The sequence below is a fragment of the Hypomesus nipponensis genome, chromosome 18, assembly GCF_054491055.1.
Source record: "Hypomesus nipponensis isolate SF chromosome 18, ASM5449105v1, whole genome shotgun sequence".
Classification (NCBI taxonomy): Eukaryota; Metazoa; Chordata; class Actinopteri; order Osmeriformes; family Osmeridae; genus Hypomesus; species Hypomesus nipponensis.
Window position 1 is genome coordinate 13302063 of NC_140378.1, and position 249169 is coordinate 13551231.

At 40.6% G+C, this 249169-nt stretch overlaps 25 protein-coding genes, 1 long non-coding RNA gene and 1 other non-coding gene across 39 annotated transcripts; 19 read left to right on the forward strand and 8 right to left on the reverse strand.

Moving 5' to 3' along the window:
• Positions 1 to 367: 367 nt before the first annotated feature.
• LOC146252236 (protein-serine O-palmitoleoyltransferase porcupine-like) lies at positions 368 to 5227 on the forward strand. Of its 2 annotated transcripts, none has more exons than XM_084679789.1 (13): positions 368 to 494; positions 1153 to 1310; positions 1518 to 1710; positions 1888 to 1931; positions 2118 to 2299; positions 2693 to 2823; positions 3068 to 3193; positions 3320 to 3420; positions 3505 to 3581; positions 3705 to 3768; positions 3876 to 3961; positions 4124 to 4234; positions 4330 to 5227. In XM_084679789.1, the coding sequence occupies exons 2-13, from the start codon at positions 1175 to 1177 to the stop codon at positions 4429 to 4431; spliced, it is 1353 nt and encodes a 450-aa protein (XP_084535915.1). In that variant the 5' UTR covers positions 368 to 494; positions 1153 to 1174; the 3' UTR covers positions 4432 to 5227. The 2 variants fall into 2 exon arrangements, with proteins under 2 accessions (XP_084535915.1, XP_084535916.1); XM_084679790.1 differs by lacking the exon at positions 368 to 494 and adding an exon at positions 619 to 784.
• A 128-nt stretch (positions 5228 to 5355) lies between these two features.
• Positions 5356 to 8686, forward strand: LOC146252237 (organic solute transporter subunit alpha). The gene is made up of 7 exons (XM_084679794.1): positions 5356 to 6144; positions 6394 to 6545; positions 6634 to 6707; positions 6816 to 6971; positions 7094 to 7205; positions 7322 to 7574; positions 7753 to 8686. The coding sequence occupies exons 1-7, from the start codon at positions 6078 to 6080 to the stop codon at positions 8199 to 8201; spliced, it is 1263 nt and encodes a 420-aa protein (XP_084535920.1). The 5' UTR covers positions 5356 to 6077; the 3' UTR covers positions 8202 to 8686.
• Positions 8687 to 8847: 161 nt separating this feature from the next.
• suv39h1a (SUV39H1 histone lysine methyltransferase a) lies at positions 8848 to 13429 on the forward strand. Its single transcript, XM_084679793.1, has 6 exons — positions 8848 to 9002; positions 9796 to 9941; positions 10208 to 10867; positions 11205 to 11351; positions 11532 to 11661; positions 12254 to 13429. The coding sequence occupies exons 1-6, from the start codon at positions 8984 to 8986 to the stop codon at positions 12385 to 12387; spliced, it is 1236 nt and encodes a 411-aa protein (XP_084535919.1). The 5' UTR covers positions 8848 to 8983; the 3' UTR covers positions 12388 to 13429.
• foxp3b (forkhead box P3b) lies at positions 10473 to 34919 on the forward strand. The gene is made up of 13 exons (XM_084679792.1): positions 10473 to 10540; positions 28621 to 28679; positions 31620 to 31783; positions 32221 to 32341; positions 32454 to 32631; positions 32738 to 32842; positions 32962 to 33049; positions 33123 to 33197; positions 33522 to 33675; positions 33854 to 33930; positions 34112 to 34213; positions 34349 to 34470; positions 34602 to 34919. Exons 3-13 carry the CDS (start codon positions 31622 to 31624, stop codon positions 34657 to 34659), a joined length of 1242 nt encoding a protein of 413 aa, XP_084535918.1. The 5' UTR covers positions 10473 to 10540; positions 28621 to 28679; positions 31620 to 31621; the 3' UTR covers positions 34660 to 34919.
• On the reverse strand, positions 18579 to 19742 carry gpr173 (G protein-coupled receptor 173). Its single transcript, XM_084680445.1, has one exon. The coding sequence runs from the start codon at positions 19740 to 19742 to the stop codon at positions 18579 to 18581; it is 1164 nt and encodes a 387-aa protein (XP_084536571.1).
• Positions 34920 to 40371: 5452 nt separating the features above from the next.
• Positions 40372 to 62090, forward strand: sema3gb (sema domain, immunoglobulin domain (Ig), short basic domain, secreted, (semaphorin) 3Gb). The gene is made up of 20 exons (XM_084679698.1): positions 40372 to 40508; positions 40710 to 40788; positions 43769 to 43884; positions 51365 to 51495; positions 56546 to 56706; positions 56792 to 56854; positions 56979 to 57098; positions 57185 to 57278; positions 57384 to 57503; positions 57600 to 57745; positions 57916 to 58030; positions 58179 to 58248; positions 58345 to 58489; positions 58639 to 58861; positions 59025 to 59113; positions 59215 to 59259; positions 59393 to 59550; positions 59652 to 59719; positions 59845 to 59972; positions 60095 to 62090. The coding sequence occupies exons 4-20, from the start codon at positions 51396 to 51398 to the stop codon at positions 60506 to 60508; spliced, it is 2259 nt and encodes a 752-aa protein (XP_084535824.1). The 5' UTR covers positions 40372 to 40508; positions 40710 to 40788; positions 43769 to 43884; positions 51365 to 51395; the 3' UTR covers positions 60509 to 62090.
• Positions 62091 to 63434: 1344 nt separating this feature from the next.
• On the reverse strand, positions 63435 to 68597 carry wasb (WASP actin nucleation promoting factor b). Its single transcript, XM_084679699.1, has 12 exons — positions 68419 to 68597; positions 67289 to 67429; positions 66809 to 66895; positions 66569 to 66665; positions 66413 to 66433; positions 66274 to 66309; positions 65903 to 66101; positions 65583 to 65625; positions 65014 to 65167; positions 64136 to 64575; positions 63777 to 63888; positions 63435 to 63689 (listed from the first exon to the last, which is right to left on the reverse strand). The coding sequence occupies exons 1-12, from the start codon at positions 68521 to 68523 to the stop codon at positions 63634 to 63636; spliced, it is 1491 nt and encodes a 496-aa protein (XP_084535825.1). The 5' UTR covers positions 68524 to 68597; the 3' UTR covers positions 63435 to 63633.
• Positions 68598 to 69023: 426 nt separating this feature from the next.
• On the reverse strand, positions 69024 to 81076 carry slc38a5b (solute carrier family 38 member 5b). The gene is made up of 16 exons (XM_084679803.1): positions 80913 to 81076; positions 76649 to 76821; positions 76283 to 76352; positions 75975 to 76090; positions 75006 to 75079; positions 74783 to 74875; positions 73842 to 73923; positions 73636 to 73718; positions 73274 to 73332; positions 72576 to 72692; positions 72165 to 72244; positions 71878 to 71978; positions 71208 to 71332; positions 70917 to 71061; positions 70625 to 70728; positions 69024 to 70516 (listed from the first exon to the last, which is right to left on the reverse strand). The coding sequence occupies exons 2-16, from the start codon at positions 76708 to 76710 to the stop codon at positions 70412 to 70414; spliced, it is 1416 nt and encodes a 471-aa protein (XP_084535929.1). The 5' UTR covers positions 76711 to 76821; positions 80913 to 81076; the 3' UTR covers positions 69024 to 70411.
• A 1158-nt stretch (positions 81077 to 82234) lies between these two features.
• On the forward strand, positions 82235 to 89536 carry ccdc22 (CCC complex scaffolding subunit CCDC22). 2 transcript variants are annotated; one of them, XM_084681168.1, is made up of 16 exons: positions 82235 to 82683; positions 83018 to 83195; positions 84058 to 84190; positions 84394 to 84500; positions 84708 to 84792; positions 84917 to 85086; positions 85293 to 85508; positions 85844 to 86035; positions 86112 to 86231; positions 86388 to 86504; positions 86675 to 86776; positions 86869 to 86976; positions 87092 to 87187; positions 87552 to 87611; positions 88142 to 88216; positions 88388 to 89536. In XM_084681168.1, exons 1-16 carry the CDS (start codon positions 82634 to 82636, stop codon positions 88499 to 88501), a joined length of 1923 nt encoding a protein of 640 aa, XP_084537294.1. In that variant the 5' UTR covers positions 82235 to 82633; the 3' UTR covers positions 88502 to 89536. The 2 variants fall into 2 exon arrangements, with proteins under 2 accessions (XP_084537294.1, XP_084537295.1); XM_084681169.1 differs by lacking the exon at positions 83018 to 83195.
• A 3585-nt stretch (positions 89537 to 93121) lies between these two features.
• nt5dc2 (5'-nucleotidase domain containing 2) lies at positions 93122 to 100169 on the forward strand. Its single transcript, XM_084680027.1, has 14 exons — positions 93122 to 93574; positions 94285 to 94469; positions 94546 to 94620; positions 96089 to 96144; positions 96396 to 96489; positions 96822 to 96950; positions 97788 to 97848; positions 98021 to 98123; positions 98261 to 98362; positions 98613 to 98694; positions 98829 to 98915; positions 99003 to 99143; positions 99388 to 99452; positions 99552 to 100169. Exons 1-14 carry the CDS (start codon positions 93265 to 93267, stop codon positions 99811 to 99813), a joined length of 1752 nt encoding a protein of 583 aa, XP_084536153.1. The 5' UTR covers positions 93122 to 93264; the 3' UTR covers positions 99814 to 100169.
• Positions 100170 to 100292: 123 nt separating this feature from the next.
• tbc1d25 (TBC1 domain family, member 25) lies at positions 100293 to 105227 on the forward strand. Its single transcript, XM_084680026.1, has 7 exons — positions 100293 to 100625; positions 101297 to 101406; positions 101544 to 101698; positions 101787 to 101911; positions 102071 to 102259; positions 102794 to 103069; positions 103177 to 105227. The coding sequence occupies exons 1-7, from the start codon at positions 100581 to 100583 to the stop codon at positions 104896 to 104898; spliced, it is 2622 nt and encodes an 873-aa protein (XP_084536152.1). The 5' UTR covers positions 100293 to 100580; the 3' UTR covers positions 104899 to 105227.
• A 2802-nt stretch (positions 105228 to 108029) lies between these two features.
• trnaf-gaa (transfer RNA phenylalanine (anticodon GAA)) lies at positions 108030 to 108102 on the reverse strand. Its single transcript has one exon. It is a non-coding gene; the product is annotated as a tRNA-Phe (tRNA).
• Positions 108103 to 108646: 544 nt separating this feature from the next.
• On the forward strand, positions 108647 to 110157 carry ndufb11 (NADH:ubiquinone oxidoreductase subunit B11). Its single transcript, XM_084680237.1, has 3 exons — positions 108647 to 108877; positions 109538 to 109668; positions 109930 to 110157. The coding sequence occupies exons 1-3, from the start codon at positions 108692 to 108694 to the stop codon at positions 110057 to 110059; spliced, it is 447 nt and encodes a 148-aa protein (XP_084536363.1). The 5' UTR covers positions 108647 to 108691; the 3' UTR covers positions 110060 to 110157.
• A 1521-nt stretch (positions 110158 to 111678) lies between these two features.
• Positions 111679 to 115196, forward strand: rhoaa (ras homolog gene family, member Aa). 2 transcript variants are annotated; one of them, XM_084681387.1, is made up of 5 exons: positions 111679 to 111793; positions 112771 to 112926; positions 113067 to 113187; positions 113283 to 113413; positions 113628 to 115196. In XM_084681387.1, the coding sequence occupies exons 2-5, from the start codon at positions 112771 to 112773 to the stop codon at positions 113799 to 113801; spliced, it is 582 nt and encodes a 193-aa protein (XP_084537513.1). In that variant the 5' UTR covers positions 111679 to 111793; the 3' UTR covers positions 113802 to 115196. The 2 variants fall into 2 exon arrangements, with proteins under 2 accessions (XP_084537513.1, XP_084537514.1); XM_084681388.1 differs by lacking the exon at positions 111679 to 111793 and adding an exon at positions 111836 to 112101.
• Positions 115197 to 115200: 4 nt separating this feature from the next.
• On the reverse strand, positions 115201 to 117782 carry tpk2 (thiamin pyrophosphokinase 2). Its single transcript, XM_084681385.1, has 8 exons — positions 117549 to 117782; positions 117112 to 117353; positions 116941 to 117004; positions 116131 to 116261; positions 115914 to 116032; positions 115706 to 115838; positions 115527 to 115623; positions 115201 to 115355 (listed from the first exon to the last, which is right to left on the reverse strand). The coding sequence occupies exons 1-8, from the start codon at positions 117622 to 117624 to the stop codon at positions 115309 to 115311; spliced, it is 909 nt and encodes a 302-aa protein (XP_084537511.1). The 5' UTR covers positions 117625 to 117782; the 3' UTR covers positions 115201 to 115308.
• Positions 117783 to 118275: 493 nt separating this feature from the next.
• Positions 118276 to 121024, reverse strand: tnnc1b (troponin C type 1b (slow)). The gene is made up of 6 exons (XM_084680951.1): positions 120871 to 121024; positions 119315 to 119345; positions 119060 to 119206; positions 118832 to 118946; positions 118578 to 118714; positions 118276 to 118410 (listed from the first exon to the last, which is right to left on the reverse strand). Exons 1-6 carry the CDS (start codon positions 120892 to 120894, stop codon positions 118379 to 118381), a joined length of 486 nt encoding a protein of 161 aa, XP_084537077.1. The 5' UTR covers positions 120895 to 121024; the 3' UTR covers positions 118276 to 118378.
• Positions 121025 to 123085: 2061 nt separating this feature from the next.
• Positions 123086 to 128611, forward strand: LOC146252252 (extracellular matrix protein 2). The gene is made up of 10 exons (XM_084680946.1): positions 123086 to 123271; positions 123472 to 123588; positions 123706 to 123896; positions 124069 to 124618; positions 124798 to 124913; positions 125705 to 125840; positions 126046 to 126203; positions 126324 to 126463; positions 127311 to 127637; positions 128176 to 128611. The coding sequence occupies exons 1-10, from the start codon at positions 123130 to 123132 to the stop codon at positions 128351 to 128353; spliced, it is 2055 nt and encodes a 684-aa protein (XP_084537072.1). The 5' UTR covers positions 123086 to 123129; the 3' UTR covers positions 128354 to 128611.
• Positions 128612 to 128701: 90 nt separating this feature from the next.
• On the forward strand, positions 128702 to 132961 carry bgna (biglycan a). Its single transcript, XM_084680948.1, has 8 exons — positions 128702 to 129046; positions 129930 to 130206; positions 130665 to 130777; positions 130906 to 131119; positions 131276 to 131386; positions 132235 to 132328; positions 132459 to 132597; positions 132764 to 132961. The coding sequence occupies exons 2-8, from the start codon at positions 129957 to 129959 to the stop codon at positions 132959 to 132961; spliced, it is 1119 nt and encodes a 372-aa protein (XP_084537074.1). The 5' UTR covers positions 128702 to 129046; positions 129930 to 129956.
• A 721-nt stretch (positions 132962 to 133682) lies between these two features.
• LOC146252254 (phospholipase A and acyltransferase 2-like) lies at positions 133683 to 135599 on the forward strand. The gene is made up of 4 exons (XM_084680950.1): positions 133683 to 133725; positions 134183 to 134303; positions 134618 to 134916; positions 135227 to 135599. Exons 1-4 carry the CDS (start codon positions 133708 to 133710, stop codon positions 135323 to 135325), a joined length of 537 nt encoding a protein of 178 aa, XP_084537076.1. The 5' UTR covers positions 133683 to 133707; the 3' UTR covers positions 135326 to 135599.
• A 1067-nt stretch (positions 135600 to 136666) lies between these two features.
• On the forward strand, positions 136667 to 140934 carry dedd (death effector domain containing). Its single transcript, XM_084680947.1, has 5 exons — positions 136667 to 136755; positions 137423 to 138104; positions 138346 to 138450; positions 138543 to 138680; positions 138895 to 140934. The coding sequence occupies exons 2-5, from the start codon at positions 137525 to 137527 to the stop codon at positions 139296 to 139298; spliced, it is 1227 nt and encodes a 408-aa protein (XP_084537073.1). The 5' UTR covers positions 136667 to 136755; positions 137423 to 137524; the 3' UTR covers positions 139299 to 140934.
• Positions 140935 to 141563: 629 nt separating this feature from the next.
• Positions 141564 to 143583, reverse strand: ugt5e1 (UDP glucuronosyltransferase 5 family, polypeptide E1). The gene has a single exon (XM_084680949.1). It carries the CDS (start codon positions 143444 to 143446, stop codon positions 141962 to 141964), a length of 1485 nt encoding a protein of 494 aa, XP_084537075.1. The 5' UTR covers positions 143447 to 143583; the 3' UTR covers positions 141564 to 141961.
• Positions 143584 to 146034: 2451 nt separating this feature from the next.
• LOC146252257 (scavenger receptor cysteine-rich domain-containing group B protein-like) lies at positions 146035 to 148210 on the forward strand. Its single transcript, XM_084679015.1, has 8 exons — positions 146035 to 146062; positions 146256 to 146372; positions 146545 to 146853; positions 146962 to 146985; positions 147098 to 147403; positions 147581 to 147598; positions 147765 to 148091; positions 148206 to 148210. The coding sequence occupies exons 1-8, from the start codon at positions 146035 to 146037 to the stop codon at positions 148208 to 148210; spliced, it is 1134 nt and encodes a 377-aa protein (XP_084535141.1).
• A 131-nt stretch (positions 148211 to 148341) lies between these two features.
• LOC146252258 (scavenger receptor cysteine-rich domain-containing protein DMBT1-like) lies at positions 148342 to 154530 on the forward strand. The gene is made up of 11 exons (XM_084679477.1): positions 148342 to 148709; positions 148811 to 149134; positions 149373 to 149690; positions 149935 to 150252; positions 150497 to 150814; positions 151114 to 151437; positions 151683 to 152000; positions 152236 to 152553; positions 152845 to 153168; positions 153406 to 153723; positions 153932 to 154530. The coding sequence occupies exons 1-11, from the start codon at positions 148376 to 148378 to the stop codon at positions 154258 to 154260; spliced, it is 3543 nt and encodes a 1180-aa protein (XP_084535603.1). The 5' UTR covers positions 148342 to 148375; the 3' UTR covers positions 154261 to 154530.
• Positions 154531 to 157194: 2664 nt separating this feature from the next.
• atp2b3a (ATPase plasma membrane Ca2+ transporting 3a) lies at positions 157195 to 172219 on the forward strand. 2 transcript variants are annotated; one of them, XM_084679475.1, is made up of 22 exons: positions 157195 to 157414; positions 158676 to 158873; positions 159109 to 159366; positions 159678 to 159803; positions 160809 to 160934; positions 161686 to 161754; positions 162427 to 162465; positions 162649 to 162813; positions 163020 to 163234; positions 163444 to 163686; positions 163843 to 164084; positions 164368 to 164602; positions 164770 to 164949; positions 165207 to 165294; positions 165422 to 165528; positions 165724 to 165915; positions 166050 to 166263; positions 166371 to 166582; positions 166707 to 166814; positions 167032 to 167214; positions 167856 to 167942; positions 170924 to 172219. In XM_084679475.1, exons 1-22 carry the CDS (start codon positions 157195 to 157197, stop codon positions 171320 to 171322), a joined length of 3906 nt encoding a protein of 1301 aa, XP_084535601.1. In that variant the 3' UTR covers positions 171323 to 172219. The 2 variants fall into 2 exon arrangements, with proteins under 2 accessions (XP_084535601.1, XP_084535602.1); XM_084679476.1 differs by lacking the exons at positions 161686 to 161754; positions 162427 to 162465; positions 167856 to 167942 and having other exon boundaries at positions 170924 to 171106; positions 171203 to 172219.
• Positions 172220 to 176344: 4125 nt separating this feature from the next.
• megf6a (multiple EGF-like-domains 6a) lies at positions 176345 to 193001 on the forward strand. The gene is made up of 34 exons (XM_084679206.1): positions 176345 to 176706; positions 179270 to 179392; positions 180788 to 180913; positions 182418 to 182540; positions 182752 to 182874; positions 183035 to 183172; positions 183316 to 183438; positions 183561 to 183683; positions 183782 to 183958; positions 184150 to 184281; positions 184365 to 184493; positions 184784 to 184912; positions 185012 to 185146; positions 185263 to 185397; positions 186120 to 186245; positions 186832 to 186963; positions 187146 to 187274; positions 187391 to 187522; positions 187626 to 187754; positions 188000 to 188128; positions 188523 to 188651; positions 189368 to 189496; positions 189598 to 189726; positions 189863 to 189991; positions 190080 to 190208; positions 190347 to 190478; positions 190594 to 190722; positions 190832 to 190960; positions 191075 to 191203; positions 191288 to 191416; positions 191504 to 191632; positions 191737 to 191865; positions 191986 to 192114; positions 192422 to 193001. The coding sequence occupies exons 1-34, from the start codon at positions 176544 to 176546 to the stop codon at positions 192496 to 192498; spliced, it is 4413 nt and encodes a 1470-aa protein (XP_084535332.1). The 5' UTR covers positions 176345 to 176543; the 3' UTR covers positions 192499 to 193001.
• Positions 193002 to 193124: 123 nt separating this feature from the next.
• On the reverse strand, positions 193125 to 232638 carry LOC146252261 (voltage-gated potassium channel subunit beta-2-like). 9 transcript variants are annotated; one of them, XM_084679211.1, is made up of 17 exons: positions 232519 to 232638; positions 225092 to 225239; positions 224461 to 224502; positions 205759 to 205802; positions 205524 to 205561; positions 205047 to 205126; positions 203249 to 203293; positions 202371 to 202415; positions 201953 to 201996; positions 201783 to 201869; positions 200915 to 200959; positions 199361 to 199446; positions 199088 to 199208; positions 198857 to 198951; positions 198159 to 198279; positions 197215 to 197303; positions 193125 to 196668 (listed from the first exon to the last, which is right to left on the reverse strand). In XM_084679211.1, the coding sequence occupies exons 2-17, from the start codon at positions 225166 to 225168 to the stop codon at positions 196579 to 196581; spliced, it is 1149 nt and encodes a 382-aa protein (XP_084535337.1). In that variant the 5' UTR covers positions 225169 to 225239; positions 232519 to 232638; the 3' UTR covers positions 193125 to 196578. The 9 variants fall into 9 exon arrangements, 7 of the variants coding, with proteins under 7 accessions (XP_084535337.1, XP_084535338.1, XP_084535339.1 ...); XR_014732005.1 differs by lacking the exons at positions 224461 to 224502; positions 225092 to 225239; positions 232519 to 232638 and adding an exon at positions 221438 to 222040 and having other exon boundaries at positions 193125 to 193540; positions 196479 to 196668; XR_014732004.1 differs by lacking the exons at positions 224461 to 224502; positions 225092 to 225239; positions 232519 to 232638 and adding an exon at positions 221438 to 222040 and having other exon boundaries at positions 193125 to 195679; positions 196479 to 196668.
• On the forward strand, positions 232605 to 237849 carry LOC146252262 (uncharacterized). Its single transcript, XR_014732006.1, has 3 exons — positions 232605 to 232683; positions 233230 to 233287; positions 236271 to 237849. It is a non-coding gene; the product is annotated as an uncharacterized LOC146252262 (long non-coding RNA).
• Positions 237850 to 249169: the final 11320 nt, after the last annotated feature.

The window sequence follows — 249169 nt, forward strand, 5'->3', positions numbered from 1 at the left end:
GACTGCTTGCCATTTCAGGGGTTCAGTACATGACTGAAATGTTACTGGTAAGACAGGAAAGTATAGGTTCCAGTTACATTTTATTGATTACTTATGTTTCCTATTATGACATCTAATAGGTTAAGAAATAGGTTAAGAAATGACCTGCACAGTGACAGCAGGGTAACATGTTTTCTCTGTCAGCCTCACCACCATTACATAAAAATTACAAAAATGATATCTCGACGTTTTATTGAATTGCTGTCTTTCTAGTGGCATTACACTTGAAAGTGCAAAAATATATCCAAATATATAAATAGCTTCAAATAGCTTCATTAAAAAGAAGGCTATTGCAAGATAATGTATGAAAGTTGTAGTCTAATCATCATTTTTACTTAAGAGCAATTTGACGCCGCCTAGTGGAGAACAAAATAATAATCGTTGTCCCACTTGAAAAGAATGTGAACGCTAGAATTTCACCAGGCTGCCTGCAGCATCTTTCACACACTTTTCAGGTGAAATAACCAACTACTATGCTACAGTAGCTACCTTAGTGAAACAAAGTATCTGATGTCTCGGTTTGTGCCTTGCTATGTGTGGTTTACGCTAGCTAAAGTTAGCTAACTAGCAAGTTAAGTAACTAGCTATATGGGAACAGACAACCAGTGTCTTATTGAGTTCAGAGCTAGCTACAGTAGTGCTACAACATGTTAGCACTACCCGCCATAGAAATAGCTACCAGTAGCGTTATATGTATACAGAAGAAAAATCTAGCCAGACAACACGTAAGCTGTTAAACTAGCTAGTAAGTTAATCAAGTTCATAGAACTGAAGAAGCTGTACTAACACGGTTGAGCAGACGCCCGCTAGTGTATGAACTAGGCTCAATTAAAGTTGGATACTAAATATAGCTTAGCTAGCTACAACGCTAGCTGGACCAAGTGAAGTGGCAAAGATGTACAGTCTCCACTGGCACTGGCCAGTAATAATACGTTGTGGTGCTCAACTTCCACAACGTTAAATACTATTGGGCAGATTAAATATAATTCCTGCGGACGGGCTAGATAACTAAGATTGGAGAGCTCCCTGGACTATTGCCCAGCATTGGTACCACAGATTTACCTATTACAAGTGGTCTATATGCAACCAAAGTTTTCGCATTTCCTCTTACAGGCAGTGCAGCCAGGTTGACATCATGGTGTCCTTCAGCAGATGGGAATTCTTCCTAGAACTGGCAGAAAGCTGTGTTATACCCACTGTACAGCAAGGAGTGGAACAGATCGGACTTCTACTACTCATCTGTCTACTATGCCGACTTCTTTGTAGGCTAGGTGAGTGGAAATCCAGGCTTACATTTTTCTTGTTTTTAATAAACAATTTAGCTTGGACATGTGTGATACATGTACATGCATTAGTATAGCGTTAAATGGGTATTCAATCTGCTGTCAATCAAGGCCTTTGTGCCACAGTGTTATATATATTTAATTGAATAACGATAAAACTCATACTAATGCTTACATGTTCCCTGCAATCTGTAGACTTGCCGTCACCTGTAAAACACCTGGGATCAGTGGTCGGAGGGCTGTATGCCCTGCACCTGTTCTTTGATCAAAACATGCTGTGGGTGTTACTGCTCTGTGTGCTATGCTACCTCATCCTGTTCCTGAACAGTCACACAAGCAGCCGAGGCATCTTCCTGTCCAGCTCTATCCTCATCTACCTACTCATGGGGTAATGATGCATTGTGTTTGTTCACACGTAGCAAAAGCAGAGCTAAGGCACTGTGTCCCAGTGCTAGAAGAGTGTCTTTCCCCCCTCAGATTGTGATTGCCAATATGCCACATAAACAATTGATCATATAAACTCTTAAAATAGGCTCTTAACATTTTTTTGTGATCTGTTTTTTAGAGAACTTCATTTGATTGACACAATAACCTGGCACAAATTGAGAGGTAAAAATTAGACAGAGATTTGGTCAATTGGGTCTTCTTGGCCAACATTTTCATTCAATTAAACAATGTCATAGAAAACTTACTCTGGTAAAGTTTCATCAGGTGCATTGCCTAATCAGTTTCCAGTGAGCAGGATTAGACCCTTGGTCTAAGAAACTTGTAGTTAATGTTATCTGTCCTCCTTAGGCTCCCAGATGGTAGTGGCCATGAAGGCCATTTCTCTAGCATTTGACCTGGATAGAGGTGTGGTGTCCTCTCTGCCCTCACTTGGAGAGTTCATGGGTTACATTCTCTTCGTGGGAACTGTCATCTTCGGGCCCTGGATCAGCTACTCCAGCTACAAGGAAGCCATTGAGAGTCGGAAGCTGGTAGGTAAAATGCCACTGGTTTACCAAAGAAATATAATTCAAAGTTTGCTAAAAGTGTTAACTCTGTTTAGGGAGAGTGTGGTTACATAGGAACTGCTATATATTTACACATCATAATCCCCCATAATAAGGGAAACTTGGTATGGGAAAGGGTGAGCTATCCAGTGGTTAGTGGATGTTAATGTTGAATCTTCCACTGCACTTTTGTAACATTAACTTACTCCTTACACCCCTCCCCCATAATGTGCCTTTTTACACTTTTTTTTACACTTTTGTAATCACTTATACCACTTAAGACCATTTAATTAGATATCAGTTTCTTGTAATGATATAGTTGTTAATTCTCATTGTAAAGTTTTACCTTTAAGAGTGGTTGATTTCTGAACCCTTTAGAGTTGGTCCTGGTTCCAGAAGTTCTCTCTCAGCTGGCTGAAGTGTCAAGTCTGCCTCGTCATCTCCAACTGCATTGCTCCTTACCTTTTCCCTTACTTCATTCCTATTCATGGTAGCAGATCATTGCGCAAGTAAGAATGACGTTAACTGAGGAATTTACTATCTTTTCTATTAGAGCTGTGTTTTAATGAGGACACACAACAGCATTGTTAAGATCATCAGTGTTTTCTCCTGTCTCTGTGCTTCTGAGAGGTACATAAGAAAGGTACAGTTAGTATTTTAATGTCTTCAGACAGCATGTGGGCTTGGGTAGAGTTACAAAGATTACTCCTGTATCATTAAACTACTGTGTATTGGATGTTACCTTCTGTGCAGGTGGATGAGTGCTTATGAGAATGCAGTATCATTCCACTTCAGTAACTACTTTGTAGGCCACCTCAGTGAAAGTACCACTGTGCTTGCTGGGGCAGGCTTCACTGAAGAAAAAGACAAAATCAAATGGTGAGTTTTGTGGTCAGTCCATCGTAGGTTAAAACAACTCTTTAATAAAGTGTGTGTTTTTGAGACTACGGGTATAGGTATTGGTTTAGTGAGTGTAGCTTGGCTTTCACATGTTTTTGTCTTTAGGGATCTGAAAGTGACCAAGCCTAGCAATGTGGAGCTGCCTCGGTCCATGGTATTGGTTGTGACTTCCTGGAACATTCCCATGTCTTGTTGGCTCAATACATGTAAGTGTCAATCAACAATCATGTTATTAAAAACATAATCTGAATAAGCGCTTGTATAGAAATCATCTTTTTAACTTTTTTCAGATGTTTTCAAGAGTGCCTTAAAACTTGGCACTTTTTCTGCAATTCTGGTGACCTACACAGCAAGTGCCTTACTACACGTGAGTTTTAATCTCTGTTAGTTGATGTAGTAAATTAAATGAATAAAATGTAAATTTAGTGATGCAATGTATGAGCTATATGAGTCAGGTTCTTTGACTTCATTTTCACCTTGTTTCCTAAAGGGCCTCAGCTTCCATCTTGGGGCTGTCCTACTGTCTCTGGGCTTCATCACCTACGTAGAACACAGTACTGATGACTCCACATTATCATATTCATTCTACTGGACAAACTTGAGTATGATATTTGAGTATTCAAACTTTGTTGGTTGTAATTTATGCCATCCTTCTTATCAGTTTTGAGGAAGAGGTTGGCGGCCATATTTAATGCCTGTATCCTGTCCAAGCACTGCACCGCTGAGTGTTGTCATCAGCACAAAAAGGTACACGTGTAATGTGCTTTTTATGTCTACATTAAATTGCTTTACTGCTAATTGTAGTTATGAAAAAAGTAAATTGTTTTACTGCTAATTGTAGTGAATGAACCATCTATAACTTTTAATTCAGTTTAATGACTGTCTACTTCGTATCCCTCTTGCCAATAGGGGCTGTGGGTGCATGGGATCAACCTAACTTTCAGTGTCCTTGCCATCTTCCATCTTACCTACCTGGGTTCTCTGTTTGATGCTGATGTGGATGACTTGGCAGCCGAGGAGGTAAGACCCACCCTTTAACATGTTGGCTGCACCTCTAACACTGGAGTTGATGGATTGTTGCCTTGATGCCTTTCTTGTGTTATCTCCCTCTGTAGGGTTATGTTGCCAATCACACCATTCAGAAATGGTCCGAGCTGAGCTGGGCAAGCCATTGGGTGGTGTTTGCTTGCTGGGTCTTCTACCGGCTCATCCAGTGAATTCAGAGTACTGTCTGCATTAACCATTAAATCATTAACATGATTTAGTCAACTGGAAGAGAATATACAGTGGGCTGGTGTAAAACGCGTAATAAAATGGCTCATTCAGTTTATTAGAATGGAACTGATAGTCTTCCACTGAAATTGTATTATTATATTTCTGGAGGGATATGGAACGAGTTGTCTTATAACCGGACATGTATGCTAAAACTAAGAGTATAAAATATGGGACCATGTTCTACCTGAAATAGTCTGAAAAAAGGAGATTGTCTCCATGCTGCAGTTGCCTCTTTGGTCAACTTTCTGACTACATGATTGCTATCAGTTCCATGAGAACCTTCCTGCTGTAGCCTTATTTTAATACCAAAAAGCGAGTTCCTGTACATTTCAAACTTCACTTGTGTCAACATGTGTAATAACCATGTGGCTGGACTATTCCTGTCCCATAGGATAAAATGGCATAAACACACTAGTCTGGCATTGGCTATCAATTCAACCCTATTGATGGTCATAGGATTTCAGTATTTGAGAACATACCTTCCATCCTAAATGGGTTTGAGACTAAGACCAACCACCATATCCCACAGCATCATTTGGGAGTGGCCTGGTCTGGTAAGAGTACTGTTGATGTTAGTACTAGTAGCACATTTTAAAGATATAGGTCTGCTGGTTCATTGTAGTGGTGGTCACAATAATTTTACATGTAACATTTTATGTTCCTATACATGTTTGAAATGACAAAAAAAGGTTTTCAGTTGTTACTATGTTGTTTTCTATTAAAGATAATTTACTTTTTTCTGTTTGTAAATGTGATGATTTGTGTTGGGGTAGCTCATATGTTGCATTGACAGTAAATACCCTATACTGCAATTGGAAAGAGTCTGGCAAAAAAGGGTTGATTGGCTTGGACAGACATTGGTGGTGAGTCTGGATTTGTAGTTATGGGGGGAGAGGGTAATGAGCAAAGGAGTGAGTACAGATGGGAAGCTTGGCTTGGCCAGGCTAGGAGGGGATGGGAAAGGAAAGACGGGATGAAAATTGACTAAAGCTTAATTCTCCCGCATAACTATCTTTTTGTTATCTGTTTTTCTTTCACTGATTTTTTTGTCTGCTCTTTGTGTATTTGTTTTGTTGTTGGTTTAAGCCAGGGGTGACAGTGTAATACCCACACAATTATGTCGACGATATACACAATTGTTGTGATATTGATGTGGATGTCTATCTGATATGATATGAATATTCTGTATATCATGATTGCCTCAAACCTTTCCTCATTATTACCCATATCCAAGAGTGGACTTGGACCATCACCTGTTAACATACCTGTGTTTAGTCAATCATTAATGACCACAATCGTACCACAAGGTACCATTCAGACAACAGGACGCCATCTCATTGCGGAACTAACAAGACAACCACCAGACACATGATCTGTTTTCTTGTTATAGGTTTGTTTGATTTGATTTTGAAAGATATGCTATCTTTATATATCTATTGAATGAGTAGTCCTGTAATGATTATGAACCCAATAGATTTGGATGTTGTAACAATGTGGAATTAACTCTTCTGCCAGTTATACTCACGATACATTTTCACGAGTCAATTCAATACGAATGTCATCGATTAAAGACCTGTTCTAAGTAATAATGGGGAGAGGAGGCAACTGCAGCTGGATTGGGGCAGAGATCCCTCTGTCATCTGAATTCTTCAGTGGTAAGAACTTAATGAAGTTGTTGTGAAGACGATTTTATTATTCAATAGTATTATCCACTATAGAATATACTCACTCCCACTAATAACTTAATTTACAATTAGTCATTTTAGCAGACACTCTTATCCAGAGCGACTTAGAGTGAGTACAGGGACATTCTCCTGATTACCAGCCCAATTCCCTAATCACTCAGCCACCTGACCCTACTTACACTAGCAGTATCACCTTGGTTGTTGTCTATTTTTCCTCAGTGATCCGGACAGAGCTGTGGCTTTTCCTCATCCCTGCTGTACTGACTGTGCTCTTACTGGCCCTGTTTCTGGAGGAGGTGGGCTTCTTCCTGCGCCATGTGCCTTCCTCCAAACGCCAACGCCTCTATCTATGGATACTGGGCATGTATCCGGTAATACTATTTCTTATTTAAATTACCCCTGGAATCTATACTAAGTATATATCTATCTGCCATAGAAGATATTTGATTTTTCTTTTAGGCCTTTGGTATATCCTCCATTATCGCACTGTATGTTCCCCGGTCCTCCTCATTGTGTAATTTCATTGCATCTCTGTGAGTTTTTCAGATTTTTTCATTTTTATATCAGCATAATATTAATTAAAGCTAAATATATAACAACTGCAACCTAACTTACACAGCATTATGTATTTTACTGGAAAGCTACCACTCGATCACCTTGCTAAAGTTCATGGATCTCATCACAAACTTCTTTGGAGGGAAAACACACATGCTTGAGATCTTGGCTGGAGAAAAGGTTTCCCCAGACCCTTTTCCTTGTTGCTGCTGCTGTTGTCTACCGATGATTGCAATAAACAGGCATGTATTTATACGGTTTTGATGATTCCCTTCCATGCATATTGTGATATTGATAACTAAAGATGCATGATATAAACCTCTCAGCCCTAACAACATAACATTACTTTGCACACCTCTTATAGGACAAGCTTGGGGTGGATGATGGCTGCTGTGCTCCAGTTGTCTGTGGTCAGAACCATCCTGTTTTTTGTCACTCTTGTCCTCTGGACAGATGAGCAGTATGACTATGGAGATGTAAGTAACACTTAAAAGAACCAATTTGCAGTTGGCAATTGAAGCAATATTTTGCTAGTGTATAAAATTGCTTCCTTGATTCTAATAGGATATCAATTTTTTTCAATTTATTCCAGGTGGATTCAGTCAATCTTAATCTTTACGTGAATGGTATCATAGGGTTTTCTACATTTTTGTCTTTCTATGGCTATCTGCTATTTTACAAGGCCACCAAAAGGACGTTGCATGGTTATGGTCTGAGGGCCAAGTTTGTCTGCATTATAGTGGTATTGGTGTTATGTGGGCTGCAGAGTGGAATCCTCGAGACTGTGGGGGCTCTGGAAGTCCTGCCTTGCACTCCTCCATTCTCTGTCCTTATGAGGTCCCAGTGTGAGTAAGAATTTGTAAAGAAATCTTGGTCTTAATGTATTGCTATTTATACTGTTATCATGCCAATGCCAACATAGACTAAGTAAACCTTTTGAGGAGTTTATTCCACAGTAACATACATTTCAGCATGGTTGTTTGAATGAGATATTTATATATATATTTTTTTAAACTCTTTAAGTAATCTACCACTATGCAGTGGTTGTGGAGATGTTCTGCATTGGCCTCTTTGCCCGCCATACATTCCGTAAAGTGGAGCCCAGTCCAGAGGAAGGCATTGGGCTAGAAGAAAGGCCTGACAGAGGCCTGCTGCTGGAGAAAGCAGTTCAAACAGAAGATGGGGCATTGCTTGGTGTCATCACACCGCCAGAGGACTCCTGGCCTCACTGGTCCTATGGCGGAGCCTCCAATCAAGGATATAACAGTGACAGTGAAGACAGCCTCTGCAGGATAGAACATGCTCCTTTGGATCGCTTCTCTTTCCCCCTTCAACCAAGCAGTCAAAACTTGGCTCTGCCAGAGAGGTTTAATCCCAAAGTCTTTGAGGAAAACAAAACTTTAGATCTGGCCAAAGTGACAGTGACGGCTGATGTAAACTATGATGCATCTAAAGATGTCACTGTTGTGTAAACATTTTGTTCAAGAGTTAATGTCATAGACATCTGGATATTCTAGTTCTCTATGGGAAAGTGACTCAAGTAGGTAGTAACATGCAATGAAGGTGAAATTACATTGTAGGCCATTCATGCACACCAAGAAGAACCATGTTGTTCTAACACATGTCCTACTGAAGACATAGTTAAGTATACTATGCTTGGGGCTGTAGGGGTTTTGGCCTCACTAAATGTGTAAATTGAAAGCAGCTATTTAACTTGCTATCATGCCAGGGAAGCTATTTCCCTTGCTTCTACGATATTGTTGTTTAATAATAGTGTAATAGCTGTCTTATTAACAATCAATGCCGACTGTTGAAGTTCTGTCATTTTTAACTAGTCTTTTGATGACTGAATTTTATTCTAGACTTATCTCCAAAGTTAGAAAGTCGTTGAAAGACGTGAGCAAATGTATTTGTATGGGATGATGACGTATATTGTGGAGTGTTTAGTAAGCACACTATGAGCACACCGATAACATTGTCTCTAGCGCCCCACAATGGAATGGGAGGCGGAAGACTCATCACATATAAGCACAGGTTTTTTAATTTTGAGAATTATTTTTACTTAAATTGTTTGATCAATTATTGATAATTCTAGTCAATAATTATGAAATAAATTTTTTTGGGCACATATGCAAAAGGATTCTCAATTCAAGGGGAGTGATGAGCGAGGTAGCTGTGAGGTCCAATCATTACTTTCTCCGTCAGGCGTCTCTCCAATGAAAGATATCCAAGGTATATTGGCGGTGCGAAAAACATGGCGGAAAATTTAAAAGGTAGGACGATAACTTCATACACTTACGATTTAATCAAAAAATTCTGCTAACATAATTTATATTTGAAAATATTGTAACATTTAAGCTAGCGAACAACAAATCAAGAATAATTATAAAACCAGCTATCTATGTTGCTAGCATTAACTACTCCATGAGTCCTAGCTATACAATGGTACTAGCGTCAGGTTTCGGTGCTAGCTAAAATAGAGCTTCGCATTACTTGTTGAACGCTACGGGGATGATTCAAGAGTGTTGCCAGACAGTTAGATAGTTTTTTAGGCAGCAACACAAAGTGACCTTGGCTTAACTCTAAGTGACTTACTTGACGCAATTGAGAATAGTTAAGCAACTAAGAAGAGCCCGCGGTTTCAGACAGCTGATCCAGAGAAGCCATGATCATTTTTCAAGCTAATGCTAGTCAGACAATCTCGCGCGCCAAAATACACAAGGGCGATTTGGATATAAATATATTACACTTGTCATATTATTTTTTTGACAACGTTTTCAAGGCATTTGATAAAGTTCTTAGTAACTGAGGCTTAAAGATAAATAGGTTATTACTATTTGTTGGGAGCACGTTGGTTAGTTGGCTAGCTGGTAGTATGTTCTGCTAACCAGGCGGAAGACATTTAGCAGGCTACTCTTGCATATGCTCATATGGCTAAACAATAGCTAACCAACTGCTCTAAATAAAGGCAACGTTAAAGTGATACTATGGTATTTGGGTCAAATATGTCAATTACATCTGGATCAAGATATTACTAACGTGTTGACAACATTTATTGTTTAACAGTTTGTAGTGTCCCTTGCAAGCTTTTATGGGAGGACTTGCAAACTGTCTGCCGTCGAAAGAGGCTCAACTGTAAACAGTTGAAGGTGAACAAGCACAATTTTTATGACTTTGAAGTCGAATACCTTTGTGACTACAAGAAGAAAAAGGTGAGTAAGGATATAATATTGATTTACTTTAAATCATCACTTGCAAAATAACGTTCAGAAAGGACCAGTAAACAAAAGGTTTCTGCACACCATCAGTAGGACAATAACTGTCAAACAATAGTCTTGGATTTGCCTGATATGACATTATTGTTTTATGTACTTAGTGTTATGTAATTTAGCGACTGATGACTTTATCCTGAGATGAGTAGAAAAAACTGCCAAACTTAAGTTTTCTCTCCCTAATGCACGGCTGTGTCATGTTTCAGGATCAGGAGTTGTACCTTGTGAAATGGAAGGGCTACCCTGAGTCGGCCAACACCTGGGAACCCAAGAAGAACCTCAAGTGCACAAAGCTGTTAAAGCAGTTCAATCAGGATCTGGAACGTGAACAGAGGCGCTTAAAGAGGAAGCGTAACTTTAAAAGCCTGGATAAAGACATTGTGTCAGTCCTGGTGCAGAAGGCCAAACTACGTAAAAGGCTCCTGCTCTGGGAAGCTGACTTGAACAAGACACGCACACATCCTGGCCGTATCCTTGTCCTCAATGAGGTGGACCTAGAGGGCCCGCCCAAGGACTTCTCCTACATCAACAACTACAAGGTGGGAGACGGCATCATACTAAATGAGGTGGCAATAGGTTGTGAGTGTAAGGACTGCTTTAAAGAACCGGTAAAAGGCTGTTGTCCTGGGGCGTCCCTCCATCGCCTGGCATATAACATCCGGGGCCAAGTACGTGTGCGTGCGGGGGAACCTATCTATGAGTGTAACTCTCGCTGCTGCTGCGGCCCTGACTGTCCCAATCGAGTAGTTCAGAACGGGATCCAGTTTGACCTGTGTATCTTTAAAACTGAGAATGGCCGGGGCTGGGGAGTGCGGACGTTGCAGCACATCAAGAAGAACACTTTTGTAATGGAGTATGTTGGAGAGGTAAGAATGTGTGTTTTTAAGTCAGTAATGCTTGAGAACATTTGCAATGCAATTTTGATGGTTTGACATCTATTGTCAACGTAAGTTGGTCTGCTTGATACTAAAAATGATGAACTTGATGGTATTTATTTGTAAATGATGTTCATGATGAAGACATGAAAGGGGAACTGCATAGTGAACATTTGTTCCACCTTGGATTCTCCATGAAAGACTGAGGTTAAACTGCTGATAGTTAGCTTTAATATGAGTATAATATAATATTTTTGAACCTTTCATAGTAGTTTTTCTGCCAGCAGGTTATGACAAGTGTGTTAAAAGTGTTTTTGTCCAATGCCAGATCATCACATCAGATGAGGCTGAGAGGAGGGGTCACCTGTACGACCGACAGGGATCCACCTACCTTTTTGACCTGGACTATGTGGAAGATGTTTACACTGTAGATGCGGCTTCCCATGGCAACATCTCCCACTTTGTCAACCATAGTGTAAGTGTCATATAAATGCATCTCACTTGGATAATAAAGCAATGGGAAACTACATTTATTGGGTGACATGTACCTTTGAGTTGTTATAAAGAAAATAAATGGTCCCCTTTGAGTTATGTTACAGCTCTAACTTCTTTATACTTTTTATTCATGTTATGTTTATTTTCTTCTGTATTGCAGTGCAACCCCAATCTACAGGTCTACAATGTATTTGTTGACAACTTGGATGAGAGGCTCCCACGGATAGCTTTGTTTTCAACCCGGTCCATCAGGGCTGGAGAGGAGCTTACTTTTGACTACAAAATGCAAAGTAAGTGTGATTTGTATTGCTTGTTACCTGTGTCCAATGGTTTTCCATTGCGTTGCAATTTCACAGATTTTAATATAAAAGACAGTGTCAACTGGTTAAGAAAGTCAGATAACCAAACAGAATGTCTAGTATGTGTGTGTGTATATATCAGCATCGTGTTTAATTGCCAAGTAAGTGGTCATAAACAAAGAATTTCCTTTGGTGGGCAGGTGCAAACAGTGAACATTTAAACATAATGAACCAAATAAAATCCGGTAAAATATGCATCCAATAATCATCTATAACTAGTGCAGTGCCCATTGGTGGCAATTAAACATGCACCATGTTGAGCTGCACTAAACGATGGAGCATAAATCTTGCGAGTGTAAGTACTGCCTTAGATGATTATTGGATGCATTGATTTGCCAAATGCTGGCCATGGTAATATCAAGTCCTTTGTGTAAATGCAGTCTATATATAAATGGAATAACATTTAAATGATTAATAAAAATGTGGTTACCATGATGGTTCCAAAATATGCAATTTACTTGACTCTTGAGGTCTTGGAAACTTTTTAAACGTTCACTGTTCTGAATTTGTTTTGTCCTTGCAGTCGATCCAGTTGATGCAGAGGGCACCAAAATGGACTCAAATTTCAGTGTTGCAGGACTCCCAAGTTCACCAAAAAAACGAATTCGGGTAGAGTGCAGGTGTGGGTCTGATTCCTGTCGAAAATACCTGTTCTGATATGGAAGCATTCCACTTTGGAACAACTGTCAACAAGATCTGTATTTGTATTAGCTCAGCTTTTATATTTGTTTGGCTTTTTTAAAACATGACCCACATGGCTTTTGTTGAAATTGCAACTGATTTTTCTGTACCATAGAAATGACATGTCTGCCACTTTTGTGAAATGATAGTTGTAAAGGATTTACAGCCTTCATCACCACCAACAACTGTAAAGTTAACAATGTATGTAAATTCTTGTGTGTTTAGTGTCCTGGTGCTCTTATGGTTTTGAAATCTGCCCATTTTTGTGGTGTTGCATTGCATTGATTTGTGAACTACAATTCAATAGAGTGACTGGGAATGTCATGGGACACTTCATACCATTGTGGTAAAACACATGGTTTGTTATAGTACATGTCAGTTGTGTTGTTTCAATATATGAAGTCATATTCATGTCCTGAATCTGGGAGGCCAAATTTAAATGTAATTCTTATTTTAAACTAATTGTTATGGTCATGTTAATGTACAATGTGTTTGTGTTTATAGTGCCATGGTGTAAATTGTAAATAAATTTTAATTAGATAGTTTAACCCTCACAACTTTTTCACAAGTATTCAAACAATTAACTTTCTTTGTCTTTTAAATCATCTTGCAATGTAATGTATAGACACCAGGCCATCTGAGGATAACTTAAACACACCACTAGATGGTGCAAGTAATCTGAGGCAATCAATATTGCCTACAAAGTGCCTGTTTAGGGGTATATTTTTATATATTTCTGATTAAGTTTTCTCAGCTTTTGGACTACTAAATGTACAAAAAAGAACAGACACAAATGTAATAGTACTTTTTTTTAAAGATGCAATGATTGGCTTGCACTTGTTAGTTTCTACAAAAATGTTTCTTTGAAAACCTTGTATGAATGTCAATTTGCAATAACTGTTTTCAAACCCAAGCTGTACAATATTGTCTGACCATGTGCGAGAAGGTGTTTTCATTTAGCATACACATTTCTCTTTCTCTACTCAGGAAGTCATAAAACATGTATTTTTAAGTTTAACATGTTTCTGTTAGTTAATATTAACTTTCAATGTTCCTCATAAGAAGCTAATATAAGGAAATGGAGTAATGCCATAACACACAGCCTCCTCCTCTTCCCTTGTCCCAGTCTTCAAGTCTTCAAACAGTCAGCTATGCTAATGTTTTGTATTTGTAACAAATGGGATGGATTTGGTATGTCTCCCTTTCCTCCACACCCACAGCCTCTTGTCCCAGTGCTCGGGGTAGTAGAAGACCTGTGGTGTGCAGGGTTGGAGGTCTGCTAAGAGCAGGCCTTTTATTGGGGCTATTATTGGGTTGTATGGATTTATGAAGGATGAAGGCTCCAAAGACCTAGCATAGACACATGAGGTTTAGGAAATAGAGCAATGTGTGGGTCAGCCATCCATGTTTGCACAATGCATAACTCCGTAAATGCTGTGACCTACTAACAGTGTAAATATTAAATAGCACCACTTGTATTGTTACAATGTGCTGGATCTCAACACAAATGCAGAGGTGAATTGCACAGCAATTTGTGAAATATAATGTAATGCAAAAAATATGAACAGATACAAATTAATCTTCATACCCATTTGCACATACCAATTTGGCTTTACTCGTTGAAATCTTAATAGTTTGAAAGGAAGTTTATTTTTATTACAAAAACCAACAACAAAATCATAAATGGCCAGAGACATGCTTAACAGCTCAACCATTTTTTTATAATACAGAAAAAGGAAACCACACCATCTGACTTTCTTTCATGATATTTAGAGGTCTGAGGACATTACTTCGGCATCCTTCAAACCTTCGTCATTAGTATTTGATATTTAACTGCAGGTTGTAGTTTGACATGTCACGATCTGGAGTCCTGCTTAAAGGGTAAAATAAAAATCAATTTCAGCATGGGAGTTCTTGGTTTCTGTCTCTTTTCAAAGATGCAACCAATGTTTTCATTCTTTTCACATAGTGGTGTTGTGATGAGTACAGGAATTAATTTGTCAGATCAGATTTAGGTTTCATAATAGCATGTAGAGAGACAATAACCTGGCAGTGGAAAAGACAATGCGATGATAGAATGTAAATTATATGTCAGGATTGTAAGGGATATTATGAACTCAAATTCAATATCTGGTCTCTGTTATTCAATATATATTGCCTCTGTTTTCCACATTCTAATTGTATTCATAATTTGTACTGTGTTCTATATTTTTTACAACTGTATATCAATGAGTACAGTTCAGTATTCCTTGTTGTGTGAATAGAACTAGATACCTCGATTCTTAATCTCAAAATGACTTCAACCTTCAAACATTTAAGCAAGAACAACAGCCCAGGAGGAATTACAGGCTTTCTAGTCCAATTTAGCTGAACTGAATAGGCTCTGAAGTTCATTAAGACACCCATTGTGTTATGAATTTGAATGAACCTCATTGGTTTTAGCACATTTAATTCTCTGTGTCAAGAACAAGCTGAGGATAACAGACTGAAGCGGTAACAGGAGTGACTTTTTTCAAATGCAACGTGTTTCTGGCCATTTCTTTTCCCCATATGTCCTGTGTTGCATCCCTCTAGCCATCCTCTACACCACATTCATACTTACATATAGAAACACTCACACACACATGCGAGGTAAAAATATGATGATCAGGAAACCCCCATCCCACCTCAAATTAAAGTTAATCCGTCATCCATATTATACACATTAAATAGTACAGAGGTCACAGTTAATTTACAAAAGATAGTCTGCCTGTAGCAGCAAAAAAGTACTGTCAGGCATTTCTGCTTATCAAAAAAACACTTCCAAACACCAACCCCAAAATCCCCACTTTTTTCAAGCTTTGTTTTTCACAGATCAACACACAACACCCCAATCATCCTCCCTCCCTTCCCTCGGATAAGAGAAAAAAACAACAGAAAAGTATCCAAGGTAATCCAGGAAGGGCTTTCCTTTTTTCCATTAGTTGTCAGTTACTGATTAAAGTTTTTCTCTGTCCTTCTCTCAAAATTGTACACTCCTGTGTTACAATTTAGCAAACAGTTTTTCTTAATCCTCTTCCTTACAGTTTATGACTTTTAAGGTTGTGTGGGAAGAGATGTGTCCTCCAAATGGCAATTGTTACACAGTGTTGTGTTCTCCCCATTGATCTGAATAATTCCTTTGATATTTATTACTTCAACACATAGAGGCATACAGCAGTCAACTCAAGTTATAACAAAACATTTTTGCGGAGTAAGGCCATAATGCTGATAATAAAAATGAAAATTAAATTCTTTGATGTGTGTTGTTATTGTTAAGCTTTTTGGGTATTGTTTTTCCGCTCCCAACACACAGGATGTAAGGTTTCCAGACTTCTCTTTGACATTCACTTAGATATTACAATCTCTGTGTCCTGGCTTATACTTGTTGCGCATTCCAAATCAATTTAAGGATGTTAAGAAAATAACTATTTAGTGTAATAATACATTTATCATGGTGTGGACAAGAATTGTAAAAAGAGAGCCAAAGTCTATTGTCCTACTGCCTGAATTTAGTCACCAACAATCCATTAATTTTTCTCTCAAGGAGAAAAAACACCAACATTAAGAGCTTATGTTCTGTTTTACAAATTAACCTGTTTCAGCACAGTCATCCAAAAGTCCAACTTTTTACAGGATTTCTAAAAAGCTAATAAGAAACTAACTGTTGGACTACAGAGAATGAAACTACAACATCAGTCGCATGCATTAATTAATATTAATTGGTTCAGCTTCAAGTTTATGAATATGTTGTGAGCTCATGAATCATACAAACTCAACACACATACACCTTGTTCTCTACACTGTTTGCATGCTGATGATAGGCCTATAGACTGTCCTATACACTAATGTGTATAGTGCGGCCTAACATTGCCTGTGGAATGTGGATGTCAGAAACTGATTCGCTATTGTAGTTCCTTTCTTTGAACAGTTAGGAGCTTATCAGCTAGTAGCAATTTTGATACATTTGTGTTAAAGTTGATTTAAACAAAATCAATGTTGGATTATTGGATGAATCAGATAGTTTTACAATACAAAATTACGTCAGACTTAAGCTCTCTGTGGTCATGGTTCAACCACTTAGACCATGATAAATTATGATGGTTTATGATTGAAGTATCATATCTAAAGGTCTGAACATTCTGGTCTGAACATTCTGGTCAAAACTAAATGAACTTGTCTCCTACTTAATTCATTTCAAGGGAACATTCTGTACTTAAATGCCACATTAAGAAGGGATGGGCTTTTTGGGGAGAAAGGTAGCAATATGATTGCTGACTTTCGTCTGATACCCTTTCAAATGTTCATTCCTCTAGTCATATATTTTGTTTAGAGGGATGAGCGCAAGTAGTCTTTTAGTTTTACCCATGATCATTTTACTACCCAACCAAACTATCAACATTAACGAGAGAAACATGGCCGAAATGTTGATGTCATCAACTAGTTTTTCCGTATCGTCAAAATCAAGAAAGATTGACTGATTACTTGGATATTGTCTGTCTCCAATTTGTCACAGATTGTTTAGTCCATCCCTAGCATGAAGTAATAAACTATTATCAGGCATAGCATTCCATTGAAACCACACAGTTTCCCCAGATGAATTAAGTGATTCCCACATTTCTGCAACTACCAACAATACCACCCTTTTATTCAAATTAGCATTAACCTGCTCAGTCAGTTTTTGATCAGAAACAATGTAGTATTGTATTGACCACACACATTTTGTCATGTTTTCAGCTTTTGCCTTGTTGCATATTTATACTGAATGTTAACATGCATTTAGCAACTATAACTGCATTATTATCTGATGGCTTCCCTGCTGTTCAGCTCATTGCAGTCAAGTTACACAAACTTGATATTGTCTGTGAGTTGAAAAACAAATCTCAGATCATCTAGTCTCATTGCCTCAAATTATGTGTACACCAAATTAGACTCCAATAGCACACATTCATGAATTAAATTCATGCCAGAATTGTTTTACTTGCAAGGGGGTAACCTTGATATGTTTTGACTTCTTACTGAAATGTCACTAAATATTAAGTATATTCAGTAAAAGTATTTGTTTAAGGGCAGTTTTGCAAAGCATCAAAACTTGTATGAATAATTTAAAGATATTTGAAGTTGGATAAATAAATAAATAAATACAATAATTAATTAAGAATTAAAAAAAGAAATACAGCCACTCAAGGCAACAAGTGCCAGTATATTTTCTACAAAAGTAATGATTTCCCACAATTGTATTGTGTTACTGATGCCTTTGATTCAAGCAGATAGAGGATATGCAGTACACTCCTCTTAGTCATTCACAAGAAAACCTAGAAGACCATCTGACATTTTGTGTTAAGGAATTAACAGAGTATGAAATGTAATAACACTCGTTTACATTCACTTTAGATCTCAATGGTAGGTCCAGACGTACACTATTGTTTGAATAGCTAATTGCCATTCTCTTGTCATTGGTAGTTTTGTGAAAATGTTTCACATTTAGATTTGAGTTATTTTATACTAGTGTTCGAGTGATAGAAATCAGGATGTTAAATATCCTTTTGTTTGCTTCCTTTTCACCTCAGAAACATACATTAAACCAATAGAGTAAAATGTGTCTGAAATCATTTCCAAAACATAATTTGACAATTGTAAAACTGTATAGTTTTAGGTGAAAGTAACCTGCTAATGATCAGGTATTTATACAACTATAAATAAATGGCTTTCTGGCACTAACTGGTGCCAAATACATCACTGGTTGTTTAAAAAAAATCTTAAATGAACCAAAGGCGTATTACTTTTGTTCCAGGTAATATTTGGGTACATATGCTTTGTTGAAGCAAACTTCACGTTTGTCTTGCTTTCTACACTGCATTGTTTACTTGCCCCTGTGGTGATCAATAGTCCTCTTATCAGGTTTGGGTATAAATGAGATCCATTCATGACACATATGCTATCCTTCACTGAGACAAAGTATTTAAGTATTATAATTAAGGTGAAATTAGATTGACATTCATCTCAGTGGTTCTGACCCACTCCTTGAAAGCATCTAGCATTGAATCAAAGGCCACAACAACTCAAAAGTATCCTCTTGCCACTTAATAATTCCCAAAACCTCATGTAACCCACTCACAACCCTCCCAGGTACAGACCAGTGTCTCTTCTCACATGACACAGTAAGGCTCTCGGGGCAGATGAGGTTTAGTCCTGCAGCAAGCAGGCAGGTGAGCCAGGAGCCCCTTCTTCAGGTCTTTGTTGAGGAAAAAGCAGACAATGGGGTTGACCCCAGCCTGGGCAAAGCTCATCCACACTGTGGTGGAGAGGTACCGGTGCGGTATCGTGCAGGCCTTGACAAACACACGCCAATAGCAGGCTACTATATAGGGAGACCAAAGCACCAGGAAAAGCAGAGTTATCACATAGAACATCCTGCCGAGTTGCTTCTCTGCCTTGAACTCCTCCATGCCCAGTAAGCGCCGGTTCTGGTTGTGTAAGTTCTGCCGGATGCCCAGCAGAGTAGGCGGCATGGGGCCCCGGCCGAAACCTGCGATCCAGTTGGCTGCTGCCTGGCCGGTGGCGCCAGGCCCGTGGAAGGTCCAGTTTTGGCTTATGGCTGGCACCATCTGGACAGGCTTCATCTTGCGGTGCTTGTACTCAAAGAGCAGCAGCTTCATGTAGACCACATGCGTGGCCAGGATGAGCACAGCCAGCATCAGCATGAAGCCCAGTGTGTCGTTGGCCTTAAAGTAACGATGCTCAAAGATGCATTGGTCCTCCTCGCGGATGAACTTGTAGGTGCCCACATCGAAGACAGGTGGGAAGGCCATGGCCACTGACAGCGTCCAAACCATGCACACTACCGCCACGCAGGTCCAGAAGGTCATGCGCTTCGAGTAGAATCGGTGGTGGGCAATGGCCATGTAGCGTGTCACACTTATACAGAAAAGCATAAAGGCGGCATGGAAGCAAAAGAGGACGGCCATGAAGGCCACCACCTTGCAGCTAAGCACGCTGTAGGTCCAGGCCGAGCCATTCTTGATGGACACCAAAACAAAGGGGAAGCAGACTGCTGAGCGGATGGTATCAGCCAGGCACAGGTCAAGAAGGAAGTAATAGGGTGCTTTGTGCAAAGCCCGGTCCCTTAAAACCAGCAGGGAGACCACAAGGTTCCCTACCAGGCTGATGCAAATGATCAGCCCCAGTAGCACCAGTTTTATGTAGGTTGAAATGGCTGAGGATTGGCCCCCGGCCACCATCCCACCTGTAGTCGCCACCACTGCCGCCAGGGAGCCACTGGGACCATCACTACTCTCGTTTCCGTTGGCCATCCTGTTTGCTCCCCGAATTGTTTCACGTCCTCGTATCTCCTGAAATCCACTCCACCTCCTTCCCCTCCTCCTCCTCCTCCTCCTCCAGCTGCCCTTTCCTTTGTCCTCGTGGTTGCCTTTCTTCTGGAACTCACATGGAACCAGAGCGATTCAGTCCACCTTGCCCCATGTTGTACTATGCCCCTCGTTTCTTGCGGCGCCAAGCTTCTCTCACTCTTTTTTTTATTACAGGCTCTGTAAAAAGCAAGGAGACTAAACATTAGACATTTGGATGAGCCTACAAAACTGGCATACTGCATGTGGGGAAATTACATTTGAAGTCATTCAATGTTAAGTCGACCCCAGGAACACTAACTGGTGGAATGTATGTGAAACACAGAATGTTCATTTAGTTACAGTACATGTGGAATACCATAGCATACATCATATTCATCAAACCAGGACATAAAATTGATACATGTAAAACAAATGAATTGATTAGAATGTGTGACCAAAAAAAAACATGATTAATTTGGACTGACCCCAATAGTTGAAGTAACATGTCTGGAAATGTCACACTCAGAATCAATCAATTTATCCTCCAACGAGAGAAACAGTGGTTCACATAGGCATCTGTTGTAGCATGCTGGGGAAACATCTTTTCCTTCCCCCTCAGCACCAATCAGATCAGCTGTTTTCTCCACACGCTACATGGCATGCCAGCAACTAGTCTGTCACCGTAATTACCTTGCTTGTTGCTAGGTAACACCTTACATCCTTCTTCTCTCTGTGTGTTGGGAGTGGGGGTTATTTGTGTGTGCACGTCTGTGTGTGTAGGATGTGAGACAGTGGTGGAGAGAGATTATGGATGGGGGAGTAATAGGGGAGGGAAAAATAATTTATGATATAAAGTTAAGTTCAGAAGGCTTTTTCCATCAGATGCTTGGTGCACTCAGAGCAGTAGTGACGAGGCATTTACAAAGGCAGGGTCATATTTGTCATAGATCTGTGATTGGTACCGATGTGTAGGATGGGGTGAGATGGGATGGGTGTGGGAAAGCATTCCATCTGCATTGACTTGCCTGCTACACCAATTTGTATTCATGGAAGATTCTAGAATATTAGCGAGTAATGCACAGGTGATGATCATTGAGTACACAGGTCCAACAGGCGAGAGAGCAGCTCAGGCTCATTGTTTCAGCGCAAGCATACTAATGTATTTTTGTCAGAGTAATTACAACAGCTTGTTGCTAAGCTACAGCAACACCCCTCCCTGTGCTATTTCTTTTTGTGCTGTGTGTATGTGTGTGTTCTTTTAAGACCGTAAATGCACAATCAGATGACCATACTCCAAATGATCAACAACAAGAGCACCATGACTGACTAACACCATGTTTTGGCTATATGACCAAATAAGGTTACAGTCTTTAAACTGTTTTGTGTATAAATTAGGACTAACAGAAGTGTGCAATTACAAAAAAATCTGTTCCATTTTTGGGGTTAGATCAGTTTCCTGTGTTTATTCTGATGGTAAAAGCCCATTTTACAGGCTGTGTTAGGGACAGTGCTGTTCTGTCATTCAGGAGGAGCATGTCCCAATCCCACTGATCTATCATCAGTATTCTAACATATTTAATGTTAAGGGTATGATTGGGAATAGTATTCTGATTCTAGATCTGTACTCAAAGACATCCAACATCGGAAGGATAGTCTTGCTTGACAGATGTCACTGAACAAATGCTCAGTGGGAGGTCATAAGAAAGAAAAACTACTGCTCAGCAGCATCATGAAGTTTGCTGCTGTGATGCGGAATCAAGGGTGCTGTAAAAACAACATCACAACTGCCCAACATTTGAGAATTATTAGTTTTGATTGCAAATTCAAAACTATATTTAACTAGCTACTCCTGATGAGCATTATTAAGTGGGTTATTTTTCCTAACTCTTATACTTGCAAATAATCTAAACTTTACAAAAAAGTACAAGTTAATATACATTAAGAACTGTAGTGGAGATCAATATCAGAGAAATTGACCAACTTTTCAGTAAAATAAGTGATAATAATAGTAGCCTACATTGCATCTGATTTGGCACACAACATGAACACTTCATCGATTCACACCATGATGAAATGGACAAAGGTCTCCAATCGTTAGGCTATGGGCCTTATGTAGGCCGTAACGGTATCCTCCACCGACAACTCCACGGGAATACCGAGAGGCTATGGATCATGAAGGGAGGGGCCTGAAGAAATGGGAGTTGGTTGGTGGTAGAGGGTTGTGCCATTGTCAAGAACTGGATAGCAACAGCAATTGAGTAGGCAACCGCTGCCGTGGTCTCGGTGGGAGGAGGCGACGCGGAATTCACCAACCAACGGAGCCTGAATCATTCTGACACTTCTCTACTCGAATACAATTATGAACAACGGCAGCTTGCTATAATTTTAAAACATCCGTAGCTGATCCAAACTATCATTAGACTAGCTGAATTGTGTGCATGTTTAATATCATTAAACGCATTGATGGTTCATTTACGAAATTATCTCGCCAATTTGAAGCATTCAACCTGCTGTGACCAAGCCTGTCAGCATTCACTATCAGATGCTGAGGTTGATCATCATTAATCACTGTGAGGGCTAATGCCGAGATCCCAACACCCAGAAGCCAATGAAGCAAATAAGCAATAGGCCTAGGCTATTGATGTTTCTATGTAGTTCCCAATGCATAGTGAATGGAAAGGGTAATGCGGTTCTTGTCGGGCCTAAATCACATAAAGGCAACTAAAATCTGCAGTGATGTGTGTGTGTCTGCTAATAACGTGTAGATAATACGGGCCTGTATGTAGGCTACAGTTTGTCTATAGCATGCGTCATGAGCCTGCTATTCATAACAACGTGCCGTCGGTTATGTTGGAGCCACAAATATGAGTTTCAGGTGTGTTGAGAATTAGTAGGCTAAGCTTGAAAATGTTGTGGCTGTACAAGGCCTATGGCAGTGTTACACGTATAGTCTACAGAAACAATAAGAAAATAGCGAATTAAGGCCAAATGAGATCTTACCTTATTTATTATGTTTGTCCTCGAGACAAAGGCTTTTGCTTTTATTCTAGGCCGTTGAGATTGTTGCAGCCCACATCAAAAATACGATGATTCAAAGATCATGTCGAATTAATAGGGTAAATAATGTAGAGAGAGGTCATCAAAACGTGTGTCAATTAAAAATATTAATTAATTTAGGCGTGATTCGCAAATTCAGTTCAGTCGCAATTTCTACTGGAAACATAGCCTAAATAACAAATTAATTAATAGCCTACTTCATGGGGATTGTCACCTCTTTAAAATCGTAGGCTATATCGTAATATGTAGTCAAATGCTATAGCCTATAGTCAAATGCTTTTGCAAGTCTCTTCCCGTCAATTAAGCCTGTTGCAGACCATTTATATAAACGCAGGTTTTAAAGAACAAAAAGGATCGTTTCCTCTTTTTTCGTGTGCATGTCATGTCTTCGGGTTTTCCATAAGCTGGCGATGTTCAGCAATAAATTCTCATCACAGTGACAGACGAGAACAAATTGTAATTTCCACTTCAGACAAATGTTGTTTCACAGTTGCCTCCTTATTTTTTCGGTGAATGTCATCAACAGAATGCTAGCGCTGATAAACATAATCCTGGAAATAACGATGGACATTAAACCATAAAACAGCTCAAGAAGCCTTTGTAGAGAACAATCCAAGCTTGGTCTGTGAAGATCCTCGATCAAAAATAGAGAACAAATGTTTCAACCTTTATATACATCATAAACGGCTTCGTTTTCAAATAAATTATAATAAATCCTCTTGTATCTCCAGCAGTAGGCTATGTGCGGAGTCCGTTCAGTCATCCTATGTGAAAATATGTAGTGTAGGCGCCCTATATTTAAAAATGCACCCGCCTAGTTTGATCGTTCATAAAATGGAAAAAGGTTCCTTTCTTATATCGACAATTCCAGCATTTCTTCACGGACATGTCAAGGCTTGTAGAATCCAGCCTCAGTCATTGTATGTGGTCACGTAGAAAACTAGAAATATCCCAAATGAAATGGCTGTTAGAAATCGTGAATTGGAAACAGCGGCATTCGATATGCGCCGCGCATCGGCTGTTCCTCGGATCCTTTCGGAATTGTCTGTTCGGAAAATTTGGGGAACGGTCTAACAGTGCCGCACTCTGGAATCAGACATGAACTGAAATCAAGACATGGATCAGAGCTAAGAGCAATATTTGACCAATTTTAAATAATTTAGCTTTCTGCATTTCAGCTTGTTAAAACATATTAACTGTAATTAATGGTGGTATTAATTAAACCTATGTAAGCTAATACAAGAGTCCATGAATGAACCATTCCCATAACACATGTCTAATAATTTCATTCAATGTAGTATAAAAAGTATGATCAAATAGTCCTTGCAGTTAAAATTGCAGTTATACTACAGGTTTGTTCTACAGTGCTGATAATGTTGCAGTCTGTCCAATGATGGGCTCAGTAGTCAATGTTTTGGTCACCTTGTTGCTGCAGGTAACCATGATATTTGATGCCAGTTGACATTGTAAGGAGTGCAGTAAGTCACCTCCCTTGGTTGTTTTTGATGCCCGATCATTTAATCCTTCTCTAAATCCCTGGTAAAAGGTGTTTTGTCTCAGTATGACACAGCACAGTGCAGTTTGCCTTCGTGCCTGCTTTAACAGCTGTCCTAACCACTGGGAGCCAGTGGAACAGATGGCCTCACCTCACAAAAGGAAAATATAAAGAAATTGAGCAGGATGGATAAGCAAAAAGCCTCTTTTCCAGGGCTGTTGGTGGGGATATGTGTGAAATAATAATTGAGACATTGGTCTTACAAAACATGCCTTAGAAAGTATTAAACTCCATGAAGGCAAAGGAACCCATTCCATTAGAATATTCTCTTAGTCTTCTGTTTATGCTGCCCTCTGTTGGTAAATGAACACATATCTGAACCCTACACCCCTTTAAGTCCTTCAGGGTTCTACAGACCTTCAATTACGTTTTAGAAAGTAATTCATCGCAGACCAATTCATCGCAAAGTATTAAATTATGTTTACTTCTTTGCTTGAATGTGAAATAACTACAGCACTGTCATTATTGCAATAATAGGCCTATACATAACATGTCCAAACGTCTGTGGACACCTGCTTAGTATAGAGACCTACTTCTCAAATATTTCTTTCAAAAATCATGGATATTAATTTCGTTTTGATCCCCACTTTGCTTTTAAAACTCCCTCCTCTCTTCTCGGATGACTTTCCAATAAATGTTGGAACATACAAAGGGGATTTGTTTCCATTCAGCCACAAGAGCTAGATAGGTCAGACAGTGATGTTGGGCGATTAGGCTTGAGCGGAGCTAGTTCAGGCATGGCACTTGGGCAGCGTGCATCATCCGCTCATTAACTACACCTGTGTTAGCCTGCTCAAGCCCATTGGGCCACGTCTGATAAGGCGGCATTAAAAGTCTGCGCAGATACACACACACTCACCCCCCGTTGCTGTATGATCTGTGCTGCTGCCGCCCTCCACCATCCCCTTCTCCCCCTTGCTGTCTGTATGTTCTGTCATCAGGAGAATCTCTATTGCTCCCTGCCTCATATTTCATGTATGTATGTATTGCATCGAGGAGGCAGGGAGTGCTTCCCTAGATCATCCACTCCAAATAGGTCAAACCTATTTCCATGTCATGGTTAACAATAAATGGTCAAATCTAATATGTGAGTGTCTTGACTGAACTGGCTTTTAGATGGAATTCAGAATTCATCCAAAGGTGTTCGATGGAGTGTTAAGGTCAGACCTCTGTAGGCCAGTCAAGTTGTTCCATACGTAAGATGACCATTTTTGAATGGACCTCTCTTTAGGGGACATGGTCAGGACAAAGTTGAAGCACAGAATTGTCTAGAGTGTAATTTTACGCTTTAGCATCACAAAGTGGAACAAACAGCCCCAGCCCATCATTCCTTTGCCACCAAACCGTACTTTTGGCATTATGCGGACATGGAGTGCTGCTGGCATCTGTCAAACCCAAATTAGTTTAGGGATGGTGAAGCATGATCTTAACTCCACATAATGTATTTCAACTGCTCTACAGAGTAGGCTTGTCCATTTTAACTATTTATGTTGTTCCAAAAGTATCACATTATTAGTATATTTATTTAGAGAATATGGCAATGTTTTTTAATTTACCTATTCTAATAAAATACTTACTCATAATACTCGTGAAATAAAAAATGGCATGATCATCACTTTAAAGATGTAAGGACCAGAAATTTGAATAACTGTTGAATACTGTTGCTGTCTTAACTTGTGACATTTAAAAAAACATTCCCTAAGTGATGAAACCCTTGTATCTATTGAAATTAACCATATGAAAACAAAGGCATGAGAGTCCTTGTCCCTAAGCCCTGTAAACAATCAGTATGTATATAGGTAATATTCACAAAGGTTCTTATGAAGAAACAGAGATCCAACCTGACTTCCGCTCAACATGCTGTGGTCTCTATCTATCTGTGTTCTCTGTGTACTGTAGAAAGACGACCTTTAAAATAACCTGTTGGAAAAAAAACTGTTTACACCTGTAAGAATCATGTGGGCTTCCCCGCTGCGCAATGGATGATCTTTGGTGATGTTAATGCTTCCTCTTTCAAATACTTTGTAACACTACTATTTGATCACTCCACTAGATGTGAAAGATATTATATGATAAATGATGAAGATGCAGCATTACAAAAGTAATAACCATATATACGACATCAGTAAGATTATCAGTTGTTTTATGATTAACTGAATATACTTAAATTTCTTGAGACAATTATAATAAATGTAACCTGAACCTGTATTCCATGAACAATATCATGTAACTGATTGTACATTCAGGGTAGGGGCCCTTGGATAGATGCAAGGGAATAGATACATGTGGCAAAACAGGTAGCATGTTGATTTAATCAGCAATATTTTAAAAGTAATCCTACAAAGTAATTGTGTAGTCACTGTACAGTGCATCGATCAAGGAACCATTGTGGGCATGTATGCAACCTGTACGAAACTTAATTTGAAGTAGTGTTATACCTTATACAAGATAAAGTTTCCCTCACTCAACTCTCAATTCACCTTAGTCAATAGCAGTTCCTCACGCATCTATTTGGAAAATGGGTTGAATCAGCAACAGAAAATGCTTTTTTTGCATTTCTCTATCAATCACGTTCATGTTTTCCATCAGATAACATTGAACATTCTCATGAGAATACAAGTGTGAAACTAACTCACTCACTTGCATTATCTACTCTGGTCCAAATACAAGACGTACCAAGTTGTAGATTAATTATCTAAACAGTGAGTACTGAGTACTAATGAATACTGGGAGATTGTTGAAGAATAGAAGTTGGGTTTACTTTCTTTAAATACAATGGAGAGGTGTTTTTTTCTGTGTAATATACACAAAAGATTCGAGAAAAGAGAAGAGGTATATTGACAAAAGGAACAATTGACCACAATTGAAGTTTGTTGAACAGTAGGACAATATTAGCAGATCAGGGCAGGAGACATGTACTGATTAGATGGAAGCCCTAACATCAATGGACCAAGCTCAGCTTGTACTTGATGACTACTTTCGGAACCAATATTTTTAATTTATTTACACAAATTTCACACCGGTGGGTTGTTATTATTAAGTACACAGTATTGTAAGAGATATACTGTAAAACAAATACATGTATTGTCTTTGATGAATGATGAAACTCTGAAATTCAATCAAACCTGAGATATTTATCTACATATCTATATATACTTTATACTTGTATACTGTGTGTACATATATACACACATACACACACACACACACACACACACAGAAGTGTTCTGTGCTAAAACATTGCAACTTAACTTGATCTGAGCCTATATCTGTTTTTATGTTGTTGTTTGGCTATGATATTGCATTGGATAGAGTTAAACCCATACTTAATGTAATCTTAAGATGCAATGACTTGATTGCCATGCCCTCCAAAGATCTTATACATGGTAGTTTATACCACATGTTCAACTATCAAACATTAGACTATGTGATGTATTTTGTCTAAATAATACTAAAACATAGCTCCAACTATGGTTTGGTTAAAATATAATGTAAAGTAAGGGAAAGTTTGGCCTAAATACCAAATAAACTGTAGATTTCTGTTTTCTTTTCATCACGTATGTCACAGTTATGGAAAGTTGAATATTACTGTAGTAATACACTTTTTGTCATAGGGAGGTTGGTTCATCTTTTCCAACTTCCACCTATAAATACAGCGTACACATTGTGCATTAAACGTATATCTTACAGCTTGGGCTTCTTGAGGTGAGTGTTAAAAAATTATAATACTGCATGTTTTCTAACCAAAGAGATTTTACTATTCACTTCTCTGGAATGATGTATCATGTTAGTTACGAAAATGTTAAAGATGTGATTTGACCTGAGGTACCACACATTTCAAATGGGTCTTGTTCCTAATAAACACAATAAAGTAAGCTATAAAACGCAAATTTATCCAAAACAAGCATCAAACCCGGTAGATATTTCATTTAATAGTGAAATTAAGAACAAAATAATATTGACAGGAAATTGTTTAAGTATATAAAAGAATAACAGTGATCTATCATTCTACCACCAAACTTCAACATTTTGTGTCCTGTAGACTGGGGATGCAATAAGACTAGATACAAACATATAAATATAATATAATAAATGAATTTGCTGTTATTGTTAGCAGATACAAAACCCTCAACGACATCAGAAAAGGCAAAACAGACATTCATAAATGTCCCTAATGGAATAAGCACACTCCCTCACCTATGAACATTTTTTTCCCTCTTCATTTTGTAGTGCCTCATCCACGTAGCAACAGGAAGAGACAAGTGAACTGGAGATACAAAAGTTACACGGTGAGACCAATACTTGTCATTGCATTTACTGTATTGTTTTTCCAGCACAACCCTAACTTCAGGGTTTAATGAGTTTGTACAGTATTATAAAAAACTGTCAATCCAGTGGACAGGTGTTTACTAAACGATGCTCTGTGAAAGGAGAGCGGCAAGGACAGCTTTTTATATAGAAGTGGGGAATACTGGAGGTAAGTCATGAGACTGGAGAGAATTTTCTGAAGGTGGAAGTTGCATCTATATCATCTCATTTTGTGTAACTTGTGTTGGTATGAATGGACAGCTAAAACGGTCCAGAATGTACTCTGATAGAAGGATGGGAAGGTTCACAAAGGGAGAATGCAATGTTTGGCTAATTCATGGTGGTGAACTCTTTCTTCAAAGAATAGAAAATGTAATACTTTATTACCATTAGCACTTCTTTCTGTTCATTGTTTCTGTTGATAGAGATGAATAGGTGTCATACTTCATACTACTTTACACAATTTCATCCAACTTAAATATTGACACAGTGAAAATTGGGGAAGAAGTTGGATTTTATATAGCAATATACTTAACACATTCAAGAAAAAGTACCATATTACAATATATGTATACATTCAATTCAAAGTAAAATCCTTATAGAACTTCTGTGATAGTCATATTGGCGGTGCGGTTGCTATATTGAATTGTGAAGCATAGAATTTGTGGCAAGATAGAAATATGTTTTTGTTATTTATCAGTGACCATTTCTCTTATCAAAACGTGTAACCACAAGAAAGCTGTACAGCAAAAATATGTGTTTTCGATACATAAAAAAGCTATGAATCATCTCATGGGAAGAATGCTGTCTTCAGTCTTTCTATGGCTGAACTTTCGATCTGTAATACGCACATTTTCAGGATGGAAATGATTGAGCTTTTCTTTTGAAGATTCCTTTGCAGTCAGCACATTACAGAGAAGGTGATCATTTACACTGACATAAACAATAATCAGCTGTACATATTACTGATATTACAAACAAAGACATTACTTTGCCTGTACTTCTTAATATACAGGAACATTATTTTGTTCCAACCAATAGGATGAGCCAGCATGGTTTGCTGTACAATATTTAAGTTTGTACAATAGTAAATATAGGCACAATTCTACTAAAGGCTGATAGGGATCAGTTAGTCACAGCTTATAAATGGAGACTGTGAGTCATTCAGACACAATTATAGTGTCTAAGATGGCCTCAGTCCAACATTCTCACACTCATTTTTTCTTGGGTGATTGTGGCTACAAAGTAATTATGTTACAGTAAGTCTATGTTACAATCTGTCTTTACTGTATTTTTGAAATCTAATTGCTTCAGAGTAAACAGCAATACACAACAGTGATGTATAAATGTCCAATGGACACTACAGCAACGTTAGATTTCACAAGTTTGGTTTTAGACATATTGCAACTTGTAGTGTACTGTAGCTTATATTAAAAAAAGTAAAGTATATATCAAGATCTCCTGTGGTACTACTCCAGGTAGTATACATGATACCTTTACACAAAAGGTTCAACGAATGGCCTCTAATCTGAACCCTAAACCTAACTAACCATCTGTTATTGTGTATTGTTGCATAATAGTGTTAATAGTTTGAACTAAATTGTTCCTTAATAATAATGGGATACCAGCTTTATCTGGTCCAACCCTCTAACATAAGCTTCATTTTAGAGACAAAAGGAAATTAGTAATAATGAAACAACTACTATTTGTAGTAATGGCGATTATGTGTATGCTATGGTTACGCAGGCATGATAGACGTATCATCCAACAGTTCACCAAATATTTCACTATAATATACTTATTTGTCACTAATGTGAGTAATAACAACCCACGCTGAAAAGGGTATTGATATGAGGCATGATAAACTTTCCATATTGTCGTTGAATCGACATACTTGACTATTCTGTATGGCGCAAAATAAGATCCTACTCAAACCATACTTTCGGAGAAGGGTAACAGGTTTTACATTTGTAATGCTTGTACTAGTGTATGTACAACAATTAAGCCACTTATTATAAACAACTCTTCGCGGCTTTCCATCCCTCCAAGGTAAAAAGTGTTTTTTATGTGACTGGTCCATTTACCTTTTTTTTGATTATCTTTGATTGAATCTCTGTTTAAAAGACACATTTGTTTTTGTTCAGACAGTGTAGATGAAAGAGATAACCCACAAAGTTGAAGTACTTTCTTTTTCCGCTGAATTCCTGTTTCCGCGGGCGTGCAACATCTGCACCTATGCACACAGTGGTCGTCTTCAAGGACGTGTTTGTTTACTGTGAAAATGCACACTTCCTTCTTGCCTCCTTTATTTAAAATGGACCTACTGAAGGCAGGGCAAGGATTCCACTTTATTGTGCAGCAGCTGAGCAGTTTTGAGCATTAACGTTTCAACTTGTATAACGCAGTTGTTTTTGGATATGATGAAATTATCAAAATACATTCTTACTGTTGGATCAGGGCAAAGGGGAACAACAATAGTTAGTCCAGTTTGCTTTAAAAGGAAAATAATTGGGGCATCTAGCTTTCCCTTTTTCTTCCCTCTAGTTCTAGTTTTTTTGATATACCTGAGATGCTATCAGCTCGATGTGTTCTCTGGTGTCTGCACAGTGAAAGGTTGCACCTGTGCACAACCACAGAGCCTTTCAAACAAGACTGTGTTTGAACTCGACTTCATTTTTTGCTTTCCGATGAGAAAACAAAGGTTCTCGCAACCTGCTGCTTTCTAACACATCCAACATGTATTTACATATGGTTTCCTTTGTTTCAAATGGTGCTGAGTATGTATAGTTTTTGTGGATCAATAAATAGATTCTTTAACTATTCTGGGTAAAAGTTTGAAGCGCCAACAGCTCATCTTTTGTGGCTGTGTTTAGACAATACTTGCACCAGGCTGAACCATAACCATTTCCTTTCTGCTTCAGGAATGCCACAGACCGAGAGTGAGAGGTTAAAGTGTGGGCGTGTAGAAAGTGAGCGACAGCAGCAGGCAGAACTGCATGAACATGGAGATGTACCAGGCAAACCACAGCCTCCCCCCAGGGATTTTCTGTCGCCCCAACCCTCGACTTATACCTCTGGAGTTCAGGTGTGGACACAGGTTACATCCCTTCGTCCATGATACAAACAGACCACTTTTCATCAGCACGACCGTTGCAAACACTTACAGTTGATGATTATATTCAGGCTGAATAGAGTTGAAAGCTACAAATAGCTTTAGCTCTACTTTAGTTTTCTATGCAAACTATTAAACTCCCTGGGCCCAGTTGCTTTCAATATTAGAAAATCAAATGTTTCATCATCAAATTGGTGTGATCATGTTTGATTGCAGAGTTGAGCAAAACTTTTTTACCTCATATTCACACTTGAGTACCTTTTGGATTTTACCAGAAAAAAAAACCTTGTGCACCTCCCCAGTCTCAATCTTTCCTAATCCATTCATTATTAAAGCTTTATCTTTTAGCATTTATAGTATGACAGTTGTTAAAGGGCATTGTGTGAGGCTATATTGTTTATTACCCTTAGTGTACCGGAGATGACCAGAGGAGGCAGGTTTCTAAACTGTTGCCTGGTAGGTCTCAGTCCGGCCAGCACAGACCCTCTGTATTGCGCCAGGCTGTCAGAACGACTCACAGGCGGCATCATGGTACACCCGGCTTTTTATTGTGTGCACGTCGCTGAAAAATATCGCTGCACAAATCTTTTTGATCTCACCTTTAGGTTTGCAAATCATTTTGTAACCACTGCTTCCTCTCTAGTGGAGCCTGGTTCAGCTCAAGCTATCACCCAGTGCAAGGCGGAGGTGGAAACAGGCATGAGCCATCAACAGTTTTCTCTCCTGCAATCTGGCCCCTCTCCCAGGCATATTGATCCCACCCCTTCTCCTAGGAGAGACGGTCTACTAGAAGCTTCCATCTTCAGCAAGCATCAGAATAGGTTAGCATTTCCTGAATTATATTTCCATTGCTTTAGAAATAAATAGACAGGTTGAATTCTAGCTGTGCGTGTCTTCATGTGAGTGTGTGTGTGTGTGTCCCTGCAGCCCAAGTCTCCCAAACCCAGGGAGTGTCGGCACTCTGTTTCTGAACGGCCTCTGCCGCTGGCCAGGTTGTGATTCAGTATTTGAGGAATTTACCAGCTTTCTGAAGTAAGTCTCATTATGTTCCTAGAGGTTTAAAGAGTCATTATAAATTTAAGATGTCATAGTTTTGTATTTATGTGGTATATTTATGACCATTATTTTGCTATCTTCTATCACATCGCCAGACACCTTCACGCTGACCATAGCTATGGAGACAAAAGCATTGCACAGTGGAGGATACAACAAGATATGGTGCAGTATATGGAAAGCCAGGTGTGGTACATAAACAGTAAATTAACATCTTTCAGTCAATTGAACTTGAAAGTTAACAGGTCTTTTTCTTTAGCTGACTCTGGAAAAACAGAAACTCTTCGAAATGCAACTTCATCTGCACCTATCTCAAAACAAGTCAGCTGATTTGGTAAGTCTGATTATATACAGTATTTTATTTATAATGTAAGCTATATATTTCGATAATACATTTGTGTGTTCAACACTAGTGAGGAAAAATGTTATACTGCTTTCTGTTTTTTTTTACATGGTTGAACAAACAGTACCAGTCAAAAGTTTGGACACATTTAGAACATTTTCAAACTTTTGACTGGTACTGTATATATTTGGAACCATGTTTTGTATAGTTACTAGTTCAATGCATAAGATCAAGAAACATTGATCTAATGAATTTCAAAATGTTTGTGATCATGATGATCTCATGTTTTCTGTGTTATTGAATGTTCCTTCTCAGAGGGCAGGATTAGACTGGCCCTACAGCCTGGCACTCATCACGTCCCAGGCTCGGGCAGCAGATGGAGACCAAGTGCCACGCTGTGCCACTAAAGAGCCAGAGGAGCTTGCACAGCACGACTTCTGGCCTGCTGGCACTGCCCATCTACTGCCAGGTAACACCTGCCCCTGTCCGTGACAGGCATCTCTCCAACACCGGATAATATGATCATAGCACAGCACCAACCAGCCCTGAACACTGATTCACTCAAACTGCTGACATCTTCACTTAGTCTAAACAAACACTATTAAAACTTATTCGAAGGGATGTTTGTTTCGTGTGTTTGTCCATAGATGTGGTCCCAGGGATCCAGTGTTACAAATACAACAACATCAGGCCTCCATACACCTATGCCTGCCTGATACGATGGGTGAGTTGATGGATTTCCGTAAAGAGCTGCTTTGCTAATTTGTGATATTATGTGAAGGGAGCGAGATCAATGGGGTGGGCGGATGTTGTATGATATTACTACAGATGCACCATGAATTGAGTGGAAAATGTGAGTGTGTGTATGACTCAAGTCCATGGTTATCTTATCTCTACATCTGCAGTCTATACTGGAGTCTCCAGACAAGCAGCGTACTCTGAATGAGATCTATAACTGGTTCACCACTATGTTCTTTTACTTCCGACACAACACTGCCACCTGGAAGGTTTGGGATCACTCCAAATAATATTAATAGACAGGAATTTATTCTGAGCACAGGAAAATATCCCCATTCTGATTTGTACACTGATAACTTGACTGGTAACAAAAAAAAGCTGTTTTATCTTTTTTGCCTCCATAGAATGCTGTGCGCCATAATCTTAGCCTGCACAAGTGTTTTGTGCGAGTGGAGGGAGGCAAAGGGGCTGTCTGGACTGTGGATGAAACAGAATATCAAATGCGGAAGGGACAGAAGTATTACAGGTATGCTCATATGTTGAAGGATATTTTCGGAACGCACAAACCTCTTTCATGTTTATTTTATACGCACTAATGAGAGCTCTGTAACTCTTTGTTCTAGCCTATTAAGTAATGTAATGGTTATGAATTTTCAGGGATCATCCTGTGAAATGGTTGACACCCTACTCTTTCTTTCGTCCGGAAGAACCATGAGCTGGGGAAATAACGCATGTACAGTTCAAATGCTTTCAGACTTTGCTCAGCAGAGGGCGCCAGAATGTAGTATTGTCCAGTACTATTTTCCATAAAGTGTGAGATTTTAATATTTAAATAGACTTTCACTGGTAGAGTGACTGCGTTTGCAGTGAATGGAAAGAACAGAATATTAAGCAATATTTTTTGTGTATTATTTTGGAATAATAAAGTGGTGCAAATTGACAGCTTTTTTTGATGTATTCTTCTCAGGTAATATGTATACATGCAACAATAAAATTCAAATTTTTGATAATGTGTTGGATGATTAATCAATTCAAGTAATCAAATACAATCACCCACTTAGTTGAAAAAATGAATTTAAAACAGCCAACCTTCCCTCCACAATCCCCTCATCTGAACATGAGCAGCTTGCAGTTCTCTGGCTTCCCAGTGAGTTGCAGTCAGAAGGTTAAATATAAATAAAACCCATTTGCCTAGCTCCCCTGTGGTTCCATGTTTTGTCTGTCACCACGGGTAAAAAGCCCACCTCCCGCATGATTCCTCCATGTATTTCTAAATGCTCCTGGGGCCTTTGTTGCTCCTCAGCGCCTTCAGACTCTTTTGTTTGGTTCCTGACGTTTTCATTGCCATTGAACTTGAGACTCCTTTTCCCACCAACTCAGACAGAATTGCATGAGCAGTATTGTGATGACTACAGTGTATAATATATATTTTTCAGTCTACATGCCATTTAATGTTGCAGTAACATCCTGTAAACCAATGTATTCAGTGAAATTAGGATTGTTGCCTTTACTGTATGTCATTTTTGAAAAACTGGCTGTTCACTCAAATATTTTCTGTTTCATGGCAAACGTTTTAAATGTATTCCTTGCCTCATGCCTCTAATCAACCACACACTCCTGCTGTCTGAAGCTTAAATTCAAATTCTTAAATACTGTATTATAAGACGGAGTGTGTTTTTCTTAGATCAAGGTTAGTCAACCTTAGTATTTATATTACCCATGGATACATTTGTATCAAATACATCAAAGAAGCTTGTTCTCTAGGTCAGGTGTTGTTGATCTGGGTCTGCATGGCTAGGATGACACCAGGGGAAACGTCAAAAGGATATTTATCCTTGCCTGGGGCACACCCCAGGCTAAACCAGCTTAATTACACATACCTATTGAGAGCATTTCCTCTTGGAGAAACCTTTGCAGCGTTCTTCCCTCTACTTTCCACATCCTCTCAACTGCAGTTCATGCTGGCAGGTGCTTATTACACCTTCTATTGGATTTGTGGGTGTTAGCCATCAAACAGGTGTCCTCAGCTGATTTTAACATTGACAATTACACGAACAGACTGTCAATAATGTATAAGAAAGTGAGTTTCAAAGGGTTTGTGTGTGTGTGTAGCCTATGTGAAGAAATAGAAGGTAAATAGGACAAATAAGAAATGTATGTGAAATATTTGCTTTCATTGACCTGATAAATTTGATGACCTAAATAAAAGATGTGGTTTATTCTTATGAATAGCTTTTCAAATGAGAAAGCATATTTCATAGTGAAAACCATTTTTCACCAAATTTCATCTGATGTGGGTGTTTTTGCACTTGTGTTTCAGCTTTCTCCCTTTCCCCAGACAGAAAAGGCACATTCTGACCCATAGTTTGTTTCAGGTCTTCAAAAATACTTAATATGCTTCACTGAGAATCTCACACCTGCAAATGTAGTAGTTTTCATTCAAAGGCCTCAGGCAAAGCATATTTGACAGGATGAGAGTACTGCAGAGATGACAGTTTTCAAACCTTGATTCTCAGTTTCACAGCAAAGTCATAAATCTGTACTAGCAAAGACTTGTTTAAGGCCACCACTGAATTTTTTTTCAAACAACCATCAAACATTGCTCGCTATAACTATTGGACCAGTAAAGTCACTTTATAATTTTTTTTATACCCTCAAAGCATATACAAATGTGATAAACCTATTAATGTTTGGCAATAGTCCAAAATAGGACCTTTAACTTTAGTTTCTTTCAACACTTGCATACAATTTTCAATTAATAATTAAGCAAATTTAGTGTTACAGCCCTCTATTTTATACAATCATAAGTATGCAGACAACACAACGTGAAAGCAAATATACGAAGTATAAAAGCTTGTATTTAGTTGCAAATCCCTTGCATACAACAACAACATTGAGTCTGTTTCATTTTCCCAATCACTCTAGGGCAGTATGGGATATTTGTTGACTAAATTACCAAGCCATAAAGGGTCTGTGGTTGCAAACCAGCATCAAAACATTAAGCAACTGCTGTAGTGAACCATACATACTGCAAAGCTCAGTAACAGTAGTGTAATGGTTTTAGTCTAATTTAATGACATTAGTAATCTGCATCACTTTAGTTTTAGCCTTTCTATATCATACAATGTTTTGAGTGGTATTAATAGGTAAAACAGAACCTGCTCCTCCGAATATTGCATCTTTTGAAACCCAGCCCAGCCTTTGAGACTTTTTGCCTATGAATTAATGAATGTAATTTTTGTGATATACATGTTTTTCATACATTACCCCACACTTTATCATGTATTATCATTATACGGATATTGTAACCCCTTTCTTGATACCAGTGTCTCCTGTTTACAGGATGACATGTTACCACCAGCTAAATTACATTAATACCTCATTTTGTGCTAGACATAAAAACAGGCAAAATGTTCCCTCATAAGACTGTATCCCTTGTGCCTTTACGAATCCCACTGCCTTACAGGAATAGAAGAGTCTTCTTCTGAACCACAGACAAAAGAAGTAAAAAAAATGTTTTCCATTTCACTGGCAGGGGTTCTCCCTCCGGAGGCATGACAAGCCCCTGACGCTATCTGACAACTAAGGACTTTCCACAACTTTGAAGCCATGACATTTGAGTGAGGCAGCCTGGGGCGTGACAGACGATAACCTGCATATTTTCACCTATTTTTCTGTCTCGGGCTTGCAGGCTGCACAAAGATAATTGCCCAAAGTACGACTGATGTCCCCTAGCAAGGTGTAAACAGATTAAACACAGCAGTTGAGCACGCTTGTCAGTTAAAAGAAAGATAAAACACACTTTGAAATATGTGCCCAAGGTTCCTCAGTAAAACTATCTGCACTTTACAGTATTTGATAACAATACTATCAGAAATCTAGAGTAAGATATTGCAGTGAAGTAATAGTACAAAGCTAGAAAATGAGCATAATTTCCTTGGATATAAGCATTACACAGAGTAGATGAATTATATGCTTTTCAGTTCTACCCTGCTCAATCACAATACACACACAGACACAAATCATATATTTCGACTATTGTAATCTTAACAACATGCTTTTTGATATTCCTTCACAGAAGTGCAAGCAACAAACAGAACCAAAAACTCTTCCAAGGAATGATTATTTGTCATGACTGCTTTCCCTTTCCAATACTTTAAATGAGACAAGCATACAGTATAACAGTAATCTATATAAATGTTATGTTTAGCTTTCCCCATATTGTAGTCTTCAAAACAGTCTCTGAGAAAGATAAAAGAACATTTGTTAATGAGTTGTAAAATTACCAGAAGCATCTTTTATGTGATTTCCTGCTCATATAGTTGGCCAACATAAAGTTACAATAGATTTCTAGTTCCCTTGGACAGATGTCCCATTCCTTCTTTAGACCCGAGCACTATTATTACATTGTCGTTTTTTGTAAGCTCTAAGGAGTTCCATCCAAGCAGTACCTGCTATCCAGGTGCTGTATATAACTACAGTATGTCGGAGCTGTTTCATTACCAAAACAGTGCATTTTGTGGTGCTTCATTAAAAAGAAATGGTCCTTTGCTAGAGGAATGTTTTTCAACAAAGGAGGGGCATGGACAGTTCATGCAGCTCATTATTATTTATACCAACTGGTATTTGTATCACACAAGACACAGCTCATCTTTTGTGTTTTCATTTCAAAAACAATTTTGATAATAATAATAATACATTTTATTTATATAGCGCTTTTCAAGGTACTCAAAGTCGCTTTACAGAGTCCAGCATTCATTCAGACACAGCCAAACCGGTGGTGGTACGGAAGCGTGGCTGCCAATCAGAGCCTACGGCCCCTCCAACCACCACCAACATTCGTTAACTACATTCACATTCATACGATGCATGTCTTGATGAATTTTGCATAATTTATTTTGATTGTGCTCAAAGGTTGAATGGCTTGGAGGTACAACACCTGTTACAATGAAAGCTCTGTTTTTCAGGCATGTTTTGTTCAGGGGGCATGTATGAAGCTATGAATAACTGGAATAATAATCAATATAGGTGCTGAATTTAACTGAGAACAATGACAACTTCAACTTAATATGTCATGTGTTCCTTGCACATAATAAATATGACAAAAAGATAAGAACTGTTGGATTGTATTCATTGTGTAGCTCTCCACAGGATGCTTCTGTATAGGATAATTAAGCACAGCATAAAGAATGATTCGTTTTTTTACTCTGATAGAATTCTGTCCTGAAGCTAAAAGTCATCTTTAGGAAATGTCTCCTTATATCCACTGGAAACCCCGTTTGCAGCAAATACTTTCCATTGGAAATGTTGAGTATGAGATGAAGAGTTTACATACTAACTGTAATAAATGACAGTGGTTCAGTTATGTGTTTACCAAAGGATGGGATCCATATCCTGAATGGATAAGTCAATGTCCTTAAAGAAATGCTGTTACTGTTGCGATAAATATTTTTATTTTGTGCAGTATATTATAATGGGTTAGATAGATGGGATTATAAATGTTCATGAGTACATGTAAAAAGGTCTGGGAATCTGAAATTTGATTTTATTTCCTTAGTCCTCAGTGGCTATTCAGATAAACTCACAATAGTGTAACTTATTATACACATAGCATGACATGAGTTTGGTGGGAGAGGAGGGACGAGCTTCTTGCTCTGGTGACCTTTTCATACAAAGGCTCCAAGGAGAGAGCTGTCATTTGTTTTAAGGGTACACAAACAGGATAGAGATGGCTTGACTGGGAAGTGAATGCTGTGCTTTAATCCCCCTTATGCTTGCCTTGCCTCTTGTTGTGTGCCACCAAGCCGGACTGCCTGGAATCTTTGGAATTCCTGTACTAAGTTTTCCCAGTGCTTTGCAGTACCACAGAGCACATTGACAGCGACATCTCTCTTCAGCCGCTCAGCATGAACTCACAGCAACTTCTTAAAATCGAATTGTCAGATTCACCACATGCAGATGTCTTACTTCAAATATGGCCCAAATCCTGGTGAATAATAAATTATGGTAATTTAACTACACAGAAAGCATTTGTGTAGATTGTGCAGTTTACATTTGATCCAATCCATTGTCTACCCAACTCAACTCATGAATGAATTTATTCTTGAATATTCTTGGTTTATTTAGTTTGACCATTCAAATTTGTGCCAAACTATTGTGCTAATTCAATTAATATAGGTATGCAAAAAAAAGGGTTTTTAAAGGGTAAAATGTGTACACATTTAAATGTGTACACATATTTGTGCTTTTGAAAGGATTTGCCTGCTAGAAGACTGTAGCGGGATGGGGAGATGTATACTGGTTCAGAGCCTCCCATTTTGCTCACTCCGGCATTGAGGTAGTTAACATGACACGGTTGGCTTGGCTTTACGGAGAAGTAGCAGGAATGGGACAGTCTGCCCTCAGTGTAGACTAGTACCAGTGAGAGGGAAAGAAAAAGAAAACTATCGACGTAAACCAGCGCGCGTGCAACACCTGCCACAGAAGTTAATAGAATCCCAGAATGTGTTAAGAGTCAGGGTTTTTATTCTCGAAGTGTTTCAGGAGACAATGTCTTATGGAAACGTAAGTGAATTGTGAAGCATCACTACTTCTATTCTACTTCGCATATCTCCAGTTTGAGGATAATGTATTGTTGTGCGTGAAGCAAACTTTTTTACAACTAAGAAAATAAGAGACGCTACGCGCTGCAGTCAGTGCTAAGTCTCTGAATGCAGTTCAGGCGTAAAGAGATTTATTTAAAACAAAAACAATTTTACCTTTCAGAAAACACCATCGATCCAGCGCCAAGGAATGTGACATCTACAATTGTGTCGACGCTGAGTGGACTAACCTGCATTTTAAAGTGAGTTCAATTCCTCTCATTGATGCATTTTAGTAGACTATTTACTTCGCCAATGATTGTCCTCTTACCCCATGCCACTGCCTCCCAGCATGTCAACAAATGAGCACGTACCTCTTAGTTTGATCAGTGTTTGTTTGAAAAGTTATTTAATTATCATTTTAAATTATGAATTATTACACGTTCTTGGTAATTCCAATATACGTCATTTTGGACACAAAGAACTAAGGAAGAATTTCTTATTTTGTCAAACAAACTTTTCTGAGGATCATGGACGAGCTTTCAAATGCACATAAAATGTTCCCCGTAGTGGTTCCATGTATAATTCATACTGTACCGTCCTTGCTGAAGTGCTTATACATAATGGATTTTTAGTTAAAAGCACAACACTTTTATTGACCTATGGCCCATGTTCAGACAAAGTCAGAACAAATTATCATCAGTTCTATTAGTTTCTATTAGAAACGACTTGCTAAATGGTGGTATTTGTGAAAATGATGTTTTAGTAGCCTAGTCAAATTAAAGTGGGCCTAATCATTGCTATTGGTTGAAACTTAATGATGCATCTCGGGAGCTGGGTATTTATACTATTGACTTGAAAAACACATATGTATTAACACTTGACTGCTCTTTTCTGCTTTAGTGTAAAACTGTGAAGTACTGTGATACTAGGTGTCAAGGTCTTGACAAATATTTGGAAAAGAAACATGAAAAGGCTTTTAACAGTGTTCACAATCTTTCAGACACATTTGAGATATTAAATAATTTATAAAAGAACCTCTATCATTTCTCACAAATCATATTACAGTTGGGAATTTTAAATGGATTTCAGAAAAAACAGGATTTTCCAATATACAATGAGTGGCATAATGGTTCAGAGTCAGGACAAATGCAGATTATGGCTCTCAAAGAGATCTTTATAAATGTTATGCACATAGTCTACTACCCTGTTCCTACCCATGCATGTGAGTTCCATTAGATGTGTCCTGGTACAGTGTAAGACCTACAGTACCTTTTATGCTTAGCCACTGTGAAATCCTCTTGTTATAAATTCAACAAAATGGTCTCAGTTGAGCAATCAGGCATTGACTTCCATTTTACACAATGGTTTTCAGCTCCCATGTGAATGTCAGTGTGGACATTGATTCTTTACCTGATTCTGACTTATGTACAGTCAGCGACTGACAGTGTTTGTTTTGAACATCAATTTGCAGATTACGTTTTTATCACCATGGGATTGGTTGAAGAATTGTGTACATGTGTGTGAAAATCAATTTCTAATGTATATTCCATCATTTTCTTCCCCCTCCCTTTAAGTACAGTTGATAAATAGTCTTGTCTTTAGTTCTCAGAACGATGTAATTATAGATAGTATTTAAGATTTGGGTTAAGTCTGGAAATATAAGAGAGGGTAGATCTGATGTACAAATGAAACTTTGGTGACAGTAAATTTAGACAGATTATTGAAGCACAGTTGGATATCAAAGGAACCACTGGATTAATAAACTACTCTAGAGCCTTAAAGAGGAATCGTTGCCAAAGCTATCTACTTTTTGAACAGTCTGTAGATGATCACTAGCCTTTACTTTGTTTGCAAATGAAACACTTCAGAGAATGGAAGGGTTATTATCTATAATCCCTTGTCAACCCCATCTCCCAGAGATGTTCTTAAACCCATGCTCACTTGTCTCTTTTCTTTGTTAAGTGTACAGTATGTGATGACAAGTAAAGGATCCCTAGCCTACTTGTCATTGAAAGACTACATAATTATTGGTAAATCAGCAGACGTTTTGACACTCACCTCCTAAATATGTCCACACCGGAGTACAGTGCACCAAAATCCTACATTTACAGCTACATGTACCTCAGAGACAGTTCTGCAAAATAAACTAGTTAAAGCTTCTCATCCAATGTCTGTTAGGCCTGAATTGTGAGATATTTTTTGAAAAGGTCCATGTTGATGTTTGATACATAATAACAACTGGATCTAATCCTTTGTGTGTCTATACCCAACCACAACGCTGGTGTCACTTTGATATTTGCTTAGATTGCGATCTGGCTACTGTTTATCATCACTACTCTGACACTCTCCCTGCCTTACATTTGTCATCAAGGATTTGGTGCATTCAAACGGTTGCCAGGTTCTAACTCACCACAAATACAACAAGCCTCTTGAGATGGTTGTCATGACAGCTTCAGTGAGGTTCCATGGGTCAGATGGGGGGCAGGCAGGGCCCAGGAGGTCAAGAGGAGGGGGAAGGAAAGATGATAGTAATAATTGATAAAACCACAGAAATTTGCTGACTTTGAAATTGCACTACAGGTTTTATTCATGTTAGATGTTGTATATATATATATATATATATATATATATATATATATATATATATATATATATATATATTGTATGTGTATAGTTGCAGTGTTTTAGAAGGATGTTGTTACACTTTCAAATGGTTGTTTCCAAGAAATAATATATTTATTATAGGTAGCCTTAACACAGGACAAGGAATTTGTATATTTCCTCTGAATACTTCAATGATAATACAAGATACAATGTGTTACACTAGGCCTACAGGTATATGACTTAGACAGACACATATTTGCAGCATTACCTTGTTTCTCAAACCTCCAAATTACCACACCACATGAGTGACAAATTATTAGCAGCATTACGCTTGACAGTGGTCTTTGTACTCTTGAGAACTCTTGAGATAAATGTCTAAGCAAGGACATGGTTCTCTTTTATTATGAATGTCAACCCACTGACATCGGAAAAATATTGCCAGGTTAATAACATACTAGTATACCAAATAAATACTTTATACTGCAAGCCACAAAGCACTTGTGCATGTCACCCAGATTTCAAAAGCAGAAGCACCTGACTTGACTTTAGAATTTTAACCTCCACCCTCCCCACTCCCCACCCCCCCTCCATAACCCCCTTTCGCTCTCCTCCCTAAATCTGGTGCCGCTTCTACAGGGAAAGGCACAATACAGGGGCGTCAATGACAGCGGGCAAGGGGAGCTAATCCATGCAGCTGTCAGCCCGCGGGGTATTAAGCCTCCATTCTGAAGATTCTTGGACCCCTGCCAGAGGTAAAGCCAGTCTTTTTCAGACAGACATAGAGGTGGCTTGGTACTGTATTCCACTGTATAATAAAAGAGGAACATTCTGAACAGCCCACTATGCTCCACAGTCATCATACAGTGTGACGATGTGGACAATAGTAGGTTGTGTCCAAAATAAATCTTTTTTGTCTTTTAAATTGTCTTGGTCTATGCCCTCTGTTTCACAGTTCTAAAACAGGACGGACACTTAGTCTCCAGATGATTGACACTGTTTGTACTGGATATGGTTGCTGTAGTTTTATGTGTATTCAGCCATCGATAATATACAATCAATATCCAGAGATGTGACATAGAATTACAACACAGCTGCTTACCTTAAAATAATCAAAATGATGTACTGCCATAAAATGTGTCATTCACTTTAAAAGATAACACAATCAGGTGATGGTATACTATAATTGCCATTGTCATTAAGTATGACATTATGTCAGTGACCACCAACGTGCTTCTTTTTACAGTCATGACTGTGTCTATCAAAGACAACACAGTTAGTAAACTGGGTATCAGTCAGATACAATCAAGTACATATTTGAAAAAGGACAAGAAATACATAATCAACCTAGACTTGTGTTCTGTCAGGACTAATACTGGAAAACAGCTGTTGGGAATAAATAGAAGGGGAAGGAAGAGTCTGGTAATTGCAAAGGAATCCTCTATTTATTGTGTAAATGAAAAGAGCAAAAGCCCCCATGAAACAGGTGTTGGAATGTGATGGCAGGGTGAGAAAAGCTGTTGGTCAATCTTTCTCGCCTCTTCCCTCTCTGTAAAATAGCCCACTAATGCACCCTCACTCATTTTGTACCATTACAGCACATAGGAACTCCGCTTTAAGGAATTGAGCTCAGGAGCAGGATTACAAACAGAGACAGGATGGGGTTTGGAGGGCCTTGATGGATTGCATGAATGCAGACTGACGTCAAATTCCACTTTTGTGCTGTCACAAGGGAGAGCCCATCCGTCCCTGTTTATCTTTATTTAGTGGTTTGTTTAACAAGGACAGTGCACATTAATGAACATTGATGTAAATGCATCAAAGAGGATATTTATTAATCTGTCCTTAGACAAAACTGAAATTACAAAGTTATTGAGATAATTTATCACCATGCAGAACCATAACAATTGACCACCCAGTCACTCAAGGAAGAGAGGGGAAAAAGTCAAGGTATTATAATAACACCACACCTCTCTTTGGGGGTTATTTTATCTTTTGTGGTACTGAAGCAAAAGCAGATTGCCAGTTTAAAAACGTTAAACGGTTAAAACGACATGACTGTTGTCATGTTGTTTCTCATTAATAACATTTTTCATTAGCATATATATTTGTTGATCTTTCTTCAAAATGAAAAGTTTTCCAGTTCAAATATGATCAATTAAATCGGTCATAGTCACACTTTTATCACTTGTCTATCTCTAGATGTATCACTTATTTTCTGGTAACACTGCTATTGTGGAGTTACAGCGAGGAGGAATGATCACGGTCACAGATGTGTGCAACTTCAAAGTACGGCAGACAAGATGGCAGGGGCTTAGCAGTCTTTGAAGAGCGGTGGCAAATCCAGTATTTAGGAGCGCAGAAGCTTTATGAACGATTCCAAAGTTCACCACTTGGCTCTGGATTAAACATTGGACCCTTAAGACTATTGTAAAGGCAAGCATGTTAAAGCTGCTTGTGGGCAAGGACCCTCTGACCTGTAGATCCCTCTCCTCAAACACAGTATCTGGCCCTCAATGTAGGTTTTAAAATGGAACCAGAGTTTGAGGTGTTTTGCACTAACAAAGTAAAGGAAGACATGGCATGACACCCTAAATTAGAAGAAATATTATAACGGTCTAAAGAAACTTTTATCTTTGAAGAATGATGAAATGTGTCTCAAGATTTGCACCCAAAAAATGACACGGACACCTCGTGGCTCGACGGGTAAGAGGGTGTATCACTAAGGCCAGGTCGACTCCGGCCTGAGCCATTTATTGAGTGTCTTCTCTCTCTCCCTGCTTTCCTGTCTCTCTCTTAATCTCTCTCAATAGATAAAGCCTACATTTAAAATAACAATAATAAAACAATGGACAGGTTATAACTCAGGTGTGCACAGATGTGTGCGCAGATGGACTAAAGACATATACATCTGTGAATGAAGGATTGCCTGTTGCAATGGGGGGCCTTTTGACTGGCCAAGCATTTGTCCCCTGAGCTGGAAGGAAGAGACATGCTGTACTCTCCACAGAATTAAATAGGTGTTGACACATGCTGATATGAAAATAGAGAGGAGAAGGAAGGCATGGAGTCACAGATCAGTCACTCTGTAGGTATGTGGCACAGATAAATAGCTAGTTAGTACCGACTGGATTGTGTTTGTAAAAGTTTCACTTGTTTCACAGGGGAAAGGACCTTACTTTATGATTATATGATCCATAGAGGCAATTGTGTTGCAAGCTCAGAAAAACCTGACCCAGTGTTGCCACAGAAGGGGCTCGGCTATTGTAAATAATTATTTCTTTTTCTGAAGACAAAGTGGAAACATGACCCCCATTGTCCCTGGCTTGAGCTTGCCTTCCCTCATGGGGCTGTGCTCCAAGCCTGTGGCAGCTTGCTTTCCAAGGGGCAGTGCTAATGAGCTCTCACGTTGACAGCCCTGTCCTCTGACCACCCTGTGTGGAGAGCTGGATGTGATGGCCTCTGGGCCACACATCAGGAACTAATCGCCTGCCAAGCGCTTTCAAAAAATGCACCAACAGCCATTGATTAATGACTGGCTTATATATTAGGTATCCTTGAAAGCACATTTAAAACAAAACATTTTGCTTGGCCGATGCCTTTTTAAAGATGAATGGTAAATCTTTTATTAGACCTTTTATTAGACCAACAGGTTGTAAGTTGTTTCAGGAAACATCCATGGTCTAAGGTTGAGAAATATCAAACTGGATGAAGGATTTCAGACGTTGAAGGTATAGGATGTCAATACTGTACATCACAAGTTTGGATGCATATGGACAACTGCATATATGTGTTTGATATATCCTTCAAGGCAAGGCATGGAAAGTGATTTCACTGAACTAACATTAATATATTTCTGTATTTAGCATGTTTGGCTACAGCTTATCTAAATAATTTAACATATGTGCTACTTATGCTGCTCCTCTTTCTTCCGGTTTTACTAATCTTTCTAGAATCTTTTTTTACCTAATCTTGTTGATGCACCAAAGACAGGTATTCAAAAATCTGCCATCACTTATTGTCTCTCCAGTACCTCCCGAGTGAGACATAATATCCATGAAGCTACTCTATATGGCAATATACTCAAGAGATGGTAGCCTCTTGTGGGTACCTTCTTCCATTTCCCTTGTGTCCATGTGTCCTAGAAAACCATACAGGCAACGTGTCACTTCAACCAGCTTTTAGACTGCACTCTAAAACTGCAAAAATCTCGCAAACAGCCTTTTAACCCACTTACTGACACTTACTTTATTCTTACCTTTCGTGTAAAGACTACCACCAGGAAAATGTATTTAGGAAAAACAATGTCAGCTCTGTCACCATGTACAATGCGTGAATCTCCCCCAGACATGCTAAACGTGGAAGGATTTATACTGTATCAATGATGAAAGGGAAACTATCAACGTCTTCAATCACACAAAAACATGAAGTGTTGAGCAAATATTGCCTTGCTTGCTTGAGCTTACATTGAATAGGCATGTAGTCTTAGTGTCACCTCAGATGAACTTGGTTTGTTAAATATTTGTTTACTCGATTCTTTGTAAGTGACCCCACTTTGCCTAGTATCCAAGCTCTGCCTTCACTCATGGCTTTACATAGTTTGTTACAGGGAATTCACAACATGCATGTTAAGGTGGAGCATTATTGCATTAGTAACAGCTGTTTTTATTCTGATAGGAGATCAGTGTTGTTAAAAATGTTCTCTGCTACCATGGGCTTTCAGGCTCTGACATGTTCTCTCTAGGGTGCAGCGCAATGCTCTTTCCACACCATCATAATGACTCTGATTGTAGTGTGAGATGAGAAGTGGGTTGTTGGGAGTGAGTGTGTGCGGTGACATGCTGAAATGTTTTCAGCAGCCATATCCACCCCTGGTTGGTAGACCTACTACAGAAAGGATTGGATATGTCTGAACTGTTGTAATGCCACATACATCACTTAAATGTGTGTTAGGAAAGAACGAAGCACAATAACTACTGCATGCATATGGATCTAATTAATTCACAAAGATATAGGTATTGTGAATACTGAGTGAAGTTAGAGGCATAGTGAATAGTCAGTGAATATAGGTATAGTGGGTATAATCTTGGTTGCCGTACCACCATGTGTTGTCACAGCTCTGTCTTTACATTCCACTTGAAAGATCCTATGAGGTGCTCTTTTGTTGGTGTCCTATTGTGGGGCAGCACATTCCTCAATTCAACTAAGGTCCGTATTGGTAGGACCACCCCTTTTCTGGAGTTCTGAAGTGAATTGTTTGTCATTTGGAACTGACCCTTGAAATACAGCTGTGAACCTCCCACATATTGCTTGTAAACCTGTATCCGTGGGTCAGTTGGCAGCATATTAAACAACCATGTGTGACCACTAGAGATCATGTGACATCATGTGCACAGCTTGTACTTAATTGTCTACCAGGATGTTCCCTCTAGCTGGAACTGTCCAGTCTAGTTTAAAAGTGGCCAAATTGTAGGTTAAACCTCAGTTTTTTTCTTTATTTTTTACATGACGTATTCCTTCAGCCATGCAGTGGACTTTGTATGCCACTGCTGAGCAGTTGTGCTTCTCATGGAAATGAAATTTCCATTTGAGGAGAATTAAGGATGCCTCAGCCCAAAATAGGGTCTGAAACTCCATTACTAAACTTTGTATATTTTTTTTCCTTGTAGCTCACACTTGGCAGGGAAGTAGAAAGAGGAGCTTGGGTTTGCAATTTGTTTTCATTTATCTAGTCTGTGCAAATTCCAAATTAATGACTCAAACGTGAAAATATAGCCTCTCGTGTGATGTATTCATCTCCAACATGTTTTGTGTCTCACTTGTCATGCTTCATTCCTCTTTCACATCTTTATCTTCTCATGTTTCAAGTCCACTCTCACAGGCTTGCTTTACTTTGCCTCCTTTCACTGCCCTTCTCCTCGGTCTGTGCTTCGACACACAGAGGAAGCCTAGGCCCTTATGCCTGTAAAACATGCTCTTGGATCAAAGCATAAAACCTTGTTATTACATGTTTGTTGATCAAAGCAGAGAGCTTTTCAGAGAAATTACCAATTTTGGCACTTAAATGTTATGGAACTCACTCTTTTGCTTGTTTTAAGACCACTAAAATGATCTTGATTTATAAATAGCGATGTTATCTCCAAACATTTTGTCCTTGTTCGCTTTCTTTAACAGTTTCTAAGAATGTCACCAAGAATCTGAACATCCATGTTGGCTCATAATCAATCCTGCACAAAGCTATCTGAGGCTGGGATCTGCTAGCTCTACCGAGGCCCATCCCTCCATCTTGAATGTGCAGGTGGAGTTTCTGTTTTCAAATGAAGGCTCTCCCAGGGCTGATAACATGCTCTCGTCACCTGTGGGTTATAGGCTAGGCGTCATACTATATGCAAAACTTAACTCTCCCTCACTCCACCCTCCCACGTAAACTCATGTAAGAAAGATTCATGCATTTAACACCACACAACTTTTTACAATATTATGTTATCATATTACGCAACATATTTCTACAGATGTTCATAAGAAACTATGCTTAAAAGCACAATGATAGCACTGAAATAAAACAGTTTTAAATGTCTTAAAGGTTCCCGTAAGTCCTATGGCACTGCTGGCTGATCATGTTTGCTGACTGTATTTTGTCACTCTGAGAATGACAAGGCCTGACAGAGTTTCATGTTCAAAAGCAGCCAGCCTACAGAAGCAACAGACGGTGGAGAATGATGCTGAATAAGTCATCCATAGTTGCTAACAGTATTCACAATACAGGCCAGGCAATTTTAGTCACAAGCTAATTACAAATTACAAGATCATACCTGACATGGACTGGTGCTGTATGCAAAAAGATGGAAACGCTTTACATTTGCATTAACTACCATGTTACTAGAAAGTAGTACTTAACAATATTGTGGTTACATAGGAACAGCTTTGTAGTTACACTTCATTATTGTTCAGCAGTACAAATTATCACACATTTGAAATTTAAAATGGGGGAGATTTAGCTTTCAAGGGGTAAGTGTATATTATCATTGATCTATTGACTGACCCTTTACAACACCCACTACAATGTTTTACTATGTGGATTGCTATGTAGTTACTTGGTAGTTAATGCAACTTTATTGTAAAGTATGGCTCAAATGTTCCTACCTTTTTTACTTTGTGTATCTAGAGCTATACATATTTTTTTAGTTCACTAAAAAAAGAGAAATTCCTTCAATTAAAGTGGACAAGCTTTCTCTTAGTTCTTCCACTGTGTATGTATGTGTAACGTCATGTTAGCTTAGAAAGACACTTAACACAAGGTCTTGCACAAACAGAGAATACATTGAGGACCAACATTGAGTATTTATATTCCCCTTATGAAGATTACCCCTCATAGGATCTATTACTGGATTCCTTTCATTTAAACAGACCTGATTTACATTAGATTTAGTCACCCGCAGGCAGTGTGTGAGTTACTTTAGACACTCTTTTCACTAAGAGTTTAAGATTTAAAGCAAGACAATGTGACAGGGATTTGTATCTGCAGGCAGGATTTGGCAGGGGTTTATAAGAACTCAGTCTTGAAGTGCATATTTTTCTAATCTTCTCTGGAACGTGTCACTAGGATAAGTCTTAGTTGTCCCACTCACACAGTATCAGAGACTGTCAAAGTGACAGTGTTCATGGGTCACAATACAGAAACTTGCATTCTCAATCCAACTACCAAGCTTTAGTGCAAATACTCAATTCAAAACCTTTACATTACCCAAAATGTAAAGCTTGTTGTTCATTGGTTAGGGTAGAGGAGTTCTAACTTCCAAGTGCAATGAATAGACACTGTTCTGTACAACAATGACTTAGATGGTTTTTTTAAATAGCATTTGATGATACTGCTATTCAGTAGTGTTCTGTTGCAGCTATTGACATGGTAATAATATACTGAAGTAAACATTCCCAACCTAATGAGGTCATTTTACTCTTAACTCCAGTTTGGACAAATAAAGCTGCAGTGTTCACTGACCTGCTAACAGATTATTATAAGGGTCAAGACTTCAGAGAGATTGAACGCAGTACTCTCTGTGAAAGTCAGCCAGTACTGATTTATTATAACGCCTTGTTCTATTTTCATGTAAACATATAAAGCAGTTTTTTTATATTAATAAAAATGTTTTTTTTATATGAATCATGTTGATTGGGAAGTTGCATTTTTAGCTAAAACAATGTTCCATTTTAAACCTCTCCATTTTCATTTTGTAGGAATCCAAAGGTTTACTCTGCTGTTTTTGCTATGGAGACCACCCAAACCCTCCTCTTTTTCTTGGGTTGTTGTGTCTGCAGTTGCCATGCCAACGCTCGCTCTGCCCCAAGAGTCTATCTGTCTTACAAAGGTGAGTAGTATTTTGTTCTCAATCATTGTTTCTTAGACAGGTAATGTCTATTCTATACATAAAGATTTACAATCAATTGAGTCACTTTTTAAACCATTCAGAAAATGTTACATTAGCCACATATTGTACAGTAAACAAAAAAAAAGCTGAATTTCTTTCCATTGCTGGGTTAAATCACCAAGAAAAACGTAAATTAAACATTCTTTATGGTTTATTCTTTATTCTTTATGGTTTTTCTATTTGGTGTTTGCACACACATCAATGGTGTAACGACGCACTGTACAATGTATGCGAGTGTTTGTGTTCAGGACTGTGCCTACTGTTTGGAAAATATTTGTCAGGTTGTGCCTGCATTTGAGACAATCTGTCTTTCTCTCCCTCTTTCTCCCTATTTCTCCCTATCTCTCTCTCTCTCTCTCACTCTCTCTCTCTCTCTCTCTCTCTCTCTCTCTCTCTCTCTCTCTCTCTCTCCCACTCTCTGTCTGTATCTCTCTTTCTGTATCTCTCTTTCTCTCTCACACACACACATCTAGACAAAGAGACATACATTCCCACCCTCTCCACAGGGGGCAACATCACAGGACTTGGCACATTGCCAGAGCCTAGTGTTCCTGTGGTGTCACCCTGGCCTCAGGAGGTCTGAGCTCTGCATGGAATACTAAAATGACAGAGAATGGAGGGATGGGTAATGAAGGGTTGAGGAAAACAGAGAAAGACTGAGAGAATAGAATGGAGGGAAATGCCAAGTGGCAGACACAAATGATGTGTCTAGTGTGTTGGGTTAGAAGAAAGAGAGGAGGGTGTAGACAGTGAAGAAAAGAGACAGTGAAATAGAGAGACAGAGAGGTGATGGGGGGGCTGTTCTGGGTTATTGTGTGCGTAGGTGACAGAGGAACAGATTCCTCTTCTGAGAAACAGGATAGGGCATTGGTGTTACCACGGTATAAATAGCTTGCTTTGGTTGCTGTGTTTACCTCAGCAAACGCACAGGGAAGCCCCTCAAAGAACGCATGGGCTGCGCTCCAACAACCTGCTCCAATATGCTAGACAGACACGTGTGTTATGTGGCGCGGGTCCTGTCATCTCTTCCCAGACAGCTGCCCCAGCTAGCCACTGCCTGTTCATGTAGTTTATACTGATTCAATCATATTACTATTTGTAGCAGATACAGTGTCATCATCCCCATTCATTACCTTTGTAAAACCCAATATTACAGGTGCGGATGACAGGATATTTGAATAAATGGCATCAAAAAGCTTCCAATGACTAGTTAGGTAAAGTTTAATTTTACTCTGACTTCTGAAATGTTTCTTTCCATATGACCGTCTCTACCGTATCTAGTTTTTACCACTATAGCACTGTAAAACCACAATGATTTTGGCTTCTTTGTTTGTTTAAATTGATCCCTCCTGGTCAAACACAGACCACGACTTTTTGTGCTACCAGGAATTGGTTTCCACTCCCAGAGCCATCAAGCCTTACAGTAAAACTGCCAAAACAAGGAGCCCCTTTATTCTTGAGCACTTCACAGCCATTGTGTTTTTTTATTCAGCATCCAGTAATATCACTTTATAACTCATATCTTGTAACTGTAACCATCCAAAACTGTTAATAATTTCCTGATGTGTAATCCTGTATGTGGGCCATATCATTTCATTTTGACCAATGGAATGTTGATGACAGAAGGCCATTGGACAGTCGAGCAGGACTGAGAGCCAGACACTGCTTGATCACACTTCTTTCCCTTGTGAATGTTAGAAAATATCCTGCTCAAATAAGTAAACTTGACCTGCCTGGCTAACTAAAAAGTCCGACTGTGAGAACCCTTGTGGCAGTGGTCATCTCTTTCTCATAGAGTTGGAGACCTGGCTACCTGCCAGTCCATGGCTACGATCCATTACGTAATTCAGCCCTAAGTAACTCTTGTGTTCAAGACGTAAGGAGCAGTGGGAGAAGGTCTGTTATACACTGCTGGGTGTTGCAGATTTGGCCAAGTTCATTACAGGGCCTAGACAGGATATGCTTAATGAAAATAGCACAATTAATTTTTAATTGAGCTGTTTTCATTCACTTCGAGGTGTCCTGATCGCCAAGGAGTGCTGCATGCTTGACATCGAAGACGCTACTGCCTCGTTTGCGCTGCTTCATTCTGCCTTGACATGTGGAGACGTCTTTACTGATAAACATTGACACTTGCTATTACAAAAACTGGCAGACATCCTACAAAGTCTGGTAGTTGATAGTTTCATCTTAGAACAGAAAGAGTTTCAAGAGACAATCCAAAAGAATTCTGAAAATAACTCATGTACATTTATCAACTTTGAGTACCAAGAGTGCTGGATTTCATAAGCAGTCTAGATTAGAAAGACTCATTATTATTAAATATTCCCTTGTGTCATTTAAGGATGATCCAAAAGTCCACAGAGGAATAAAACAAGCTGTTCAAACTGGCCACTTGGGAACATAGACAGCTTTACTTGGCCCACAGGTCAACCCAGACAGCATCCTGTTTAGACCATGAAGAAGGATTTTACTGGTCGACCCATCCTTTAGGTTACAGATGTAACATTTATCCTCCGTCATTTTCACCACTGTCTTGACTTCTTTGACCAATCACATTGATGTCATATATACTGTATATTCTGAAAGTTTTTTGGTCCATACTAAGTAGAGAAACTGTAGGGTTTATTTCAGATTCCAGCTTCTGAGTTGAGTGGAAAATGTGACTGTTTGTGCCTTACTAATAAATCCTATTACAAGTCTATCTGGCATTTCTTTTGGCCCTGGCACACATTGACTCACACACAGCCATATATCCATAAGAGCCACAGCCAACTGGCAAACAAAACTAGATTCCACTGTTAAATGACTGCCCAAATCTTCTCTTTTGACTCTGGTGTTATTCTATAACATGAAGGCAGGAAGAAGACAGAGAGCTTTGTTTGTTTTTACCTTCATACTTCTGCATTGATTCAGTATATAGCCTGACATGTAATTCCACCCAGTTTTAATAACAGGACTTCAGTAAACAACTTCTAACAGTACTGCTGCAAGCTCTTGTCCTCTGTGCTTTCTTTAACCCTGTGTATTGTTCTGACTCTTTACTGAAAGCAAAGTATTATTTATGAATAAAAACAATGACAGGTTTCCAATGGGAAAATCATTCAAAGCTGCCTATTTGTCCTTCGCGTGCAAGATTTTTCTAGATAGTGCATTTCTGTAAGCTCCTCTTCAGCTAGGAAGTAGCATTGTGGCATCCTGTGATAATATTTGATGCAGAGAGGCATTGGGGTCGCCCCATAGTGACAGAGGGGGATGAGAGTGAGACGAGAGGTTGAGGACACAGCGCTTAAGCAGGAATCAACACAACTGCCTTTTGTCTTTGAAGCCGCTCACGACACATACTTCACACCTTATTGTTTGTCTATAGCCGGAAGAAGCTAATTTGATGACGAACAGAGAACATCAGGTCAAAGCTGCGTACATCTTACCAATCTTTCTATTACGCAAAAAGAGACCAACGACTAGTGACCAACACTACACTGAATTGAATTTATGCTGTCAGCAATCTATATATAATTACAGAATGTATTTGAGACTCAGATGTAGGCTTCAATGTACCTCAGGGATATTTCTAGGCTATTTCTGTTTGTGGCTGGCCATTCCCACACACACAAACAGTCATCGTGGCACATATGACCTGACATGTCACCAGGCAGGTGTGTCCCTTTTCAAAGTGCCCTCCCCTCTATCCAACCCCTGCCCAAAGATAGTGGATTTTCATGATAAAGCCACTTGGAATGGGATGAGAGGAGTCCTGAGAATAGAACCATTCCCCCGCCATCCTTCCTACACACAGCAAGCGTGTGGAATCCCAGGCGCTCCACAGAACGGTGACGTCCAGAATTCTATGGATTATTTGTGGATCACCCACACAGCTGCTGGAGAGACAGACAGACGACCACACTTCGCCACCTAGTTAGAGCCACAGATAACAGCAGCAAACACATTCTGCCCCTTGCTCCGACACACATGCAAACACCTGCATTCGCATGCACCCCACATACAGTTCACATGTGTACGTTAACACACACACACACACACAGAATGGTATGCCTTGACTGCAATCTATGGTTGCACTTCTGCACATGTATAAGATGGCTGATTGAGATATAAGCTGACAGAGATATATGCATGTTCACTTCAAAGACTACACACTACTATATATATAATAAATCCCATAAATGTTTATATGAAATAAGCACCTTCCCATATTAAACATTGTCAAAACCCCCAGAACGCTGCCCAGAGTATGACTGTGACCTTCTCACCACCATGGCTAAAGCTATTTTTATTTATTTAAAGTTTTGCATTGATCCCAGACAGGTTAGCATTTGGGAGGGAGATGGGTGCAATGATATATCCTGAGATCAAAGTAGTGCTGGTATGAGGTTAATGTAAGTAATTTATAGTTTTGGTCTGTGTGACTGCTACTCCAGTCTCTCCGCATCACCAAACTAGCACCCACCCCAATACACTGAGAGGGCAGGGCTGTCCTCACGTCCTCATAACCCTGGATTTATGGCTAAAGTCAGCTTGCTTCCCCCCTCCCCTAACCTCTTACAGGTCACATGAATGTGAAGCTTGAAATTATCTGGCCCTTAGTGATGTACTATGGCTGATCATTCAGTTGGGTACAACAAGAAACATTGCAATATTAGTGTTCATCCCTGTTGTGTTTGTGCCTTTGGAAGACCAGCAGACACCAGAGACACAGTCAAAGATCTTTTGATTATACCTTTAACAGAAACATCCGCTTTCGGTTCTAAAACCACGGATTCTTCAGAATCTTTCATCCTCCCACCTTGTCTGGGCTTGGTTCACCTACTCAGATAGGGCTTTGACGCCCCCCGCTGTATGAAAAGCCACATTACAACATTGACTGAACAGCTGAGGTACGAGCTGTACCCACAGCTCTAGTTACCACCCTGAATTTCACGTTGCGTTTGACTGTCTGTCTGTCTGTCTGTCTGTCTGTCTCTCGGTCCAGAGCTGATGGAGACACGGACAGCTCGTCCCTTCTCCTTCTCCTTCAACACCAGTGACTACAGGATCCTGCACATGGACCAGGACCAAGGCCGTCTCTACCTGGGCAGCCGGGAGTACCTGGTGGCTCTGGACATGCAGAACATCAACAAGGAGCCTCTTATAGTACGAGACCACACACCTTATCATAGCACTCTGCACACATGACAGATTCTGGATGTAACATGATGATTTTTGGTATTTCTCTTAGATCCACTGGCCAGCCACCACCCAGAGGAAAGGAGAATGCAAAATGACTGGAAAGGGTGGGCAGGTGGGTACCCTTCACCACGCCTGCAGTGCCCTGGGACTTCATGTTTATTGATTGAGATTGTTTTTCTCATTTCTCAACACAATTCAAGAAGAGCGCTGTATTGTCTTATTTTTTTCGGTATTAGGGAGAGTGTGCAAACTTTGTGCGTCTTATTGAACCCTGGAACCGCACTCACTTGTATACCTGCGGCACTGGAGCCTACAAACCCATCTGCACCTTCATTAACAGAGGATGGAGAGCTGAGGTACATGCCCAAACACAGACACACGCACACGCTCACTCAACATGTCTGCCCACTCAACATCTGTCTCCCATGCCCTCTCTGAATAGGAGTACCTCTTCAGACTGGTGCCAGGATATGTGGACTCAGGAAAAGGCAAATGCTCCTATGACCCTCGCCAGGCCAATGCTGCTGCTCTCATCAGTGAGACCTCCTTTTAACAGTGGCTTATCCGTATGTCCAATAGTATGTGCCATTTTCACAGTGCTCGACACCATCGATCATGTTGTCATTCTCTTACTTGTTCAGATGGGAACCTGTATGCAGGGGTCCATGTTGATTTCATGGGCACAGACCCTGCCATCTTCAGAACCCTGGGAGATCGACCAGCTGTCCGGACTGAGCAATATGATTCCAGATGGCTGAATGGTGAGTTTACTAATCACAGTTTCGCACATACATACAGACACACACACAAATGTAATGAAATATTTACATTAAATTATTCTCTATTCTGACCTGCAGAACCAGTTTTTGTGAAGATCCAGCAGATCCCAGACAGTTCAGAGAAGAACGATGACAAGCTCTACTTCTTCTTCAGGGAGAAGAGCTTGGATGCAGCTGGCGGCAGCATCCCCAGTGTGCTGTCCAGGGTGGGCCGGGTCTGCCTGGTAAGAGACCCTCCATGTGCTGTTAGATCTGTTAGTGCTGTTAGATCACTAACTCCTTTAGCGAGTTGTGGAGATTCCCCTTGTGCTTTGGCCTTGAATCGACACAATACTTCAGTCAAGGGACTACTGATTATCTTGATCTCCGTGTTGTTCCTGTCCCTTCTGCTTAGAATGATGATGGAGGTCAAAGGTCATTGGTGAATAAGTGGACCACCTTCTTGAAGGCTCGGTTGGTGTGCTCAGTGATTGGTAGTGATGGTGTGGAGACGTATTTCGACGAGCTGAGTGAGACATCTTTACAGCACTTCTCTGTGGGCCTAGTTCTCTAGACCTGGTTGCTGCCTTTGCTTGAAAAACTGAATAGAAAAACTAGGGAACAATAGAAAATAGTCGAGTAGACTTCTGAGTGTGCTCGTTTGCTCACTGTTTCCAGGGGACGTATTCATTCAGCCAACTCAGGACGAGCGCAATCCTGTTGTGTATGCTATCTTTTCCACCGCGGGGTAATGATCACTTTGTTTTTTTCAAATGAACTACAGTTTCCTCATGCACTGTGCCAGACCTCACCATGATTTATTTGCCTGTTTGTTCCATTTTAGGTCAGTGTTCAAGGGCTCTGCTGTTTGTGTGTACTCTATGTCTGACATCCGCAACGTGTTCAATGGCCCCTTCTCCCACAAGCATGGCCACAACTACCAGTGGACCCCTTACACTGGCAAGATCCCTTACCCTCGACCTGGAACGGTATGTACATTTAAATGCTTTTAAAGTGGCGTGGACATTTTACTATCTCATTATACTTTTAGATGTTCACTATAATAGCAGAACTTTGATCATGAAAGGCTTCCTTTAGAAAAGTGTGACTTGTATTTCCTATCTGTTCTCCTGCACAGTGTCCAGGGGGAACATTTACTCCTGGTCTTCGCTCCACCAAAGAGCTCTCTGATGACGCAGTGAACTTTGTGCGGGCCCACCCCCTCATGTACCACTCTGTCTACCCCATTCACAAGCGCCCCCTGGTGGTCCGCACAGGGGTGGACTACCGCTTTACCTCCATAGTGGTAGACCTGGTGGACGCTGTGGATGGGAGATATGAGGTGCTGTTCCTTGGAACAGGTTTGTTTCTAAATAGGTGACATAATAGCCCCTTCAGTTATCCATATGCCATGTTCCCTGTACTCACATATGTCGAATGAGAGGATATCTCTTTTAGTGTAACATAACCTAATTTACCTGCACACATTTTATAAAATAGCCTTCACTTTCCCCCTAATTTCAGATCGCGGAACTGTCCAAAAAGTGATCGTACTTCCGAAAGACACCAGCACCACAGAAGAGCTGACGTTAGAGGAAGTGGAGGTGTTCCGGGTAACTAAAACTACTAACTACTAAATACAGTTATAACTACTGTATGTCATGGTCACAAGCATTTATCAGAAATAATACCCTCCTGTTAACTCCTGTTCTAGCAGGTTCCAGCTGCTATCAAAACTATGAAGATATCATCCAAAAGGGTAAGATTCTAATTCACCTTGATTACAAACTCTAACCCCTTTTTCATATCCCCTTTCTCATATGTCACGCTACTTAAACAATGAGTTGAATCTATGGTTATGACAGACCATTTTGTTTCTCTTTGACTCACAGCAACAGCTGTATGTGTCGTCAGAGAGGGGTCTTACCCAGGTGTCCCTGCACAGATGTGACGTCTATGGGAAAGCCTGTTCTGACTGCTGTCTGGCCAGGGACCCCTACTGTGCCTGGGATGGGGAGACCTGTGCCCCCTTTACTCCCTCCACCAAGAGGTGAGACCTCTCCTTTTATAAATAACATGGTGGTAAATGGTAAGTGGCTTACGGCTAGTAAAACCAAATGCAGTCTAAACAGTTTAAATAATGTTGGGCAGGCGGAGCAGAAGACAAGACATCAAACACGGAAATCCCTTGAGACAGTGTCGAGGGTTCAATGCAAAAGGTAGATGGGGTCTCATATGATATAGAGTTGACCGAAAGGCCTATGCATTTAAAACTGAATTGATCCTTTACTCCAGCAGGTCATTTTCCTTATGATAAACAGTAGCATGTATTCTTCTTTCACAGTAGAGAAGCGTCTGAGTGAGACAGTGCAGTTTGGGGTGGAAGGGAGCAGCACGTTCCTCGAGTGCCAACCCAGATCTCCACAAGCTACAGTCAAATGGCTCTACCAGAAAGATGGCAGAAGGAAATTGGTAAGATGCAGTCTGTCTGACAATAATCCTGCCTGACTGGCTGTTAATCTTATAAATCGTTTTAATCTTGATTGTCCTTAATTCATGCAATATTAAGAACTAAGAACTGTTGTCTTGTCCAGCTGAACCGAGATCATGAAGTGCTGAAAACAGGCCACGGGATTCTGCTGAAGTCGCTAAGTCACGCGGACAGTGGGCTGTACCACTGCCTGGCCACAGAAAACAACTTTAAACACACCGTGGCCAGAGTAGCGCTCCGCATCCTGGACAGGGAGATCGTAGAGGCCCTCACTTCCCCTGACGCTCCCCCTTTCGAGGAATCACAAAATCCTCACCAGCATCGGCACCATCCCCCTCCTCCCCCACCCCCCCCTCACATACTCCCCCCACAGTTCTCGTCCCAGCCAGAGATCCGCCTCATCAACCAGTACTGCCAGTCTTACTGGCTGCAGCTCAATCCCAACCTGCCCACCAAGCGCACCAGCCGCAGGCACGCTGAGGGCCATTCTGAGCACGAGACCCCAAGTGGGGCCTAGACCACCTTCTCAGAGCTCGTCACTTGTCTGTCACTACTGTTATTTCCTCAGTCTGAATTAGATTAGTCTCTTCCTAACCTTCCTTACCTCACCTGGGCACCAGCAAAAATTGAACGTTTTTGAAGTAAGATCCATTTCTAGTTTTTGGAGGTGCACACATGCATTGATTGGGTAAAGCTTTTGAGCCAATGGAGGGATGGGTTTGGCCCGAGGTGTTCAGCTAAAGAGACAAAAGTCTACAGAATCAGGGCTGGCTTCCTATTTTCTCCTTAATTCTCAGTACATAAAATAATTATTTCTGCATCAACTTGCTCTTTCTTGTAAGTTGCTTTGTATAAAAGCATCTGCTAAATTACTAAATGTAAATGTAAACTATTTCTCAATATTGTTCTTCAACCACATTATTAGCTGTATATGAACAGGCTGTAGAGTGACTGTGTTTCACCCTATGGTCAAGCAGTTTGTTCAAATGCATCCTTGCAGTGCAGGTAACATTTTTAAAATTTCTTATATTAGTGTGGCTACTGTTGAGTTGGGCCTTGTATAAAAAGAGATAGTACACCCAAAGTATACTTTCTCTAAAAAACAAGCTAACGTCTATTGGACCACTGCCTGTTTTTTGTAATATAATATTGTCACTCTGTGTAGGATGTTCTAAGTTTACATGATCAAGTCCTACATGGTAGTTACAGGGTGTGGAGATACTGTATCACAACCAATAATATGCCAGTTGCAAGCACAAGCTTTTTATTGAAACTATTACTTATGAACATGATGATCACAAAGCTTACCTAAAACATGAACAATATGCACAGTGTATTGTTGTGAAGCGGTTCTACAAGCGTGTTTTTACAAAATACATTTTCAAGATTATAATCAAACTATTGGGTTTTTACTTAATTAACATTGTTTCAATAGCATGCCACAGAAAATATTGATATTTTAAGAAACCTCTGATTAATTTGACCAAATATGTTTGTAGGAGCCGACCAAAAGAGTCTTTGCTTCTTTTTATTTGTTGAGTTGCCCCAGAAAGTGCTGATGTCAGAAGGCTTGTTCAATATCAATACTTAATTGATTAGCATGATTTGGATAGAATGTACATGTATCACTTAAAGTGACCCCATGATGCTTCACTCTACACAGCAATTCACCAATATTTTCAACACAGACACATTTTCGGACCAAAGTCTGTACCATTCTTTAGCCAAGATAATAGGGATTTTAAAGTTAAGTCAAATGTTGTTACAGAATGCTTGGTTTGAATTACTCTGAAACAGTAACCCATTTGCTTTTACTATTGCTGCAAGGAGAAAAATACTGGAAGATTTTACTATATTCATTTTCTCTGTTGTTGATTTTAATTGCAATGCATGTTTCTATTTCTGTGGGATCTAAAGAACAGCCCAGACACTAAGAATTAGAGTATGTTACCCACGAGACTATAGTATAGACTATTGTTTGACATGTGGACTGAATGGTAAAATATTTTGCCCTACAGTGTAGGTCTACTTCTTTATGTTCCTGTACACTCTAAAACCTGACAAGCTACATTTCTTAAAATGTTTTGATCAAATGAGTTGCCTAGAGCCATTTGAGTTGGAAGAACTGGAAAAACTACACCTCATCCAGTTCTTCAACTCAAATGGCTCTAGGCAACTCAAACATTTTTTAAAGATTCAAGTTGAGATTAAATATACCAGGTTTCATAGTGTATGTCCTAGCTTTTTGCATCTTACAAGCGCAATCATATCAACCTAGACTTCCATAATGATTATCAATATACTCACAGACACTCATAAGCGGTCATGTTTGTCAAACTCACAATGTTCCCACTTTGTGTCCTGTACTGCTGTCAGTCACAATGGACAAAATGTATCAACCATGGACTTTTTCATGATCCCAGTGCTCTCTCTCACCCACTCCATGAAACATATTTATTTTGAGTCTGTACATATTCCTGTAAGTTCTGCACTTTGGTGGTGGGAGTGTGAGGGCCGGGCTATGATAGGGGAGACAACGTTATTGTGTGTATTGATTAACAGGACCAGTATTCATACAGTAGAAAAAGGGGAACTTCATATAACCCTGCTAAATGTATTGGAAGTGATACTGTGATATGGAAGCAAGCTGACAGAATACAACACTAAACCTAAACAAACCTGAAATTATTGACTGCCTGCATTTTCACACAGGATATTCCGATTTGGCTATATGGTATTAAAGATACATATAGTTTTTTGCATAGCTGTAGGGTTCGACGAATCTACCTCTGGGCTGCTTCTGTGGAACATCATGTATACCTGTATATAGCTATACAAAATAACTCCAGAAAGCAATCAATGGCTTGGTACCATTTTCCCTGGTTTGTGAAATCATCGAGATGATCGAGATGAGTGTTTAAAATTAAGAGAAGGATTAGACCACCTCCATTTTGGTCTTTCAGATGCTGCCTATTTATCTGTATACTGTAGACTCTACAGTGTAGAGTATACATCACTAGCCACCCAGTGAATGGCTTAGATCTACCAAAGATGGTGGACTCCAGATTAATGGCATTATGGATTTAAGCACAATTCACAACAATTTTTGCAGGGAATACTGTGTATTGAGTTTTTGTTTGTCTCACTCTTTGGGATTCTGTGTTTGTTGTTGAATTATATTGAACTACATTGGTGTTTATTTACTGATCATGTGCAGACTAGATGTGTTTGTGATAGTTTAATTGTCAAGATTGTTGTAATAAATATTATTTTATTATTATTTACCTATTTAAATGTTTTGTGATGTATTACCTTTTGTGTCATTTCTAAGATATTATTCTGATAATTATCCTTACTTTGGTAGTCTTGGTGCCCCAGACATAAAACATTTTGACTCACAAAAACAGTAAGGCAGTCACAAAATGGAAAGTCACCAGGACAACTTTGACCAATAAAAATGTAATTTTGATGACTCTTCTGATCCAGTAAAAAAAATGTTTAATTAACAAATGGCTAGTTATTTTGTACCAGACAGACGACTTCCCACCTGACTTTCCAGCAGGGGGTGGTCTTACTTATGCAGCAATTATTCCATTGGTTTCTGAAATGTCTGTCCAAGTACATTCATGTTGGAAATTTAAATCAGTCATCCCACTCATCATCATCATCGTCATCACCACCATCGTCCTCTTCATCATCTAAGGCAAGATATAATAATAACATGTATTGGGCAGAAATACAGGAAATCAGACTGGCAGACAGGTATATTGTGCTAGTCACTGTACCTGACGAGTGGATGACTTTGCTTCTCTTCTGCATGACCATCATCAGCGCTCCAACTATTCCCTCACTTGACTCTTCTTGTGGGGCAGAGTTTGGTTCAGCACTATCTGTGACCTAGGACATACACAGAAGGTAGATTCAGAATAACTCAGTTAAAGAATAGTTCAGTTTAAAATGCTTTATAATCAGCACTTTCTTTCTATTGTCATTCATGACAAATCACTACACTATAAATATAAATTTTCTTTACTATACTAAATATATTAAACTAATTAAATATATTATATATATATTAAATAAAACACATCACAATATATATATAAAAATACTTCAATCTGAACAATGATGTGTTCCATCTTACATTTTTAAGCTTAGTTCCCAAGCGAATTTGGTCCAGCAAATCCCCTCGACTACCTGCACCTCCACCTCCACTTGGGGTTTTGGGGGGTGGAACAATATTTGTACTTCCAATATCTGTGGCTAGCTTTGATGATGGAGCAGGGGGAGGAGGTGGGGGAGGAGGGGGAGGTGGTGGTCCACCCCCTGAGGGAGTACAGGGTGGGGGAGGAGGGGGGGCACCTCCGGAGCGACCGTGGCTTGGTGGAGGAGGAGGACAGGCAGAGATAGGAGGTGGTGGGGGTGGTCCACTTCTGCCCCCTGTTGGTGGGGGTGGGAGTGAGCGGGAAGGGGGACCTCTTGGGGGGCCTCCTGGGACAGGCAGGGGCCCAGAGCGTCGTGGTGACTCTGAGGGAACAGGCGGGAGTCGTCCACGTCGACTTTGAGACTGGCTTGTTGTGTTCTCTGCAATAAAACAGAACTGAGTACAAAAGAGTACTATACTCTCTGGTAAATAGCACATAGTCTTTTTACAGACAATGCCATTTTTATCGTACTAACTATTTACTACGCAACTTTCCAAATGTGTGTTGTGCAATTTCACGATATTGTAGGCATCCCTGCAAACTGTGGTGTCTCTAAATGAAGCTGGTTTACTGTACCAAGCCAAGCATTTCACAATACATTTTCAATGGAAATAGTTAAAATAACGTTACCTATAAGCAATATTAGACCTAATCTGTAAAACGTCAATCTACTCAAGTAATGAGTATACCATTCACTAATGAGTATACCATTCACAATGAACATGGACTGTAACATAGACTGTAAAAGAAACAGTAACATGGACTGTAACATAGACTGTAAAAGAAACAGTAACATGGACTGTAACAGGAACTGAACCTTGTTTCCTCATTTCATCCTTGACAGCCTGTAACCCCCCAGACTGTTCAATAAAGTCATAGATGAGTCTGGAGGTATCTGCGTCTGTCAGTTGGTCATCACTAATCCCAGCAGAGGAGAAGAGTGTCTTCAGATCTGGGTCTAGATTAGCAGTCTAGAATCAGAGAATTGTAATGTGATGTTACAGTATTATCTATATTGTATATCTATATGGATAAAACCAACGCTGTGGTTTGTCTTAACTTGTCTCTACAGTCAAAGAGAAGGGCATGTGTATCCTAAAATACACTTGTAATACAAGGGTGAAAAACAAGTAATTGTTTCACGATATCATTCATGGGTTTGCTAATGTAATCCACTGAAATGAATGGTTACCACCAGAGCTTTAAATATACACAATAGTATGTTGACATAGGGTATATTGTACCCACTCATCTGTTTACATACTGATATTAAAGGGCCTCCCTGAGGTGCTGCTTAACAACTTTCCATCATCTCAAGAGCATAAAGATATGTATGGGTATTTTCAAGATGTACAGTAACTGCTTTTACAGACAGTGTCATCTTACATCAAATCCTGAGTTTGGATCCCATCCGACATGGGTTACATGTCTGCAAAGAGGAAACAGATCAGTAGAAAATTAAGGAAGCAGAACGAAAACATTTCTTATATAAATTATATATTATTATTTAGCTGGCCATTGTAGGATTTGGTGTGGGTTGAGTGGTAAGATGTATAGCTAAGATGTATATTATTTTCTCATTCATTTAATTTACAATACAAGACACAGTGGAAACCAACTGCATTCCATGTTTTCACATCCATGTTTAAACAATATGATTAAACTCCTCCCAAATAGTGTAGCATCACTGGATGTGATATACTTACTTAAATCCACTGGGGGCTCCTATATCAGCCTTGGTCAGCTTGACTCCCTTCTTCTTGCTCTTTTTTTCCTTCTTTACTTTTGAATTGGCTAGGGAGGCAGGGGAAGGGATGGGTGCTGCTGGGGAGTGATAGCGTGATGCTAGGATACCAGGGTTCTGGATGTCCATAGTGGGTGTGCCTCCAGGATGGACTGGTGAAGCTGATGGTGTGCAAATGGAAAGAGTTTGTGTACACACTTCTTGTTCCTACCTAGAATATCGACTTCATATTGTCTATTTATATGGATAAAAGGACGTCTCCTTTCAATGTAGTAGATTGTGTTTTAAAGATGGATCATTTCATTTGACTGAATGGTTACATGTAGTACTCACTGTTTGGTGGTGGCAATGGTGGCAGTTGTCTTTTTTCTGTGGATAGAAAAACATTGTTTAAGGCTAATGAAAAACCAGAGACTTTGAATTAACTTAGGATTTATCTTCATGTTTTTGATTCATGAAGTGAAATGCCTACCATGACTTGCAGGTCTTTTTTCTGTGAATGTGAAAACATGGTTTATAATGAGTTAGATGAGTCATTAGCTTCCTAATTGAAGATATAGACGTTCCAAAGCCACTTTGTACGGTATGCGTATATAGGCTCAAGGCTAAGATAAGTATATGCTTTTACCTTGACGGTTGGCTCTCTGGCTGAGCTTCTCTTGCACAGTGACTCTGAACGTCTCAGCCTCCTGCTCACTTGAGAAGTTGAGACCCACCTGGCATTCCTGTGGTTCATCATCAAACATCAAATGTTGACATTAAATGTCAACATTAAACATCACTATTTTCATGCCAAATTTCATTAGTTGGAAAGTGAAAGTAATGTGAATTAGGTTAGCACATAGTGCAAAGGTTGTGTGGTACTCACGTCAGCAGCAAAGGTGTGGAAAAAGATCTGAGGATTGTGATATGTCAGCTGGTTATACAGCTCCTGCTCCCAGATTTGTTTCCCCTCCTAGATACAGTACAGCATAGTGCAAACATCCATGTACAGTCAATGTTGGCCTGACGTTGAGTTCACTGATGACATGGCAATGCACTGCACTGTTTATGGTTATTTATCCCTACTAGACTGATCAGATATAAATGTAAGAATACAACTAGATGTATTTAGTAACTGTTTAAAACTAAAGTAAAACATTTCAAGGTGCAAAACATTAAATCCAATGACTATGTGCTTAACAACCAATGAAGATGGTCTGAGGTCTATATGTTTCATATAAAGAAATAAATTGTTGCTTGTCCAACCATTTTAATTGTTGCCTTAAGGCAGCTACCACATCAATAGACAAACTTCACTGTTAAGCAGTCTGTACTGTAGGATAATAAAGAGGGTCAATGGAGGAACCTTAAAGTCGTATAGACGGATAAAGTAGGAGCGAAGTGGGTTGTCCTTCACAAAGCACACCACACCAGTGTGCTGCAGACTCCATTGAGAGGAACTGTGTGGCAGGGCCATCCACAGTTGAATCACTGCTGTGGACAGGGTCTGCACAGAAAGACAGAACATTCTTTCAGAGACATGGATGCTCAGGGCTCATTATTTTGTACTTTATTGTATATACACAATCTGGATGTAAATCTTGATCATAGCAAGATAACAGCTCTTCAGAGAGAAACAATTATCATAAAACAAGATTCTTCTGAAATGTTGTGCATTCATTAACAATGCATCTAGCTACTGTGTATCTAGTGTTCAGCTATTTGTTCCACTTGCCAGCTTGCATTCAAAGTCTTTGTGAAGAATGTGCATAATGGAGGACCAGCCTTAACTTATTCCTTATATAAGTCTACCATAACAAAAACAGGCTATATCCTCTGGTATTGCTACCCAGGAAGTGACTTCTGGGTAGGCTTCCTGTTGCTCTGTTCACTGTAGATACTTCTTTCTAAAGCTCTTTATCTGTGTCATAGTGGAAGTTCAGTAAACCACACTAGAACAAATAGAGGAGTAGCTTTTTCATTTTCTGAAGGTTCATGCATTTGTTTCATATATCATGTAAATGTGTAATTTGAGCCCAATTAATAGCAGGCTACCACAACACTAAAACTGACCCATCAAGTTTGTAAGTAAATGCTATTTGTTTAGGGACAAAAACATCATGGAGGATAGATGATGGAAAATTCCACATTGAGTCATCACCTCTATTGGAAATGTCTGAAAAGTCTGCAGTGTGTACTTAGTGTCAAAGAAGCAAATTGATATAGCATTCGGTTTGCTTATTTTGGCTGAAAGGGAGTACAATTTCCTTCTTCACAGTACACCATGAAATATGTCAAATGCCATTTACACTCCATACACGTCACTATGTGTGCACTATGGACAATCATTCAACGAGAGGACATCATGGACACACTGCCATATCACTTATTCAGTCATTTAGTGTCATTTGAGGTTAGAATGTTGGCTAAAATCCCAGATCGTCAGGCCTGCTAGGCTCTGGTGCGACCTGGGCTCACCAGTGCTCTAAGACTTACCACACATCTCCGCCCCAGAAGCTCCACCACAGACTCATTCTCCTCTGCACTCAGAAGGATGCTTAGATTGTTCTCTTGCTTCTTTGATTTTGATGATCGGCTCATTTTTCAATGTAGTTTTGGAGGAGGGACACACATCAGGCTATTTAGAGCCCATTAAACTCCTGTGTCCACATGGAAGAGTCTATAGACAGTGAAATGGGGACTTCCGTATTCTGACTAGTATGATGTAAATTCAGTAGAGGCAAGAGAGAGCAGGAAGTTCTTACCCACAAAAGATTGCATTAAATTCAGCTGTAAAATACAGAACTTCTGAAACCTGTTTTGAGGGCCACACACACTGCAGACCTAGTCCTATGAAAGTCCAATAATTCAGTGTTTGTATCAGAGGGTTTCATACAACTGTAGGAAATGGAACCACTATTAAAATAACCTGATGTTAAACTGACAAGCAGAGATAAACAGAGATAAACGTAGACAGAGATAATGTCAATTTACAAACTCATGTTTGAAAACATGTGAACTTGAAAATGGATGAAAACATGGGATTTTAGCATCACTAGCATCAACAACAAAAACGACAAAAACACGAGTACAAGGCAACATTTTGATAAATACTGACAACTCTTTATTGGAAATAAAATACTATTGACAACGGTGCCAGGTTGAACACAAAATGTTCCTTGCAAAAAACAATTGACTGGTGCCATGATAAAAAGCTGTCACATTTTTATAATGGTGTTCCCAAGGCATTCAATTTGACATTTCTATACTAGCTTTCATCTTTTCAACATTTCCAAGAACTCAGCTAAATTGATCGATTTTATATTTACATTCTCCTTTTGAACATGCAATTACAGCTTTAGCCTTATCATATGTCTTCTTATTTGACCCAGTTCCTTACTTCGTTCTACATTACACAAATCACTGAATGGGAAAATTTGTACATGATTCCTTATATGACAAAATATATATTTTACAGTTTGGCAAATACTAAACATCTTAATTAATTAGTTCACATTTTCGGACCCTATTGCATTGTTTACCCTCACATTGTCCAAGTCAGCAATACAATATATTACCATTGAATCCATTGTTACATTAAATCAAAAGTGGGAAAACTGCATCAACCACTTGACAATGTTTTGAGGATTTGAGGATATGGATTAGTCCAATTAAGTAAGATAGACATGAACAACTGCACATCTTTTCTGACAGCCTCACATTTAGTATGTTTGACTAAGGCACATCATTTTTACATTAAGGTTACATTAAGGTTTTTGATCATATTGTTGATGTTTTGTTTAGTTTTATTGTATTATTCAATTGCGGGATTTTTGGTTGTAGGATTAGTTGCCAAAAATAGAATTGTTGCCAAAACAGTAAATGATCACACATTTGGACAAAATGACTGTGGATAGCAGTGGTGGCAATTAACAGAGACAACAAAAATCCTCACAAAAGAAGGTTTCTATTAGAATCTAATCAATAAAATAAACATTGAGCTTTAATAGACAAACAACAATGAATGCATTGTTTTGGCACTTGGAGCAGCAAATACTTGGCTGGTAACATACAGTCTGCCCTCTTAGCAGATAGATAATGAACCCCTGCATCGTTGTTGGTGAACTTTCATACTAGATGCTCTCCATTCAAGACTACAGCTTCATTACTTTGGAGACAGGAAGTGGATCTGGTGTTTCCACAGGCAGCACATTCGTTAGCTGCATTGCGATGACTGGAGAGATCATAACGTCAGATAATATGACCATTGGATTCTTTAAAGACTTTTGCCTCCATGGAAGGGTAGTGTGTCTTTTCAATTAGAATAGTTGGGAAAGCTGTCTTATCACAGCGCAGGGTGATAAAACACTACACAATGTGGGCCCAGCCTCTCGTCTCCATCTACCAGTCCGGCGGGATTGAGGAGTGTCACAGCGACGGGGCAAGCAGATGTCTTGGCATGTGGACCCTCTCTGTTGATGTATTTGCTTTAATGGCCACCCCCACTTCGTTTCTCTCCAGTTGTCCAGTCAAGTATGATGAACGTCAAGCTCATGGTCATGAAAATGAAGCCCAAAGCAGTGAAACAAGCAGCCTGAAATACAAAGTACATATATTCTACTGGCAGAAGCAGAAATGTGCACTTCTGAAAGGGAACTCAGTATAACAGGGATAACTGTATGTCGATGTTAGGTGAACCTACCTGGATCTTTGGTTTTGAAGTCATGGACTCTTGTTCAGTAGGAACAATACGCATGTAGAACAGTCCTGGGAGGATGAAGATGAGACAAGGAGCAGTGGTGGCCCCTGGATAGAGAGGGGAGAATGTTAAACACCTGATCATGTTGGCATGCATATACTTGACAATGTGCAGTACCTATACATTTACTGCTGTACTGCACATGTAATGTATTATAATACAGTAAATGATAGTATTATAGTACACTTCATGAAAACATACTATATTGTACCTTTACTTTTTTATAATTACGTACCAATTATCCCAAAGATGTCTCGAATGTTGGGCACGAGGATGACAAGCAAGTTGACTACAAAGAGTAGACACAAAGCAATAACAATGTGGCGGACCCAATGGAAAGATTTCTCTGGGAACAGGAGTTGAAGTAGGGCTCTGCGGATCTGAGGAAATAGACCACACCCAACATGAAAGATGCCCTGTGTCTGTGGCAGGTTTACACCTTATCTATAATGACATCTAAATGTATCCAGAGTGCTTGTCAGAAGCATCTTTTGCTAAATGATTTTGGGTATTTGCTTATTCTTACTGGGAAGAGGACAACAGGGACAGTGAGAGTGACAGCCACCAGCACAGCCAAGCGAACACACAGGATGAGGGTGTCCAGAGGGTCCACTATGCTGTATGTGTGCAGGAGCTCAGATTCTGTGTTCACTATACACACAAAAACAAACACACACGCATTCACTTTAAATTCTCAGATAATCCAGACGAAGTTTGACGACACACCTCTTCCAATGATACCTGGACAAATCACTTTTCACTTGACCTAAGGGCACCTTAAGCTGAATTTAGTTGTACATTATTAATTGTGGTACCTGCAAATCTGACCTCTTTATATATTTGAGATTATGTTGTAGCATTGACCTGTTAATTGGTTTCTCCTAATACATTGTTTTTTATAATGTTACACTTGAGGTACGACGTTGTGGCTATAGATGCACTTTACTATTATGAGAGTTGTGTACTATTGTAGTAGAAAATACAATTCCTTGGCACTAACCACTCAAATAAGGTTACAACTGTGCACTTCTGGCCTTGATGATCTGCTGTACTTCACTTCACTATTTGCACTGTTTGTCGCTTTGGTTTTAAAGCATCTGCCAAATGAATACAATGTCAAATGTAAATTGTACAAATGTGGCATGTGTACTGTACAGTATATTCTTCAGGTGTTTGTGCACTCATCAAGGTCTTACCGTAGAAAGTGAGATACCCAAAGATGGCGGTGAGGAGGTACATGACAAACATGCCAAGGATGGATACATTAGCAATACCCTGCATTCGTCTCTTGGTTGGGCTTTAATGGAGGAGGTGAGACATCATTAGATAATGAGTTTCTTGATAATATGAGCAGGGGGGCTAATGATACATACAGCGGCAATATGGGACTACAATTCTAAGACGCTACACATACTCAGTCAATCAACAATTTATATAAATATTCTGATGAAAATTGAAACAGATTTGGGCTTCACCAACTTACTTGCGCAGCTCAGTGTAGATGGGAAGCACCTCAGGGTGACACACAAAAGCAAACGCCAAGATGGGGATTGTGTACGCCGTCTGAAAACCATGTAAAGTGCATCTATAATTAGTTGCTTTGCGCTGGTAATTCATGCTTGAGGGACATTTACAAGATGGTGTAGATCATGTGAACCACTCCCATACACATGGTCAACAAGTTGCCCCAGTAACAAGATACAAAACAGGAAACACACGGTCATTAGCATATTAAATAACCCAGTCTCTAAATAACTCCTAACCATATCTGGTCAGATTACACTTGAAGCCAATAGGCAAGAATGATGTATGCACACAATTTTTTTTTAAATGAAATTACACATTTGGGTGTCTATATTTTTAATATAAAGTGGAGAGATTGCTCCTTTCTGACCTCCTGGTTGATGGTGAATAATTTGCCTTCACAAATATCCTCTGGGATGGTGGTGTTGATAGAGTAGTTGCTGAAGGCCTCCAGGGGGCAAGGGATATTAAATTTCTTGTAAATAACCTTTGAGAGAAAGAGAGAGTGAGAGGCTCAGAGCTACTGTAGATACAGTTGACAACAGTTTAAATAGACTAACTTGTGAAGTCCTGTCTTAAGTCACTGTACTTTCACTTGATTATGATTATGTATACTGATTATGTATACTGATTATGTATACTGATTATGTAACATGATAACGTTCTGTTTTCACTGTATCCTGGACCTTGGCCCTCAAGGAGTATTCTGACTTACAGCACTTTATTGGATGCTTAACTGTTTTCCAACTGAAACCAATAACAAGTAGATCAGCTAAACCTTAATTACCAAACAACAACTGTAATAACAACACAGCCCAACGTCCAGCAAGCTGGAAATGAGATATGCCTGTGCAGTTGGGTAGCATGATTATAAATATCCTTTTGTAAATAATTGAGGTCATATAGAAGTAGCTTGGAAGTCTGGAACATTTCCTATAATTGACCTAACCTAAATATAGTTCAGCACAATTATTTGCATACTACATATTTTTCTGCTTTGGTACAGTATATACATAATTTACCCAACATACACATTGTCTCATGGTAACATTTATACACAAGCCTCACAGAGGAAAGGAAGAAGACCATGCAGGTGAGGGAGAAGCCACTGGTGTAACCCAGATACCCTGCAACATATCAAACACATTTACAATGTTAGAAAGTATTATTTATTTACAGTCAAACAACAAATTAAATGCAATCAATATCCAATGTGATGTATTTAACATCATTCTATCTTAATCAACGTTTGTGTCCCAAGAGGTGATGAACAAATGAAAGTTTCCAAACAGACTGTTTTGCGCCAATGCCACATGCACCATCTGATGTTGATTTGGCAGATTGTGTTGCAGAGTCTACCCTAAAATATTAGGAAGGACTGAGTATGTACGTCAATCAATAGTTCAAAAGAAGTGAGGTCAATGACATACCAAGTTGTTTCATCAGGGCGAGTGGTAGGATGATGCAGACACTGACAATGATGATAAGGTAGTTTCCATTCATGAACCAATCTCTAGTTGGACAACACAAACACAAAATATTCTTGTAATATACATTGCAAGGAACTTTTCAAGTAGGTCAGGCATATTTTGCATGTATACTTGTATTTTGCATTCGGATTGTCACAAGCACTCACCCAGAGGTAGATGCCTGACCTAGAAAGGCTTGGATGACCAGTGGTAGTTCAAACTTCACGATGAAAAGGTAACTGGACATAGCTTTGAAGATTAAGACACAAAGAATGTAAAGTCACAAACTTGTACTGTTATAACAACTATTATACAGTCACTCAAAACACCCTCAAAACACCCTCCTCAAAACCAACCTCTTGGTTTACATATCAACTTTGTGGTTGGGCAATATCATACAAAACTTTGAGCAACCTCGTCCCCTCAGCAACCATTATTTACAACTATAATAGACTGTGAAATAATGTTATGCAATAGCAAACAGAATACACAAGGGCATACTCCCTTGTGGTTCTCCTTAAAAATAATATCACACGTGTATTCGCCAAATTTAACAAGGTGCTGCAATGCATTTATCATTTCCAACCTATTTCTAACTTTCCTTTTGCCAACAGATTTTTGCAGACCTATATGGAAACTTTGCCAGATAATGTTCCAGAATAGCAGACTATTCTATTCAGTCTAACCATCTAATGTGAGGTCATGAGGTTCTCCTAAAGTTGAGTCATGTGCTTTCACCAAATTTAACGAGGTACTGCAAAGCAGTTGTTAGTTCCAACTTTCTTATTGGCAATAAACAGGATGTGTGAATTGTAGCAGGGATATATGAACTGTGTGGTACTGGAAAAATGTTTTTTCTCACAATCTAGAACTGTTCTCTTTTGATAGAATCACAAAGTAAACAAAAATGCTACCATACTTTTATTGCAATTACACAGGATAATATACTGTTCTCAATAAAGGTGCACTGTACATGTATGTCCTACTATCTAAAATGAACTTTATATGTGTATGTATTCTCAATGGGTTTGAATATCATTTTTTTTGTTGTAAAATTGTAATGTAAGATTTTAGGAGTCCACATCTAGTACTATTGGTAGAGACTTACCACCAATGTTATGAAGGGTTATAATAACACCAGCTAATATTTTTCCAGGATGTCCAAAAGCCCGAAAGCCCAGCTGTTCATAGGCACGAATACCTGAAAAGACAATGAGGTAAGTGATGTTGAGGACCATGGCTAGAACTGGTTATTAAGACCTGTGAATGTGGACAGTACCAGTATAATCATTTTGCTGTATGCTTTTTTATTGTTTCTTTGGAATCCTTACCAACGACTCCAGCGCTTCTAAGCAGGAGGTGAACTGAATAACTGGACAGGCAGGCTATGCATGTCAACAGAACTCTGCAGAACACAAACAACTTACTCAGAGTTATGTAACTAAACAGCATACTGCTATCATATGAATTCATGTGGTTAGGAAAACTATAACTGGGATCTTTGGAAATGGTTTCTCTACCACCAAATAATATGTTGCATCCTCTGAAAAAGAATCTTTCAGCACTTTTTTCAGAACAAGATTCCATGTGAATAGTTTTTACCTGTGAATTTGGTTTGTTATACAACACAGCTACTCAAGCTCAGTTCACATTCTGTTTTAAATAGTTTGTATTTAGTTTCCAACACGTTTCCTACCTACCTGTCATACTATACACATAGATGCTATGACTATGAGGGCTCTATCCTTAATCCTTAATGGTGACACATGACCTACCTAAAGTACACCACACACTGTGCTTAAAACAGACAGGGCTACATTTCAACATTCAATTCCATGTTATAATTAGCCCCTGAAATCTGATTTAGAGCAACCTCATGTGTCTCAGATGCAACTACTGAAATCAGCTATGGACACCACCACACTACCCTTAGTGCAGAACCTTTCCACATGATAGTAATCATAATGTTTAATTCAACATTTCCAGCTTCAAGCAGGACTTGTCATCTGGTTATATAATTGTCTTTTTTGGGGGGTTTTAGCAATGAGGGTAAAACTCTGTGTGTCATGTTCACTAAATATTTATACATCATTTATGTACATACACAATAATGTATGTATTCATAAAAACATCTCATCCATCCATAGTATCTCAAGCATTGTGAAATATTTAACTTTATTGGGACTATTTTCCCATTTGTCGCTTGAACATTCAGGGAATTATAAAGTGTGCCTGTGTTTTGTACGTGTGTGTTGTGGGTGTGCATCTGTATCTTTGTGTGTGTGTGCCGTGATACTTACAGAAAGAGAATGATACCCGTGTTTGACATGGCATACGATAATCCCAAGATTCCACTTCCCATGATGGCATTACTCAGGTTGAAGACAGACATCCCAAAGGAGGTCTTACCCTCAAACTGTCAAAAATATAAATTATTGATGTAAATGCTCATAAGATTATACAATCTAAAGACAACTTTGGCAGGAATTGAACTTTGACATTACTGACTAGTAAAATATTGGTTTACAGTAATCATTTTACAGTGATGATGGTTGCATACATTGTATTGGCCAGTAGTTATAGTAGCTCTAGGACTTCACATACATACATCAGTAAACTGAGGTTTCTTTGTCCCATCACTCTTGTGTGGCAGGAACTCCTCTTGCTCTGATTGTACACTATGATGTTCACCAAGAGGAGAAAAAAAAAGTCTCACACCCTTTTACCAACACTGTCAAACTATTGGTCAGCATTATGTCCCTAATAATGAATCAAGTTGCATCTAAGGTATCATAATTACTTAAATTAAACAACAACAACCAATAAGATATATCCATCCATTTGTGTACTCTCAATTAACAATGTATAAGATTTATTTGAAAATGTTAAGTGGTGATGAATAAGTACAACACTGGGAAATTAATACAGTAAAGCAAGCTTGACAGCAATATGTTTAGCAGAAAATAAAACATACCCCTCTTCCAAAGGGACAAAGTCATGGTGGTGGTTACCATTTGATAACTTTTGCATTTCCATGATGTTATGAGAGGTGATATTAAGACAACGTGTGGAGACAGATAAAAGAATCTTCAAAAGACTGGAGACAAACAACAATTTACAGGTTGTGCAGAAGGGATCTGAAAAAGACTATGAAAAGGAAAACAAAAATAATTAGGATGATAACACTTTAGAAAACATTCAGTGGATAGGCTACAACTTCATACATGTACTCTTTTTTAATGTCTGCAAAAAATAATTGTGTAATTTATTTATTTGTTAAATCTTGTTATTATTAATATATTTAACATCCTGCAACTTTCAGACGAAAATCATCTACATTATGATAAAGGTTTCCTCTACAATGGAAATTTTGACATTGCAAAACATACAACAACCATATGTCATTTTCTCAGCATTTTCCTATCAAACTGAGAGAGAGAGAGAGAGAGAGAGAGAGAGAGAGAGAGAGAGAGAGAGAGAGAGAGAGAGAGAGAGAGAGAGAGAGAGAAAATTATCTCTACATACCTAAAAGTTTGATTGATAGTTCTTCTACAGTTATTTTATTGTATCAAGCTATTATCTTATTTACACCTGTAGTAAACACATTGTTGTTCTTACTTTCATTTGGGTGCAGTTGGGCCTTTGAGATGCTATACAACTGTAGCACAATCAGGTGCGGATTAGTTTCTTAATGCTACTATATTAACTTCACATTAATTCATTGAAAAGTCATTTGTCCTGGGTTTACAAGACTGTTGGTCTGGAGTTCAGTGATATCTATTAACACAGAATATAATGCATCAAGGGATGACCCAGTTGTGATTTGTCACAAGTGGGGGAGGCTGATATTATATAAATATTCTAATTTATTGGGAAAATATTATAATCAGAGATGTATGTAACACATTGTGACACACTGATTCTTTATGCAATAATATTAGACAAGACAAACTTATTTTTTTGTTTGGTGATACTTCACACATTTTCGTTTACACTTTAAATAAAACCAATAGAAAACCAGTCAAACAATAGCCTGCCCATAGATATGTGACCTAGCAAGCCAAAGACACTTTCAATGTCAAAAATGACATTGAAACAATACTATAACTTCTGCATGTTGTGGCAAGGTCAGCATGTCATTTAACAACAACATATGAAAAGTGATTGTCACATGGTACAGAATTTTACCTTCAAAACAACTTAACTGGTCTTCATGTGGGGGGGGGAAACAGAACCAAAGGAACTTCTTGAAAGAAATGAGTTTTCGTATGCATCACCAAGTGATGTGGGACATTGGATTTCACATTCACATACAGGCCAGAATGTTTCCCTAACCCCTTGGGATGGATACGTGGCTCCAGTGCACAGTTTGGAGCTAGGCCAGGTCTCACCAGCTGCAACTCTCCACCAGTTGCTGAGGATCTCAGCCTTGTAACCTATCATTTTGAACAAGTGATAAGGGATGGCTGGCAGTGCTTTCTCATGGTCTACTTAAACATCATGTGTTAGATATGTCATGATACAAATGTAAATGTTTCTATAGACCGTGACATCTTATCACACACATAATGTAATGCTGTTGGATATCAAATAGATAAATTCCACCCATAACCCAATTTCTTTTTTATCATCCTCACAATTTATTTTAGGTTATAACTGTAATTCTTCTTGTCATGGATGGTTAGAAGCAATCATAAGAAATAATTTAACAAACTTAAGAGCCATCCAAAATGTTCCCACACTTTCTAAATGTTCCCACATGGGATTAGTGTCATCAATCTATGATACATTATGTAACATTTTGTAACATTTAAAAGAACACACTATCCAATTGGTTTCAGCCTCACTATTGATCAAAGAATCCCAAGTCCTCATCTGACTTTACAGACAGTAGGACCACACAGAGGATATCCCAGGAAAGTCAAGGAGGGCAAAGGCCATGCTTTTACACACACTAACATGTTTACATCCTTGTCTGTACAGTATGTTTCTCTTCTTCCTACAATCAGCATTTGCCTAGTATGCCATACAAAAGTAAAACACCTTTGCCATTAGCTGGTTAAAGGGAAATCTACTGTTTTTCAAGCTGCATGGCAAGGGTTTGCAGAGTCATTGATTCAATTATGCAGTTAAAAATGATCTTCGATCTCAGAACTATTTCTAAAGACCTATATTGAAACATTGTAATATTACAAAAAAAGAAAGGCCAAAATAGGCCAAACAGGGAAAACATAAGTAGCCTACTCTTCTGAAATACTTTTGACAAAGTATTTCCTTCCATTAAAATAGTCTTGCCAAAAAAGGGTGAGAAGTTAGACTTTCATGGGTAACACCACTTTGGGGGAACATCAATTTAGTCAAATAACAAATATGCCCTATACTTACCCCTGTTCTAAACTGTATTGTAAGTAGTTCTCAATATATCTTCTTTCAGTATACGAGACAGACATTTATCCGTCTACACTCAACAGTCGATTCAATTTTATCAGTCAGTCAATAGAACTGCACGTATTTGCCACCTAGTTGAGGTTCTTGGCAAATGTGTGTGCATGTGTGTGTGTGTTTATGTGTGTGTGAATGTGTCTGAAAGTGATGGAAAGCAAAAGAGAGAGGAAAGGAACAATGTAGAAGTGGGAGTTTTTCATTGAGTTTGTTCAATGTTGGACGATCATGTGAATTTGCATTTTGCATTCTTATGGTCTAGAGTAGCTGTCTATTGGCAGTAGCCACACCCTCAACCAACATGTATCTCCTTTTCCCATGTTCTTACAACTTCATGCAGGTTTTCTGGTGGTTATCTCTTTTTCAAGTAAAACACTTTGTTTCAACCCATACAGCCTTTAGCAAAATGTTAGTTCACTTAGCCAAATGTTTAATGACAGGAGTTTCATTGTGTTACACAATCATTGGGCAGGCCCAGGCTTGCAGAGAGGTTTAATATGCCTGGATTTCACTGCATCTCACAAGTAGAGTAGTTTGACAGCATTTTTATATTTTTATTGTAGGATTGTTGTGCAGTTTACATGAAGAATACTTGATCTCAGAGGCGTTGTTAGACATACAACTCTACTGGGGCACAGGCCCCCTATTCATATCCCTTTTTTTCTTTCAAACTTGCTCCGCACAATGCACTACTAGGCTATATAAACTCCCCTTGCTTAATCCACGATACGACAGTTCGGGGACGCAAGTTTGATATAAGCTTTGGCAGGGACATCAATGTCCATAGAGCTAAATAACCCCATACAACCAACAATGAAAGATGTTGAATGCCAAAGGAAGTCTCAGTGTAAATCCATTGTGTTGATCACAGATTAAGGGTGTTGATAACAACCTAAATGAGAAATGGCTGAACACACAATCAATCAACTCACTTATAAATGTTCTGGTATTCGTGAGTGTTTCTTCTACTTATATTCATTCGTTTTTCCAACTGAATAGAATGGTACATTTGACAAGCTTATTGCAACAGCTGTGTACGACTGAAAACTGCTCTCGAGACGAGAATTCTTAGGAATGGACATAAATCAGCTTGAAGGAAAAAAAGAAAGAACATGCAGCACTTTTCAGTGTAACTCCCTTAATTGTTCTCAGGATGTATAAAGTCTCTAGGGATGTATAGAGTTTCAGAATCTTCACCTTCATGCGTTCAAATCCTTTACTTACAAAAGGCAAAAAAACATGGGCAAGGCAGCAGAGTTGTTTGATTCACAAAATTAAACTGGTCATACAAAAACATTATTTTCACATCAAAATACCCCTTCCCCTCCCTTTTTCTGAATATGTGTTATTGTGTTTAAACTTGTTTAAACAAAGACAGAGGTTGTATTATCTGAATTGCCACTCTATTAAGGCTACAGTGCCTAAATGTATCATGAGACCTGTAAACACTGTGACCTTTCAAATGAACAGGCACAAACGAGTCTTCCAATGGTGGAACATGTGCACACCTATGAACACCTATCCACTCAGTATGTGGAACAAAAGCTTCCAAACATAAGATCTCTGAAAATAAAATACACTAGATCTGTGAAAATTGAATTATTTAGTCAAACTGAACTGTGCACATCTGTAATCATTTAAGTGTAAAAGTCAGCTTTGACACCTCCATTGGCAGAACACAAACAAGTCCTACCTGCTAAAGTACTTCAGCTCCTCAGCAATCAAATTTTCCTGTCAAGTCCTCTAATGACCCACGTGGCATGGCAAAACATAAAACTCGAAAGACAAGTACTTACCTCTTCAAGAAGAGAAGCTGTAAAGAGCACAGAATAAAAGAGAGGATGTCCTGAAATTAAATTGTTTATCAAACTCAATATTTGCAACTGGCAAAGTTTGAAGCAAAGAGAAACCAAAGAAAGGGAGTCTTCTCATCGGATTGGGAGAGGGGTAGGAATAGGAAGAGAAGCATATGTGGGTAAGCCACTAAAGAGGGAGGGCTTTTCAGAAATGATGGTCTCAAATTTCTTGTGATGTCACACTAGTTACTCTTAGTGCCCTGTCAAAAAACTAGTGAGTCTTCGCAACACTTTAATGGGTTGCTTACTTGGGAACAGTGACTTATTTTGGTCAATTAAAAAACACTTTTGCTGTTGACTGGTTTCCTGCGAAGATACTTCATTCTCACTTCTGTCTGAATTTGAGCAACACTGTACATGAATATGGAGATGTGATTAGCCTGAAGTTGCATACATGTCTGGCTTGGTGGTATGAGTTCCAACTAACCCTCATGAGACAGGAAAATAAAAAGAATACAATGCACCACTATACTGAAAAACGTCAGCAGACAAGCACTAATACTAGAATACAGTCCTGGTGCAACAGCAAATACAGAAGGTAGAAAGAATTTCCACAGTTCTTCTAACAAATGTTTATTTAGGGTTTGTGGTTTTAGCATCTCTGTGTATTTGTGCAACCAGAAAGGAATGGATCAATCCATTCTGAAACTGGTCGAAAGATACCTCATATTAACTGCTACTGTGACAGTTACTATTAGAGTGCGCTACAATAAGTGGACAATAAACAGCAAAATTGTCAACTAAAGTCTAATAAACTCTAAAATCTCAGATTATAACTGTTTATTGTACCTGTGGTACATTTAGACTAAAAAAGTGATAGCTAAAATCGTTTACTCTCACTATGCGCCAAGATCCTATTGGAATTTGGGGACAATACTGCCACTCAGTGGGCACTATGACCGTAGGCCTACTTTACGGATGTTCACAAGTAGGTCAAGGATCCTGTGTGAGTAATTTAGACCAAATGCTTATAAATTCAGAAAATTATTTTATTTGTTAGCTGAGTAGGAATATTGTCCTCCCAACCCCTTGCTAAAACATTACGGCAGAGAGTTCATCACAAGGCAGCTGACGGACACGTCAAACAATTCAACAGGTTAAAAAATGCACGTGCCAAAACGTCCTCTCAGTCATGCGACTGTAGCTGTGGTATCCTTATGGGAATCGTAGTTTAACTTGCTTGTTTGACTCGGCAGCAGACGGGGTTATGAAACTACACATCCCATAAAACTCCACAAATGACTGCTCCTCCCATACAACTTCCTGCGCAGGCTCATCGATTCGAGATGTCAGGCAGACTTTAGCACTGTTGTAAGCTAGTTATCTTCATAACTAGAAACTAGAAATTTAAGAAAACGTCAGGTACTCCATGAGCCCCTAATACGACAACTGCAATTTGCAGGGTATTCACTAATATTGAATATTTACCCTGCCACAGTTCGTGCAATGCGATGAAGAGTGACACATTCAACTAGCTAGCTAACTGCACTAGATCTTACCTAGCTTACCCAGCTAACAACAGGCTAGCTAGCTTTCATCTTATTTTGAGAGCTAGCTAGCCATCATCACCTTAACGTTTTTAAAGGGAGATAAAAACTAGCGGATCAGACGCAAGTTGATAGTTAGCTATCTAACGTAAGGAAGTGGGATACACCTCTGCAATGGAGGAAGTTGATAAGATTTTAATTCACTCGCTCAGACAGACTGGCACGTAAGTTGTGAAAATATGGTAACTGGGTAATTTAGTAGTACTGTTTAGCACAACATTTTTGCAATGTTTAGTTAGAGCTAGCTATCAGCGACAGTAACAGGCTTGTTTTTTCCTAGAAACTGTTACTGTATATTTTCACGGGCTACGGTAGGTTGGTAATGAAAACTTAAGGGAAATTAGGCTTTCCTATGCCGTGTAATTTAGTCAGTTGGTCATATGACTGGAGCTATTTATACGATATTTTTGTCGGTGTGTGGGGGGTTGCTCATAGAAAATACTTTTTAGACTTGAGTATAATCTCAATCACCTGGCATTCATGCATCATTTATTTAAGGGATGTGGCTGATGATATCCAGAGTGTGAAGCAGTTCACCAGTGAGCTGATTGTAGAAGCTGTGGTGAGATGTTTGCGAGTGATCGATCCAGCCCTTGGCAGTGGGCTGTCCCCCTCTTTGCCTCCTGGCATGTCTGCTCGCTTCAGAGTGGGCATGAGCCTGGCACAGGCCTGCCAGGTGAGTGTGGAGCAGTGATGTAGTTATATTTTGTTCGTGTTTCTTTCAACCTTGTAATAATCTCTTTATTCTAGCTGTTTGATAGATATTGAGGGTATTAGGTTGGTTGGGATTATATGAGCATCTGTGAAGCCCTCTGTGACATTGTTTGTAAAAAGAGTTATACACATAGATTTGCCTTTTCAATAAATTAACTAGGGGTTGACCAATATGTTTTTTCAGAGCAGATACTGATTATTAGTTATCTAGGAGACCAATAACTGATATTTGAAACCAATATGCATTTGCAGTAAAAATGAAAATCTTGGTGTATTATAAAAGGTGAACTACAGAAGAAATACAATAGCAATGGAATTGACTAATCCACTCTGACAACTGTACACAATATATGCAGTCCGTGTATGGATTAACACAAGCGTTAAATGCTGTTTCATCACGTATTATGTCTCCAACAACAATATACAGCACCTTTCTACAAAAATGTCAGGGATAGCTTCAGAACACACCAGTAGCATTACTAGTAGTTGTGGGTGTCGACAGAGTATGACAGGCTATTACTAAAATTAGATTAATGTGACTATTTGGGATGTAAGAAAAAGAAAATATGAATGTTTCTTCCCATATTCTCTTGTTCTCTTATATTGATAACATTGATTAAATCATAGTTCTATACAATGGAATAACCTGATCCTGTATGAGAGCCTACTATTTTAGTGTGAGTGAATATCTTAGAGGGGTAGTGATGTTCATGTGAATTTAGAAAGTCTGCAGCATTTTTAAGAGGTGATTTGTGGTATTTAAAAACATACTTATGTTTTGCTCTAAGGTCCAGTTGTCTAATATGATATGGATGTGTTTGCAGGATCTTGGATACAAGGGAGAGATTGGTTACCAGACCTTTCTGTACAGCAACGAGCCAGAGATCCGTTCCCTCCTTATGTTCTTGGTGGAGAAGCTTCCTAGAGAGAGTGCTGAAGCATCAGACCAGCCAGCTGGTACATACACCATATGCGTTCCCTGGCTCCTCCCATTTCTGATATTTATTATTTTACCCTCCTAAAGTGACTATACATTGTCATTAAGTAATATTATTTACTGGGTGTAGGTATTGATGTGGAAAAACTGTAGAGCTGTTATTTGCATGTAAAGGAAAAAAAAAAAAAAGATTCATTTTGTGTTTTCTAATGACTACTACCAGGAAAATCAGCTGTTCTTCAGAAATCCATCGCTGCCCAGATCAGAGCACAGTTATCCCTTCCCTGGCTCCCTCCATCTTGCAGACTTCCCCTTCTTTTCAAAACACAGGTACATCGAAACATTGTTACCACTAGAAAAGCAAGTATTGCTCTGTTTATAATTTTTATAGAAGGTCTAGCTATTTCTTTTTCTGTCACTATCTAATCCAGTGAAATTCATTACTACTACTTGCCAGGGTAGTGATACATTAAAGATGTGTGTATTTAGCCTGTTCTTCTTCTTGAACTGAGTCACATCCTTTTGTTTTGGTTTCAGAGCCCCGGACCATCACATAACTTTCATACTCAGCCCCTTAGTTTACCACACTGTGTCAAAAGCCCAGGGAAAAAGCAACTGAAAGGTAAATCAGCTCAATTCTGTTTAAGTTCCTTCATCCAACAACTGGGTTTTTGGTTGATTACCTTTTAAAAGAGACATATGCATATAATGCATCATTATTTTCTTCTTTATTCTGAATATTTCAGAGGTAATGGACTATCATAGAGAGTATCTCCTCCCTGTCACCGCCCAGCCTTCCCAGCATGCTTCAGTGGCAGCCTCCCTGCTGGAGCAGCATACAGCTGAGCTGAGTGCGGCCCAGGAGTGGGAAAATGAGTGGAACAGCCAAGGTCTTCTTTCACGGCTCACACCAGAGGTATGCTTACAGAACAGATAGTTCATCAAGCATGTTGTTTTTGCTGGGAGTATTCCACTCAAAATAGTGTGTGGACTGTTCTGTTTTGACCACATTTACATCTTCAATGTAAAACATTGAACTTAACATAGCAACCTTTTATATGTACCAATTGTCAAAATGTTCTCACTGCCTTTTGAACTGAACTGAAGTATCTGTGTCTACAGGAGTATCGTTCAAGGAAACGTGCCCGTCTGCAAAAGCGTATCGAAGAGCAACTGCGCACAACGGCCCAGTCTCAACCTGATGTTGCTGCTGGTGCTCAACGCTCTGGGTCTGACCTATCAGAGCTGCTGCAGTCATTTGGGGGATCTGCCCTTAACAATGACGTCCTCACTAAGGGCACCCGCTTCACCCACACCCAGAAGTTCACTTTTACCCAGGTGAATATTTAGCACTATTTTTTATTCAACATTTAATAGTTTGAGTGGTACTTTAGTCTAGATTCAGTAGATTCACGACACACTCTTCAGATTTTTGAAATATTTTGTCTTTGACCAGGGGTTTCCTCAGGTTAGACGTTCTGCAATGGCTAGCATTGCTCTTCGCATCACAAATATAGCAGCAAGCATTGTCTGTGTCAAGTTTGAAAATGTAACTGACATTGGTCCGTCCCCATAATAGTACTGAGTTTGGTATCCAACCCTATTCTTGAGTGAGGCCCGAAATTCCCTTCTCAGATAGGCCAGTCAGTTGTTTGGTCTGTGCTCTGTTGTAGGAGCCAGAGAAGGCTGTCCAGCAGATGGCAGCAGCAGCCAGCTCCCTGCCCAGCGGGCGGGAGTCAGAGGAGGATGTCCAGGCACGACAGCAGGAGGAGATGGCTTCACTACAGCAGCAGCTCCAGCAGCTCTCGTTCCACATAGATGAGCTGGGAGGAGACATGAAGCAGCTCACAGTGTCCATGCAACAGGTAACTTGCACTACATCCATCTATTTGATTGTTTTGTGCCATTGCAATGTCACAAGCTTTTCTTGTGTGCCTGCAGCTGTCCAGTGAACTCAAACAGAAAGAGCTTGGAAACACAGAGAAGGACGAGGGTGTACAAGTAAAGAAACAGACCATTGACCTGCTGCCAGACGTGGAGAACAACATGACAAAGCTACAGGTCGGAAAACTCCTCTGTACAATTCTTCCAGGATAGATGTATGTGATCAACGTTTTCATGTAAATATGATTTTGTTTTAATGAGCTGTGTTATCATGTGTAGCAAGAACTCCTATGATGTAGACTTCACATCTTTAAGCATGTGTGTGTTCATCAGACTCTGGTGGAGAGTAGTGCCAATCGGGTGGTTAATCTCGCCTCTCAGTGGGAGAAACACCGAGCTCCACTCATAGATGAACACCGCAGGCTCAAGGAGCTCTGCAGCAACCGAGAGGTAAAATCATCCCCTTACTGTGCCACAGAATAAGCCAGGTTGGGTGGTGCTCATGTTTTACCTGTAATATTAAACGGACAAAAGTAAAACTGAGACAAACACAGGTAATGTTGCAGAGTAAATGATTAATGCAAATGTGTCACCATGCATGTGTCCATTTACTTCTTTAGATGGAGTCGTCCAGAAAACTGTCTGAAATCAAAGATCTTCATGATAAAATCCGTCAGTCTGCTGAAGAGGCCAAGAAAAAAGAGGGACTGTATAAGCAACTGGTATGTGTGTTTAGGTATTACATTTATATCAGTGTTCTCTTGGCTTTAAACAAAATGTATGTCTGACATGATATCCTGTGGAAACCCTAAAGATAACCGAGTATGAGAATCTCCCGAAAGATGTTTCACGCTCAGCGTACACTTTGAGGATCCTGGAGATTGTTGGAAACATCAGGAAACAAAAAGAGGAGATAACTAAGGTATACAGGGGATGCTTTGGTAGTTAATCTGCTGTTATTGATATTTAACGAACCACTGAAAATATACTAGGAATTTTACTTTTGACTCAGTTTTGATTACCTCCCTCTTGTGTAGATTTTGTGTGACACCAAGGATCTGCAGAAAGAAATTAACAACCTGACAGGAAAATTGGACCGAACGTTTGCTGTGACCGATGAACTGGTCTTCAAGGTGCAGAATCCAACAATTTGTTTAATGATAATTATTTTAGAATGTGCTCCATTTGATAAAAACAGGTGCTAGCTGTACCAAGTTGGCACATTCACTTTTTATTTGCCCTGCAAGTTTTATTTCCCCTGCAAGTTTTATTTCCCCAGGGGTGAATCTAGGTTCCCACTTATGGGGGGGGCTAAGCCCCTAGATAAAACCTATAATTTTTCCTGTGACCCAGCAAAACTAGGGGGGTCTGGGGGCATGTTCCCCCAAAAGAAATATTTGAAAATATCCTTTTAAATAGTGTCCTCTAGTGGAGTTTAGGAAGAGATGGGCTAAATACGCCCATGAATTTCCCTATTGACTATTCTTCGTTCTTCAGGATGCCAAAAAAGATGAATCTGTCCGCAAATCCTACAAGTACTTAGCAGCCTTGCACGAGGTAAGACCTTGTTTTGTGGCTCTGGTGTTTAACTTGGAAGCTGAAAAAGGATACTCTAAGGCTGTGTCTACTACCGCGCACTTTACAAAGTACACTGCAATACAGTGCACTGCAAAACACTGCACTTACATATTCAGTGCACTTCGTCGCTGATAAGTGCTGTCTGAAATGGAATACTTACGTTAAACACTTGACGGAAGTGACGGACGCAAATCTGCTCGCGAAAGCTGCCAAAATGGCTCCTCTTCTTCTGCTACGTAGCCAAGATGGCGCCCGTTTAGGGCGAGTAGTGTCCATCGTTGTACACTGTTTTTTTGGACCGTTTGCAGTGCACCATCCGGGTACTTTCAGTGCACTGAATTCTGCTGGTTTTGTGAGTGAAGCGCCTAAGCACTGAAAGTCAGTGCTCGAAGTGCACAAGTGCGCGGTAGTAGACACAGCCTAAGTAAAGTGGTCTCACTCTAACCCTAATTACACAAATCATCAGGATGAATATTGACCTGAATTGTTCAACTTTTTCCTCATCTTAGAACTGTACTCAATTGATCCAGACTATTGAAGACACAGGCACAATCATGAGAGAAATCAGAGATCTGGAGGAACAGGTATGTTTTATTGACCACTGCATTCTTTGAACCCAAGTCAAAGTTCTGTTTTGGTTGTAGTATTACACTAGTCTTACAGTTCCACTGCTCCAGTCAGACTCTCCTCTCGAGGAAGTATGTAGTACCTTTTAAAATTGAACACACTAACCAAAGTTGACTTCCCTCCCATAGATTGAAACAGAGAATGGTAAAAAGACTGTGGCTAACCTGGAAAAGATCCTGGAAGACTACAAGGCCATTCGACAAGAGAACTCTGCCCTGGCTGCCAAAATCAGGGAGGGATAATTCCCACCTTGCCCTGTTGATTTGCTGACTAGCAACACAGATTTGAGACTGACTACCTGTTGAACTAAAACCAAATTCCATCTGTAGATTTGGAAATGCTGGTTAAAGTCTATGGTTGTATTTTTGGTATCTTTTGAGCCTACAGGACACTGATGGGGAGGATTTTGTACTGCAACAACAAAGCAATTTTGTGCACAAACCATGTTGGATGTACAAGTGACACTTGCTCTCTTTGCCCTTCCTTGCATCTCTGGGGTCCATACACTGGTTTCACATTGATTTAATTCTGGCCAATCAAAAGAAGAAAAAAGAACAATTCATTGAAGTTTCTTTTCTTTTTCTGAGCAATTTATTTTGAATGTACAGATATTCAATTGGTTCTATTATTGCTCCATTCACAAGACACAGTCTTGGTGATCAAGGTATCATTGCATTGAGCGCTGATTTGCACCTTTTTAATACAGTGATTATTCCCTCTATGCCTTGAATGGTTACTGTAAATGTAAACCATACAATTAGCTTCTATCGAAATCAATGCTGGAGACAGAATAGGGGATGGCAGTATGTTTAAGTGAACTTGTAGGTCACATGGATAAGGTTCTCCCCCCCCCCCCCACAATATGCTTACTGTAGTGCCCCTAACAAACCACTAACATTACATTGTACAGTTAAATACTTCATACAATGACTCAAGGACACTCCTGTCTGCAGCACCAGGGAATTGTTCAAGCCTTGCCTCTTAAGACCATGATGGTATGGAAATGTGGAAAAAGATTCCATTGACAATATCTCACATTTGACCTCTTAAAACACAATGTTACTTCTGTATTGTTTTCATATAAGTCCAATCTCATGCCTTGAAATCAAATGCTGCCTTTGTGTCTTTTGCTCAGTATTATTTAGTTTCCGGAGCCTTGACAGGAAGTGGATGACCTATCGACCTTTTGTACACTGATTTAAATGGTCATAAGAAACATTTGTCAATTAACTTTTTCCATAATGAAAATGTATTAAATGTTCAATTTAATTTAACAATTGTGCAGGTTTGTTACATTCTCCATATATTACACAGTATTGGTCTCTGTCGTATAATGGAACTAGATGACACTGGTCTTATGGTGTTTAAAACCCCCAGTTTCATATAGGAACAATTTTCTTTAACGAAATTCCTATATAAAACACAACAAGATCTGTGCATTATCTTGAATAAGCAAGTCATGATTTCTGGAAAGACACATTGATGTTGAGTTTTTCCAAATGTTTTGGGCACTTTGAGCACCATAAACTGAGTGCCATTAGCTGTTCTGAGAAGTCATTGCGCCCCACAGTAAGAAGTACGTTTTAGGCCACATATTAAGTTACGTTTTTTGTGCAAATATTTTAACCCTGCCAAATAGCTTCCCATTTGTTGTGAGGCTATGATGCCACCTAGGTAGACAATGTTTACACTACGCATAGCAAAGCTTCAAAATGCTACCTTGCAATTGTAGCCTACAACATTTAGCCTTGTGCAGACTGCAGCAAATGTGCTCCGCGTGTCACGCCCGCTCAGCTCACTGTCGAACCAACTCACTCGTACTCCGTCGTTAAGATTTTCACATGGGTCTTTTTAAAGTTTATATGTTGGTTTTGGTCGTTGTACATTAGAGTTGCGTGCACCTCTGTCTTGTGGCATAAACTAACTACCCAGTCATGTTTTTGTCAGTGAGCAATCCGCTTTTCTCCGATTTTTGACCCTGGCCTGATTGTTGCGTTTTGGATGAACTTTATCGACCTGTCTGCTTTTAATTACGAACCCTTGCCTGATTATTGATTACCCTAAACTCCGATTGCCTCACAGTCTGCCATATTATATCACCCTCGCCCGTGCAGGGGCTGCTTAACTTCCCAGCTCAATCGAATCATTTTGATCTTACCTTATAACCTACTGTGCACATTGGCTACACCATAAACCAAGTAGTTGTGTAACATAAGATAATGTAAGCCAATTAATGTAACGAGTGGATTTAACTCCTGCCTCGTGTCTCTTCAAAATAAGATTCGGCTTTGTGTACAGTTTCAGGGCTGCCAACCTTTGCAAAAACCTGAAAAGGATGCAGCCTTTTCTGTGGTATCATGATTACAGAAAGGGATCGTATTATTATTTATATTGATACATTTTTTGAGACTGCTAACGATCAGAATGTTAATCAGGCACGGAGCCAGACTTTGTAAACATTCTGGGCTTAGCCCAAACCTATGGACGTATGGATTCGATGTGATGCAAGATGGGAACCACCACACGTAATGCGAGCGCGCATAGCGCGTGACCAAAACATTTAGGCCATTATTTGAGCGCAAAATAGTTTAATTGAGTTTTATGTACAGTAAACATATGTTTATAGGTCTATATAGACCTTTTTCAATTGGTAAAACCTTGTCTAGTGATGCCATCACTCTGGCCCTGCTCCCATCCATCCTCGCTGACGCGTATCGTGGTAGGGCCCCCCGGCCCAGCTATCGTAGCCTATCTGAGAAAACGTTTTTGAAAAGACGGGCTATAGACCCAACCAACTCTATTTGGGAGGGGAGAACTCCCTAACATGGTACAATCCATGGAGAGGCTAAGGTGTCAGAATGCGGAACGTGTGTAGCCTACTTTAAGAGAAGATAGATAATACCACCGTGACAAATGTCAACAACAAAAAGTCCTCGACCTGCCCAAAAGTGAAGCGGCCCACTGGGAACTATCCCGATTCTCCCGATTACCCACCACGGCCCTGTTTACAACGTTAACAGGGCTACTTGGTTGCCTCTGCCTTTTCAGCGTGAGATAGGATATATAGAAGGTGTGGCGTGAGAGCGTGTGAAATGGTTGAAATGCGTACCTCACGGCCAATATGAGTGAGAGTTGGCAGCCCTGCAGTTTTTTGTTTGTCTTATCGATATGGAAGTCAGTGAGAGAAGAGCCTGTCTAGGCTATTTAGTTTTATTTCCAGTCGGCTAGCTATACCGTCTGCCACTTCACACCCCAAAAAACCTGCATGCTGAGAATGTTAGATGGTGTCGCTGCCCATATTGCAGGGGTAGGCAACCCTCGTCCTCGAGGGCCGCTGTCCTGCATGTTTTAGACGTTTTCCTGCTCCAGCACACCTGATACAAATGAATGGTCATTACCAGGCTTTCAACAGAGCTTGGTAACGACCCATTCATTTGAATCAGGTGTGCTGGAGCAGGGAAACATCTAAAACATACAGGACAGCGGCCCTCGAGGACCAGGGTTGCCAACCCCTGTAATATTGTTTGCTTTGCACAGCTTGGCTAGGACTTTGGTGATTAAATCAGTATCATAATAAATAACACACACAAAAACAGACACCATTAAAGGTAATTTATTTTTAAGAGACAGGCCTACATTATAACAGCAGCAGCATTCATTTAATTGCTAAATTACTTGGTTTTAAACACTTGCAGCTAGTTGGCATAGCATGTAGGCTAAATGGGTTTGGTATGGTTGCATTTTCTGTTCACGCTTTACGCCTACATCATGCTGAGGCCGATGCTGCAACTGTTAAAATTAGCCTGAGTTGGGGGACTTTCACTATTTCATGCTCTCTAGCCTGTAAACTAAATAAAACATTAGTTAAACATTTTAACACTCGACCCTTGACATGATGAAACTGCAGCAATGCAAGATGAAAACAGTGATCTGAGTCAGAGCAGGTCATGGTACACGCAAATTCAAATAAATCGTTAAACAGGAAAGTGATATAAAGAATTTGACCAGACCATAGAACCAAGTTTATTAGGCTAAACTTAGCCTAAACTGACCAAGAAAAACAAGTTGGACTGTTTAGAAGTAGGTTAAGTCCGCCCACATTCCTCCATTAGGCTAGGCTACTCCTTGAAGATCCCAGATTTTCTTGTAAAAATTACAGAAATTCTTGTCTTCACTTGTTTTGCTATGAAACAAGGCCAGGTCTGAGCAAGCAAAATGCAAAGGCGGAATAGGCTATTGGCTTAAGGCAAAATACATATTTTTTAACGCTTTGTAAATTCTAGATTTGAAGATACAAATCCAGATTGAATTTATTTATTTTTTTGCCTTTGAATATAGCCAAATTGCCTATTTAGGCTCCTTGAATATCTTTTGAATATGGAGTGGACTACATTTTTAGCAAAGCCATTTAGCATTTACCTTTGTACCATGCACGGATATAAAAAGTGGTAACGAAAGTATTAAATGTGTAAAAAGTAGATGGAGAGCAAATAACAAATTAGGGAAGACTATTAGAGTGCTCGGTATAGGCTACCGTGTAGGCCTACCGACGTTATAACGAACTAATAGGTAGGAATAGCCTCGGCCTAACAAAGAAAAACACATCTTTACGATTTTGACCACTTTAGTTTCCATGTTTTTTGGTTTGTTTTACTACTCTTAAGATTCACAACTTCCGTTCATTTAATTAGAAATGTTGCATTATGGCTAATCTAAAATTGAGGGTTAAACCACTAAGTAAACAAAGATCCTCGTGAGACTAGAGCCTGCGAAAGATGTTGGCCAATCATGTTGAGCAATCGCGACTGATAGGATGTTTAGCCAATAGTGGAATTCCAAGAGAGCTCACTCCGCTTCGTCTTTCCACTGTTGATTAGTTCACATATGAGCAACAGACTTGAACTCAGACCTGGGATACCGGAGCGTATTTTATGGTTTGACGAGGCAAAGTTACCTTGTAGGCACTAGCCATTTGTAAACAATTAGCCTAGTTTTATATTATGAAATGTCTTTCCGAAAAATACGCCAGTTAAACGGTGCGTTTGTGCTGAAAAGTGTAGTAAAAACACGTTTCAACCCCTATAGAAGTTTTGCGGGTTCTTGTTTAAATGCCACATCAAACGGTTTAACTTATAAATGTGGTGAAAACGGGACAATGGTAGGGTCGACACCCGAATCATCCGCATATCAGACTCACAGATCTGCTGTTTCAAAGCCTGTTTCAGGACGGACTTACTGCTCCTCAGCAGCACCCAAGACTGACTCCAAAACTCACATGTGGTCAAGATACACTGAGATGAAAAGGCTTGTGCAGGGTAAGAAAATACGTTTATGACAGCGATTACATTACGCAACGTTTATGTTTTCTATGCATTCGTATGATGTTAACGCCTTTTGGATAAGACACCCAGGGCACTCTGCAGGGTTTGACTATTTTGTGTACACCAGCTGTCAGCAAACTGGTGGTCATGGGTCATGACCTGTAGATGGGGTCGCAGGGGAAGTATCTCGACATCCAAAAACGTATAATAGAAAAACAGCTGGTCGATCTAGATATGACAGAATGCTGCAGAAAGTATTCAAGACAAAAAATAAGTGGGCTACTGTATATTTCCCGAATCGCCCCCATTAGGCTACTCCCTAAAAATACAATGTAAAGCCAACGAGCGATGTAAAAAAAGAAAATCATCATCGCTTTTCAACCAGTATAGGTCATGATAGCCTACAAGCGACCAGAGATAGTTGTCCACTTATGCAAGCGCCTCCCTCATTAGTGCGGTGGTAAATGAGATACATTGTGGTAGGCTATTTAATTGTCGAAGACCCACTTAAAAATATTACATCTTGAGATGATCACTCTTTTGCAATTGAGTAATAGACATAGGATCGCAAAGTCGTCTTTAGAAATCAGAATGGAGTTGGCCAAAACAGTTTGTAAAAATCCTGGTCTTCAAAACAGAAGCATAATTCCTGCAAACCAATGTTGAATTCGGACAAAGACTGTACCATATTTTTCGTTCGATAGATATAATTCCCCCAGGTGTATGCAGCATTCTGAACCCCTCCACCATCTATGCCAACAATGAGGTGGACCTGGATCTAGTGGACATCTATGGTTTTGATTATGACTACACCCTCGCCCTCTATTCCAACTGCCTTGACGCTATGATCTTCAATACAGCTAAAGACTTTCTTGTCAAACAGTACAAGGTCTGTAACATTATAAATATCCTTATTGTTTCCAATGGATAAGGATATATCTAATAGTTTAAATATGTTCTAACAGTATCCCGAAGGCATCAGGAAGTATGACTATATTCCCAACTTTGCTGCACGTGGTCTGCATTATGACATTCAGAAGGTAAGTAATTTGTATATCATTTGAGAAGAGAATGCCTCTAAATGCTGAAAAATATAGCGTCATTCTATAGGTCTCTAAAAAACTATCAAAGGCCAGCAATTTTGCTAATTTTAGGCATATTATTCTCTAAGAAAGGCATCAACAAAATAAACAATCATCATACACAGTAGCCTACCTAAAGTATCAAGCTTAATACCTAGTGTAGACCAATTATTTGTTTGTAAACAATCGGTATGCGCGCGCAATGTGGCAGCAGAAAACCGGGAAATGATAGCATTTTAAATGGCATAAGGACCACACGGATAATACAAATAGTTAGATTTAAAAAGACCAAAAACGTCGAGGAGGACATCCCTCTAAGAGAGAAAGCGATTACCCAATGATTTGTCGCATCAGAATTTTGATTTGGGTCACGAAAGTCTTGAAATTTGAGTGAGAATGTCGCCCGGTAGCCTACAGACCGCATAGTCGAGCGGCAACCATGTCTTCACGTCATGTCACAAAGTTCATAATTTTACATTTTTACAGTCAATTCTACATTTAAAAAGTCGAGCAGGGAAGCTTTCAAGAGATATGGGAATTCTGCTTTTAGTCAGCTCAGCTGGTCCGATTATTTTTCTGATTTGTTTAAACTGGCAATCTGAGTGAGACTAGCCTACATCCCACACAGTTTTGAGTGTGTAAATGGGATGTCAGACTCGCTCACTGGCAGTGTGCATAATGTTGTAGCCTATTTCACTCCATTCTACACCAGAAACGTCAGGGAGGACCGCCTAATGTAGATACGAGTCTGATGAAGATAGCCAGAATCTCGAATTTCTTTAACCGAGCCTGTGTCATTCGTCATTTGCCTGAGAAAGCGACTTCCGTTAGCCAGGCTAGTTTTGCCCGATCACTTGGACAGGCTATTTAAGGGTATCGGGGTCAAGTGACTTTTGTGCATAGACAAGTGAACGTAAATGTATTTGTCCAAAGGCCAAGATCCTCAAAAAGTTAATATCAAGTAGAGAATATTGTAGAGTTACGGCAATATTTTTACCATATGACGTCCGTTTGATACCTAGCTACTAGCACGCGACCTTCTCTGCACCTGCATGCATTCTCTGCATTCACAGAAATTGCTTGAACTGAGTTAACTCAATTTTATGTACAACAAAGAAAATTATTGAAAATGTTTAATGTTTTGGACATAAATCTGTTAGTTAAATTTCAGTTTCATTTAAAATGTTGTTCAAAATATTGTGATGCGTATTGTATCGTACACCCAGTATCGTGATACGTATTGTATTGTGAGCTGAGTGTATCGTTACACCACTAGTATGTTACAAACATACATGTATGTTTGATGCAATGTTGTATGTTTTTTGCAAATTATTTTTTTAAACTTTTGAGGTAGGGTATAATATAAGAGAAAATAAGAATATTTTGTATCCCCCAATGTTGACATCCGTGAGTGTTTTCCATACAGGGCTTCTTGATGAAAATTGATGCCTTTCATTATATCGAGCTTGGGACTGTGTACAGGTGAGACGCTTGGCTATATTTTCTTGTTGCAGGCCATTCAGCTAACCCCAGGACTATAATACCAACAATGAAGGGAAAAGCAAATATGTATGCTTTTCATGAACTGTTTACCTTAATAATTAATGAATGCTGATAACACAAACTAATGTTTATGTGATATTTTCAATGTTATTACCACCTGTCTTACTTTTTTTTCTTGTGGTTAGCTTGTTGCTTTGATCAAAAGCCTTCAGAGATGTTTTTTTCTCCAGAGGTTTAAAACCTGTTCCTGATGAGGAAGTTTTAAAACTCTATGGAGGAACTCACCATCTACCTCTTCACGAAGTCAGTGACTTTTATGGCAAGGTCAGTACTTTTGAATTCTATTCTGAAACCAGGTTAAATAAGTTTAAAACTAGCAAACTAGCCACAAGTGATAACTAAGACAATGTACAGGTATGTCAGTAATTAAGACTGTGACTGACTTAAATTAGTTTAAACCCACTCCACATTGGCCATTTGTCCGCTCTGTAAATGCAAAGAAGTAGTGGGTCAAAGTGACCCTAGATTGAGATTTGTTATTTTGATTGATACACTTGAGGAATGTAGAATACATGTAATTAACTTTCATAGGAACAAATATGCCTGCTGGTACTAACATTTCAATGTCAATTCCTTACAACCTTTTCAACTTGCAGGGTCCTAAGATTAAACAGTTCATGGATGTTTTCTCTATCCCAGAGATGACTCTACTTGCGGTTGCCAATGACTACTTTATCTCCAATGACATTGAATATGACCCAGTCCATCTATACAAAGATGTGTCGGTGAGCAGCAGTGCAGTACATTTTTACACAATTCCGTTGGATCCAAACAAAGTAGTTCATTTGGGGAAAATGTGAAATACTTCTAGAAGATGCTAGTTAAAGTTCTGAACTAGTCATAGAATTGGAATAATGGCAATACCGTAACGTGAGGCTTAAATCTTCCCTGGCGATTCCAAAGTTTTTTAGAGGTCTGCTTCAAAAGGGTTAGGGTTATATTTTTGTCGAGCTGTTGATTTCTTGTCATACTGTCTCTTTAAAAGAATTGGATTCTAATGCTGTAGAGGGCCCACTAGAAACATTTAGGGAGAAAGAGAGACAAATTGTTTGTCAGTAATTGCTTTCAGTCCCATCCAAATCCTGTAAATTGGCTCCTTTTTCAAGGAACAGTGAACAAGTGTCTTTTTTTGTCCCCAAGAGTAAAATTCTGTTTTCCAGTACTAGTCACTCACTTTGTTGGAAACTTAAGGGACACTTTTGTGATTTTGGGCATGTACATTGCTCAATTATGTTCATCAAACTGTAAAAACAGCCAGGGGACTATTACATGTGGCTGGCCTGGAACACGCTAGTTTAACTGCTGATCTGTATGACCGGATCTTAGAAAAGCAATTATGTCAGTAATTATTGAAGTAGCAGAAATATGTTAATGGCCTGCAATCATTCGATAACATCCCCAAACTAGGGACTAATAATTGTAGTAAATATTTGATTGATCCACAAGTAGAAACTAGAAAACTTCAGAGATTTGCATGTTTTTTTGAACTTCCCATATTTGGTATTGTACAGATTTCTTGTTGATAAAAAGTCTCAATCAAATCTAAATGTATCTGACTACAGGATGCCATTGGGATGGTGCACATCCAAGGTTACATGTACAAGTGGGTAATGCAGGACCTGGGTAAGCTTATTCTGATTTGTTGTAGACTCCTTATAGAAGGGATTTAGAAACATTTATCTATTGCTTAAATGCTACAGACAATAATCATGCTCCAAGCATGGAATAAAATGTTCCTTCAGATGTGGGAAGTTTACAAGTCAGAGACATTCCTCTCCTCATCTCCCTACCCCAGAGAAATACATCCTCAGAGGACAGGAGACACAGGCAGTTTTACAACACTTGGCCAACAGTGGCAAAAAGCTCTTCCTCATAACCAACAGCCCCTTTAACTTTGTGTGAGTAAAACTAGCTATCAGTCACTTTACTGGAAACACTGGTAATACCAGGTTTGAAAAGTACCATACATTTGAAGTAGCAAGCAGGTAACACTCAAAAAATCTGATCAATCCTTGTATTTTACGAATTGATTTAGTGACAAAGGGATGAAGTACATGATTGGGAACAACTGGAGGGACTTCTTTGATATTGTAATTGTTCAAGCTGACAAACCACATTTCTTCAATGACTGTGTCAAGTAAGTGTAACATTCATGCAGCCTATCATGATTTTAGATCTACACATAGCCCAGGGGAATTATTTATTATTATATTTGTTTGAATAATGTCTTGTTTATGATATTTCACACTTGTTACAGTTACACACTGGGATAAAACATTTAGCAGAGTACAGTTTTGTTGCTACATTTGCATTACCTGCTCCATATTTTTCATGTAAAAAAAAAAACACAGTTTGTTCCAATTAACATCTGTACTTGCTACTTCCAGACCTTTTAGACTATTAGATACCCATGGGAACTTAAAGTGGGACAAGATCAAAAGCTTGGATAAGGGGAAGATCTACAAACAGGTAAAGAACATAAATTCAATATAATGTTGAACATCTTTTTGAAATATATTTAATTTACAGGGGCCAAATATGTTATTTGTAAGCCAGTATATCTACTATCTTGTAATGCTAATGAGGTTGTGTTTTTGTGGTAGGGAAACTTATTTGAGTTTCTAAGGCTCACAGGATGGACAGGATCAAAAGTGCTCTACTTTGGAGACCATCTGTACAGTGACTTAGCAGTGAGTGATACAGCTTTCAGTTTTATTATTGAGGTTACGGATGTGTCTGTATGGTAAAGTGATACTCAATTCTTGTGTGTTCTGTAGGACCTGATGCTGCGTCATGGTTGGAGGACAGGGGCTATTGTGCCAGAGCTTGAGGTGGAGACAAAGGTGGCTAACACACACCAGTTTGCCCAGAGCCTCACTTGGCTTCAGGGACTTACTGGTCTACTGGAGCGCATGCAGGTACACCTACACAGTAAACTGGCAATGACACTGCAGTCACCCAGAAAGCTGACACGGAACAATCATAATTATCCAGGTTCTTTATTTTGTACATTGAGTAAATGGGAGTCCAGGCACCAAGTGCTCCTTAACTGGCGGTGTTGCATTCCTGTATTGGGCAAAATATTGGCTACTAAGTGGTATGATTTATATTTGGTTGGATATTGATGGAATAAATGTCACCTTCATTGGCTTTCTTTGTCAGATACATCGAGATCCAGAGGCAAAAGAAATTCGGAAAGATTGGTTGAAGGAGAGGGAGGAGCTTCTGTGAGTTTGTCATCCTCAAACAAGTCAACATCTCATATTTTACACATTACAGTTTGATTATGTTTTGTAACACATTCTGTTTGTTGGATATCTTTATAGAGCTGTGACAAAGAACTTGTTCAACCCCCAATTTGGCAGCATCTTTCGTACCTGTCACAACCCCACCTATTTTTCCCGCCGCCTATGCCGCTACTCGGACCTCTACATGGCCTCCATCAGCTGCCTGTTGAACTATGACCTGTCCTACACATTCTACCCTCGTCGTACCCCGCTGCAGCACGAGGCACCGCTCTGGATGGACCAACTGTGCACTGGCTGCATGAAGACCCCCTTCCTGGAGGAGATGTCACAAATTCGTTGATATAGCATTTCCCACATCTCATGCATCTGTTAGAGTTTTACTGAAACATAGAGTATAAAGTGTAATGCTTTTGTTTGGAATGGTTATACTGTAGTTCTTAAACTTGTGACAGGATGGGTTGGATAGGGTACCTAGTGTAAATCTGCATAAACGATGGAGGAAATGTTTGACACCATAGGCCCTTTGCATATTTACTATTATTTCTGTTTCAGATTAGACATTGTATTTTTTTTACCATTTGAAATTAACGGAAATATTTTACAGCTGGATTTTAGGTAAAGCAAATGTTATCGCTAGTTCTCAAAATCCCAGAAAGCAATCTCATTTGTTCAATAAATGACTGCAAACCAACACAACCTTTTGGGGACACTTGCTTGACTGAATAAAAAAAATAGCATCTGCTAAATATGTGAAAATAGCCTAACAAGGAAAAAGGAGAAAATTGATAAAGTTGTTTTTATTATAGACGATTGTAACTGATCAGCCAAAACAGAAACTACATCTTAAATATTAAATGGTCATAACATGATAAATAACGTTTTCATTGTGTCGGGTAAACCACCGCCATGGCCACTGGGTAAACAAACGTCAACAAGGCTTTTATTTTGAAGGCCACAATCGCAAAATAGGTTTTGTGCTGTACACGGAACGGTGAGGGAAAAACTACCGATATGCCAACCGCTGTCTTGTCTTTTTAAAATGTAGTCTGTAGCTATCCAAGAATAAACATTGTACACAAATATCGTATTTTGAGCGGGTCCCTCATCATGGCTGCCGAGGAGGAGAGGGGGGTTGTGCGTGTCAAAGTGAAGGTGAGAAACAGTTATGATGTATTAGCTTTGCATAGAGAGCAGGCTAGCATTAGACTGGCTTCTATCTATGTCAGTGTAGTCAGCCAGTTTAGCTGGTAACCAGATAGCCGCATTTGCAATGTTAAGAGAAAGATATCTCCCTGACTAATGGGTATTGGCTTAGTTAGCTAGACCTTAAAAATATAGTTTTGATGTGCTTGCTTGTTATTAAGCTTGTAAGCTTTTAGATACACGACACCCATAAGTCAGATACTGTATACTTGTCGCTGGCTAGCACAACATAGCTGTATTGTAGCTAAATTATCTAGTTAAGGTACATTACATATAGAATCATAATACAACGTTAGATAAGATAAAATCGTGCTCCTCTGGACAAGACTCATTTTCTTGTGACGTGTCTTGTGACGGTACACCTGTTTTTTCCCCATCTTGCTTGTCAGCTAAAGTGACTGTCAGCCAAATTAGTCATACCAAGTAAATATCACCATGCACACACACATTTCAGCAAAGCTGCAATCTGGCATTCGTTAGTTTGACACATCACAATCAAAGTGTAGACCTCACTGAGCCCAGTTGTACAATTTGTTTGCGTGAATTCTTTGACCGGCAAATAATTGTATAGCCCAGGCGTCCAGATTGGATGAGCAGTTTTCCCATTTGTCTCCCCTTAGAAATGTGAGGGAGTGCTACCAGTGGAGTTTCGTTCATTTGCAGTTGATCCTCAAATTACATCGTTGGAGGTTCTACAACATATACTCATAAGAGCATTTGAGTTAAATGGGTAAGGGATATATGATTGAATTGTGTTAGATTATTAGAATTCAATTCACCAGATGCTTTTATGAGTTGTTTTGTCTGAATCTTTTTGTCTGAATTGGTGTCAAAAACCTTGTGTGTGCTTTCTTGTTATTTAATTAGCAAGAGAAACTTTGGAATAAGCTACCTGTCTCGTGACCGTGGAGGTGTGGAAGTGTATCTCTCCCTTCTGTCTGATTGGGATTTGGATGCTGCGTTTGTCAGTGCTGCAAAGCCTTATTTACAGCTCAAGATGGACATCAAGCCCTCTGAAGACAGTAAGATGTCTTGCAAACACTACTCTTGCTTATTGTAAAGCTCTATTAGATCTCCAAACTGTCAATCGTAATGTATTTTTGTCCATAGGTCCCGTAATGGAAGACTGGGACATCATAAGCCCCAAAGATGTAATTGGTTCTGATCAGCTTCCTGGGGAGAAGAAGTCCTTGGCAGCCGCTGCTCTCCCCTTCACTCAGTCCCTGCTGTCCCAGGTTACTGTTGACCCTCTTCACCCTGTCAGCCTTATTTTTCCCCAACCACTTACAGTCATGAGTCAGATCCTTCTGTTAATGGAATTGCTCCACTCGAATCCCCATTTTGCTTAAATGCCGATGGGTTACCCAAATGTAAAAAAATAATTCTGTTTTCAGATGGGTCGTACTTTGTCCAGAGTCCAGCAGGCCTTGAGCTGGTCTTACTGTGAGGATATGAAACCTTTCAAGCCCCCTCTTAGTGATGCAGAGTTCCACAGTTATCTTAATGGCCAGGGCCAGCTGTACCGCCCAGAAGAACTGAGGTTACGTATCTATCATGGTGGGGTGGAACCTTCTCTACGCAAGGTACTATTATGAACTACATCTAGTTGACTTTACCTACAACAACATTTTAGGAACTGTGGTTTATTATCTAATTATGCATGTGCTTACTTCCGGAACCACACTGATTGGCAGCCTGTTCAGGAGCTCACACACTTTTGTTTGTTATTGTTAGTTTTCTTGCTGGTCATTTGCCTTTCTTTATTTTGTGATTGGAATATGCATCTGGCCGGGATGAGAAACTTGTGTCTGGGTGATCGTCGGATCTCTTTTTATTTAACCTGGAAGGTTTTTTGCCGGTGCACATGACGGCACTATTAATTACAGCCAGGTCCGCCTGGTCACACTTGTGGAACAAACCTTGAGGCTACTCCCCATTCAATAACATTGAATGTTTCATTGTCCATAATAGGAAATGTATGTAGATTAAAAGATATCCTTACTTTCTATTACGATAAATTGTTAGCTAGCTCCGTCGCTTAGTTAAGCAAGGTGTTAAATTAGCTACGGTCATATTCACTTGGTCTCATCTGTCATCTTCTGTTGTTCCCCAAACAGGTTGTGTGGCGGTACCTCCTTAACGTGTACCCAGATGGATTGACTGGTCAAGAAAGAATGGACTATATGAAGAGAAAGACCAGAGAGTATGACCAGTTGAAGAGAGAGTGGACAGCCAGGGCCAGTCAAGAAGATCTAGAATTCATTAGAGGTAATGTGCTGAAGGATGTGCTGAGAACAGACCGTGCCCATCCTTACTACGCAGGCTCAGAGGACAGCCCCCACCTCACCGCCCTCACAGACCTGCTTACCACCTTTGCCATCACTCATCCACAGGTGCGGGTTTTTAACAATAAACATGTAGTTAGTAATGAGTGTCATTTTTGGGATATGTTCTTTTTAGGGTTTGTAGCAAGGGTTAATGTTTTTATTTTGTTTTGTAGGTGTCTTACTGCCAGGGTATGAGTGACATTGCATCTCCAATTCTTGCTGTCATGGATAATGAGGCTCATGCATTCATCTGCTTCTGTGGCATTATGAAACGCTTAGAGGGCAACTTTCGACCCGATGGCCAACTCATGTCTGTCAAGTTCCAGCATCTCAAGCTGCTTCTTCAGTATTCAGACCCTGAGTTCTATTCTTACCTGGTCTCTCGAGGAGCTGATGATCTGTTCTTCTGTTACCGCTGGCTGCTTCTGGAACTAAAACGCGAATTTGCGTTTGATGATGCCCTAAGAATGTTGGAGGTCGCCTGGAGTTCCCTGCCCCCTGATCCTCCTGAAACTGAGGTGGAACTTCTAGGCCCACCCTTGGAGATGGACGGTATGACATCAACCAATGTTCAGGACCAAGCTTTCAAAAGGGACCATGAGGAAGATTTAAAGCAAAAAGAGAGGCAGCGTAGACAACACATGTTGAGACCCTCAAGAGAAGAGCCTGATGGATTAAGGAAGATAAACATAGAGAAAGACGAGAAACTAGTCAGAGGAGCTATAAGGGAAGGTGAGGGGGACTATGATATACCTTACGTTGGGAAAGAGAACAAAGTTGCACCTGCTGCTCCCTTTGAGAAACAGGCCAGTTTTGGAGAGTTTAAATACTACAGTGCCCGGAATGAGGACAGCTTTGATTTGGAAGATCGTGACCTCACAGAAGGCCCCATTGAATCACAGCCTGTGTCCCCTCTCCCAGTCCGGCAGTCCACAGAGGACAGTGAAGAAGATCCAGGGGAGCGAGCACCACTCATTAAAGATGATGACCAATCCTCTTCTCCAGAAACAGAGGGAAGGGGGGGCTCTCCCAGTCAACAGACTATATCCCCGGCCTCACTGTTTCCTTCTGGCCCGTCCAACTGGAAAACCAGTTCCTCTCCCTCGCCTATGTCCTCCCCTTCACCAACTAGTTGGCAAGGGGCCTCAGCAGACTCCCCATCACCGATGTATGCTTCACCTCCACTATCCAATGAAAGGGCAGATTCACCAGACCATACCTCACAGGTATTAGCTTCGTTTGGCCCTGTGTTCAATGGGACTGGAGCCAGCTCGCCTACGACTCCCACAGGGAAGTCCTCTGTTCCTTCTCCGTCACTCTCCTGCCCTCAAAATAGATCTTTGCTCTCATCACCTGTTTTATCCTTTGGACGAGCCCCTTCGTTGTCAAGCAACAAGGCCTCCAGCACAGGCACCAGTACCCCTAACTCTACTAAACCAGAAAACACCATCAAACCCTGTTCTCTGCCTCCACCTCAAGAGTTTGGTAAAGGGAATCCCTTCATGTTATTTCTGTGTCTCTCTATCTTGCTGGAGCACAGAGATCACATTGTTAAGAATAGTTTTGATTATAATGAGCTGGCTATGCACTTTGACCGTCTTGTTCGCCGCCACAACCTTGGAAGGGTATTGCAGCGTGCCAAGGCCTTGTTTGCAGACTACCTGCAGAGTGAGGTATGGGACTCTGAGGAAGGTGATGAAGTCAGCTCAGACTCCCCAACTACAGCCACAGCTGCTCTTCACTCCCCCTCCCCCCCAGCTAGGTCTTTGTTTACCCCTTTAGCATCCCCACAGCCCTCTTCCCCAAACTCCACCTACAACCTTGCTGCCACCATACCATCACCTTCTGCCACTATACCTTCTCCAAAGGCTACAGTGCCTCTCTTTTCCTCTTGACTTGATTGTTTTCATGTCCATGTCACCAACATACCCAATGACTATTTTGGCCTGTTTAAGGTGTTTTTGCATCGGTTGTTGCCCATCAAATTCTTGATGGCCACCCAGATTTGACTGAAACAACATTACTATTACGAAGTTGGCCCAGACATCCTCTCAATGTTGCACCTCTAGCACTCTTGGAGATAAAAGTGATGGGTGATTTGTGATAATCAAAAGTTTTCAATACTTGGCCTTTATATATTACTGAACAATGACTGTTTTTTTTTATTTTATATTGTCCCTTATAATTTGTATTTATCAAAGATTAAAAGATGGCATCTCATGAATGACATATAAATCCATTTGAAATACTCATTACTAAATAGTGCACAGCTACCTTTTCACATATGTTTTAGAAGCCTACACAATGTTTCTCCTGGAATTTAGAATTTTGAGAAACTGAGAAATATCAAATATTTTGTGTTGTTTCCTTCTAATTGATAGCCAACGTTTGGCAGAGAAAATGCCTTTTCACACTATTGTGCCTGAATTGCACTTTGTTGGCCAAAATTATTTTTCCACATGGTCCTCTCCAGCACAGTACCTGTGTCAGATACATAATTACGCCAACACATTACAGTTCAGCCCTCTTAGTAGGTTCAAAAAGCCTTTTCTGCGCTTATGCTTCCCATGTTTCTTTTTCTTCTTCTTCTTTGTAATCAATATTTTGCTAATTTCATAAGCCAAGAATATTGGTTGTGAGATGGCATTGTTAAAAACTGAACCACTATGCCTAGAATGTTATGCATTGCAGTGAGTAACTTGACATGGTATATTTAGGGTTAGATATTAACCCTGTTAACTTTACAACTGTAAAGGCAGGTGTGGATACTGGCTAGGGGTTTAAAAAGTACTTTTACAATCAGTGGTCATTAATTGCTTGGAGTAAACATGGAACAAATGCAATTGAAATACAATTATATTTGAATTTAATTGTCAGGCTATTTGGACTATTCTGCCATTTTCTAGGGATTTGTTAGCTTCAGAGACTGAAGTTATTTCCAAAGAAACAATGAAAGTGGCATGGTTTAAACTATATTAATGTAACATTTTCCTTTACAGGGCAATATGGGAACAGGATTGCATTTCAGGTTCATATTTACATTTTTGTTTTGCTTTTCAGGTCTATCAATTGGTCTATCAATCAGGTCTATCAATTGGTCTATCAATTTAAAGACTGATAATATGCACTAGAAGTAAGCAGTAAAATAGTTGCAACTAACTTAACCAACAGACATAGTGAATTAAAAGGAAGCCAGTGAGTGTTCAGAATCAGATTCACATTAACTTTCCATTGTTAGTCACTACTTCTGTTGGCTCAAAATGGTATTTCACTGCAAATCTGATGTAACCACTTCCATTGCATAATGTTGTTTCAATTTCCCATTGAGGAGTGTATTATTGTGTACTACTTTACTGAAGTGTGGCAAGAGTGAGACATCAACTGTTTTTTCAGTCTTCTTACCTCACTTTAGTAGTCAGAAAGGGTTCCTTTAGGACATTTTTAGGACATTGTTACAATTATGTCAGTTTGAACTGAAAATGTATACACAAAACCTTTTTGGAAGTATAATCTTTACTACAAAAAGGTTTGTATTTAATGCATCAAAACATCAAATCAAAGTCAAATGTAGGTTTCTACCCTGGATGCAATATCTAAAAAAACAAAAACAATTTTATAATGTTAAAGATACATTTTCAATTTCATTATCGAGGTTCAATGAAAGTTTGAAAGTTTACTTAAAAAACTAAATAAATATTATCTCAATAGGTATAAATGTAACCAATGTATATAGCTAATACTGTTGTTTTTTTGGTGTCAATTATTACTTGACATATGATAAGATGTTCATGCCTTTCACACAGTGTCTCATGGTATCCCTTAATAATACAGGCCAAATTTGTCAAATTAATATTTGTTGCTCAGTGTAGAATGGGGATGTTTTAGGTTGGTTTATAGACCTCATAGGATGTATGATAATATACACACAAGTGTACAACCTTGTTTTAAAAGGAATTACATTTTAGTAATTTATTTTCCTACCCTGTGTTGACAAAATTTAACCATATTTTGTATATATCTTTGCTAATTTATTGAGCAGAAAATACAGAAACGTAGTCAAGTAGGAATGTAATGACTTTACAATAGATGTAAACAGTAAATACTTAAATAATTATGTATTTTAATTCCAATGAATTGGCTAAGATTATGAAAATGTACAAAACTTTGTCAATATGGTGGTATTGTAGATAGGAATCAGTTAAATTCAAAATAAGTTGAATAGCTGGATGGATACTTTTGCAAGGTCTGAAATAAAACCAAACTCAATTCTCTCATATACATGAATACATATATAGTGATATAGAACTACCTAATCTTCAGTTAAGAGTAACAAATGGTCTGAGATCATTGTATATTATACCACTTTAACTCACCCCAAGAAAAGATCAAAGAAGGTAAATGTTTGTGTAGGTTTTGTATGATGTGTGGAATGAATCGGAGCAGATCAAAACTAAACAACAATGCCTTTGGGGGGAATGATCATGCTTGTAAAACCTCATTTTTTGGGACAAAAGGGTATAGAAAAAGACAGATTCTGGCATCTTGACACCACTCAACAACCTTGAGAGGAAGACAAAATGTTTTGGAGTTTTACCTAAACTAAATGGTATATCCTAACCAATTTCTGGATTTGACAACCCCAGAAATCAGCCCCTGAGTCGCACCACTTTACATTCTTTATATTGAATATAAGTAAACAAAGTAAAACTTGAATTTCGCTCTTGTCCTTGAACTTTACCCCAGTGCATCTTTTCTGTTTCAGTTCCAAGGATTAAAATGACCACCATGTCCTTGTGAAACTGATTGATATTGTAGAATACTGTATTCATTGAAAGTGTTTGGCATTTTGTTCAATTGATCAATTGTTTGTTTTTGTATAATAGTAATGTTATATGCCTATTTCAATATTTATCATGAAACTGATTAAAGATTGATCAAGTATATGTTAGTAGTATGTCTTTGTACAACAAACCCAAACGTCTTTTAGATAGTACAACATTTGTCACTGGCCGTGACATAAGCAAAATGCCGAAACCCGGGATCGAACCAGGGACCTTTAGATCTTCAGTCTAACGCTCTCCCAACTGAGCTATTTCGGCAGTAACACATTAATTTCAATCACCCTTTTTAAACAATCCAAACGAAAATTTGTGTTAATAATACAAGTAGTTAAAGGGCTCTCAAGACTCACGCATTTCAACGCAACACCATGTATTTTAGTCACGCATTTCAACCATTTCTCACACTGAGAAGTAACTTGTCCCGCCATATACAATTAATGGACGAGGCGCAGATTTCTTTTTTTCGGAGTTGTAGCTGTCTCGAGCTACTAACTCAGTTTAACTCAATTAAGCCTGTTGGAATAGATTTCCAACATTTGGTGGGTTTTATGTTTTATTTCCTACTTTATTAGAAAATTGTAAGACATTTTAACATACCATAAAAAATATAACTACCTAATAAACCACATCTTTGGAAATCGCTAAATGGATTTGTCAAAAATATCAGATGTTTACCAATAATTTAATTATAGAGTCCTGCAAGCACTGAGCAAACACGTTTATTTGATGTTGTTTTTTTTACCTGAAACCCGAGAATGCCTGAAACTTAAAATTATCCGAAGAATAACAAACAACGTAAATTTCCGGTTCCGGGTTAAGTGTGACATTCAGTGTTTAGACAGCAGAAATGCTCGCTCGGTTGGTGCGTTTCGGGCCTACCCTGTCCCGTTTTCGCATAAATCCGGTTCTCGGGGTCCGGTTTGTATCCCAAACAGCACCGTCCGGAGCTGCCGGTTCGGCCACAGTTTCGGATTTGCAGCCCGCACATGTCAAGGATAGTCATGGACACGCAGAGGTCAGCGCATACGAGAAGGTGAGCTGAAACGGAAACAGTGTCAATCATGCTTTTTTCCCTTTTTCTTTGATGTTAGTGATGCTACATAAACTAGTTTTCGTTGTTTGCTGGTAGTGTTTTGAGGAAGGACGTAGTATTGCTATTGTCAGCAATAATAAGAAACTCATTCCGTCTTTAGCATTTGGTCTGTATTTGTGCCTTCGTGCTAGCCTTAGCTAAGGATTATAAGCAAATAGCGTTAGCTATGTAGTATCCATCACTGTTAAATGTGCCTTACAAACTACACCCCAGCTAGAACACTGTGATCATAAAATGCAGTCCTATTAGAGGTCACCAGAAGCAGTCATAAGAAGATTGGTCATTCGGCCTTTGCTAATTCCGCCCAAAACTATGGAACAAATTAGCCATAAATATTAGGGAAGCAAACACGCTAGACATTTTTAAAAGACAGCTTAAAACCTACCTGTTTACCGAAGCATTTAAGTAATTTTATCTCAGAAGTGTTTTACTACTTTTATTAGTTATATTATTGTTGCTATTTTAATTACGACTTTTATCACTTGTATTATTGTTTTATAGTTTTTATTGATTTTATGTAAAGCACCTTGAGCTACAATTCTTGTATGAAATGTGCTATATAAATAAAGTCTTACAAACGTATCTCTCTTGACACTACAGAATCCAGATTATCATGGGTTCTCACGGGATCCTGTTGTTGACGTGTGGAACATGAGGCTTGCCTTCTTCTTTGGCATCTCTATAGCCATCGTTGTTGGGAGTACCTTCATCCACTATTTACCAGACCATGGGTATGTGTTCTTTGGATTTTTTAAACTCTGGAATGCCATCTATTGTTTAGTCAAATGTTAACTATTGTAGTTTAATTGTAAACACACTTTAAGAAACAATATTCTCAATATTTGCGTGACCCGAAATAACTATAGAATGTTTTATCTAAAAGTCTTACATTGAAAGACACACTCCCCTGTGTGTTGGATAATGTAATGCTGGCAATACTGTTCTGAGCATGATAAAGGATTAATGAACAATATTTTAATTTACTTTTTCAGAATGAGGCAGTGGGCCCGGAGGGAGGCAGAGAGGCTCGTCAAACAGAGGGAAGCGGAGGGTCTTGCTCTTATGGAGGAGAACTACTATGACTCAAGCAAGATTGTGCTACCTGGAGCTGGAGAGGAGTAGGATGTACAATAAGAATCTGTTTATTGACAAGCAACTTATTCATCTTGGACTGTACATTTGAACTTCTTGTGTAATAAAATGTTTAACATGCCTAGTAACATGTACACTCTTTTTATTTATTTATTGTTTGATGCCCACTCACCTGGCTTGTGATATTCTTACCATGCTGTATATGCCACTTTCATATTCAGTCGTCATTGTCATCCGTCACCCAGTTTAACAGAATTGTTGTGAAGAAACCAAAACTACCTTTTGTTCTTTTATGGGAACTCACGGTGAAGTTGACATTGATAGTCAAATCATGTTTGACACTTTTATGAAGGTAGATCATTATTCACTTCCGTTTCTCCACACCAGTGTTCTGGATAATTCAGTTCCCCCTGTGTTCCCAGTGTAAAAGACTGATGTATAGATGAAACATGTTATACATAAATGATCACAGTAACATACATCACCAGAATCACTGTATTGATTTATAAATGGCCAGACTGTAAACCACAGTGTAAAAGACTGATGTGTAGATTACACTTAACATAGGAGGGGGAAACCTCTTTCCTCAGGCCTCCAGGTAAATATGTTCCCCACATAATGACCACTGGAAAATACATCACCAGCTTCACTGTATTGCTTTATAAATGGATAGATCGTAATATACAGGGTAATCATATACAGGGCAATCACGGGAAGCACTTTCCTCAGTGGCGAATCTAAGGGGTGGCAAGGGGTGGCGGCTGCCACCCCAATAAAAAACTGCCACCCCAATCTTCCCATGGAAAAATATTATTTATATATAATATTTAAATAAATAATATTAACGTTACTGTTTAATTTAAACTACAATGTTGTAGCCTAATCATTTACCATAGGGAGTAGGCCAGCCAACAACATCCTTCTAACACCCCGAATGAAAATCTCTGGATCCGCCCCTGACTTTCCTCAGGCCACCAGGGAAATCCGTCCCCATGTATTACACATTATGATTACTGTAAAATTATGAATGAAAGATGGGTAACCCAGAACTATAACACCGATTTACGTACTTATCGTACTGTACAATAGTTTATTTGTACCTGTAACAAAACATAAGGTTGTGTGTTAAAAACGACACACAATAATACAATTAATAACAAACAAAAATATAAACAACCGTCTTAACAAGACAATGCTCAGAAGAACTATGCATTTTCAGTTCAAATTGAGAAACCTTAGTACTCTAATTTACAGTAGCGCTACTGTAGGCTAGACGGATTAGCACTAACCTAGCTGTTACAGACTCTGAAAACAGGGACTGACTAACGATTGAGCATTACAATTTACTTACAATATACTTTAAAGCCTGTATCTGAGTGCAAATTAACTAAACAACATCAAGAAATGTACCGTATGCTCATAAAAAGTAGGTAGAGTACACTGTAAAATAACGCGATAAAAATCACATTCAGTTCAACCAAGCAACAAGAAAAAACGTAATGATTTCGCGCACGCGCAAAGACGGGGGAAGTTGGAACAGGGGAACTGAATTATTCTCCGGAACACCGGTAAAGGAACCCGGTTGGATAGGGCAATTTTGTTTTAGGTTTGTTGGCTAAATTACACGTCACTCATTCATTTGAAGTCGCTTATTGGTTTGCAGGTAGTGCCATGGGCGGATGTTATCGGCGTGGCACTGTCGGGGGCGGGGTTGAAGGGTCGGACAGGAAAAGAAAAGGAAGGCGAGGACGTTGAAATACAACGGTATAAACGCTTTAATGTTATTTATTTCTATATATTTTACTACGTACAGCAAGTTCAACATAATTTAGCTAGTCAGTCTGAAAGAATGAAAGGTCAAACGCTGGCTAAGAGGAGCTAGCTGTTGTCAGCTAATCTAGCATTGATGACGGAAACGATATGAACAGACAAACAAGTGAAAAGGCTTGTGTTGTGTTTCGGTAACACTATACAACCTAGCGAGGCAGGAAAACGCTACATTGTCAAATCAAGTCCAGGACAGTTGGCTAGATATCTACAGATCAACAGAAGGTTCTACGCTAACTAGCTAGGTAGCTACAGTAGAAGCACTGCCACACAATATCCTTGCAAACAGTTGCATTGACAGTTTAACGTAAACTACCCGGCTCTCATAGCTAGCCAGCTAACGTTTTGTTTAGCTAGATCGTGTGTGTGACAATCCCACTCTTAATGCTGTATACTGTTAGTGACTGGCAAGCTATTAGTTAAAATAATAATAATAAGGTTTACTTAGTCAGTGTGGATCGCAACGAGTTATTAGTTGGTGCTAGCGCCAGCTAGCTTAAATATCATATAGCCACCACCACTGCCTAGTTGGCTAGTTAACACTAACTGTGGGGTTGCTACCATGAAAACTTAAACAAATGTTATGAACGATCCTGTATCAGTAGTGGTACCTAAGGAAGACAGCTAGTGTGGCGAACAGAACTGTACAGATGTATCACTAGCTAATACTATCGAATGGGTGCGGCGTGTTTTGTACAGAGGGCCTCCTGTCTCGTGCATACAGCTATAATGAATTAATTAATAAGATATGCATTAACTTTATACCGGTATAGCTGCCGCGTTGATCTGAATACAGCATATTGGAAAGGTGTTACTGAAATCCCTGATCATAGATGATCTGATTGTCTTCAAAATAAATGTTTTTAAGTTATTAAATGTCAGTGATCAAATCAAATTTCAATATGTTCTTTTAGATGGCTGCGATCCGTAAGAAACTGGTCATTGTAGGTGATGGAGCTTGTGGAAAGACTTGCCTGCTCATTGTGTTCAGCAAGGATCAGTTTCCTGAGGTTTATGTACCAACCGTGTTTGAGAACTATGTTGCTGATATTGAGGTGGACAGTAAGCAGGTGAGTGTGCTAATTAGGTAATAAGGTTTTATGATCTATGGTATTTTTGAATGTTTTCTAGGATCTACATAAAAATAGCATCATTTCTGCCCCCACAATAAAAAAAATTACATAATTTTCCCTCCATTTGTGTTTTCCAGGTTGAACTGGCACTGTGGGACACAGCAGGGCAGGAGGATTACGACAGATTGAGGCCTCTTTCCTATCCTGACACTGATGTCATCCTCATGTGCTTTTCCATAGACAGCCCTGACAGCTTGGGTGAGATTTAGCTAGTACATTTTCATATTAACATACAACGTAGTGTTTCGAAACCTAATTAAATACACAGTTAACAATTGTTTTGTCCAAAATAGAAAATATCCCAGAGAAGTGGACCCCTGAAGTTAAGCACTTTTGTCCAAATGTGCCCATTATTCTTGTTGGTAATAAGAAAGACCTGCGAAATGATGAGCACACACGACGGGAGCTGGCAAAGATGAAGCAGGTAATTTGGATTCCCCTACCCTTCAACAGCAAAAAATGGCTGAGAGTTGTGAACCTGCAAGATGCATTTCTTCTCTACTGTATCTTTAGCTCTGTGGCTTTTCTGTTTTAAAGCACTACCAGCATTTTCTCATTTCCAGAACACTACATAGGATGAGATAATCAAGATTAAATTTTCTCCAGAAGATATTAAAATATCTCTTGTTCATACACAGGAACCCGTAAAGCCTGAGGAGGGGCGTGACATGGCTAGCCGCATCAACGCCTTTGGTTACTTAGAATGCTCCGCCAAGACGAAAGACGGTGTGAGAGAGGTGTTTGAGATGGCCACAAGAGCAGCTCTGCAGGCTAAGAAACGGGGCAAGAAGAATGCCTGCCTTTTGCTATAGAAAGCTTTGCAATGATGGGAGTGGGAGGGTAAGGGGAAACCAATCAAGCAGATGAAAATGCTGCACCTCTGCTTAGTCTCCATGCACGGAAGGATGGAGGAGGTTCCAGGGGGGACAAGGGAGTAAAAGATTTTTAAACCAGGCCAAAGGAAACGGAGCAGATGGAGGTTAAATGTAATGAAAAAGGGAGTTCACACATTTTTATGGCCAAGGTGATTGCAATCAGCTCTCAAATGAAGATAATTGTGCGGTTTAAGATTTTCAATTGGGCCTCAGACAACTAGATGGCTGAGAAAATACATAATATATCTCTTGGGTAAACTTTGGTTCGAGTGTAGTAGTGCCCTGCACTACTTCAGTCTCTGATGGGGTGTGTGTGTGACACGATTGATGTTCTTGATTGGGTCCTAAACCCCAGCACTAATGCTCTGGTTAAAGAGTTCTGCATTGTCAGAAAAATAGGGGATTAGCTGCATCAGAATCCATGCACATGCCTAACTTTCTCAGTGAGTCCTGGCTTGCAGTGTCCGTCTGCGCTTGTCTTCCGTTTCTGTCCCGCTATCCCATAGGTATTTTATTTTTCTGTTCTCCCTTCTCCTCATGGATAGACTAACCCCTATGGTTGTGTGGACCAGCTTCTCCTTTATGAGATATTATCATTGATCTGATCTTATAGTTGATTTGATACAAGCAGTTTTGCATTATTTAAATAGCCTTCATGTTTTTATTTGCCTTTGAATATAAATTCATATTAAATGCATACACAAGTAAAGATACTAACTGATGTTCTTATAGACCTGTTTATGTATTGTAATAAGGAATTATTTTAGAATTTGGTTTATCATTAGTTGGGCTCTTAAGTAATATTAAGATATAACCTACACTTGATGTGGACTGTCGGACACACTGTTGGGGTTGAAAGGGGATATCATTTTGTAACGAATGGTATTAAGGGTTTTGAAAATTTAGTATTTTCTGCTTGCATTTTGTTTTTTGCCTGCATGTCAGGCTGTTAATCAGGAGTGACCCAATACATGTTAGAATTACTTATTTTTCACTCCATGCCAGTCCACCCTTTTTACATGTCTTTTACTCCCTTTTCTCATGTACTGGATGTTTAATCTTTTTGTGGCATTCTACTGGCTTATTATTCTGTATTAGTTCTGCATATTTTGCTAAATCTAGTGACTCTAGTAAAAAAAACTGTAAAAAATATGCTTAAACTTGAAAATTCATGAAAGGAATATGACAAGATGTCAAACTACTATTGAATGCAAGTAATTTCTTAAAGATCTGTCATTTTTGAGGGGGACATTCTTTTGTACACAGATGCATCCTCACCTTTCTTTGATCAACTTTTAAATGTACTCTAAGGAAATAAATTGTAATAGAGAATGGCTTGTGTTATTGTCATTGTTATTCATATGCAACTCATAAAATATGCAAATAGGACACCAAATATTACACAATGAGTTCTGAAATGAGCGCCCGATCTTCATTTAACTTTTTACAATGTTTGGTGGAGTCCTGCTACAAATTCCTGGTAATGGGGCTCTGAAACAAAAAGTTAAACAAAGTAATTGCTAATTGTTTTTACTGTTTATCAGATTAGGGACTTGCCAATTGATACTAATAATATTAGTTGCTTTAATATGGCACTTTGTATTATAGGTCAAATAAAACGATCCCACACTTGTGGGTGTACATTCAATTGTTAATACATACCTGTGTCAGGTTTTATGTAGGAGTGTCTGATAAGGAAGTCTAGGACCACCATTGCACAGTTTGGTTTAAATTCATTACTGACCAGCAGTTCTTTCACCTAGAAAATAAATGATTGTGACTGAATTTCAACCATAATTACAACAAAAAAAAATTCAAGTAAAAACGGTTTGAGAAACTACCTTGTCCATTGAAAGGAAGTAAAAATCTTGGACCTCTCCATCGCCTACTCTAGGCTGGAACTCTGAAGGAAGTTCTAAATCGAACACGAATTGGCATTCAGGGAACACCCCCTCTTCATCCTCATAGGTATAGCTAGTCAACAAGGATGGTTAGTTACAGAATGAATTACACCTCACCGCAGCATTTTGCTGTGAAAAAAGGACACACCTCACAGTGCTCACAGGACGGGCTGTCTCTGCAATAGCTGCTGGTATGCAAGCTTCCTCTTCACATTCTTTAACCATAGTGTGTTTCACACTTATACCTGCTGCCAGACCGCCAGCTGCCTGGAAACAAGCCATCACAGAACCATTATGCATTTGTCAAAAATAATATTTACCTAAAGGGTAAAATTGGTAAAATTGTCAAAAACACAGAACCGGACCATGTTGTCTAGTTTTCCTGGGTAGGTCTGCTTTGTGATGGATCGTCGAGCCAACCACATTCTGAGTTCACCATTGTCATCTTGACTGTATCCATTTACATGGACTCCATATCGTTTCACTCCAAAAAGGCCTGAATGACAATTCAATGAAATCCATTTAATGACAGGGAAAACATGAGGTTCTATATTGTGGAGCTTTGCCCCATTTGGAAGCTCTGCTCCTATTGGTTTACCCTTCTACATTCATGTAGTCAATCAATGATGCCCAAAAATGTATCCACCACTGGATGCCCTTATTAGGGGGTGCCAGCCCGCTACTCATTCTCCCAAAACTATTGTAAAAAACAGGGGCTCCACTCCACTCACATAACCATCGTTCTATATCGTGGAGCTCCACCCCATAGGGAAGCTCTGCTCCTATTGGTTTAGGCGGAGTGAACAAGGCCAGATATACCCTCAGCGAGACCAGGTACTAACACTCAGAGTCTCAGTGGGACATCCAGAGGAATGCCTCCCTTGTTTATAAGTCAAGATGACCGTCAACACAGGAGGTGGCGCGTCATGGAACCCAACTGTCCATAATCAGCCCGGCTGTTTTTTTTTTTATTGTTATGGAAGAATGAGCAGAGGACTGGTACCCTCTTATACACGGCACCTGGTGGCAATTTTTTTGGGGGTCTTCAGTGATTGGTTATGTGAACATAGAGGGGTAAAGCAATAGGAGCAGGGCTCCACCCAACGTATCTCCAAGTTATCTCCATAACCATAATTTTGCAGTTGGGTAGTACACATTTGTGCTGCACAACTTACTTGTAGCTGATCTCTCCATACACATCAGTGGAGTGTCACAGAACTTGGGCATCACTTCGTACTTCTGGAAAGACATCATCGTGTACACATAGTATTTATGTTTGTAAATAATATTACATGTAGTAGCCTACTGTATCGGCAATGTACAAAATGTACTTGATTTTCTCTCACCTCATCTCTCCATCCTTTTAGGCATGTCAGTGAGCCTTCCTTTCTCAAGGTCTGAAGCACAGCATCCACTGCTTCAGACCTCAAACTGTATGAATCAAGATTCTGGCAAAGGGTAATAGCCCCATCACGTGGTGAATTAAACACCTCAGAATAGTGAGTCAAAATGGACGCAACTTTGGAAGGCACCCATCCTACTTGTTCTCCTGCCACTTCAAACCGAAGGCATGTGGTACAGCTGGAGCCTACAGGACGAATGTAGTGTCATTTCGGTTGAGGAGTTGCTACAAAATGTGTACATTTGATATGGTCATCAGGCTATTTTACACATTAGGCTACAAAGTGACAAACACACATCCACCCGCCACAGACGTGCAAAACACAGCAACGATGAAACCAAATAATGTTGGAGTGTAGCCATAGGCTACTCAACGTCTAACCTGGCAAATAAAAATTATTCATGCGTCGAAGCAATTGTAGCATTTTATCCGACCAGTTTGACAAAATATTCGCCATTTAGATAATTGTTGCGCAAACGAATGTCACTGAGTCGAAGTAAAAGTGTTTCTTAACTGTAGGCTAACTGACAACATGTAGCTGACTATGTATGCCTAGGCTTTCTGTATATGCACTTGGGACACTACCACTGTCAACAGAGCTCTATCGCCATTTCTTCTTCAGTGCGCAATCGCGCATGTGCATTGCAGCGGTTCCAACCTCCCCAGGGAGGCACACGGTTTATAGGAGACACTAGCTATTTTAATTCAAAAAGGCAAATGTGTTACTAGCGCAAACAGACTTCACAAACGCAAGCCTATCAGTTTACAAGACCAATGATGTGAAGCCATTAATGAACATAAACATAATCTGTTTTTATCAATCATATTTATAATGTAACTGATCACCACATACTGAAACTGTTTAGGCTAATTAAATACACTAATCTTATTTACAGAAAATCTCTTTATTGAAAATATACAAGAAATGTGGGTTACCTCTTCACATGTCTTAACTGCTGAATTTTTAATTTTTTAGCAAATGTAATTAAGAAATGGGTACAGCTTCACTCAACTGTTGAACCTCTTGATGTGGTTGTTAATTGTGAATGTGTCATTGCTTTCCTGGGACAAGTTGAAGGTGGATGCAGTGTAAAGGAAAGGCAAGAAATTAAGAAGGTTATTTTTATTTATACGTCGTCCAGGGTGTCCAGGGAATGATGTCAGGCGGTGTTCAACTAGTAGAGGGTTTAAGGATGCAGCTGTGTGATACATCACTCAACCCCCTTCATGAATTCCAGGAACTCTGTGGAAGTAAATAAATAAATAAATCACGAAACAGAACAGATGGATTCAAACATATCACTTGCTGGATACAAACTGATTAAGGTCTGGTATGACTTGTATTATTTGAGTTCCTATTTCAGTAAAAACAACTTTCATTTAAAGAAAAGTGGCACTGCTAATTCTTACCATCATAGTCAATTTTGCCATCATTGTTTTTGTCTCCATCCTTCATCAGCTCCTCAATATCATCCTCTGTGATGGCCTCACCAGTTGACTCTAACATGGCCTTCAGCTCATCTAAGTCAATATAGCCATCTCCATTTCTGAAAACAACATCCATGAGGCCACACAGCTTTATCCTTCATGACAATTACATTACGTTTAACGTTGCAATGGTTTCTAAATGTCCTGTTTTTGTCTTAAAAAGTAAAGATAAGTACTTGTCAAACATGCGGAACAGCTCAGCCAACTCTTCCTCTGATTTTCCTTTGCTCTCCTCCTTCATGCAGCGCACCATCATCACCAGGAACTCATCAAAGTCTACCGTCCCGCTTCCTGTAAACAGGTTTTGTGACAGTATAAGTTGTTTACATTACAATTTGTGATTAATAACCTCACATGACCCATGTCAGTTTTGTGATATATACAATGTGATCATATTAACGCACCATCTTCATCCACCTCATCAATCATCTCCTGCAGCTCCTCAGGGGTGGGGTTCTGGCCCAGCATCCTCATCACCTTCCCCAGCTCCTTGGTGCTGATACATCCATCCTCTGCATCCTGGATGAAGATGTCAAACGCTGCCTTGAACTCTGGAGAAGACAACAATGAAATTCAGTTAAAATGGCCTTTTAAGTTCACAAGTTTTAGTGTTTTCTTATATTAAATTCAATACCTAATATATAAAGTACCACGCTTACCATTTTTCTGCTCTTCTGTTAAGTTCTCAACCTGTCAGGAAGAGAGGGTACATTTGACATCTAATATATTTAATTATCATTTTTGCTGAACACGATAGGCCTCATTCTTTCTTCTGAGCCTGTTTATCTTGTATACCCATTTGGACAAATAACGTTTATCATTGCTTTTCTTATGTCAACTAAAACCTATTCTCTTCACTGGTATCTTGTCTTCCAGCAGTCTTTCTACCGGTATCCCAGAAGCTCTCTGTCCCTGTCCTTGAACTTAGCCCTGAACCTGTTGAGACCAGCCCTCAACCCTGACTGACAGTCTCACTGAAATGTCACAATGCTTTCTTCACCTACTATTCTTGTCGTGTGGTGAGGGGGGCTCTGGCAGCAGCTCCACTGATGGACATTTGTTTTAGCCCACAGCTGTCCCCCCTCTTCCTCCTACTAACTGTCCTTTGTTCTATTGTTGTCAGGCAAAGAAATGTCAGATATGTCATACAACCTCAATGAACACTATCTTAGAGCTCAGGGAAGACAGCACTGAGACCCAATGTTCATAATGTTTTGATTGATATCAAGACTGTGTTCAATCTTTGATCTATTGTGACAAACCTCTCAAACTTACCCTTGGTGCATTCATACCAAGACTATACATTTTTTAAATAATTAATTACTGTACATTTAGTCTGCTGAACTTCAGACAATCCTTGTTTTACTAATTGCTGTTAATTTGGACCGAGACCTGTCAAATTGTCTCTGGGCAACATTCGTACCAAGTACTTGTCTATACAATACCTGGAAAACCCCAATCTACTTGTTACTGTCCTCTATAAAAAGATGGTGTTAAATGACACTTGCACATGAGCTTCTTTCCCTTCATCTGATTATGTTTAGTTTTGGCTTCACACACTCAGTAGTTCTGATTTACTCTGTACCACAAATGCCAAGATTAATTAATATGCAATACTGTTCAGAACCCATTAACAGATAAACTGATAAAATGCATATATTCCTTCCCTACTAGAAACAAAATCCCTATTACTGTTTCATGTTTCTCTCCTTTGGTGCTTGATAGTGGTTGAGAGGTTATTTACATATCCATTGAATTCTGGTTCACCACTAAAGATGGTTTCCCAATGGTCTAAGAACCTGTAGTCACCTCTGGCACATGTCCAGATTGTGTTTGTCCTGTAGATAACATCCTTGTATAGCCATTGTGTTAACAGTGTTAAAGTTAACACTTCAGTCATGATGGGTTGTTATTTTCACGTCTCCCTGTTGGTCCTTTCTAGCATTATATACTCATCCACAACCTGAGCCAAAAACACCCTGAGATAGTGCAGTGATTTCTCTACCCAGGTTGCACCTCATCCTCTGTCAACAGGTACAATAGGACATTGATATTATAGCACAACTGCAACTCCTTAATGTGTCAAATAATGACACATTTAGGCACTAATAAAACAATACTATCAATACATCAATTAATGATGCAGAAGTAACTTATATAAAAATATCTTTACAATAACTTTGTCTCAAATCAAGTTGTGTCCTGTATGACTTACCGCTGCTTTATATACATCATCCATGGCTGCTGGCCTGTCTCTGTCACCGTTTCACACACACACACACACACTGATTCTACTTCAGACACAGGACAAAGGCTGGAAGCAACACCTGACCCAGCCTTTATTGTTGGAGGAGTGTGATGTAAAAAATAACTCTGTCCCCCACCCCCTGCGTCATCCCACTGTTCTCTTTCCAAGAGAGAGAGAGAGAGCTATAAATAGAGGAAGAGGAGAGATGGTCCAACAATAGGAGAGCGTAGGCCTCACCACCAAAATTGGCGACATTGTCTCCCAGCTCCCAGTTGTGGAGTGAATGAGAGTCATGGTAGGAGCTAGAGTTTACCTCAAGGCCAAAACATATAAATTGCACTAATGCACTCCTTCAATAAATGGAAATCACATTGTTTGAGGTGGGCCTATACAAGTGGATAGCACAAATTAATGTATTCTGGGAGACTGGATCACATCTCTTCCATCTCTAGGTTCAGGTTACAGAAATATTTAACATACACTGTGCAATAAATATGGTCTTACTGTTCTCATAAGAGAACATGGTGTCCAGATAAACGTCATCAGACAAGTTCAATTCTGAGACAAACAATTTGCAAGAACACATAAAGCAGGAGCTTGCTGATTAGTTTAGTTCCCAGGCTACAAAAAAAATGGGCTGTGTAGAATATGTATGGGCAGTCATTACGGCAAAAGACTTGCAGATAAATCTATTTTGATGCTTTGTGTCCTTGACTGAAAATAGCTTACGTGCACAAACATCTCAGCTGTCGGGGAGATAGAGAGATAGACAAACAGACAGAAAGTGAGCAAGAGACCAAGAAAGTGACAGAGAGTGAGAAAGAGAGAGAGATGCAGTAATAAATCTTTACTTTTCTTCTGGAGAGACAGGCAGCACCTGCCAATTGGTCTTATGGATTTACTGCAGGCCACAGGTCAAAGTCCATGTCTTTTACCATTAACTAAAATATTTAAATAGTACACACAGTGATCCTTTATAATGCCTGCCGATATATATATATATATATATATAAATATATATATATGGAACGCTGGTATTTGCTTTTGTCAATAGTTGTTTTGTGTTTTGTATGTCAAAGGTAATGTCAACCTAATCTGCTGTATTTCAAACAATAATGTTCTCAAAATAGAACACATTCCTCTGAAACTGACCTTTTCTGGTTTATCTGGTATTTTTGTAGATATTATTCAGATGACTTGCTTGAACCCCACACTGGGTCTGTTATGCTTCATGTTGGCCAGACAGGCCCACGGGTGTCAACAGCAGGATGTTGTAGGAGTGTTTGCTATTTACTCCCTTTCAGTAGGTTGTGTTTGGGGAACCTTTAAAACAATTAGCAAACAGGATGTGGTTACCACAATGTAAAGTAAAGGCTTTAGTATGTTTTGGCATTTTGAAAAGTGAGTAAAACCAGGTCAATGTTTGAATTTGTAAAGAACTGCAAAAAGGGAGATCCCCTGGCCATTCCAAATGATATCAGAGTGAAACAAAATGTATTTTATTGTATGTATGAAATATGAATATTATGGTAAATGTGCATAGTATCTTATTGAAGTTACTCACACGGTGTGTGTGAATTCATGAGGCTAGCCCATGGTGACAGTGTAGTGCATGAAGCTTATGGTCAAACAAGAATTTCTCAGGAGTGTGGGCTCTCTGACTCCATGTCTTGCTGGATGGGGAAGGGGCACAAAGCAACCTTTCATTCAAACTGTGCTCATGTTGGAGAGTTTGCCTTGCTGCAAAGTTTTCTTCCTTCCCCAAAACTGTACAGTGTACTACTGCTGGCACACATCCAATCGGGAGCAGATAAATTGTCTATCTGTGTCTGTCAGAGAGTTATGTAGGTTGACGTCACAGTAATAATTTTGACTGGCAATACGTATGTTCTGACTCAAACACATCTATTGATTTGTTTGTTTGGAACCACAGTTTGGTGGAGCCAAAAGAGAGGGTGGGGAATAGAGGTAGGTGGTTGCTAAAAAAACGAATGAAAGAGGGTCTTTGTCCAAAAATGTTTTCTTTTTCTCTCCCCCCAACTCCCCTGCTTCCTCTCTCAAATCCTTTTAGGTCGTATCACCTTTGAGTTTTTTGTGTGGTCAGAATGCCTTTCTGGAGGGACAGTGGGTATATAAAGGTATTTCGGGATTCCAGATTCCTCATAGTCATTGGAAAGGCTTTCTCTCTCTCCTCTGACTGCCCTGGGGATTTAGTGTGAACTGACCATGGCTCGACTAGGGCTATTCTATCTCTGTATATGTGCAGCTGCACTCACTGATGGGAGAGCGGTCAGCAGGAGAGAAGAGAAGCGTTCACGCTTCAAACTTCGGATAGCTGCTGATGCACCTCATGACTCTCTTCTCCCCGGTAAGTTTTACAGACATCTTGTTTAGAGCTTGGATATTAAATAATATTTACAAAAATGATTGAATTTAGATGAAATAAAAGGCTGGAAAAAACGTTGAATTGGCTATTCACTGCTGAGCAATCACAGTGCATGTTTGTACTTACTTTAAATAAACTATGTTTGCTGAAAAACATTGGTGTGTGGATGTGTGTTTCTGCAGGTCAGTGCGGGGTGAGTGGGATGGCTTTGTTTGATGGGGCTATGTGGTCGCCCGAACCTTGTTCCGTGTGCCAGTGCCAGAAAGGAACTGTCAGCTGTCACCCTGTTCCCTGTGCTGGTAGGCTACAGCTGCCAAAACAACTACACTATAGATATCACTAGTTATATGGATTACTGTTTCCATCGTCAACTATGTGATGGTTTATTTTCCTGAAAAGCATTCTTTCTCCCTCAGGATTAAATAGCCATGTGGGGCTATCTGGTGCTCATAAAAGCAGAAAACCCTCACCTGGTGCAGTTGAGAAAGATAAAATGACAGATAAAAGGAAGAGTCTCCAAAGGAGAGGGGGAAGTGCCAAACTAGCTGCTATACCAAGAGCACAGGAAATTAGACAGAGGAAAGAGACTTTATCTCCACCAAAAACTGTGAGTACCTATGTAGGACAAAAGTCATTCTTAATTTGAATTGGCAGCCTAACCGTTTCACTTGAAGTAAGGATTGGCATTAAGAAAGTACTTTCAAATCCGAAGTTTGAAGATTTGAAAGTCGCAAATGACAGTTCAATAAAGTAGGTTTGAAAGCAAATGTGTTTTCCAGGTTGAATCTGCCATTGTTTTGAAACCTATGACCACAAAGAAGAACAAGCAAGATGAGCCAGTGAAGTCGAAGATAAGGACATCCATTGTGTCTGTAACCAGACGACCAGATCCTGTGCCAGACCTAAAGATGACCAAAGACAGCCTTCCTTACCGGCTTTCAGATGAGGATGATGATGATGACGACGACAATGATGACCCTGATGATGATGATTATGACGATGATGACTACATTGGGAGAACAGCAGGACAATCTACACTGAGAGACACTGCAAGGCCTGCTGTGAGAGCCACTATAAGTCCCCTTTTGGCAATCACAACAGGCAGAGGGCTTACCACAGCAGGTGGTCAAGCAGTGCTGACCACCACCCGGAAACCAGTGCCCAGAGCACCAGGCCGGCCGGTAGTTACGTTCCCTCAGAGACCCAGCTTCATGGAATCTTTGCCTGCAGGATGTCTGCTGTCCGAGTCGTTGATCGCCTGTGGCAGCACTGGCATGTCCCACATACCCATTCTCCATGATGCAGGGGTTAAGGCCCTCTACCTAGCAGGTAATTAGATGGAGAGATGATACTGTATGTATCATCATTTGAGTCTATCAGACATCGGTGCTTGGACTGTTAAGCAAAGTTACAGCACAGACACCGACAAAAGTAGTACACATTTTGTCTCATTTACCTGACAACAGAAGGTTTTGTAAACTGTTTAACCTCTGCTTTTTCTTGTCCAGACAACAGAATAAGTAAGATTCCTCAGAGAGCTCTGGCTGGTCTGCCCAGCCTTGAGTGGCTGGATCTAAGTAAGAACAAGCTGGATGACTCCTCCTTCGGCCCAGGCCTCTTCCAGGTCAGTGATGGCTTGGCTGTTGATCCAGTTAGACCACTACTACACCGCCAGACCCACACTTATGCCTACAGATAGCAACCTTGTGTTAATGTAAACATTCTCATGCTGCACTTGGGAATGGTTGGACATACTAGGCTGCCATGCAATATAACACTGTGGTCTTGCGAAATGTTCCAAAAAATCTGACTTTCACAACCCAACTAGTATGTCACACTAATGTATGTGTGTGTGGTATAATACAGTTCAAATGTTCACAAACAACGGTCATAAACTACGATATAGATCTTGTAGTTCCATGCTCAGGCGTCAGCCGTCTCCTTCAAGGCCTACTCTGACTCCCTTCGGACGAATCTCACTTACCTGTTGCAGAGAATATGAGAATATTGTCAGTCAACAGACAACCCACAACTAAAAAAAACTATAATGTTGGCATTTGTACATTATCACTGGGGTGTCAGAGTAGTTGTTGCCAGTGACACGCAACGATTCTAATTGAACACCTTGCTCATGTTACATAGTGCATGATGTTTACTGAAAATGGTTTTCAAGGGAAAAACTTTTTACAGTTCAATGAAAATAAAACCTTTGCAAAAAACAATATGACAGAATGTTCTTTTGGTTTGCACCATTAATTTTAAGGAGGAAAAATCTTTACGGAGGAAGATTGTTGATAGTGAAAGTCCATGTTAACTTTGTAATGTTTGTGAAAGAACACAGGAAAGATTAATGTAATCATGTCACAAATAGGACAGATTGTTCAAGGTGGGTGGAATGTTTGCTTGTTGTTTCAGAATCTGACCAAACTGAGAAGGCTGATTTTGGATGGCAACAACCTGACCAAAATTCCTATGTTTCTCCCGTCATCTCTGCTGGAGTTAAAGATGAATGACAACAAACTCAGTGGCCTCACACCTAGCAGCTTTAAAGGTGTGTGTAGTGCTTCATTTAATTGAATCTTTTTATAATTGTGATTAGAATTGTTACAAAATTGCAATTTTCTGTCATTGCAATGTACACTGAGCTGCACATCAATATACTGTTCGCTATTATTTCGCCTGTCTGCCTACCTGCCTTACAGAATAATTTGTTGTTGACATTGTAGTGTTGTCAAGTAAAGCATTTCACACTTAAGGTTTGTCCAAACTACTGACTCTGGAGCTTGAAGACAACCGTTTCCATGATGGGAATGTGTCCCCTTTGACCTTTCGACCCTTGAGGAAACTTATCTATCTTCGACTGGAGGACAATAAGTTTCGTGCCATCCCCTCTGGCCTTCCAGTGTCACTTCAGGTCAGTAGTGAGTGGGACCTAGACCTCTTCCAGTGTCTTGACCACATGGCCTGAGGGCTGAGCTTTTAAACTGTTTTTAGATGCACCAGTTAAAGGCTGTTATGTGGCTTGTGTTCCTAGGAGCTTCATCTGTCTGATAACAGAATAGAGGAGGTGCATGCAGGCATTCTCAACAAGACTGTCCATCTCAGGGTGTTGGACCTTAGCCATAACCGTATCAGAGAGGACCGTATATCCCCAAGAGCATGGATCCATCTGCTGTAAGTGCTCATAAAGATTGACTCCTTGTTCTGAGACAAAGCACCTCATACACACTCTAAAAATGCAGTTCTTTGTTTGAATTTGTAATCCTTGACTGCCACCTTGAGGGCAATGTAGTGAATGTGGATATTCCCTTTTTTTGCAAATAACATCTATAAATATTAGTTAGAAATGTTGTGACATTGATTCTTTAACATTGAATATCACTCCTTTCAATGTTGTTTGCACGAAATATATTTAGTTTAACACTATGTGTTCGTGTGATCCTCCTGGCAGATCTCATGGTAGAATAGAGAGGGAAATAAAATGTCTGCAGCACTCGGTGTAATTGCATCTTAGAAGAAAGGGGAGAAGAGAAAGCAAAACAAGATGGAGAGAGTGAAAAGAAATGGAGGTTTAAGGCCTGCTGATGTGGCTTAACACAGAATGGACAAAGTCCAGCTTTATGAGAGGTTCCAGAGGGAGGCAACCTCAAAGGGAGGAGCTGTTGGCCGTCTGACTTGATCCGCAGGATCCTAGTGGCAAGGAAATGAGCTTTTAAACTTGTGCTTTTATGATATATTTGTGGATATCATATAATGACTCTAAATATGTAATTTTATGTTTTGACCCAAGAGTAAAGGAAGAGCTCTATAATCCTAGCATCAGAGCACCAAAGTTTAATGATTCCAAATGAAGCCTTTCAATACTATTTAAAGACTAATGTCACAAAGTCAGAATCATAGTGTTTCACTCTCTAAGTCAAAATGCTCAGATAAGACTCTGAATTTGGCCTCAGAAATATTATTTTTGGTCCACTGTAAGAGCTACAATTAATTTGTGTCCTTTCTGTACTGTGTGTCACAGGAATCTGGAATCGTTGGACCTATCCCACAACAAGCTAGTGCACGTTCCGTCCTTTTTACCTGTGGCACTGCGTCAGCTGACCCTGCACCACAACCAGATTGAACGAATTCCTGGATACGTGTTTGGTCACATGCGTCCAGGTCTGGATCTGCTCCACCTATCGAACAACAGGCTGCGTGATGATGGGATCGATGATGTGTCCTTCCTGGGGCTGCATGCCTCTCTGTCAGAGCTACTGCTGGACCACAACCACCTACGCTCAATCCCCCGCGGCCTGCTCAAGCTGAAGAACCTGCAGCTTCTCCGCCTCAATCACAACCTGATCAGGTAGAAATCTTGACATGTACATGTGGGCACTTTCTTTATGTTAATGCCCAGAGCAACTGTCTCTCACTATGCTGTCCCAGGGGTTACGCTGCAAAGAACCTGGGGTGGGGGGCAGGTGGGGGTATAAAGATCTAGATGATGATCATAATGTTCAATAACGGCCTTTCTTGAATTTGTGATTCACATAAAAAGCAACACAACTGCCTCTGGCTTCTCCCAAGGGCCACTTCCCCTCTGGACACTGTAGAAAAAAGAGATGGCCACCTACAGTAACTAACCATTGTGGCATATCCACATCTGAAATTGGTACCTTGAATTTCACTATGTAATTTCTGTCTCTTTTTCAGTAGTTATTGCTTTCAAAGTCAACCAGAAGTCCTTTATCATGTCAGAGCACCTCTGTTTCTCTGTCTGTCTGTCTGTCTGTCTGTCTGTCTGTCTGTCTGTCTGTCTGTCTGTCTGTCTGTACATATGTATGTATGTATATATGCATATCTGTCTATCTAACAGTATGTCCTTTGTCTTTTTCCACCCTCAGCTACATTCCACTCAATGCCTTGTGTGACACGCATGCCAGTGAAGACTCACCTTTGGTCTCCGTTCACCTGGAGTACAATTTGATTGACAGGCGCCTCATCCCACCTACAGCGTTCTCTTGTATCAAGACCTACCATAGCATTATTCTACGGCCCCAGAGTCATGAGGACCATGAGTAGTATCATTGTCTGCCCCTTCTAACCCTTCTCCACCGACCTGCCTTGTACATTGACTCAGTAGTGTCACATACCTTTTACTACGTTTTGTTTGATTGGTCTTTTCAGTTGTTTAACTGGTTCAGTCTGTTAGACCTTGTGATGTTCTTCCTATTTCCTCCTACATGGAGATAGAGATGCAATGACCGTACAGTATTTGTCTTTTTAAGGCATTTGTATGAAGAAATACAAACTAAATTAAACAACACTTTGCAATTCTTACTCTGTGAATAGCTTCAGTTCTGGTTAATTCCTTAGAATGTGATGATTAAGAACAAATCTGTCTCTTCTCTTTCTTTTTCTCTCTGACTCTCTATTTCACTCTCTCTGTGTTTCTCTCTCCTACATCGCACATGCGCACGTCACCCACATCACCCACAAAAGAAACAAAAAGGGGCCTGGACAAACTGTTGGTCATGATTTAAAATAGATGTATCCTCTGAGTAACTACGTTGGTGGGTCATAGCAGGTATTGTGCAGAGCTTCAACTCAGCTGGCAGACAGACTCAAACAATTAGTATCCTCCCATGGAATGCAGTATAAAATGTAAATGAAGGTTGCTTGCTTAGATTTTTGAAGAACATATTTTCTGTTCTTGTTGATCTTATTAACTTTTATTAAACCAAATTTGAGTTTGTTTTTTTTACTTCTGAAACGGTAGGTGTATTTTGGCTATGATAATTTATTCTGTATAGTAAACCTAGGATTACACATAAAATAATATATTAATGTTTTGAAGCAATGTACACTTAAGTCTAAAACCGTAATTGGTAACGTATTTAGTTTGTGTTTTTTGTTTGGAACATGGTAATAAATAAGACATCAAAGTTTTCTCATACGTTTGTTTTAAAGAAATGTGACTACTGACAGATTTGGGAAGGAGTGACCGTATTACAGTAGAACTATAAAAAACTTTGCGGGACTGGCGAGTTATGTGGCTCTATGTGCCTTACTGTGGTGAAGGGTGTGGGAGTTTGTGTCCTGAGAGAAAAAGAAAGAGTGGAAACAAACCATTCCCAACACGTGGCACTGAATTGGTAACTTCCAATTGTAGCAGAACATTTTCCACCTAAATCATCACATTTAAAAGTGATAATGTCACTAAGGACTGCTATCAAACAGAATAGACTTACATGTTAGCCATTCAAAAATAAAATGACTTGTGCACTTGTATTGCACATGTCTAATATGTAAGACTAAAGAAGAATTGCATTGGGGACAGCTTCAACTCTTAGCAAATTCGTGAGAACAGATGTCATGGTTTCAGACTCAGTGACCACATTATATTCACACTCCATGATTTATTTGCCTTCCAACTTTAACCACAAAATTGATGGTGTGTAAGATGTTTTTTTTTAAGTGAGAATGACTTTGACATGTAGATCATGTCTACTCTGGAGTCTGTATCAAAATAGATGTATAAATGCCAGATCTACGTGTATCATTTAAATGTTAAAAGACAGTTTCTAAACTTTAAAGTGAATATCTAAGGAGCAACATCTCACTGTGAAACTTACTCTTGTTTTTATTCCCATAACAGGGTCACTTCAAGACTAGAGACCAAGCCATGCTTCCTTTCACAGTTCTACTTCTCCTGCTGTATGTCACCCCATTACCCATTTCATCTGTGGCCTTACCATACAAACAGCAAGGCTTCTTGGATTTGGGGAAGAATTTTAATGTAGAGGGTTTAATGATGATGATGATGAATGATGAAGAGGAGGGTTCAGCTTTTGAGGAAGTACACCCATTAGAACACCCAACTTGCCCATTTGGATGTCAGTGTAACCTTAAGGTTGTGCAGTGCTCTGACTTAGGTAAGTAAATTAGCAGCTTTACTACAGTATCGGTGAAGTAAACCTTTTGATTATCTTCGCTGGTCTTGTAAGATGGAATGAAGTTCTACCTTACACATTGATCTCCTTGCTTGTATTACCCTCTAGCTCCAATGCTATGTGGAGTTTAGGTCATCTGTCTCCATAATTATATGGCAAAGACTCACACACAACAACAATGTGCAAAACATATGCATTCAAAACAAAATAAAGTATTGGAACCACACTTCAAAATTATAGCCCGATGATAAACAAAAGGACACGTCATGCACTTTAAATTGAATTTGAAACCGTCTGAAAGGACAGGAGTCATAGGGGGTGGTCTGCTACTAACTACTCAAACTGCATTATTTTTCTGACTTCTTAGTGTGGATCAATTGAATAAGTAAGCTTGTTGTGGGATATTTGGGTGGTTCACCTAATGTATGTTAAATTTGCAGGTTTAGCCTACGTCCCACATGACATCCCTCCTGATACCAGACTTCTAGACCTACAGGGCAACCAGATAACAGAGATCAGAGAAACTGACTTCAAGGGACTGAGTAACCTTTATGTAAGTACTAAACTTTGTATTCATCTTTTCAAATGGCAAGTAACCCTTTGTGTCCCTTTCATTTTCCTGTAACAGAAATGTGTGGTTGGTTATTCTACTAAATGGCCTCATGCCATACCTCTATCTAGGCTCTGGTGTTGGTAAATAACCAGATCTCCAGGGTCCATCCACGGGCTTTCGTGCCTCTTAGACGGATGCAGAAACTCTACTTCTCCCACAACTTGCTGACGGCTGTGCCCAAGAACCTCCCTCCCTCCCTGGTGGAACTTCGTATTCACGATAATAAAATAAAGAAGGTGCCTGCTGGGACCTTCTCAGGCCTGGGCAGTATGAACTGCATAGGTATGACATTCTTACTTTCTCTTTTTTCATGAAGATGCACAGGCATGATCAATCAATCAAAAATTACATTAAGGGTTGGTCAAAAGCCTTCAATAAAAAGCTTTCATTAATTCACAGCACTATCACTATGTTGGCCTTCTGTAAATCTTTTCACAGAGATGGGCCGGAATCCTCTCAAGAACAGTGGGTTGGAGCCAGGAGCATTTGATGGACTTAAACTGAACTTTCTCCGCATTTCAGAGGCTGAACTAACAGGCATCCCCAAAGGTAAAAAATATATTTAAGACATTGTCTTATGTTGGCACATTAGATTTTATAATAATAATATTGATAATAAATTGTATTTTCCAAGGCGCCTTTCTTGGCACACAAGGACATTGTACAGAGTTATATAAAAAACATTAAAAGCAGCAGAAAAATTTGAAATACAACAACGTTAAAAACATCAGAAGAAAACAGTGCAAATGACATTACGTGGAATAGGCAGTAGTAAAGGGATGTGTTTTGAGTTGTGATGTGAAATGGGGGAATAAATCAATATTTCTGAGTTGGGGTGGTAGTGAGTTCCAGAGACGGGGAGCAGAGGGGCTGAATGCTTCACTCCCCATGGTGGTGAGACGGGCAGAGGGGCTGAATGCTCTACTCCCCATGGTGGTGAGACGGGCAGACGGGACAGACAGGTGTATGGAGGAAGAGGATCTGAGAGAGCGGGGGGTCGTGGGACCCTGGAGGAGATCAGACACATATAGGGGGGGGGGGGGGGGGGGGGTGGATGGCCTTAAATGTAAACAGGAGAATCTTGAATCGTATACGAAACTGGACCAGGAGCCAGTGGAGCTGTTGAAGAACAGGAGTGATGTGGTGGATAGAGGATGTGCGAGTTATAATGTGGGCAGCTGAATCTGGACCGGTTGAAGTTTAAGGAGGGATTTGTGAGGGAGACCAAAAAGGAGGGAGTTGCTATAATCTAAACGGGAGGTGACGAGACTGAACAGGAGGCGACAAGACTATATGTTTATAGTATGCACATGCAACAGAATGTATTTTGCAATAGTCAGCCTCAAGCATATCCACTGGCAGGTCATGCATTAAACTCATTTTCCCTCTCCTCTCAGGTCTCCCTGAAAGTCTACATGAGTTGCATTTGGACAACAATCAAATTCAAGCTATTGAGCTTGCTGACCTGAGGGAATGTGAGCATTTGTATAGGTGAGTTCTGACTCATGCTTGCTGTTGTAGTTGCTGCCCTACAAACTTGATGGGCTTGTTAAGTTAATTTAACAAATCCAAAATATATATAATAGATTCCCTTTTGTGTGTGTGTGTGTGTGTGTGGTAGGTTGGGCCTTGGGTACAATGAAATTCGCCATATTGAGCATGGCAGTCTGTTTTACGCACAAAACCTCAGAGAGTTGCATTTGAACAACAACCATCTCCCCAGCATCCCTGCGGGTCTGCCTGAAATGAAGTATCTGCAGGTGTAGTATGAAAAGGGGTTGTGAGGTCCCATCATATGCATTACATTTGTGTATCAATGTGGCTGATAAGTGATGGTACCATGCTATATAGACTGCAAGACTAGACTGCCATTTCAGAGGCTTGATACATTATGTTCCATTTCTTGTCTGTTGTTTTTCAAAACAGGTGGTCTATCTTCACTCGAACAACATCAGCCAGGTTGAGGCGAATGACTTTTGTCCTGAGGGCTTCAGTATGAAGAGGACTTTCTATAATGGCATCAGTCTCTTTGACAATCCTATTAAGTACTGGGAAGTAGACCCCTCTACCTTCCGTTGTGTCAACGATCAAATGGCCATACAGTTTGGCAACCATAAGAAATAGTGTACAAGATTGTGGAACTCATGCAAATCAAGGGGGGATTTGTATTAGAGATCTGAGTCCTAGTTAATTGTTATGGAGTGTTGAAGGAGAACCTAGGCTTCAGTTGCCAGACAAGTACAGATGATGGCATCAAAAGTCTGGGCAAGCAGGGAGGATCTGATTTTATGGTTAGGGTTGAAGGTTTAGATATACTTTAATTAAAACTTTAAGAAGTCTGTTTTGCATGCATGAAGAGTATCATGGACATGATTATATAAATCATTTGAATATCATTAAGGGTTTAGATTTGTTCTAATGCAAATTTTTAAATTAAGGTGTTGTAATAAGACAGTTGTTAGTGATTTGCGGTTTTCTGTGGTTTTTATTTTATATTTTTTTTATTTTGTTCTCATAATTCTTCCATTTGAGTAAAAACTGAATTAAAACTATTTCAAATTCTTTTTCAAAAATCTTGAAAAAGTTAATTTTAATGGATTACAAAAGACTCACTATTTCTATTAAATATGAACATTCTGTTTTTGTTGTTTTGTTTACATATATATATACATATATTGTCCTTGATATTTGGGAAATTTCATTTAGGTTATCATTTTATCTAGCTGTAGATGATAAAAGTCTGATCAAAAAAAATCATGCCACCGTCAGAAAGTGCTTCAAAGAAATTATAAGTAGAGCAACACGCCCCATTGGAGTCTTCAGATAAGGAAGCACGTTGTTTTAGCTTTGATAGATCATAGCAGCTTACAATGGACTTTCAACAACAGGTGAGCATTAGAACCCAGGCAACTCATTCTTTATTTTCCTGCTGTTTTATTTCACATTAATTAATTAACATATTCGCCAACATATAGCCTATTATTGGTGTGCTATAAGTTAAACTAAAGAGTTCAGGTCATTCACACACCTCCGTATGGTTCAAATAAGATTACTATAAGATTGGCTTCAGTAGAATCATATCCGAGTTTCCAACTATACAGGGACCACTTTGCATAGTTTTAATTATGGTATTGTAATTTAGTCTGAAATATTGATTGCTTCAACTTTAAATTGTTTCAACTTTACAACTTTTTGTTGTTGTAAAATGTCGGTAAAATTTGTGTTTAAACAAGCCAGCACCTTGCTCGTTTCACTTAGCTAGATCTTGTGAAACCTGCTTTCAAACTGGAATGGTTTATCCAGGGTGGAGAATGGAATGTACTGTTTGTTGTTCTGTGTACACAGGTTGATGGAATTGTATCCACTGCTCAATTTGGAGACTTGATAGAATTTAAATACCCTATAGGATACTCACATTGGGGTGTATATGATGGAGATGGATATGTTATCCACTTTTCGGTAGCAGGTGAGTGACATGTTTTTGATAGAAAGGAACCTAAAAGTGAGGCACTATACATGTCTGTCTCATTATCACATATTCTAACTAAATATAGCTAATGTGCAGTGACCTGTGTGTTAGTGGCTGTGGTGGAACAAAGCTGTGTTACAAAAATAAATCAATTTCATTGCACAAGCTAGTCTTTATCAATGGTTGAAACATTGTCCACACAATAAACTAAATACATGAAAGTTAGATGAGATGTTTGTGAATTCAGTATAGTCTAAGTTTTTCTTAAAACAGCCTCTCATTACATATACTTTTCTCCCATGATTATATAGATGAGAGCCAGTTGATGAGCAACATCCGCAATTACCTGCAAACAGCCTTCCCAGTGTGTGGCGACCTACTTCTAGGGGAGACCCAAATCCGAAGGCAGCCCCTTGCTGAGGTTAATGTTCCTAAAGGAGCCCGTATCATTATCAGTAACAGCCGCCATGTTGACAACTCATCAACTGAAAAACAAATGAGGAGCCGGCGTGATGCTCTGCTCAACAAGGTGTTACCCTACCGACTATTCACCCTGAACTGTGAACATTTTGCCTCATTTGTACGATATGGACAGGCTGTGTGCAACCAGGTCAGTTCAACCCAGTTAATGATATAGTTTCAGAAAAGCTGTGTATGTGGCTTGATTATCTCAGGAACAGGGCACTGTGTGAGTTTATAATTCAGCAGGTGTATTGGTCAGAACCCAAAGATGTACATTGCAAAGTTGTTTGGTTAAGCAGTTCGAGATAAATAAATATGAATGTTTGTTGCCTGTTGAGCGATGGATGTGAGAGTTTGCGGAGCATGCAGATGAACACTGCACAAATATAGTTGATTCTGGATTAGGAGATCACTTTGTTTCCCAAATTTACTGTGTTTCATTCTGTTGATCCATTTAGATTCCTGCAAGAGCCAAGAACAAGGAGTGTGAGGAAGCAACAGAAGTGTTCCAAGATATTGTGTCATCGTACAATATTTCAAGGGCATTATGGTATTAAAAATTAACTTAAATTATTATATGGTAACGACGGTACGAGCTTTCTGATTGGCTAATGGGTAGTCATGCCAGACGCGTAATTGCCCTCCTCAGCGGTCAATTGGCTCCGTATTGCCCTCTGACGTCATCTGCAAAATGAGCGACGAGTCAGCTGGTGACTTTTACTATCCAGATGATGCTGAAAAGATTTGTCATCGAAAGTGAGAATGAAGACTAGACTCTTTTAATCACTTGTGTCGTTATTTTGTGTTGAAATTAAAGCCATTTTAGCAGAACCATGTTTTCCGCTTTTATCAAAAGTAATGAGTTGCTAGGCAACACATGAAACACAGCGTGAGAAGACTTGAGAGCTAGCTACAATTAGCCTAGAGAGGTACCATTTATTTTCGTTTACAAAATGAAAAGAAGCTAAAAATGCCATATAATAAAGTACTTACTAACCTCGACCGTTCGGTCATGCCAGGAAATATCAAACTGAGGCTGGAACGTATCGACCGAGCGATAGCGAGTGAGCCGAGCCGACCTCACTCTCGGTTAGTAAGTAGTTAATACTTTCAAAACTGTACCATAAATTATTAAAGGTATAGGCCTACTAAATGACATTTTATACTGTGGAAGTTAATAGGGTTTCAACGGTTCCAAAATGTTAAATGTTTTAATATAGGAACGATATGTGGACAAATCAAGTAAAATACATGGGAAACTGTTATAGCAGGCACTCTTTTAAGCCACATAAGCCTACTGCATTTATTGTGTTCAAAATTTCCATATAAACATATTGGCTCAATTATTTTTGTTTCTTGTGACGCATGTGTTATCTAGGCTATTATATCTTTATGTTGCTGTAAGCCTACAACCACACACATAATATCACTGCGTAAAAAAAACCTAAATGAGGAATTAAGCCCCTTTGACTTTGAGTACATTGTTTCGGAGATAGGCAACTATTCAAGAGGTATAGGCTAATCGTGGCTACCAAACCAAAACTTTTTTCTCACTGGAAGCGTCAAGATGTTTATCTATAATTGTGCACTGATGAAAATCGCCCGTAGATCATTTTGCACGTGTATGCCTCTGAGAACATTCATTTGTTATAAGTGATACTTAATTCGATAGTTTTTAGATTAAAAGGCGGAGATACCGTATGACGAGAGGCTAGATGACGCTACTGCATTCTGACGACGACAAGATTTGTCAAATTTCATCGTAACCCGGATGTTCATTCAAAACTGGACCGGATGTTCTTTCATTTTAGTTGAGATCACGAAAATGGGCATGTTAATTGTTAGCGTCCGTTCAGACAGCACAAGTATTAAAAAATTCTGTCTTTTCTATCTTTAAGAATTTGTGACAGGTTATGTAAACAGAAGGTCTCTTCAACCAAGAAACAAAAGAATCAAGCTGACAATTACACCCCCTTGGCAAGTTAAGGTAAACATCGTTTGGCTACAACTGCTGGGTTGCTAGTTAGCAAGTAGCTAGCTACCACCACAACAAGAAATCTATTTTCTGTTTAGCTAGCGTTACGTTAGCACCCACAGTGGCCAGACCAAACTGTCGGGCTATCGGCTAGCTAGCTAATGGTGATTTGTTATGAGTAAAATCCATTCTAGCTAGGACTTTAACTGGCGAAACTAAGGAATGTTAAAATAGCTAGCTAATTATCTTATAGTTCGCCTAGCTTGCTAATTAGATGGCTAGTGCTAGTAGTTTAAATCAAACCTACCTGTCATTCTTTTCATAGCTTCAGTGTCGTTTGCATATCTCCTCCTAGCTACAGATGTACATGACTTGATATGAAGCATATTCTGTACAAACCGACATCTGCTCAAATGTTGTGTCGTGGTAGGTTCTCCAAAATGTAATGTGAGCAGTCTGCCTGTGTTCAGTAAATATGTCTTCTACTTTGCAAGCTAATTAGCCAATAAGCTACTGCACCATTTTAAGGTAGCTAGTTTTTATAGCTTTGTTTTAATGTGATGCCTGATATTGCTGAGGGTGAGTCATCTGCTAGTTTTGCTGTCAACTCAATAGGAAGTCTCAACTATTACATCTATTTGTGGACGTCTGTGTTTATTCATTATTTTCTGTTTCTTAGGAAAGTTGTGGAAGTTCCTACCTCAATACCACACTAGTGATTAGTGAATTTCACACCCTCATCGCCCTCACCGTGTGATTTGTCGACCCCTGACACAAAGTGATGACCTCACAGCAGCACCCCCTCCCCAATGCAAACGTCAACCCTCCCTTGCTTGTCCCTCAGAACTCTTCAGCTCAGCAGGCAAGGCCTCACATTCACCCCAACCCGCTGGACTCAACCCACAGCAGTTCTGTGACTGCTCACTCTCTTCACCACAGAGGTCTAATGGGTGGTGTTGGGTCGTCATCTGTTGGAACCTCCAGTGGAGTGACAGTGAATCGGAATGCCTCATCCTCTAACCCAAACTCTGCCTCATCCCGGAGGCCCTCATCTGGTCGATTCGAGCCCTGGCCTGAGGAGGCTGTGGACAATGCCTATGGTTTATACTCACTTCACCGTATGTTTGATATAGTTGGAGCCCAGCTCACTCATCGTGACGTTAGAGTTCTGTCCTTCCTCTTTGTGGACGTTATTGACGAATACGAGCGAGGAGGAATCAGGAGTGGGCGAGACTTCCTATTGGCCCTAGAGCGGCAGGGTCGTTGTGATGAGACGAACTTCAGACATGTGCTGCAACTGCTGCGTATCATTACACGTCATGACCTGCTGCCCTATGTCACACTCAGAAAGAGACAGACTGGTGAGTGAGGGTTGCGCACACATGAATACTTTTTTTTGTATTTGTGTACTGAATGTATTTCTTCTTATGATCAACCTCACATATACAGTGGTTTACCAGATCACACCAAACTAAAATCTAAGTTTGATAACAAAAAGCCATAGGATATTGCTCCTGAATTGTAGCTAGAAATACACCTAGAAAAAACTCCTAGAGGTTGTTTGCATGGCGCAAAACAATTCTTTTATATTGTGTTTCTTAGTGTGCCCAGACCCAGTGGATAAGTACCTTGAAGAGACATCAGTACGTTATGTGTCTCCAAGGGGAGGAGCTGAGAGCAGAGAATCTATACCACATAGAAGAGCAGGTGGGTGTGCAAATCTGCATAATACTAAGTTTATGTCCTCTTAAACAATCAAAATTTAACATACCTGCAATATTTGTTTTGTTCCTCATTAGGCCCCCAGCCAGTCATTTGCTGTTCTCCCTCGGGGCCCCAGGTTGGCCCTTCTCGTACAAAGCCAGCTCCCCCAGGACCTAGTCGCAAAAGGAAGAGAACCCACACCACAGGAGACTGTAGGGAGAAGCAAACTTGTGGTAAGGCCAGGATAATCCATTTAATCTAAGTCTTACATTTTCAGACTGTTAATAAGAAAATGATTTATTTGACTTACAAAAGGCTGTTTTCTGACAGGTGGGGTATACAGTGAGTGACCCTTGTGTTTGACATTGTGATATCTGAGACAGAAAACATCTACTCATATCTCATACCTTTTTTACTCACCATGATTCTTCACTCTGGCTCTCTCAGATATCCGCCTACGAGTGCGTGCTGAGTATTGCCAGCATGAATCAGCGCTCCAGGGCAACGTTTTCTCCAACAAACAGGAGGCAGTGGAGAGGCAATTTGAGCGCTTCAACCAGGCCAACACCATCCTAAAGTCCAGAGACCTGGGCTCCATTATCTGTGACATCAAGTTTTCTGAGCTGACCTACCTAGACGCCTTTTGGAGAGACTACATAAACGGCTCTCTGCTGGAGGCTCTGAAAGGGGTCTTCATAACAGACTCTCTCAAACAAGCGGTGGGACACGAGGCCATCAAACTGCTGGTTAATGTGGACGAGGAAGACTATCAGGCTGGTCGTCGTAAACTTCTGCGTAACTTGGTCACAGGGGGCAGCGGGGCAGGAGAGAGCAAAGAAACTGTGCCCTAACTTGTCAGTAACAGTAAATAGACCCTCCTTGTTCTGAATAGAGAACTGCAGCTTGATGGTGTGTGAAATCTTGGATAGCTCTTCAATGGCAGTGAAGAGAGCAAGGAAGAGTTTCAAGTGAACATTTGGTTAATTGAGAAGTAAGAGTGGGCCCTACCAGACGTTGTCTACAGAGAAAATTGATAATAAAGTCATCAACACTCGTGTCAATCAATTATGGACCACATCACAGAACAGACAGGCGATAACAGTGTTTCTTTTTTTTTTTTTTTCTCAGAAGGAACAATAATAATATTGTAATTTGTTATTTGAATTCAGAATAGGATTAACATTGTCTTTTGATATCACCCAGGTCTTTGACCCAGTCATTCTCAAACTGACACCTCTCGAGGTTGAACTATTGCTCCACATTTCTAACAATTTAATAGTCCTTGTTTTAATCCCCCTAAACAAACTTTACTTTTGAATTTAGACACCATTTGAAATGAACAAATATTGAGTGTTTTTTATTCTTTTCAACTAGGCTTTGACTGTTGAGACAAACCTTGTTAGAGTGGAGACAAAAGTGTGCATGTATGATTTGAAAATGTTTTATTATAATCCTGAGCTGACATTTTCAGCCATCATCACCATAATAATGCCGTTTTGCTTTGCATCTGTACCAATTACTTTTTAAAATGTACTTTAAAGTCACTTATTCTTCAATATCCCCAATACTTGTCCAGACGTTTAGTTTATCATCTGACTTTCTCTGCCCTCATATGGAGTAAATCTGTGTTACCCACTCTATCTAATGCCAAAACTGACCCTCTTCCATTCTTCCAATGTAGACACTCTCACTTTGGGTACCCATTGACAAAGTTAAAAATATTTGAAGTCAACACAATTTCTGGATAAAAAGGACAGTAACACAAATGTAGGTGTGTTCTGTTATTTTACTCGGCATGTTGTTGCCCTTGCAAGTGTGCAAGACCAGAGTCAATTGGACCAAGGTTTGAGTAATGAAGTACCAACAATATTTGTTCTGTTTTTTACTATACATTTTGATGTGCTGCATAGAAATGAATCATAACTTGAAAAAAATTAATCAGATCTTATACCACAGGTAGCAACAGTATTCCAGTGGTATATGTGACAATGTTACCTGAGTTAAAGAGCCACCAGTACTTGCAAAATGAGATAAGCATCAATGCTATTTTGACAGTGTGTTTACTTTATTCACATAACAGGTTGTGTTTCTGTAAGTGAAATGGTTGGATAAGCAATGGTTGGATGTGGATGTGATCACTGAATGTCAGGGAAAATTTTTAGCATTGCAGGAAAACATACTCTTGTCTCCGAGATTGCAGTTGTCCATGTCTATTTAACAAGGTATATTTTCCTGTTTGTCTACTACCCACCAACAATAGATTTCTCCCACATATGGTAGTATCAATGGGCAGAATACATCAGATGATTGTCAAGTCAAATTCATTTTACGTTTTGTGGTTTAATTAATTTAATGTACACATTTTGACACCTGTTTGACAACATTTCTGTATTATTTTAGGCCATTCACACCTGAAGCAGAGGTATACGATCCAGCAATTAACTACATTATTTTGAAATAATAAAACTTTTTAGACATCCCCCAAAATTTGTTCAACTCAGTCAGTAGTCCAACTATTATTGATCGGAAAAACAGTTTTAGAAAAAGTCAAGAGTTTGATATGTTTTATGTACTGTCTCTAATTTTAGTATAGGTTTTTACAAAGTGAAACTTCTTTCTCAATAGGGACATCACCATAGACCACATGCAAGAAGCATGTTGCAAAAGGCCAAGGAACAGATTTACAGTCCACTGTTACTATGGTTTTAAGACCATTCTTTATTTCCCAATGGAATAGAATGCAAAGTTGCAACTGGTATCTATTATATAGGTTATGTTTTAAGCATCTGTCAGTAGATTGCATGTAAGTCATGATAACCCCCAGAAACATACAAAATAAATGCAACTTCTGTAACCTGTAGATAACTCAATAGGCTGTCAAAAATTCTGTAACTTTTAAATGCCATTATCTAGTAAACTATTGTAACTGTTGATGGATACCTTTTGTCAATTAAATACAGCAGATGGGAAGGAGCAATCAAAATTTCAACTGTTCTCCTGTAGCAAGCAGTTAGACCCACCCATAAGAAATTACACGAAAGCAAGAAATGCAGCAGCACATTGTTTGCCCATGCTCTCGCCTTATGTTTTTTTTAAAAATCATTTTATTTGTGTTGACCAAGAAAGAGGTTGTGGTATTACGTGAATATGTACATGGTTATAGTTGATTGGCACATCTAATGTTTGTACAAATCAAAATTAATTTGTTCAAAATCAATAAAAATGTTCTATAATCAGTATTGAAACAATACTGTCTTGATTTCACATTAAGGTATATATTGACCAAACATGCCATAATTATAAATAAATATATCAAATATATTTATGCATGTACATTTTTTAATGTTCAATATAAATGCATTAACCTACTTTCATGCATTTCTTTATTTCTTTCAGGTTTGGTCCTCCATAGGTACAGTGTTCAAACATGTAAGATCATTTTTGATGTTGATTTCAATCAAACACTCACAGAAATGATAGTTCACAGAAATATTATTGAACATAGTTACTTGAGCTACTGCAATTTCACTTTTTTCTTGCTGATTATACCTTTAATCACTATCTTACAAGTCAAGCCAAACAACAGCAGTAGACAAGCCATAATACTGAGGAGGAGTGCAAACACGTCCACGTTGTGGAAGGCGTACCAGGGCATCTTATAGGACTCAGTGCGTAGATGTGACGCCCCCTTGTGCCTCATAACATATTCTAGCCAAAAGAGGGCACTGTCCATTGGTTTCATCGGCTGATCATGATGTAGCTTTGACATTCCAAGCATATTTTTCCTGTAGGGCATCTTCTCATTGAGGATGTCTCTTAGAGACTGTGTCAGAGTTTCCTCTTCTAATGCTGTCACGTCTAGAACCTTGGCAACCCCCCTGGACTTCAGACGCACCATGTTATCAAACTGGTCAAAAATGAGGGGAAGCCCTAACATTGGAACCCCGTGGTAGATCGCCTCATAAATCCCATTGGTGCCACCGTGCGTGACAAAGGCTTTCGTTTTATGATGGCCTAGCAGATCATTTTGAGGTAGCCAGTCTACTAACATGGTGTTGTTACCTAGCGTAGATGGCCTCTCTCCCAGGTGTCTCCAAATTACCTTCTGAGGCAGGCGAGCAAAAGCCGCTGCGATTATCTCTGAGATTTCAGGAAGGAGACTCCCTAGCAAAGTCCCCAAAGACATTACCACCACTCCATGTTCCCCAGAACTCTGCACGAATGCCTCTATATCTGCTGGCAAAGGTTTAGAGGGCTTACACTGGAACCCACCCATGTAAACCACATTGGGCATTGTTGGGCGTGGAAACTCAAACACAAAGTCCACACGCATTAGCCAAAGATCAGCCCCCTGAATAAGAGAGTAAATATTGGAGTTTAGGCCTATGAAGTTATCACACACACCCTGGTAGAGGGGTCTTGTTACAATGTGATCAATGTACAGTCCAATGCCATAATGAAACATATTTTTCAGTCTATTGACAAAGCTCATCTTATCTGAAACCAGGGATCCAATAGTTGGAACATAAGACAGTGGTGAGGGTGCAATCGCAAAGTGTCCATCTGCATTGGTGATCCAGCGAACATTTAACACTATTGGTAGCTCTAAGTACTTTCCTACTATAACTCCTCCTGCAAATCCAGGATCAGTCAACATCAAGTCAAAGTTTGTCGCCTTTAGTTTAGCTACCAAAGCTTTGTTCTGTAAAACCAAACGGGCCATTTCAGCACTGGCACGATGGGCATCCTTCAACAATTGAATTGCCTCTTTTTGGAGAGCAATGAAGGAAAACACTGAACGTTCTCTTGTCCAAATCTCCAGGTTTCTCCTTAGGAACGAGGCCATGTAATCTGGGTCCTCCAGGTTGCTAGCCTCCGAGACTGTCACAGTAACAGAGGTGTAGTGAGGAGCTTGCTCATGGACATACCAGCTTGTGGATGAGCGCACCACCGTTATTCTGTGGCCCCTCTGATGGAGATCCTTCAAGAGAATGTTCATGTTGAGCCAGTGGCTTCCATCCACTGGGTAAACTAGGATCTTGTCAGCTTGACTCTGTGTCAGGAAGCCCCACAGGAGCCCAACCAGAAGAAGAAGAGCTGGTTGTGTGGGGAAGCAGGTTTGTACCCCAGAGAGTTGCATGATGTCTCTTGAAATGAAAATTGAAGCAGATGAGATAAATGTAAATAAGTAAGTAAATACAGAAGTTAAATTGATATGTTAATATGTACACTGTATTCCCTTGCATGCATACATTGTCACACAAATGTATACTCACAATCACACCCACCCACACACACACACACTCACAGACACACTCAAGTCTCTAAAATGTTGCTGGTGCTCGAAAGCCTCTTAGAAAAACCACTGAGCTCTGCAGCTGCACACAGAGTAGGCTGTCAATGTAATCATGGACAAACATGGGGCGGGTGGCTCACTGGTCAAGCGCACATACCATACAGGCCAAGGCCTTACAGCAGGGCCCTCCCATCTCTCTCTCCCTTAAATTTCATGTCACAGCAGAAATGCCCTAAAAAATCAATTTAGTCCCATTCAACATGTTGAATGTTTTCCCTCAACCCAACCCTAAACCTATTTTGAACCCAAAGTCAGATCCTAAATCAAATCCTAGCTCCTTAACCTAAAACTATCTCGAACCCCAAACCTTAATGTCATTCTGATCACTAAACCCTATTAAAACCCCTGGAAATAGTACTTTCCCTAATTTACTATTCTTGAGGGGATTTCTGGTCACCAAGAATAGTTAAGAGAAATAAGTAAACAAAGGCACCATTTACCTGGACTGATAAAAACTGAAAACCTGTCTTGTATCTTCACTGCAGGTTTGGTTCAAGCAGATTTAAATGGCTCAGAAGAGAACTCTAAAGTTTTTCTTTTTTTTGCAGGAACTGGTGAGTACGAGTATTGATGTCCACATAGGAAATCCAAGGCAAATATTGTCCTTTCAAAGGCTTCCATTTATTCCTTCCATGTCATATACATATTCGTCTGCAACAAAAGCTTTCAAAGCTTATACTTGAAGTATGCTGTTTTCGGGCACAATGCAGGGCAAGTTAGCTCAACCTTTGACCAAGGCATGTTTTTCATTTTTCGACAGTGGGAGGTGCTTGATCTGATCTGAAGCATGTGTTCTAGAATACAATGCCTGCTCACAAATACAGATTATTCATAGGAGATTAATTGCGGTGCACACAAATAATTGATGTAAATGTGCTGATTAATAGAGATTCATCCTGCTACCAGCGCATTCACATACTGTTAAGTAAATACTAAGACATTTTTTTAAAATAGTATTAATAAAACGTAATTTGGTTATACACATCAGATACAATCGGATTTTGTACAAAAAAAGCTAAGGTGAAATCCAGCTCTTGCCCAGAATATTCTCCCATCTGTGAAATTTTTGACAATACATGACACTGGCAATGTACTGTACGAAAGCCAGGAATACTGCTATCATGCTCTTTACATGTGTCATATGTTCTCAGCAAATTTACTTCAATGTGTATCTTCTTGTCATTTACAGTAAATCCGGAGGCATAGGTTTGTTTTCAAATGTAGGTGGGATGGCTATTTGGCTGCGGCCATTAAATGTAATTTTGATTTCCTATGCCCCACCCATGTAACCTACTCCCCCGAGTAAATCCCAAATGGCATCTTGTTGAATCAACATTTTCCTGTAAGTTTGCTTTCGCCCAATTTGACTTTCTTGTTGCTTTAATTCCACAACTACAGAAATGGAATTATGACTCAGATAACTTGAGGAACTATATTTAGATCAAATCATGCATTATCACATTATGGACTAGACACAAATCACTCAATGGCCGTCCTATTGAATGGCCATCAGGGAATTAAGAAAAATGTTTCTCATGGATTTGAAAAGGGGACTGAGTGTCCATTTAGTTATCTTGAAAAATATAATAGTTCTAGAAAAGGGTTGAACTATTGTCATTGTAAATGTCTTGTTTGTGTTATCTAAACAGCTCACGTTGCCTCATGTGCCTGCTTATGCAATTTGATTCCAGTATATAAAGCCTTTTGTCTAACTGTTCTCTATCGTGCTTTTTATCTAGTGCACGCATATCTATGTCCAAAGAATATTGTGTGGTTCCCCATCTATGAGCAATCTTCTTTGGAGTATACACAATAGGTGTCTTTTTCTCAGATATCTTTTCTTCTTGTGAGAGAATGTGGTAACATGAGAAAATAAACAAAATCTGAGTATAAAAGGACATCTACACAATTATGTGTTCATTATTTTCACAACTTTGGCGATGGCACTTAGACCAAAAGAAAAGTGTTTTTTCACACTTCTGATTACAGGTAAGCAAAATATGTTAAGAATATATACCAAATGTTGTTTTGATGAATTCTATACATAGCACAAATGTATATCTCAAAGATGTTGTTGCATGTATGTCGGCATTCCTTGTCAGTAGAGAACCTTCTCCCCACATTAACTATAGATTACACTAGGCTTACGTAAACAAACTGACCTAGGCTAACCATTATCATACTAGAGGTGCAATAAATGAGTTTAACCTTATCTGTGTTGAGTGAAAGATATGGTCAAGGCTGGGGTCAGAGAACTCTGTAAGTTTCCACTTGCATGTGCACTCTACCTCTGGGATTGATCACATTGACAGCTGATATTAAGGGGGGGGGGGGACTTCTCACCAATATGTTTAAATTGTCTTATATGAAGACTTGTGAACCAGACAATTTTGTATTGTGATCAGATTTGTCTCCTTGCCTGCAAGCATTAAACTATTGTGCTGTCTTTGAATCCGACGACTGTGCATTACTTACACATTGAGAGATGATCCTAACAATACAAGTCTTGTTCTTTTTCATAAAGTTATTTGCTACTGTGAGGGAATTCCTAATGGCCCCCAAAATGGATGTAAGTAAAATGATAAACGTTTCATTTGGTTGTTGAAAATGTGTTTATTTTATTTAAAGAAATATTATAAAAATATATATAACATTAGAAATATTAGCTGCCCCTATTGTGCAAAGACATTTAAATAATGAGAAAATACGTTTTAGATTCAAATACCTTTCATTGTCTACAGTTGATGTACGTCTAGTGGATGGTCCCAACAACTGCTCTGGAAGAGTGGAGGTGTTGTATTCAGGCCAGTGGGGTTCAGTGTGTGATGATGACTGGGATTTGATGGATGCAAAGGTGGTGTGCAGAGAGCTGGGCTGTGGAGAAGCTCTAGTGGCCCTGGGGGAGGCTCACTTCGGACAAGGAAGCGGGGAGATCTGGTTAGATGATGTTAGCTGTACTGGGACAGAGGAGTCTCTGTTTGGGTGCAACTCTCGAAGATTGGGGTCACACAACTGTGTACACTTTGAGGATGCCGGGGTCAAATGTGTGGGTATGTATAGGATTTGATGTGCTCCTGAGCTCCATTTTAATAACCAATTGTGTTTCCTGGAGCTGATGTAAACTCTGTCTCCCTCTCTTCTTTGTGTTTTTTTTTTAGGTCCATCACTCCAAAATGTCCATTGTGAGTAATAAAATACATATTCTAATCAAAATTGGATCAACTGTTCAACACAGGGAATGCAATTGTTTTGATCAACACTGTATTCCTGTTTCAATGTAAATTACTCAAAAAGCTGAGAGAGTGCGCCTGGTGGACGGACCTAATCTCTGCTCCGGGAGGGTGGAGTTACATCAAAACGGGAGTTGGGCCACAGTGTGTGGCCGTAACTGGGGTTTACTTGATGCCAAAGTAGTATGCCGAGAGCTGAGTTGTGGACCTGCTCTGGGGGCTCATCCTGAGGCTTTCTCTGGCATGGGGGCTGGTCCAATCCTGGAGGTGGTGTGCATAGGAAGTGAAAGGTCTGTACTTGAATGTATATCCCAAGAAATTGGAATAGCTGACTGTGACCATGGTGAAGCTGCCAGCGTATCGTGCATGGGTATGTCAGCCAACAAATACTAGCAAATAGTAAATACAACACATATTAAGAATCAACTTAATCTGTATTTTTGAGGAAAATCTGTGATACATTGAACTCCAAATGTCTGATAGAAATATTACCTTTTTGAAATAATGCCTCTTTCTTCTGTTTTCATGACCATATGGATATTCAAAGGACTCCCAGGCAGAAACAGTGAGCTCATGTTATAAATCGTATTTCATTGAATCAAGCACTTCCCTAATGAGTTGGTCATGCTATGCTATATGAAAGCTACAGTATGATTGTGTTCACTGTTCTGGATCCTGTAGCACTAATCCATATAATTTTTTACAAATAAATTAAATCCTTTTCTTTCTAGTGATGTCAGATGGCCAGTTGATCCGACTGATGGCGGGTCCTGATCAGTGTTCAGGAAGGGTCGAAGTGTATCATGCAGGCCAATGGGGTACAGTGTGTGATGACGACTGGGATTTGAGGGATGCAGATGTGGTCTGCAGACAGCTGAACTGTGGGTTTGCAAGGACAGCCCCTACACAGGCATGGTTTGGAATGGGAATTGGTATTCCCATTCTGCTAGACAACATGGGTTGTGTTGGTGGAGAGGATTCCATCTTTGACTGCCAGTCCGAACCTGTAGGTCAGCACAACTGCATGCACCATGAAGATGCAGGTGTTGTTTGTTCAGGTAAGACTGTCACCATGTTGCTTTGTTTTTGGGAAAATTCTCTGATAAAAACGTTGGCATCTATAAATAGTAGTTTAAAAACACTTCAAACTCAAGCACTTACATTTACAAAAGGTTAAATAAATATTTTCATGACATGCTGCTTTAATCTATTTGATTAATCAAATTGTTCCCCTTCACTTTTGCATTTCTACAATTACCAGTTTCACACATATGTAAGTATATTAAATATTCAGCCAAAGCACTAACAAGTGGCTTGTTAGCATGGACAAAATATAAACAAGATGTCTTCCTCTAAAAAAGCTGGATCTTCCATCCGTTTGTCCGATGGCCCCAACAACTGCTCTGGGAGAGTGGAGGTGTTATACTCAGGCCAGTGGGGTTCAGTGTGTGATGATGACTGGGATCTGCAGGATGCCCAGGTGGTGTGCAGAGAGCTGGGCTGTGGAGAAGCTCTAGAAGCCCTTGGCCAAGCCAGGTTTGGTCAGGGTTCTGGACGTATCATTCTCGATGACATGCTTTGCATTGGTTCTGAGGAATCACTCCAGGACTGCAGTGGAAGTGAACCAGGAGTGCATAACTGTGGCCATAGTGAGGATGCAGGGGTCATATGTACAGGTAAGTGGACTTAAGAAGATGAGGGTGACTGATAGACAAGCAAATGTGTTTAAAATAGACAATTAAACAGATTATTTTTATTTTGTGTCTTATAAATGTAGATGCTTCCTTTGGCACCAGAGTGCGCCTGGTCAACGGCCCCAACAACTGCTCTGGGAGAGTGGAGGTGTTGTACTCAGGCCAGTGGGGTTCAGTTTGTGATGACGGCTGGGATCTGCAGGATGCCCAGGTGGTGTGCAGAGAGCTGGGCTGTGGAGAAGCTCTGGAGGTCTCTGGAATGGCCCAGTTTGGACAGGGGACTGGCTCCATCACCCTGGATGACCTGGCCTGCTCTGGCTCTGAAGACTCTTTGCTGCAGTGTCCCCACAACGGCCTGGGGAACCATAACTGTGGCCACCATGAAGATGCTGGTGTCACATGCACTGGTAAGTGAGGTTCATGTTTAATCTCGTGCAGTAAATGTGTAATTGAACCTTTTGCTTTTTATACAGACTCTATACATATTTACATTGAAAAAACATTTTTCTGTCTACATTTCATCCCAGTTCATACAAACACCTACTGTTTCGGGAAGACTAATGTACATCTTTTCTTCAGATTGTACAACCCACATTTTTTATTGAACGTCTGCTGCATCATCGTATTTCCCGTTTGTTACAACAGACAGTTTACCCAAAGTACGCCTGGTCAACGGCCCCAACAACTGCTCTGGAAGAGTGGAGGTGTTGTACTCAGGCCAGTGGGGTTCAGTGTGTGATGATGGCTGGGATCTGTGGGATGCCCAGGTGGTGTGCAGAGAGCTGGGCTGTGGAGAAGCTCTGGAGGTCTCTGGAATGGCCCAGTTTGGACAGGGGACTGGCTCCATCACCCTGGATGACCTGGCCTGCTCTGGCTCTGAAGACTCTTTGCTGCAGTGTCCCCACAACGGGCTGGGGAACCATAACTGTGGCCACCATGAAGATGCTGGTGTCACATGCACTGGTAAGTGAGGTTCATGTTTAATCTCATGCAGTAAATTTGTCATTAAACCTTGTACTAATGACACAGATACTATAGCATACATATTTAGGTTGACGATGCATTTTTCTGTCTAGATTTCATCCCAGTTCATACAAACACCTACTGTATCAGGAAGACTGCTGTACATCTTTTCTTCAGATTGTATAACCCACATTTTTTTATTTAACGTCTGCTGCATCATCGTATTTCCCGTTTCTTACAACAGACAGTTTACCCAAAGTACGCCTGGTCAACGGCCCCAACAACTGCTCTGGAAGAGTGGAGGTGTTGTACTCAGGCCAGTGGGGTTCAGTGTGTGATGATGGCTGGGATCTGTGGGATGCCCAGGTGGTGTGCAGAGAGCTGGGCTGTGGAGAAGCTCTGGAGGTCTCTGGAATGGCCCAGTTTGGACAGGGGACTGGCTCCATCACCCTGGATGACCTGGCCTGCTCTGGCTCTGAAGACTCTTTGCTGCAGTGTCCCCACAACGGCCTGGGGAACCATAACTGTGGCCACCATGAAGATGCTGGTGTCACATGCACTGGTAAGTGAGGTCCATGTTAAATCTCATGCAGTAAATTTGTCATTACACCTTGTGCTAATGATACAGATACTATAGCATACATATTTAGGTTGAATATGCATTTTTCTGTCTAGATTTCATCCCAGTTCATACAAACACCTACTGTGTCAGGAAGACTAATGTACATCTTTTCTTCAGATTGTATGACCCACATTTTTTTATTTAACGTCTGCTGCATCATCCTATTTCCCGTTTGTTACAACAGACAGTTTACCCAGAGTACGCCTGGTCAACGGCCCCAACAACTGCTCTGGGAGAGTGGAGGTGTTGTACTCAGGCCACTGGGGTTCAGTGTGTGATGATGGCTGGGATCTACTGGGTGCCACAGCAGTGTGCAGAAGGCTGGGCTGTGGAGAAGCTCTGGAAGCCCCACACCAAGCCTGGTTTGGTCAGGGTTCTGGACCTGTCTTTCTAACTGACATGCTTTATGATGGCACAGAGGGATCATTTCAGGAACATAGTGGAAGTGGACAAGGGGTCCATAACTGTGGCCACGATGAGGAGGCAGGGGTCATCTGTACAGGTCAGTGGACTCAGGAAGAAAAATAAAGTGAAGCATTTTCTTTTAACCTTTGACCTGTGGGAGGTCTGAGACAGCACAACGTTTAAAAGAAAATCCTTCACTTTATTTTTGTATCAGGTAAAGTTGTCGCAACACGACGGTTGGTCACTCTGATTAAATGGTCACATTGACCCGAAGGATACACAAGGGTTGAAAAAACATAATAATTGAACAAATATTGGGTGTGTATAAAAAAAATGACACAAAAGATCACACATGCGTTAATTGTTTTTTCTCTTTTTCTGGGTGTTTCAATATAGATGGTTCCTTTGGCACCAGAGTACGCCTGGTCAACGGCCCCAACAACTGCTCTGGGAGAGTGGAGGTGTTGTACTCAGGCCAGTGGGGTTCAGTGTGTGATGATGACTGGGATCTGCAGGATGCCCAAGTGGTTTGCAGACAGCTGGGCTGTGGAGAAGCTCTGGAGGTCTCTGGAATGGCCCAGTTTGGACAGGGGACTGGCTCCATCACCCTGGATGACCTGGCCTGCTCTGGCTCTGAAGACTCTTTGCTGCAGTGTCCCCACAACGGGCTGGGGAACCATAACTGTGGCCACCATGAAGATGCTGGTGTCACATGCACTAGTAAGTGAGGTCCATGGTCCATGTTTAATATCATGCAGTAAATGTGTCATTGAACCTTTTGCTAATGATACAGACACTATACATATTTAGGTTGACAAAGCATGTTTCTGTCTACATTTCATTCCAGAACATACAAACACCTACTGTATCAGGAAGACTACCATACATCTTTTCTTCAGATTGTATAACCAACAATTTTTATTTTACGTCTTCTGCATCATCCTATCTTCCGTTTGTTACAACAGAGAGTTTACCTAGAGTGCGCCTGGTCAATGGCACCAACAACTGCTCTGGGAGAGTGGAGGTGTTATACTCAGGCCAGTGGGGTTCAGTGTGTGATGATGGCTGGGATCTGTGGGATGCCCAGGTGGTGTGCAGAGAGCTGGGCTGTGGAGAAGCTCTGGAGGTCTCTGGAATGGCCCAGTTTGGACAGGGGACTGGCTCCATCACCCTGGATGACCTGGCCTGCTCTGGCTCTGAAGACTCTTTGCTGCAGTGTCCCCACAACGGCCTGGGGAACCATAACTGTGGCCACCATGAAGATGCTGGTGTCACATGCACTGGTAAGTGAGGTTCATGTTTGATAACATGCAGTAAATGTGTCATTGAACCTTTTGCTAATGATACAGACACTAGATGTTTAGGTTGACGATGCATTTTTATGTCTAGATTACATCCCAGTTCATACAAACACCTACTGTGTCAGGAAGACTACTGTACATCTTTTCTTCAGATTGTATGACCCACATTTTTATTGAACGCGTTTTGCATCATCCTATCTTCCGTTTGTTGCAACAGACAATTTACCCAGAGTGCGCCTGGTCAACGGCCCCAACAACTGCTCTGGGAGAGTGGAGGTGTTGTACTCAGGCCAGTGGGGTTCAGTGTGTGATGATGGCTGGGATCTACTGGGTGCCACAGCAGTGTGCAGAAGGCTGGGCTGTGGAGAAGCTCTGGAAGCCCCACACCAAGCCTGGTTTGGTCAGGGTTCTGGACCTGTCTTTCTAACTGACATGCTTTATGATGGCACAGAGGGATCATTTCAGGAACATAGTGGAAGTGGACAAGGTGTCCCTAACTGTGGCCACGAAGAGGATGCAGGGGTCATCTGTACAGGTCAGTGGACTTAGAAGATGAGTTTGACTGGTGGAAACGTTTTAATTGACTTAATGACCTGGTGGAAGCAGCAGAGTGTTAATTGATATATTATTTCGATATATTGTAAAAATGCTGTTTTCCCACACTACCCCAACAAGTTCCAAATTGGGGTTTAGTTTATGGAAATGTTTATGGCTGAATTGTTTCAAAAACACAATAATTGTACTAATATTTGGTGAGTATCAAAAATATAACACAAAATATCACACATGGGTTAATTGTTTTCATTTTCTGGGTGTTTCAATATAGATGGTTCCTTTGGCACCAGAGTGCGCCTGGTCAACGGCACCAACAACTGCTCTGGAAGAGTGGAGGTGTTGTACTCAGGCCAGTGGGGTTCAGTTTGTGATGACGGCTGGGATCTGTGGGATGCCCAGGTGGTGTGCAGAGAGCTGGGCTGTGGAGAAGCTCTGGAGGTCTCTGGAATGGCCCAGTTTGGACAGGGGACTGGCTCCATCACCCTGGATGACCTGGCCTGCTCTGGCTCTGAAGACTCTTTGCTGCAGTGTCCCCACAACGGGCTGGGGAACCATAACTGTGGCCACCATGAAGATGCTGGTGTCACATGCACTGGTAAGTGAGGTTCATGTTTAATCTCATGCAGTAAATGTGTCATTGAACCTTTTGCTAATGATACAGACACTAGATGTTTAGGTTGACGATGCATTTTTCTGTCTAGATTTCGTCCCAGTTCATACAAACACCTACTGTATCAGGAAGACTAATGTACTTCTTTCCTTCAGATTTTATGACCCACATTTTTTTATTGAACGTCTGCTGCATCATCCTATATCCCGTTTGTTGCAACAGACAGTTTACCCAGAGTGCGCCTGGTCAACGGCCCCAACAACTGCTCTGGGAGAGTGGAGGTGTTGTACTCAGGCCAGTGGGGTTCAGTGTGTGATGATGGCTGGGATCTACTGGGTGCCACAGCAGTGTGCAGAAGGCTGGGCTGTGGAGAAGCTCTGGAAGCCCCACACCAAGCCTGGTTTGGTCAGGGTTCTGGACCCGTCTTTCTAACTGACATGCTTTATGATGGCACAGAGGGATCATTTCAGGAACATATTGGAAGTGGACAAGGTGTCCCTAACTGTGGCCACGAAGAGGATGCAGGGGTTATCTGTACAGGTCAGTGGACTTAGGAAGATGAGTTTGACTGGTGGAAAGGTTTTAAATTATTAAATGACCTGGTGGAAGCAGCACAGAGTTAATTGATACATTATTTCGATATATTGTAAAAATGCTGTTTTCCAACCCCAAATTAGGGGTTAGTTTACAGAAACTGTTATGGCTGAATTAATTTTCTGTTTCTGTTTTTCTGGGTGTTTCAATTTAGATGGTTCCTTTGGCACAAGAGTTCGCCTGGTCAACGGCACCAACAACTGCTCTGGGAGAGTGGAGGTGTTGTACTCAGGCCAGTGGGGTTCAGTGTGTGATGATGACTGGGATCTGCAGGATGCCCAAGTGGTGTGCAGAGAGCTGGGCTGTGGAGAACCTCTGGAGGTCTCTGGAATGGCCCAGTTTGGACAGGGGACTGGCTCCATCACCCTGGATGACCTGGCCTGCTCTGGCTCTGAATACTCTTTGCTGCAGTGTCCCCACAACGGGCTGGGGAACCATAACTGTGGCCACTATGAAGATGCTGGAGTCATCTGCAGTGTTTAATAATTGTATTTTAAAATCCTATAGATCAGTTAATTTTAAAAATGATTAGTCACACTACTGAAAAAGGCAATGTGAGACATCATGTACTTTCCTGACAATGACATCCTGTCAAGATCCATATCCTGACCATATAGATGTTTTTTGATTGCATTACCACACCTCCTGTAGTCACCCTTTTCCTAACTTGTATTGGCAGAGGGCAATAGTCTCTATTTCAGTACAAGTATATGCATTTGAATTCCTCGTTTTTGAATAAATCCTAAATAGCAAGCCCTTTTTTTCATCTGACTCAGAATCTCATAAAAACGTACCCTGTTCCTTTACCCCACTCCTGTAGCATGAGCAATATATTATTAATTGGGATGTAGCAGGCTGCATGGCTACCAACATTTATAATGAATGTAGTTAAAAAGACAACTTGCTAGAGAGTAAAAGTATGATTTTCTAAATTAAGTGTTTAGGCCTCTTGAACAGTAGATGTAAGGGTGTTTCTACAACATTGACCTATAGGTTAGGCCATATATATTTTTATTGTAGTCCTAAAATAGAGGAGGGGTTGTAGAGGGAGGGATGGCTACCAGATCGTCAAGCTCGGCGTAGCAGCATCCATCCTCCATCCTCCACCCCTCCCCCTCACATCCGTCGCATAGAACAGCCCATTTTAACGGTGCCATCACCGAGTGCGGTAAACGGAGCATCTTTTCAACATGTAGACTAATTCTTTACCTCATCTTTTGGAACGTGTCCGTTTCATCTGTAACCCTGTAAAATTAGCGCAACCATGACAAATTCATCAACAGGCATTCTTATAGCCTAAGAAATACCGGCGGTCCATAACAAGTAATTTAGGCTATGCAAACACGAAAATATCTAACCAGCATCATTTCATTTTCTTCCGCATTAAAGGAATTCCATACAGCCGTCTGTTCCACATCTTTTTTTTTATCTCCTGTCTAGAAACAACAGATGGGACATCACGTCGATAGGCTTCACATCATGCACGTTTTTTCCTCTTGAATTTGAATTTAAAATAGAGCGAACCATAGCCTACTGGAATTCAATTTTGTTTGTCTTAAAACTCCCCAACGTCCTTGGATATGGCCGGGTGAGTATTATTACAACCGATTACATCCTCATGATAATGGGAAACGATTATATTGACTCTTCATGTCTGTCATTGTGATTGCGATTATTTTCAGAGTACGTGATTATTATTATTAATACGATTATTAGGCAATTGCTCCTTCCTTGGAAAAAATAATAGGGTTGGTTACTGCACATATAGGTACATTATGCCTCAATGCAGTTGACAATGCAATAGATTGTGATATATGAATCGCATAACGATGTAAAATGTTGCTAAGCATTTTATTATAGGCTACATTGACTAAGATAGTAATCATCACCTAATTGTATCAATAGCCTACGTTTATGGTGTGGTTTGCAATCGGAATGGGTCATGATTAGAATTGGTGAAGACATTGGCATGTCATGTAAGGAAAAAATGTCAGATCAGGTTTGTTATTCGGAGTGAGGTAAGCAAAAGTGATCTAAATGTCTTAAATGAATGAATCAGATCAGAACATGATGTGTTCTGCTAACCGGTGTCTTCGGTGATAACCTTGTAGGCCAGCATTCATATTCAATTTGCGCGTGCAACATTTTATGACCTTTTATCACAAATACATGTATTTTTATCTTAATTGGTGTGTTAGCTTGCTCGTACAAATAATTCATAATGTTAGCCTATCTGCATTAAATCATATTATTCCCTTTTCAGTCATAATCAAGTAGTTATTAACCAAAAATAATGTGTTGATTATGTCTCTTATCTGGCAATACAGTCACTAGTAGATCGTTTACACTCAGATTTCAAGCACACCAAGGTTAACAACTGATATCTGAAGGTTACAAGTAAAGGGCACCATCACCGTTTTGGCTTTTCTGAGAATGATACAATTAAATCAGATATTATTAGGTTACTATATTTAAATGTGGTTTTCGCATCTAAATTACTGTAAGTGTAAATATGAGAATCGTAATTATGTTTCGTGGCATGATGGAGAAATTCTCGCATCCCTGAGATGACAGTATCCCACAGCCGTATGTCTGATCGCAGAGCATCATGGCTGTTGCGTGTTGCCTTGGTAAAACCTATTCTGGAATCGGATTGGCTATTCCATGTAAGCATCACCACAGGATTTGTGCATGGTTAGAAAGCGGTAGTATACTAAGCTGAAATGTCCATTACGGTGTCCAAGCCTTTACAGTTGGCTTTTGAGGGCCACGATGTTCAGAGGGATCCTATTAGTGCATCTCAAGTAAATACAATTTAATAAGCACGTATTCAATGTCATTTTTAACGATGTGTTAAATAGGAGATTCCTTTTATACATTTGACTGTATATCAATTGTTTTATGATTGCATATTAGGAACTTGCACTATACCTCTGTATATGTCAGTACACAATTTTCTCCAGAACCACTCTCTTATTTGCTTTTTAATTTTATATTTCTCATCAGTGTTTCATTTCTCTCATTCCCAATTTTTAGATTATTCCAGCTGTAGAAGTCTCTGGTTCCACACATCAACAAGCCAAATTGTCTCAATGTATTTGTATTGATAGGTTTCCCCCTAGTCATTTGGCTTGATAATATATCAGGATTAGATTAAAGGAAAAAAAAACACATCAGGTCAATATATCGGATGCAATAAACATCTGACAAATCCTCCCCTAAACATCAACATATGCTTGCTGACACATGCCTTGGTATGAGGAGTCCTAGAAGGAGTAGAAGAGGGAGTGACATGGGGGAACACTAATCCAGAAACCACAGAGTCACTTTCTACCTGCCCTACACTGACACAAGTACATCAAAAGATCCAAGCTGTAAAGAGTTTTAGAGAGCTCACACTTATATCACTGAATAGCCATGGGGGACTTAGCCAACAGTTCTGTAGAGTTCCACCCCAAAAAGCAACAAGGTAGTGTAGGTGGAATGGAGGTCAACCACGCGGGAGACTTTGGGGCCACCCTGGAGGATCTGCGGACACTCATGGAGCTAAGGGGTGCAGAGGCCATTCAGAAGATCCAGGAGAACTACACAGACACAGAGAGCCTCTGTCAGAGACTAAAGACTTCTCCAGCCGACGGTGAGTCTTATTTTGGCTTCTCTGCTTTTATGTCATCATCTAATTGAATCCTACAGCACCAATTTTTACAGTCTCGATATTTCTATCCTGCCTATGTGCCAAGGGTCCTAAGTGGCAGGAAGATATAATTACTGTATTTAATTCAGTGTGAACTTAACACCTAATGCCTTGCTGGTGTCTGGTTTGTCATAGTCTGAGATGGTGCGCAGGTTTATATGGAGTGAGATGTTCAATTTTTGCTGTCGTCATCTGCCATCTATTCTCTCTGTAGCTTTATAACAAACTCTGTCTTCCCAAACATTCTTTCATTTTAAGTTGCTAAGCTACAAAAGCAATCTGGTGGGTGTGAGGCAGAGATATAGACACCTCCTCTCATTCATCATACTGCAGCACATATCGAGCAGGCTTGAGAAGAAATGGGGATTTAATTTGTCCATTTGTATAACATTTTACATTTGTAACTCCTGCACACTCACAAATTCCAAGTAAATGTCTTGAATGTCTTTGATTTCAAATATTTTGTATTTAACATGATCTAATTCTCTTGAATTATTGTGCTATAATGATTGTGGAATACAGCACACTCTTGCGTTTCAGTGTAGGCTGTTTTCCGTTAAAAAGCCATATGTTCATGAACATAATGATTACCATGGCAACTGACAATATTACCTGAATGGGTAAAGGATTACTTTTGAGGTGAATCATTAATTGACATAATTTATTTGGCCTTAGTAGTTGTGCCTGGTCTAAAATTCAATTGTTTCACTGTTTCACACATATTTGTGAACTTGGTCAAGGTCGACACATGAGAGACCAACCCATCAGATGTTATTGGGTTAAAAGAGACAGAGAGAGTACAGAAATTATGACAAGGTTGCCAGTAGCAGCAGGTGACGTTTGGCAGGGGACGACATGAAGAGTGTGTGACAGTCTGCCTGAGTGTATGTGCCAGAGCACACACCCCACAGTGCAGCAGACACACACTGACTTAGCCATCTGTGCTCTTCCACCCCATCCATCTCATTTCACCAAGAGGAGCCCATAACCCGTGTCAGCACTTCAGTATTAGCATGTCAGTCATGTGACTCATCATCAACGTTGACAGAAACATGCATTTAAATCAATCTGATGATACAGTATTGCCTGCCTGTGATTATTGTAGTTATGTTAAGATGCATTACACTACCATCACCAGGATACTGGAGATAAAAAAAACCTTCTCAATAAGCTTTAATATGTTTTCTTGGTTTCCTTCTCTTAGGCTTGTCCGACAACCCAGCTGACCTAGAGAAACGCATGCAGGTGTTTGGACAAAATTTCATCCCTCCTAAAAAGCCAAAGACCTTTCTACAGCTGGTGTGGGAGGCCCTTCAGGATGTCACCCTCATCATTCTGGAGATCGCTGCTATCATCTCTCTGGGCCTCTCCTTTTACCAACCTCCTGGAGAAGAAAGTGAATGTAAGTCTAACCATGAGCTAACCCAGCGAGCCACACTCCAGGCAACAGGTTCTTTTGAGTTCAGCTCAGGTTTACAAACACTTTCAATCCGCACTGTTGGTGCCAAAAAAGGGAATGAATAAAGGAGAACTTGGGCTGATATTGAGTTAATAGGTTGTAACATATGGGATGGAGTACTAGATGAATGGCCTGAAATCAATGTCCTGCTTCTCTCTCCTTTCAACTTCCTCGGCAGCGTGTGGAAATGTGGCATCTGGAGCAGAAGACGAGGGTGAGGCGGAGGCAGGCTGGATTGAGGGGGCAGCCATCTTGTTGTCTGTAATCTGCGTGGTGTTGGTGACAGCTTTTAACGACTGGAGCAAGGAGAAGCAGTTCCGTGGGTTGCAGAGCCGTATTGAGCAAGAGCAGCGCTTTGCTGTTGTGCGAAATGGCACTGTGATCCAGATCCCTGTGGCAGACATGGTGGTTGGGGATGTAGCCCAAGTCAAGTATGGTGAGACCACAATCCTGAATGGTGCTAGAGTGTTTGGAGTGCCTTGAAACAAAGTGTATCATGTATCACACAGACAGTACTGTAGTGGAATGCGCTGTACAAAGTAATGTGGGCATTGATAAAAGCTTCTATCTTCAACTAATGGCATACATAATTAAACTAAATTCAAGTCTTCTTTTGTAACTCCATTTGCAAAAACGACAGATTTACCAGTAGACTTATGAGTCTGATGAGGAAGCCCTCCCCTCTCCCCAACCCCACATTGCATTTGTTCCTCATCCTTGTGTGATCCCTCTCTTGTTGCCCCCCAGGCGACCTGCTGCCTGCAGATGGGATACTGATACAGGGCAATGACCTGCAAATCGATGAGAGCTCGCTGACTGGAGAGTCTGACCATGTACGCAAGTCTGTGGACAAAGACCCCATGTTGTTGTCTGGTAAGTTGTTTGGATACAGTAATCAGGTTAGAGTTAGAATCTAAGACGGTGCTAGAATGTTTGTTTGGTGTCTTCTGACAATATACATGTATTTGAACAAGCTTAATCCATTCATCAATGTGTATGTATCTATGTGTTTGAGTATACTTTAACTCCACATACATGTGATGACATATGCGTGTGACTGATGGGCTGCCTGATTAAATGCCATGTCTGGTGTGTCTGTTTGCCGGTTGCGCTGAGGGACAGAGAGAAGGGAAATCTCATTGCCTGTCTCGGTAAGGGAGTGCGTCTGACAGGGGTAATGGGATTGTAGCCTCTAGGCAGCTTCCTGAAGCACAGGGTCACACAGCCATTAGATCCACATGGGACCTGAGCTCATCCTTCTTTCAATAATGATCCCCTGGCCGGGCCGCTTGTGACAGGTTCACTGGCTACTTCACTGACTTCTTACTAGGTTCACATCTGGAATCTATTTGTCTGTGGTGACTTATGACTTTGAAGTGATATAGTTTACAATACAACAGGATATAACTAGCAGCAGTTTTTAATCTAGTATCTGTACTGTATATATTGTGTCAATGCTGTAGTTTTGAGCAGCCACACAGGTTACATGTGAAAAGCCATTGCAGAGATTGAACTGTATACTTGTCATTCCTTGATGTACTGGTAGTTACCGAGGGCAATTATACCATTGTTACTCCAGCAGAGAGCTCTGTGAATAGTGTCATCAGCCAATGCTGCCTCTGTGTGATGCTGTAGTCTAATTAATGGGAACATAATGGAGCTCTTTTGTACAGAAGTAATTAGATCACTGCTCAGAGGAGAAAAAAGGAAAGAAAGTGAGAAAAGGATGGGGATCTTTGTATTTGCTGTTCTATCAAAGTTAGGAGACAGTACCCTGCCTATTACAAAAGTCTACACCATGATGCTGTGTGTGCGTGTGTTTGTTTGTGTGTGTATGTTTATGTGCATGGATGTGTGTGTGTGTGTGCATGTGCTCAGGAACACATGTGATGGAAGGCTCAGGGAAGATGCTAGTCACTGCCGTTGGAGTTAACTCTCAAACTGGAATCATCTTCACTCTTCTGGGGGCTGGAGAGGAGGAGGAGGAGAAGAAAGACAAGAAAGGTAAGACATAATTACACTGAAGCACACTCCTTCTAGATGTTCACTGTAATCAATGCTGGTCCTCAAATGTACATACATGTATATAGGGATCTTTCTGAATATTGATAGGCATTAAAATTCCATTATATCGCCATTTCTTTTTCGAAGTGTACATTTACAGACTACAAATTGCGTATTGGCAGTCAAAATAGGTGTTATGAATAGAAACTGTAGCATTGACTCATTCAATATGTGAAGAATAGAGTGGCTTTAAGTTTTACAGTGTGCATTTAGGATGACATGGTAAAATAATCAGAAGGGCGGAGAGAAAGAGCAGAACGTGGGAGAACTAAAGAAAGAGAAATGGGGGGGGTACAAATACCTACTGCATAGTCCTCCTCACTCTCTACCCTGTCTCGCTATCTTCTTGATGTGAGGAAAGTGGTAGCTGTTTAATAATTCTATCCAGTAAAAGCATTGCAGTCTGCAGAGCAATCAATAATTGAATGGAAAGGGAGAGCAAGATGAAGCTGAGGTTGCACAGAAGAGGATGCTTTGGGTTTTAGGGAAGCTTCAGTAAGGATACTAGCATCAGTTATAAAAACATATGTATTATTTACTGCCGTTCATTCATTCATCTTTATCCATTCTATTGTTTCATTGTTTTCTGTTTACCATCCTTTTAAAATGTTTTAATTGTTTTATACCTTAATTTTAAAAATCTCTTATTGTCCTTGTCCCATCTGAAACTCCCACACTACCTCCCTGTCAGAGGGCAATAGTAGCTCAGCTATGCAGCAGCCCCCTGCAGTCGAAGCAAAACAGATCCACATCACAAATGGTAGGTGTCTGTCCTACTAGTGAGATAGGTTTACTGAAGGGCCACACCCTTAATACTGGAAACTGTGAGCCCTTTTACACAAGTGGGTTGCATTTTGTTTTACAGTTTGATTTTTAACTGGTATTTACGGTTTATATAGTAAATATGTTAACTATTTAATCCAATAGTTGTTTTGTTTTGGCTCTATTTCTATTTATCTTTATCCTTTTAGTATGGGAGTAGTTACAATTACCTATTTAGTTTGACTACATTAAACTGTAAATATTTCATAAAAACAAGATACAGAAACACAACATTGTCCTTGTGTCTCTACTGAGACAGGAATGTTTTGACATTACAGTGAGATAATTATACTGACGGAAATATCATTCTCACTCTAATCTGTCACTTTCATTTTGTCTTTTAATTCTATTTTTTTTACTTTTAATGTTCTGTTTACTTCCTTTGCCATATTTCAACTCTGCGTTAAGTCATCCCTGTTGAATTCAGTCTAATGATGAACATGGGCTAATGTAAACATCAGTGCATTCAACATTATTTCAACATGGATTTACCCATTTACTAATTTAAGTGCAATTTCATTTCAGCCGCTACAGTGAGTGACTTTTTCTTAACCCTGTTTGTCACATTCACTGTGATCTAAACCAATGCATTCACCTATCTCTCACACAGGCAAGCCAGATGGTACATTGGAAAACAATCAAAACAAAGGTAAGAAGGCCAGTATTTTCTTTTACCACTAAATAATGTTTGCATCATATTTATAAAATATGCTCTACCAATGATCCTAATCTGGGTAGTGTGTGTATTCAGTAATAGCAGACATTTTCTGTCCATTTTTGGCTTTTATGGTGACCTAATCTCTTCCCAACTTTGTGGCACCCCGGACCCTAGCCAAGAAACAGGATGAGGCTGTTGCCATGGAGATGCAGCCCCTGAAGAGTGCAGAAGGTGGGGAGGTTGAGGAGAAAGAGAAGAAGAAGACCAATGTTCCCAAAAAAGAGAAATCTGTCCTTCAGGGCAAACTCACTAAACTGGCAGTGCAAATCGGGAAGGCAGGTGAGGCAAACTTAATTCAATGGCCATCATCCCTTTTCTCCTCGCTGACTTATTCACTTTCATGTGCTGAATAAGTATTCACTTTGTAAAATGTATTCCAAAAGTTTGCTGACCATGTTTAAAACATTCCTTGCTCTAAGCATACAGTAGCCACATTCAGGAATTATGTTTTAATTAAAGCTTTCTGTTTGTCTTCTCCCCCTTAGGCCTGGTCATGTCAGCCATCACAGTTATCATTTTAGTGGTGTACTTTGTGATTGAGACATTTGTGGTACAGGGCAGGGAATGGCTCCCTGAATGCACGCCTGTTTACGTCCAGTACTTTGTCAAGTTCTTCATCATCGGTGTCACAGTGCTGGTAGTAGCTGTGCCCGAGGGGCTTCCACTGGCTGTCACCATATCCCTTGCCTACTCTGTAAAGGTGAGGACACAAAACAGAGTCAAAACTTGATGTGTGTGTGTGTGTATCAGTACGTAGATTTCAGCTCCTCCCCCTACCCACCATCCTGCAACTGAAACAAGCACACAGACACACCTAAACTCAATTTACTCATAACATTGTTTCTTTTTTACACCTAAAATGTAAGACTATACATGTGCCTCTCTCTCTGTGTTTCTGCCTGTCATTAGAAAATGATGAAGGATAACAACCTGGTGCGTCACCTGGATGCGTGTGAGACCATGGGAAATGCCACTGCCATCTGCTCTGATAAGACTGGCACCCTGACCACCAACCGAATGACTGTGGTGCAGGCTTATACTTGTGACCAACACTTCAACAAGGTCCCAGATCCTGAACAGCTCAATCCAATGGTGCTTGAGATGCTGGTTAGCTCGATTGCTGTCAATAGCGCCTACACCTCTAAGATTATGGTGAGACATTGATTAGCTATGAACCCAATCAAATTATTTGATATGGAAGCAGTATCCACACCCTTTCTATTCCCTTGTAATGTAATTTGCCTGGGTCTATGCACGTTAGTCTGTTTTTCTTTTGCCAACTAGGATTTTTAGCATGTTTCCTTTTAGCCTCCAGACAAAGAGGGCGGCCTGCCCAAGCAAGTGGGCAACAAGACGGAGTGTGCTTTGCTGGGTTTTGTGCTGGACTTGAAGAGAGACTATGCTCCAGTGAGGGAGCAGATCCCTGAGGAGAAACTCTACAAGGTCTACACCTTTAACTCTGTGCGCAAGTCCATGAGCACCGTGGTTCAGCTTCCTGACGGGTCCTTCCGCCTCTACAGCAAAGGAGCCTCCGAGATCCTACTCAAAAAGTGAGTCTTGAGTACAAACCCCCACCATTAAATATATACGAATTGAGCCACTCGATGTATTTGTGTTACATCGGTGTTGTGTTATCGAAGTATGTGAGTCAGATTTTGGTTGCATTTGATTATGTTGTATTTGATCATGTCTTTTATTGTGCATATTTTCTTGTGAAATGTGCTAGAAAGCTCGACTTGATTCGTGGCTACAGGATCGATGAACTTATTTCGTACTGAATGTGGCATAACTTTCATTACCTTCACCATTACCCATTTGATTTCTGTCTGTCAGATGCACGTCCATCCTGGCGGCAGGGGGGGAGAAGCGGAATTTCCGTCCACGGGACAGGGATGAGATGGTCAAGAAGGTGATTGAGCCCATGGCTTGTGATGGCCTGAGGACCATCTGTGTGGCCTACCGGGATTTACCTGCCAGTCCTCAACCTGACTGGGAGAACGAGGCTGACATCTTGACTGACCTGGTCTGCATCACAGTAGTGGGCATCGAGGACCCTGTCCGCCCAGAGGTAGGTACCAACACAGATCAAATGAGAGGCCAGGAGACTTTGGTGCAGCTCACCATAGTTTGATTTGTTTATTCTACATCTCCACTGTAGTTGGGTTGACAAATAAGCCATTGGCAACTTGAAATTAGCATAAAACAAAATTGTGACAAGATGTCTTTTCCAACCAGGTCCCAGATGCCATCAAGAAATGCCAGCGTGCAGGTATCACTGTGCGCATGGTGACAGGTGACAACATTAGCACGGCTCGTGCGATTGCTGCCAAGTGTGGCATTATCCAGCCGGGGGATGATTTCCTGTGTATTGATGGGAAGGACTTCAATCGACTAATCAGAAATGAAAAAGGAGAGGTACTTTCTCGGTTTTCTCTGTCACACCTTCAGGTTGTGCAAAATGCTTCTTCTAGGATCCTGACTGGAACCAAAAATAATGTATTTTTAACCTTATTTCAGTAAATAAGTGTGCGTTAAGGTTTTCAAACAGTCTGCTTTTAATGAGTTTTACTATGAACATCATATTAACTAAGACAATCATATTCTTGACTCATGCATTTGAAAATATTTGTGCAGATCCTATGCGTTTGCCTTATCCACTCTATTTCTTCCAGGTTGAGCAAGAACGCATGGACAAGGTTTGGCCCAAGCTGCGAGTTTTGGCTCGGTCTTCTCCAACAGACAAACATACTCTGGTCAAAGGTGGGCCAGTGTGTAGGACCAGGCCTCCATTATCTAATTTCGATATAACTTTGAAACAGGCATACTGTATTGTTGCTAAACACAGTGAATCATTCAGAATAAGAGCCCAGAAAATATGTTCATGCAGGAATAATTGACAGCACTGTAATGGAGAAACGGCAGGTTGTGGCTGTGACAGGGGATGGGACAAATGACGGACCAGCCCTCAAGAAGGCTGATGTTGGCTTTGCAATGGTAAGAAATGGTGATTATGATGAAGATGATGATCCTTTGGAAAGTAATGTCAGATATTGCTATACTGGTACAATCTTACTAAAAAGGTAAAAATGTAAGAACAGAAAAAGATCCACATCTGTTACTGCCTTACACAAATGCTTGCTCTATTTAGTCTGAAAAGTCAAGTGTGTTACTTTTTCTTTCTCTGTGCAGGGTATCGCTGGTACTGATGTAGCAAAGGAAGCCTCTGACATCATCTTGACAGATGATAACTTCTCAAGCATTGTCAAGGCAGTCATGTGGGGGAGGAATGTCTATGACAGCATCTCCAAGTTCCTACAGTTCCAGCTGACCGTCAACGTGGTGGCTGTCACCGTGGCCTTCACGGGTGCCTGCATCACACAGGTACTCATGATCTAACTCAATTCAGGAAGAGTTATATGTACTAGGTATTGTCGCGACAAAGGGTTTCTCTAGCTTACTCTTTAAGATGTCTTTGTTCATTCACTGCACCTTTTTCTCCCTACCCCTCTCCCCAGGACTCTCCTCTCAAGGCGGTGCAGATGCTGTGGGTAAATCTGATCATGGACACCTTCGCCTCCCTAGCCCTGGCAACCGAGCCCCCTACTGAAGCCCTGCTCCTGAGGAAGCCCTATGGTCGCAACAACCCCCTTATTTCCCTCACCATGATGAAGAACATTCTGGGCCATGGAGTCTATCAGCTCATCATCATCTTCACCCTGCTGTTCGCAGGTATGTGCTGGCTAGGGATGGGGAATACGTGGAGATGAAATTGAAAGGGCATGGAACTAAGAACCCTTGTTTAACTGTGTTTTCTGTACTCATCCAACATATTTTAGGGGAAAAGATCTTCAACATTGACAGTGGCCGCAATGCCCCTCTGCACTCTCCCCCCTCTGAGCACTACACCATTATCTTCAACACCTTTGTGCTAATGCAACTATTCAACGAGATCAATGCCCGAAAAATCCACGGAGAGAGGAACGTTTTTGACGGGATCTTTTCAAACCCCATCTTCTGCAGTATTGTTCTTGGAACTTTTGCAATGCAGGTGAAAATCTTTGGACTGTTACATTACCTTTTTCATTCCTTCAAAGATTCAAATGATAAGTTAGATAGCGAGGACATGATGCAGTATAATGAACCATATCAACCTTGTGTCTGGTTCTTTCCAGTTTGTTATAGTGCAGTTCGGAGGGAAGCCTTTCAGCTGTGCACCTCTCAACTTGGAACAGTGGCTCTGGTGTCTGTTTGTGGGATTGGGAGAGCTGCTGTGGGGACAGGTACTACCCTAGAATTGCACCTTCACTTTCACTCTAGGGTTTTATTAGTCTTTTCTCATTTTTACTGTGCACTGCACCATATACACAACTAAGTTCTAATAATTACTGATTTAAATTAGTGATTTCGGTACTATAAATGGAACATTGAGTAACCATTGAGTAAGTCAGATATTCAGAGAAACAGCCACCCATAGCAAACCTGACTTTGTTGCTGCAGGTCATCACTACAGTACCCACCAGTCACCTCAAGTGTTTGAAGGAGGCAGGTCACGGGTCAGACGAGGATGAAGTCATTGATGAGGACAATCCAGAGGATGAGGATGAGATTGACCATGCAGAGCGTGAACTGCGTCGAGGGCAAATTTTGTGGTTCAGAGGGTTGAACCGCATCCAGACTCAGGTACAGTAGTTTGGGCTCAACCACTCTCTGATTGTTGACTGAAATATATATATAATTTGCAGTAATCCCATTCAGTTTAGTCTGATGTTAACTATACTGTATCATGAATTTCACAATTTATTGGGTTTCATTCATTATAAGACATTTAGCTTTCTTTTATATAATTTATACTTCATCTGCTATAACATTGGGTACAATTTAACAGTGTGATTTAGATTCCCTTCAGTGTTACACATAAACATCATCAATTAATTTTTCTTAAACTCTATTTCTCATCTTTTCAGTATAATCTCAGATTCATTTACCGATCACAGGTCTGGTTCCCATCCATGTTTGGTATCTCTTCACACCTTTGAACCAAGCAAGAAGTGATTGAACTTTAGAAAAAGTACAACAATCTGCCTTCATTTCCTCTTTAGATAAAAAGCATAATATGACAATAAAAGATTACAATAAATCCACTGATCCTGAAGAAAATGGGACTGATAAATACCAGAGACTTTTGAAGCCTGTCCCTTACCATCTTAATTTTCATGTTATAGCCTCTTTTATGTGCCCTACAGAGCCCTTAATCGTCTCAGTGTGTATACTTCGCCTTTGTCTTGTCCTCCCTGTAATGTCCTTCTCTCTATCTCCAACAGATGGAGGTAGTGAGTACCTTCAAGAGAAGTGGTTCCTTTCAGGGTGCTGCACGCCGCCGTTCGTCAGTTCTCAGCCAACTCCATGACGTAACCAATATTTCTACTCCCACTCACGTAGTTCTCTCCACTGCCAATTCAACTGGTGCGCCTGGGAGTGAGTTTCTGCCATCCATTAACGGAACATAACAAAAGCTATCCACGCACCGTCCTGAAAATGAGCATGTGTGAAAATGTACATTAGTTGCACATTTGCCTGCCCAGAAATGCAATGAAGCATCAGAGAGATAGAGAGAGAGAGTGTGTGTGTGCCTGTGTGTTTGTGCAATTCACACTGTAGTGCTTGACCCACTGACTTTCTCATCTAGTTTCCTTCTTTCTTTCTTGTCTTTTTTAGTTCTTTTCTACCGCCTTTTCACTACCTCATGACCTTAATCTGTTCCTTTTTCCTGCTGCTTTGTTTGGCTTGACACATTCTGTGATCAGTCTTTCAAACATGTTCATCTGCTCAGAGCTGGAAACATCCAACATTGTGAAACATCCAAGGTTATAATATACGTAACAATAAAAAAAAAACAGCCGATAAGGTTATTGTGAAAACAGGTATTAGAATTTGTATTCATAAAAAAGTTCATCCCTACTGGAAAGACAGTTTATAAATCAAAAGGACATACCCGTCATTGGTGGTGGTTATGCAATCATCACAACATGGACGTTTATAAACAGTAATATACGTATCATTTTTGATGTCCATCGTTGTAAACAGTTCTAAACCTTCGAGTATACGCCTGCAACAGTTTTGGCCTGTTTGAGATGTTGCAATCACATCTTCTTCTTCAGGTCATTGTCACACATAGTTACTGTTAAACGCAGATACAGTACATTTATACAGTTGATTTAGAAAATAACCAAATGCATAATTTGCCCTCTAGTGCTATCTTTCTTTTTATTCCTTTCTCTGTCTAGGTTCAGCACTTGAGTCAAGACATTAATCGTTCAAATGTGCCTCTGTTTTCAATTTTTATTCCTGACTTAGTTTCCATCCTGAATGCTGTGGATTCTATTTGTTTATGGTTTTATTCTATGCTCACAAAACTGGATGTCTTAGTGGCATTTAATCTCAGTAAAGTCATTGATACTATCCCCTCTTAAGTCAATATGATTGAATATCAGAGCCACACTTTCCCTTTTCTTGGATGTCAGTTTAGCAACTTGCAGTCTCCCATCTAGAGCAAATCAAAATATTTCCATCTGTTGTACTGAATGTAGCATTTTGTGGAAATGAATGTTCTCACACACCTTGTTAATAACAACAAGTTATTATTTAGGCCTACTTTTGATTAACGCAACACATTGAGTATTGTTTAAAAAAGAAATTGGGGTTAAATGCCAAGATACTTCATTACTGAGTTGAATTACTTTGCTGAATTGACACAGTTCAAATACATTGAATTTAACCCTGAACTGTTACTGATATGCTGTACATTGTTGTCATTAACCACATCTGTCCTCACCTCCAGCATCCTCCTCCCTGTCCATTGTCATACAGTCACTTGACTGATTCATGTATTTAATCAACCTCCTTACCATTAACTTCGCCCTCTTAATCGCTGGTGGTTTTTCCATCCAGCTTCCTCAGTGGCAGTCAGAACTAAGCTAATTTTAACAGTTATGTTAAAGAATTGTGGGCACTATACTCGAACGTTTACGACCTCTACAAGATTTAAGAATTATTGTCATGCATTCCAATTACATGTATTTTTCGAAACTTATCTGAAATTGAGACAAGCAGGCTCCTTGGAAAACGACAAATTGACATTTTTTATTAATCTTTTCTATGTACTGTCTGATCTCTCCATTCCAAAGTGTAGTGGGTCGTGTAACTTCTTATCCATATTTAAGAGAAGTCTCTTGAGTTTTCTTAGACAAAAGGGTTACAATTGCTCACAGAATTTGACTTATTGGGTGCGTTGCTGGGAAAATTAGCCTTTGTAGCCTTGTTTACTATGCTTGAGAAACTATATATTTGCTTACTGAGATCCCATGCACATACAAAAAGGAATCAAGGAATCATACTAACATTGTGTTATATGTGTATGCAAAACCTTCTCCTGTTGATCTTAATGCATGTTCTGCATGCAAACGATTGCCTAAAGGTAAACAACAGGTATACCAAAAGTCTGGTTTACACTTCTCTGGTTTACACTTCTAACTTTTGTGGAAAAAGATAATTTATTGAGCCATATTGGCCATTTTGTGGGCATGACTGATCCAACAATTACCATTGTCTTTTCGTCTGCTTGTATTTGAATGTCCTTTCTTTCTACAGCATGGCAGTGAATGAGGGGTTGAGCCCACTTGATCTGTCTTTGCATGCTCAGTATGCTTTTGGTTCTAAACTGGTCTTTTGTCAATGTCTTTTTGTCTCACTTTGCCTACTTTTCTCACGTAGCCTTCGTTCAGTGTTCAGTAATCCAAAGGTTTTCATATCAAATGATTTGTATGTACTGTTTGCGTTTTTGTATGCAACACTTCTTTGTTGTTGCTCATCTGTTCATTGTTTTATGGCCCATTTCACCAATGAATAATTCATTTGGTGCCTATATTGAACTGACAGCTGATTTATTTTGTGTGTCTAAGTTATATTTTTCCATCTTTACACTACTTTCTATAATGTTTTTAAGAGTCTCCTAAGAAAGCAACAATATCACTGCACATACTATAAAGATGTTACACCATAGCATATACAGACATATTAATATCAATTCAGTAAAGTAAAGCTATTAATTGGGTTACAATTAATATTTAGAAGAGAAAACTTAACAGCTGTGGTTGGCCATTTAAGTACAAATTATTGGTAGGCTAACACCAGTATTAACCGGGAAGCAATCTGTTGTTTTGGCGTGAGATAATTACAAACTTTTACAATATTTTTTTTTTTGTTACGCCAGTTAAGCCAGAGTTAGCTACATTTGTAATGGCTCAAAATGCTAATAACATGTTTACTTCTCTGCCCTGCCTATTCCCTTTTGTGTTTGTCATCTCCCCATTATGTTTTTAACTCAACATAGATCCGAGTGGTGAAAGCATTCCGTAGCTCCCTTTATGACGGTATTGAGAAACCGGAATCCAGGAACTCCATCCATGATTTCATGGTTCACCCGGAATTTCTCATCAATGACGTGGTCCACAATATCCCCTTAATTGACGAGACAGACATTGAGGAAGACTCAGAGCGATCCAACCGCAACCATGTTGGCCTGGTTCTTTGTCAAGCTCCTCCTTCCACTCAGTCTCCCCAACCTCCACCCCGCTCTCACCGCACCCCTGCTCGACCCTACCGCCAGCAGAGCCTCCCTGTTACCCTCAACTGCAACAACAACGCGGTCCAGAATGGTGTCTCCCTGACCCCAGAAGATGCCTCTTCTCGTCCCATCAGCCCGTTGCACAGCTTAGAAACATGTTTATAACTACTATGTTGAACAGGATTTAAAAGGAGTTAAATAATACACCATTGACTATGATTGACATGGATGTAGACCTACATGGATTGAATGAGGAACAACTTGATATGGAAAGATAAAGTATTACCTGGAAATGGCATTGACAGGATGAAATATTGCTTCATGAGCCAACCCTTACCCCCCACTGCTTTTAGCCTGCACTCTCTGCTTCAGACCACACTGCTACCCTCTCCCAAACTCCACTGTCCAACAACGCTAACCCTATCAGACTCTGGAGACACTTTTAAAATGTATGTCTATAGGCACGCAATAGAGGAGTGATTGGTGTTGTATAGTCAAGAATGAACTGGAATCAAGTCTTGTCATTTCAGTGACAATGGGAAGTGTGATGGGGTTAATTCATTCTGCTTTTTAACAATGTAATTGTTCCGATTACTACTGTTGTTATTACTACTGCAATTACTACATTTATTACCACACTTATATATTCCAGTTAACAATGCTTCATTAATTAGCTTTATCGATCCATGTATGTATGATGTATGTTTGTATGTATTGTTTGTCTGTTCGCTTAACTGCTGTATTTGTCTCTTTGTTTTTCTGTTTTTATATACTCCTTCTGGTCATGTCCCCTATTTTCCTTTTCCGTGTTTACATGTGTTGTGTCTTTAAAAAGAAAAAGATATATAACTATACACTTGAAGTTGATACGTATGATAACTTCAACACAAATGGTAATGAAATAGTACATATACTATAAAAAAGTACAAATGAAAAAGAACTGCTCATGGTCTGGCTCTTCTTGTCATGTAGAGATGTCCTGAATTCAATCATTGAATTGGACACCTCCATGACAAAGCAGAACACCTGAGAGTTTTTGAAAAATTAAGTTGTGCATAAAGATTAAAGTAATTTATTTAAATGATTATTTTATTTAATCCATGTGTATTATCTTCATTTTACCTTAATGAGACAATGATATTGATGGTCCCTTTGTCGACTTAAAAAGTCAAATCTTCAGCTGATATTTGACAATATGTCAATAGAGACCGCTGCATGTTTGTTTGTAAATGTTTTTTTAGACCGATAGAATACTAGAAATAGACCACAATTTCCAAAAAAGGTTAAATATCACATGACACACATGGGGATGTTTGATTTTGTTCACAATATATCCTGCAGAGGGCACTCAAGACTTACTCATAGTGTTTACTCAGACTGAGTGCTTCTGCATGAGTGACAACTGACAAGGTCTGTGAATGGCCTGGTGCCTGAATGTTTTATTCACTGGGTCCCTAAAACACATATAGTTTCTCTGTATGTATGTCTTAATTTCCAACTAGTTAATTGTCACATCAGACAACACTTATATGAATACTAACATATTAAATTCCATATAATATTTCAGACAAATTAATTTAGATCACAAATTGAAATTGTTTTGAAAACAATTTAGCAGTTACATTAGCTGTAAACAGACAGTTTTTTTGTTAGATTAAACAAAGCACATGCTACAGTTTATTATATTTTCTATGATGTATAACTTGTGCAGGTGTCTTTTCTGTAGCTGTATTTTTCTGGGAGCACTTTTCAACATCAACAGAACAACTAAAAAGAAATCTGAAATGTGGACTGCAAATGATGGATGTTTCAGTTCCTTAAAAAGTCAAACACTGGGTCAGGTTCAGATTAATATAATCCCAGCCACTGTTGCTCCACATGAAGGTCCAGGGATCACCAAACAATATTTCAGTGCCAGGGTGTCTCCATGCTCCAGCACCTTACAGAAAGCCTTTGTTTCCCTTAATCTTCCTCAGTCTGAGCTACCTTTGGAGTAAGTGATTTGCCTCGCCTGACCCTACTACAACAGAGCCTTAGATGACATCTGGCTGCTTGCACCTGGTCCAAAGAGACTGTTCCACCATTTTGAAGTAAGTAAGGAAGGGATTAAGGGGTGATAACTCATACTAACTACACAATGCTACCTGTCACTCTGTCACGGTTTGTTCCCCTTGAACTTGTAAAAGACTGTGAGGGTCAAGAAATCAGACAGACATATTCACTGACAATACTCGCTCAGACAGCAATGTGCTAACAGTGACTTCTTTATTTGCACATATCAAAATTAGACGTATTTCGTTGAACTCAAATAATGGCAAACCAGGAATTGTTTTGAAAACCAGGAAATGCTCGGTTTCAAAATAACGATTTCTGCAAAAAACACTGCACACTAGCCTCTAGTAGAAAGCGTAGAGAAGTGAGAGAAGTGTTTATGTTCTATTATGTTCTAAGATGTCACACTCAGGACTTCCTTCAAATTCAGAGCTTGTAATACTTGTTCAGGCGCATCACAATAATTGTAAATGGAGATTACAAATGTGTTTTTCAGTCAGTTTGCAGTAGTAGGAGCTAACACAGAAAGCCATAATTCATTCTCTTCATAGCTAAGCTTCTGAAAGTAATATTGTATGCAACCCCGGAGGACTACAGTATGTAGTTCATGCATGTTTCTCCCCATAAATCAAACAAACAAGCACATTTGTTGAGCTTTCTGATGCCAGGAAACAGAGACTTGCACTGACATCCTCCAAGATCGAAATTTATGTCTGTTGGTCTGTGCTGTCAAAAATATCCAGACAGACCTCATTTTCATGTTGAGCAAAGGTTACTCAGTGTAAGAAACATTGGGAAAGACACTGTTATAGAACAAATAATTATAGCATGAAAGTACAACCTAACCAACAACTGTTTTCCTAAATGTCACCTATAGTCTCACCTATGTGGGTGATGTGTACATGTGTATGTGTTATTCCTGTAAGTAAGTTTTATTTAAAAAAATCCCAAATCATGCCTTACCTTCTATTGACCTGAGAAGGAACCTGTCACTCAGGTTAAGAATACACTGATACATACAATTCCCCAAAGGAGAGTATTTTTCACCCGAAAATACTTGGCGAACACGTGAAGCACACACAATTGTTATTCATTCACTTAGGGTGCCTGGATTGGATGAGATATAGGGCAAACGTTCATGTCCACCACAAACCATACATACATTTGGAAACATCATCCTTAGACTGTGTGGTGGATTTGGAATATTCTTAGTGAATTGTTGCACAGACATATTGAGAAATCGGCAATGTATATCTAAACATAGGTTAGAGGTCTGGTCTGTGGCTGCAAGCAGTTGGACCCTTCTCAGAGAAGTGAGATGGTTCGATTGCATTCAGGCTCAATAGCCTTATCTGTCCTTGGTATTCCAGATGTTGCAATGGGAATTTTGTTTTAAAACTTTTTATTAAACCTTTTTAATACTTTTTTTGGCCTCTAAATTGTTCACCTCAAATTTGATAATCTCACATTTTGGGGTTCTATTTGAATTTATAAAGCTTGACATTTGGGGGTTGGGCGGAATTTTTGGGATCAGAATTTTACTGCTCCAAATTGAGAAACCTGAATCCCCGAACTTTAACTTTATTTTTTTACATTGACATAAATTAATATTTCAATTTTAATAGTGGACCACACATGAACTGGTCAAACACATTTTGCGTGTTTCATTTTAACCTCAAAATATTTCCCCTTTTTCTTAAATGTCAAATGCAGAGGCAAAACATGCTTATAAAAACAACATTCCAGAGGACATTGAATCCATGTCTTGGAGACAAAACTCCTTATGCCAGTTTGTACTTGAATGCTACAAGTTAAACCAACTCCCCAGAGGAAACAATTTTTTGGGGCCTCAAGTAAAATTGACACCTTTTGAGTTTTTCTTAGTATTGTGTGTTCTGTTTGCAATATTACTTAGTTTGGGAGGGTCGATTTAGTAATAGTAGCCCTTTACTATGACAGTCAAAAAGTTGGTCCCCTCCTATTGAACTGAAGAGAGAATACAGAGATTTGCAAAGCTCTTAATTGTTAGGAATTGCAAATTTTGTGACTCCTGGGTGGTTTATATTAAGTCTTGGCTCTTTGGGTTGAAGGACTGTTTTTTTTTCTTGCCCTCAATAATAACAAGCAACCTTCAGGAGTCCTCTACATACTTGTTTCACCAAACCACCAGTGCACACACACACACACACACAAACCAATGTGACTGCTACAAACTTTCAAGCTTTCATAAATCAATTCAGTTACCCTGTAACCTACAGTACAACTCCTGCTCTCAGTTTAATATCAAACACTGAATCATTTTTGTTTTTCTTGCTGAGGATACATGATGCAAAGAAAATGCTGTGATGGTCAGTTTGACTGGATTCTCACTAGTTACTAAACAGAACTGCTCCCCACTGCACTTTTAAAGAATAACTTTATAAAGGGAGGTCATAAAGAAGAGTCGAGAGTCGAGAGTCGAGAGAGAGAGAGAGAGACAGAGAGGAAATGGAGGGACAAGGCACTTAAACAGTGTTGAAGAAGTCCAAAGCTGCTGGCCTGAGGACAGACCTATAAAAGACAGGAACCTTTTATCCCCATAGCCCTCTGCAACTATGGAAAAATGATTATTGAATCAAGACCAATATCAAATCTTCAACGGCTTCACCTGAAAGCAATCTCTAGTCTGATCCATGAAAGTCTTAGCATGAAGTATGACTCATTGGAACGTCAGTCTCCTCTTTCCAGTCATAAAGACTATGCATGGCGATGTACAACATGGCTCCTGTGAGTAAAACTAAACATACCATTATTTTCTGGATGGCATGGTAAAAAAAGCTTTTTCTCTGAAATTGCAGTTTCCAATGACTTTTCTGAACAAGACACCACACACAATAATAGATTTGATAGATAACTTTAAGTTTGATCACAAGATCAATTACATGTAATAAAGTAATTGTAATGAAGGTTCCTCTGCAGCAATGTGGCCATGCACTTCTGTTTGCAGTTGAACTGTAACTGCAACAGTAACTGTACCTGAGGGGAGAAAGGAAAAGACTGGAGGAACAAGGAGGAGGGTGGACCTGCACTCGGTAGATGGAAACTGAGAGAGAGAAAAAGGGGTGGAGCTCTAAAGTTAAAGAAAGCAACAAGAAAAGCATGTCTGTCAAAGCTAAGAGAGAACAACTGAGGGAGACTTGGTAAATTCGACCTGAAGTGCCAAAGAAGATGGTATTATTACCGTGCACAGAGTGGTCTCTGGCCTTGTGATTATCCTTCTCAAACAAACTATGGACAGTCCTGCAAAGGGTTAGATTTTCATGCAATATTTTTTAAACATTGTAGCAGGGTGACCATGACCTACCTTGGATGGTTCTTGCTACTTTCAGTGGGCTTGTTGAGTCAAAGTAGCCCATGTTTGGGAGCCAATGGACTGAACAGATACAGATACAACCACAGGAACTGCTATACCTGCTTCTATGGACACAATAGCTACAATGTGGGAGATACTGGTTCAGGTGAGTTCCATGTCTGCATGACCACATTTTTTATATTTAGCTCCTTCCATCTTTTTGGAATGAGTCAAAGTTATCAAGGCTTTATCAAGGATTTTACAAATCCATCCAGTTCCAAAATATATTAGCTGATGTAAATAGGTATCTGTCACCTGTCAGAGATCTTAGGGAAGAAATCATTTACTTACAAAGTGAGTAGAGAAGGAGAGAGAGAGATTAGAGAAATAGAGAGAAAAATGACTGTGTTTCTCAATGTTTTGTTATTGTCTTATAAGTAGTGGATAAAACAGCATAGCCACACATACTGTGAATACAATGTACAGTACTTGAAAACGAGCTGGTGCAGAACATTGTTCTGCATTGTAACCACAGACGACTACAGATTGTACTTCCACCTCTTGTGGTGATCTCACTGCATGTTAATACTGGCTCTGTGAGACCTTGAGGAAGCCCCCTGCTGGGCCATGTTCCACAGACGCTTCAGGACAGCTGTTAAAGACATTCAACAGAATGTTGTTGTGCTAGTCGCCGTGAATTTACAGATTTGTGATGAGAAGTCACTGGCACAGTGATATCAAATTTAATTTAAGCTCAGGGGAGATATCACATCAAAGGTCAATGTCCCTGAACCATAAAACATTCTTCTGCTGCATTTTGCCACATTTTTGTTTTATTTTGATGCATTCCTTTACTGATAACGAGTTTGAATTAAGGACAGCAAAATGGTACACAGCGTCGCTAAGGCTCTTTGGACTTCATCTCCACTCACTCCCAAGGGTGTGTGATGCTGTTCATTTCCTCATTTGTCTGCTGTGTGCAGTCTGTATTCCATCCCTGTGCTGTCAAGGCTAGCAGATTCATCCCTACAGGCCAAAAGGATTACGATTATTTGCAGATCTCTTGGGTAGGTGGTCCTCACTACTGAGTAATGTGAGAGGCCCATTGTTAGTGTACTGCCAATTGTGAATTTATGCAGTTTGTACATTATATATTACACAGTAAATACATATTTGTATTGTTAGTTACAAATGGGTTTTGGATGTGTTGTCCATTTTATTGGGGCTATGGATATGGATATCAAGGCTTTAACATGTAGACATGTAATCCATTTGATGTGTCTGCTGATGTTCTTGTGGCTGTGATTTATTATAAACAATGTCATGCATGAAGGAAGGGGCTTCTTTAGGCACTTTTTAATTTTATTCCAGACTGGCAGTCTTATCCCAGATGGTTATGGCCTTCAAAACAATCCTCTCACCAAGTTATGCTTAATACATCTGCCCAATTGCAAATGCCAACATTAGAAAAACTCTTGAAAGCACATTTGCTGCTAAGAGAATGTTCTGTATATGTTTGTGCCAGAGCAGCCAGAAAGACATTTCAGCCCAGAGAGATGATGGACATCTTAAGGCCCCCAGGGGTCAACCAATAGGAGCTTGGAAGCCCTTTAATCAGGATCACAGGAGGGCTTTTCCAGGGTGCAGTTAGGCCCTTTTATCACAGGCCCCTTCTGAGTGGGCCAGACTGTCTGATGAGCCTCTTGGACAAGTACCTCTTCCTCCTTCAGAGATATTTGCTCCCTCTAATCAAGGTTGAAGGGAATCCTTCACTCTTTCAATAGCCTACCCTGACCAGCCCTGGCTAGCACTGCTTCATGGGACTACTGCTGTTCATAACGATAGACATTGGTGTTCCTTAAGTGTTACAGTTAGAATGTATCCAATTGGTGGATGTCAAGGCTATTGAGAAAACACCAGAGAGATGTGGATGTTTTGTGTGGTACTATTAAATGTACATTATTTTAAATTCATTTGAGGCATTTTAGATACATGAACAGTTTGTGAGATGCTTTATTGGATTCAGAAACATAGAAATTGCACATGTCCTAGAGTACAAGCCCTTAGCCGCATATAAAAGGTAAGACTTCCTTTTAGCTCCCATCTCTTATGGTTCCGCTAATTTGTCCTAACATTTCTTTGTTTTTACACTCTCCCTCCCCCTTCACTGGAATTACACCTCTAAATTGTTGCTTGGCTGTTAAGTCTAGGAGCCTCTATAATTTACAAGTTACAAATGGGTCCCATGCTCCACACTTTGGTTTACTGCTGTGAGAAAACAGATGACGTTTGGTCTCGTAATATCAGCGATGCTGGCATCAATAGAAACTTGGTCTTCCGTTCGTTTGGAAGCATTAAAACCCCTTGACTTCATGACCTCTCGGCTGCCCTTGTTAACCACTTCATGTTCAAAGGGAATTTTCTCTTGTAATATGACCGAAGGTGTTCTAAAATTAAATTGTATAGGTTTTGTTGCAAGCATTGCGTGTGTATTTGTTTGTTCATAAGCCCTCTGGTGTTTGCGTAACTAAATTCCCTGGCTTTGTCCATCTGCCTTCAGTTTCTGCCTGGCACCAGACAGGCATGCAACTATATTTCTTGCTGATTGCTCTGCATGTTTAGAGCTGGCCTTCACTGCAACATCTGTGCTATAATACATTACTCTCCAAGAATGTACAGTACCACTAAACCGCTAAATCAGTGTCACTTGCTTTGTTTTTCCCCCACAGATGTTGACGAATGTCAGGTCCATAATGGGGGATGCCAGCACCGTTGTGTGAACACCAGAGCTTCCTACTACTGTGTGTGCAACCCAGGCACCCGACTGCATAACGATGGACGAACCTGCATTGGTAAGACCCACAGGATAATTGAAGAGGTCAGTTAAGGTTATGCTACTTCCACCATTCTTGGTAAGCCGTCTATCTGGAGCTTTCCGAGGCTAGGAGCCACATCAAAGCAGAAAATGTGGGATCCACCTTTCGCTTGTGTCAAAAGGGAATCAAAGAGGCCATTGTTTTGGTAGGGGCAGAGGTTTCCCGGTATTCTCCAGCCTTGTCAGACCATGTTTGTGTTCTGGCTTATGAAGTACCACATTGTCTCTCACTTTCACTCTGCTGCTTTTGACCATAAATCCTACTATCGTTCCTTCCAGTTTCAGCAATGTCTCACAATATTGAATTCTCCATTCTCTCCTTATTTTGTACATGGACTCTCGGTGTACATGTTATAAAATAAATGTAGTTCTCAATAGGATAACCTGCTTAGATGTTAATGAAGGTCAATGTGTTAATGTGGCCATGCGCTAAGCACCTGCAGTCACTGTCCGCAGATTCCCCTCTGGGATGAATAAAGTACCAACTACTAAAAGCAAGCAAACAATATGAAAGAAAAAGTTATGATTTTCTCTATTACAAAGTACATTCATTTATGTTATTTAATTTGTATTTTAAGTATGAACGTCAAGCACTCAAACCTGTCCACATGAAAATCCAAATAAATCAGTTGGGGTTTCCTTTTTCCCCTTTTACACCAGAGTGTATTGTCCAAAGCCCTCAAAGGCCCCGGGCATCATTCCTGTGGTTTGTGCTGAAGCCATAATACTAGCACCCCCACACAACTGTCGAAGAGGGAGGAGCATCAGGGAACTCTGAAGTCTCGTAAAAGCTAACCAGTCACAGACCATGATAGGATTGTTTTTATTTTAATTTAAACAATCTGTCATCTTGATCACACATAACTGTATGGCATAAAGGGAGCAACAATAATTTAGCATAGTATCCATGAACAATGTTAAGTTACTAAGTCCTCCATCCTATACACACTTCTCTGAACTAAATCAGATGGCTATCTAATGAGCCAGTAAGAAAACAGTTTGCTCCAACATTATCCTCCATCTTATTATTGGGTTTCTGTTCCTAGATGGAGCACCGAAAGGAAAACAGAGAAGAGTCTGAGGGTCGTTGAATGTTACATTCCAAAAAGGGAGTAGATGGAGTTTGTTAGGAAACCTTGTCCTCTTTTTACAGCACTCATATAGTATTGGAGTTACAGTATGAGGACCACTACTCTGGACCACTCTAGGATTTCTGTCAAAGTGAAAGCCAGTGCCCAATCATCCAGCGTTCTTGTGTCAAACCAGGATGACATCATTTAGAGTTATCAGGGCTGGCCTGGAATACAGGGTTGGACACCCAGTCATGCACTAATCAGCACAGTCTATCCTTGGTTCATGTTTTCTTTCCTAGCCGTCCTCTCTTGTGCCATCAACAATGGGGGCTGTGAGCAGGACTGTATCCAGCTGTCCCAGGCTCACTATCAGTGTCGCTGTAGACCCAACTACAAACTCACAGAGGATGGCAAGAACTGCAAGCGTGAGTATTAGATTAAAGTATGTATACAAGTTGTATGCATGCCTGAATGCAGAATGTTTGTGTGTGTGTGTGTGTGTGTGTGTGTGTGGGTGGGTGTGAGGGGGGCATACAGTGACAATTCCAATTTCAATGTATCTATTTTGAAACCCACCAGCTGACTTCTTTGCATTACTCAACTCAACTGTACGTGTTCACATTAGTATCCAGTCCTTGATAAGAAAAAAAAAAAACAGCTGATAAAAAACACTTTACATGACATAGTCAACCTTACGTATTTGTCTCAACCATGCCAAGAGTATGAGATAAAACGGAACACTGGTCACATTAACCAAGCTTTGACAGCCTGTCCTTCTGCAGAAGGGGAAAACAGACTGATGTCATTCCTGCCAATAGAAGTCCATTTTACATGGCTATGTCAGGTTTTGAATGTTCTTGCTTGGATCAGAAGACTTCTTCTGAATTACTCACACAATTGTCAACAATGTTGTAGATCCAACTGAATTCAACAAGACCTTTAGGTGACTGATCTTGAAAAGAGACATGCATTAGGCCAATGTTAGCCACAAAAGTGAGAAAATACAATCATAGTAATGTATTAGGATGTGCAACAGAGCCAGAAATGTTTGGCGTTTGAACTGTAATAACAACACAATTATTTATTGCTGTGTTTTTTGGCTGGCTAAAACATTTCTTCACTGTCAACTTGTACTGTCTGACACATGACTCTACTTCTGAGTGTAGCCAGATACAGGCTGGTTATCGTCTTGGTGCGTACAGGGGCCCTGTTCTGTCAGACAGTAGACTGGTCTGGTCAAACTGCTTGTCTGAGGCTCCTGGATCAAGGATCCTTGCTATAACCATGATACAACCATAATCTTGGCTTGGGCTTGTGTGTATAAGAACTTGTGTTGGATCTGCAACATAATTTAAAGAAAGACACAGGGTAAAATAGGCTTATCCAAATGCAGAATCCCAACTATGTGCAGTATTTATGTTGTTTTGTCAGAATTGTCTTTTATATCATTTAAGAGTTAGTATAATTTATTAATAAATACAGATTTAGTTTTTTAAATATATTGTTGCAATTATAATGTACTGCAGGATTAAAGTAAAAAAAATTAAGCAAGAGCATGACATGAAATAAAAAACATACTTTGTTTACTGATGAAGGTTTGGTTATTTTATATGTACTTTATATGTACGCCAAGCGGTCCTTGTTTCATATATGGATTTCCAATAACAATTTTTTTAAAGACCAAGTGAATTCCACCACGAATAAAAAAATAATCTTCAGTTCAACTAAGTGGAGCTCATTTGCAAAACACATCTCAAAGGTACAGACCTGGAAGTGATTATGGGTCATTGCTGTTGAAGGAAAATAACCACACACTCAGTTAACCCAATTACCCTTTTACTCCCTCCAAATCAGTGGGGAGAGAACTAGTTTCTGTGTGTGATGGTATGTAGGCATCTCTACACCGTAAACTGGTTTACTGTATTTTAGTGAGAAGTCCTTGTGCAGAAAGGAATGGAGGCTGCCGGCAAACATGCAGGAACATTGGAGGGCGAGCTCAGTGTGACTGTCTTCCTGGTTACCTTCTGGGCCAGGATGGTAAAAACTGCCAAGGTAAATAAAAACACATTTTATAGTCAGACACATCATGGGATGATTATTGTAACAATGATTTTTATAACAGTGATAGTGATGATTAAATACTGATGAGAAGATTGAGGATGATGACAGAACTATCATAGCGCAGCAGTGGTAATGATCTGGACTGCAGCGATGATGATGAAGCGGATGGTTATACATACTGATGATTGTATGTGTTTTGCAGACATTGATGAGTGTGAGACAAGCCAAGCTGCCTGTGCCCACAGTTGCCACAACAACCCTGGTTCCTTCACCTGTGTCTGCAACCCAGGGTACGAGCTAGGATCAGATGGAAGGAAATGCTACCGTAAGTCAGGGCACATTTCTTTAGCTCTACAAAAACCAAAGAAGCAACCAAAGATACCAAAAATATACAAAACAGGTTGAGTGATATTACTGTTTGTCCAAATATTCAAACTCCATGGGAACACACAAAAGTAACAGGTGTCCATATATTTCTTTCGTAGGCATTGAGATGGAGATCATCAACAGCTGTGAGAACAGTAATGGAGGATGTTCTCATCAGTGTCAGCACTCTACTGTCGGAGCTGTCTGTAGCTGTAACCATGGATACCACCTAACCGAAGACCTGAAGACCTGTGTGGGTAAGAAATAAGCTGCCTTGGTATAAGGATATATATATAATCACCGTACAATATCTACAATATCTACATGTAGTTTACATGTTTAGTCATTTTGCACTTTGAACCCCTCTAAAGAGATACTCATGTGTGTCTGTGTTTGTCAGACTTAAATGAGTGTGATGCAGGAACCTCATGCTGTGAGCAGGACTGTACCAACTATCCGGGGGGTTATGAGTGCTACTGCAGGGCTGGTTACCGTCTCAACTCTGATGGATGTGGCTGTGATGGTATGATCCGGTATTACCAATCTTTGATCTCTGCTTCAATTAATTGTATGACACGTGCTCATCTTAGTGACACATACAGAACACAGTAGCACCAGATCTTCAGTCTTTCTGTTTCTCCACAGATGTAGATGAGTGTCTGGTGGACAATGGAGGCTGTGAGCACACCTGCCAAAACACAGCTGGATCTTTCCAGTGTTTCTGTCGTCTGGGACACCGTCTTGACGAGGACAAAATGTCCTGTGTCTGTATGTAAAGTTCAGCTCCAACTGGAACTCATCATCTGGATCAATTAAGTGTTTGTTTTGATGCTTGGTGATGAGCTCCGTGTCTTTCTTCCCTCCAGCCCTGCAGGAGGCAGTAGAGGTTTTGGGGTGGAGTGGCCGCCTGGCTGTGGAGCGCACCCTGCCCCGGATCACCTTGCTGAGGGACTTTGTTGTGCAGCCCCTGGAGCGCTACGTTGACTACGAAGAAGACAGCCTGGGAGAGCTGCGGGCCCAGAGCACTCTCACAGAGACCTTTGGTATGCAAACAACCTGTTAACACGCCAGCGTAACATTTACAAGATGTGAGTTGGCGTGAGTAAATAAACAGCTTTGATGTCACCTTCTGTGTAAATATCACCCCCTTGTCAAATCTTACTTTGGAGATAACAGGTGTTTTCTTTTTAGTCAGACGATGGCACAACCCCACATTGTCTTTTCTTTCTTTCAGTTTGCTTGAATGAAACCTTCGGCCCTGACTGCAGCTTGTCGTGTGAGGACTGTTCTAAAGGAGGAGTGTGTAATCTGGAGGAGGGAAGGTGTGACTGCCCTGATGGGTGGACAGGGATTGTCTGCAACCAAAGTGAGGTCAAAGCTAAGGAGAAGACGATAACAAACAGTAACAACCTTGAAAGTTTGAGTGACTCTCCTCCTCTTTCTGCCCAGCTTGTCCTGTGGGCACGTTTGGCAGGAACTGTTCCTTCAAGTGTAAGTGTAAGAATGGTGCCAGCTGCAACCCTCTGACTGGGCACTGCCACTGCCCACCTGGCATCAGTGGGGACATGTGCCAGGATGGTGAGTGTGGATAGATTTCAACTCAATGTAATCTATCAGGTGGCTGAGCGGTTAGGAAATCGGGTAGTAATCAGAAGATTGCCGGTTCGATTCCAGGCTGTGAAAAATGGCGTTGTGTCCTTGGCAAGGCACTTCACCCTGTTTGCCTCGGGGGAATGTCCCTGTACTTACTGTAAGCCGCTCTCGATAAGAGCGTCTGCTAAATGACTAAATGTATATAAACATTTTAAGCTGTTCTCCTTTAGAAAGTTCAACTTTGTTATGTCTCTTGCCCTCTTAATGCCCTACAGGATGCCCCAAGGGTCTGTATGGGAAACAGTGCAATAAGAAGTGTAATTGTGCCAACAATGGGCGCTGCCACCGCACCTACGGGGCCTGTCTGTGTGACCCAGGACTCTATGGGCGCTTCTGTCACCTACGTAGGTGCCCCTCCATGTTTCCTTTTGTCATTACAGCCTTTACATCTTTCTCCTTTTACAGCCCATCCTGTTCACCCTTGACATGCCATTCCCTTCCAGCTTGTCCCAAGTGGTCATACGGCCCAGGCTGCTCTGAGGAATGCCAGTGTGTCCAGCAGAACAGTCTAGAATGCCACCGGCGCCACGGGGCCTGCATCTGCAGACCAGGCTTCCAGGGCAAGAGGTGCCAAGAGGGTTAGTGATCCAAGAAAAATGTGCCAGCTCACACACACACATGCACACAAACATATGCCCTGTGCATAATAATTCATGGCTTGACCATTGTTTGTGGTTATATGTGGCTCCACTAGAATGTGAGAGAGGCTACTATGGCCTGGACTGCAAGAAGACCTGCCTCTGTCCATCAGGAGTGACCTGCGATCATGTGACAGGGGAATGTAGGCCCCTGTGCCAAGCGGGGTTCCATGGAGATAACTGTGCTCTAGGTGGGTAAAGTCCATGCCGGCCTGCACCTCAGTCCTAAACGTCTGTCTGTTCTATCCCATGTTCTCAGATTTGATGACTGTGCATTGAGCATGTGGACAGACAGCTGTTTGAATGTGCTCAACACCGTAAACCTTTAAAACCTTGGAAATGGGAAAGTTCTTGAATAGAGAAGGTAACCCGATATGTCTCTTGGGACTATCTTTTCCCTGCAGTATATCCCTCGTTCCTTTGACTTATTGCTCTCACCTACCCATTGAAAACATGGACCCAGCAGAATATAAATTGTATTTTTATTGGCTCTATATTTACCTTTTTAATTTACTACGTGTGTGTATGTGTGCGTATACACGGCCATGCATGTGCAGTTGTGACTGTGCCTGCACACCCTGTGTGATAACGGATGGAAATAACAGGAATATTTTTACTACAGCCACCTGGTTGCCATTAAATGATCAGAATCTTACATCTGCTATAAATTTAAAACATCGGGGATGGAGGGAATTGTCCGGGCCTGGCTTCCCTTAGTCTCCCATTGCTCACTTACTGTATGTTTAGCAACCTTTCCTCTTTGTTTTCATCTGGTCCTTCCAAGTCTTGGGTTTACATGGTCAAAACGGATGCAGCATTTCAACTCTTTGGCCTCGCCACCGTTGACACACTTAACCCCCAACCGCTCTGTAGTGGCCTGGCCTTGCCTAATGTGCTGTGTGCTGTTTCCCAGAATGTCCACAGGGTCGATATGGATCTGGATGTAACCACCCCTGTGAGTGCTCTGGGGCCCTCTGTGACAAGGTAACAGGGCGGTGTCACTGTCCACCAGGGCTCACAGGACAGCACTGTCACATGGGTAAGCAAGGCAAGAGGGAGAAAATACAATGTCTACTGTGTTCGTCAAATTATGTATGACTGAAAAGTATTTAATGACTTTTCAAACATAACTTTTTATGTTTGTGTAAATTGCGGCTTCCAAAAGAACCAATCTGTTGAGAGGCAGTCTAGCCAACTCTAAAGTAGATAGCCAGGTATGAATAGAATCCATTATCTTGGCATTTGGATGTGGAAAGAACTCGTCTCTGCACCATCAGTGCCTCTAGGACGTCTTGAAATCAACATGTAGCTGGAGAGAGATGTAGTGTATCATGTTCAACTATGTGACCGCACACAGCTTTCCACCCTCCAAGCAACCATGGTAAAGAACATGCTTTGATTGTGCTAATGTCTTTCCATTCTGGTCTATTTAAAGTTCAGGAGACTGTTCTGAAAATATACACCACTTGGAAGAGAGTTAGTAGTTCAGTAAATGATCGAATTGTTACACCAGTAAAAACCAGTTAATCTTAATCAAAATCTGGCACATACTATTTTATTTGTATTATTTGGAGCGTATAGATACTATATCTTTGTCTTTGTCAGTTTATCCTGATATTTTTCAGATTGTGAGGAGGGCCAGTGGGGGCTTGGCTGTGCTGAGTCCTGTCCTAATTGCCTGAATGGGGGAGTGTGTGACAAATACAATGGAACATGTCAATGCCAACCTGGGTATATTGGCACCCTGTGTCAGACTGGTAAGAGACTGAAAATAGTAACATGAAAATTGAAATACATGCACTCTCTTGCTCATACTTGGACACACTGCTGCACATACTCACACTACACACAAACACACACACAAACAATCATTACAGTCATTGAAGTCAGTCACAGGGTTATCAGGTTTCACTCTGTGCGCTTGTATGTCGGTGTACAGTGTGCCCAGCTGGTAGATTTGGCCATGGATGCCAGTTGCGATGTATGTGTGAGAATGGTGGGCGCTGTCATTCAGTTACTGGACGCTGTGTCTGCACTGAGGGCTGGACTGGACCCAGATGTAGCAGAGGTGAGACAGTGTCTTTGCTACAGTACAGTACCTTGAACTACAATACTATAAGTTTATGGGCATGTTATTTAGTATTTCATACAATGGTGCGATGATTCTATTCTGTTCTATTGCAGCATGTAAAGCAGGTCGCTGGGGGAGGGGCTGTGCCAACGTGTGTGAGTGCCAGAGCAGTGATGGGAGCTGTGACCCAATCACTGGCCAGTGTGGCTGTGAGGCGGGCTACTCAGGACCACGCTGTCAACAGAGTAGGGGGATCTCATAACCAATGTAGTCGCTTCTGAGAATCACGGTCTTGGTGAGGATGATCCCTGATGCTATCCATTCATATCTCTCTCCTGACTGGACCAGAATGCCCAGAAGGCTCCTTTGGTTTGGCCTGCAGACACAGGTGCCAGTGTGCCAACCTGGCAGCCTGTGAGCATGTGAGTGGAGCCTGCACCTGCCGATCTGGCTGGACTGGCACCTACTGTGAAAAACGTAAGTCCTAGGAATGATAGCGGTGTGTGTCCTGGTGTGTCTGTATTTAGTTTTAAATGGTTGTGAATGTAGTTTAGGTAGGTGTTGTGACTGTGTGAATAGGAAGGGTTAGGGTTAGGGTTCCGATTAGTTTAATCTGTGCAACTTCCTGCCAAAGTAAATTCCTTGTCTGTGCAAACTGTCATGGCGAATAAAACCCATTGTGATTTGATTCTTATTCTGAATGGACGTGTGTGTCGTTGTAGAATGTCCTGATGGCTTCTATGGGATGGAGTGTGAGCAGAAGTGTGAGTGTTTGAACGGAGGGTCATGTGATCACCTCACAGGATCCTGCATCTGCCCTGCTGGCTGGGTTGGACCACAATGCAACACTAGTACGTTCTTACAAACCAAAAGTGTTCAGCTAATAATAAAGAATGAAATAAACAGGTGGTGCTATATTTTATAAGGTGGTAGAAATGTTATGAGTAGGCTACATCCTGTTAGGTGCTTTCTCTCAAAGTGAACTCATGGTTCTCGTAGCTTGAAGTATGCGTCTGCCTGCATTTGCCATTGCATAACTCCTGAGATAAACACATGCAATTTTTGGATCTGGACTGAAAAAAGCTGTGTTAGTGTCTGTTTGTGCCAAAGGAGTCTGTATCCACATCCTGCAGCTGTTCCTGTGGTAGGAGGAGGAATTCATGGCATTGTGCTTCAGACTGCTTTTATTCATATCTTTTGTAATAGTGTTTTTCTTTCTTGGCCACTTTCTGTGTCCCGTTCCAGCATGCCAGGGAGGGCGGTTTGGCCAAGGGTGTAGCCTCACCTGTCAGTGCCACAACGATGCCAGATGTGACCCTGTCAGTGGGCAGTGCCATTGTCTACCAGGCTGGACCGGCTCCAGATGTGACAGAGGTACTAGAATCCAATAAAATCATATATGCGTGTTTGAACAGGTGTGTCTGTATGAGTGTACAGTTCCATGGGTGTGCAAGCAAGCTTACTTCCTACATTGGGAGAGAATGCCTTCCTTTGCGTGTAGTCACTATGGGGCTCAAGTAGGGAAGCATTAACACATAACAAGGTACACTTAGCTCCTATTATCCTCAACATCTGTACATTTCCTTCCTTCCCCACCCCTGCCGGCTAGATGCCATTAAGAAGACATATTCATAAGCAGCTTTCTACAGTGGAAAGCTCTTTTTGTCCCTCCAGTACATAGCATCTCTCCATACAGAGAGAACCGGTAGTTCTTTATCTCCTGTCAGTTTACAGTTACATGAATAGCCACCCGATGGTTCTTTTGGCTCTCTGATTATTCTGAGAACCCCAAGGCTCTGTTCCATTCCATAAAAGGCCACCCTCTGAGAAACAGCTCTGCCCACGGACTTGAACAGTGGGAAATAGAAACTGTTGAGTCTACAAATTGTTCAGATGTAGGGTTCGAACAAAGAACTGAAATAAAAGATGTTCACCGCATGTCCAACCACAGTAATGGTTTCTAAGGTCTGTGAGACTTTTCTCTCCTGCTCGTTAAGTGCAATTTGACAGACTGCACAGTGTGTCTACCACTGTATATATGTGTATTTGAGTGTGCTTGTGTAATATGTGTTCATGTCTCCACCATTTAGAGTGTCCATCAGGCCTGTATGGGGCGGACTGTGTGCTGCAGTGCTTGTGCCAACATGGAGGGTCATGTGACCGGTTCTCTGGGCGCTGTTCCTGTCTCGCTGGGTGGATGGGGGTGGCCTGTGAGCGAGGTAAATGCTAGGTCAGCATGAGAGGGTAAAGGGCATAGGGAAGAAGAAGCTCATAGAAACGCCTATCCTACCAAGTTCTTACTCTATATGTCCCTCTGTAGAGTGTGTACACGGCTGGTTTGGCAGAGACTGTGCACAGACGTGTGACTGCGTGAATCAGGGGGTATGTGACCGTCGAACTGGAGCTTGTAGCTGCCCTCCTGGTTACGTGGGGAAGCACTGTCAGACAGGTGAGAACCCGGCACTCAATTACGACTCCTTTCATGCATGTTCAAGTGTGTGTGTGCGTGCTTTTTTGAGTCTCATCGGGTATGTGTTCATGGTGAATGTATAAAGTAAGCACGTATGTTTGCTGGTTCTGAACAGAGTGTGCAGCAGGACAGTTTGGTTCTGGGTGTGAGGACCGATGTAGATGCGCCCATGGTGCCCCATGTGACCATATTTCCGGAGTGTGTGTTTGTCCTCCTGGCTGGAGAGGACCAACATGTGACAGAGGTAAGTAGCCCCCTCTAGTGGCAAACTACAGAACTAGTGTCTTGTACATACAGTGTGTGTAGCACTTAAATAAATATGTTTACCACAGCGTGTCTGCCTGGCTCCTACGGTAAGGACTGTGCGCAACACTGTGACTGTCCTCATGGTACTTCCTGTAACCATGTGACCGGCAAGTGTGGGTGTCCCGCTGGCTTCACTGGCAACGGCTGTGAGCAAAGTGAGTGAATTAACTGAATAGTTAGCCAGCAGTCTAAGTTCTCTTATTCTGGCATTTGCAGAACACCAGCATGTTGAACAGAATGCCATGTCAGAACGGTATCTTGTACCTGGCGCTTTATTACATTGTCTTTGCCAGCATGCAAGCCTGGCACATATGGTCTGAACTGTAACCAGGTGTGCCAGTGTTCTGGTGCCAACCAGCTGTGCCACCCTGTCATGGGTCTCTGCTACTGTGCACCTGGCTTCAATGGCAACAACTGTGATCAAGGCAAGCTCCTCCCTCATCTTTCTTTACTTGCTAACGTACTTTTTAATTCCAATAGATATGAATGGACCATAGACAACCATAGCCACTGAGTGTGTTTTGGGGTTTGGCATTACAGAGTGTGAGGATGGGCAGTATGGGCCAAACTGTGAGCGCTCATGCCAGTGTCAACACCAGGGCTTGTGCCAAACCACCACTGGCACTTGTCAGTGCCCACCTGGATACATAGGAGCAGACTGCAACACTAGTGAGTTTCCCTCTTGGGGCGACAGGCCCAGGGTTAATACATGATGGAGGGGATCTGGTTTCACGGATTTAAACGGATCTGAAAGATGCTCTTCTCTGGGTCCGGGCAGCATGCCCTGCCGGCCGCTATGGACAGGACTGTGCCTGGGTGGCACTCTGTGTTGATGGAGCAGGCTGTGACCCAGTGACCGGCAGGTGTGTGTGCCAGGCTGGACAAAGAGGAGAAAACTGTGGGCAGGGTAAGCACACACACACACATCATGCTCCGACATGTTTTCAAGACATTGTCATGAATGCCCTGTTATTCAGAATATTTGTATGTGTGCTTGGGTGTGTTTGTGTGGGGTTTCTAGGCTGTGCTCGAGGCTGGTTTGGGAAGGACTGTGCCCAGCGTTGCATCTGCAATAACGGGGGTGTGTGTGACCCTGTATCTGGGGTGTGTACCTGTGGACTGGGCTGGACTGGACTGAACTGTGAAAAAGGTGATAAGGCTACCATGGCAACAAAAGGAACCATATCATTATTACACTTGCTACATGCTGTGTTCCTTCTGCTGTGTGATCCAGTATGTTCTCCTGGGAGATATGGAGCCAACTGTAGCCAACAATGCAGTTGTCAAAACAACGGGACGTGTGACAGAGTCACAGGAGAGTGTCGGTGTAACCCTGGATACTATGGCTACTTGTGTGAACATGGTGAGTTGTGGAATAGATTTCTACAATAAGTGTTTTGTAGACCTCCTGTTCTCCCTGTTAAGCTAACACTCCACCGTTCTGTCTAAGCCTGCCCAGCAGGTTTCCATGGTCACCGCTGCCAGCGTCACTGTAACTGCAGAGGTCGTGCTTTCTGTGACCCGAGAACAGGACTGTGTCTTTGCCCCCCCGGTTACCATGGTAACCACTGTGAGCAGGGTGAGTGGCTGTCAAGTCAATTTATAATGCTCATATCTACACACATGAACTCAAATGGCTCCTGTCTTCAATAGTTTCTTCTTTAACCATCATCTGCCTGTCAGAATGTGACCAAGGCCACTTTGGAGTGGGCTGTAGCCAGTCATGTGACTGTGACGAGGACACACCATGTGACCCTGTAAGTGGCAAGTGTCTGTGTCCACCAGGAAAGATGGGCGTGCGCTGTGACACAAGTAAGTGTGACCACAGTCCTAACCTTACATAAACTCCTTAACATGTTGGTTGTTACTGGGATACTGTGGAATTCAATGACATGTAAATATAAATGTCCCATTGGCTGGTTGTATACATAGGTTGTGCTGCGAACCGGTATGGTCCAAACTGTACAGAGACATGTGAGTGTCGAAACGGAGCACAGTGTGACCCCAGGAACGGCCGCTGTACCTGCCTGGGAGGCTGGGTAGGCAATGCCTGTCAGGAGGGTAAGAACATGAGCAACAGTTTTGCACACTCACAGTTGATAAGGTTAAGATTTAATTTAACCAATACTTATTTACATTTACATTTAGTCATTTAGTCATTTAGTCATTTAGCAGACGCTCTTATCCAGAGCGACTTACAGTAAGTACAGGGATATTCCCCCCGAGGCAAGTAGGGTGAAGTGCCTGGCCCAAGGACACAACGTCAGTTGGCACGGCGGGGAATTGATCCGGCAACCTTCTGATTACTAGCCCGACTCCCTCACCGCTCAGCCATCTGACTCCCTGACTTATCTTGTCTTTTACACAGGCGGACCATTTACTTCTCCAATACAGCCCCGTAGTAACCGAACATGGAATTACACACATAGTCTGTCTTCTGTATAGCACCTTCTACTGGCCAAAAACTCACATAACAGATTGTGGCTCACTCCTCAAGGTTATAGAGCCCCAAAACGAGATGAAGTTAACTACAAATAACTGCAGAATCAGAGTTGTCGCGGGAGTCATGCACCATGGTGTGACCAACTAAAGACCAGTAGGTGTCACCAGAGTGACAGAATATGAACACAGACATGGATGGCAGAGGATACACAATTCTAAATGTTCCCCATGTCACATATTGTTCATTCACGTGTAATGTAACAGGGTTGACTGTCATAGATACTCAGAGAGTAACTGAAAGAAACTAGAGAGCCTTTGTCAACAGACCACTTCCTGGGTACCAGCTGGACATGGGGGAGTACTGTATGATTTCAGGAATTCAGTATAATGTATGTCCTCAAACTTCATAAAGGACACAAGCAGACTGTATAATAATAATAATAATAATTGACTGTAAAATTCACATTTTTGCTTTACCGTTGTTATTAAATATGTTTTTTTTTTCATTTTTGAATTTGTGTCTTCACTAAAACGATACTTTTTATTTTCAACCTATACGACAGTGACACCAGTGTTTACAATTCATGCTAATGAGCATTTACCACGAGAAAAAATGAAATGTCGAATGATTGATTCAATTATAGCATTTATTTTCAATTTGATAAATTCAAGCTGTACAGAATATTTTTAAATTCTGCCTCAGTCACAATTCAGTAAGCAATGCTTGCAAATAAACAGAAAAACTATGCAAAGGCAAAAGTGATAACAGCCATATCGATCCATTATATACACAGTTTAAACTATGTACAGATAATTAGACAATCCATAATGTATTTGAAATTGCAAATGTACAATTAGACGACTATTTTACAGATTCCACCTAGTATGAGCACAATGTGGTTTAAAAAAATAAAACCATGAACAACCATTACAATTATACAGTTTACCATCAGTACAGTTTATGAAAAGCAGTAGCATTCTACATTTCATTTATTACGTTTATGCTTATCTTCAGTGTTTCTTTGTGTCACGAAGCTTCAGCTGCCTTGATCAGTAAAGGATAGTGTTGTTTAGTTAATGTGGAAGAAACACATGAAACCTTTACTTAGCAGAGATTGATTATATGGTTATACATGTCAAAATCTTAGTTTTTCTTGTATATTTTAGATTTCTGTGACATAGTGGTCATCATCATCAACATGCCTCTGAACTCCACAGAACAGGGCAATGAGTAGTGGTTTTGAAAAATGCAACATGCAACAAATAGAACTGTTGCCCTACCAGTTTCCATTACTACAGTATACTCAACACAAAACATGGCACACACCAGCCATTTAATACACAAGGGCATACATATGAACGCACGCACGCACACTCACTTTGTGTAACTCGGTTGTGAGCTTTGGTGAGAGCAAAGAGAGTTTTTGACTACAAGGCGATCAGTAACAGTACTACCTTCAACAAGATCTCATACTGTAAGTTATAGGTCTGTTGGACAAACTGTATCAAACATATACACGTAAGATAAATAACAGGGCTATGCCATGCCCCAAAAATGAGTGGTCCAGAAAGGACTGATCTTGTATTGTATCAACACTACTATAACGATAGTGCTATATTTGAGTTGTGTACCATTCTACAAACTATAGTTCCAACAGTTGAGTGCATGGTTTTAACCTCTTAGTTGAACAGTAGGCTCAGCTAGCCTAAAAGCCTAATCAGAATGTTCATACAGCACCTGAGGCCCAGTGGTTAGCTCAGTTCTGTCTGGAGCTGGTGAATTGGAACGGCAACTATTTTACTATCAAATGGGTAACAATATTGTCAAAATGCTTATTTTCTTCTTTTTACTTGGTAAATATTTGGTAACTATTGATCAATTCCAAACTAAATGTTTAGTGAAGATGTGATAACAAGGAACCTTCTACAGTACTTCCTGGTACATTTCCTATTGGCGGAGGTCAAGCAGTACGACATCCATGCTTGTTTTTCCATAGTTTTTAGAAAATGCGGCAGATTTGTGTTTTCAGTCTCCAATCCATATTCATTGGTTTGCCACTTTGTAAAATGTCCTTTTAAATAAGGTAATTTTGAGTGGGACATGGATCAGGTTGTGTAGATCCAGTACAAGTTAGTGAGTACTGTCCACAACATGACATCGTCAGTTTATTGTCAAATACTGTGTGTGTAAAACTACCAGAAGAGAGAATAATACTAAATAATTGTTCATTTATTGGAACAATATCATGTAAGCGTGATCAACCTCAATCAGAAAATCCCATGATTGGATCCCTTCCTCACGAAAACGGGAACCACACACAATGCCCTTAACAGATGCAAATCGGATGAACACATATACTGTATGGCCCAAAGTATGTGGAGACCTCAGTATATGAACTTGTTACTGAATGGAAGCAAATCCCCTATCCATGTTACATCTACTGAAAAGCCTTCCCAGACGAGTGGAGACAGATGTAGAAACAACGTGGGGACCAAATGCCTATCAATACCCATGAATTTTGGAATTAGAGGTTTGACAAGCAGGTGTCCACATAATTTTGGCCATATACACTGTAGTGAATGCTTTCGTCTTAAATACAAAGTCTTTCACAACCAAGTTGATGCAAATTTCAACTTTTTCCATTTCACATGTAGTTTTGTATGTAAAAGTAGCCTACAAACAGTGGCCTGTTAGGGGCGGTACATACATTATAAAGGGAATTTGTATTATCTTTGGCTTTGACGGTGTGAACCGTTTTCATGTCCAGTTATAGCAGTGACAGAAACTCTACAGGGAGCTAAACACACACACACGCACACACAGACACACACATACATACCTGACTGCTGTAAATGAATTACCAACAGCATACATTTCTTTCTCTCATCCATCTATCATTTTGTATCTTGATTAGATTTTTTTGTTGCTGAAACTACAACAAATAATGGGACTGTACCAATGTATGGAAACTTCACAAGGAATCAAAATCTGCACTTTTGGATACAGTAAATGTTGAAAAACTAAAATGCACATGCAAATACCCGATACACAGTTTTTTATAGAAAGTGACAAGAGTTATTGAGGCAAGAATGTGCTCACTACGTGCTCTGTGAAAGACAACACTGTAGCACACTGTTAGTTGGTCCACAATCTTAGGGTGAGTCGTGGAGCGTGCGCTGGACACTAAGGGATGGAACAGTGGGGATAGAATGACAGAACAGGACACATCACTATCAGACCATTTCAGTCAGTAGTAGGGTTTCAACATTACCCTTTCCAATGGGGTGGTTTGATTTTCAGTTTCATGTATTTGAGCTATTTTATGACATTACCACTAGGTATGAATGAAACAAGACACACACCTGTAAACGCAGCCACGTGTAACTGAAAAGGGAGGCTATGGCAGGCCAAATGTTGAAACAGTTGAAATGGTCACTACAACACTTCAATGGATGTTGTGGACTGTATGTGCATTAAATGTCAAAGCATACCCATGCTTGAATGAATCATTTTCTGGATGCATGATATGCATACTACATGATACTTACAGTACTTTTTTTTTATTTGCACCCTATTTAGGTACATGGCCAAATACAATTTACTATACAGAATAGTGCATTGCCACACATTTTGTTATCTATGGATTTTTTATGGTGCAGTTTAAAAAGCTTTGGTTTAATATGAAAATAACTTCCTGCCTTGTTCTAAAGTGCTAGATTGACTGTTGAGGAACTACAGCAAATAACTTTTGAAAACCTTTTTTGGATATATATATATACTATACTTAATTGTTAAATACGTTTATGAAGTGCATTTAAACCGCTGCTTTACAATGAGTCAAATTGTCTTGTAAAGAAGCCAAATGAAATAATTAAACAAACATATCTGCTTAATCCAATGGTTCAGAGACTACCCCACTTCTGCTCTGTGTCTGGGGTTGGGAGGGAGAAAGATTTCTGCATATTCTAATAGACATTCCCACCTTGTTCAATGGCTATATATTTCCTGCTGTTTCATTCAGAAGAAGCTGGGGCGAAGACAGGAATAGGCAGCCTCAAGCTCCGGCCATCAACAGTCCAACTCTAGGATCTGTAATCCTTTTTACTGTAGGGCTTGTTGCCTAGGATACTGTCCACCTCATGCGCAATGGAGGAGGACAACTTTGGAAGAACCTGAAGGTGAGAGAAGTGGAGGTTATGTAAAGAGGACATCAAACTGACACTTCAACCATTATATTTTATAGAAGGACTTTGGAATATTGACATGTGGGGGCTAATTGAAAGAGCTACATTTGTGCATGTCAATCACAATCATATACAAATGCATACAGGTACAGTAGAAGTTCTTGTACATCATTTAAAATCTTTTTTGTTGTTGTTCCATTGTTGCACATTCAAAATGGGGCTAAATGTGGGTCTCTGTACACACACTGCTGCATACCTTCTGTAAACAAAAACAAATCGCTTTGCCCTGGGGAGGGGGGGGGGTGGGGAGACATTTCCCCATCTGACTAAAAATAGAACCAAACCTCCACCACAAAAACCCTGAGTGTTCTAGAATTGAAATACTTCAACTTGAAATACTACTACAACATTTTACAGTATCAAGTATCCAATCCCCATTCGTGCTAAATTGATTGCTGATACATAACAATTCTATCAAAATGCCAGGTTCAGGTTGTTTTAATGATGAGATACACCGTGTGTGTGTTCTTTCACCTGTATTGCTCCTATATTTTCCATCAGCTGGTCTACACTGGATGCTCCCAACAAAACAGAGCTAACTCCTTCATTCCTCAGACACCAAGCTGCAAGACAGAGCAATACCACAGGACAATGAAACACAGCAGCGTCAGAAATTGTACACTTTAACACAGTGGGTGTATGGCAACAAAACCTTATTGACCCTGTGTGGTGTGATGGAGGTGGACTCTCGAACATTCTCATCTCAAATCCCAGTCATTACAGTAAAATCAAGAGCCAACAGTACGAACACGACAGTTGACAGACGGACCCTGACCTCCCACAGGACACACTGAACAAAATAAGACAGGATGGACTTCCTGAGGGACAGGACAGACAGTGTGGACTTCCTGAGGGACAGGACAGACAGTGTGGACTTCCTGAGGGACAGGGCAGACAGTGTGGACTTCCTGAGGGACAGGACAGACAGTGTGGTTCCTGAGGGACAGGGCAGACAGTGTGGACTTCCTGAGGGACAGGGCAGACAGTGTGGACTTCCTGAGGGACAGGGCAGACAGTGTGGACTTCCTGAGGGACAGGACAGACAGTGTGGACTTCCTGAGGGACAGGACAGACAGTGTGGACTTCCTGAGGGACAGGGCAGACAGTGTGGACTTCTTGAGGGACAGGAAAGACAGTGTGAACTTTCTGAGGGACAGGACAGACAGTGTGGACTTCCTGAGGGACAGGGCAGACAGTGTGGACTTCCTGAGGGACAGGGCAGACAGTGTGGACTTCCTGAGGGACAGGGCAGACAGTGTGGACTTCTTGAGGGACAGGAAAGACAGTGTGAACTTTCTGAGGGACAGGACAGACAGTGTGGACTTCCTGAGGGACAGGACAGACAGGATGGACAGGACGGACAGACAGACAGAAAAAGAGAGAGCGGCAGGTGTTTTTCCATTTTATTTTATTTTTACCGATAGCGAGCTGGGGCAGAGTGCAGCCCAGTCGCTCTGCGATGGCCTGCAGCTCTTTCAGCTTCGCCTGCTGACGACGCCCCTCCTCACTCAGGATCTTGTCCTTCATCCACTGGTAACCCTGTCACGGACACACAGCACACCCGCTCAGGACTACAGGACCCAGAATTCACCCACCATTGTCTTTTTGTATACCGGTGACCGCCTAAGAATTCCAAAGACTGAGGTAGTGGACAGTTACTTTTTAGTCATTCCCATACTATGAAAGCACCTCTTTGAATAAATGTGTTAAAAAATACACCAACAAATATGAATTCAAACACACCATGAAAAACCAAGTTGATTTTCATCCCGAAGAAGCAAAATACAAATATTTTTGCTTTACAAATGTATGTTTAAGATTCAATTATGGATTCCATATCCCTTAACATCAGTATACTGTGTTCCTCACCTGTGAGGCTTCTGGTATAGGTTTAATGGGTACTCATATATGTTGACAAACTGTCCTTCATCGGAGTTAATGATATAGAGGAATTCAATTCATGTATGGCCAAACACTCTTTCAGACACAATAATGATGATTTAGTAATTACCAGTCGAAAGGACAGAAAGCTTCTACCGCACACATATCGAGGGCAATTAAGAGGCGATAGGTCAATCGAGACACATGATGTACAGGGCCAAAGGTCACGCATTACCTTAAGCGAGGCCCGTGAGTACGGGGGTACCCCGCTGTCGTACTTCCCTGAGATGATACCGCAAGCTAATGGAGACCACGTCATCGCACCTACACCTGTGCACGTGTGGTAATGAATAAAACACAGCTTTATTATCCAACAACTGGTGACCTTTTTACTGTGACAGGCGGCTCACCGGCTTGACACTCTTCTTAGCAGGTCAGCAGATGTCGGTGTTAAAGCGAAACTCACCAATCTTATGGAAGAGCTCTGGGAGCTGCACCTCTACCTTCTCTCTCTGGAACATGTGGTACTCTGCCTGCTCGCAGATGGGCGGGATCAAGTTGAACTGCCGTGCCACAGAGTACGCCTCCTACAGAACAGACAAGAGTACCACAGTCAACTGATGGGCAAATGACCAAGTTCAATCTTTAGAGTATTGTAACTGATTGGTATGCAGTACATAATATGATGTGTGTTAAACTTTTTGACACAGTTTGACAGATATGCAACAGTATGGCTAACCATGATCTCCATGGAGCTCCACCTTGAGGTGCCCCAATACATGGCCATCCCCTGGTTGATCACATGGGTCATTGCTCGTACAGTCTCTGCCAATCAAAATGCAAATATTTAACCTGGGCCCAGATATTCAATATTAACAGCGGTAAGGGCCACAATGAAAGAGAGGATCAAGGCTTCAGGAAGTGTTAACTGAGATGGAAAGCAAAAACAAAAACAGAGGAATAGAAGTGGAACAAAGGAGTGCACAAAAAATAAATGCTTTTCCCATTAGTTAATAAGTGCTACAATGCCATATGACCATGAACAGCTACATATTTGACTGACAGATTAAAAAAGACAGGGTAAAATGTATCCAGAGTAATAAAAAACGAGTTTTTGTGTTTGCAAAAAGTGTAGAATAGTGTACAACGTAACAGCTCTTGAAATCTTGTTGCAAGGCAAAGTTTTACATAAACTTCTAAATGGCACACTCCTTTGACACCGGGGGTTAAGAGGGGTACAATCTGAGGAAAAGAACATGATAAGGTGTACAAAATAAGGTCAATTATACAACTGAACAAGTCAACATTATTGAAAAAGAGAGAACCATGCTCTGGCAAAGGAAATACACTGCAATCAGGACAAAGAAGGGCTGTAACAGGAGCAGTCATCTTGCAAAATAACTTGAACCAGGCCATATGTAAGCGGAAAAGGGGCCCATACCAGACAGAAAACCCCAATCTCTACACGTGTAAAGATCAGAAAGAATTGTAAAGGTACACTAATACTCTGCTTCTAAACTTTTGAAAAGGTGGCCCAGCTTTAGTTTAGTTTAGCTCTAAAGTGCACATTAATTTGTACACCTCAGCATTCACTTGAGCATTGTTGAATGTTGTCATAAGTAGTTTTATTCATCTTTAAATAGAAACAAAGACAGACAGGCAAGAATAATGAAAGGAAGAGATAGAAAATCAAAAATGGAGATACACACTGTTTGGTATGTCCTTGGTATTCAATGGCACAGTTGTCACCAGAATGTGAATGGTAACTTTTTCCTGGAGCTTACTTCTACGAATAAGTAACGTAGGCCTATTTCAAACCATTGGGCAACAACTGTAAACAAAAAGTACCATCTAAAATACATCAAAAGTAACTCAGATGTCACACTCAAAGTAACACTGAGTTACTAGGAAATAGAAATATTCAGTGACTTGTAGTCCTACAACAACAAAAAAGTGCAATTTAAGAAGAAACAAAATGAAGGAAGGTATTCTTGCAACAAATACTGATATAATGAGAAATGAGACGCAAAAAATAAATAAAACTATGAATGAGCGGCCCGTCAATTCAGTGACCTTCTCCAAAATTAATTTGCAAGATATTTTTATAGATCAAACAGCCCGCATCAATCCCTAAATCTAAGGTGCTTCACCCTCTACAGCACCACTGGGAGGGAAACACAGCATTTTATGGACTCACTGGAGTTTTAAACAGGTATTATTTATACCAAGTCTCTGCCATAAAATGCCTTTTTTGGAGAGGTTGTGAATATTTTTCACTGAGGGTACCATGTACCTTCTATGATGAAAGTTCTGGACTTTGATGTGTAAAATGGGTCTCCTGGTGACGAAAGCAAAACAAAAGGATTGTGAAGAGTTTGACCATTCTGTGAATGAAAAGACAGAAAAAAACTGGGCTACCCATCATGCACTGCAAGAGAGTTTTAAGATTTTTGATTAAAAATAGAAGATTAGAAAAAGTAATCAAAATGTTGCTCCTTTTGCTTGAGACGTTTTTTGGTGGATGCAAGGCTTCAAGCAATAGTGTACCCTGATCAAGGAAAAACATATTTCCTTCACTACCAAGCGATCCAAGCATTCCCAGGCTTGTGCTAAGAACTAGATGCATACCCCAAAATGATGTGCTTCTGGCATCCAATTAATCTGGATGCAATTTTGGCAGCAGAGCCATAATCATTTCACATTCAGCACACACGCATCCACGGTACAGAACATATAATTCAATTTAATTTGATACAAATTCTTACTATTGTGTTTTTACCGTCGTAGTCAGACATGGCTACAACAGGATATACTGTATCATTTTTACAGGCGACACAGATGTCCATGCATGTCCACAAACTGACTGTGAGCACATTTGTGTCAAATAAGAGCACGTTTTCATTTTCTGTCACTCAGTATTGTGTAAGTATGATGTGTTCTATTAGTCTTAGATTGGACAGAACTGGAATGTGACAATCAAGAAAGTGATGATGCCACACATGCTCCTTCTCTTTGTCATGTTGTAAAATCATGGAATGTTGCCAGAATGCCAGCTGGATGCATAAAGGTAATTTCATGGGTCATGACGTCAACTCAACAGAAACTGAAGCAGAAAATAACTCAGTATTGAACAAACTGCCATTCAGACTCGGGGCACCTACCTTCCATAGGTGTGTTGGGGTCTGGTCTGTTGGCAAAGACTACATCCACATATTCTAGCTGAAGTCTTTCTAGTGATGCTCTTAAACCTGTCAGAAACAGACACATCATTGCATCTGTTTTGGTGGATTATCTGTTCATTGTCAAGGTTTTAAATTACAAAACGGCTTACCTTCAATAATGTGTTTTCTCGACAACCCTCTTTCAGTTTCTGCTCTGAAAACCCAAAAAGGAATTGTTGTTTATTTCATTACAAGATGAAACCCTATTACTTTATTCTTACACTTGCACAACCTACAGTTCATAACACTGTAGTACATTAAACTGTAAATAATACTTGAAGGTCACAGTTGGAGATTATGAATGTGTAATAGGTTATAATGAATATTCCTGCTTCCTGTCAGTGCAAGGTAAGGACCTTTCATTTGTCCTCCCTGAAAGAGCATCCAAACAGGGGGTGGATCACACCAGCTTCCTCTCAGGAATCAATTACTGTGAAGCTCTGCTGCCTCTCTGTTGTAAGAGCCCCCACTAAAGATACACAAGCACACACACACACTAACTAACAAGCTAAATAATTGAGTACATACTTTCCTCCCCAGAAGATTTTGGTAGTGATGACCAAACTGGACCGTCTGTAGTAAAGTAAAAAGTAAGGTCAGAGAAATGTCATCTGGTGAACTCTGACACCATAAACAATTCCCTTCACATATTTTCATTCAAGGAGTCATATTCATATTTCATCAAAAGTATCTTGTCAAAAATAATAATTACGTTCTTTTAATTTGAATTCTGTAATCTTTTCCCTAGCTCCCACAAAATCATTTTAATGAAAAAAAGTACCCTAATCTAATGCAATGGGTGTGATTTATATAATTACAGTATAGTCCTATCCAATTATAGAAACAAACAAAGACACAGTAAAAAATTGCACAGTAACAAAGAGCTGTATTTTTCAGATGAGCAGATGAGCTACAGCATGGGCAGCATTAATCTTTCGCCGAGCTGCTTCCATGCCATTGACTGTCTGTGCCTAATGGCCCTGTAGGCAACTACTACTATAAGTAAGTGCTCTACTTCATTCATAAAATAGTGCGTTGTAAAGAAGTAACAAACAAAGCGAGTCAGATCTCACTGACTCAACATTTTCACTTTAAAAGAATGTCTTTACAGTTAAGAGGAAGACACATTTGGGACACCTTTCATCCGAAAGGTGGCCGAGGAGCACATTGCTGTCCTCTATTGAAAATGCTCTTTTAATCTAGGAGTAGGCTCTGTCTAGATTCATCACACTGATTTGAGCTAAGTTCAGTGGTGCAGAAATACTGATGCAGAATGCAGGTGTGTGGGTGGGCACTTCCTTTTTTCTTTTAAACATGGGGAACACCAAAAACAGCCACTGGGCGAGCTAGAAAACTGTTCACGCACAAAGGAGGAGAAACATGCAATTCATGATGAAACATTTTACCTCCATCCTTTCTTCTTAATTATATTCCCCAAAACAACCTCAGCCCTGGGAGAGAAAAAACACCATTACAGGTCATTACTTTAATAGCTGGCATCATGAATAGATTGCTAAGGGCATGTTCACAATGAGGTTTAGATATTACTTTGAGCTTCAGAGCACATATTTGCAACATTTGAGAGAAGCTTGGATTCCTCAGTGGGGGAGGAAGAGGGTAATGAAGCAGGGTATTTATGAGGCACAATCTTCCTGGCCATGTTCCATCATTTCTTTAGCCTGTCCCTTTCTCGCACTCTTTTTCTTTTTATTACTCTTCTTTACCCTGTGCTCAATTTCTATTTAATATGTTTTTCTCTTTTTGGTGGATTATGTGCATGTGTGTGCCCGCACGCGTGTGTTTGGAGGGGGGCTTGCTGCCTCTAACGACAGATGTTACATCTCTGTCCCCAGGACCAAATATGTTCTTCATGAATGGCTCTCATCATTTCCCATAAAGCACATCTGACTCTATGTGACAGCTCCTATCAAGAAGCTCTGCCCGGGTTGTGTGGGTGAGGGGGTGTGTGTACAATATGTGTGTGTGTGACGTGTGTGTTGGAATTTTTCTAGCACAAAGTAAGTCTTGTAAGTCGCTTTGGATAAAAGCGTCTGCTAAATGACTAAATGTAAATAAAGACAGACACAAACTCTTACAGTGATGCTCAGCTGTGTGTGGATGGGGTATCACCCTGACATAAACCAACAACAACTAAGCTTGTGCTGTTTCATTGTTACAGTACTTCATTCAGTGATTAGAATTGTAGAAATTAATTGTACAGTATGGATGTCTAGTTTTTCTTAACCTATTCTATTTTTATCGCGTAATGTCAAAGGGACACACAAACACACACACACATCCACTGCACCTAAGATGAACACATAACATGATGTACAAATGGCTAAGTCTTGCTTGACATCTTATACAATTAACGTGTGGACAGCAGCTAATGTAATTCCAGTATTGATTTGTCTCTTAATTAATGATTTGTCAATGCAATTTGTCTCACGTCAGAGTGACCTTTTCTGTTCTTAAACCATTTGAACTGGTGACATGACTTTAAAGGAATTATCTTGGCACACACACTCTACAGTGCACTACACTATCCGCACTGCAATGCAGGTGAAGATGTGCTTGTGCAATATTGTTTTAAATGCTGTCTTCTCATTCCCTTCCTTTCTGAGATGGCCTATAGGGACCTTCAAAGGAGCTGAGGCAATCTCTTCCTCTGGACTTGCAGTAGACTGCATTTCCTGTGTCTTTTCAACATACCCAAGACTCAAAGGTAGCTTAAAAGTAACTCAGCAGACAAAAATATAAAGTAACAGTTTTGGGGCAGCATGGCAATTGTTTCAACAATTTGTAAAAATGTTTGAATTGGGTTTGTCATTAGTCAAATATACAGGTAGTACTACTAGTACTAGTAGTAGTCAGTACTTTATTGATCTCAAAGGGGAAATTGCGGCCTTACAGCAGGCAAGATGATAAAATGGGAAAGGGAAAACATATTTTAAAAAGTTACCAATACGAGTGAAAAAACATCAACAGTATCAGCATACTGTACTAACTAAACATGTAGAAGTGCTATGGAGACCATACCAGTGGTTGTATGAAGCGACCTTCATACGTACCTTCATATGACCTTTATACAGAAGGGGACAGCAAACAGCAGAGAACATAGTGTGGCAGAGTGTGTGTGCTTAAGAGGGTGTGTGTGTGTGTGTGTGTCTTTGTGTGTCGGGGTATAAAGATAGGGGGACTTACTTCCCTGCAGCATAGACCTCTGCTGTGTCAAACAGATTGATCCCGTTCTCGTATGCCAATGTCATCAGCTCCTCGGCCACCTGGGCAACAACAGGAGAGAGAGAGATGTGTTTGAGACTGGAGACTGACATGACATGACATCATCTGTATTGAACTGCTTTGCTCGACTACAGCTGACCTCTATGGACTGCATCTGAGCCACTGAATCATGCGCTGTCACTCACTGAGTCACTGGATGGTGGGGGTTAGTGGTAAATAACAGTAGGGAAGTCATCAGGTTGGGGGTGCACCGGTGGCTCACTGGGTAAAAGTACATACAACATAGGCTAAGGCCCTCCGTCAGGGTCCTGGGTTCGATTACGGACCTTTCGCTGCATGTTTTCCCCTCTCTTTCTATCTGCTTTCTTGTATCTATCAATATGAATAAAGCTGAAAAAGGCACACAAATCTTTAAAGGAAGTCATCATTGTGTCTCACCTCATCTGTGATCTGACCGCCAAAGGTAACCCATGTGCCTGTGTAAAGAGAAGAGACAGTCAGGGCACTAACTTTGTGTTTGGGGAGAAGAGGGTGCAAACATTTGTCAGTTGTGTGCCAGGTGTGTGCCAGATGTGTCTCTGCTGATTTTGGTTTTCTTTGTGAAAAAAACAACATATAATATTATAAAATACTAATCAAGGCATGTGATGGATCACTAAGCCTGCACCCTCACCTAATCCCAGACAGGACACCCTCAGTCCAGACTTGCCCAGGTTTCTGTTACCAAAAACAAGAGAGCATGAACATGAACTCTGGGCACACAGATCAATGTCTAATTCAAGATGTGAGCTCTGTGATGTGGAAGGATGCAGTGTCACAGTTTGATACAAAGATCCATTGATGCTGTGCTGTCAGCTGATCACCCAATGGAGGTAGAGTACAGGCAGAACATGGGCAACAGTTCCTCATGGAAAACCTTGTGTTTAGGATAAAAGTATAAACTTGTTAAAGAAAAGTTAGGAACTTGAAGTGAGGGCTGGATACTGGTCACACAAGGCCTCATTCTTGCCTTTTTATTTGGATCAACTGTGTGGACCTTTTGGTTAATCAACGGCATTAATGTTATCTATCCTTCACCTCCAGCATTCCCTCTGACCATGCAGTACCCTACAGCCCTGGATGTAGAAAGAAGTGAGGAGGAGGCTGTGGAGGCATGCTTTATTCATCCTTCAGATTGACCAAGATCCAAGGTTACAGAGCTCTTCTCTCATCCACCCGCAACATGAGGGCCAGCAAGTCATGCACGACTCCGTCTATCTTCCACTCTCTCTCTTTCCCACTCTTTTCACTCTTCCACTCTCCTAACGTGAGACAAAAATAACAAAGGGATGTTTGTCAGTTACCTTGAGAAGCGAAGAGGACTAAATGGATTGACTTGTGTTATTCATGTGAATGCAGAGAATTTTTTATTGCCTGAGCTGAGGTATTCACAGAGTTGCAACCAAGGTGAGATGTTACTGTGCTAGCTATTCTATTGATTTAGTTTTGTATGGAAACATAACCTTGTAGGCGCCTGAAATGAGTGAACATGAACATGCAGATCTGAACCCACACACACACACACACCCTACCCCATCCACCCACGCCAGACTCCAAAAACACTCACAATTACACACTCATATGCTGTCTTGTTAGTGAAAACACACTCACACCTCTACACTTGTTTTAAGTGCCCTGCACTAAGTGCTATATGTTGCATAAGTATGGGAGATGGAGCTGTTAAAGTGGAGTAATTAGAACAAAAAAGATATGTTTATCAGATCACATGAGTAGGCTACCGTAACAGCAGTTGAAGAAAACCTTACATGTACAACAGTGTTAACAATAAACCAATACAAAATAAGCCTAATGTCACCTCCAGCTAGATGCACCTTTCTGCCACAGTAAATTCCTTGTTTGTGTGAACTTACATGGCGAATAAAACTCATTCTGATTCTGATTCTGAAAGGCACTTTAAGCTACTGGGCCAATCAGGTGATTAAAGTGTAAGGCTGGGTGTCATCCTGCCTGTCCCCACCTCTCATACACTGACATATGGAGCTGCTGGACGTCCCTACTAGATGGGTCTCACACCTCATTGCGTAACTTACTGTAGTTGCTTAATGTTAATACACCAGTTTCCCCTCTTCCTTTAAACATAGGGAAATAGTTTAGGTTGTTTGGACAAATATTAAACCCCCTACAAAAGTAAATTAGCGGGATGGTTGGCGTTCTGTTTAGCGGTCTGGTCTGGTGATTCATTTCTAACTGTTGGGTCGAGATTGGGTTACTGGCAGGGGGGCTGGATGTTGAAGGTGAACCAGACCACCTGCTGGCTGGAATCACTCCAAAGAGTTAAGCTCATACTTTAGGAGTCTGGGCCTGCACAAGTAGCACTGCACACAGGCAGTCAGAAGCTGCTCATGGGATTTGCCAACTGTTATAGCATTATTGCACTACATAGTTCATAAACATTTTTGCTTTTCTAATTAAAGCTACATTTGCCAACAGATGGTTGTCATAGACTCACTAGAACAGCATGTTAAATGAACTTCACCGACCGACACATGTTGAATGACCTCACACAAGGCTGGAGCCAGGAGCAAAGGTTGAGGGTCAGTCTGTAGTGTCATGTTGTTGTTGAAGACTCACATGTAGGCAAGTAGGAACATCATATGCTCTTTCTATCAACACTCACCAGGTCAAGGGTACAAAGATATGGTGCATGTGACAGGTGAAGAATAAACACACACACACACACACACACACACATCCACACACAATCTCTGCAATATATTGGAATCATTAAAACATGAAAGGAAAATCTCATGCGAACTAGTAAAACATGTCACCAGTGACAGTCGATCATCAATCAAAAGCACAGACACAAGAGGTCAGTTTAAGAGTCATCACTTAAGTATTAAATAACACTGTCTCTCTTTAACACCGTGGTGCCGGTGGGTTCATGAGACTGGGCCTGAGGTGAATGTCTGCTGAAGGCCAGGGCTGTATTTGGCCATGGCAGGTATGAGAGGGCCTTTTATTGGGTGCTGACAGCAGGCATCCTGATGGAGGTATTCCATGTCCCGTTATGCAGCCATGAAGGCGATCTCCTCAGCAGGAGCCAATCACATGCTAGCTGTGCTTGGAAAACCACCAACCCATTTTCCAGTGGTCACACTCCAGCCCAAAGCCAATTAACCTCCTTCTGGGCCACTTCACTATTAAGTCAAATGGAATATACAATGACACACATCAAATGTGCACACACACACACACACTCCAGCACACATGTAATGCACACACATGAAGATCACATCCTCCCTTACAGGACACAACAGTATTCTATTTGCTCTGAGTCAGATAGCAAACTTCAGTCATATTACCGTATCAATAACGTTCCATGAGAGAATACACTTATACAGTAAATTGGTGAAATACAACCAGGTTAGGGGCTTTATTGGACAGTCTGTACAGTACTGTGGTATTCTGAGTGCAGGCCTTCCCAAGAGACCTACAAGACATGTGTTACTACTGACGCAGGCCCTTCATTAATGGACATTTGACGAGACCTGTCAAAGCACATCAAAAAAGCTTTCAACACAAGTAGCATCCACTTGCACTTATGCTAAGCCATGTTGCAGCAAGTGTAATGGTAGACTGTGCATTACACAACATACCATACACAAAAATGCTGCTGCAATGCATTACTACGAGGATAAGTAAGCTATTTTTGAGTTCAAGACCTCAGACATTATTGTTCCAAACACGTCAAAAGTCAGATGAACTATGGAAGAAGTTAAGAACCACAGCACATTGTGGACTCGCTCACTATGGAGTACACAGTGATCTGCAGTGTCAATTTTTTATTTTATTTATTTAATTGCAGATCAAAAATTATGAAATACAGGCATTGTTCCATTTCCATCAATCAGACACTATATAATAATTTAACACTGCCAGAACCAGTATCTTTGTATCAGTCTGATCAAAAACATACAGTATCTGTAGGGGACGTGTCACTGTGAAATCAAAAGCTAATCAGTGGTGATTCAACTCCCCAACTGCACACGCACATACACATGCACACCCACAGTTACCCCCTGGAGGCCCAGCCACACCAAGAGGGCAGTGCTGTTAATGAAGCTGTTTCCCTTACACATGTCCACATTAGGCAGGCAGATGACTCAAAGCTGCTGGCTGGGCTGAGACAGGCCTGGCCCCAAAACCCAGGAGCAGTAGAGGAGACATGCAGCCGTGATCGTGAGCAACATGTAGGATATCAATCAAAAAGCTCATGGTTCACACACCACAAACAGCTCGTCCGCTTCATCTGACAAACCACATGTCTATCAAGAAACGTGTGTAGCTATTATTCTGTATATGGTGCTGGTGCACTGTACATGTTACAGTAACTTTACATGACATGACACATGAAGACAGAGAAGGAAAGATACACAGAAATAAAGGAATTCACATCAGATACACGTAGAGGATGAAGGGAGATGCTTGAGGCGCAAAAAACATAATGGATGCCCAGGACCTAGAAACAGACACTGCCCGGGGTTACTGAAGTACAGACATTGCCCTTTGCTATTCCCAAATGCAACACTTTGCATCTTGAAATAAAAAGTATCTTTTAATAGCAGTCTGGGAAATTTGGAAATCAATGTGATTCCTCATTCCTCTCTGGTTCTTGCCTTATATAGACTTCCAATAGTGTACACAACCAAGGCCAGTACAGCAGTTCAAGGGTAATTGATATGTGTGTGTGTGTGTGTGTGTATGCTGGGCTTTGACTAATAAGGCAAATGAATAACAAGGTTAGATAGGCGTGACATTTAAAGGTCGTGCGTATGCCTTGTACAGACACACAATGCCTGTGTGATCACAGAGTAAAAGATAAAAAGAGGTCATGAACAAATCAGCTTCCTCAAACCATTCATGTGCTTGTGTGAAAGAGGCTGTGTCAAAATCGTAACCAAAAAGGTCTGGTAGTTTCTCAAATGTTTCCTTCTGTTGCATCTCGAACCATTCCTTCCAATCTAGATCCAAACAGATCCAGCATGCTGCCCAGCAGTGGCAGGAACCCAGCCAGCACCAACCCCAGCCCTGCCGTAGTGTAGTGTGGCCAGGGGCTCTTCCTCTTAGCCTGGTGCACAGACTCGTGCTTCCATTCTGTTACCAACACTCTCTCACTGCCCCCCTTAGATGATCTCTCTCTGTGCCTCAGACAGACAGTGCAGAGTTACGTAACAAAAACAAGGCTGTGTGTTGTTGTCCGTCCAGGGTTTCTCATGCAGGAAAAGATTTGGAAAGCCAGAACGCGTAGACAACTACTGACTACTTATGTAATCAGCTTGTCTCATATTGTTTGGAAGGCAAAGATAATCTGTTTTCCATCCTTTTCGTCTCTTTTCATGTACTTCTTCACCTTCATTGTGGCACTCACTGGCCTCGCAAGACATCACTAAAATTAAGTAAAACGCAACTCTTGCAAGAAGTCTATTTGTGTCTACCTTTCCTGACTAGAAGGAGTCAAAGAGTCTCTCACAGTCACTATATTGACAATGTCAGTCTCATTTTTCCCAGTCCCACCTTAAAAAAAAGTTATACTATTCAGACTCTCATATTCAGTTTATCAACCTTGCAAGCCCCTCTCTCCCTCTCTCTCTCCCTCTCTCTCTCTCTCTCTCTCTCTCTCTCTCTCTCTCTCATACACACCTGTGCTGGATCTGTTTTGAGTTATTCTACAGAAGACCCCCATGAGGCCGATGACCGATGAGTGTGTGCCTGGGCACACCTGTGAGAGCCTGTTAGACCACCACAACAGAAACCACTCACACCGACTTACGAAGATTCAGTTAGACACATGTCTGACATTCACTTTCTGCCCAACTCTGAGAAATATGAAGGACCTCATCATGTTTGGCTTTCTGTCTTCTATTGGTAAAGGTTTGCAAATGCATAACATTGTGCTTGGGTATGTGTGCCTACTGGCTGTGGGTCTGTAACTGTGTAGGAGAGTGTGTGGCTCTATGGTTGCCCAGTTTTCCCTTGGCTCTATAGCATCTTTAGTGAAATACTAATCTGAGCTACTGGCTTCTCTCTATTCCTCCGCCTGGTGTGAGGGAGATTCATACTGACACAAGAACAGTTTAACCCCGCCCTCACCCAGAGAGTCTATCAAACACCCTTTTCATTCACATAAACATACAGTACATACAGTGCATGCATACGTACACACATACATACACTTCACACATCATACAAACAAACCATTCTACTGTGGAACAATTATGACCATGATCCTACACATTATTCTAATTATGGTAGATACTGTAGCATACAGTAAACAGACCGACACTGTGAGAAGGAGCAACATTTCATAATGTTGTTCTGATTAATTACTAAATTAACATGATTGATTAAGTAGATCCATTGAAGTTACAGTGCAGCAGTGCAATGGGTGGATGGCAAAGACGGTGATAACAATTTAAAACATGATGGCTTTTATATTTAATAAATGAGTATATGTGTGTGTTTGTGTGTGTGCATCTGTGTGTTACAAGATCTTAACTGTAACCACTCTGACCCACTACAGTATTGGAGTGAATATGTATTGCAAATATGTATTTAATATTCATGCAAATATTTTTTTATCTAAATAATTAAGCAAAGTTGTGCTTGCGGGTTCTCAGCAAAGAGGCCTTTTGGTTCCGTGACATACACTGTAATTACTTATTGTCACCTGACCGCATAATAAGAATAGTATGCATTTATAAATTAATCCCAGAAACTGTGTAAAATGTGAACTCACTGTGAATGCAAGTTTGATCAAATTAAAAGACAATATTCTGTTTGTAGAACAGATACACATCACACATTCCCAGACTGATCTTTACATTCTCGTGTGTGTATTCTATGGACTTCATCATCAGCAGGATCAAGAGAGCGGAGAGACTGATGGCTAGCTCAACTGATGGCTAGCTCAACTGATGGCTAGCTCAACTGATGGCTAGCTCAACTGATGGCTAGCTCAACTGATGGCCCTGCATGCCTCTGAGGTGTTGTGTTACACATTAGGAAAGTGGGAAAAACGCTATATTACATTATGCTGGGCAGTGGTTGTAGAGTGCTTTTGATGTACCATTACAGACATGACATAGTGGATAAGCAGGAAGGAGTGGTATCTAGGGAAGCAGTTGTAATTCTTTGAAGTGGTAAAGGTGTTTGGTTTGAGATTACCTTCAAAGGCCCTACGTAGAATTGGGACGCTCAGTATTTTTGGAATTTTAAGACGTTCAATCCTTTGGTGTTTGCCTTATGAAATATTTGCTTTGTTTGTTACAGTAATACTGTGTGCATGATTTAAGCTCTATTTCCACTTCAAAGTCAGAAATGGGATTTATTAATTCAGTTTGATAAATGCTTAGCCTATGCTGCACTGCATATTCATGTAAGAACCAGGCAGTCAGAACGATCCGAATCCTTCCATGTCTATTTGTAGGCTTACATTTCTCCAAATATCCCTTGTCTTTTTCCAAAGCAGCATGGTGGCACGACCCCCTGACACAAGGGTTCAGTGAGAGGGAGGTATTATCCTTATCATGCTCACAACGTGCTTTGGTATTATGTCCCTTTCACAAGGTAAAACTGTCATCTTCTGCAGTGCACTGTCAAACTCACAAGAGGGGAGGAACACAGAGTGGCATTTCTACAACCCTACTACTCAAATCTGTTATCGTGGGTTGTCCAATAACCCTTTGAGGAACCAAGGATGGTCTACAGTCTACTCTCTCTTAAGTCATCCTGCCTTGAATGCAGCTGCATGCTTCTGCACTCTCCTACTACACCTATGCTGTGTCATCACACGGATGCTTCACGGTATTTCCTACCTATACTTCATGCCGGTGCGTATGCTCTGGTCGCTGGAGGAGGGCATGTTCTGCACTGACAGCTGGCCAAGGCTGCGGGCAACCATGGCCACGGCTCGGAACTTGCTCTTGGTGCCCATGTTGGGGCTGTTGGCATTCTGCCGGTTCAGTCTTTCCTCCGTGCTCCGGTTAACGCCTCGGTGGTCTGTACACACCAATGACACCTGCATAGTGTCAGATGAAGGGTCCGGCTGGACAGCCTCGGCGTGAATGAAAACTAAGAAGGAATGTCCAGTTGGTCAAACGGCGCTGTCGCAGAGGCCACAGATGTCCGAGATAGCGGACAATGGGTCAGCACCTGAGCACCCTTTCAACTGGTTCACAAATGGTACTGTGGCTTTTTCAAAGGAACGTCAAGAAATATCAGACCCGAGTTCAAAATAATACTCCTTTGCAAAAGAGTCACAAAGTCTTCCACTTCCCCCCCCAAAAAAGCTAAAAGAAATTCCAAAAGCCACGCTTCAGAGGACGGGATGCCAGAGGAGAGGGGGACAAGCAGAGTGGAAGAGATGAGGTGATCTGCTGCAGCTCAGGTCCGATGTTGTCTAGTCAGCGCAATGCCGCTGTGCACAGGAACCCTCTCCCTCAGGAACACATGCCACAGCCTCGCCAGAACAACCCAGGGTGACAAATCACATCAACACTTTAACACCACAATCACGCGTGTCTCTGGAGCACTCCACGAGTCCTAGTGAGGAGCCAGACCCCTTTCTATCCTCTCTCTCTCACTGCTTCTCTATTTGTCTTTGCCTTTGTTTCTCTCAGCTAAGGCTGCATGTGTAATCTGCCACTTTATCTTCCAAGTTGAATCCTCTGACTCTCTTGTCTGAGTTACCATTCACAAGTGATGACCTACTGCTTTTATATGTGAGAAATAAGAGCGCAGGCAGAATGAGGGAGGGGATGTAGAGTGAGTGAAAAAGAGAGGGAGAGGAGGGCGGAGGGAGTGTTGTCAGAGAGTGAGGGAGAGAGAGAGAGAGAGAGACAGAGATTGATCTCAGTTCATGTGAAAAAGTATGGTCTTCAACCCAGATCAGATGAAACAATCGCTTCTTATTTCAATTAGATTATACATGGCCGTTAATAAAAGTAGCAGAGAAAATAGAAAAAGGGGAATGCATGAAAAGAGAAAAAAAGGTATTATAACATTCAGTCTTTTAGGACTTTTTGCACATTTGATCGGAATACAGTCAACTGTCTGCAACAGTGTTTGGAGGACTGGTTGTAAGTCTAATGTATCCAAGCTACGGTTGGCTTGTGCAGAATGCAGGTTATGCAACCTGACCTGTATCAAAATAGTCTCAGGTGACAAGTGATTCAGGGAAGTGTTTTACACACATTTTCCCTCATTGCCTTGTTTCCAGAGAGCCATTTATGCCCAACTAAGCATCACTGACATAAGATGTTTGAGTCTCCATCATGCCAATGACAAATATATGACAAATAGGCAAATAGATCTGATATAATACATAACGACACAAACTCATTCCTAAGCAGGAAAAAAGGTTTGATGGCAATTTGATAGTGATGGATGTCAACCAAGTGTTTTATGGTTTCGAAACAAACACAATGTAAAAACTTCCAAAAATATGCCTTGGATTCTGTGAAGGTCAATTTCAGGTAAACATAACAACCCCACCACAACCAATCACCAATCAGTAGAGGGTGCTTGGCACAGGGGACACAATTGCATGACTAAATTTAGAAAGCCTCAAGGCCAAGCTGGCAAAAATAAGAGCAAGTAAACGAACCAATGGTGTTGGCGTGGACCCATCCAGAGAGAGAGCATTGTTCCAGCATGCATCGGTCCCCTGGACCTGGAACTCTCACTTGAGCAGGCCTTGCCTCTGGCTCTTACCAGGGGAAGCCCTTCTAAAGATCAGAGGGTGGCTGTAGAGCCCCTGTCCTAGCTTTGCTGTACTAGGAGCCCTGGGACCTGTCCACAGTTCTATCACAGTAGGCAGGACCTGCCAAGCCCACTAGCTCATCTTTCATCTCCTCCCCCATCACATTTCACTGACTGTGTGTGTACTGTAGGTGTGAAAGAGAGAAAATGCATGCAATTAGCACTCTTAAAATCCCAGTGCAGAATAAAGAAACAATCATATGTTGAAAGTTTGAGCGTGCGTGACATGGTAAGGCTCTGAGGTGTAATCCGACTTCCATTGATGGTTTGGCCCCCAGTCAACACACGTGCGGTTAAAACCCTCACTTTGAAAAAGACACATTTCAAAGCAGAGTTGTCTTGCCATCACCTCCTCCCCTCTGCACCGCTCGCTCCCCGTCTTCTAAATGCTGGGATTAGTTTATTCAGAACTGTTTTCTCCGGGATGAAAGTTACCACGGGGGAGAGATAGAGCTTAACTCTCATTGAACGGCAGCTGTACTGTTCACGTGGCATAGCACACAAAACAGCTCTGCAGCAGGCTTGATAGGCTTGTGTATGTGTGTGTACAGTATATGTGCAATCCAAACGTTAATTGTGCAGGGTTCTCGACCCTGACTCAACCAGACTTTAGCAGAAACACTGACAGGTGTGACATCCTGACACTGCGCAGCTCTCTCCCATCCATAAAGCCTGAAAGCAGTGTGTCAACATCCATTTTGATAACGTGTATTTCTTATTTCACACAGACAGACCAGCACCATTTTGATTGCCTAGTCAACACCCTTCTATGGCAGATTTTTTCACATATAAAAATGCCTTTCTACCTCCCTGTATCTATAGGTCTGTATGGTCTGTGCTAGATGATGTACAATTATTTTATGATATTTTTCCTAATCTTGTAGGGCTACACTGATTGCTGTTGTGCTGCCTGCTCTCTCTCTCTTTCTTTCCCTTCTTTGCAAACACTGATGAGGCTGTCAATTCAAAAATCTAAACCTTGCCACACGCACTTTGCAAAAGACAAAACCATTATGCAAATCGGTGTGATTATGTTAACCTAATCTGCCACGCTTGCACACATGGCCCATGCATTAACGCACAGACAAGCACACACACACGCACACACAGAGGAGCTTGATTTGTAGCTACGGTATACAGAATATTTTCATTGCACTCTTCGTCCATACTACAACCATGCAGTTTGTCTATGTCTGTATGTGTATGGGACTTTGTGTTCACATGTGTGTTTAGTGTTTGTGAAGCTCGAATTACCAAATGAACTGAGGCAGAGAGAAAGTGTGAGGTCAGTGATGAGCTCAACATGAAAACCTGAGGCCAGCTGCATCTAATGTTGAATCCTCTTCTCAACTCTAACTTCAACTCTAACTAGTACAGCTTTCAACATTTGTTTTAAAGGTGTATGGGGAACATGTCAGTGTAATTTCACAGCATTATTGTGATATAATACAGTATGTGTGTGTACAATACTGGATTATACTACTCTGTACAGTATTTATTCATGTGCATGTTTTGTACATTGCCTTAGTCCATGAGCGTGCCCTTGAAGTCTGCCAGTCAGCTACTATAACAGGTCACAAGGCTGCAAGGCAGCCAGGGCACAGATCATTACAATGGCAGATTCAACTGTCCTGTTAGACTCAAGCAGCAGCTGTAATTGGGTTGTCAATCAAACCCAAGTGGAAACCCTAACCCAACTTGAGATCTCCAACCAGGTGCCAGGGGGGTGTCTGGTAAAAGCGGAGGGGTTAACATGACCACAGTGATGATTAGCTTAGCTAGTAGGGCTGTTAGGAGGCTGTTAGATCTGGCTGTGGAACAGCTGCCAGGTGGGAAGGATGTCAGGGTGGCTGGAAGGGTCATGAATCAAACAGTGGCTCAAATCCCTGTGTGGGTGTAAGGCATACTGCATCTGCTGGTGCAGGGCTTATTTTTTCCATGACTCTCACTAGGCTGGACACTGGAACATGGACACGCTAGAGAGGATGACTGTGAGTTGAGCAATACAGGCTCCACCAATTCTCCTTAGCAATATCCTGTGTGTTATCTTACTGGGTGAGGAAGAGCTTTTGTGTTCTCTAATCTACTCTCCAGCGAGCTCTGCTTACTAAATATTAGTGTTTGTCCACAGTTTGGTCTGCCTGTCATTGTGCTTCCCTTCCTGCAGTAAGTAGTGTTTGTTTGATAAACAGACACAATTCATCACTCACATCAAATATGAGAGGGGTCACTGTGCAACTTTAAATATAGAAGACATCAATCCATTAATAACTTTGAAATGAGGAACATCAGAAGGAGAACATGGTGGTTTGAACAGGCTGGAGATCGCATGTAAATAATATGTATTTTTCCAGTTGCTGATTCTGAACCAAAAATGTTAATTCCACATGGCTTGCTTGTTTTGGTTCCTCACAGCTTCAAACACTGGAGGAAGATCATCTGTCAAGGCCTCAGTTATCCTGTTTGATTCCCATTGTCGTAGGTCTGCTGCATGTTATTGTAGAATGTTAGTGATTTGTGAGCTACATTTAAAGTATGATCTTCCTAAGCTACAGTATCAAAAATCTGCTGAATTAATAATGATCAACTTTACAGCATGCAGAGAGCACTGAGAGCACAATTTGGGAACCTGGAATTATGAAGAGGAAGAGAGCTGTCTCGCGCTCGCTACATTACCAGAATTACACAGTTGGGCTGTATATGCCCCACCAGTCAGAAAGATATTATGACATACCTAGTAAAGGAATGGCTAATGAAGGTAAACAGAGGGAGAGCCACGTGCTTACTCCTCTTGCAAGTGTATATTGAAACTGACAGACAGTAAATGTCAGTTATTTACAATAAGCCTGGGGTGTATAGGTCATATAGAATTGGATCAATGTTTACAGGATCAAACTTGAGACTTGGTTTCAGTCGGCTGGCTAAATGTTGCTCAATATGGAGGATGATCCTCAGAGACATGGTTTTAAATGTGTAGGGCAAGTCTGGGTGAAAGGTTGATAAACACTTCAATTCTTAAATCACAAGTGGGACGCCACATTGAGAAAAAATACTTTTGAACAATGGGATAGGAGGAAAACGTTTTGTTCACTACTCAACAAGTAACCAGAATTGAGGAGCAAAACACACAGTAACACTGTCCAGCCAAGTGGCTCAGAGCAGGGGAGACATTAACATTCCCTCAGTCTGTTACTAGTGTGTGCACAGCTAAGTGTACTGACCCTGCACTCTAGTTGTAACATCAACATAGTCGGACACTGTTTCTGTCCATATCAGTGCATCTTCCAGGCCAATTCCCATTCCAGCACATGCATGTTCGTATACCCTCACAGCTGTGGGAGGGTTGTGCGGAGATCTCACAAATTCAGAGCCAGAAATAGATTTTCCTCTAAAGGGGCCTGGGGTTGGCTGGGGGTAAACAATGCCAGCCATGCCTGTCCTATTCACTGGACTCAACAGCTTCATTCAGTCCAATGTACCGCAAGGAAGTGCTGGGAGTTCATAAAGTATACATACTGTACACAGACTCTAGTGTGCATACGTAAGTAGAAACACACACAAAAAACACATACACAGACACACAAGAGGCCTTTGCCTTGCAACGAACAGCCCAGGGCACCATTAGCCAGCTTAGTGGTTATCAGGACCTAGAATGGCTTTGCTATCACCCAGTGCCTCATTATGTTCCAAGGTTTTTGTAAGACAGACCTTGAGGGGTTGGGCACTAAAGACATCTGTCTATCTGGAGACAGCTCCTGTAAAGGGTTAGAGCCTAGGAATGCCTGTCCTTAACATCTTAGGAAGTCCAAATGTGGAAAGTACTACAAATATGTAACTTTTTTTTCAGTCATATTTTACTATTTTCTTTTTTGCATATTGATTATATAAATGTTGATACCTGAACCAAAGAGTTGCTGATAATCTGTAATTATCAAGTAGAGTTATCAAGGCTTTCCCCCTAACATGCCACTCTCAGGTTCCAACTGTTTGAATCAAAAGGTATCATTAGACTAGTTTATCAATACTGAATTATTTGTGCTGATCAATACCTTGATCATTCAGGTCCGTTTGAACATAAGTACAAAATCCACAATTATTACAGGAAATATGAACAATAGTCTTTTTAGCAATAACTGTTGCTATGATGGGTGATAATGTGTGCCATATTTCTGACAGTGCTCTAACATACAATTAGAAGTACATATCTTCAAAAGAAGCTTGTTTAACCTGTTCAGGTGATTTTGGGGTGGGAGAGAAGCACACACAGGGATGTTTGGATTTCCTTCACGCTAGAAAAAAAAGCATACACCCCCAATGTCTTATTTTAGATTGTGTTATGTAAGTGTGTCTAATAGTATTCTCCCTAATTCAATTCAATCCAAAATATTCTCCCCAGAGGCCAATCAGCCATTTAAAAATGAAAGGAAAAAACAGTAGGGGGGAGGAAAAGAGCTGGAGCTTTTAATCAAAGTCCAAGAAGAGAAGCAAAGTGGAAGGAATCGCCAGCTCTTCCATGAGGATGAGCAAAGGAGGATACTCATAGTATATACTGTTGTGTATGTTTTATGTATGTTAACATAAAGCAAAAAGTAATTCATACAGTCTTAGGCAGGGCCATTTTACAGATCCACAATGTGTTTTGTTTATTTATAATGCACACCTTGTTATAAATGATGAGTATAGCATTGTGGTTTTTGTAGTGGGAGGAACTGGAAGTCAAGGGGGATACAACAAAATATAACGCTGATCTGATCTAAATATTTTAAGTCGGACCCATTGAGCATGGCCTTTGTACATACTGCCATCTGCTGGAAAGTAGTTGCAATTCATCAAACCTGACAACATTTTGAAAAGAAAGTACTTGCAGAATGAAAATGATGTTTTCGAATTTCATAGTTTTGTCATAGGAGGATGGAAGAAACTACTATATGGAATTACAATAATATATACAGAACCATACATTAGCATAGTGTGAAGACTTATATGAAATTGGCTTGGCATTAATCATCAAAGATTCATTATACTGTAAAAACATAAAATAGTTTGTTGTCTTGAAGAACAGTTACCCAATATATTAATAAATATATATATATTTTCATTCAAGGTTCATGGTAACACAGCATGGCTGTCAATTATTTATCAATATAGAGCTGATGACAGCATTAGAAATATACTTAGCGCTTGTGCTATAGCTCCAATTACTGGATAACTGAAAGTAATTATAGCCTGGTAGAGGGAGACTTCAAAGGACGGCCAACAAACTGCTCACAAGCCAGCCAAGTCAACGGTGTCTTCATAAAAAATATTACCTTGGTAACATGATATCATGCTGACTTGTCATACTTGAGCAATCCTTCATAGATGAAGGGTTCAGCTGAGACAGTGTGTCATAGAGATTAAGTAGCATGTGTGATACTCTACACCACTTTTCATGAAACACAACGACATCTGTCTTTTGGAGGTTGAAGCAAAAATGACTTATGGCCTCCATAAACAAAGGCATGCTTTACGTAAAGATAATAAAACTGATGTCTTATTTAAAATTGCACTGAAAGAGGCAGTTACATTACAATGATGGCATTTATGTAACATATTGATGATGATGTGACGTTTCAACTTAAGACTTCTAAGCTTGACATAATATGCATCTACAGCATCAAGCACTGTAACTGGAAATAATTTGATAAACACAGAGACTTCTAAAGTTAATTCTGTGTCATAATGATGTTAATGGAGTTGTTTCAATTTAAAGTCGCCCCATGAAGGAGATAGAGAGCACACTAATCCAGTGGCAAATTCTGAAACCTGGCCAGCACCCACTGCATGGTATGACCAGACTCCAAAAATGACTCGCTATTTTTTGACCGGCCCTCTGAAAAACAACATTGCCAGAGTAGAGACAGACATCAAGATGGACAAACAAATCCAAATACAGCTCTAATATACTAGAGTTCACCACTGTCACTGGGCAAGAGCAGAAAACACAGAACACCTTGATGTTTTGAATCTTCATGTAAAATATCCTTAAGGAACAAAAACGACATCATATTTGCTAGTTTCTGAGACAGGACCATTGTAGTTAGTTAGTCCACTTCTCCTCATCAGAGTTATCAGAAATGACATTTACTAATGATTGGTCAAAAGCTGAATCAATTTAGTTATCCAGTAACTCAACAATTGACAATCCACTTCTCAACAATTGCGCCAAATAACAAATAACCTTCTTGTCACTTGATCTCTCTGATCAGTTGATCAAAAAACAATTTCACTTCCAGCAAGTACTGCAAGATGAGAGGTGTGGTCAGATAAACCAATGTGGATATGGTTCAGTGGTACATGGCCAAATGATGGTTGCAATGTGGTTCCATGGGATCTTAAGACTCAATGGAACTTGAAATCCTAATTTGGCATTACCCAGAGAACATCTGAATGTAACCTCCACTCAGTCTCGTGTCTGAACACCATCATCCAGATTAGCAGTCAAGCCATCAAGCCAGTTCAAACTGGTCATCTAAGACACCCTTACTTACCTGTACCTCATCCCTGTGGCATAGGACACACACTCCCGTAGAGAGACAGCGTTCATCTTGAGGAAGTCCTCCAGGTTTTTCAGTTGGGCAGCGGCGCGCACCTCTCGGAGGCGCTGAAATTCCGCCAGCTGGTCGCTGCGCTGCTGCCGCTCCTCCTGTTCCAAGGCCTGGTCCGACAGGAAGCAGCTCAGGCCGCTGCGCATGCTCTCGCTCATGGACGACAGGGACAGCATCTTGCCCCCGGTGCCGCCACCGCCACTACTGATGCTGCTGCTCCGACGAATACCTCCGCTGTCCCGACCCGGTGGGGCCCCACTGCCCCCTCCGCCTCCTCCTCCAGGCTTGGGCATCTGGAGGTTGTCAACAGGAGGGGCACTTAGCTGGCGACTGAGGCGGCGGCCTGCATGGCCACCTCGCACCTCGCTCAGGCTGCTTGCAAACATTCCCCAGCGCGCTCGTTCCAAACCCGGTCAGAGCCACGGTCACACAGGTTTGTGCCCACGGCCGGTGGTGTGTCAAGCAGGGAAGGAAGGAGACCGACGAGTGGACAGAGAGACAGGCAGACGGACAAGACGGACGCAGCAAGTGTTGGTGCCGTATCGATGGTGCTGAAGCGAGATGGGAGTGTGACAGAGATGTGAGTTTAAATAGCACCTGTTACTTGGCTCTGAGTGGGAGGGCGGGTGGGCGGGTGACAGGACAACCCCCACCCCCAACCACAAAGCCCCATGCATCAGCCTGTAATCAGAGCCGCTTCTCACCATCCCCATAGCCCCCCCCCCCCCCCCCCCTGCCACACGCTTCCACCTAACCCCATTGTGAGACACTAACAATGGCTGCTTGAAAAACTGATTGGGATGGGTCTTACCGGTTGTGTCCATAGATTGTTGAAATAGTATGTGAGTGTCTGTATGTGTATGTGTGTGTCTGTCTGTGTGTCTGTCTGTGTGTCTGTGTGTGTGTCTGTCTGTGTATGTGTGTGTCCGTGTGTGTCTGTGTGTGTGTCTGTCTGTGTATGTGTGTTCAAGGTATTCTCAACGTTGTGACCCATCTGCATGCACAGAGGCATATCCGGTGGCAGTAACAACAGTTTGAGGGTGCTGTGGCATGCCAAAGGGAATGTTGGGCATTGCTCTTCGCAACTTCTGGTGGCAGAGCAGGGATGCGTTGAGTGATATATTTCTTGAATTGAGTCCAGTTCCCAATAAGTTAAAGCTGTTTGCTAACTTGGGATTGTCAGAAAATAGATAGTGCAAGAGAGATGAGTGTTACCAAGGATGAACTATTCCAGTATGGAGATCCAAAGGTGAACCACAAATGTCCATTCTGTGACCACACTAACACCATGAATGAAAATAAGTCCAAATGTAAAATTGGTTTATGAAAAGCCACATCTTTATATTGCTATAACAAAAACATTAAATGCCTTCTATTTACTAAAATCCCCCAAGCAATATTCACAGAATCTGTGGTCACACAACGTAAATGCTGAAACATTTCAACTTATCAAATCACCACAATAAAAGTAAGTGTAAGGATGTGTAAGGATTATGACTAAGCACATAATCCAGACCAAGAGATGCGACAGTATAACCAATCGGGATTAGTCACGTCCCCTGTGAACACTCTTAATAGAACATGTGTGTTCAAGTAAAACACAGATCTTGCCTTAAGGAATACGGAACATCATACCATTGTCCTAAATCGGTACCAAGGTGCAATTTTACAGGGAAAAAAAAAACTATACAAGCCCATTTTAATGACTCCTTTCTCCACGATGTCTACAGTTAAGTATTTCTCTCTCCGTGACAGCCTCCATATTCCCCACCAGCTGCAACCTCTACAGTGGATCCAGAGCTACTCAATATTTCAGAAGCTTTCTCTCCTTCGTCTTGATGACTAAGATAGAAAAGAGCATCACGCGGCTTCGACTGAGGTTTGCAGGGATAGAGCTGCTAGCCCTGCAAAGATCTGATCTGACCATCCTTCAGCACCCTGCTGCCCCTGCCCAGGGTACTGTGCAGGTCACAGGGTAGGATTCACAGTTCAGGGGCAGCATGTCCATGCAGCATCCATGCAGCACTCCCTTTCTTTCTTCCTTCCTTCCTTCATCAATTCCTTCTTCCCAACTTTAGAGCTTGTCTGCCTTCCACTTACCCTGGACCTAGGAGTCCGGCTCATGTAGGGGTTCTGGACCACGCTGCTCATTTTGACGGCTGAGGGTGGCCAGGTTTGTGAAGAGGATGCCCTTTATCCCCTAAATTGGCCAGACATGAAGCAGTCTGAAACCGCTGCTCTCAGAGTCTGGGATGGTTCAGGCAGCATACCAGTAACAGTCTCTCCACTTGCCACGCCCCTTGTATTACATGGTACACAGGAAGTCCTCTTTGTGCCAATCAGAGGCTGGGTTTGTTCTGCAAACCCCAGCAAATACTCCCGGAAGTAAATTATTTAGGTAGCTTGGCACTAAAAGCTTTTGATTGTCTGAACCAGGAGAAAGAATACTAAAAGCCCTTTTTGCTTGTCAAAGAGCTGTGTGTATGTGTAAATGTATAGTATGTGTGTGTAAAACACAAACTTGTTTACATATAGTTGCGGCTACATAAATAGGCATAGCAGAGCAATTCCTTCTCAGCAGAGATCACCATTATTGTTGGACACACATTGTGTTGTGTGGAAAGGTTTGTACAACCAATGGCTTAGCCTCTCAGATGCTCATCTGAAAACACAGCTATCTATTATTAAATGTAGACCATTGGCCAACAATGTCACTTTAAACCTAAATAGAAAACTCTTGATATCAATAGGTTTACTGTGGGGTGTGCAGTAATGGCATTTTTATGGAAAGCATCTGCTGTCAAAATGTGTCAAGACCAGTGTTTGTTGGTCAAGCGAGAGGTTTCTGGATAAGATTGAAATAACATACCAGAATTTTGTTGTTAGTCCAAAAGCATATTGTATGATCTGTTTGCAGGTTCTGAGAGTTTATGTTACTGCAGGATGCAGAAGAATAAACTGCCTACCTGTAGAACTGCAGCTGTCTTTTTGGGCTCCCATACCGTGCACTTGAGACAGGAAGAAAAGAGAAAGAGAGACAAAGAGAGAGAGAGAGAGAGAGAGAGAGAGAGAGAGAGAGAGAGAGAGAGAGAGAGAGAGAGAGAGAGAGAGAGAGAGAGAGAGAGAGAGAGAGAGAGAGAGAGGTGGGTTAATAAACGCGAGGCTCAGTTGTATGAAAGCTTATTTGTTATGGGCTTGCTTTAACCTACTGTACATATGGTACTGGGATGACCTCAAGCAGTATTTGATGGCAGGGATGGAGTGGATTAATATTTTATTTTTATTTTTTTATTTCACCTTTATTTAGCCAGGTAGGCTAGTTGAGAACAAGTTCTCATTTACAACTGCGACCTGACCAAGATACAGCATAGCAATAAGACACATACAACAGAGTTTCACATAGAATAAACAAACATGATAAGCACAGTAATTACAAATATACACAATATGTTTGCCTGAGTGGAACATTGGATCACTAAATCTAACCACACTGTGTATGAATTAATGTAAGTCTTTACAGCATGTGAATGGTTAGTTACTGTAAGGTGAAGAGACAGTGTGACGTGTGTAGCATGTGACGTGTGAAACTGATCTTACCTGTAGATCATGCCTGGGGAGGCATGTTGTCGATGGGAGAGGCGTGCTGGGGAGTCTGTGGTCGATTCAGGATACATGAGTCCCTGGTGAAGAGGAGCAAACGATGCCTGCTGTGGGGGGTCACACTGACACCTGTCACCCGTTTCACCTGGTGATGGAAGAGAAAGCAAGTTTGTTCCGAGCAAAACATGAAAAGTGTCGGTCCAAATAGAGCTAAAATGAACATCCACTTATATTGCAAAGTACATCCAACCCTGTTTTGTAAAAGGTTCTAATGTCAAACTATTTCACCCTATCCTTGCATCACAACGTAATCACTGCACCAAATTTACTGCTACCAGGTTTTATATGTCACATGTTTCAATCATGTTACAAAATGTAACAATCTCTTCTTGATAAAGTATTTTACAGTATTCGTGGATTATCATCCCAATCCACTCTGGAGATTATGTTGTTTTAAACCCCAGTACACGGTCTCTACATAGCGGGTGGACATGTACAAGGGTAAATTCGGGGAATAGATGAGTTGGAGTTTTCTTTTGTATTTTCCGCATACATCTTATCAGTGGACAGAGGGAAACTGCAATCCTTAAAGCATTAAACAATTGTCTGTGTATGTGGTGATCCGTAGGCTAATACATGCAATATTCACCATGTCATTGTGGAAAAGGTGCAAGACTGCTTTTTCTGTCTCCAGCTCTACAAACTCTGTATGTGGTGTAGCCAAGGACTAGGTCATGAACACACCCATGATAGAGAGGAACAACTATATGGTGACATCCTCCTAATCTCATTTGAATTCAAGGCAGGAGTGTCCCCAGAAATAATAGTGATGTGGCCCTTTACCATCCAGCAGTCATCAAGATGGCTGACGTTGATATTCACATCTCAGCTGAGAAAATAGGTCACAGGGATTCCAAAATGTCCACAATGTCCTTGAATGTCATTGGGTGCCCTCTCTGCGTGCTACTATTCTAATAAGTATAGTGTGTGAAGAAGAAACACAATACTGTTCAGGCAACGCAGAATGAGCTCTATTCCATACTGCAATCTGACCAGTAGATGGTGCACTCATTCAACCACAGATGACACAGATGAGGGACAAGGAAATGAGAACAGCTAAGGATGGCCTCGCGGTCTTTCACCTATAGACTTATATGATTTCATGATTTGGCTCGCCCTAGACTGATCCAACCTCAAGAATTGGGCGTGGTAGAGTAGTTATACAAGTTTATCTACATCTGTTTGTACACAAGTTAGTACAAAATAATCATAATAGAGACTGTAATCAAGACTTGACATCTGACTGTCAAGAACAAGATGTTATACCTTGTCAATCTTCTTCTGCACCGACACCAATGCAGAGTGGGCATTCAATTTTAAAAGAGACAGTAACCTGATTTCTGATCTAATAATACCACATTCCCAGGTGTCCTCTCCATTTTGTCCCTGCTCTGTGGCTGTTTGATTGTGTGTGTGTGTGTGTGTGTTCACACTAGCAGAGAGCCCTGGGAGGCCAACCTTCTCCTGCCTCTTGCCTGCCGTCCTTTTTACAGCCAGTAAAGCAGAGAGACAGCCAAGTGGAATTTTCCTGATAGAAAATGAAAGCCAGCAGTGTAGACACTGCAATAAAACATGGAATTTGCAGAGTATTATTCACATGGCTGCCTTCCTTCCTGACCTAAAGTAGCCTATCACTGCTGTGAACATCTCAGGTAAATTGAGTTTGGAGACAGTGGTATATTCTCTATTGGCTAACAATGCCATTGCATAGGACTGTGTGAAGAAGACATACAGTACACCAGTAAGATGGGCAGCATCGACAGCGAGGATACCCAAACACAGGGTGCTCTGCAGCTTGCTCCCCTGCAATGACAGTGCGTCTGGGAGAAAATTCAAGTCGATCTGCTGAATGTCCGTAGCGCTCACCCGTGAGCAGAGAGAGGACGCCTGATGGATATCCGTCAGCTCACATTTCTGCTGCCTCATGCCATCATCATCTGCTCTCAGCAGGAAAGGGAGTGGAAAGCAGGCAGGGAGAGAGATTGAGAGAGAGAGAGAGAGAGAGAGAGAGAGAGAGAGAGAGAGAGAGAGATTGAGAGAGAGAGCGATCGAGAGAGAGCGAGGCGAGAGAGGTGTATGAGCCCTGTGCAACCCTGTGAGAGAGAATGCCCACGCAGCAACTCTGACTTGAGGAAGTTCATTTCATTGCCGGGAGAAAAGCCTGGATTATGAATGAATTCATGTAGCAATACAGAGTCAACAGAAATATCTAATAAATCGATGGTGCGTTTATTTATGACACAGATAATTGTGTAATCACTGCGGTCTAAGACGCCACTTTATTAGAATTCACAGCTGTGAATATCAGCTGCAGTGTTGAAAGTCTCACACGCTCCTCATGCTAGTGTCACAGGGAAAGTGTGTAAATACAACAGGGATAGACAAATGCTTCCAAACAACAGCCTCCCCAGAGACACCAGAAGTTTGAGGGTGAGCTGCACAAAACTCACTCACGTACAATGTGTAGCCTTTAACATAAAATGTATGCAACTATGATCAAGCCGCGACCACATCAATCTGAATATTGCACTTTCAAATACACTGAATGCATTAGAACAGTTGCATTTCCGAGGTAGTTTTTGCTTGGTCAGCACCACTTGCCTATGAGACATCTGTCTGTACAGTCTGTACCATCTCCTACTCTGCAAAATGTGTCCCATATGAGTTCCATATGCTACAGTATGTGCATATGGTGAGTCTTTTGTGTGGCTGGCAAGAGACTACAAGTCCCAAAGGCAGTTTAGAACGGCTGAATGGTTAGGGCACTAATGCCATGTTTCGGCAGTTGTTCTAGATGCTTCTATAGGTTATTTGTTCCCCTTCACTTACATACAAAATCAATTATAGAAGGTCTGTAATCCTGGCCTGTGGAAAGATGTGTCATTACACAAGCATCACATGGGCAACACTGAATCCTACACATCAGCACTGGGCAAGCAGCTATGGCATCCCAGGATGGTTTGGACCTTTGTTAGAGCTGATCATTTTTATGTCATAGTTGATGAAGTAAAAAAAGGCTATGAGAGAAAAGGTCATGCTCAGGGGTAGAGCATTTGATTATAGATCAAGATGTCGCATGGTCAATTCTCCTGTGTATGTCACTATGGAAAAAAGAATCAAATCAAATGTATTTGTATAGCCCTTTTTACACGCAAGCATGTCACAGAGGGCTTCACATACGCCCATAGAACTGCCCCTCAACCAACCTAAACCCTCAAGGAAGACAAGGAAAAACTCTCAGAAAAACTCCCAACGGGAGGAAAAATGGAAGAAACCTTGGGAGGAGCAATTCAGAGAGGGATCCCCTCCTCCAGAGACGGTTGGTAAGAGAGAGGAGCAGAACACAAGCTGAACATACAATGTCAATGGGTTTTGAAACACCAAAATCCATTGTTCGGCTTTAAATACTAAATTAATACCGTAGCAAATTGTACAGTGGTTAAAACAAGAGATATATGAGTAATACACATTGTAGACATAGAAGTTACAGTACATTTTAGTTCCATCCTAGCATCAAATACCATTTTTGAGGAATGGAGCTATAGCTGTAGCTATAATATGTGTCCATTGGTTACTTTGACCAAATCAAAATTGTGAAACCATTTTATATTGTCCATGATTTTGTTTCACATTACTCAATATTTAATGTTGCTAACTGAAATGGAAACAAGAGGACATGTGACACCAGAGGAAAAACACTGAGAGATGAGATGTTATGACAGTCAATGCAGGAGAGGAATTTTCGAGCAGCAAGGCTTGCTTAAATGTCACTTTATATGTACACTTTAATACATTTCACCTGCAATTCAGGCAATGGTGGTACAGCAAATTGCATAACAGCCTCACATACATTACACAGTCAATTATTTTCTTACTGTAGCTTGCATCATACTGCTGGAAGCAGTAAAAACCTTCCCCTATACGTGGGGTAAAATCACATCCCATTAGAGAACAATAAATCCATGACCCACAATGTAGCCCATTAGCTTTAATGGTTGCTTCTTGAAAAGGACAGTGCCATCATCTCATATCTGTCATAAGCCAGTGGGTCTGTTGGCCCCCAGGTGCAGTGGGCCCTTAATGTACAATTTACCAGAAAGAGCAAGGCTCGCGAGGAGTATGGGTCGCGACCTTTCCCGCTTACATCTTCACTGGGTACATTGTGGAACTGTTCAAAGAGCAGTCCTTGTAAGTGTGTGGAGCACCAACAGCCAAATCATATCTCTTCTGATGAAACTACAAACAGCTGTGCCAAATACACTTGCCTCGGCATTCAACAGTACTTTAAGCCCAATCCAATGCAGACAAACAAATAAAATCCAAACGGTTTGAGGAATAGGCTAGATATCCCCATTTAAACCAGCCTGCTACTGGTTTTTCAAACTCTCCATTGCCTTGTGCCAAGCTTCTAACCATACAGAGAAAACAATATAATGGAGATTTGTAATCAATGAAGGTAATTGTTTTCTCCTCAAAGAACTTGGCTATCAAAATGCACAGTCCTCCCTGTGTTCAACAGCTTACTGCACCAAACAATGCAACAGTCGCAATCCAGATTTGGACTGAATCCCAATCTCACATTCAATGCGCAAAAAAAGCTGAATAAACCAACCACTTGGTACCAATTGCAGTGTTTAACTGCATGCTCGACAACTTCTAGAAATACAGTCAGCATTTACAGGCACCCTTGTAAAGACTATAGAAAGTACGCTATAGAACTGGGGTGTTGTTTGTCCTTGAAAAAAGGAGCATTTCATTCACCATACGCATATTAAGTACAGCAACATAAACCATTCTGAAATATCTATGCGATCAGAGGACATATGACCATCAGACCATCTCTGACAAAGGGGCATACATGCTACACCACACTGTTGTCTGTGTTTAATAAAGCCTAGTAGGTCAGGAGAACGTCATGGTATGACAAATCCCTTTTCTAAAAAAAACCCCACAGGAACCCTACAAGAACAACTTGATCTAAAGCCAAAATATGCAGCATTCCATCTCCATACATCTGCCAGAAACATGCCAGTGCTTTAAAGGAGACAACACACTAGTGTCATTGAGTTGTTTCAGCACCCACCTGAGTCCTCTGCAGATGCCTAGAGCACTTTCACTTCCAGCCAAGATGATGGTGAAGAGAAGGGAGGATAAGATCACCTGAAAGAGAACCAATGATGTCCACAGGAGGCTAGCCTGCACTAGCTGTGATTCTTCTCTCTTTAACCAGGGAGTCAGACTTTGTGGATAGCAGCATAGCTCTTAGTGACTGATTGAGTGTGTGTGTGTGTGTGTGTGTGGTGGGGAAGGGATGAAGAGAGGTAATGAGACCATGTGATGGTATAAAAATTGTGAGTAAGTGCAGATAGTAAATGAGAGTCATGAAGGAGGAGCGTCTCATTTTACCTCCCCCATCCCTCTGTACACAAACACACACAAGTGAACATGTTTCGCACACTGGATGCATGAACACACACAATACGCACAAGCATATGAGATCACAAAAAAACACATTTCTAAATCAAATATTTTCTTGGTTCATTTTTTTGCATCTCCCCCGTTAGTAGGTATGATGCTGTTATTTAACTTTTCTGTTTTAGCCAAGTCCCCAGTCAGTAAACTCACTCAAAGCTGACAGAAGACATAATGGTCTTAGGGTAGTTAGCACAGTGGTTGGACACAGGCAGAGCATTGCAGTATGTAATGGCATAACTCAACCCTGACTTCCTAAAAGAAAAGTGAATCTTCCCATCAGAGGGACTTGAAGGTTGAATAAGATCATCTCTCAAAGCAGGGTCACTAAAAGGGAGAGGGACCCTTTTGACAGGCAGGCTCCAGTTTCTGTCACAGAGGTGTATATGGTGACATTGCTTTGAGGGGCTTAGTCCACATGACTCAGACATTCGAGCACTTTGCTGAAACTCTGCTCTACGGAAAGGTCACCGATGTCAAAAGAGGAGAGTCAGTAGAAACCCAGTAGCCCTGCTGTTTCCTCCAAAACCCAGTGATAATCATGTACATTTGACACTTTACACAAGGGGTCTCCATTTCCTAAGTGATGGTTTATGTTCATTCCAGTTCAGAGGTGTTTCCTTACATATTTGACATTGAGGTTGTTAATGTGTTATGTGCATGTGTGACACACGGGTACAAGTAGAGAGATGTCACAGCTTGAAGTGTAAAAGCCTCAGCATATTGAGGTGGCAGATCAGGCGGGGAGAGCATGTGGTGCAGGGGCTGTTGGTCTGTGCTGCCAGCACTTGGCCAGGAACAAGCCTTACATACCCCGTGTCTGTCAATGCTGCAATCTGGTTTTAGGGGAAAGCCTTCTGTATCAAATATGCATGGCCATAGTAGTTAAGCAATACTGTATTTGAAACTAACCCTTAAACAAATCTGAGTCCACATACTGTTTGCCATCGTTCAAGGGCAAATTATGGTAAATGTTACTGGCAACAATGCCTATGGAAATCAAACCAAACAAGAGTGCAGGTCATCCTTTAGGACTGGCGTCAAAGAGCTCTCCAGCAGCGAATACAGTTTGAGTTTTTCCTCAAGACTGCAATGCTGGGGTGGGGGGTGGGGGGGCTTGGGGTAAACTAATACACTGAGGTCTCAGAGTCAAGTTGAAAAACAGATAGTGTTCAGCTGTGACACTAAACTAATACCTATCTATCTATTTGGAAGCAACATGAATACCAAAGTATCGAATTCAAGTAGGATTTTCCATTCCCCATCCTATAGAGAGGCCTCTATTGCAAGCCTGCAATACTGGAGGGGGGGGGGGGGGGGGGTCAACATAAAGTGAAGGTTTAGGGTTCTCTTGTCATAGACAACTGTTTTTGGACATGCACTGGCAAGCCCATCTAAATACGAACTAATCTATATGCTCTCAATTAAATTAGCCTATAGACTACATGATCAGACCGACGTCTATCAACTTCAGCGCACATCCAGCCATACTGGCTACCCGAAATAGAGCATAGGCTTTGATGAATGTAGAATAATTAATTATGATAAACGTTAAGTTACACAGTAGACCTACGCGAAACCTACAGTTCATCGTCAGATTTCAAAAGCGAGGCGATTGTAATTTCAAAAGGGCATCTCTTAATATCAAAAGGTCAAATGTTTTCAAGTAAAGTGACATTTTCCCAAACATCCACTCTGAACGTAGGCTACAGCTTAGAAGTAGGCCTAGGCTATAGCCTATGGCACTATATCCCTGCATAAAATACTACAACAAGATTAATGTGCAGGGGTAGGCAAGCCTTTGCAGAGTTGTAATATTCTCCTCTAAACAAAAAGGTATTATCGGCACGGCACTTACAACAGACAGCCGCGTTTAAATTAATTTCCTTTACCTTTGATGTCAAAAGTCTGGAGGAATCTTGATGCTGATGAACGTTGAGGGGGTAACCCGGCAACGGAATTCCCGACCCAGTGCTCTCCTGCTTCTTTTACCGCCTGTACCCATCAAGATTTGTAAAGCCTGCCCATGTGAGGCTGTAACGCGGTTTTACAGCCGTGTATGTATTACCATTGGTTGATCACAGTATAGCTACATGCTTTACTTTTTTATGATTGGTTCAGAATGCTGTCGATACATAACTGAACATGATTTTGCCTCAGTGTGGGTTCCACCAGCCGATGCTTTGCACATGACTGTATGTCGTCGTGTTTTGAAACTGTTTGAATAATAACGACAGATTTTCTCAGTTGATTATACTGTAGGCCTATTCATAAGTTAGGTTACCATTTTTACTCTACTTTATCTACTTTAAGAAGTCAAAGGAGAATAGTTAAAAGAGTATGAGCTTCTGTAGCATATACAGTAGTCTAGCTACAATTCCATAGTCTACGCTAGAGTAGTATAGCCTACTGCAGGCCTATGTGTATAGTAGTATACTATACAATTTACAGATGTGTGATATACGCAAAATTATATTAGATGGCCTAACAATATGCCAAAACAGTCAATTTACTACGGAAATCACATAGTGGGTAGGCTTAAACCATTTTCGGACAAACAAGTTCATTGTGTTAGCAGTTTCTTGTAACATCCTTCTTCATAGGCTCACCTGCATGAGGACGTGTCTTTTTGAAGGGGTGTTAGCGTCCTCTGGAGGAAAGGTGAGGACACAACGTAGTAAAGTTGCACTAAGATTATTTCTGCGAGTGAATATAATGTTCTACATTTGTACCCCCAAAAAGCATAGGGCAACTGCCGAGAGTCATTATTCCAACTGTATAGGCGATTGGGCAGCTTTCTTGATAAGTAACATTTGAACATGCCTTACAGGACAGTTTACTGGAGTGTCTTTAGCCTACTCTAAATATCCCAAATTTGCTACAATATTTCAACAGTGTAGATACTGTCGATGTTATCCGTGACTCATGACTTGGAAATGGATTAAAGTTGCTGCACGCTGCACACTATTACAGAAAATAATTTAAATTGTATGCCACTAGAGGGCAATATAGGATAGATCAATCCTGGATCGTGTTAGCGGTCTCGTCTCACAAAAATGTTGCCTACTACTAACTGTCTGCGATCTGATACTCTTTAATATTTTAGTTATGTCCTGACAGTTCGGCTAATTCAATTTTACTTATATTGATAAATAGCCGAATGCCATGTAATAACCAAACATGTGTACATTTCTCTTTACTTAGCCTATTCCCTAAATCCTCTTAATAATAAAACATAATTGGTATAATGCTGGTATAATAATTGGTATTAAAGTTAACTTAAGATAAGTTTTTTTTATCAGTATGGGATTACTTGTGCTTTACGAAAAGAACCAAACCATTTATTTTAAGCACATTTAAAGACATACTACAATATGATAAAGCCATAGTCACATCCATAGGCACCCTTAAGCTACTAAGAGAGTAGTGTATGTTCAACTCAAACACACCTGCAAGGTCTCACTCACCAATTCAATGTAAACTCCTTGTGTAAAACCCAGTGAGCAGGCCTGTTGGTTTAATAGAATGTGTCCTTTTTTAATGCGCTACTGTGCATTATGCTGCACTGATACATTTTCATATTTGTGTTTCTTAAAAGAACCCAATAAAACTACGGATAAAACAAAGATTTGGGCTGCTGGAGCCAGCCTATTTCCATCATTTCTGTGTGCAAATCCACCAGGCAGCCACGATGATTACCCAAATATGCAGCTGGGATGTCTTCAACCCGCTGCACAGCAATACCCCTGCTATTCTCTCCTAAACAGAAATTTCTTTTCTCTCCCTCATTTATTTATTTTATTGTGCACAAAAGGAGCTTATAATGTGCATATGATCATAGTGAGTGAACGCTTATTAAACTTGCTTGTAAACCAGGTAACCTCGTAAGAATGGGGATTAGGTTGGAAAACACTGACGATGCAAATTCACCCACTGAGCCATCTGTGCTGTGCTGCAAAGTTAAATCAGGCATGGAGCGCACATCCTCCTAAATATCCCAACTTTCTCTTCCAGTCCTTCTTTGTTGTTGTAAAGCAGGGAAAAGCCTTTCCAATAGCTAGGAGAAAATAAACAAAGGCGCTTTTATAGACTAATTACTCTCCGGGCTATTCTTTTGCTTACTCTTCAACCTCCTTTTATGATTAATTCCCTTTTTCTCTTCCAATGAATCGGGTTACAATCCAATTCAGTTTTGTCTACACAAGTGGATGTTAAACAGCAACTGCTATGATAGGACTATCGTTCTGTATTTCAAAAGAGGTATTTGTCCTATTTCAGATTTTTGACATCCTTGCTTGCAAGCTACAGTACTGTATCAGTCCAGTGAAAATAGCATTGATGTACTGTGGACTTGAACTAAAATCCACATGCATGAAGCAAAGATGATCACTTGACACATAACTTTGGTCTAAAGTTGAGTGTTTATGCAGACGACTGAGTCCTGATACTTGTTTACTAAACTGTCTAAAGGCAGCAGTAGGATAGAGCAACAGCTTGGGTGGATCAGTTGTTTTTGAAATACCTGCACCCTAGCGTTAGCGTCAAGGTTCTGTGTGAAGACAGTGCCAAGGGATGTAAATCTACACCAGATTAGGTGATTACAAGCGTGGCGAAGATCCGGGGCTAAGAACAAGAGTCAGTCTTTTTGATCTGTAGTTGGCAGAAAAATAAAACAACGTTTATTTTTTATGCAATACTTGTTGTTCAGGAGGTCAGCTGACGTGCAGAGCTCCTGGATGTGTCTGTTTTTAATCTTGATCTGACTCTGAGTCACATGGCAGTTTTACCCAATTTTGTATTCAGAAATAAAAAGTCATTTTTGCTTTTTAAATCCTCAGATTTTTCTGATGGTCAGATAATTATTGGCTTCAATCTGCTATTGGAGATCCTGCCATTGGCACATACTTAGAAAACGACTGTACAATGCAGTCAATACAGCAAACAACACAGTGACTTTATACAATACTCCCCACATTTGATTCAGCTGTTTGAATACCCAGTTCAGTCATTCAGTGACAACCCCATTCATGGATAATTAGTTTTGTGTACTGTACACACACACACACTGAGTCCTGCCCTATGTCCCTATGGTAGGGGCCAGCTGCCCAGTGTGTTGAGTGTGAATGTAATAAAGACACAGGGATTAATCCTGCATATCCCATGTCTGGAGTCCCTATCCTCTTCTCCTTGTCATCTGCTCCCTCACCAAGAGTGATGTCTGAATTACAGGGAAGCCCAATATAGTTGTGTGGTGCTAGTTTACATTTCATCATACTGCAATAGATTAGGGGATAAAAGTACATGATTTGTACTGCATTTGGTAAAGAAGAATTAAGAGTAAATAGGAAAAAAAAAAAAATAGTTCCCCTAAATCTTCAATATTTCTGTAAAGATACCTAGTATCAATGGACATACAAAATGAATGGCAACTAAATTAAATGCCATAGATAACAACACCAGTCATCACGACATTTGTGAGACACATTGACACCCATTATTTGTAACTCATCAAGTAAAATATCATATTTAACGTTGTTAAACGTCTGATGAGAATCACATAGTTCTGTAGCAAACTGGCATTTCACTGTCTCTGGATTAATAGTATGATTATTAACCGCAATTAACCCTGCTCTCTTTTCCTCAGAAGCACCACTGAAAACCTCCCAGCCAGCGGAGGAACTATGCATCCGTGTACAGCAACAGAAGCCTGACTGACGAGCCATCCCTCACACCATCTTTCACACGGGAGCCATCTTAAGCCACCTTATCCGCCTTACCTTGTAGCTGCCTCTTAGGCTGTGCTGCGTGGTGTCATTCACTGGACGACCCCAACATCTGTGAACATATGGAGGCCATCAATTTACTGCTCTCTCCCTCTGTCCCCTCACTCTTTCTTTCTCTCACGCTGAGATTTACACTCCAGATATCGCTGCCATTTTCTTTCAAACTTTTTTTCTTTCTCTGATCCTGCTACAATCTGTTTGTGCTTTGACTGGTAGTCACGGTTGCAGGGATTCGCACGGCACAGTGTGTTAAGTGTCTGTGTGTGCAGGGAGAAAGACTTATCTGCTAAAACTTGGCTAAGTTTACATGTATGTTCACACTTAGTTAGCTGCACAACGCCCATGTTTTTACTCTGCCTTCCATATGTGGATACAGTGACAAATGGACATAACCACGAGTAAGGTTGAAACTAAAGTGGGCTTGTACTTTGCACTATCCAATGCTGTATCACCTCACATGGTGTTAACTGCAATATGTTAGCTGTATTGGTATTTATTCAATATGTTTCTTTACTGTTATGTATAATCAAACAAATATACAGTCGTCGCCATAAAGTTTGGCAATGACAAATGTGTTTGGCTGGTTCAGTAATGGAGGAAAATGTTTTTCCATTTTTCTATAGAATACTGAAATGCAATAAGGCACATTTCATTTATTTTTTTACTTTTTGGGGGTGAAGATTTTCAATATATGCAAATAGTCCCCTCTTTTACAGCAGTCAATCTGCACTTAAAATCCAATCCGAATGATAGAGTGATTTCACCTGGCTAGAACTAGTTCACACTTTCCCCTGTGCTGATGATATGACTTACTGATATTATGTTAGCAGTCATTTTATGCCAAGGCCCAGCAAGCTTTGCAAACACAAAATGTATGTCGCTCCCAATACTTATGGCCATGGCTGTACAATCAAACTAATGTATTCATATAATTAACATTATTCCAGTGATAGAAAGCACATTTGGAGGACTCCAAAAAGCCTAGTTAAAATTAATGAATAGTTGCTTTGACAAAAACTATGCCCTCTACATACTGGTACTTAATACTATTTTCTTTATAGTATTCAGTGTGTAGACGTTATAGTTTTGGTTATATATAAAAAAGAAAATTCAGGAGGGAACTGACAAACCTTCTGGTAGCACAGTGTTCCCCCTGGTTTTTCAGTCTGGTTGTGCTTTTGCTGTTAGTTCCGTATCCCAAAGGATTAAGAATGGACTCACAACAAAGAGAACTGCCTGAATACTTTCCACAATTATATTATCCAAGTAAAAAAAAGAAAAACACCATACAAGCCCAAGGCTCAAAAGCTTAGTAATTCTGTGGTATGTATAGTTGTACTTTTTTGTCATTATGACTTTGGGGTCCACTTTGTGTTGAGTTTACCTGAGGATCTCTCTCGTTTTCCTCTATCCACCCCACCATGCAGTCTACCCTCAAGCCACAGCTAAAGAGGCTATTAAATATATCTAACTACCTTTTATTGTCTTGCTTCGTTTACATTTTTGGAAGACTAGGCAAAATAAAGTTATATTATATAGACCCTGATAGACAATTCTGTCTTCAAAATTGGAAACAGAAAGGAACGTTTCAAGAAGTTGGGTGAAAAAAATCAATGCATGATTCAGACAAGTTGTGTTTGGTGTTATGATTGCTCAGTATGTGCTGTGCCTTTGTAATTTTTACCCAACAATTTATGCACGAGGACCCACAAACTGAGACACACACTCATAACCTTGCCTGCTCTCTTTTCTGTGCTTCATCCAGATATGAAATTACCCGTTAAGCAAAAATGAAAGCGATTTTAGTGTTTCAGTTTAGCAATTTCACATTGTTGTCTGTATACTGACGTGTGGGTTTCCTGTCCAAAGCAGATAAGACTAAGGGCATATGATTCTCCCACTTGAAAATAAAACCCTGACAAACATCCCTCTATTCTGTAGTGCAGTCTGATAGGGACCCAAACAAATATGGTCGAATGGGACAGTCCTTTAATATCTTCACCACTATCACATCAGAAAGATGACATTTTAGCAGTTTGATGGAGATCCAAGAGTGGCTATAACCGTCTCACTCAATCCATTATTTATGCATTATATCATATGGAGATGTTAGACATGAATCACATCCCCTTTTTCATTTTCTCCCATGGAAAGCAGGTCTGATGTTCCACCACTGGATACCCATGAATACAAAACAAATGTGACTGGGAAAACTGGAGAAAATAGTTTTTAATGTATGGAGTGAGCGAAACAGTCTAGAAGACAGATGTTGTTTTTATCGACATTGCTTCTCTCCTACAATCTATCCTTAACAGCCTTGGAGAAAGTTGACCGTCGTTGGACTCCAAAGTCTCCCTCTACTTTCTTTTTCTCTTGTCTTTCTTTCCGCAGTTCCTCTGCAGATAGAGGGGGCTCCATAGAACTGTGTGTGAACTCTCAGCTTTTGTGTTCACTGACGGCATCAAAGGGTAGTTCCAAAGTATGTCCTTGTACTCCATTCTCTTTCAATTTCTAATTGAGTCTCTTAGTCAAAGGGCCAGCAGTCAGACTGTGAGAGTATTTGTGGCAATCAACAATTACCAGTCAGCAGGAGAAATTGGCATGCAACAGACCAAATGAATGGCTAATCAAGTTAGAATACGATTGTAAATAGCCTAATTTTCAAGTATAGTTCATGTACTAATTTGAAAGACACTATTTACTGTTAAACCTTCCTTAGACCCAAAGGCTGCTCCATAACCATCAAGATCCGACAAAAGTCTTTACATGTTGTAATCTATCTTTTAATCTATCATAGTATTGTTACAGAATGCTAAATGGGAATAAAGCTGCTGGACCATTCGGTATTCCTCTGAGTATAGCTAATTATTGGTCACCCGCTTGGGGATGAACATCAGGGAGATGGCTGTGAGGCCGGCCAGAGAGGACGAAGAATCCCACTGATTTAGTTTGCTTAAATTTTCAACGGATATTCGGCCCTCTAAAAAGGGTGGAAATTGATGTTTCAGGCAATTGAGAAGAGAGACATTTACATGTCATTCTGCCGGCCTTCTAGCTGCGGCCGCTCCCAGACAGCGAGAAGGCAGAGCAGTGTGGGTCACACTAATGCCCTCATCCTCTTCCCACTACAAAGCAGACTTAAGTAGGATGTGGGGAACAGGGTTGGCTGATGTGTGTGTCTGTGTGCATGAGAGAGAGACAGAACGTTATAGATGTCCAGTGTGCTGGAGTGGGAGGGCATCTATATGCAAGTGTGAGAGTGCGTTTGTGCAGTGTTATTTGAGAAGTCGTAGACGTTGCTTTGGTAGTAAGGGAATGCACAGGAATTCAGCGGCTATCTCAGGCATGTGCCAGGCATGTAGGCATCCACTTCTGGACATGACATTGCACAGCTGTGGCCACACTCAGATTCCAGCGTTTGCTCACATGGGGTCTGTGAGCCATACCAGGTCCTAATGGCTATTGCAGCTCTCAGGATCTCAGCCACCAGTGTGAGGACAAACCTATTACGGCATCCAAATATCTGTGTTGCTTCAGTGAGAAGGGCTTGCAAGTAAGAATAGTGTTGTAGCGTGTTCACCCCACTGTATCCCAGTGGATATGTCAAATAAACAGAATGTATGACATTGTTCAAGTTCTATGTTTAATTTGCGTGGGTGCTTGTCAAAAATGCTGCTCCATGCTCAAAGGGTGGCCATTTTAGACCTCCATTAGAAACAGTGAAGGGTTTTAAGTGCACCACCAAGTAAACCTGCTGAATGTCAAGGGGCTCAGTTGGGTAGCACCCGAGGCAGATCTTTGATCTTTATAACAGTTATCGATATTGGTGCGAAGATACTGTGACAGATGCAATCATTTGGCAATCGGTTTAGGATTTCACAATGGTGTTGGTTAATGATACAAAACAAAATATAGGTATTTTCATCCGGTTATTTTTGCCGTTCATCACTCACTCAACAGTTTCCTCACTTAGTCTGTTTTGTACCTGCAGGGCACAATACTCTCAATAGAGGGCAGCAATAGCAAAACTAAGCGACAAATAATACTGGTACTGTACATATGGCTCATACTTGCAAGCATTATGGGAGCAATAGCTTTCATTGTTTGGTTTTCTGATGTAAGCGAAAGGGACATATGACATTGAAGTCTTTATTCCATACACACTCTATATGTTATGCCTTCAAGTGTATCTATAATCTGTCCACAGGGGAGAGAGCTACTGCTTGCACACAGTACCATTTTAAGTGAGTATGTTAAGGTTAGACATGACAGCAAGATTATAACATGCTTGTTTGATTGTCAGGAACCTTTTTCATATCTTATGACCTCATAACCCTCAGGGAGAAACAGGAAATGTCAGAGTCAGAAGTGTGAAGTGGACAGAAAGAAAATAAATCCCACCCACACATGGGAGCGGGCTCCCCCTGCCAATATATTCATTTGGCCTGTCCGTGTTGCAGCACGTCTAGTTGTCAAGAGTTACAAAAGGAGCTACTCAGTTCTAATGACTTAAACGAGAGGTAATCACAGGCGCTTCCCAGAAAAAGCCTGCAGTGCCTTCAACGACTTAAAAAAAGCCCCAGAAGATAGTGAGCGAGAGAACGTGGCTTTGTGAGAGGCTCTTTGAACCAAGAGCCGTCAGCTGGCTTACGTGTCCATCTTTATTAGCCAAATCACACAGAGAAAAATAGCAACTCCCCAGTAAACACACTTGCACATGCTCGCCCCTTTCAAACACACATGCCTACTTCAAGCACCCTCCTGGTGGATTTAGCCCCATGCTTTAGACTGAGGTCAAGCAGATACACAACATCACTGCTGCTCTGTAACCTTTTTCTCAACACAGAAAACGGTGTGTTTGTGTTTTGGCGGATGGTGTGTGGGTGGGGGGACAGACGACATTGCCACACTGGCTGCTATTGTAAACCCCCCAGTCTGGAGAATCATACAGGAAGATGTCTGCAAGCCATCAACATGTCACTGTCGCCTACCACTTGTCCACTTCTGAGTCCAAGTGATTTATACACTCTACCACATGCATGTACACTCTCCTGCAGGCATGCATGCATGATCAATCGCACACACACATACACACACTTATATGGTTTGTGACTTATGAGTCTTTGAACATGCCCCAGTAAAATAAAGCCCTTTCTTAAGGCAATTCCATTAGAAATCTTCAGAGGCAACACTGTACCTGAGTGTTAAGTTAATATTCTCCACAGAAATACCTGCATTAGTGAAAAATAGAGGACAAACCTAAAATAATGGAATCTCATCTCCCTTGCGGCATAGTGTGAAATTTATTATGCTTTCTTCTTGAATTTTGTCTCTCTCGCTCTGTCTCTCTCTCTCTCTCTAAATCCTCAACCCCTCACCATCTTCTTTCTCGCACACACAACACACACACAAAAAATATTATCTTTCTGACTGAAAGACGATGCCTTTGCTTAGAATAGGAACCTGTTCTGAGGTTCGTATCGTTCTTCAGATGCACGCACACACACACACACACACACACACACACACATACATACATACATACATACATACATACAAAAACCCACACACGTTACTTGAATGCAAGTTCATTTCGTCCTAATGATCATGTACTGTAAGGTCTAGTCTGCAGTGGGAGCACACACACTCCTACTGTACGCAGAGAGCTTCCACTGCTCACACACCCTCCCCCGTCCCCTGGAAGACGCAGAGCCAAAACCACAGCTGCCAACCTATGACATCACACCGCTCCAGCTGTGTTGGTATGGAGACATGAACAGATGTCAACCTTCTTCAAGCCAGCCTTTTCCGAAGTCCGCCATGTTTTGTGGGAGATCCTGGAATCTTGCTGACACCTGCTCTCAGCTTTGGCAAAGGCCTGATGTGTCTGGAAAATAGCAGGACAAGAGTGCTACCACCCACGCTTGCCCCTCCACTTCCCTAATAACCATCCCAGTCATGTTGGCGTGGCATGCCTGAGGGTAGAAAACAGGTTTTGTCACCTCAAAACACTTCGTACGCTGTCGTTTTTAGAGTGAACATGTGAGCCATATTTTTCACGTTAACTGTAAGAATGTACTCCTTTATCTACCATGAATGGACTTACTGTGACCAAAATGCTATATTTCACAACCAACCTAAAGACTGATGAAAAAAATCATCAAATGAAATTAGCCAAATGAAGAAGACCTTTTCTTTATGCGTTCTCTCACCCCTTCCCCATAATGTTAGAATGTAAAATCAACTTAGCTCACTAATGATGTTCTTCCTGTGTTAGGTCTGATGGATAGATACACTGTTCTGACATGAATGTCTTTAGCCTAGGGAAATATAATGTATAATTAGGAAATATTTCACATGATTCAGATTTGGGAGACATATGATTAGTTATTCTGTATGTAGTCAGTATAGATTTCATGCCCAAATTGGATGGATTGGATTTCATGTTTGTGCTTATTCTGTGAAAAGCATGCTAGTTAAACTGTGTTTGTAGACTGTGAAAGACTGTACTGTAGTGAAGGAGAATGATAAAGATGAGGGAGCGAGAGGGGAGCCCATGCAGTAGAGGACACAGCTGCACCCACACCATCATCAGTCCGGCTGGCTGGGAGTGGAAAAAACATCACCCCGGAATCAACTCTGCCTCTGCCCTCATTCTCTCTCTCTCTCTCTCTCTCTCTCTCTCTCTCTCTCTCTCTCTCTCTCTCTCTCTCTCTCTCTCTCTCTCTCTCTCTCTCTCTCTCTCTCTCTCTCTCTCTCTCTCTCTCTCTCTCTCTCTCTCTCTCTCTCTCTCTTCTTTCTTTATCGTACTCTCATACTCTCTGTTTATCCTCGCCTCTCTCTCTTTTTCTCTTTCTCATTACACAACACTCCCCACTTGGCACAACATCACACCCCTCTCCCCCTCACACATCTGTGTGGGACCAGTGAAGCATCCTTGGGCAAAGGGACATGGAGGCGAAGGGAGGTGAGGGAAGGAGGGGGGTCGGGACAAGGAATCTCAGCTGTTCTACTTGTCAGAACCCTGGGAAAGTAGTGTCCCCCCCTTTGTCTGGGGCCTTGATACCCCCAATTCACTCCCCTCTCTCCTTCCATCTCTCTGCCTCATACCCATGCCTGACTGAAACACGAAACGGCTGATTCTGATCATTTTTGGGGTGTGACTCGGAGTACTGGGACAGGGAAACAGAACCAGAGGGCTTAGGGAACCATTTGGTCTGAGATCTCTCCCTTCAGTGATTCATGGGTTGTTTTGGGAGATGTCCTGTACCTCTGCCAGATGAGGTTGGCCAGGTCTCTCTTCTTCCGAGACTCAATGGCAACTGGTTTGTACATCCTCCTCAAGAGCAGGGCTTTGTGGAGGCACACTGTTGACTGAAGCCATGTTTCTTTACTGTAACCTTTAAGGGTCACACATTTGAAGCCCTCTTTGTGCAACACTATGCCCTTGTTTGGAACTTGACGGACTGTCTTATAATTAGGGGCATGGTTTTGATTTAAACTGAATCTGCAATTTAGACATTCAAAAAAGCCACAGAACAAAACACAACAACTCTGATGGCTTTAGCATCTTCTGAATCGTACAGCTCCTTGACAAATTCCATATTGTTAGACAGCAGTGTCCAGATTTCAGGGAACCCAGTAGATGATGGGTGAAAGGAATTACCATACCTGTTGTTTCCCCTTATTCATTGTCATGTTCAATTTGCTCTCGATTGAGCACTCTGTCCTTTTTTGAAATTGCATATCCAAACCCCCTGTAATCCAGCATCGCCTGAAATGTCTCACAGTACTGCATAGGATCTGACTGATTATCAAACAGTTCTTCTGATCCTTCAAATTAAATTTGCGGCCCTGGTCTGTAGTTCCTCATCCCAGCTGGAAACCCGTCTGTAACAGCAGTCGAGGGTGGGGTCGTCCCATCTCTGATATAAGGCTATGTAATCCTGAGCTAACCCGTACATTAAATCCTACTGTAATTGCCTTCCATCCAAAGACAGGACCGTTGGAGCAAAGATATTCCCTGTTCTCAAGGCGGCTCACAAGGACAATGGGAAGGGGGATTTAGTCCCTATGCAGATATTCACCAGGCTGAATATATTTAGTACAGGTGCTTTGGAAAGGGGGATATGTGATGTTAGAGCCGACTTTCATGATCAGACTCAACAATGGAGACCGAGAGGAGCTTTGTAGCAATTAAAAGTAGCTGTGGTAATTTGAGGGTCTCTAGTAAAAGGGATGATTTGAAATGCCAACAAGCTGGTCTTTGATTTTTTTCATCGAATTTTCTCTCTTTCGATTTCGTTCAGAATAATTTCTCCTCCAGAGGGTGTTGACCACCATGTTACACGGGAGGCGCACGTCTCAAACCCTCAATATTGTTGTTTTAACAACTACAAATACCAGTCGAATGAAACAGTCAGTTGCTTCAAATGCCTGGATGTGTCCATGCATACATGAGCAAGTGAATTGGTGCCCTCTATATCGGCCACTGTCATTGTTACACCCTCTCATTGTGTGTACAAGTGCTAAGGCTTTAGGCAGCAGCAAGGCTCAATGGGAACTTAGCCAGACTTGCAAGCCATGCACATGTGTCCTCTTCCTACAGGCTCCTCATTGAACACACTTAATCGGGAGCATCATCCACAATCCTGTCTCAGGAGATCTGCTTTTCCTGCTCACATGGACTGTACTGTGCAGCAGAGTTTTCAGTAGAGCCACCCTGGTCTGCACAGGGAAGTGACAATAGCTTATTAAAGCCCTGGTGCTTTGCTACTGAAGTGGAAAGGGACTTAGGATTGACACGACCGGCGTTGTGAAAGCAGATGAGCAGAAGGGACATGTTACCTATGAGATCTGTGGTGGTTGCTTGTGTGTGAGCAGCCTAGCCTTAGGATAGGAGGTTAAGATCTGGATTCAGTGTGTGACTTCATAAGCCTTCATTGAAGAATGTATAGTTTTGAGCCATGGCTCCGCAAATGACTATCTTTATTCACAATGTCCTTCTGATAATACTCTCTCACTTGGCATGTGCTAAATTAGACTTGGTGTAGAAAAAAATGTGTAACTGTTCTGTTGCCAAGAGAGAACATGAGAAGAAATAAAACAGACAAGAATTTGAATTATTAGAAAAGATAAAGGGATCTATGGGTTCTTTCAGTCTTTGCATGGCTTATAGGTTTACAAGACACGAGGGATTCGTGAGATAGTCATTGAGCATTTATGTTTGGTAACTCGATTCCCCACACCCTACCCCCCCCCCCCCCCACACACACACACACACACACACACCCAACTGTCTATGAAGAACAACACAGTCTTAGCAGTGAGAAGATTCAAAAACAATTTGCACTCAAATGACTGTTGATTGTGTCAGCCATTTGTGTACACCGGCTATGGAAGAATTGCATTGCAGAATGGCAATGTCCGAGTTGCCATGTAGCCCCCCCCCCCACCCCCATTGTACACATATCCTTCTTAGACACCAGAGTATCTGTGATCCATAAAGAAAAGTGATTCCATCCATTGGCACAGGCTCACAAATGACAGCTACCTTTTATTACAGCATAATTAGTGACCCACAGTGCCAAGCTAATTTTGGAAGCCAGCTCCTTATAAGGCAATTAAAGGGTGCATTAACTATGGCCAATTGAACTCAAATTAATATCTAAAGTGGATAAAGTGCGGGGATAAAATGACAAACAAGGCATGACATTGTGTCTGGTGTCATAGAAATGACAGGCAGACATTGGGTACAAACAAATATATGATTCACTTATTTTTTATGACTGATTGAATCAGTGGCCTGTCAAAGACACAGATACACTTGTTTGGGGATTATCAACAATAACCAGTCTGTTAAGACTTACAAAAGATCATCGAAACCAAATTCAAATACCGTCGTAGTTGTTAGAAAATATTGAATGGATAGCCTACGAAGAAAGTGAAAAGAAACACGATACAAAAAGTTGTAAATAAATCATTGTTTGTGCTGCAAACAATCTGCAAATTAGTTTGATTATAATGATAATTTTTCATTCAGTTTATTGTATATTTTTCCACAATGTTACATTCTATGTTATTGTACTGGGGAGGATCCATTTAGAGCGAGGGTTCATGTTTATATTGTGTTCTCTTTACTAACAAGGAGGAGTCTTCTTTCATCGCTCCCATAGTAAGGACCTAAAGACTTCAGCCCCCTTCGTTTACTCCTATGTTTGCAAACTGCAATTGACAGCAAATATTGGGGTCACGTCAGACAGAGCAAAGGCTTTGGTAGGACATTATGGCCACAGAATAGTAACCATTGGTTTAAGGAGGAGGGTGACAAATAAGCGGACAGTGGTAAGAGGAATTTCCATGGGGCACAGCTCAGGCGAGGTCAGAGAGGGTGCAATGCGGCGGAATAGATTTTCCATTGGAGTGTGTCACATTAGATTTTCAGAGGTGCCGAGGTGGCAGGTACATGTCATTAGTAACACTTTAGCGTTGTAATGAAGCTTTTTATTTAGCCGCCACAGCGCTGCTCATGAATGCATAAGGAGCTGTTCTCCAGCTGTGCCTGGTAACCCATGGAGCGACAGCATGGTGGGGGGTAGAGGGGACTGGAAGGAGGAAGATAAGGGAGAAAGAAGGCCTGGATGAGCTGGGGGAACACAGGAGAAAGAGAAGGAGAAGAAAGGTGCAGGGCCGTTCAGACTGCAGGCACTGCAAGTGTACCGGCTGGAGCTGACCATCTTGAACGCCAACAGTAAAGGTTCACTGCTGTTATTACAATACTTAATGTCCTGTTAGCTCACTTGTCTACTGTTACGTTCAGGGTCTGCCAACATCACTTAATAAGAAATATAACTGTAAGGTGATGACTTGAACCAGGATCACATTTCCCTCAAGCAAATCTATGCTGATAAATGGACACACAGTAAGTGCGTAATAAGTGAAAGACTTTTGGGAGCAGGCTTGCAACACAGCTCTATAGCACTGAAACTCTAGCTTCTGCTAGAGATTTGGCCTTACCTCACTTCCTCTGCTCCTCATTTCACCAGAGCAGTCAATTCATTGTTCCTGAAGGCCCACAGAGAAAAGTAAGAAGAGCTGTAAAGGCCTGTGGCGGAGTAGCTTTCTTTCCCCAGCTTCAGAGCGGGCCTCAGTGTTCATTTCCGTCTCATCTCGGGTGTGAAATCGCCATCGGTGTGCCACTGACCCCTAGTATTAAAGGGTCAGGAACCCAAGTCTGAGTGTTTCTCAGCCCTGGGAATCAGACAGACAGGACAGATACAAGAGGAAGGGAAGAGGATATTTCTATTCTAGCAGTTGTCTATTGATCTACACTATAGTTTACACTACGTTCTAAAAAAAAGTACACATTTTGCATAGGTTTTGTTATTTGTTTTAGTTACTTCTCAAGGACCAATGTAGGTGTATAGTCATTTTAAATGGTTCAACGGTATTGATGGAAAGATTTAGAATGTGTTTAGAGTATTGACTTTGTCATGATCTCAGTAGCAACGCCATTAAATCCAATGAAATGAAATGGATCACCGCATCTCATATTTTCTCTCATATTTTCATACAAGTCACAGCGGTGTGTCTGTCTCCCAGTCCAGCCCACACCCCCCTCCCCCTCACTCCCTGCCAAGAAATTAAACGCCTCTCCTTTCATATAGCTGACAATTTGCTACAACTCTCAATTTGAAATGCACAAGTTAACATCTTTTCTACTCAGGGGAATTCATAATCAGGTATAAAAACACTCCTTTGGTGTGTGGATGGTAAAATATGTGTGAGGAGGGGGGTTGTGAAGCATCTAAGCAGATAACTATTAGATATGATTCCCGCGATAAGACAGCATAATTTGGCTTTTAGAGATAGCTGCAGGGACTACCGGGCTCAACCGCAGCAATTTACTTTTTGTTTTTTTCCCCCCTTCTTTTCAAATGTTTATCTTGTCTGTTGAAGGCTGTTTTCATCTCTGATGGGTTTTTTTCACTTTTTTTCTATCATACCCAGAAGGTGAGATCACAAGCTTTGCAGAAGACAGAGAAGCATGTTCGAAAACGATGGACAAAATACAAATATTTGAGAATGTATTTCATGGTAATTATGTCAAGTTTCATGGCCTCAACGCAGTACTGAGGCAAAGCCTGGATGCCTTAATTTGTATAGAAATTGTAATCATTTGTTCATTTCAAGGTGAAAATTGCATTTTTTAATTTAAATTGTATCTTGCATGATAGGCTATTATCTATAAAAATGGTCTCTGTGTATTAGAATCTATGCCAAAGCTTTATGCCTGTTAAGAGCTGCCTTCAGAAAGGGTTTTGTGTATTCATCCCTGACTAAATATATGTGCCAGGTCATTCTTTGTCAGGCCTTGTCAAGCTATTTACATATTATATATTGATATTAATTATACAGTAATCTACCTTCATGTATGTACATTAAGCTTATTATATCTTATGAGGTCTCCTCAAAACAGCAGTAAGTTAAAACAATTTTAAAGGTTTTCTCATGTTTGGAGTGGTCGTATTTTCTGTGATGAGACGGTGAGGTTGCAAGGTATTGACACCAAGTCTGGTATTGAAAGGAGACTTTTACAGAAAGGCTAAAGACTTTTGGCTCCAATGTGTCGACTTGACACTTTTTCATCAATGAGGCTGATTGAGGGCCTTGTGAGAGCAGTAGGGTGAGTAAGACCCCTCAGCTTCCTTCAGCTTAATTTTGAAGTGATACCGGAATGTAGAGATTAGAGTGAGTGGGG

Bases quoted from the DNA above. Each gene is read 5' to 3' on its own strand.
- LOC146252236 (XM_084679789.1), top strand. From the start codon at position 1,175: ATGGTGTCCTTCAGCAGATGGGAATTCTTCCTAGAACTGGCAGAAAGC. The intron at 1,932-2,117 runs GTAAAAATTAGA...TGTCCTCCTTAG, and splicing joins AACCTGGCACAAATTGAGAG to GCTCCCAGATGGTAGTGGCC. The intron at 3,194-3,319 runs GTGAGTTTTGTG...TTTTGTCTTTAG, and splicing joins GAAAAAGACAAAATCAAATG to GGATCTGAAAGTGACCAAGC.
- LOC146252237 (XM_084679794.1), top strand. From the start codon at position 6,078: ATGGGGAGAGGAGGCAACTGCAGCTGGATTGGGGCAGAGATCCCTCTG. The intron at 6,145-6,393 runs GTAAGAACTTAA...ATTTTTCCTCAG, and splicing joins GTCATCTGAATTCTTCAGTG to TGATCCGGACAGAGCTGTGG. The intron at 7,575-7,752 runs GTGAGTAAGAAT...AAACTCTTTAAG, and splicing joins TGTCCTTATGAGGTCCCAGT to TAATCTACCACTATGCAGTG.
- suv39h1a (XM_084679793.1), top strand. The intron at 9,942-10,207 runs GTGAGTAAGGAT...GTCATGTTTCAG, and splicing joins GTGACTACAAGAAGAAAAAG to GATCAGGAGTTGTACCTTGT. The intron at 11,352-11,531 runs GTAAGTGTCATA...TCTGTATTGCAG, and splicing joins CCCACTTTGTCAACCATAGT to TGCAACCCCAATCTACAGGT.
- gpr173 (XM_084680445.1), bottom strand. From the start codon at position 19,742: ATGGCCAACGGAAACGAGAGTAGTGATGGTCCCAGTGGCTCCCTGGCG.
- foxp3b (XM_084679792.1), top strand. From the start codon at position 31,622: ATGCCACAGACCGAGAGTGAGAGGTTAAAGTGTGGGCGTGTAGAAAGT. The intron at 33,198-33,521 runs GTAAGTCTGATT...GTTCCTTCTCAG, and splicing joins AAAACAAGTCAGCTGATTTG to AGGGCAGGATTAGACTGGCC. The intron at 34,214-34,348 runs GTTTGGGATCAC...TTGCCTCCATAG, and splicing joins ACAACACTGCCACCTGGAAG to AATGCTGTGCGCCATAATCT.
- sema3gb (XM_084679698.1), top strand. From the start codon at position 51,396: ATGGAGACCACCCAAACCCTCCTCTTTTTCTTGGGTTGTTGTGTCTGC. The intron at 56,855-56,978 runs GTGGGTACCCTT...TTTCGGTATTAG, and splicing joins TGACTGGAAAGGGTGGGCAG to GGAGAGTGTGCAAACTTTGT. The intron at 57,279-57,383 runs GTGAGACCTCCT...TTACTTGTTCAG, and splicing joins CAATGCTGCTGCTCTCATCA to ATGGGAACCTGTATGCAGGG.
- wasb (XM_084679699.1), bottom strand. From the start codon at position 68,523: ATGAGCCGATCATCAAAATCAAAGAAGCAAGAGAACAATCTAAGCATC. The intron at 66,102-66,273 runs GTGAGTACTACA...GCACACCATCAG, and splicing joins ACCATTGCCACCACCAAACA to CTTCACCAGTCCATCCTGGA. The intron at 63,690-63,776 runs GTACAGTGACTA...ATCTTGCCTTAG, and splicing joins CAAAGTCATCCACTCGTCAG to ATGATGAAGAGGACGATGGT.
- slc38a5b (XM_084679803.1), bottom strand. From the start codon at position 76,710: ATGGAAATGCAAAAGTTATCAAATGGTAACCACCACCATGACTTTGTC. The intron at 73,924-74,782 runs GTAAGTCTCTAC...TAATCTTCAAAG, and splicing joins AACCCTTCATAACATTGGTG to CTATGTCCAGTTACCTTTTC. The intron at 73,333-73,635 runs GTATGTCATTGA...GATATGTTGCAG, and splicing joins CGCCCTGATGAAACAACTTG to GGTATCTGGGTTACACCAGT.
- ccdc22 (XM_084681168.1), top strand. From the start codon at position 82,634: ATGGAGGAAGTTGATAAGATTTTAATTCACTCGCTCAGACAGACTGGC. The intron at 86,777-86,868 runs GTATGTGTGTTT...GAAACCCTAAAG, and splicing joins AGGGACTGTATAAGCAACTG to ATAACCGAGTATGAGAATCT. The intron at 87,188-87,551 runs GTGCAGAATCCA...TTCGTTCTTCAG, and splicing joins CCGATGAACTGGTCTTCAAG to GATGCCAAAAAAGATGAATC.
- nt5dc2 (XM_084680027.1), top strand. From the start codon at position 93,265: ATGTCTTTCCGAAAAATACGCCAGTTAAACGGTGCGTTTGTGCTGAAA. The intron at 94,470-94,545 runs GTCTGTAACATT...ATGTTCTAACAG, and splicing joins TTCTTGTCAAACAGTACAAG to TATCCCGAAGGCATCAGGAA. The intron at 98,695-98,828 runs GTAAAGAACATA...TTTTTGTGGTAG, and splicing joins AGGGGAAGATCTACAAACAG to GGAAACTTATTTGAGTTTCT.
- tbc1d25 (XM_084680026.1), top strand. From the start codon at position 100,581: ATGGCTGCCGAGGAGGAGAGGGGGGTTGTGCGTGTCAAAGTGAAG. The intron at 101,699-101,786 runs GTAAGATGTCTT...TTTTGTCCATAG, and splicing joins CATCAAGCCCTCTGAAGACA to GTCCCGTAATGGAAGACTGG. The intron at 102,260-102,793 runs GTACTATTATGA...TTCCCCAAACAG, and splicing joins TGGAACCTTCTCTACGCAAG to GTTGTGTGGCGGTACCTCCT.
- ndufb11 (XM_084680237.1), top strand. From the start codon at position 108,692: ATGCTCGCTCGGTTGGTGCGTTTCGGGCCTACCCTGTCCCGTTTTCGC. The intron at 108,878-109,537 runs GTGAGCTGAAAC...TTGACACTACAG, and splicing joins AGGTCAGCGCATACGAGAAG to AATCCAGATTATCATGGGTT. The intron at 109,669-109,929 runs GTATGTGTTCTT...TTACTTTTTCAG, and splicing joins CACTATTTACCAGACCATGG to AATGAGGCAGTGGGCCCGGA.
- rhoaa (XM_084681387.1), top strand. From the start codon at position 112,771: ATGGCTGCGATCCGTAAGAAACTGGTCATTGTAGGTGATGGAGCTTGT. The intron at 112,927-113,066 runs GTGAGTGTGCTA...TGTGTTTTCCAG, and splicing joins TTGAGGTGGACAGTAAGCAG to GTTGAACTGGCACTGTGGGA. The intron at 113,188-113,282 runs GTGAGATTTAGC...TGTCCAAAATAG, and splicing joins AGACAGCCCTGACAGCTTGG to AAAATATCCCAGAGAAGTGG.
- tpk2 (XM_084681385.1), bottom strand. From the start codon at position 117,624: ATGGCGAATATTTTGTCAAACTGGTCGGATAAAATGCTACAATTGCTT. The intron at 116,262-116,940 runs GTAAGTTGTGCA...ATTGTCATTCAG, and splicing joins TATGGAGAGATCAGCTACAA to GCCTTTTTGGAGTGAAACGA. The intron at 115,839-115,913 runs GTGTGTCCTTTT...CTTGTTGACTAG, and splicing joins CGTCCTGTGAGCACTGTGAG to CTATACCTATGAGGATGAAG.
- tnnc1b (XM_084680951.1), bottom strand. From the start codon at position 120,894: ATGGATGATGTATATAAAGCAGCG. The intron at 118,715-118,831 runs GTACTTATCTTT...TGTTGTTTTCAG, and splicing joins CTGTTCCGCATGTTTGACAA to AAATGGAGATGGCTATATTG. The intron at 118,411-118,577 runs GTAAGAATTAGC...TTACTTCCACAG, and splicing joins TGGCAAAATTGACTATGATG to AGTTCCTGGAATTCATGAAG.
- LOC146252252 (XM_084680946.1), top strand. From the start codon at position 123,130: ATGGCTCGACTAGGGCTATTCTATCTCTGTATATGTGCAGCTGCACTC. The intron at 126,204-126,323 runs GTCAGTAGTGAG...TTGTGTTCCTAG, and splicing joins GCCTTCCAGTGTCACTTCAG to GAGCTTCATCTGTCTGATAA. The intron at 127,638-128,175 runs GTAGAAATCTTG...TTCCACCCTCAG, and splicing joins CTCAATCACAACCTGATCAG to CTACATTCCACTCAATGCCT.
- bgna (XM_084680948.1), top strand. From the start codon at position 129,957: ATGCTTCCTTTCACAGTTCTACTTCTCCTGCTGTATGTCACCCCATTA. The intron at 131,120-131,275 runs GTATGACATTCT...ATCTTTTCACAG, and splicing joins GGGCAGTATGAACTGCATAG to AGATGGGCCGGAATCCTCTC. The intron at 132,329-132,458 runs GTGAGTTCTGAC...TGTGTGTGGTAG, and splicing joins GAATGTGAGCATTTGTATAG to GTTGGGCCTTGGGTACAATG.
- LOC146252254 (XM_084680950.1), top strand. The intron at 134,304-134,617 runs GTGAGTGACATG...ATGATTATATAG, and splicing joins TATCCACTTTTCGGTAGCAG to ATGAGAGCCAGTTGATGAGC. The intron at 134,917-135,226 runs GTCAGTTCAACC...TGATCCATTTAG, and splicing joins GACAGGCTGTGTGCAACCAG to ATTCCTGCAAGAGCCAAGAA.
- dedd (XM_084680947.1), top strand. From the start codon at position 137,525: ATGACCTCACAGCAGCACCCCCTCCCCAATGCAAACGTCAACCCTCCC. The intron at 138,451-138,542 runs GTGGGTGTGCAA...GTTCCTCATTAG, and splicing joins TATACCACATAGAAGAGCAG to GCCCCCAGCCAGTCATTTGC. The intron at 138,681-138,894 runs GTAAGGCCAGGA...TGGCTCTCTCAG, and splicing joins TAGGGAGAAGCAAACTTGTG to ATATCCGCCTACGAGTGCGT.
- ugt5e1 (XM_084680949.1), bottom strand. From the start codon at position 143,446: ATGAACATTCTCTTGAAGGATCTCCATCAGAGGGGCCACAGAATAACG.
- LOC146252257 (XM_084679015.1), top strand. From the start codon at position 146,035: ATGGTCAAGGCTGGGGTCAGAGAACTCT. The intron at 146,373-146,544 runs GTAAGTAAAATG...CATTGTCTACAG, and splicing joins TAATGGCCCCCAAAATGGAT to TTGATGTACGTCTAGTGGAT. The intron at 146,986-147,097 runs GTGAGTAATAAA...TTACTCAAAAAG, and splicing joins ATCACTCCAAAATGTCCATT to CTGAGAGAGTGCGCCTGGTG.
- LOC146252258 (XM_084679477.1), top strand. From the start codon at position 148,376: ATGTCTTCCTCTAAAAAAGCTGGATCTTCCATCCGTTTGTCCGATGGC. The intron at 149,691-149,934 runs GTAAGTGAGGTT...TTCTTACAACAG, and splicing joins TGCTGGTGTCACATGCACTG to ACAGTTTACCCAAAGTACGC. The intron at 153,724-153,931 runs GTCAGTGGACTT...GTTTCAATTTAG, and splicing joins TGCAGGGGTTATCTGTACAG to ATGGTTCCTTTGGCACAAGA.
- atp2b3a (XM_084679475.1), top strand. From the start codon at position 157,195: ATGGGGGACTTAGCCAACAGTTCTGTAGAGTTCCACCCCAAAAAGCAA. The intron at 162,814-163,019 runs GTGAGGCAAACT...TCTCCCCCTTAG, and splicing joins AGTGCAAATCGGGAAGGCAG to GCCTGGTCATGTCAGCCATC. The intron at 166,815-167,031 runs GTACTACCCTAG...TTGTTGCTGCAG, and splicing joins GAGAGCTGCTGTGGGGACAG to GTCATCACTACAGTACCCAC.
- megf6a (XM_084679206.1), top strand. From the start codon at position 176,544: ATGACCTACCTTGGATGGTTCTTGCTACTTTCAGTGGGCTTGTTGAGT. The intron at 185,398-186,119 runs GTGGGTAAAGTC...GCTGTTTCCCAG, and splicing joins TGGAGATAACTGTGCTCTAG to AATGTCCACAGGGTCGATAT. The intron at 186,246-186,831 runs GTAAGCAAGGCA...GATATTTTTCAG, and splicing joins AGGACAGCACTGTCACATGG to ATTGTGAGGAGGGCCAGTGG.
- LOC146252261 (XM_084679207.1), bottom strand. From the start codon at position 221,880: ATGTTTGCAAGCAGCCTGAGCGAGGTGCGAGGTGGCCATGCAGGCCGC. The intron at 203,294-205,046 runs GTAAGTCCCCCT...TTTCTCTCCCAG, and splicing joins GAGGTCTATGCTGCAGGGAA to GGCTGAGGTTGTTTTGGGGA. The intron at 196,669-197,214 runs GTGAAAGAACAC...TCTCACCTTCAG, and splicing joins AAAATATAGGAGCAATACAG to GTTCTTCCAAAGTTGTCCTC.